General features: G+C 46.7%; 4 protein-coding genes across 11 annotated transcripts; all 4 read left to right on the top strand.

The window, feature by feature from the left end:
• Positions 1 to 4,622: 4,622 nt before the first annotated feature.
• Positions 4,623 to 6,308, top strand: LOC106973303 (metallothionein-2). The gene is made up of 3 exons (XM_015070360.3): positions 4,623 to 4,778; positions 5,321 to 5,386; positions 6,060 to 6,308. Exons 1-3 carry the CDS (start codon positions 4,751 to 4,753, stop codon positions 6,149 to 6,151), a joined length of 186 nt encoding a protein of 61 aa, XP_014925846.1. The 5' UTR covers positions 4,623 to 4,750; the 3' UTR covers positions 6,152 to 6,308.
• A 27,654-nt stretch (positions 6,309 to 33,962) lies between these two features.
• NUP93 (nucleoporin 93) lies at positions 33,963 to 138,376 on the top strand. Of its 4 annotated transcripts, XM_015070361.3 has the most exons (22): positions 33,963 to 34,119; positions 53,096 to 53,288; positions 63,023 to 63,140; positions 102,547 to 102,609; positions 107,642 to 107,770; positions 116,307 to 116,381; positions 118,426 to 118,515; positions 120,315 to 120,454; positions 124,059 to 124,191; positions 125,850 to 126,007; positions 127,165 to 127,330; positions 127,600 to 127,693; positions 128,464 to 128,655; positions 129,253 to 129,379; positions 129,493 to 129,565; positions 129,875 to 129,919; positions 131,553 to 131,669; positions 132,441 to 132,559; positions 133,439 to 133,556; positions 134,001 to 134,084; positions 135,523 to 135,651; positions 138,103 to 138,376. In XM_015070361.3, exons 2-22 carry the CDS (start codon positions 53,110 to 53,112, stop codon positions 138,211 to 138,213), a joined length of 2,460 nt encoding a protein of 819 aa, XP_014925847.1. In that variant the 5' UTR covers positions 33,963 to 34,119; positions 53,096 to 53,109; the 3' UTR covers positions 138,214 to 138,376. The 4 variants fall into 4 exon arrangements, with proteins under 4 accessions (XP_014925847.1, XP_014925850.1, XP_053067386.1 ...); XM_015070364.3 differs by lacking the exons at positions 33,963 to 34,119; positions 53,096 to 53,288; positions 63,023 to 63,140 and adding an exon at positions 87,450 to 87,996; XM_053211411.1 differs by lacking the exons at positions 33,963 to 34,119; positions 53,096 to 53,288; positions 63,023 to 63,140 and adding an exon at positions 89,595 to 89,616.
• A 15,341-nt stretch (positions 138,377 to 153,717) lies between these two features.
• On the top strand, positions 153,718 to 195,905 carry SLC12A3 (solute carrier family 12 member 3). 3 transcript variants are annotated; one of them, XM_027044429.2, is made up of 26 exons: positions 153,718 to 154,041; positions 154,481 to 154,624; positions 155,932 to 156,007; positions 156,942 to 157,037; positions 157,333 to 157,472; positions 157,814 to 157,924; positions 158,925 to 159,036; positions 159,237 to 159,367; positions 164,151 to 164,235; positions 165,212 to 165,366; positions 165,659 to 165,766; positions 166,460 to 166,583; positions 168,540 to 168,641; positions 169,532 to 169,687; positions 170,386 to 170,485; positions 171,202 to 171,313; positions 171,729 to 171,869; positions 173,235 to 173,341; positions 174,695 to 174,777; positions 175,810 to 175,983; positions 176,617 to 176,718; positions 178,581 to 178,692; positions 181,060 to 181,146; positions 184,224 to 184,359; positions 186,053 to 186,120; positions 191,344 to 195,905. In XM_027044429.2, the coding sequence occupies exons 1-26, from the start codon at positions 153,760 to 153,762 to the stop codon at positions 191,483 to 191,485; spliced, it is 3,186 nt and encodes a 1,061-aa protein (XP_026900230.2). In that variant the 5' UTR covers positions 153,718 to 153,759; the 3' UTR covers positions 191,486 to 195,905. The 3 variants fall into 3 exon arrangements, with proteins under 3 accessions (XP_026900230.2, XP_053065886.1, XP_026900229.2); XM_053209911.1 differs by having other exon boundaries at positions 154,478 to 154,624; positions 175,810 to 175,903; positions 176,561 to 176,718; positions 191,344 to 195,904; XM_027044428.2 differs by having other exon boundaries at positions 154,478 to 154,624; positions 191,344 to 195,904.
• Positions 195,906 to 205,128: 9,223 nt separating this feature from the next.
• HERPUD1 (homocysteine inducible ER protein with ubiquitin like domain 1) lies at positions 205,129 to 216,165 on the top strand. Of its 3 annotated transcripts, none has more exons than XM_027044404.2 (8): positions 205,129 to 205,400; positions 208,024 to 208,101; positions 208,191 to 208,262; positions 209,500 to 209,630; positions 211,691 to 211,813; positions 212,308 to 212,658; positions 213,992 to 214,097; positions 215,398 to 216,165. In XM_027044404.2, exons 1-8 carry the CDS (start codon positions 205,248 to 205,250, stop codon positions 215,560 to 215,562), a joined length of 1,179 nt encoding a protein of 392 aa, XP_026900205.2. In that variant the 5' UTR covers positions 205,129 to 205,247; the 3' UTR covers positions 215,563 to 216,165. The 3 variants fall into 3 exon arrangements, with proteins under 3 accessions (XP_026900205.2, XP_026900206.2, XP_026900204.2); XM_027044403.2 differs by having other exon boundaries at positions 205,130 to 205,400; positions 208,188 to 208,262; XM_027044405.2 differs by lacking the exon at positions 215,398 to 216,165 and having other exon boundaries at positions 208,188 to 208,262; positions 212,308 to 212,501; positions 213,992 to 214,071.
• The last annotated feature ends 28,738 nt before the right edge of the window (positions 216,166 to 244,903 follow it).

The following is a 244,903-nucleotide window of genomic DNA, read 5'->3' as shown; positions in this document are numbered from 1 at the left end:
ATAATACCTTCCAGTTCCATCCATGTAGCTGCAAATGGCAAGATTTCATTCTTTTTGATCGCGAAGTAATACTCCATTGTGTATATATACCACATCTTTATCCATTCATCCACTGTGGACATTTGGGCTCTTTCTATACTTTGGCTATTGTGGATAGTGCTGCTATAAACATGGTGCACGTGTCCCTTCGAAACAGCACACCTGTATCCCTTGGATAAATGCCTAGTAGTGCAATTGCTGGGTTGTAGGGTAGTTCTATTTTTAGTTTTTTTGAGGAAACTCCATACTGTTTTCCAGAGTGGCTGCACCAGCTTGCATTCCCAGGAGTGTGCAACTCTTGATCTCGGGGTTTGGAGTTGTAGGTTCAAGGCCCACGTTGGGTGTAGAGATTACTTAACTAAAATCTTTAAAAAAAAAAAAAAGTACTCTGGGGATGGAATCTACCTCCCCACTTGTTTGACTTTTCTTTACAGGGCTTGCTTCTGACACACTTGAAGGACCAATTTTTATTTTTTATTTTTGAGAGGAGAGAGAGAGAGAGAGAGAGAATGAGCCAGGAGGGCAGAGAGAGGGAGAGGAGAATCCCAAGCAGGCTCCATACTGAGAGCGAGGTGCCCAATGTGGGGCTCAAACCCACAAACCCTGAGATCATGAAACTGAGCTGAAATCCAGAGTTGGACGCTTAACCGTCTGAGCCATCTAGGCACCTCCCAATTTTTACTTTCTGACACATTTAATTTTTGGCAAAATAAATTACTAAGAAAAAACTTTAAAAGGCACAATTTACAAAACCCATGTTTTGATTCAACAAATTTCCCTCTTGTTTTGAGGAACAAAATAACAAAATGTTTAAAAACTGCAAATGACACATGTATTCATCAAAGGTGTGCACTGAGCACTAGAAACAATTCACAAGGTGTGTGGACCACATACACCTTGAGTAGCACCGTCTCCAACACCCGCACAGGGAATCCGTCAGTGTTGGCTTGTCTAGTGGCACTGACAGGACACCCAGTACCCCTGAGAGCTCCCTGTTGTGACTTGGCTCTGAGTCTTTGGAAGTTCCTCCCCAGGTCAGGCTGGGATCCGCCCCTACAAAATCTGCCCTTGGCAACTTGAAACCAACAAAGTCACTAGGGAATTGGAGACAATTGCCCAGCCATTTCCCCACAAGAGGGAGGCCATCCAAGAACTGGTTCCAGACGAAGTACTTCATGTCTGTCTGTGCAGGGTGATGGCCAGTCCTGCAGTTTGGAAGTCTTTGCGGTGTTTATTAGGCAGGAGAGAGGCCTTGAGTGACTTGTAATTAGTGCCAACGGTTAGTCCCCCGGGGCTCTTTGTGGAGGGAGTTGCTACTTGATGTTCAATCAAAGAGAAAGTGAGTCATGTGGCCCTGAATCAGGACCATACTTGCCTGTGGGTGCCTGGTGTGAAAAGGGGACTTATGAAGCCAGCCCGTGCCCAGAGCATGGGCTTTGCTGTCAGGCAGTCTGGTTCACAGCTTACCTTGCCATTTCTTGGCCACGTGACCTGGGCAATTTGTTGACACTTACGAAGCCTTCATTTCTTCATTTGTATAAAGGAGATGACATTTCAATGTAAGAAATTAAGTGAGATAGTGTCCTGGCTCCTGGCTAGGGCTTAACAAACAGTGGTCATTATGGTCACTACAATATTCACACTGACATTTGTGGAGAGAGAATACTTCCAGCTCCCAACATGCTCCAGAGAAAGACTCTTTGGTTTGGAAGTATTACTCTGGAGGCTAGAGATGGGATTAGAAATTTGCTGACCTGGGGCCCAGGGGAGTGTGGATGTCCAGCAATAAGCCCCTAGGGACGGGATGCTGCCACCGCATTTGGACAGACACAAGAATCTTTCCCATCCTTTACATCATTTGATCTGTACAGGAAACAGTTAAAAGCGAACATGCAGGGACTGAAGTGATTGTGCCAACACCAGAGAGATTAAGCAACCAGCCCCAGGTCACATAGCTCCTAGTCAGAGTTATTAATTTATATACTACAGCTGACCTCACCCTCTGGCCACCACTGGCTGATCATGATGTCACTGGATGCTAAATCCTGCCTCTCATCATTCAGAGCTGGAAGGGTCCTTTGAGATAGATAGTCTAGTTGTGCCCTATCTGGAGAGATGGGAAACCGAAGCCCAGAGAGGTCACAGAGCTCTGCAGAGGATCTGACTGCCCTCTCAGTGCTCCTCCCACTGCTGCTCTGTGCCTCTCTGTCCTCACCTTTCATGCGAAGTCATGGTGCAGGGTGGAGGGTGAGGGCATGATGCTACAGTCAGCCTGCATGAGTGCAACGCCCCCTCGTGTCACTTACAGCTGTGTGACGTAAACCTCTCTGTGGCTCAGTCTCCTGCACTATAAAAGGGGAAAAATAGTAGGGCGGTGGCTCTTAGAATGAGATTATTTAATACATGTAAAGAAATGAGAATGATGCCTGGACACAGTGAGTAATCCATAATGTTAGCTATTATTTTATTAATAGCATTCATAGCATAGGAGACATTTCTCTACCTCCAGAAAAATAAGCCCAGCCTGGTGGGCTTAGCTGCGTGTCCTGTGTTGTCTCCATCCACCCAATGAGCATGTGACCAATTGCCCAGAGAGAGTTATCCTCTCTTCTCACACAAGAAGGGTCGGCCCTAGGGATATAAAGCCATGAGCAAGACAGTCCAAGTCCTCATAATAGATACAGATGGATGCCTGCCATCTCTGCTGTCCTCTGCAACCGTATCTTACTTAACATTTTCTTTTGAATGATTCATATTTTTTGAAATACATTTATATGAAAAGCAAAGTCTTTTACCACTACTGAAAATGAGAATGAGTTTACTTCCAGACATAGAAGTGTGCTATAAAATCATGTATCATATATATATGTATATATATACATATATATGTGATTACATATACATATATATCATATATTACATATACATATACATATACATATACATATACATATACATATATACTCCTTTTGTTTCACTTTGTCACTCCCAAGATTGAGCTTGACACAGTAGAGTGGAGCTAAAGACATATCTCCGGGCCGAAGGGAGGCTTTATCATTTACTTTCTTTCCCTCCAGCAGTGGCTGGAACCATATCCAGGGTACCACCTCCCAGCACCGTGACCCTGGGTTAGCTACCTTAAACTCCATGTGCTGTGTGCACTTTTGCCTTTGGGAAACTGGCTCGTAACTAATGTCCCCTTTATGATTGCTGTTAGGGGGGCACCTGGGTGGCTCAGCTGGTTAACGGACTGACTCTTGGTTTCTGTTCAGGTCACAATCTCTCTGTGAGTTCGAGCCCCACATCAGTCTCCGTGCTGACGGTAAATTGGGATTCTCTCTCTAACCTTCCCTCTGCCCTTCCTGTGCTTGCGTGTGCTCTCTCAAAATAAATAAATAAACTTAAAAAGAAATTAAAAACATAAAGGATCACTGGTAGGGTTCAAATAGCCAAGATGAGACACAAGGATGGGAACAGACTAAATGCTATGCAGTTGCCAGGAACACAAAGAGGGACAGAACCACTTATTTTACTTTGTTATTGGATGCCGGGTTCACCTATCACATACAAAGATCCCTTCCCATGCTTTGGGCACCTCCATCATGAGTGGTATGAATTGGCAGGGCTGAGGAAAGCCCCTAAAAAGTTTAGGCGAAGGAGCACCCGGACAAACGGGCCCACACATCCCTTCCACGGTAGAGGATAGAAAGAACAAAGGGAGCCACAGGCCTGTGCTCACTGCGTTGCTGTGTACAAGACAAACACGCCCTAAGGGCCACAATAGGGGACCTAGACAGGCAATGGCTGGCAGGGAAGGGAGGAGGAAGTCACTAAATACTAGGTAATTCTTGGAATGCTGAAAGGGAAATGACCACTTTTCTTATTTTGTTATTTAAAGTCAGGTCTCCCTATCACCTAAAAGAATCCCTGCGTTGTGGGTATCTTACCCACTGGGCACCGCCTGGAGTGGGGTGCATCCGCAGGTTGTGGCAAGCCCTGCTTTTAACCCAAAGAAGGGCCCAGACAATCGTGCCCATATATCCTTTCGCGCCTGGAGAACGGACAGAGGCAGTGGTCTGTGCCTGCCAAACGGTGTACCGCATAAAAGGGTCCGAAAGCCCGACGTGGGGCCGGAGAAGAGACTTGCCAGGGAGGCAAAGGTCACGTCCACCCCCCATCCTCTGCACACAACTCTTTCAGGTGGCTCTGCACACCCACCCTCTGCCCCTTGCCCCCGCCAAGCCTGGGTCTGGAAGGAGAGGCCGGGTTGCACACGGGCTCCCGGAAAGAGCGACCTCGGGGACACCTGCAGCGGGCCTGGGGTGGGGAAGGCGGCCAGGACCCAGGCAGAGAGTTCCCGGAACCGACGGGAACGGGGGCGGCGGCCAACCGCGGGAAGACCGAGAGGGGGCGGGCAGGGAGGCTGGGACACCGCGTGCCGACCCCTCCGCGCGGTGCGCACGGAGCCCGCCACCCTCCTGGACCCGTGCGCCCGGCCCCGCGGGGTGCACACAGCACAACCAAGGACACGCCGGGCCGCGCGCTCTCCGCGGGGCGGGTGCAAGGGCCGGGGCGGGGCCTTTGCGCCCGGACCGCCCGCTCCCGCTATAAAGCCGGCCCGCCAGCGCCCAGGCTCCACCACGCCTCCAGCCATCAGCGGTGTGCCTCTTGTGTCGCCTGCTTTGGACTTCCGTCGTCACCTCGACTCCAGATGGACCCCAACTGCTCCTGCTCCGCCGGTAAGGGCCCCCGGCTCTGAGTCTTAGGGTGCAGTTTCCCAGGCCCGGACCGCCTGTTCTTGGGGTTGGAAGAGCGACTGTTTTGGACTTGAGCTGAATCCAGTCGTGGGCACGTGGGCACGTGCTGGCTTTCTCCCCCGCCAAGCCCCTGTGTTAGAGGGGAGGGTACTGCGGTCACGTTGAAGCCTCCTGTTGGTCGAGGGCTGCTGACCTGGGACACAGTGCTCTGTTCAGGCCTTGGAGCCACCAGCACTTGATGGGAGGTGGGGCATTGCCTCCTCGGGGTTCAAGACCACAGGCCCTGGCTCTACTCTTAGCCCTTTGGAAGGCCCGAGACCTTCCGTGTGGAGTAAAAGCCGGAGGGGACCTACCTTTCCTAGCACCGCAGAGACAGGAGTGGGGCTGCCCTTACCCGTCCTGCGTGAGGAGCGAGCTCCTGGTGCTGGGCACCGACCCGGAGGCCGCAGGGGGCGTGTGTTGCCCACCCACTGTGGCTCCTAGGCCGCACTTGTGCTCACCGCGTCTCTTTCTCTCCCTGGCAGGTGGCTCCTGCACGTGCGCCGGCTCCTGCACGTGCAAAGAGTGCAGATGCACCTCCTGCAAGAAGAGTGAGTGTGGGGTGTTCTCGCAGGGGGGCTGGGCTGGGTCAGATGACCCAGCTTCTCTACATCCCCTTCCCTCAGCCCCTGACTCAGAATTGGCACTGAAAGTTCCTGCAGATAAGATGGTGGAGTCCCCACCTCATCCTAGAACAGGGCAGCCGAGGCCCCTGCAGAGAGGTCAGCAAATCGTGTCAAGGATGCAGCCAGCACCAGAACCTAGGTCTCCTGCCTTCTGAACTCTCCAGTATCCTGACACTTGATGTTCATGAATTTGATGACCACGTGTGGTGTCTCTGACCTGGTGCAGCCCTTTCCTCTGCAGACAGCCCAGAACTTCCCTGGCCCTCCTGGGCGCTGGTAGGCGGGGGGTGCCCCCTCTCTGACCTTGAGGACTTCCCTCGCGTCACTGTGTGGTTCGGGGGGGGGCAAAGGACTAGCCTCTATTGTCCCTGGAGGCCCTGTCTCTGTGTCTGCAGGCGTTCTGCCCTGTCCTGGAATCAGATGGGGGCAAGGCAGCCTCTTGCTAGGGGGTAGGACCCAGTTGTCTAGGGACAGAGCAGGCCATCCTCAACCCAGGGCCCTGCAGGGCTGGGGGCAGAGCTGTGCCGGGCCTCCTGTGGGAAGGGAGGCTCCTGGTGACCCACTTGGGCTCTGACCCACTCGGGCCTTTCTCCCCCAGGCTGCTGCTCCTGCTGCCCCGTGGGCTGTGCCAAGTGTGCCCAGGGCTGCATCTGCAAAGGGGCATCGGACAAGTGCAGCTGCTGTGCCTGATGTGGGGGAGCACCTGTTCCAGATGTAAATAGAGCAACATGTACAAACCTGCAGTTTTTTTTTTTTTTTTACTTTTTCATATTACCATGACCTGTTTGCTACATTCCTGTTTCTGTGAGATACTTGAATGACAATAAATCATCTCGACTCTTCTGGCTCCAGGTGTCTAGCAGTGTGTTGGGAAGGTGGGACTTGTTTCTAGTTGGGTTAAAGGGGACCTGGGTTGGGGGAAGTTGAAGGGGTGGGCATGGGAAGTGGGGGTAGAGCAGGGTTTCCTGCAGTCTGGCTGGTCCACCTCCTTTGAGGCCCTTCTTTGACAGCTATGACAGCCTCCACTGCCTTCCAGAATGTCCCCACCCTTCGTTGTATCTGTGTCACTACCTGTATTCACTCAATAGCCACCTATGGTGCATCCAGTGAATACACAGGCATTGGGTTCTACTTGTCGAGGTCACATAGAGCTTACAGACTGCTGGGAGAGAGAAGTTCTGAATCGAAAATACATGTCTGTGACTGAGCATGCTGTTGGGTCAGCCCAAGTGGGGAGACCTGCCATGGGAGCTGCCTTCCTGTCAGAGGGGACTGCTTGAGCAAAGGCCCTGATGTGTAGGCCCACGTGGCTGGGTAAGTGTGCGAATGGAGTGTTCCAAGTTCACTTCGGAGACCGCGTGTCTCCATCTGCCAGACTCCCCACCTGGCTGCCCTCTGAGCCACTTGGAGGTGGGACAGGGGAAGAGAGGACCACACCAGGGTCCCCCTTTCCTCTTCCCAGCTTCCATTCTGATTTCTTAGGTGTAAGATGGGCTGGGGAACCCAGATTTTAACAAGGACCTAAGGTTGTAACCCACTGGGGCAGTCACATGGAGCATTTAGTGAAATGAAATGAGCCTCTGCCAGGAAATATTTCCACCCTGGTTGGAATTTGAGGCCAAGTCCCCCAGTGTGTGGCTGCCTGTCCTGGGGGCCAAGAGAACACGGAGGTACCAGGTTCCTGTCAGTCTGTGGAGGAAGAGGTGGGTAGGCCTTGCCCTGCAGGATGTGGCAAATGTTTTCGTAGAGACCAAATCAAGCAGAAGGGGTGGGCAGCCCCCCGGGGGGGGGGGGGGCTGGTGTCCTCGTCACTGTTTCCTAGTGAGAGCCTGGCACAGACCCTGTGGCTCTTGGACAGGAGAGTGATGTGCTATTGCCACGTTTGTTCCGGAAGTCCTGCTGCCACAGTCACAGACGGGCCCAGTTATTTCACAACTCCGCCTTTGGGACTCACAGCTGCCAATCCTCTCCATGGAAGGGTACAGAATGTTTTCATTAGGCCTGACAAACACAATCATCGGCCTGCAGCGTTTTCCTTTTCAAGTCCTGTGTGAAGTAGCCTTCTCATTCCTCCCTGAGCCCCCCATCTCCCCAAGGGGTGGGCGGGGCATGACCATTACGGTGGCAGCTCGAGAGATTAATTTACAATAGTTTTTTTTTTTTTTAAATGAATATGATTGCATCAGAATGGCTCATTTAATTCCAGAAGCCAATACCTTGTTTAGCTGGTAAGGCAGTGAAACACGGCTGCTCTGGGGCCAGATTGCCTGGCTAGAACCACAGCTCTACTACTTAGGCAAGTTATGGGGCCTGTTTGTGCCTTGTAGTTCTCATCTGTAAAGCGGGGGCAGTCAAAGTGAGGTTAGGCACCATATCTGACAATCAGTAGGTAGATCCATAAATGCTCTCTCCTGGATTCAAAGAACACTTATTGGACCTCTGCTACATGTAAATCACTGTGCTGTGCTGGGCACAGAGGAAGATAATATGTAAATAAGACCCAATCCCTTTGCAAAACTGGAAGAGTTTATTCAAGTCCCTGTTGAATTCAGGGAGCTTTCATTTATCATTTCTAGACACAGCTGCTGAGCTGGGGCAGAGAGTGACACAGAGTCTGAACCTATCTGCCTTTAGGAGAAGGCAGAGAAGACTCTAGGTATGAAAGCCTTGGAGAAGGGTGTGATTCAATCTGACCAGGAGGCCAAGAGAAAACCATTCATTCATTCATTCATTCGCATGGTCACTCTTTGGCCAGAGCTGATTGGAGAATTGGTGAGTAGGCTGGAAGAGTAGGGGTTAACTCTTCCGGGAAAGGGGGGAGGCTGGCATGACATCCCTGACCGAGGCAGATGCTTCGTATTAGATGAACCAATCAGATCCTCTCCCCTGAGGAGCATCGTTTCCAGGTGCAGGTACAGGAACAAACGGTAACTGGAGCTCTTGCTGTAATTGGACCTACATCATGGGAACAATAAGAATGCACCCAAATGGTAGCCACAAGGATGATTAGACCAAACTACAGATTTGTTTTTGTGAGCACTGCTGTCCCTCTCAGTCTTCCAGAGACTCGGAAAGCTGAGCATCTGCCTGGAAGAGTCCCAGTGACCTCACTTCCCTCTGAACTTTGAAAGCAAACCCCGTAGCAGTTAGGGCCCCTTGAATGACAGCAACAGATACACTTGATCTTAGCCAAAAGGCCGAGAAGCGACGACAGCAACAGAAATGGACTCTGGCCAAATTAGGTAAAAAAGAAATTCGTTGAAAGGGTATAGGAGACGGTGTAACTGATAGGGAGGGTGGAGAACGAGGCCCAGAAAATGGGCAGGAGCCGTGGGATGGGGTGGGGGTGGGGCTGTCAGCAGCAGTTCGTGTCCCGGGATCAGCCTGGCTGGGCCGCTGCTGTTGGCATAACGCTCACCTCCACTTCTCACTGCCCCCGTCACTGCTACCGGCCACAGCTCTTGCAAATGAATTCTAGACTGCCCACTAAGCTCTCCGCCTCCTGCCCAAGACCCAAAGTCCCAGGAAGTCCAGCTGGCTGGGGTAGGGAAGAGGCATATCTGGCCACCTTTGGATTCCCTGCAGATGCCCCAGACTGACCCCGGCAGGAAACCAGTGAGCCATGGGAGAGTTTAATAAAGGATTTTTTTTCTTTTTCTTTTTTTTTTTAAGGTTTATTCATTTTTCAGAGACACAGAGAGACAAAGTGTGAGTGGGGGAGGGGCAGAGAGAGAGGGAGACACAGAATCTGAAACAGCCTCCAGGCTCGTGCTGTCAGCACAGAGCCCAACGTGGGGCTCGAACTCACAAACCGCGAGATCGTGACCTGAGCTGAAGTCAGACGCTTAACCGACTGAGCCACCCAGGTGCCCCTCTTTTTTTTTTTTTTTTTTTTTACCAAGGAGTTGGAAGCAGTGAGAGAATTGACCAAGCATTGGAGGCCCTGGCCGGCCTATGCCTGAAGAGCCAGAGGGAGGGGTTGTCACTGGACAGAGAGCAGCTGTCGCTGTAGGAGAGGATGCCCCAACAAGAGCTGTGACCTTCAGGTGGCATCTGACCTTGCAAGGGAGCCCGGGGAATACATTCCGTGACCTCCTGCCCTCCCCCAACCAGATGCCGTTAGGTTCCTGCCCTCTACCTGGCTCATAGAGGGGAGGGTGGATGGTGGATCTGGAACATACTCGGCATACCTTGCAAATGGAGTGTGCCTCCATCAACAAAAGCTGCATCTCTTCCTTGCACCCTAGAAGAATCTCACTGATCTAAGGATGAATTCAGCTCAGGGAGCTGGAGGGAGGGAGGGGGTCAGGGGTGACGGTAGAAGGCCAGTGATAGGAAGGAGGCATGGTGGGACATTGGAGGTCTCTCAGAAGGCCTGCAGGTGTGGCCCAGCAAATTTGCTCAGAGCCCCGTGAGGAGGAGGGTGGAGGAAAAACTGAATCACACACCTAAGTAAGTCCCTGTGGGACTCTCACCTGGCCCCACCTAAGGCATCACAATACCCATTGAACCACCCTTTCCAAGTGATCCCTGAGGCCACTCCTGGCTGGCTGCTGTCCCACCCACATCCACCTCCACCCCCCCCCGGGGGCAAAGCCGTGAAGTCAGCAGAGCCTGCCTCCCTACTTTCCCCCACATCTCACCACCACACCCAGATCCTTCCTGGCCCCTTCTTTCCTCTGATAGCACAGAGCCCGAAGCGGGGCTCCAACTCACTAACCGTGAGATCATGACCTGAGTCAAAGTCAAGAGTGGGACACTTAACAGACTGAGCCACCCAGGTACCCCTGCAGACTCTTCTATCTAGCAAGGATAGGGAGGTTGGGGTATATTGTAAAGATTGGCTGGTTTTTGCCTCGCAGCCAGCAGTGGGGGACTTCTCATGAGTCAGAGATCCCTCCTGGCCTCTGCCTTTGCCTGCACAGACTCAGCGATTCTTGAGCATCAAGGGAGGAGGCCGAGGCAAGGCTGGAGAGCTGGTGTCATCACTGACGCTTGGGTGATGTGAAAGACTCAGTGGCCTAGTCCCCAGAGATTGCCTAGCAAACTGGGGGATGGCATCTCAGCCCCGTCACCAGCCACTCTGGCCTGCCTGACACATCATTGCCATTGCTGGGGGTAGGGGTATTGCCATATATAAAGCTCTGGACTCTACTCCCTCCAAGGCACTTCCTGTGCCCACCCACAACAAAGCTAACCTACATACTCTACCAGCAAGCCATCCAGGGGTCTAGGATCACCCCAACTTTGACAGAGTCACATTGTCTTTCAGAAAAAGAAGGCATGCTTCACCCAGAAAAGGGACTCTCCGGGGGGGTACATTCAGGGTTGTGATGGACATTGGTCAAGTCTGGCTGTCTGGGATGCATTCTCTAACTTCCTTCTGGTGAACCCCCTCCGCCTACATTGTGCCCAGCCTCAGAGGGAGGGGAGACCCAGGAGTCTGACTAAAAAAGGTAGAAGTTCAGATCCTTGTTCCCCAACGAGCCTCAACCAATCAGATGTTCCCTTTGGAACTCACACATGGACTAGAATGAATTCCGAGGATATTCCTCATAGGCACATGCCCTGACCAGATTCTTCGGGCCCTGAGACCAGGCCTGTGGATCCTGTGTCCCAACGTTGTGGCATTTCCTTGGCTCCTGCCCTCTTTCCAAGCCTGGACCCACAGTGCTCCCCACCCCTACCCACTTTTTACCATTCCAGCAAATGATGCTTAGCTTAATTCCCTTAAGGAGTTTGGGGAAGATGTTGGTGGGCCAAGGGGGCATCAATAGCACCAGTCTGTGGCATCATAGGACCACCCACCGAGCCCAAGATTGGCCTCATCGGACCCCCAGAGCCTAAGACTCTGAGGGCAGAACAAGTCCAGAGACCTGGATATCACCTCCCATCCTGGATCACATTCCTTCTTGCCTGGGCCTGTAAGTCACACCCATGGGTGAGGTTTTTTTCTGGGCAGGTAGGCATTTCCTGCCCTTGGGGCCTGCCACTCTTCAGGCCTGGGAAAATTACTTTCCTGGCAGAGATTCATAGTTTGTACCAATCAGATGAGCCTCCTCATATCCCTATGGGCCACATGGTAACGGGTCCCTGGTATAGGTGAAAAAACAAGGCAAGTCCCCAAGGCAAACTCCCTCAGAAGGAAAGTGCTCAAAGAGGGCATGTGTGCGGGGCCCTTAACACCACTGACTCCTCTTAGAGTCTGCCCACCTCAGTGTGGGCCCTTGCCTCTCTTGGAGGAGGGGACAGTGAGAGAAAAGTCTTGGACATGGGAAAAAGAGCCTTGTTCAATCATTTCCCTGATAGAAGGGAGCCGTAGAGGCTTAAGGGGCAAAGAAACAATGTGACTGCTGCTGTTCACATATTCATTCCTGGGTACTTCCGCCGTGCTGGGCCAGTGACAAGGACTGATTAGTACTGATGAATTAGACAGCCTTTGCCTTCTAGGTGTCTTCAGTCCACTGGAGGTATGTGGGCAGAGTCAAGTGCACGAATCAATTCAACACAGGGTGATAGAGGGCAGGATGGAATCAAGTAGACTCCCACCTCTTGGCCACCACTTCCACTGAAGCCACGCCGGTCCAAGCTGCCATCTGCTCTCACCCTGGTCTCTACCTGGTCTCCCTATGTCTGTCTGCCTTGGCCCCTTGAAATCTCTACTCAGCCCAGCAGCCAGAGGGGCCTTCTGCTCAAAACCCAACATTGGTCTCCATCTCACTCTGTGTGCCAAGTACTCACAAGGACCCACGGATAGAGCCTATGGATGCACATCCTTTTTTAGAGCATTAGATTTTTAAATTTCTGCCAGTGAAATGGGTGCAAAATGATATCTCACTGTGACTTTGATTTGCATTTTCTTGATCGCTGATGGTATGGAACATCTCTTCATATGTTTATTGCCATGTGCTTCTTTTTCTGAAAAATGCCTGTCTATATCTTGTGCTCACTAAGAGAAAGAAAACAAGTGAAGTCCAAACCTTATTCAGATTTCCTTAATTTTTACCTGATGTCCTTTTTCTGTTCCAGGGAAGATACCATATTGCACCTAACCATCAAGTGTCCTTCGGCCACTCTGGGCTGTGACAGTTTCTCAGACTTTCCTTGTTTTTGATGACCTTGACAGTTTTGAGGAGTACTGATCAGGTGTTTTGTGGGGTGTCCCCTCTATGGAATTTGTCTGCTGTTTTTCTCATTACTAGACTAGGGTTATCGGTTTGGGTGGGCGTGAGGGGTATTGGAGAGGGGTAGGTGGGGACCACAGAGTTCCTCATGGTATCTTCTCAAGAGTATAATATTATCAACATAACTTATCACTGTTGATGTTGACCTTGACCACCTGGCCGAGGTAATATTTTTCAGGTGTCTCTACTGTAAGGTTATTCTTTTTTGCCCCCATCTCCACACCGTAGTCTTTGGAAGGAAGTCACTTTGTACTTGAAGTTAAGCTCCTCAAGAGCCAGTATCTACATAAATTATTTGGAATTCCATCCAGGAGATTTGTTTCTTTTCTACTTATTTGTTTGTTCAAGTATTTATTTATATTAGCATGGGTTCATAAATATTTATTTTATACTTTGGGTTAGGATCCAGAATCGTTTTATTTATTTTGTTGCTCAAATTGTTCCAGCTCTGGCCCCCGAGAGCTCTTTCAGTCGTCTCCTGGGTCCTTTTGACATACCCCTATCATTGTGGGTTTTCTTTCCTGTTTTTTTTTTTTTTAATCACTTCATTACTTTCCATTTGTGCACATTTTTCCGTGGGTTGTTTGTACTCTTCTTATTATGTTATAGACATTCATTATACACCCTTGAAATTCAACCTTTGTCTGAGTCTTTTGATGGGCAAACATTCGTACTTCTAGTTAAAATGATCAAATTTTATTATATAATCAGTTCTTTTGTGGCTCGTTTAGGAAATCTTTTGCTACTGTGAAGTCTGAAAGATATTTGAATACCTAAAAATATCTAAAATATATCTTGTAAAGTTTTGTTTTTAAATGGAAGTCCTTCATCCATCTGGAATGGGATTTCTGTATATAGTAGTGAGACAAGTATCTAACTTCATCTTTTTCCTGGTGAGTAAGTGGGTCCATTTATTGCATGCTCCTTCTCTTCCCTGCTGACCTGACTTGCCACTTCTGTTAAGTACCAAAGTCCCATAGATATGTGGATCCATTTCTGAGCTCTGTTTTTCAACAAAGATTTTATTTTTAAGTAATCTCTACACCCAACATGGGGCTCGAACTCACAACCCCGAGATCAAGATTTGCATGTTCTGATGGAGACAGCCAGGCGCCCCTCTTTCTAAAACTTCATAATAAGCCTTGATGTCTCCCCCTGCCTCTATTCCCAAGTCCCTAGTGTTCTTCAGAAATATCCTGGCTATCCCTGGCTCTTTCCTCTTCTATGTACATTTTAGAATCACCTTATTATACTTCCATGGAAAAATTCCTGTAGATTCTGTTCAGAATTGCATTGAATCTGCAGATCAATTTGGGGAAAGCAGATTTTTCCCTATCTCAAACGACAAAAATTTATTTTCTCATGATTCTGGGGGCCAGAAGTTTGAGCTCAGAGCGCCAGCATGAGCCCTCTTCCTGGCTTGCAGACAGCTGCCTTCTCACCGTGTCCTCACACGGCAGAGAATGAGTGAGAGCAGACGTCCTAAGAATATTAACCCTTCCTACCATGAAATGCGATAAGTTCAGGAAAATGCTGGTAAATGTTTAATGATCCGTTCCCCACAGGAAAAAAAATGCATTCATACACATGAATATACCCATTTATTATAAATTTTATTTTTATTTATTTTTTTATATTTATTTATTTGGGGGAGAGCATAAGTAGGGGAGGGGCAGAGAGAGGGGGACAGAGGATCCAAAGCGGGCTCTGTGCTGACAGGTTGACAACAGCAAGCCAGCTGTGGGGCTCGAACTCCGGAACCACAAGATCATGACCTGAGCCGAGCCGAAGTCAGATGCTCAACCGGTTGAGCTACCCAGGTGCCCCAAGTTATTATAAACTGTAATGATATAAAGAATATATAGCACACAATTTAGAAAAAAATAACAAAATATCCAATACTCTTTACCGTACTCTTGTCATCCATATAGTCTATTGATTTTCACAAAATGCTTTCAATGATTTTTGCTCAACTCTTTTATCTGTAGCCGATCGATAGCTTGCAATTGATGAGTAAATACAGTTCCAATATGAATGCAGGTTCATTTTTTCATTTTTATTAATTAGTAGGATGAAAGCCGCATAGGGTCTCTGTTGTGTACCCTTCTTTTTTTTAAACAACCCTTCAAAAATGCAGACTCATTCTTAGGCCACTCAAAGACAAGCTTGGCTCAGTTTGACTCACTGGCCATAACTGACTGATCCTTGATATTCTTGAGATTGGTTACATCTATTGTATCTGATTGATGAAAATGCTATACAGCGGTGTATTACTGTGTCCCTTTGCCCCATTGTGTGTTCAGTGACCAAAATGTGTGGCTAGAAATCGGGCAATGTTTACGCTGCCTAAATTGGCAAACACTGAAAACCAGGGCTTAATTTTCAAGTCTAGACTTAAGATAATGATACAGTAAATGCTGATAATGCAGACTGAATCCAAAATATGTAACCATTCCATTATGAGTAGCAGGAAGAATTGAGGGAAAAGGATCTTCTGGTATTTGAAACTACTATCCGATTCAGCAAAGAAATCATTCATATCATTGTAATGCACAAGTAAAGTTGCAACATACACCTTTCAGTACTGGCACCCTCATCTCCCAGTGCAGACTCTCCCGCACATGACCCAGTCCTGGCCAACCAGAGTTATGGGGTCAGTGATGGTCATGTGACCCAGCTTAGGCCAATCAGAGTGAATTCTGAGACATTTGCTTGAACTCTGGGACCATGGATGGTCTATTTCTGCTGGGGTTGTTACACTGCTGGGACCACCACAGGAAGAAAATGCATCTGAATGTGAAGCTGACAGAGGAGGGCAGGACCAAGAATTGGAGAGAGTCCTGATGTGTTACTAGGGCACCCACAGCCCATGGGACTGCTTAGAATTTTCCTGGATTTTCAGTTAAGCAAGCCAATATGTGATTATGCTCTTTCACTGAGGCCAATCTGAGTTGGGCTGTTTGATTCTTGTAACTGAGTGTTTGGTCCATTTCAGATCCCGAGCCGCAGCTCTAGTCTGGAAGGTACAGACAAGCTAGACCAGAAAGGATGCACAAGGGACCAGACACCGGGAGAGCAGTGCCCTGTTTTGGATTTACCCCTCTTTGGAGGGCCTGATCTCAAGTCACTTGGTTCTGCTCCTGGGACCTTAGTTTCCCCATCTGTCGTCTCTTCTCAAAAGCGTGCAAAGATATGTTGAATTAAATAGAAGCCTCTTTGCCAAAGCACTGACAGTATTTTTCCTCCTGTCAGGGCATCTGTGTTCAACAGGGAGAGCCCCCAGGGGCCGATCATGGAATACACCATCCTATAATGGCTCACATCAACAAATGCTTTCTCTTACACAACTTCCTGGTGTGATACAGAAGGACGTTTGTTGTGGCCACTCACCGATGACTATGACACAGGAAGGTTCAGGGGAAAGAGTGTGGGGCATGGAGTAAGCCAGCCCTGGGTTTTATTTCTGGCTTATGCCACTAACCACCTATGTGATCCTGGACAAGATACTTAGCTCTGAGCCTCAGTTTATTCATCCACCAAATGAGACTATGAAGATTTAACAACAATGCCCAGCATAGAGAAGGTGCTCAATAAATGGTAGATATTATTACGATAAAGATGTGTGGTTTTCCACCAGATTAACAAGGATTTTAAAGTTTGACAATATCAAATAGGAATACTAACCCACCGCTTTGAGAGACCAAAGAGCTCTAAGACTCACCTACAAGGTTCTGGTTTTGACAAGTGAATGAGTTCATGCATTTCTTCTGGAATTAAAAGCAATTGTTTATGAAATAAAACTGAGACATAAACAAAGTCACAAGGTGGATAAATACTCAAGAGGCTCCCAACTCCTGACCCAATGCTGTCCTCAGAGCATCTCTCTTAAGGGCAGTCACATCTCAGCTCCAGCCCACTGTGCTGTGGCATGTGGGTTCAGTGTGGCCAGACCTTGAAAATTCTGAGGACAAATCGGAAACTGAGCTTTTTTTTAATGAAATTTATTGTCAGATTGGTTTCCATACAACACTCAGTGCTCATCCCAACAGGTGCCATCACCCACTTTCCCCTCCCTCCCACACCCCCATCAACCCTCAGTTTGTTCTTAGTATTTAAGAGTCTCTTATGGTTTGCCTCCTTCCCTCTCTGTAACTTTTTCCCCCTCCCCCCACCCCCTGTTCTTCTGTTGAGGAAACCGAGCTTTTTATGTAAGATATCCAGGTTTTTAAAAGATCATGTGGAAACCCAAAAGCATAATGCTAACTGAAATAGCCAGACACAAATAGACAAATACTGTATAAATCCACTTACAAGAAGTACTTTGAGTAGTCAATTTCATACAGACATGGAATAGAGGATACAGAGGGTTAGAGGAAGAAGGGGAATGGAGTTATTGTTTAATAGATACCATGTTTCTGTTTGGGAAGACAGAAAAGTTCTGGAAATGGGTGCACAGCATTGTGACTATTCTCACTGCCTCTTAATTGCACACATAAACATGGTTAAAATGGTGAATTCTATATTACGTATATTTTGCTACAGTAAAAATAAATTATATTAGAAGAGAAGAGAGAGAGGAAAAAAAAATTGAGTGGAGAAGTCAGAGCACCAGATTTGGCCAATTTGCAACGCCTGGTTGGGGTATCCTTATTTGGAATGCTAATTCTAGCCCATTTTCCCTGCATCTGCCCAAATTCTGCTCATCCTTCAAGGACACCCCTTGGTGTCCTTTGGCCAAAAGGTCACCCCTTTTCATTCCCCAAGGATGACGGTCCAGGAACATTGAGACTGCTCTGCTGCATAGCTGAGCTAGCCTCTTGAGAAACACACTCTCCAAGTCGCCATAGACTCTACCCCTTTTTCTTGTCTTTTGGTCCACTTCACCCCTTTGTATTACCTCCCTGGCCATGTAGGCATCTGAGATTTCAATCAGGATCTATTTTCTCGTGTTCTTATACAATTCAGTGTTGCAGCATTATTGACTGATTCCTCCCTGCCAGACCTGCAGCCAAAAGCCAGGCTACAGAGAGGGGAGACCTAACGTGCCCCAGTCTCCCTTCATCAAGGATGAGACTTCGTTGTTGCTTTAATTCTGGGTGTCTCAGCCTGCACACCACTGACATTTTGACCTTTGTGGTGGAGGCTGTCCTATGGATCCCTGGCTCCCACCTGCTAGATGCCAGTAGCACTTCCCTAGTTGTAACAACCAAAAATATTTCCAGATCTTTCCAAATGTCCTCTGGGGATCAAAACAATCCCCAGTTGAGAACTGGTTTAATTCATCGATTCATTTACCCGGTAAGTGCTTCCTTACAATGAAAATCCAAATCGGGTGGAGCGAGTAGTGGAAATCATAGGCAGGTTGAAAGCTAGATACGTTTTTTAAAATCAACAACATAATTTGGCAATGGTTACCCAGAATTCTAAGTAGTCTTCCTCCCAGTGTCACAAATCCCAGCTCAAATCAGCAAGTCTGAGTACTCTACAGGTTTTTGAAAAGGGATGGACTTCGCTTACTGGGTGTTTGCTGCCACCTGGTGGTAATTTTGTTCATTGCAAGCTTGAGGGAGTTTCACTGTTACTAGTCGAACAACCAGCCCATCAAAAAGTTAAGACAATTCGACTTGCTTTCCTCAGATGCTAGAAAGCAGTTCTAAGTTCACAGCTAAGACAGACCAGCCCTTCGGAAAGTAGTTTGGAGCTATCAGGAGCTGGTATAAGCGGTGACCTGCCGGTTTCTTAAGGTCTTAGTTTGAATTTTTGCCCCCACTTTTCCTACTACTAAAGGTCCTTTTCGGAGTGTGTTTAAAATTTGTGACCAAGTGCATTTGAATTCATTTTGTGAAGATATTTTTGAGAATTTGGCAGTACACTTGGAGATAATTAGACATATTTAGGATGTCATAAAATGGGGGCTTCTTGTATGAAAGCAGTGTTTTCCAAACCCATCTGAAATGAGAAACTAAGTAGGCCTAAGGTAGGGCCTTAGTGAATGTTAGCAGTTAACAGTGACTGTTATATTACAGCAAGCAGGTCTGGAAACCTCAGTCAGTGTATGGGGTTTCAGAGCTGTCACTATGATGCTCAGTCTGCTGTCTGACCTTGAGGATGGTGGGATATCCCTGAGATTCAGTCTGGGCAGAAGCCAAGTTCCACAACTGTTAATACGGGTGATATTTAATAGCAGAAACAGCAAAGTTTCAAGAGACTCTGAGAGAATTCAAGAGAGCAAGCCTTGGTCCGTCATCCACACAGTGGCCGGACTCATTCTGGTAGGACATGTCACTTCTCTCTCCAACCACCCCCATCCCCCCCCCCCCCCACCGCAGTGATTCACTATTTTCTCTCTGAGTAAAAGCCAAAGTCCTCACATTGGCTCACAAGGCCCTAGGTGACTCTCTCCCATCAACCCATGAGCTACATTTGCTCAGTCTTGTCCTTCATGAGCATAAGGCACGTTCTGTCTTGGGGCCTTTGCACATCCTGTTCCTCCCATCCGCCCCCACCCACGCCTGGGATGCTCTCTCGGACCGGCTTCCATCCCCCATCCTTTCCAAGTCTTCACTCAGCCCCCTCCCCCTCTGAAACCCACCCCATCCCCCCTTCCCAGCTTTATTTTTGAGCAACTGTCGTCTAATCTCCCATATATTTTGACACGTTGTCTATCTCCTCATCACAGAATGCACGCTCCGTGAAAGCAGGGACTTCTTTCAGTGGAAAAATTCTTGCTTACTGCAGACATTTATTGACAGGGTGTATACATACATAAGCAATAAGGCAGACACGGCAGCCTTCCAAATTAAAGATCTCTCTCTTTAGAAACAAGTACGTTATTTGAAGGAAACCATTTATAAGCCATCATATAGTTATCGTAAAGGATGTCTTAAAATTATGGTAAAAATGGTCAATCTTTTTCTGCTTAGTCCTTGAAGCAATATTATAAACTAGCATCTCGGTTTTATAGGCTCCGATGAGATCTGACCTGTATTTCCCCTGCTTGGTACCTTGAAGGTTTATTCTGCCAAGGAAGACACAGGAACTGTGAAAGGCAGCTGTGGGGTAGCAGCCCCGGACTTGAGAATAACCCACATTGGAGAATGAGTGCCAAGAAATGATCTGTGCTTGCTTGGGTGGTTCTAACAAAAGCGAGTTTAATCACTGATGTTTCTAGGGCCTGAGGTTCTGGGCTCAGCGTTGGATGTGGTCTCTGAAGGCCTGGTGCCGAGCTGTCTCTATCATTCATAGGCACATCACCGTGGGCCAATCCAGCGCCCCAAATGGTGCCCAGCACATAGTAGGTGCTCAGTGAGAAGGCAGCCGGAGATGGCAATGCACTCTTGGAGGTATTGGGGGTGAGGGGAACCAGGAGTCGCAGGTGAGGAGGAAAAGGTAAACACTGCTTTTCCTCTCTTTTGAAGGACTCTGAACAACATGTGTTCTACCAGATGCTTGTCCATGCCCAGGGCCAGGGCCAAGGTGTGGCGTGGGAGGAGCCTGCAGGGAGGTCAGAGGCCAGCACAGACGGCCCGCCCTGGAGAAGTTCATAGCCTAGCACAGGTGATAGACGCCTCACCATCCACCTAACATGGACCGATGTGGTCTGTGCCACTGAGGGGCTCAGAGATCACCAAGGAGGGAGCAACCTGTTCTGGGAAGGAGGGGCTGGAAACCAGGAAGTCTTGATGGGGCCTGAGCGAATGAACTGGATACAACCAGGAAGAGAAGGTGGGGAGAGGGGGAAGCATATCTGGGGGGCAATAATGATGTTTTAGTTTCCTTTTTCTCCTTTCCTTCCTCCCCTCCCTTTGATTGCTGAAGTCATGTATTTCCTACTGGTAGAATATTGATAAAGTACAGAACTAAGAAAATCTCACACCCAGAGATGGTCCTCGCTCACATTTTAGTGTCTATCCATGTAGTCTATTTTTGACATTGTTAATTTTTAATCATGCATAATACACGGATATATTCTTCTCGTAAAAAATTAAGGCATTATAGATAGGTCTTGGGTCCCCTTAGACAGCCAGCCCCACTCCTGGTCCCTTCCCTCCAGCCCTTGCCTCCCAGATGACCACTCCATCACGGTAATAAATATCATTTCAGACTGTTCTCTATATACCTGGAGATGTAGAGACCTATTTTTAGTTGGAATTATATTTTATACTGCAAATTCAGCTTTGTGGCTGCCTTTTTTTTTTCACCTCACGCGTGAGTACTTTTTAAAATATATTTATACACATAACTTAAAATATATTGTTTTGTAGTTTTTAAATTTGTGTGAACTGTGTTGCTCATACTGATGTGCAACTTGTGTGACTTAATGATTTAGGGCAAAGGGTTGAGAGTGGAGGCTCTGGAAGCTGATTACATAAATTCGAATCCTGTTTCTACCACCTCCTGGCTGTGTGAGCCTGGGTGGGCTACTTAACCTCTCTGTGCGTCAACTGCCTCCTTTGTGAAAGAAAGCTGTTAGTAGTTAGTATCTCACTTTCTCAAGAGTTGTTGTGAGGGCAAATGAGATCATGCGTATCCACTATTAAAAGCAGTCCCTTGGGGCGCCTGGGTGGCGCAGTCGGTTAAGCGTCCGACTTCAGCCAGGTCACGATCTCGCGGTCCCTGAGTTCGAGCCCTGCGTCAGGCTCTGGGCTGATGGCTCAGAGCCTGGAGCCTGTTTCCGATTCTGTGTCTCCCTCTCTCTCTGCCCCTCCCCCGTTCATGCTCTGTCTCTCTCTGTCCCAAAAATAAAATAAACGTTGAAAAAAAAAAAAAAGCAGTCCCTGCCATGAGGGGTACTATGAACCAATGTGAGAGTTGATAAATTTGTTAATACTTATGGGACCAACTCATTCTCAAGGGGTGAAATAGCATAGTGGCTAAGAGCATGCACTGTTCAGCCAGGCTGACTGCCATGTGGGTTCAAACCCCGGGACCACCCCTGGGCCAATGAACTTTGGGCAAGTTTCTTAATTTTCCTGTGCCTTATCTATAAAAACTTAGAGTATGAACATTATAGGATGAGCTCATTATGCCTAAGTATTTAGAAGGCATGTGCCCTTAAGTGTCCGAGTAATTTTCTCTGTGTCTGCTATCTAATATTTCAAAGATTTATTATAGTCATTTAAAAAGCCATTTGTCTATTAATAGACACTTAGGCCATTTACCCATCTCCTTCCTTGTGCTTGTTTGTCTACCCAGGGGTGGAATTGCTTGGTCACTGGGTATGCACATTTCAATTTCTTAGTATTTAAAAAATGCCACATGGGGCGCCTGGGTGGCGCAGTCGGTTGAGCGTCCGACTTCAGCCAGGTCACGATCTCGCGGTCCGTGAGTTTGAGCCCCGCGTCAGGCTCTGGGCTGATGGCTCGGAGCCTGGAGCCTGCTTCCGATTCCGTGTCTCCCTCTCTCTCTGCCCCTCCCCGTTCATGCTCTGTCTCTCTCGGTCCCAAAAATAAATAAAAAAACGTTGAAAAAAAAATTTAAAAAATGCCACTGGTTGGCTCAGTCGGTTAAGCATCCGGCTTTGGCCCAGATTTGGCCCAAATCTCGGGGTTTGTGAGTTTGAGCCCCTCATTGGGCTGTCTCCCATCAGCACAGAGCCTGCTTCGGATCCTCTGTCTCCCTCTCTCTCTACCCCTCCCCCACTCACGCGTGTGCCTGCTCTCTCTCTCTCTCTCTCTCTCTCTCTCGAAAATAAACATGAAAGAATTTTTTAATTAAAATAATAAAAATTGCACATATAGATTTACTCTTGTAAATAGTTGGGTTAGTAGTATCGGTTTTTCCACTTAACTATACAGTGTGAATAATATTCAAATAATATTCAAATAATATTCAAATATCAAATATTCAAATATCCAAATGTGGATTACACTGGAAGCATTTTCTTCATCCATCATTTTATAACCATTACGGAAAATTGCACACATCTACAAAAGTAGAGAGAATAATAAAATGAACCTCTACATACCCATCCCCCACCCCCAACTCCATTAATGTCAACATTTTGCCATGCTCTGTAGAGCGCTGCAAATAATGGCTCAGTAGGCATCAGAAGCTTGTGCTGTAACTTATTGAACCTTTTCCTTATTGCTGGAAAATCAAGACTTTATTTTTTCATGCTGATAATAGGATTTAAATGTCTCACGTTTAGTGATAGAGTACAGGAATGTCTTGCCATTCTGTTTTAGGTATTGCCCTGCTCTCTGCTTGGCCTAGCGCGGATCCTCTTCTGCCCTTAGGTTTCTCAGATGCACAGCTGGAGGCAAGGATTCTGTGCACGTGACTTCTTGAAGGACAGAGGGAAGCAGAACAGGGAAGGGAAGAGCTGAGCAAGGATGTGTGGCCAAGGACTCTCTAGCCTGACCTTTTCCACCAGGGTGTTCTGGAGTGAAACTCATACCACTGACTTGTCCAGGTATGGGCTGGACTGTGAGCTTTCGCTCCCTCACATCTGTTAGACCCTGGCTGCCCTGGGAATGGGACATAACCTGCCAGGCATCTTAAGGGGAGGCAGAGGCCTCAGTGTCACGTACAAGAGAGTGACGGCCTGTGGGGGGTGTGGAACGCCCAAACACCCACATCCTGCATCCCGAGACCTTTATTGACACTTATTGATGGGTGAGGTTTCATAAGAACTATCTGCGAGGTTAAAGCAAATCTTCTGAGCTCTTGGATTAAACTGGAAGATTTGGGTCTGGAGAGGCGGGAGGCAGGAAATGAATCTCTCCTCTTTTCATATCTGGCTGCAAAGCCCACGAACGCCCAAGCTCAGCTGCAGCTAGATATGGAACGAGATGAAAGATTGGGCCACATGATGGCTCAAATGGAATTTAAGACATAAACAAAAAAATCAGTCAGAGAGCTTCAGGAGGCTGCAGGGGATGGGGGGAGGGCAAAGGGGCAGGCAGAGGGAAGATGATCCTGAGCTTTGGCAGATTTATGGGCCTTTGGAAAAGGCTGGTGGGGGGTAAAGGAGGGCCTGAGGTGGGTGGATACTGAGATTCTGGGATGGAGCTCTGGTTTGTCAGGGAGATAGGTGCACACAGACAGGAGGGTGGCGCGGGTCTCTCTTGGCTGCCTCGCAAAGTTCAGGTTCAATAGGCAGGTTAGGGTGGGCTCTTAAGGGATTAAATAACCTCATCCTTAGAAGGCTGAGCCCTGATTTTCTGACAGACACGGAAGTGCTGTCCACCCTGCTGCAAGAGACCCAGGTCGGAGAAGGGAGCAGACTTTGCAGCTCACACTCCTGAGTGGCATCATACACACACGTGTTTCCTTTGGCTGGGAAGTGGACTCTAAGAATCAAAATCTTTAAAAATCTGGGGCTCCAGGAGCATTGGACCACTGTTCCCGCATGGCTTCAATGGGACTGTCTCAGTAACGGTGCCCCTTTTAAAGTGTGCATGCCGCAATCCCCACTACTCCCTAGTGCCTCACACCTGCCTGCTTCACTCATTCACCTGGCCGGCCCTGCGGGGGTTGGGGGGTGTATGTGACTTCCCACTCACAAAGTCTTTGAGAAATCTAACCTCCATCATCTTTTTTCTTCTCAATCATCTTTTGAGGCTCCACTCCCCGCCTCTGGCTGTAGCAATTTGTGTGATGTCCAGGAGAGCAATGAGGAATGGAAGCAGTGGAGGGGCCGGACCAGCATAGAGGGTAAAGATATGAGTCCTGGAACCGGACTTTCTGGGTTCAAATCCTGGCTCCAGTACTAGCTGTGTGAGTTGGGAAGCTGCTAAACACCCCTCCTCCACACCGGGGTCTCAGTTTTCTTATCTATAAAATGGGAATAGTAAAATGAATAAACACGTGTAAAGCTCTTAGCAGTGACAAAATGTTCCACAAATGTTAGGTATTATTATGATCGCTAGCCCTGGACACTGATGTCACCGTGCCTCCCGCTGCGCAAGGCCACTCCAGGGTTGTGCTTCCCCTGGCCATCTGCTACAGCGGCTCTGGGCTGGCCACCAAGATGCTCTCCCAGCCGTGCTCAGCAGTCACCACAGGCCTCCTGTGATGGGGCCCTACCCGCTCCCCCAAAGTCCCAGCAGTACGTACCAGACCCCCAGGCATTCTTGGATGCATTCTTGGATGCCAGACTCCACCCAAGGAACCCCTTCCAGGGATCAGTGTGCAGTGGGCCCAGGCCCACCTTGTTGTCCTTTGGATCTCAGGAAGCCATTCCCTTCTGAGCCACATGACCTCCATACTTCCTCTGGTTTCCCTGAGGAAGGGAAATGATACAAATGCCAATTCCTGGGTCACAAAATGCCAATTCCCTGAATTCCATGAATCAGAATCTCTGAGGTCAGGGATGGCGAGTGACACGCGCACACACACACACACACACACACACACCCTCAGTTTTTCAGATAAAATTACATTCATGTTGGGGCGCCTGGGTGGCTCAGTCGGTTAAGCATCCGGCTCCTGATTTCGGCTCAGATCATGATCTCACGGTTCATGGGTTCAAGCCCTCTGTCGGGCTCTGTGCTGATAGCGCAGAGCCTGCTTGGGATTTTCTCTCGCCTTCTCTCTCTCTCCCCCTCCCTCTCTCAAAGATAAATAAATAAACTTAAAAAAATTATATTTGTGTTCTGCAAAATACACAAATCTCAACTGTGCAGCTTGATGAGTTTGGACAAATGCACACCCCCACCCCATGTATCCCACGCCTCGGTCAAGGTGGAACATGGCCATCCTCCAGAACTTTCTTTCTTTGCCCTTGGGACACACTGCCCTCTCCCACCCAGCAAGCGCTGTTCTCATTTCTATCCCACATTGGTTGTGTCTGCTCATGAACTTCAAATACATGGAATCATGTACTATGCACTTCCTCTGGCTTCTTTTGCTCAGCGCTGTGTTTGAAATTCATCCATATTGTTGCATGTATCAGTAGTTTGTTCATTTATATTTCTGAGTATTATTCCACCATAGGCATGTGCCACGATTGACTTGTCTCTTCTTTGATAGACATTTGTTTCCAGTTCGGGGGCTGTTATGAGGAAAGCTGCTATGAGCATTCTTGTATAAGACGTTGTGTGGACATATGCTCGCCTCTCTCCAGGGTGGAAACCCAGCAGTGGGATCGCTGGGCCTTTATTCCAGGCTGCCAAACTGTTTTCCAAAGCGGTTGTAGCATTTTACACCCTTACCAGCCAAATAGGAGAGCTCCAGTTCCTTCACGTTCTTGTCAGCACTGGGTGTTGTCAGGCTTTGAAACTGTAGCCATTCTAGGGGTGCCTGGGTGGCTCCGTTGGTTAAGTGGCAGACTGCAGCTCAGGTCATGATCTCACAGTGCATGGGCTCCAGCCCCGTGTCAGGCTCTGTGCTGACAGCTCAGAGCCTGGAGCCTGCTTCGGATTCTGTGTCCCCCTCTCTTTCTGCTCCTCCCCCCTTCCCCTGTTCCAGCGGCTCTGTCTCTGTCTCTCAAAAATGAATAAACATTAAAAAAATGAATGTGTTTATTAGTATTTCATAAAGTGCCTATTTAAGTCTTTTGACCATTAAAAAATTAGCTTAGCTTTTTATGATTAACTCTCAGAAGTCCTTTATGTATTCTGGATACATATCCTTTGCCATTCACATGTATTAGGAAAATTTCCTTTCAGTCTGTGGCTTGGCTTTTCATTTTCTTAATGGTATCTTTTGATGATCAGAAATGTTAATTGTTGATGAAAAGCAGTTGGCTGTCTTTGTTCCTTTTGATTAGGGCTAGTTTTCTAAGAATCTTTGCCTATTAGCCATATCTTTACCAGATAATGGTGAATTATTGCGTATATTCCCCCACTGGCCACATTCTTCTTAACACATGTGAACACACACACACACACACACACACACACACACACGCCACATGGAACAAGGAACCCAGAACTTACGAATCCATGACATGAGGGGTCAGAGACAAGGGGTTTTCACCAAATCTCCATACCACCTCCTCCCCTTTTTTGTGATAAGGACTCAATTATCTGGGACATGTACCTCCAGTTAAGACATTTCCCAGCCTACCTTGCAACTGGGGGGAGCCAACGTGACTAAGTTTTGTCTAATAACTAGTGAATGGAAGTGGAAATAAAACTTTAAAAATGTATCCTTAAAAGGGATGAGGTGCTCCTTCAGGTTTCTGTCCTCCTTCCTGCTGGCTGGAACCTGGGCATAAGAGCTGGAGCTTAAGCAGCCATTTTGAGCTGTGAGGCAGGATGCTAATGGAGCAAGAATGTAGAAGGAGCTTGAGTCCTTGATGACTTGAGAGCTACCACCTCATCTGAATGGCCTCTCTTCAGACTTCTCATATATGACAGAGAAAGAATGTCTTATCTTGCTCAAGCCAATAGGTGTTGGTGTTGTTATCATTATTGTTTTCGGTTTGTTTTATGCAGTTGAATCAAATACAAATTCTTGGCTGCTTTCTTGGTTGGGGAGAGGAGGAAAGTCAACTTTCCATTCTTTGGTTAATGGATGTAAACCAAAACCAAAAACAAAAACATCAAACCAAACCAAAACCCAAACCAGCCAGCCCAGCTACCAAGGAATTTCTCAAGAAGTTACCCTGTCACACCTTACTTGGAAAGGAGCTTAGGAATCTGGAACTTTCCTATAGCCTTTGCATGTCTCTTTATGGGGCCTCATTGTACCCTGCCAGTTGGATCTGGATGAGCATTACTGACTCCCTCTGATGCATGATGGACTGAGATTCAGAAGGCAAACGTCTTGGCCCCTGTCCCAAATAGGCCACAGACAGAATTCAGATCCCCTGACTTTCCCCCCAAAGCATCATGGGAATACCTGGGAACCACAATGGTACTGGAAATGAAATGGAAAGGGGATAAAGGTAAAATCCTGTTCCTCCATTCACAGTGGGGTGTGACAGAGCCAGGACTGGGGAAATGCAGGGAGATGCCACTGTTGTGTGCTGTCTCTGCATTGGCATGACGCACCCCCCCCCACCCTTACCTCTCTAGTCTCACCACCTGAGACCCTGCTGTAGGTTGTGTTGCTCGACTCCTCTCTAAACAGCAGAACCTCATTCCCCGAAATCAGTTCTGAAAACAAAATGGCAAGACCCAGGGCTGCAGCCTTATACCAGCTTGGGTACAAATCCTTTTTCTTTCTTTCTTCTTCTTCTTCTTCTTCTTTTTTTTTTTTTTTTGTTCCTTAGCTATGTGACCTTGGGCAACTTCTTCCACTCAGCCTGCTTTCCTCTTCTGAAACACGGGATGCTTTGAAAGAGTTCTTGGCAGGATTAAATTAAACAGCATAAATAAAGTTTTTGGCATATGGAGTTCCTTCCCCCTAACTTTCCCTTTATTATAATAGGGTTCTCCAGTGTGCCTTGTCCCTGAGAAGTGAGAAACTGTTAATTCAATATATTCTAATTATGCACCCTTCTGGGTGTAAAGTATGGTGCTAAGATTATTCACTAGCTAGAGAGAAAGCAACCCTGATCCAGCAACCCAGGAAGGAGCAGCGCTCTGGTTGTTCAAACACCCATGCACCCGGCTTGCTGAATGGAAGGCAGGGAGCAAAGAGCCCTTTTTGCCAAAATAAATGGCAATAGATCCTCCCTAAATGTTGCCGGCTGGCGAAATGCACCAATGAGCTAAGTCGAACCCATTCACACTCACAACACTGAAGTTATTTCTGTTCTCAGGTTTTCTTTCTTTCATTCATTTGACACATTGATTAAGTGCTCGTTCTATACAAGGCCTTGCATTGAAATGAACATATTTTAATTTTTTTTTGCAGTAATACGTTTCAGGGAAAAAAAACAACCCCAACAACCAGGACAGTTGCTTCTTGACAGGATAGATGTTACAAAAACACCAAAGAAACTGATTATTGTAAAAATCGGCAGGGTGCCTGGCTGACTCACTTGGTTAAGCTTCCGACTCTTGATCTCGGCTCAGGTCATGATTTCACAGTTCATGAGATCGAGCACCACATGGGGCTCCATGCTGATAGCATGGAGCCTGTTTGGGGTTCTCTCTCTCCCTCTCTCTCCCCTCCCCTGCTCGTGCTCTCTCTCTCAAAATAAATAAACATTTAAAAAATCAGTACTATATTGGATAAAAGCTCCTCCTTTCAGATTTTCCAGTTTAAGCTGAACCATGAAACTGAAGATCAGATTTCTCATACTACAAAATCAAATGCATCATAAAAATGAAAATTCTGTGAAGACACTTAAAGACTAAAAAAGCAAACATATTTTTCCAGTAAAAAATTATCAGCCAGATGGAGAAATAAAGTTTTGTTTTCACCTGAGCGCCCTCTGTCTTGACTTTCTAAGGATGGTTTTTTCTTTCTTTCTTTTTTTATTTTCAATGTTTATTTATTTTTGAGACACAGAACATGGGCAGGGACAGAGAGACACAAAATCGGAAGCAGGCTCCAGGCTCTGAGCTGTCAGCACAGAGCCCAATGAGGGGCTCGAACTCATGGAGTGAGAAATCGACCTGGGCTGAAGTCGGATGCTCAACCGACTGAGTCACCCAGGCACCCCTAAAGTGAGACATCTAAGGTAGCTATCGGCCATGGGCTGCCGCCTGGTGGATGTGTGTGAGCGGTTTTCATAAAGGTAAACTCTGGCATTTACCTGGGTGGTAAACCTGAGCTCTTACCTGCGCTCTGCTGGGTGGCCAGCATTTAGCAGTCTTTTCTCTCAAGGCAAGACAAAGTCTGGCCACACCACAGTTTCAGGAAATGCCTCCGGCGTCCAGGAAATACCTGACTACCAGGACCACACGTATAGGTGGCCCAGCAGTGCCATGCCACACACGCCACGGTCAGCGCACATTTGGGTCAAATGCCGGGGGTGCCAATTCTATTTGAGAAATTCAGGTTCTGCTTTGGAGCATAGTCGATAATTTGGGGGGCTGGAGTCTCCATTCTGAGGTCCCCTGGCAGGTAAGGTCAAGTGGGATTTTTCTCAATTAACATTATTCACTGAGCGCCCCCTGGTGGACACAAAGCTACAAATGCCCTGCCACTGCCTTCCAGGGCTTCAAATCCGGGTGAAAAATTTTGGATAATTGCAATGTCATGCTATGCTGGGATGGGTAGGTATGCAGCTTTCCCCTGATGGGTCAGGGAAGCCTGTATTCAATTCTAGAGTATTGTGGCAACAGGCCTCGCCAGAAATAAGAACAGTTAACACTGAGCACCTACTATATGCAAGACTCTGCTCTAAGCCTTAAACGCTTATTAACTACTTTAATTAATCCTTAAAACAACACTTCATGGTAGATTATTCTTCTCCCTGCAAGAATACCCACGACGTGAAACAGGTAATCTCCTCCCAAAGTAAACTTCGGTATTCTTGGGTATAGTTACTAAAGAAGGGAGAATGAATGGTGGAAAGCCCCAAAGCCACCCACATCCACTATTGTTCCCCATACTTGTTTGCTGATACTTGATTTTTCCGGAGTTTGCAGCAAAGGATTAGGTCTTCTGCTTTCTAAGAGGGGTAATAGCCAGAAGTCTGCTTCGGTTTCCTACTTTCATTCTTGGAGACACACTTTTCTTTTGTGATTTAAGTCTCCCCCGTCCCCGCCCCTCCAGCTGCAAACACATTTAATAATCAACCACAACAGAGCCCCTGACAGATGGGCCTTGAAACAGATGGCTCCATTGAAAGGCAGCAATTGAAAATGGAACGTAATTTGAACCAATCAAGAAGATGGGGTCTCTTGGAGGCAAAGTTTCTACAGAAACTGAAACCGTACCCCTACAGCTCCTTTGGTATATTTCCACATCACCCCTCCCCCCCCACTGCAGATGAGCCTTCCAGGGGGTGGATCCAACTTAAAAAAAAAAAAAAAACATCTGGAATGTTGAAAAGGAAGAGAGAGAACCCCTAGGGCCTTGTCAATCAATTTCACTTTTCTTTTGGCAAATGTAGCATCCAGTGACAAATTGCACAATTTGACATAAACAAAGTTGATAGATGTCGGCAAAGCTGTTTTAAAACAGCAGCAATGCAGAGATGTGTAGGATGGGGTTTTTTCACTCAACAGTCAGTATGTTTAATAACAAATAAAACAACCAGATGTTTAATAAATCCTACCACCTTCACAATGTCATCTGATAGTAGCTGCTGTTGGTTAATGAGACTATGGTATTGGGGCCCCTGGGTGGCTCATTCGGTTAAGCATTCAAATCTCGGTTTTGGCTCAGTCATGATCTCACAGTTTTGTGAGTTCAAGCCCTGCATCGGGCTCTGTACTGGCAGTGTGGAGCCTGCTTGGGATTCTCTCTCTTTCCCTCTCCCTGTCCCTCCCTTGCTCACGTGCTCTCTGTCTCTCTCAAAATAAATAAATAAACTTAAAAAAAAAAAAAAAGAATGTGGTATTTGTTCCAATCCCAATTCAGGAAGTTGGTAGTAAAGTCCATTTAAGGACTTCACTGGATAGCTCTTATTGTTATAGGAGCTTATTTTTTCAGTTTTTAAAAAAATGTTTATTTATTTGAGAAAGAGAGAGAGAATCCCGGGCAGACTCTGTATTGTCAGCACAGAGCCTGATGCAGGGCTCAAACCCATGAACCATGAGATCATGACCCCAACCAAAATCAAGAGCCTGAAGCTTAACCAACCGAGTCACCCAGGTGCCCCTATTGTAGGAGCTTCTAAGCTCACCTCTGAGAGTTTCTTGGACTAGGAAATATTGGCCTTGACATCCTGAGACTAGAGAGTATAGTCCCTGGTCTGCCACTGTCCCTATGTAACCTTGGGTGAGTCATTTAATCCTCCTGGAGTTTAGGTTCCCCACAGAATACGTGATGATGATCAGCCCTGCCCCGCTTAACCCTGGGTTGTTGCAAAGTTCAAGCACAATATTAGATGAGAATCACTTTTTCTTTAATTTGGAGTGTATTGATTTTTTTTATTGAGAAATAATTTCATCTAGTAAAGCACACAAATCTTGAAAACTCATCTGAAGTGCACAGGGAGAAGCTTCTCTTTTAAGCTTTTAATGACTTGTAAAGAATATTACTGATCATTCAGCCACGGTTTGAGAAGCTTTATGTAATTCGCCACCACCCACTAGGAAGCCATCTCTGGCAGTGCAGTTCAGGATAGGGGGCAATCCTGGCATTGGATTTTGTCTGTCATTTAGGAAATATTTCTTGCTTTCCTTCACAGTACCACATGCTTGGGATTGTGGGCAAGTCTAAAGAAATAAAACAAAGTTCCAAACTGCAAACAGTCGGGGGGGTGGGGAGTGCTATGAATTCTGGATAGCAAAACATGTAACATTCCACAGCATAGAGAATATTTCACTTATTTTTTACTTTTTTATTGTAGTGTAATGAATAATATATGTGCGGTAAAGTGCACAAATCTTAAATGTGCAGCTCGATGAATTTTTTAAAAGTGAATACATCCATGCACTCAGCACCCAGATTAAGAAACAGAACATTAACAGACCTCAGAAGATTCTCTCATTTCCCTTCCCAGTCAACAGCCCTTCCGCCCTTCAAAATCACCACTATTCTGATATCTGTCACCATGGGTTAGTTTTGCCTGATTTGAACTTTAAAGAAATGGAGTCCTACTTTTGGGTCTGGTTCTTTTTTTTTTTTTTTTTTTTTTTTTAACGTTTTTATTTATTTTTGAGACAGAGAGAGACAGAGCATGAACGGGGGAGGGGTAGAGAGAGAGGGAGACACAGAATCGGAAGCAGGCTCCAGGCTCTGAGCCATCAGCCCAGAGCCCGACGCGGGGCTCGAACTCACGGACCGCAAGATCGTGACCTGAGCTGAAGTCGGACGCTTAACCGACTGAGCCACCCAGGCGTCCCAGGTCTGGTTCTTTTTTACCATTATGCCTGTGAGATTCATTCATGTTCACTCTCTTAGTTACTGCAGTATTTTGTTATGTATCTGCACCATAATTTATCCATTCTTCTGTTAATGGACATTTTGGCTGTTTCTGCTTTTGGGTTAGGGTGCTATCAACTTTGTTGTGTATGGCGTTTGGTAAAAATATGTACACATTTATGCTGGAAATAGAAAGATGGATCCCATGAACATACATATATACACATGTAAAATTGTTGGGTCCTGGAGGACGTGTGTATTTAGCTTTCATATATTTTGTGAGTTTTCCAAAGTGGTTGTCCCTGTTTCCAACCCTTCAGTAATATATGATGGTCCCAGGTGCTCCACAGCCTTTCAAAAATTTTTATTCTCGTGTTAAAGATGCGTAACATAAAAAATATACTGTCTTAACCATTTTCAAGTGTACAGTTGAGGGATATTAAATATTTTCATAATGTGCAACCGTCACTACCATCCATCTCCATAACTCTTCACTTCGTAAAACTGAAACTGTACTCATGAAACAAGAACCCACTATTTTCCTCCCCTTCCATCCAGTGCCTGGCAACCACCCTATCCTTCCTTCTCTCTATAATTTTGGCTACTCTAAGTACTATAAGTATAAATAGAATCATAGCATTACTTTTTTTCCAATTGGCTTGTATCAATTAGTGTGTCCTCAAATTTTATCTATGTTGTAGAATATGTTAGAATTTTCATCCTTTTTAAGGCTGAATAATATTTCATTGTATGTATATACCTCATTTGATTATCTATTCATCTGTCGCTGGACACCTGAGTTGCTTCCATGTTTTGTTTGTTGTAAATAATGCTGGCTGCTATGAATATGGGTGTACATATACCTCTTCGAGACCTTCAGTTCTTTTGGGAATGTACCCAGAGGTGGACCTGCTGGATTCTATGGAAATTCTATTTTTAATTTTTTAGGAACTTCCATACTCTTTTCCAAAGGGGCTGTACCATTTTACATTCCTGTTCTTCACACAACAAGCTTGTTTACTCATGGAGCTTTCCACTCTTGTTCGTCTGCTTGGAGTGCTCTGCAGCCAAGACTTTGCAAGACTAGCCCTTCCTCATCATTGTGATTCAGCTCGGACAGCACCTCTTCAGAGAGGCCTTGGGACGGAACAGGCATTCTCATTCTCATTACCCTGCTTTTTTTTTTGTCATAGCCCTCCTTACAAACTGGCAGGTATTTATTGTAATTTTGTTTCTCCCAGCAGCTCGACAACTCCATTAGATCAAGGATCTTGTCTGTCGTGGTCACCACTGTGCTCCCAGCGCCACTGTGCCCCCAGTACCTGGCACTAGGATGGTGCTCAATAAACGGTTAGAAACCCGCGCTAGAGATTGTGCATTCGCTCTCAGCCAACTCTGACCAGGAGAGAAGGCTGAGGGCCAAGGCCACGGGCTAGGGGGGCGTGGCAGCTCAGCCGGAGGCCCCGACCACAGCCCCGCCCGTGTCCTTGTTCTCCTCCGCGGGTCTCCATAAAGTTTATTTGGCTGCGCGCCGCGCGAGGGCTTCTGGGAGGGCCGACTTCGGCCAATCAGGTAGCGCGGGCGAGCGGCGCGAGAAGCGGCGGCCGCGTTCTCCAGCCGGGACCTGAGCTGCTGAGACTGCTGCAGTGTCAGGTAAGGGTGTCGGTGTCTATGTCCTTCCCACTCGGGGCTTGTCCTTGAACCAACCCGGGGCCCCGAGGCTGGGCGGAGTCCGGTCCGCATGCTCGGAGCCACGTTGCTCTCACTTCCCGTTCGCCGTCTGGCAGCCGAGCACGCTTGACGCCGGCGACTCATCTCCCTGTCGAACTGTCCCCATTATAGTGTCTGGCAGCGCGCTGGGAGTGCCTTCTATCCGCTCTCTTTTTGAACACGGAGCTTTGGCCTCCTGACTCCCCTCCTCCCTTACTGCGGCGCTCTGCCGCGGCGCGTCACGCCCACACCCCCACCCCCACACCCACCCTGTGCACAGCGAACCCACTCTGGGTTGGGGCGGCGCCCCTCTCCGCCACAGCACTCCGCCTGCGTGCTCGCCCCTGGGGATGTACCCTGTCCTCCCTCCAAGGGCGGGGGTGTCGACCCTGTTAGCCTTTCCCCACCCTTGGCCTGTCTGCTGTACCCGCATCCACGGGAATGCTGCTCCGCACGTAGGGACACGCAAGAGATTAGAACCTGGAGATGGCCTGCACTTTCTTGGCCCTCGCTGCAATGCCTGAGTTTACTGGGTTTCTTTAAAAAATTGCGGGACGGACCCCAGGGATCTTCGGTCAGAGTTTGGACCACCCTTTCACAGATCCGATGGTTTGCCCTTGTCAAGTGAGAAGGAGATTTGGGTTTTTTGTTGTTGTTTGTTTTGGCCGAATTGCTTTTCAGCATGAGCAAGGATCCCCTTTTGTATTCTGTCTGCGGAACCTCAGAGGGTGTCCTTGGGCATCATAGCTTTTCTTTCAGCTGTTCTTTGTGCATTTGTATTTGGGACATTTGAGTTTCCATTCATGATGAATTTCTGTTCAAGGCTCATAGTTTTAAATACTTACGTATTAGGTTAACAGATCCTCTATTTGTATCTCCAGTGGGGGCTTCTCCCTCGACATCCACCCAGCTACCTATTTTCTATCCCTACCGAGATTGATGTTAGTGAACTCAGACTGCACCTGTCAAGAGAGGCCTAGCAAGCTTCCCATCATCTCCCCTCCCAAACTGCTCTTCTTTTTGTTTTTGTTTTTGTTTTCTATCTCGGTAATATAAAAGATCTAGACAATAACCTTTGAGTCACCCTTGACTGCTCTTTTTCTTTCTCATTCCACATCCAGTGCTTACCACCCTGGGTCAAGTCACCACCACCTCTCACCTGGATTATTGAAATAGTCTCCCAGCTGGTCTCCCTGCTTCTGCCCTTGCATTCATGCCCTATTTTTCAGCACAGCAGCTAGAAGGATCCTTTTGAAACGCAGGTCAGATCATATCACTCCTTTACACAAAAACCCTCCAGTGAGTTTCCGTCTTGTTTAAAGACAGATGCCTCCTAGTGAGCCATAAGGCTTTACATAATCTGACCCACTGTTACTTTCCCACTCTCACTTTCTGCTGTTCTCTCTTTCCAGATGTCAGACATGCTTTGACCTCAGGGCCTTTCTGCTAGGGGTTCAATATCCATGTGGTTGGCTCCCTCACTTTTTTCAGGTTTTTACTCAGGGATCATGTAGTGAGGCTTTCCCCAGTTTCTGTCTTCATTTCTGCTTCACTTGTTCTTCTTAGCAATTATATTTTAGTTATTCACCTCGTGTATTGTCTTTCCCTTCCAGAATGTGAAGGGCAGAGTGTTTTTATCTGTTTTGTTCCCTGATAATCTTCAGCACCTAGATCTGGTACGCAGTAGGTGCTCAATAAATGCTAAATAAACGAATGTTCCTGGCACCTTTAGAGACTTGGAATACAGTGATGAATTAAACAGTCCTGCCCTTGTTGGACTGATGTTCCTATGGAGGACACCGCCAGCAATAAACAAACAAATATAGAGTGTAGTATCAGACTATTTTTAAAAGGAGGACAAGGATTTCTGAACAGATTGAAATGAGAGAGCAAGTGATGGGAATATCTGGGGCGAGAGCATTCCTGGAAGGGGAATACCAAGCGCCAAGACCCTGAGGTGGGAACAGTTGCAGAAGTGGTGAGCTTGAGTGTCTGAATCTGTTTCTTGATGGACTGAAGTAGAACATAAGGTAGAAATACAGATGTTCCAAAGAGGGGGAGAGGTCAGCAGAGACCCAGAGGTGAGGGTCCAAGGGGTATTCAGGGAACAAGCCACTTTAATTCATCAAACATGTATTTGGTACCTATTTAATGCTAAACTTGGCTGCTGAGGGTTCAGAGTTGAGCAGTCTGCCTTACAGGAGTTTGCCATGTAGAGGAGACAAACATGGGAAGAAATAATTACAACTATTTCACCAGAGAAGAACAGTAACAGAAGGTTCAGAATAGTGTGGGAGGGGTGTGGGATGGGGAGGACTGCCCTAGCTGACTTTGCAGGATACATAGGAGTTCCCCATGTGACAGTGTAGGCTTGGGATGTGTTATAGCAGAATATGCAGCTGCATATGCAGGAGTACGAAGGGAGGAAACAGCGAGAATCACCCCCAAGAGTAGAGACTTACTAGGGTATCTTTGGGGGAAGGGGAGTGAGAGATGTGGATGGTAAAAGTGACAGTGTCAGAATGCATGCATTTCCTCCTGGAGAGGATGGAAGGTGTCCCTGGCAAGATTAAGGCAGGGGAGCATTTCAGAAAGACTTCTTGCTAAGGGGAGGGTGACTTAGAGGAACAAGAGGTGGTCAGGAGAAAAGCTTGAGGGTCAGACAGGGGGCGAGAGAGATGAGGATTGCCTTTCGCAAAAGGTTTGAGAGGTAGACCTGGATATTGGCTGGATGTTCAGGAGCAGAGGAAGGCGACCCTCATGTGATTCCCAGGTGGTTTCTGGCTGACTTGCTGGATGCTAATAGTTTTACCGAGAGACTGGGAGCCCAGGAGGAGAAATTGGTGGTGTTGGTAGCTAAGAGGAGAGAGAAGTGATGAGTTTGGTTTGGGACATGTGTAGTTTGAGGCACCCATGGGTCATCCAGGTGCAGATGTCAGGTGGACAGTTGGAGGTACTAGTTCAGGGGAGAGAGCTGGCCTGGACATAGAATAATTTCTACCAAACCCTTGTTTTGATAAATTAGGTTTCTTATCTGGGCCCAGATAGTCCTCAGGGGTCTTTGGGTGGCCTTTTGGAGGAGGGGTCCTATGAGCCTCCTGCCATTGTATCTTCAAGAGTGTGTGTGTGGTTCTGTTATGTGCACATGTGTACACGAACATTAGACTCACAGATGTCTGTGGCCATTCGAAATATTAATAATCACTGGTAGGGGTTCTAGTTGAAGCCATGGCCAAAGGTGGATCTTATCCAGAGAAATACACAGTGTGGGAAGAGGAGGTCCAAGGATAGAAGCTTGGCATTTAAGGGATGGATAGATGTAGAAGCCACAGCAGAGGAGGCTGAGGGAGGGAAAAGCTGGGAGAGCAGGAGGCGAACCAGGGAAAGGTGGCATCTTCAAGTCAAGGGAGGAGAGTGTTTCAGGAAGAAAGGAATGGTCAGGGTGTCAGAGGCTGAGAGGAAGGGTTGAAAGTCCATTGGACTTAGCAGTTAGGTCAGTGGTGGCTGCAGAGAAATGGGGAAAATAGTGAGGCAAGCAGAAGTTAGGTTGCAGCGGGTGATGTGTGGATGAGGCATGACAAAGGATGGCCATCTTTTTTTGAAGAGAGAGTGAGAGCTGGAGGAACGTGTGGGATTGAGGATTTGTTTGTTTTTATGTTTGTTTATTTTTTGAGAGAGAGAGCAAGAGCGCATGTGCACACGCATGAGTAGGGGAGGGGCAGAGAGAGAGAGAGAGAGAGAGAGAGAGAGAGAGGGAGACACAGAATCCGAAGCAGGCTCTAGGCCCTGAGCTGTCAGCACAGAGCCCAATGCGGGGCTCAAACACATGGACCACCAGATCATGACCTGAGCTGAAGTCGGATGCTTAACTGACTGAGTCACGCAGGCACCCCAAGGAATTGTTTTTAATCTTTTAATTTTAGAATAATTTTAGATTTACAGAAAATATGTAAGATTAGTACAGAGTTCTCTGTACTCCTCACCCAGTTTCCCCTACTGATGAGGAATTATCTTAGGAGAGGAGACACCTGAACTCTAGGAGAAGCCGCCAAAGACAACCATCATTTCCTGAGCTCTGGCTGTGTGCAAGTCCCCGCCACGGGCTTTGCCTGCATAATCTAACGTCATCCTCACAACGGCTCTCTGATGTCTAAATCTGTTCCCTTCCTGGTCTTTCTCATTTCAGTAAGTGGCACATTCATGCTCCTGAGTTACTTACTTAGGCCTAAAACCTCGGCATCGTGTTCGACTTCTTTTCTCTCACGCTCTACATAAGTGATTCATATTTACGCGAAATCTATTCTTAAAATGTATACGTGAGTCAGTCTTTTCCGCCACTACCATCCTGGTCCATACCACTCTCCTGTATCACATCTGGGTAGTAAGAGCAGCCTCCTGACTGGTCTCCCTGTTTTTACTTTGTGCCCTTCCTCCCTGCAGTCTGTTCTCCGTGCAGAAGTGGGAATGAGCCTTTGAAAAGGCTTAACCCTTTGGTAGTTCCCATCACACACAGACGAAAATTAGACGCTCTTATTACCATGTGCTGTGAAACCTACACCACGGAGCCCCTGCCGTAACTCCTCTCCCACCACTTTTCCCTGTCCTGTTGCGCTTCAGTCATGTGGCCTCCTGTTCTTCTTCACATACGCTAAATTTGCTTTTGCCTTGAAGCTTTTGCGGTTGCCGTTTCCTCTGCAAGAACATTCTTCCAGATGTCAGTATAGCTCACTCCTTTATTTCATTTAGGTCTTTGTTCAAGTTTCCTTTTTTTAAAAGTGTTTATTTATTTACTTTGAGAGAGAGAGGAGAGTGCAGGTGAGGGAGGGAGGGGCAGAGAGGATGAGAGAGATTCCCAAGCAGGCTCAGCAGCTGTCTGCGCAGAGCCCAACACGAGGCTTGAACTCACGAACCATGAGATCATGACCTGAGCCAAAACCAAGAGTCGGACGCTTAACCGACTGATTGACCTAGGCCCCCCCGAAGGTTTCCTTTTTGAAGAAGCTTTGCAGAACACCCCAGCTACAGCAGTCCCACTGTTCATTCTGCCACATTTCCCTGTTTTATCTCCTTGTGAGCACTTACCAATACCTGGCATCATTTGTCTATTTGTTTATTTTAATTGTCTGTCTCCTAACAGACACAAGTGTTTTGAGTCCCAGAACCTTGTCTGGTTTTTCCACAGCTCCATCCCCAGTGCTTTGAACAGATAGTAGCTAGTGCATGGGAGATGCTTAATAAATATTTGTTAAATGAAGGAAGATGGGGCTGTGACTTTGGTGGACCCAACAAGGTCAGCATAGGAATTTAAACAATAGGAGTCAGGCTGGCTGGGTCCAGGGACCCAGAGGAGGTCCCACAGGACCAGCCAAGAGGATTCTTGTCTTTCCATCAGATAGAAATCAAACATGAGCCGAGAGGAAGTGAGAGCAGAGTTTCCTGAAGACGCAGAGTGCAGATACAAACGGAGCATCTGGGAGACTCAGAAAGGAAAGACGAGGGAGTGTCATCTATGCTGGGGGGCTGGGGTTCTTACTGAGGATTGTGATCCGTTCGTTGTAAGTGCTTCTTTAGGCATCTGGGAACTGGTTAAAATGGACAAGTATTTAGGTGTCCTCTATAAGCCGCTTATGCCCTGGGGCCAAGGGTCTTGGTAAGTCAGTGGTCTGGAAAACATACATAACAGCCTCTCTGGTCACTCCTTAGATGTTGTCTCTTGTGCTGGAAGACTCCAAAGAAATCATTAACTCAAGAATCATTAAATCAAGAAATCATTCACAAGGAGGACATGCACTGTCTGTACTATAAGACGTGTGTAAGGCGGGGGCTCAGGCCTTAGCAAGAATGAAGGCAGCAAAAACGCAGTCTTTCATGGGGTCCCTTCTGTTTCCCTAATCTCAGTTAGATATTCTTGGCAAAGTTTGTGGAAGTTTATTCTGTCAGTCAGTGACTGTGTTGGGGAATCTAGCTGCTGTTCAAGGACATAACACCTCAGAGTTAAGAAAAGTAAAGCTACAGAATGCTTTAAACTTGAGGCTTTTTGGAAGAGATGGAGAGTCTTGATGTAAATAGACAATAACATAAAACAAATGAAGGAGAGTGATATCAGCACAATGGCAAGCTAAGAGGTCCTGATGCCTGTCTCTGCATAAAAACAACAGAACAACTAACAAAAACCACATATTGACAAAAGTAGGTCTGTGAGAGCTCCACAGTGACACAAGGCAGCTGCAGACACCCTGTGGAGCACCAGAACTGAGGATTGGCTACATGGAAATCTGTAAGGCAGATAAATGAACAGAATTTAGGTGAGAGGAGATTTTTGTGGGATGGATATTTAGGAAAACCATTTGGTAGGTAGGACTTGAATTGGTGGTAAAAATAATAGTTGAGGATTATTGCGTGGTTATTATGTGGCCTGTGAAGAAGATATAGCTCTTTTTCCATTTCACAGATGGGGCCTAGCAAGAGTAATTAACTTGCCCAAAGGCGCCTCACCGGAGAGTGGAGGGGCTGGCTGGAGCTCAGGGGTACAGTGGAAGGTGGGGAAAATGGCATGAGCAGGGCGTACGTAAGGATGGTTAGGAGCAGAGTAAATCAGGTAACTGGTACATAGGGTTTAATCAAAAGCAGTGCCTCGTCTGCATCCCTGTGAGTGGAAGGCATTGAGGCTTTTGAGCAGGAGCAACATAGGGAAAGTGATGGTGGAAAGATTGAGGCAGCCACAGCAAGCAGAGTGACGTGGGAGTGGAGTGGGAGGGGCTCGAAGACATCCTAGTGTCTCTCAAGAACTTGGATTTAAAAGGGTGGAAGTCCGGCCTCCTGTAATGGTGAATAAGATAGAAGCAGCAGTTAGACTAACTTCATTGTGGTCGTCATCTCCCAATATGGGCAGAGATACGCATGTTACATTGTAGATCTTAAACTTACCCGTTGTTCTGTATCAGTTATATCTGAATAAAGCTGGGGGAGGAAGGCAAGTACCTTTTGCTATCTAAATCTGTTAAGTAATGAGAGTTGGGATAGCAGATTTGGAGAGTGAAGGCTATCTTGTCATCTGAATCTAAAGTATTTGGTTTCCTGAGTTTTTGTTAGGGAGGAACAGTGGTTTGGATAGTGAGAAGTACCTGTCTGCTTTCTCTCAAAAAATATATCTGCATCTCTTTGGTTTCTGAGTCTGGAAGTCAGAGAGTACCTGTATATAAACCATCTGAAGTCATGCGCAGATGTAAAGGAGAAGGGCGAGTTAAAACCAGAGAGAGAGGGAGTGAGAGCGAGAGAGAAGCCAGGGGACAAAGTGAAGGAGATGAGGAGGGCATGTCTTGGGCGGGGGGAGCTGGGGGGGGGGGGGTTACTGCATTTTGAGATGTGCCAGATATGACAGTTACGTGCTTGAGTGGAAATGAGTAGGCAGTGCCTGGAAACTCTGGGTTGCAGTGTGAGTGCAGGGCGCAGAGTGGGAGTGTGGATTTGATAGTCATTGCCATCGAGGACTCAGGGCCACTGGTGAGACAGACGCTCCGAAGTAGGGGATGTACAGCAATTTAGAAATGAACGAGTTGTTGGGGCACCTGGGTGACTCAGTGAGTTAAGCAGTTAAGTGTCTTACTTGATCTCAAGGCTCGTGGGTTTGAGCCCTTTGTCGGGCAGGCTCTGTGCCGACAGCTCAGAGCCTGGAGCCAGCTTTGGATTCTTGTCTCCCTCTCTCTCTGCCCCTCCCCCACTTACTCTCTCTCTCTCTCTCTCTCTCTCTCTCTCTCTCTCAAAAAGAAATAAACATTAAAAATTAAAAAAAAATTAACAAGTTGTTTGAAGTTAGACAAGGTCACATATAGCCATGGAAAAGAATTCAGACTGACAGAGGTATAAGATGGAAAATCCCAACTCTTCCCTTTGCTTTCTGGAGGTAATGCTAAGGTACATTTCTTGCTATGTAATGTTTCTTTTCTGTGAATTTTCTGTGAATTATCTTAAGTGTATAGCTCAGTGAATTTTTACGTATTTATCCAATCATGTGACCACTAACCATATTGAGATATGGAACATTTACAACGTGAGCTGCCATAATAAAATACCATAAACTGGGTGGCTTAAATAGCAGAAGTTTATTTTGTCACAGTTCTGGAGGCTGGGAGTCTGAGATCAGAGTGCCAGCGTGGTCGGGTCCTGGCGAAGACCTGCTTCCTGGTTGTTAGATGGCTGCTATCTCACTGTGTGCTCACATGTTCTTTCCTAGTTGAATTTGGTGGTGGGGTGGGTAGGAAGCAAGCTCCCTGGTGTCCTTTAGTAAGACACTAATCCCTTCATAAGGGCCCCATCTTCATGACCTCATCTGAACCTAATTCCCTTCCAAAGGTCCCTTCTCCAAATACCATCACATTGAGTCTTAAGGCTTCAACATAGGAATTTTGGAGGGGCACTTTATAGTCGATAGCACCCGGAAAGTTTTGTTCTCCTTTCCAATCGGTTACTCCCGTGCCCCCACCCTAGAAGAGCCAGTGTTCCGATTTCTACCACCATAGATTTAGTTTTTTCTGTTCTTAAAATCCATTTAAATGCAATCGTGCAGTATGTGTTTTTTCTTTAAAATAAATCTGGCTGCTTTAGTTAACCACTGTGTCGGCAAAATGTATCCATATTCCACATAGCTGTAGTTCAGTCTTTCCTGTTGCTGTGTGGTACACCAGGGTATGAATATGCTGCCATAAAAATCTCAAATGCGATAATTCTGTCTACGCAATGGTGTTTTTCGTTGTTCGTTTGTTTTGTGTGTGTTTTGTTTTTTTAAAGTGACATAGCATTTATTCAACTTTATTTTATTTATTTATTTTTTTATATATAATTTATTGTCAAATTGGTTTCCATACAACACCCAGGGCTCATCCCAACAGGTGCCCTCCTCTATGTTTTAAGATTATTTGGTGGTGGTGGAGGGCTCAGACTTTTATTAGAATCTGGTAAAAGCTGTAGTGCTTTTCTTATATTAAGAAAAACAGAATACATGTATTTCCAGGGTTTCCTAGTGACTTTGATGTCGGTGTCATGGCCTTCAGGACAATAAGCTTTCCTTGGTTTACAGCAGGGTTTCTCAGCCTCGGCATTATGTTTGAGCCATATAATTCTTTGTTGTGGAGGCTGTGCTAGGCATTGTGGTATGTTTAGCTCCACCCTCGACCTGTACCCTCTAGATGTCAGTGGTATGTGGTCTGTCTCCCTGAATTGTGACAACCAGAAATGTCTCTAGATATTGCCAGTGACCTCTGGGGAGGCAAAATTGCCCTCAGTTGGGAAACATTGGTTTAGAGAAAAAAGCCAGAGCCAAAGACCTTTTAGAGGCTGATTTGGTGATCTTCCCTGCTTATGGCAGTTGTAAGATGTGGCCGGTGTCATTAATTTCCATCACCACTCAAATGAGGCTGCTCCTTCTAAGGACACATTAAGTGAGTTTAGAGACTGACTAAAGGGGCGCCTGGGTGGCTCAGTCGGTTAAGCATCTGACTTCGACTAAGGTCATGATCTCACGGTTCCTGAGTTTGAGCCCTGCATCAGGCTCTGTGGTGACAGAGTGGAGCCTGCTTGGGATCTTTTATCTCCCTCTCTCTCACTGCCTCTCCCCTGCTTGTGTGCTTTCTCTCTCTCATTCTTAAAAATAAACATTAAAAAAAAAAAAAAAAGACTGACTTAAAATCTCTACATTTGTAGGAGCAGTCTCTTAGGAATTACCTGAGCCAACCCCATCACCTCAGTGGTGATGAGACTGCAATCCAGAGAGGGGGAAGGGCCAGCCCCAGGGCCAGAGGCTGATGTGGGGCAGAGCCAGTGCACAGTTCTTCCATTCCAGGCCCAGCTTCTACTCTGCTATTGCACTGGACAGCCCACTGGACTGCTGAGAGTTTATCAGAAACTTCCCTGGGAGATACTTGATGTTTTTATATGATGCCAGGTTGCTCCTCTTTGCTCACTGGATATGAAACAATACAAGGGGCATTTTATGTATCAGGAAAGCTGATACTGTGCCTTCTTTACTGCAAACACTGAGTCACCCAGGCCAGTGCTAGTCCCGAATCACCCAGCTCTTTCATTTCACTCTGTCTAGGGTGATTTGTTTTAGCTCTTTGTTTTCTCCAGAAGTCTACCTTCTGAGTAATGATCAGATCCAAGTCTCTTTTACTTAGTCTCATGGGACTAGAAAGAATTATCTAACAACAGATTTTTTTCATCCTTTTCCTAAAGGCATCTGAAACAATAGTATCTGTTAAGATGCAGTTTTTCTCTTTGGTTGTTGTTGTAATTGACAGCTGACAGATACAGCAAAAAGTGGAATGATAACCAAGGTTTACGTTTTCAAAAGGAGAGAGGAAAGCAGCACCAGTCTTAAACTTTTGATACCTCGGGTGAGGCTTTACTCATTAATCTTTGGTGCTGAATATTGAACACACTTCTCTTTCGTTTTAATCCTATTAAGCCCAATTAATAAGAAGGTTTGAGGGCAAGATTTCTTCTTGAAATTAAATGCTAGATTTCTTTTGAATCACACCTTCATTGTGGAAACTTGAAGTTCTAATAAAAACCACATTTGATAGCGGGTAATATACATTTAAAAATTATAACTGTCTATCAGAAGAACTTACTGAATGATAATGAAGTTGTGCTTAAGTAAGTTATAATTTAGTATCAAATATTTACTAGAAGATTTTTTTGAAGCAGAGATGTTTATAATTAAATGACAAAATGTTGCCAAATTGGCAACTTTGGAATAAAAGCTAAAATAACATTTTACAATGATGTAAATCAGTAGAGTTTATAAAATCCTTTCTGTGTATCATCAACCCCTTGAAGTAGTTAGGGATTATCATCCTCTTTTTATAGATGAGGAAATTGAGAGGAAAGATTTGGATTTTATCCCAGGGGTAAATCGACCTACTTTAAGCCAGTAAGTGAACATTGTAGATTCAAACGAGGTGCTTCAGAGTCCACTCTTCTCCTGTCTACCCATTCTGTTTTAAATATGTATATGTATGTTTTTACTTATTTTACTGTCACATTAAAACTTTTAAAAATAATTTTCAAAAAGGAGCAACATTGTTAATTGTATATTTTGAAGAGAAAAAAAGAGGTGTAAGTAGCACCAGTTATTTCCTCTGAAGCATACAAAAAACCCTCCCCCCGCCCCAAAAGCATCTGCAAAATAGAGCAGGCTAAAAGTGCATTTTTTAGATTCCAAGATCTTTGTAGTTGAAAGAGATAATATTTGGGTGTGTGGTAAGATTAGAATTTCACAGGGAGTACTTAGAAGTACTGCTTGAGTGTATTGACATTCTGCAGGGAAAAGAGTTGGGGTCATTTCCCTGTGCAGTCACCGAACTGAGAGAGATTCCTTTAAGACTGAAGGAAAGACAGAGGCCCTTGCTTTATCTTTTCATCTCTTTGTTACCCCTTCATATTCCTTGGATAACTGTTCTGTTTGGACTGTGGGTGATAAGGAAAAGGGAAAAGGCACATGGGTTTGATGTGTTGCCCTGTCCTTGCAAAGGGCAGGGAGTTCCCTCTAGCATTCTGTGCGTTAGGTCAGAAGAACCCTTTCTGGATAGATTTCATCATTTACAAAACGGATTTCTTCCCCCAAATCTGCTGTCTAAATAAACACCTTATTTAGGGAAGGAGGATGGCAACAGGCCTGTTGTGTTAATCTTTACACGGTCGTGTTTTCACTGCTAGTGAGGGAGCTGTGCCAGAGGCATATAGCCAGTAAGCGTTGAACCTGGATTTGCTTACCAAGTCTCGCTCAGATTTACCTAGGCAAAATAGGGGTTGGCAAACTATAACGTGTAGGCCTGAGAAGCTAAAAAGGGTTTTTACATCTTTAAATTGTTGGGAAAAAAATCCAAAGAAGAATATTTTATGACAAGTGAAAATTATATGAAATCCATATTTGAGTGGTCATGATTAAAATTTTATCGGAGCACAGCCATGCTCATTTGTTTACCTATCGTTCAGTTTCAAGCCCAGCTGTGCAGGTGCAACAGAGAATGGCCCACAAAGCTAAAATAATTTGCTGTCTGGCCCGTTACAGAAGAAGCTTGCTGACCCTTGCCCTAGCATACCAGTCTCAAAGACTAGAAACTGGAAAAGAGTTTGGTAGACAGGATGGATGGCTATGAGGCTCTTTCACTCTTTCCTTTGTTTTCGGTCAGCTTTGAGGTACTAGAGGTGCTCATTTATGGAAATATATCCTATAAGTATCATGGGTTCACAGCCACCTCTCAGATGACCCAGTGGTTTTTAAACCGTGGCTCCCCAGCTTGGGGGTCCACAAAGCCCTGGGAAAGTGGGAAGGCACATTCTACTTGTGGCTGATGCTTTAGAAGAAAAGACACTAATGAACTAATAATTAATACCAGAAAACAGATGTGTAGACATTTTAATACAATAAGCATGAATACTGTAAGAAACTGAGAATCAGACCATCTGCAGAATCCTGAAGGGGCCACTCTGAGAATACTGATTTAAAATGGTCTAGAAGTGTTGAGCAGTTTGAATATTTAATTATCCATTTGGAAGGGAAAAATACCCTTCGTGTGTTTCCTTCGCTGTCACACTACTCTACTTCACCACCACAGCGCTTCACTTTTGACACCCAGTGTGTGGGTTTTCCACACATCAGGCAATTTTCAGATTGCCTGCGCACCAGCTGGCTGTTACAGTTTAACTCACTTCTGGCACCGTGTACCTGGAGATAGCGGCAGATCCCACCAGTTAAGGGTCCAGTCCCACAGAACCGTGCCCACCCCCCACCCCCTCTTTTGGAAGCCAGTCGCGAAGCCAGGTTGCTACGTGTGCTTCTGACCTACCGGCTCTAGAGCTGGGGTTCCCGCAACCCTCTCCGCAGGTTCGACTAATTTGCCAGAGGGGCTCACAGAGCTCAGAGAAACATTTACTTACGTGTTTACAAGTTTATTATAAAGGATACGGATGGACATCCTGATAGATACTTAGGGTGGGGTCTGGAAGGGCCCCCGAGCACAGGAGCTTCTGTCCCTATGGAACTGGCAGGCACCACCCTCCAAGCATGTGGTCACCAACCCAGAAGCTCAGCAGATCTCATCTTTCAAGAGTTTTTGTAGAGTGGCCGGGGCTGAGAGTTCCAGCCCTCTCTAATCGTTTGGTCTTTCTGGTGACTGGCCCCATCCCAAGGCTGTCCAGGATGCCCCATCCCCAAGTCACCTCATTAACATAAGCTCAAGTGTGTTCAGGTGGAGCTCCTTGTGAGTTGCAAAAGACTCCCAATCTCAGGATATTCCAAGGGTTTTAGGAGCTTTGTGCCAGGAACTGAGACAAAGACCAAATAAATTTTTTTAATTTTTTTTTTTTCAACGTTTATTTATTTTTGGGACAGAGAGAGACAGAGCATGAACTGGGGAGGGGCAGAGAGAGGGAGACACAGAATTGGAAACAGGCTCCAGGCTCTGAGCCATCAGCCCAGAGCCCGACGCGGGGCTCGAACTCACGGACCGCAAGATCGTGACCTGGCTGAAGTCAGACGCTTAACCGACTGCGCCACCCAGGCACCCCCCAAATAAATTTTTTATTATACTACACTACTCTTTTCTGGCTTGATTAAATATTTAACATGGTTATATTGCGATTGTAAAAACACCATATTTTTCATAATTAAGACACATCTTAGTAGCAAATAAACTGAAATTATTTGATGCATTTTTGCTCTGCCTTTTTATTTAGTTCATCTCATCCTGTAAGCAATTTGGGGATTTTTTTTTTCCCTCTCGCTAAAGGATGTGTATGTGTCCAGAAGGGGACAGTTTTTGGGCAGCGAGTGACAGGTGAGTGCTGACTAATTTGAGGAGATGGAAGTCCGCTCAGCCCTTGATTTCACCTGTAGGGAAGAGCTGTCTATAAAGCTGTGGGCTCTAATTTTTTCCTCTGCTTAATTTTCTCAGCATCCTCTAGGTGTGGTGAAGAGATCTGGATTACAGGGACTTTGCACTAAGAGCATTCTTCTAATATAGTGGGGTGCCCTACTGTGGCCTCTGAAAAACCTTGGGTTATTGTCTTTCCTTTTGGGAGTAACTTTTTTATTGAAGTATGATACACAGTCTGAAAAGTACACGAATCATGAGTCCAGCTCAGTGAATTTTCTCAAAGTGAACACACTGTTAAGCAGCACTCAGCTTAAAAAAACCAGAAAATTAGCCCCTCAGAAGCCTTCCTTCTGTCTCCCCCCCCCGCCCCCCCAAGAGTAACCAGTCTTGCCTTGTAATAGCAGTGATAAGGTAGCCTTTCATTTTAAAACTTTTGGTTGCCGGTGTCTGAGGAGGTCTGTGGAGACTCAGGAAGACTTCTGCTACGAAGCATGGGAGAGGTTTGATACTCAGGGCCCTGGTATCCTGCGATGCTTTCTGAAGCACCTGTCAGTGCTTCCAAATTCCTCTCCTGATCAGGCTCAGTCATTGCTGACAGAGGAGCCCTGGTGTTGCGGCTTTGTCCTTGCTGGCCGTTTCCCATCCAGCCCCAATTTTGCTGCCTTGACTGTTCGACGTTCCACTTCCGTGGGTCCTCTTTGTGGCATTTTCCTGTCTCCCTCTTCCATACCTCACCAAGGATACAGCTGGCATCCAGTCTCTGCATGTGTCTTGGCCAGATTTTCCAACATAAAGCTTGGGCTTTGTCCCTTCCTACCCCCAGTTCTCTCTTGGACAAGGTTAGTAAGGTTATTTGCTTGATCATCGTTCAGTATCTTGAGTCAAAATGGATATTTGGTTGGTTTAACCCACTTATTTTATGGCTAACTTGATATTTATTTTGTGGAAGAGATAAAGTTTTTCTTATATTTATGATCTTAATTGTGAATTAAAAATTTTTAATGAAATGGGATGGGATGATGACTACATCGCAGTATAGATTTGGAAGCCCTCATAACGTTTTTATAAATTAATATCCACTGGTTGAGTTATAATGCAGGATAGATCCAGTTTTTCCCAAATATGGCATTAAATATATAGGTCTTTTCTCTCAGACAGACGTGGAACAAGCTTATTTTCAACTCTGAAGTTGAATAATGATGTTTTTTCTATATATTTATTCTTCTGGTTTGGAATTCTGTTCACCTGAAAACTGAGCTGTTTCTTCTAAAATTCCACTGGTTTTTGTCTGGGTATTTAGAGGGAAAGTACCAGTCTGGACCAAGTGTGATCTGAATTCCTGGCATTTATACTGTCACTGCCTTATGCTGTGCAGCCTCAGAAATGTTAAGTATCAGTTGGTAGTCGGAAGGGAATGTTTTTGCTCTGGTCTTTGCTTGCCAGTGGGTGCTGATTTGGCAGGAGAGTGCAGGAAGCCTTCAAGAAGAACAGACTCTCCACAAATGGAAGAATAAAACTATTCATTCCACAAATGAGCACCTACTATGTGCCAGGTGCTGTTCTAGAAGCTTGGGATCCATTAGAGAACAAAACACACAGAATCCCTGTCCTCGTGTAGCTTACGTTCTAGCAGGGGTGACAGTCAGATGGGGGAGTGCTAGGGACAGTTGCAGCTTGCGCTCCTAAATATTTTGTTCCAGGTTGGCATCAAAGGCCAGGTGACAGTTGAGCTGAAACAAGAGAGACAGGGAGTCAGTCAGGAGTGAATCTGGGAGAGGAGCATTCTAGATAGAGGAAACAAGGGGTAGAAAGGCTCTAGGGCAGGAATGTGCTTGGCCCGTTGGGGGAGTAGCACAGGGGCCCCAGGGGGACTGGAGCCCAGGAAAGGAAAGGGGGACAGGGCTGGAGATAAGTCTGGAAGGTAAGAGGAAGGGAGGCTGCTTCTGTAGGGCTTCATTTTGTACAAAAGGTTTAAGCAAAGGAAGGATGTGGCCTGACTTTGAAAGGATCAACTAGACTGTAGGAGGCAAGGGCTGAAGCAGGGAGGCCAGGGAAGAGGTGATAGTGACTTGAATGGGTGCAGGTGGTGGGATGAGGTAGATTCTGGGTACATTTTGTGGGTAGACTTGAAAGGCTTTGTTGGCCTGGATGAGTCATGGAGGCCTTCAAAGATTTTGGCCCAAGCAGCTGAGTAGTGGTGGCTCCACACAGAGAAGGCCAAGGAGCGCGTTTTGTTGACAAGAGATTAGAGCTCAGCTTTAGACATATTAAGTTTAAGATGGTGTTTTTAGAGATTCAGCTTTTAGTTTATCATGGTCAAATAATTCTGTTAACTTTTAAAAGTCTTATTTTTGGGGCCATATTAAAGTAAAATGTGACTTTTATTTTGCATTTATTATTTACACTCCTATCCATCATTCTACGTCTTTGTAGGGGCACGTCATTTGAGAAGTTGAGCGTTTCCTTTGTCTGAATTTGTCCGACGTGGATGCAAAATGTTAGATGTATTTTTCCTGGTTTTTTTTTTTTCCTTTTTTATTCGTTTCTTTTAAAATATTTATTCGTTTTCTGAGAGAGAGAGAGCGAACACAAACAGAGGAGGGAGAGAGAGAAAGAGAGGCAGACACAGAATCTGAAGGAGGCTCCAGGCTCTGGGCTGTCAGTATAGAGCCTGACTGCAAGATCATGACCTGAGCTGAAATAGGACACTTAACCAGCTGAGCCACCCAGGTACCCCTTTTCCTTCTGTTTTAAACTTAGAAAAGTTTGTTTCATTCAGTTCTTTATTAAAGGAGCTACAAGATTTTCCTTATGAAAGAAAAAAAGTATTTCCTACTCCTTGGCTCTGTTAGACGAATTATTTTTATCTTAGAGTAAAAAGGGGTGGGGGGAATTGGCGGCATATTACTTCTCTTTTCCCTTTCTGGTGAGCGACCATGTTTCTGCTAGTTAGTAGAATGTCATTGGCCCTGTTGGTTTCTGAGGAAAAACATTTCTCTATCAGACAGGAGCCGTTGTTTAAAAATACTTGTTTCAGGGGTGCCTGGGTGGCTCAGTCGATTAAGTGTCTGACTCTTGATTTCAGCTCAGGTCATGATCTCAACGATTCGTGAAATTGAGCCCCAGCATAGGCTCTGTGCTGACAGTGCAGAGCCTGCTTGGGATTCTCTCTCCCTCTGTCTGCCCCCTCCCTTCTCAAAATAAATAAATATATATTTAAAAAAAAATACTCTTGTTTCTTTCTTCTGTCCCCGAGAACAGAAGAAAGTTCTGCCATCCCCTTGTTCTGCCATCCCCATTTTCCCACAGGTAGAGATGGCCAATTACAGCCTCACTTCATTGGTTCAAAACAAAACAATGGTTATCTAGAAACTTTAGGAAAAAGAATTAGCATGTATATGACTTTCTGCCTAAAGATTAAAGAATACCGAAGTGTTTTTATGTTTACCCCAACTGAGCCATATTTGTTTTAACCTTGTGCCTTTGCCTATAAATTTAATATCCTTTAATGTCCATTTAAGAAAGAAATGCTCATTTTCCTCCTGTGGATTTATGGTGATAACCATGCCTTTTTAACATTCACCTGTGCTTCATAGCTTAGCTATAATTACATATTATGTTACCGTTGTAACTACCATTCTAGACTAGTGGCATTTCAAAGGTGCAGTGAAAGCCATGGGTTTAAAACAAAGAAGAAAAGTATGATCAACAAGGGCTACTGTTTAAAGATTGAAAAAAAATTTTTTTAACGTTTATTCATTTTTGAGAGACAGAGAGAGACAGAGCATGAGTGGGGGAGGAGCAGAGAGAGAGGGAGACACAGAATCCGAAGCAGGCTGTAGGCTCCGAGCTGTCAGCGCAGAGCCCATGTGGGGCTCAAACTCACGGACTGCGAGACCATGACCTGAGCTGAAGTTGGATGCCCAACCAACCGAGCCCCCCAGGCGCCCCTAAAGATATTTTCTAATAAATAATTTTGTCAGTCTTTTAGCAGTGTAAGTTTTTTTTAATGATAGTGATACTGTTTACGTTCTGTTGATACAAATAGCGGTAGGAGTTAAAAACATGCTCTTGTTCAAGAATCTTAGGCAAGGGATGTACAGTATGTATAAGATTCATAAAGGTGTAACACCCATTAAATAGTAACACTGTTTATAGGACTTTTTCTCTGTCAACTGCTGGACAAACAGGTGGTCTTGTGAATAATATTTGTGATCTAGAAGCCAGCTGCTATTTATATTAACACAATTATTAGTAACAGTGGCATTTCTAAAAGTAGTAGGTACTGTAACAATGGAGTCTAATATCCTGAATATCATCTATCACCAGCAGACATGGATCTCTGCTCTCAGTAACCTCGTAAGTGAAAGAATGTGTGAATGGACTCTTGAACATGAATTTTAAGACTGTCTTTTAGGTTAGTGGAGGAACAGGTGTGTGAGAATGACACGGGATTAGTCAGGAGACCTGTGTTGCTGTGTTCGCCCAGCCACACTGCAGCTGAGAGTGCTCAGGGCACCGAACTGCGCTCTGTGTGGACTGGCCTTGCTTCTCCTGTCTACTCAGGAGCCTCGTAGAGTTGTTGAGAATCATATGACATAAGGGCCTCATTAATTGCCCTGCCGTCTGTGGATGGTGGGGTTTTTCTGAGACAGGTGGAGGAATAGGAGGTGCCAGGGTGATTGTTCTTTAGCCTTCCCAGCGGGGGCCACCGTGGTTCCATTTCCTTGTTGGCTTTGAGTCTGTGGAAGGAGGCAGGAATTCTGTTCTGTAGCTCGGTATCTTTGCATTTGTTCTCGTGGCAGAAATCAATCTTGGGGCTGTCAATATGCACAGAAATGATCTATTTCTTCACAGTCTGACTCATTTTGTCTGTCAGGCCTGTTCTTGGGCTCTGTTCAGGAACAAATCCTGCTTGTTGATGAGCTGTCTCCTTGTCTGTTTACAAAAAGTCCTCGTGTTCCGTTTAGCTTGTAACAGACTCAGGCAGCATTCGAAGCCTGTCTTTCCCTTGATTTAGGTCTCTTTCCTCCCCCATCTAGGATCTGCATCTCCAATGGATACTGAGGGGTTTGGTGAGCTCCTTCAGCAAGCTGAACAGCTTGCCGCGGAGACTGAGGGCATCTCAGAGCTTCCCCATGTGGAACGGAACCTCCAGGAGATCCAGCAGGCGGGCGAGCGCCTGCGTTCCCGCACCCTCACACGCACGTCCCAGGAGACAGCAGATGTCAAGGCGTGAGTACTGGTGGGGAGGCAGCACAGCTACTGGGTGGCTCAGGGGCAGGATCCGATTCTTTCCTTCCTTGAATTAGGATGCAGTCTGTAAACGACAGACACAAGCCAGATTCTTGGGAATTCAAGAGGTTTTGTAAACAAGTCAGCAGCCTTGCTCTGTCTCCCTGCCCCAGGTTTTCCAGCCTGTCTGCCTGACCAAGCCATGGTCCCGTATCACAGGCAGAGATGATTAGGATGGGAAAAGGTAAAGAGTTTTATCACACAGAAGCCCATTACAGTAGTTCCTGATTGGGTTTGCTGACCACGGGGTCATATTTATGACCGGCTCCCGTAGCTGTATTAGTAAATGCCGTTACACAGATAAGTGTTCCCTTCAAAGCCAGGGAGCACTCCGAGATGAGCAGACTTTTTGAGAGCACTCAGAAGAAATTGATGGGCTGTCAGTGACAAAAAGCCATTCAAGTGAGGGGTGATTCTTTCTGGTCATTGTTGGCACCCCCAACAGCTGCTTCTGCAAGGCCTTGCACGTGCAGTGCCTGCCAGTTGCCCATACAACAGGAAAGTAGGTGGGCCCAAGAGAGTGCAGCTGAAGAAAAGTGCTGGCTGGCTGTCCAGCCAGTGGCTCCTGCTGCCACACGGCATCCGCCAGGCTGTTGATTGCACAGTCGGTGGTTGGGGCACCACCAGCCAGTCCTGGGCCACTTCTGGCGCTACAGCCATGAATTACATGTGGTTCTTGCCCTCAAGGAGCTTGTAATTTGGGGAGACAGGAAAAACAAAACAAAACAAAACTTTGCTGCTTTCCATAAGAACTGTGATTTTCTGATTACTTGTGTCAGAAATTTTACTTAATCCTCTCAACGAATATTAGGGCTCTTGTCCCCTCATTACAGTTGAGCAGCTAGGGCTCAGAGAGGGCAGGTAACTGTCAGTTCACAGACCTGGTGAGTGTTGAGCCAGGAGTCAAATCCAGTAAGGCTGACTCCAGAGCCTTGATGGAAGGGCCGTGGGGGGATGGAGGGGTGCTATTACTTGTGACCTTGGTGGGTCTGGAAAATCACTGAGATTCTGTGTGGGCGATGTGGGAAATCGTTAATCGTCTGTTCAGTCTTCATTGTTTGAACTTGAGAAAGACCCAAGTACTGATGTTTCCATGAGGATGTTATTTTGGGTTTGTAACAAATGTCACAGGAGTGAGTATAAGTGCTACATTCTTCTCCCAACTAATCTTGAAAGCTGAGTGCTTTGGCTGCTCCGCTGAGTTAGTAAGGACTTTGTGGAGATTCTGTAGGTCTCCCCAGAATTTTTATTTAAAATGCTGGTTAGTTTTGATTCCATTGGTTTGGGTAAAGGCAAGTCAGAAGAACTCTGGCAGGAATATTTTACCATCCAGCCAGGTGCTCTTCTGCACTGTTTGCCAACACCCCGCCAGCCTTTAGACAGATCTGCTTACTTGCCCTCCTTGCAGGCTCCTTACTGTTGCTGCTGATCGCCTGCCGTTACCCTCAGTCTTGAGCACGCAGGCTCTGTGCTTGTGTGCAGGGATGCTGCGGGAGCGAAAAGACCGTGATGCCAGCTGAGTTGCTATAGTTATAATTTAATTGCATCAGCTTTACAGCCTATTAAGAGCAAAAAGGGAAAATGTTTTCTTGGTAACAATTATCAGTCATGCTCTCTTTCTTGTAAATTTCCATTCTTCCTCATCTCTTTCTACCTTAAATTCATTATTTTAGGGAGGAGGAAGTTGGAACATTGAAAGAATGGGTATAGGGTGGGGCAGGTGCTTAAAAAGAAACCAAAGGGCTGATGACTGTATTTTTCCACCTTGATAGGCAGACATAAAGTGTGATGTGAATATTTTAGTACAGGGTGAAGGCAGAGAAGAGAACTGAGTAGGAAACATTTTCTTACATGAAATAAATTTTGAAAGAAAATGTGTCTTTAAGATTTTAGTTCAGATTAAATTGTAGATTTAAGATTGAATTGTTCTGTGCTGAATTCATTTGTTTAAATATACTTTGTTGGATTTTTCATTTCAGGGAACAGATTTGAAAGCTTTTTTGCATGTGTGTTTGATATTTTTAAATTGTTAAATTTCTTCACACACAAAGAATATGCATAACATACATAAAGGTGTAAATCAGGGGTTGTCAGCCTGTGATCCATGAGCCAGATCCAGCCCGCTGCCTGTTAAAGTCTTATTGGAACATGGCCACACTTATTTATGTATTGTCTGTGCTGCTTTTGTGCTACAATAGCAGAGTTGAGTGGTTATGACAGAGACCGTATGGCCTGCAGAGCCTGAAATATTTACTGTCTGCCTTTTACAGGATAAGTTTGCTGACTCCTCGTGTAAATAATAATAAAATGAATTGCACGTTGCACAGTGAAGACATAGATATCGTCAGTATCTGTGAAGCCCTCCCTGGGTACCCATTTTCAATCTCATCCCCCCTCTTTTCCCATCAGAGATGCCTCACTGGATTTTTCCAGTCAGATTCAGAAGCCAAACAACTTAGAGTTGTACAAAGAGAAAGCCAGCAATCACTCTCTGTCCTTAACTTTATCCCCAGAGTAACCAGGGTTATTAATTTGCATATTCTTTCACACTTCTCTCCATGTTCATGCAAAGCATAGATGCACATTTACGTGCCCACAGTTTCTCAGTAAATTATAAATTTACTTGAGGTAATACCACTAAGCAACCTTTTTGAGCACTTGCTCTTTGTCAGGCATTGTGCCAACCACTTTACATGCGTTATATAATTTCTTCTTAAAATAGCCCTGTGAAATAAGTGTTTATTATCTCTGTTTTACAATTGAGAAACGTCAGATAGCAAGGGCCAAGCCAGAATTCAAATGCAGCTTGGTCAGTACGAATCTCTCCCATTCCTGTGGCACTTTTCAGTTCCCAAAGAATTGTCATAGGCGTTCTCCTGGCTGATGGTCACGAGCCTGAGAGGTGAGAGAGGCAGAGATTTGTCTTGACATTTGACAGGAAGAAAATGAAGCTTGGAAAACTGATGTGTCTAAGATTTTCAGGCAGTAGTGACAGGTAAAACTTGAACCCAGGCCTCCTGACTTTGTTTCTATTCCCCGTGTGCTCCTAGAACACCTTTTGTCCTCCTCTTCTGGGACTAGAGTGTTTGACTCCAGCCTCTGTGGTTCTTTGCTCAGGAGAAGCTGCCTGGTTTGTGGAAATTGGGGCAGGTATAAGGCAGGGAGCCTTTGGATTTTCTAGCCTTACAAGCTAGAAGTTTCTGGTACAGCCTTTATCTGTAAAGCCGCTTGTTACCCTAGATTCCCTGCTCCTTTCCTCAGTTTTCAGTCATCTCCCTTTCCCCATCAAGGCTTCTGCCTGTGACTGGACAGTTCCTGTGGGTGCTACCCCCTCAGATGGGACCTTTCTCTTTGGACTATTCTAATAGCTCGGTTTTCCATGTCAAGGCTGTCAACCCTTGTACCCCTTAAAATTGCCTAGGCATTGGGCACATTCCCACATACCACGGGTGGAGATATGGCACTTGTGGGACAGAATTTGGCAGTCCCTCTTGCAGCAGTCCCCCTTCCAGGGTCCGTCCCAAAGATACACTGGCAAAACTATGAAAGACGTATGCCCAGCAACATTCATTGTGGCATCATTTGTGATGGCAAAAATTGGAAATGACTGAAGCATCCGTCCATAGGGAACTGGTTGGATAGATGTGGTATGTCTTCGTAATGGAGTACTTTTCAGTAGTACAGAAGGATGAGAATGTACACCACTATGGAATGACTCCAGGAGATATTGCCAAGTAAAATAGAAAATAAGGTGGAGAAATATGTACAGTACTCTTACTTATTTAAGAAAGCAGGTAAAAGACACCCAGTGTTCATGAATTGGAAGACTTAATATTATTAAGATGTTAATTCTTTCAAAATTGATCTGCAGATTCAGTGCAGTCCTTATCAGAATCCCAGCTGGCTTTTTTTTTGCAGAAATTGACAAGTTGATCCTATAATCCATGTGGAAATACAAGAGACCTAGAGTGGCCAGATTTTTAAAAGGCAGGAGAAAGTTGGAAGGCTTATAGTTTCAATTTTGTAACTTCAGACAAAACTACCGTAATCGACACCATGTGGTACTGGCATTAAGGACAGACAGTTGAATAGAATTATGAATCCAGAAATAAACCCATGTGTCTATGATCAGCTGATTTTCAACAAGAGTGCCAAGAGCATCTAGTGTTTTTTTCAACAAATAATGCTGGGACAACTGAGTATCTATATATAAAAGAATGAAGTTGGACACCTTAACTCTAAATGGAATACAGACCTAAATGTAAAGAGCTAAAGCTTTAAAACTCTTAGAGGGAAACATAGGTCTAAATCTTTCTGACCCTAGGTTAGGCAGAACCTTGTTAGATAGGAAACCAAAAGCACAAGCGACCGATTAAAAAATAGGTAAATTGAGCTTCATCAAAATTAAAAAATTTTGTACTTCAAAGGACACAAGAAAGAAAACCCACAGAATGGGAGAAAATATTTGCAAATTATTTATCTGACAAGGGACTTGTATCCAGAATATTGTTAAAAACTTACAACACAATAAAAACACAACCCAATTTAAAAATGAACAGAAGATCTGAATAGCTGTATCTCCAGAGACGATGTACAGTCAACAAGCAAATGAAGATATGTTCAACATCACCAGCCATCAGGGAAACGCGAATCAAAACCACAACATACTGGGGCGCCTGGGTGGCTCCGTCGGTTAAGCGTCTGACTTGAGCTCAGGTCATGTTCTCGCGGTTTGTGAGTTCAAGCCCCATGTTGGGCTCTGTGCTGACAGCTTGGAGCCTGGAGCCTGCTTTGGATTCTGTGTCTCCCTCTCTCTCTGCTCTTCCCCCACTCATGCTCTCTCTCCTTGAAAAATAAATAAACATTAAAAAAAAACACACAACATACCACTTCACACACACATTAGGATGGCTATCATTCAAAGACAGACCATAGTACGTGTTGAGCATGTGGAAAAAGTTGAAACTTCCCTATACTGTTGGTGGGATGATTAGTGGCCCAGTAGAGGTGGTGAGGTATTGACTCTGGACTCATTAGATCACGTTTGAAATTTGCGCTCATGGTCTCTTGGAATTTGCTAACCTTGGGAGGGGCCGTCCTTCCGATGTCAGCAAGGCCCCAGTTGTGAGAGCATCAGATACAGAAAATAAAAAGGCATGATTAATACAAAAAGTAAACAAACAAAAGGTTACTTACTGGAAAGGGAGGGAATAAAGTAGAGAAAACAGGGACTTTTTTTTTTTTTTTAAATAAATTTGACTTGGGAATTGTGTAAATATTTTACATTATTATAAGACAAAATTAAATTTCAAAAAAGGAGTTCCTAAAAAAGGAAAGTAAATGCTTAATCCAGTTGGTGACATAACCACACATAAAGGAACAGTTCCAAGTGATATCATAATCTGTCTTCAGTCATCATGTCGGAGGTGTTGTTACTGCTCTTTTGGGACTGTTGTGTGTATAGTATAGGATAAAGCAAATAAGTAGTTAGGGTGGTGATGTTGAGAACTGGAACTTTTAGTGTGGGAGATGCAGATAGAAAATCTGTGAAGTTAACCCCAAACTTTGTGTTTTAAATTTTAAATTGGAAGCATCAGTATAAACTCATGATGTAATCTATCTTAAGAAAATTGAAACAGAAGTAAAAACTTCATGTCTAGCTCTGCTTATGGAAAAGGCCTAGAAAGAGTGTAGCAGTGAGCAGGCCTAGTGCCTCTGAAATCTATTTTTTTTGTTTGTTTATTTATTTTGAGATAAACCAAGCGTGAGCAGGGGAGGGCCAGAGGGACAGGAGAGGGAGAATGCCAAGCAGGCTCCACACGGTCAGTGTGCAGAGCCCCACTTGGTGCTCAAACCAATGAAACCGTGAGATTATGATGTGAGCTGAAATCAAGAGTCGGACAGATGCTTAACTGACTGAGCCACTCAGGTGCCCCTAAAATCCATTTTTTAATAAAAGCAGCTGGGGCTCTTTGGAGAGTTAGCTGACTCCAGGTCTGGGGCAGGTCTGTGTAAGATGAACATGAGACACCTCGTCATATCAAACAGAGGGAAGTTATGAAGGTCTACCTGAGTCGTGTCAAAAGAACTCAGAAACCATCTTCAGAAGGTCTCTACTGGCTGAAGAGACAATTTGAGCATCATAAGGGTAGAACTACAATGGATTGAAACACATCAATAAGTGTTTAATATATTCCGGTTCATATATCTATGAATATCTATGAGTTCATAATGACATTAAAACGAAACTCATCAGTCACTTTGAGGGTGCTGGAGAACGATCTCCTAATTCAGAGTAACCATAGTGGATGAAGAGAGTTTCTCTGAAAGGAAATATTCTAGCTGATAAAAATAGAATACCACCATTTTGCAACCCCTTGGGAATTAATGACTCTCAGCAGTGATCACCAGTATCTGCCTACATTCCGAAAGAAATAACCAGACATTGCAGACTTCTTCATCAAAATCTCAAGTAATCTAAGCAAAAAATAATGCCACCCAAATCCAATCAGACCTTTAGAGCTTATTTTCAATCTAAAGGAAACACAGAGGCTGGAGGAACATGTTAAACAGCATGTGGGGTTGCAGTCAGTAAAACCTGTTACGGGAGAAACTACGCCCTTGCTACTTTTAGTGTAGTCCCATAGGTAAACAGGATTGCGAGCTTTTTAGAAATGGAGAATCTCACGCCGCCCCATCCTGGACCTACCGAATCAGAGTCTACCTTTTAATATGCTTTGCAGGTGATTCACATGTACAGTTCAAGTCTGAGTTGTACTGCTCTACAGGACAAATAATCCAGAGTCTCCAATAAAGAAATTGTAAGAAAAAAAATGAGATGGGGGAGCAACCTGTAGATTAGAAAGGATTTAGGAAGCATATCGTCATTCACAAGCAGAGACCCTTATTTGTATCCCATTCCAAAAAAGCCACGCATTTTTAAATTATGAAATAATTGGGGAGTATTTTAGATCTACTTCAGAATAATCTGGGTGGTGGAAAGAGGAAGGTAGGTAGGGATTCACATGAAACGGAGTAGGCTATGACATGTTAATTGTTGAAGCTGGATAATAGGTACAAGGAAATTTACTATTTTAATTTTGTATTTAAAATTATTTTTCTATAAGTTAAAAAATTTTTTTTAACATTTATTTATTTTTGAGAGACAGAAAGTGCGAGTAGTGGAGGGGAAGAGAGAGAGGGAGACTCAGAGTCTGAAGCAGGCTCCAGGCTCTGAGCTGTTAGCAGAACCTGATGCAGGGCTCGAACCCACGAACTGTGAGATCATGACCTGAGCCGAAGTTGGACACTTAACCAACTAAGCCGCCCAGGTGCCCCGTGTTTTTCTATAAGGGTTTAAAAAGGAGGGCCCACTAAGATGACTATATTCAAAAAGGTAATAAATATTGGTGAGGTTGTACAAAAAATTGGAACCCTTGTACATCGCTGATGGGAATATGAAATGGTATAACTGCTTTGGAAAACCATCTGGCAGTTCTTCAGAAGGTTAAACAGAGAATTATTGTATGATCTAGCAATTCTACTTGAAGGTATATATATCCAAGAAAAATGAAAACATATATTCACACAGAAACTTGTACTTGAATGTTCATGGCAGCATTTTTCATGATAGCCCCAAAGTGGAAACAGCCCAAATGTCTTATCAACTGATGAATGGATACATACATAAATACAAAATGTGATGTATCCATATAATGGAATACTGTTCAGTTATAAGAAGAAATAAAGTGCTGATACAGGTTACAACATGGGTGAATCTTGAAAAAGTGTTATGCTAAATGAAAGAAGCTAGTCGCAAAAGGGATGTATTGTATGATTTCATTTAGATGAAATGTCCAGAATAGGGCAGATCTGTAGAGACAGAAAATAGATGAACGGTTGCCAAGTGTTGTGGGGAGTTTGGGAAGGGACATGAGGAATGACTGCTGGTGGCTAGGGTTTTGGAGGGTGATGAAAATGTTCTAAAATTGTGGTGATGGCTGTACAACTCTATGAATACACTAAAACCAATTGAATTGTATGGTATGTGAATTATATCTGAGTAAAGCTATTATAAAAGGAAGGAGGGTGTTACCCTGATAGCCATGCTCCAGGCTTCACCCAGCACTACTCAGAATCATTGGGAGGAAAGTTGCCTGGGTGATTCTAATGTGTAGCCAGGGCTGGGGACTGCTGTATTAGAAAGTTAGCTATTACGGATTATTAGAAGAGAGCTAAGATTGCCTATCTGACATGGTAGCCTGGAGGAGAAACCTCAGAGATGGCATTCTAGTTAACCCCTCTAACATGGAAGAGACAAAAATCTACAGTGGGGAGCCCTCTGGGTGCACACCATCTATTTCTGTAGTGCTTAGAAGAATAGAAATAAACACGGAGTCCTTTCTCTTCTCCAGTAAGTCTGTTAGTTCAGGACTGGAAATCTTAGGTGTCACCCCTATAAGTGTTAGGGTTATTTGTGCCGCCAAGGGGTCTAGCTTCTTCTCAGTTAGAAGGGACATGAACTTTGTCGGTGGGATTTTGGGTACTAAATCATCATCCAGGAGAAATGGTCTAAGCATCCAATTCTAAGTTTCTTTCTTCCAGAGAGTGTTCTAGATATTAGAAAGACTGTGATTTATAAAAAAAACAAACAAACAACAAACAACTCTCCCATTGTTACATTGCCCCAGGTGAGTAGAAGTGAAACCAGCCATATTTTTCCCATCTCTCTTCAAAAGCATTTATTAGGTGACAGGCTCCTGTATTATTGGACTGGGCAACAGAGAGGGAGCTTGAAGATGTGATAGATATGACGTTTGGCATTTATTTATTTAATACTTATTTTGAGAGAGAGTGTGTGCTTGCACCTGCACAGGAATAGGAAAGGAGCAAAGAGGGAATCCCAAGCAGGCTCCGTGCTGTCAGCACAGAGCCTGATGTGGGGCTCTGTCCCACGAAGCATGAGATCAAGACCTGAGCCAAAATCAAGAGTCGATTGTTCAACCGACTGAGCCTCCCAGGGGTCCCTTGTGTTTGGCTTTTAAAGGGAAGCCATGGGGAACCAGCCTTGGATTTGGGTTTGACTGCACTTTGCAAATCATTGATGGCCCCAGACTTCGTTTTCTCAGCTGATGAATAAAGTTTCTACTGGGTTACTCCTGAAGCTTCTAAAATTTGTGGTTCACTATAATCTGTCTTTACAGACACTGTGAATACAGGATGGCGATAAGAGTTTGTGCTCTGGAGCCTGATGACCTGGCTCTGCCGTTTCCTGGCTCTGTGACTTTGGATAAGTCAGTCAGCCTCTTTGCACTTTAGTTCCCCCATCTGTATGTAAAATGGGGATTGAGAATAGCATTTACCTCGTGATTTACTTTGCTGTAAAATGTTTGTAGTAGTCTAGCCTATCATTTTATTGATATTCTATCATTTTATTTAGGCAAGTTCTTTAGTGTAATTCAGGCATGATCAGAACTATCGCTTATTACCAGATACAATACCGTGTCTGTTATTCCATGTGATAGATCTTTATGGAAAGGCATAAAAAAACCATATAAAAGTGTCTGGGCTGTACGTAGGAGGTTTTGAATAAAAAAATTACTCTCTAATATCTTATGAAGCATATTAGATGTCCTAATCCTGCTTTTTTCTCCCTGCCCTGTATGCTCGTGTAGGTCAGTTCTCCTCGGGTCTCGGGGACTTGACATATCCCACATCTCCCAGCGTTTGGAGAGCCTCAGTGCAGCCACCACCTTTGAGCCTCTTGAGCCTGTGAAGGATACAGACATTCAGGTAAGAGCTGCCAGGTGCCAGGTCTGGTGCGGGTGGAACCCTAGCATGCAAACCAGGCTGAAGGCCCTGGACCTTTGTTGTCCAGAGGATGTAGGAATTTTAGATTTCTTTGTTAATTCTCTTCCCTAGAGATCAAGAGAATGGGAGACTCTGCTTTGGAGATATGGTGGGCAACATCGGTTACTTTCAGAGTGCTCTGAGAGGCTGAATTTAGGAAAGCAATTCTGACCTGTACTTTTTAGATTATTGTAATTATGAGAACAGATTTTCCTTCCTTCCTTGGGCTTTAATCCAAGGCACAGAGACATTAGTTATAAGTTTCTCTTGCTTTCTGTGCTGGATCTCAAATAATTTTACTCTTTGTCTTCCACATTTCTTTTCTACATCTTACTTGTATTGGTTGGCAAAGAGCTGGGGAAAACTTAGAGTACTGTTTACTGAAATGTACTCATCGATTTCTAGGAAGTATTTGGCTGCATTAGAGGCACCAGGAAATGGTCTAATAGAGCACTCCAGTCTCATTTAACCTAACATGCCACTGGCATAATTGATTGCTGTTTTAATCTAATCAGAAACTGGTATGTGCGTATGTGTGCACGCACACACACAGATTGTTAAGGAAAACCTTGTGATTCATTTAGTTTTGAGGAATTGGGAGGCTGCATTCATGTTAGAGTGAAGGGACAGTGAACTGCCATTTTAATCATTGATTCACATTTGAAATGAAAGGATGCAGGTTCTACAAAGGCAAACCATTGTACAGATGGGTACTAATCGTGTTATTATTTGGGCTCAGTTTGAATTAATACTCTCTACCCACTATCCTTCCCAAGAACTATTTTTATCCATCTAATGGCCACCGTTCTACTGCATTTATTCCATTTCAGTAACTGAAAACTCTGTGTTTGTGTTGAGTTAAATAACTATAGATGTTATTTTTCCTGTTATTGATATGTTTCCATAGTCTTCAGTTTTTTTAAATCTTGTGTACTAAATCATAATTGCTTGTCACCTTATAGATGGCTGCTCATTTCCATGTAATCTTTTTAAATTTTTTAATGTTTTATTTATTTTTGAGAGAGAGAGGGAGAGAAAGTGTGTGCGCTTGAGAGTGGAGGGGGCGGGGGCGGCAGAGAGAGAGGGAGACACAATCTGAAACAGGCTCCAGGCTCCGAGCTGTCAGCACAGAGCCCTACGTGGGGCTCAAACTCACGAACTGGGAGATCATGACTGAGCTGAAGTTGGACGTTTAACCAACTGAGCCACCCAGGCGCCCCTCCATGTAATCTTAAAATGGCATGTGTGTGTAACTGTTGTTTCTGTTTTATTTTTAGCTGTACCTTTTTGTCCCTTCTCTTTTACTGCTTGATGCTCTATAAACCGATACTTATAACAAGGATGAGGTGGGCAAAAGGGATAGAGCTCAAATTAATTTGAATAATCATATATTTTGAAGAGCATCCCTAATAGTGTGGAAGAAGTGGCACTCACTATAAGGTTGTGTGTGTGTTTTTAATGTTTAAAATTCCAAAGAAGTTTTTTTTTTTTTTTAAACCACCAGCTTTTAAATGTTCTTTAACATATCTGTAATACATATTTGGAGTACTCAGCACATTTAGTAATGCACTTCATGAATTCCCTCTGATGTGGTACTCCATTTTTTTGATTTGAGATATTAATGACAGGTTTATAAATGTATCGAGTCATGATGATCCTCTAACCTTCTGTTTAATGCATGAACACTCTGCTTCAACACCCCCATTAGATGGTTTCCCAGCAGTGGATGCTCGGTCACATCAAAGAGAGTTTCTTAATTTGGAATGAGCATGGCTAAGAGTTTTGGTCCTGCACCACTGGGAAATCTTTGAACTTTGAGAGGAAGCGTGCTTCCATTTCAGAATTTTACCTCAAGCCTTTTCCAGAATAGCTCCAAAAATGCAAAATGGTCAATCCAAGAGAACTTTTGATGAATTGGGAATTGATCATCTAGACCTAAAGATTTAAGACTTACTATTTTCAAAATATTCTGTTGATTTCATCTTCTTGCCAACAAAGGCAAAGGAGAACTCAATTTAAGTTTTAAAGGGCTGAGGCCTTGGCTTTATCTGAGATGGTTCTAGTATTGATAGGGGTTAGAAGTTTTGTATTGTGGGGCTCACCCCGCCTGTACTTAAGCCTCCTGTGCATACAGTATCTTCTTGTTTAGTACAAGAAGTACACTTCTTGTTTAGTAGTTAGATGTAAGTGCCAAGTCAGCTTTCACCCTGAACATGGAGCATTCTTTCTTTTAATCCTTCTCATTGCATTGTTGGTGTTCCAAGAAGAGTCAACTTGGTCATTTTCAGTTTTTTGCTTTTACAAAAGCCAGATGTACTTTTCGAGAGACTTTTTTTCTCATTTATTTTAACAGCTTTATTTATTTTATCTTTTTAAATGTTGATTTATATTCTAGAGAGAGAGTGTGCACGGGCATGAGGGAGGGGCAGAAAGAGAGAGGGAGACGGAGAATCCAAAGCTGGGCTCTGAGCTGTCAGTGCAGAGCCCACCTTGGGGCTCAAACTCATGAAATGAGATCATGACCTAGGCTGAAGTTGGACACTTAACCGACTAAGCCACCCCGGCTCCCCTTAACATACTGAGATACAGTCCACATACCATAAACCTAATGGACTTTTGTGTATAAATTTTTCCAACCAGGGCCGTTTTTGAGATGCGAATGCATCTTAATCCCACATGCCGAGTATCAGTCAGAGTGAATTTATTATGTCAGTTTATAAATTCGTAGAGGGAAATGCTGAAGGATCCTTTGATGGATGCTGTCCGAGACTTTGTACCACCCATTGTTTATATTACTTAGAAGCCTGAAAAGGCATTTCCCCATGTGTAGATATACATATAGATACGTGTGTAGTCCTTTTCTGTTTGATGAACATTGATTGTTTCCTTCTGTTTCTCATGGAAAGCGTGAAATTAATAGAGGATTTTCACTGTTGCTGTTTGGTTGTTTGTCACGACTGATGATGTTGGCATGCACTGAATATGCAATTTTAAAAGACTGTAGTGGCCAGCAAAAGTAACCTATTAAAAAAATTTACTTATATCTATATGTATGGCTAACGCTAGGAGAATTTTTTAAAATATGTATTGGTTTTCTTTTTTGGAAATGGTTATAAAGAAGCCTGCATGTTTGTGTAATAGAGGTGAAGAGCAATGGCTGTTAACAGAGCAGGGCACCGCGATGACCGTACTGCTCTGTCCTAAGTTACTTCGTGGTGCTTGCAAGCACAGGCCTTCTCACAGAGATCCACGTGCTCACTTCTGTCTTTGGAAGAAAAATATCAAGGGCAGGTTGCACATCTTTACTATGATCTGAACGGACGTAATGTACCACGGATGATGTGTATTATATAGTAATAAGGTGCGAATTTACACAGTTTGGTTATATTGTGGGCTTTTCACTAAATTACATGTATATTTCAAGAAGGCTGTGCGGAAATTGCCTGAGTTGGCCATAAAAATGGGAGCTGCAGTTTCTCTGCATTAGGCTCTATTACTTCCAAATGGCATGGGACCAAAATATAATAATGTTATTGCTAAACTTTATTGTATTAGATTCCTAGGGCGGTCACAACAAGTTTCCACAAACTTAGTGGCCTAAAACGTTAGCAATTTGTCCTCTCACAGTTCTAGACTCTAGAACTTTGAAATCAAGGTGTTGGCAACACCATGCTCCCTCTGAAGGCTGTAGGGGAGAATCTTTCCTTTTGTAACTTTTGGTGGCACCAAGCTGTTTCTTAACTCCGGTGTCTTCCCCATCTCCACAAGATTTTCCTCCTCTGTGTCCAGTCTCCCTCTCCTTTCTCTCATAAAGACACCAGTCATTGGGTGTAGGGCCTATCCTATATCCAGGATGATCTCATCTTGGGATCCTTATCTTAATCACATATGCAAAGATCATATTTCCAAATAAGGTCATATGCACAGGGACTAGAAGTTAGGATTTACACATGTCTTTTTGGTGGGGGGACACAGGTCAATCCACTACACGTACAGTGCCAGAAATTTTAAGACTAAATTAACCGTAATTAATGAAACATTATCAAATCTAATTCTTTCATAGCTGTATGGAGTATTGGGCTAAAACATCTATTGCTAGTTGTTCCAGTAATTGCAGACCTCAACCAGATATCTGATCTCGCCCTCATCATTCTCTTTGGGGCCTTTAGGAGGACCCCTATCTGACTTCAGAGTTTAATAGTAGTTATTCTTTCCAAACAGACTAACGCTCCAATGTGTTTAACATCTTCCGTTTTCTTTCTTTTTCTTTTAAGTTTATTTATTTATTTTGAGAGAGAGAGAGAGAGAGAGAGTGAATGAGTGCGCGTGAGTGGAGAAGGTCAGAGAGGGAGAGAGAGAATCCCAGGCAGGCTTCATGCTGCATGGGGCTTGATTTCATGAACTGTGAGATCATGACCTGAGCCAAAATCAAGAGTCAGACGCATAACTGACTGAGCCACCCAGGCACCCCAAGAGATATCTATAGAGACTTTTTTTTTTAATTTTTTTTTCAACGTTTATTTATTCTTTTGGGGGACACAGAGAGACAGAGCATGAACGGGGGAGGGGCAGAGAGAGAGGGAGACACAGAATCGGAAACAGGCTCCAGGCTCTGAGCCATCAGCCCAGAGCCTGATGCGGGGCTCGAACTCACGGACCGCGAGATTGTGACCTGGCTGAAGTCGGACGCTCAACCGACTGCGCCACCCAGGCGCCCCTATAGAGACGTTTTTAAAATAGAAACAGTTTACTTTTCTAAAGCATTACATACTAGTGTTTGGAGTATGTATCGGTCGGATTAACTTGTGATACTTTACTGCAGTGTGGGGAATAAACTTAAGAATTCCCTGAGCTTGCACCAATGGGTTAACAAGGCATAAAGAATTAGACAACCATAGGATGTACACACCCAAGTTTGGGTAAACAAGATTAGATAAACGGGGCAAAGGCCCCCAGTATAGGACAAGTGGGGCAAAGGCCTCCAGTATAGGACAAAGGTATAGGAATAGGGAATCTCAGGATGAAAACATCCAAGATGAGGTACACAAGATTAGGTATTCTGGGTGGAAACACCCCAACTTAGTACAATAGCAGAAAGCTGCTTTCACTGGAAGGAAGGACCAAATTAGGTAAATGGGTAAATAGGGCTATAGACTGCTGCAGGGCGAAGTTGCCCAGAGCAGAGCTAGTTAGCAAAAGAAAGGTGCCTTGTTGACCCTGAGGTAGCATGCTTTGTGTTTCTTGTCCCCTAGACCAGTTTAGGTAAACAGAGGTGGTGCCTCACTTCTGCTGTAAGTAACCTCCCGCCTGTGCCAGGATTTTCTTTTGTATTAACCCAAACCCTTAACACCACCTATCTTCAAAACCCCCTTTTCCCTCACACCCATGAGTTAATGTTCATGATTTCATTGTTTCTTTGTGCACGCCCATCACCACGTTTGTCACCACATTTGTGTCTTCTGATCCTAACAGAAACAGAGCAAGGACCCTTAACTCGGGGCTCTTGTCTCCTCTTGGACGTTAGCCTCTCTCGCATTTTTAATCCTGCATCCCGCTTTCTTGCTGGACAAGAGAGAACTCCAGACTCAGAGGCTGCAGTGGTAGCCAGTGGTAGCACACTGCAGTAGAAGGAGCTGTCTTGTGTGTGTGCATGTGAATATTTGGACTTCAGCCACCTGTCTTTAGCCTAGAGTAGTGCCTCTGAAATGTCCGAGGCCTCACTTGTGAGGCTCTCCTCATGTGCGCCTCTTTCGCGGCCTTCTCAGATCTCTCCCCACAGCCTACAAATGCAGTGTGTCCGTTTTATTGCCTAGGAAAAAAACCAAAACTTTCCAAATGTTTCCCCACAAAGTAAACAGAAATTGAGCTTATGTTCGAATTAATTTAGCAGTCCATTTGGATCTTACATAAGTGATTCTTATCTATTCAGATCCTTCTACCAAAAAACAAAAAAAAACAAAAAAAACCCAAAACACAAAAACCCAAAAAAACAAAAGCAGAAAGAAGGATCCTGTACGGAAGTTCTTCATAATCTGTGTAAATTTCCGGATGGAAATCTGTCCTGCCCTGTCTGAGTAAAGAGAAAATGAAGTCTTAAATGGTGGATAAAATAACTGTATCAAAATTGGAGCCAGAGAAACTGATTTATCAATTACAAGGCTAATGATACAATAATAATTCACTTGTCAGACACTTGTCTTGCCTACCACATTGCATCCATAATAAAATATTCATTGTTTCCTTCCTTTTTCTGCCCTTGGCCTTGGCAATGTAGAGTATGCTCAGACCACTCTTAGCTTATGTTTTATTTATTTATTTTTTTTAATTTTTTTTTTCAACGTTTATTTATTTTTTTTGGGACAGAGAGAGACAGAGCATGAACGGGGGAGGGGCAGAGAGAGAGGGAGACACAGAATCAGAAACAGGCTCCAGGCTCTGAGCCATCAGCCCAGAGCCTGACGCGGGGCTCGAACTCACGGACCGCGAGATCGTGACCTGGCTGAAGTCGGACGCTTAACTGACTGCGCCACCCAGGCGCCCCTCTTAGCTTATGTTTTAAATAATCAGAAGAAACTAAATAGCTTTAGTAAGTATAAAAATGAATCACTGCTTGTGTAACCCATTATCACCTAAATTGTTATTTTCCCGGTTTATCTTTTAATTTTATATCTTCGGAATTAAGAGACTGCTGCTTAAATGGAGCTATATATAACAGCTAAGCAGAAAAGTGGTTGTGTTGCTTACTAATTGTGTGTTTGTAGTACTGGCAAGTTGTTAGTGGGGAATTGGTTCCAGAAATCCTGTGGCAGTTTGTTTTGTTGGAAAGAGGGTCAGACTTGCCTAGAGTGATTAGTGTGCTAATAGCAGCTCTTCAGGAATATTACTGGCAAAATATTAATATTGAGGAAGAAGTGTGGTAAGCTTTCCCTTGCTTAAGCCAACTGCGGGAAGGTGCAGTCTGAAGGGATGAACGATATCTGAACTCTGGGATTATTTTTAAGTAGCCCTTTTCATTTGTTTCTAGAAATTGAAACTACTGAGCATGCATACCGAGGACAGGTCTGACCAGAGCTGCTTTCATAGATTTAAGGAAGAGATGGGGTTCGTTCATTAAGAGTTGCATCTGTTTGCATGCTGATAATTTGTGTAATAGTCCTGAGAAATGTTTTAAGTGGGCAAAATATACCTAGCTCCCCTGTTGTTTCAGCTGTTAGTATGCCTGAGCAGGCTTTTCTGTGGTGGTGATCTAGCCCACATTGGATGATTAGAATTTTTGAATTGATGGCACCCTGAAGGAATGAGATCTTGCTCTTTAATTGTTCTCACGTAATATAAAAATATAAGAGAATCTAAGAGCGTGAAGGTTTTTTGTTTTTTTTTTTTGTTTTTTTTTTGGGGGGACAGAGAGAGAGCATGAACGGGGGAGAGGCAGAGAGAGAGGGAGACACAGAATCGGAAACAGGCTCCAGGCTCTGAGCCATCAGCCCAGAGCCTGACGTGGGGCTCGAACTCACGGACCGCGAGATCGTGACCTGGCTGAAGTCGGACGCTTAACAGACGCCCCGAGGTGAAGGTTTTTAGTTAAGCATTTGTCTTTATTGACCTCCTTGCTTACATTCCTCTTGCCCCTAAAAGAGTCAGTGGGAAGTTGATGGTAACCTTTCTTTTGAGTTTTTAGAGGACTTTAATGGATATTTGAATCTTGCCCTTTTGGAGCTTTGTAACAGCTGCTTATCCTGGACTTAAATCAAACAACCTATAGTTAATGTCTTGGGTTCACACTAGCTAATGAATCCAATTCTCATGGGATCCAAAGCCCTGCTAGCTGGAGAGAAACCTTTTCCTGGAACAAACACCAGGTACGTTTTAGGCCAGCATTCAGTTGCAGTGGCCAGACTGCATATGGAAAAGACCTCCATTTCACTGTGCCTCAGCTTCTTGTTCAGGGCCGTCATGGTGCCAGGCTTTGTCTCTTGTGTGAACACTGCAGTGTCCACGTCACTCCCACTTAAACATATTTGCTATTCCTTGTCGCTAAATCCTGACCCAGGGTAAATCTCAGAGCTGGTAAAAACCAGTAAACATGTAAAAAAGAAAAAAATAGTGTCTTCCCAGAAGCCGGTTAATATGCCATCCTGTTTTGTGTTTGTAATTAGGTATTCTGATCCTGATTACTGGGGTAAGTACTGAAATGATTTAATTTTTCTGCCTGTCTGTGATAAGGGAAAAGGTAGGCATTGTGGTCTGGTGGAAAGTATGCAATTACATTAAAGTATCCTGTGAATGGAATTAAAAATGGTAACTTTGGAATAAAAATGGGTGTTAAAGGCGTCGTCTGTGGAAAATGTGAAAAACTGCTTTTATGTGAGCCAAGGATATAAGATTTCAGCCTTTTTACTTATCCATTCACACTTACTCCTGAATGCAGGGCTTTCAGAACAAGCAAGTAAATGGATGCTGAATGCGTTCTGAGCAAGCAGGAAATGACAGGCTTCTTTGTCTTCTCAGAGGTTTCTTATATCCTGTAGTGAGCAAGGGAATATCAATTACCAACTAAAGAAGAAAGAAGTTGGAATGGTTCTGTAGAAGTGTTTTAGAAGAAGCCCATGGCTAAAATATTTATCCATGAATGTAATAGAGCACTTCAAATATTGGCCAGGCCCTGGTGCCTTTGAACCAGAGTTGAGTCATCCCCTCCCTCCTTCATGAGCTGTCTCTTAACCTGCCGATATCTATTGATGCCCCAGCACTGTGGAGACGGGGAGCATATATTGTCATCTTCAGTCTGGTGTCTTTAAAAGTTGCTTGGTTTCAGGAACCAGAAATGGGCATGTCTTTTCATCTGCTGACCTATTTGATACTGGAGTGAGTGTAATTTAAATGGGAGTTAAAACCTCATTGAATATCGAACACATTACTGTAGACCAGTCCGTCGTTCTCAAATGGCAGCCCTTGACCCTGTGTATCACTTTGATCCGCTTGCTGCGGCACCCTGTGATCTCTTACTTCCGTTTTGGATTGTTCGATCTGAAGCTTTCCAGGCCGGTAGCCTGATGTGGCTCCTTCCATTGTTATCAGTTGCAAAGTGTGGTTCTTCGGTTACAAAACTCTGGGGTCCAGGTTCCTACTGTATCCACTAAAAATCCACATTCTGTGAAGGAAGTGAGAGGGAGCTCAGACAGGGGAGACCCCTGGTTTTGCTTCTTTTTGTTTGTTTGTCGGGGACCAGGAACAGAAGAAGCTGGGAGAAAGTCTGGGCAACATCCTTCATGGACAAGACCTGTATTAGAATTTCTTTTGCTGCAGAGCTCTCAGAACTAGTATGTATTGCTTTCTTTTTAAGCTTTTCCCCCATTTCACAGATGCTTGGCTTCCATCTTGTACTTCAGATATGGAGAGGTTCAGTGAGCCCCTCAAGCTCAGGTTGCTGGCAGCCGAGCCGAGACTAAGGCCCTCAGTTCTGACAGCCCCAGGTCTGCAACGCTAACGACGCCACTTTAATTATCTTGGAGGACGGAAGGGCGAGGCTTTGCCTCTCACCGTGGAGTGGCTGTGAGGCTGAGATGCCATCAGCCAAATCCCGCCTGTGCTTTTGAGAGAACCGCAGCCCTGGAAGCACTGCCCAGAGGCTGCTGCGCGGGGCTGGGCGTGACACGGCTTCCAAGAACTTGTACAGAAAGAAGCCTGGTCATATGGAACATATTGACAACCGGCACCAGGCAATTCATTTAATTTATAAAACAAAGGGGAGGATTAGACCAGCAGAATGCAAGTGGGAGGGTGGATTTACTGACTGATTTTTATTATTACTACCTCATTTGGTCTCTTTCTTTGAGTGATATGAGCAGGCTATGAGGGAGAGTTTCCTCTACTCCTCCCTTTTCTTAAAAAAAAAAAAAGTTTGTGTATTTTAAAATGCTGTCACTATCTTAGGGACAGGCTGAAATGGCCATGAAGGTTATAATGTGCTTGATTTGTTCAAGGTACCAAAATAATCTGGTGTGGTATTATCTGGGAGCACTTCGTCTTCTGCCAGGTTTTCTCTTATCCACGGTGCATATCAGTCTCCCATATTGTATCAGATAGGACCAGCGCAGGACCTGGGGGATCCTTGGTTCATGGGCATTCACAGTAGCACTTAGTTCTGTGACGGGGTCCCAAACTGTCCCAGAGGTCTTCACGGCGAAGAAGTATAGTGGTTGGTGTTTTTCTTTTGGAAGGTGTTTACTGAATCGGTGCCTCCCAAATGAGTTTGTCTTAGGCTGAGAGATGCTCTTAGAAAAATACAGTACAAATGAATTACTAGGAGAAAAAAAATGAAATAAAAGACATGCAAAGGATAAGCCTTAGTTTTTCTAATTAAATTCAGTAGACATAAAATTACTCCATCAGCTTGCTATAAAAGTTCTAAATGCTTATTCTCTGTTTTTGTACTTACCTGCTGCAGACCAGGCACCACCTATTTGGGGACTGGTGCTCCTTCAACCACACTTTGAGTAGCGCTAGTTTAAATAGTTGTATTTCCACCCCCCCCCCCCAACCTATCCTCTTTCTCCCTTTCCTTCCTTCCTTTTCTTCCTTTCTTTAGTTTAAGTGTTTCCTGCTGGCGTAGTGAATCATGGCACTAAAGACAAGTTTTAATTCCTGTCTTCTGTTTTAGCCCAGCTAATATTGAGGAGGCAGAGCTAAGGTTTACTGAACATTTATTTTGTCAAGACACTATACTGGGGGGCGCCTGGGTGGTTCAGTCAGTTGAACGTGCGACTTGGTTCTGCTTCAGGTCACGATCTCAAGGTTCATGAGTTCAAGCCCCATATCAGGCTCTGTGCTGACAGTGCAGAGCCTGGTCGGGATTCTCTTTCTCCCTCTCTCTCTGCCCGCCCTCTGCTTGCGCTCTCTCTTTCTCTCTCTCTCTCTCAAAATAAGCAAACTTCAAAAAAAAAAAAAAGACACTGAACTAAACACTTCCTGGGTTTCTGGTAACTATTTCAGGCATATACTATTGTCAGCTGCATTTCACTGATGGGGAAACCTAAGGCCTGCAAAGGCTAGATATGCCAGACTTGAACTCCCTTCTGTTGGTTTGAGTTCAGTACTATGCCCTTAGTCCCCTAGGTTTTAAATTTCATTTGTAGGTCAAAGCTGTTTGGTAAAGAAGTGAATTTTCAAGATATATTTGAAAGAGTAAAGTAGTTGAAGTATTTTAGTAGAAGTACTGCTCAGTGATTGCTCATCTAGAGCAAAATAAAGGCCAGAAAGCCCACAGTGAATGGATGTGGTGGGTATCGCACTTATTTATATATGCTTAGTAGTCAAATCATGTTGACTGAGGGACAAAGCTGGAACATGCTTTCTAAACCTTTACACAAATCCCTGCTGGTTTGGGGGTGTTGGGGGTGGTGCGGGGGGGGGAGAAGTTTTGCAGGAAGGCCAAACCTGCTTCATCCGTTTATCTCCAGGTGCTTGCTTTTTTGCCATAGTTTTGTGCTTGCTGAGCTGTCAGTTTAATTTACTGTCTAAAGCTCAGCCTATTATTCCTCGGGTTTGCTGCCCTACAGGTATACTGTAAAAGGTTTCTGTGAAATCCTAGAGTAGCTTTTAGTTTCGAAATGCCAATGCTTTGTGCTTGTGAAAATAGGTGTGTTCAGCTTCTTGCTTGATCATCTTTGTTTTGTTTTGCTTTGCTTCTGAAGCGGAGCTCAAGTTAGAAGAATGATGCTAGAAGCAATTTAAAGGGCACATCCAGTTTTTTACTGTAATCCTGAACTATTGATTGTTGACTTATTTGTAGGTTTAATGCAGACCCATTTCCTTACTTAGCGTCTGACTGGCCATTAAGCTCTGGCAGTGTGCCGGAATGTTGAAATCTTGCATCTTATAATATGATTTGGCTGTCTAAGGGTATTATGTGTGTTTGGTTTTTATGGACACACACAAGGCCCTTAACTCTGTGTGTGCTCCAGAATACAGGAAAGAATTTCTCTACAGCGAAATTACTCCTGTCTAGGAGACAACACAACAGTGAGGTGACCTGGAGTCGTGTAGATTGGTGCTCTTTGGACTACCTGGCTCTTCAAAATAAATACAGACTAACATAGCGAAATCTCGAGGAGAAGGCCAGGCAGGGAGCTGAAAAGACATGGTGGTGATCCATAGTAGGGCACAGTTAGGCACTCCCATGTAGGTAGCCCTCAGCGTGTGCCTGGTGCCACTCTCCTTGTATGAAGTCGGAATTAGAGTCTAGCCGAGGGGCTGGTAAAGTGTTCTTACTGAGGGAGCTAGGCTTAGAGAGGTTGGAGGAGAAGTAATCATTGTCTGCAAAAGACTTTTACCCTCCTCTTTCATGACCTAGACACCTCTTGACTGGAAGAGAGGGTGAAGCCCGAGGGAGCTACTAACAAGAAAACATTAAATTTGGGATTTTGAGTGTGAATAGGAACTGAATGGCTTTAGAGAAAATCCAGTTTTCCCCCTAATTACAAAAGTAAGACATGCTTAATTCAGAGAACTTGGAAAATGGCCCCCAAATACACTTTCTTGACTGGCTGTATTGCCCCTCCAAGTTGTCCGAACAGCCGGCATTTGGAAGTGTTGGATTGTTTTGACCAGGTAGTTGAGATTATAGAACATCAGTTTGAAGTGACAAGGAAAATTGATTTAATGGAGAGATGATGGATTAGTCCATGAAGTATGTGTTAGAGATCGGCTATAAAAGTGACCCTCATAGTTCAGAATTGGTCAATTCTTCCAAAACGACATACAGTCCTTTCCTTTATTCTGTAAAAGTAAAGCTTCCTAACGTGTGAAGGGGGATCTGAGACATGGCCGGTTTTATGAATAACTATTATGTCATTTTACTACTCCCCTCAAACCATTTGAAAGAATGGTTATCTGTGACTTTGTCCTAATTTGGAAGATGTAGGGGAAAGGAACAGGCCAGGACTATTATGTGAACTTTGAGTGGTACACCATAATAACTCTTCCATTTGTGTGATACTTTGCAGTGGGCTTTGCCCATCACCGTCTTCTTTCTCGTGGTGGAATGGGTTGGATGGGTGTTGGCATTCTGTTTATTTAGAAGGAGAAGATACTGAAACCAAGATGGAGAGTTTACTTACTATGTAAAGGTAGAACTTGAACCCAGACACTTTTTTAAAAATATTTATTTATTTATTTAGTTAGTTAGTTAGTTAGTTAGAGAGCACAGGCGGGAGAGGAGGAGAGACAGAGGGAGACACAGATTCCGAAGCAGGCTCCAGGCTCTGAGCTGTCAGCACAGAGCCCGATGTGGGGCTCAAACCCACCAACCGTGAGATCATGACTTGAGCTGAAGTCAGACGCTTAACTGACTGAGCCACCCAGGCACCCCTGAACCCAGACACTTCTTAATGCATTGCCCTGTGTCCTTTTTTTTTTTTTCTTTAAATGTTGTATTTATCCTTGAGAGATAGACACAGCATGAGTGAAGGAGGGGCAGAGTGAGAGAGGGACACTGAATCTGAGGCAGGCTCTAGGCTCTGAGCTGTCGGCACAGAGCCCGACACGGGGCTTGAACTCACAAGCCGTGAGATCATGACCTGAGCCGAAGTTGAACACTCAGCCAACTGAGTCATCCAGGTGTCCCTTGTCCTGTGTCCTTATTATTGTGCCTTGTTCAGGAAGGCATGGGATGAGGGTAAATTGCAAGTTTGTTTTTTTGTTTGTTTGTTGTTTTTGCAAAGACACTAAGCTAGGTTTTTTGTCACTGGTCATTTCTTGATGTTTTGGTCTAATCTTTCCTTTCAGACCTTTCTTTAGCTGTTTCTTTGAAGTTGCATTTCTGTTTATTCCTTTCTGTGTGGAAGATTTGCAAGTTGACTAAATCAGTTGTAGAGACGAAAATGTTAGAAGAGTAATACCATAAACTGAATGGTGGCAGACCTCACTTTTCCCATCTGCGGTACACTTTGGAACAAAAACGATACTGATGTTTGTTGCTGCTGCTGAATAGTTTCCAAATGCCCTTTCTGTGAAGGGGCTCAGTCTCTTGAGACTTGTCATACTAGCTAGAGCCTATCAACCTTGTTTTTACTGTCTGAGTAGGTCTTTGGTGCCAAGCAACTGCCAAGTGGCCAACTGGAACGCATGTCATATTTGAAACTTCGGGTGGATTGGACTCTCAGAATTGAGAGCCCATTAGGTTTTCTGTTTTTGTTTTTGCCAGCTTTTGCTTTCTATTCTCCCTCCCTCCTGGTTTCTTTCCTCTTTAGGCTATCCTCCCTTCCATTGTTGTTGTCTGTTCTTTTTATCTTTTCTCCTGTCTTCCTTTCATTCTCACTTTGTTTCTGTCCTCTGCGTCCCACTTTCTCTGCTCCTCTCCCCCCGAACGTTTCAGACTGGCTGTCCTATCAGGAGCAGCTATTGCTAATGGGGCAGTGTACCTCCTTTTCCCCAAGCATCTATTAGCTGTGAAGTCGTGGCTGTTAGGATGGTTCCTGCAGCCTTGGAGCGTGTACGGCCACAGCTGTCTTGCAGTAGGGAGCGAGCCTGGGCCGGGTGAGAGCTGGGTGCTGTGTGAGCCTGGCCTTGCTGGCTGCCTCTACCTCACATCTCTCATTACTTCTGTTTTCAATTGCATTTGCAAACCCCCAAAGAAACGGAATTTAGTTTTATCCGTCTACTTAACTTGCTTGTATTTTGCTCTTTTAACAGAGCAAGGCTGATGTTCAAGTGCATTTCCTTATAGTTGGCCCTTTCCTATAGCCTCTGCTGATACTCTGCTTTTGTTTGTTTTATTTTTCGTGCCTGACTCAGTTTGATATTGAGGATATGTAAGAATTTTCTCTACGTAGCGAACTAAGGTTTTGGGTGAGGGTGTTACAACCTTTCATTCTTTTTGAGGATTGGTTTTACATTAAAGCCAGGTCCTAAGAAGAGGGAGTTATGGGGAAGAAAATGACCAAAGGAAGGAGAATATTTGAAATTCTTTCTCATGTTTCGGGAATTAAGTTATAAATTAATCTAGCTCCCAGTTTCATATGTGTTCTTCACCATTTGTTAACTATTCATCCAACTAGCTCGTTTCTTGGTGGGGGAGGAGGAGTGTTAGGGAATGGGGTTTATTTTGGAGCAGCAGACATATTGCAGAGCCCTTCAAGGCATCTAAGTTTTTCACTGGGGGTTAGGAAGGGAAAGGAGCTGCAAATCTCATCTCTGTTTTTGTATTAGCTTTCTGCCTCAGGTCGGTTTTAATTTCCTACTCCATTCCTCTCATGCCCTGAATGCCTTTGGCAAACAGAAAGCCTTTGTTGGTTATTCTAAAGGGTGGTGCCCAGACTAGCAGCATCAGCATCACCACAAATTAATTAGAAATGCAGATTCTCAAGCCCCACCCCAGACCTACTAAATCCAGATTTCTGGAGGTGAGGCCCAGAATCTGTTCAATAAGCCCTCCAGTTTGAGATGGACCAAATTAAGTGATGACAGAAGTCTAGTGTAGGTATATCCTGCTTCCCTGGCCATTTCTGCCAACTTTTAAACTTCATCCACCTGTGGACCAACCCTGAACTTGGAGCCTGCAAAGCAGTGTGTTTATCTTTTCAGTGTTTGAGTCCATCAAGAATTTGTAACCACCCCTGTTTGTATCTTTGTTTCATGAAGGACACAATGATCAATAAAATATATCTGAAAAACATATATATATTAAAAACTTATGACTTCTAATTGGTCATTGATTACTTTTTCACTGTGGAGGTATCGACTCTGAGACTGAGGCTGTAGCTCAAAATACACTGCCTAAAAAGCAGTCAGAGCCCAGAGGGGAATGAAGAAGAGAGGGAGACAGGAAAGGGAAGTGGAGGGATTAATAATCCCATCTTTGTTAATCATCATTATCCTCTCTGATCGCTGTGAGCGGATGTGCTGTTGCTTCTGCAGATGTTAATAATTCATGGATGGACTATGCCAAAGGGAGGCCTTAAATCTGGTCTCTCAGCAGATTAAATACACCGTCTGCCATCAGTAGGAGCCAGGAGAGATGAAAGATGGACTTGTTGTTTTTATTCATTAACCTGATTTTCTCTGCCTTTCTCTTCAGCTCCTCTCATCCTCATTTTGTTTACCTTTTCATTTGCTTCTCTATGTGCCCTCCTCCTGCATTAAGTGAGTCCTGGGGATCTTGGTTGGGTCTATTGTTAATGACATTAGATTTTACTTTTCCTTCCCTGCTAGTAACAACAGATGCCGTGAGAGAAAGCAGAGAGGCAGAATAAGTATTTCCTTGGAAATGTCTAAATCAGTCTGCATATTTGAAAAATGTATTAAAATGTGCAGCCTGTGTCTTAGAAATCATTTGAAATGGCTTCTCTTTGTTTTGGAGAGTAATTCTATTATATAGGCAGTTGAAGATACACATAACATTCTTACTCCACGTAGGTCTGGTGTCATTTCCCCATGTTATAGATGAGGAGACTGAGACACGAGGTGAATGACTTGTGTAGGGCTACCTAGAAGCCAGTTCTTAACTCCAAGACCAGTATGCTTTCCACTAGACTTAATTACCTCTTCCTTTTAGAAATCATATGTAGATAGCCTTGAGAGACATTTTATCAATATTTCACCATATTCATTTCGTTACTAAGGCTTAAACAGAAATTAATTAGATTAAGTTCGAATAATACATGGGTAGCCAGCTTCATAAGGAACACTTCCGATTAAACTCTAAATGTACATTTGCCAAGAAGCACCACAGTCAGAGAAGGTTGATGACAGTCTGCACTTGTGTAAACATTTCTGGAGCTTCTGATTAACAACCCTCAGCAATTTATAGGTTAATCAATAAATATATGATAAGCACTCAACCCTGTGCATGAAGCTTTGTTAAGCACCCTAGGTGGGTATGAGACAGTCCCTATCTTTAGTGGATTTTCAGTGTTTTAGGTTTGCCTGAGGGGATTTGCTTACCCGCAATGCCCCACTATCAACTTAAGCGTGCAAGATGGCAAAGTAGTAGAACTGGAAATGTTGAAGCCACCACGGTAGCTTGCTGGAGGACTTAGTGGTAGGAAGCATGTTAATAAAACTGGACCATTGTCTTTAAAATGACTTCCACCCATGTCACTGCTGGAAGGCTGGTGGAGAGAAGAATGGTATGGGAAAAGCAGATTTTAAAATCAGGCTAATTTTCATAAAAAATTTCAGAATTGCAGGTCCTTTGTGTTCCTGTTGTAGAGGTGAGAGGCGTGCAGCACAGAGATGAAAACCTGACCGGGTGTTTTATAAGGCATCATAAGTTCCTGGGGCCGAGACAGGGCCACCTGTCTCGCTTGCCTTTGTTGTCTGACCTGACCTGGAGCGGTGGGGGCCTCCTCTCCCCTCGGCCGCCCCTGTTGCCTCGCCGGCATCCTGTGGGGCATCTGCTTCACATTCATTCTGCTGCTATTCTCATAAGTTTTCCCCTGGTTATTTTTTGTTTATAATTTTCTTAAGGGTTGCATCCTTGAGTGTAATTTTATTATGTCTTAATGCCACATTTTGTTTATTGCGTTGAGGAATGCCATAGTCAACTTTTTAATAGGGTTAATGAAAAAATAGAATCCTGCCTACAATTTTCCTTCATAGAAAAATTTCAGGAACTGTATTTTATATGGCAGTGAATTTGAAACCCTGACCAGATAATGGAATGCAGGTTTTTCCTGTTTAAGTCATTGAGGATTGAATAATTTTAGTAATCCTTTTCTTTCTATTGAGGAGCCTTTTTTTTTTTAATCACTTTCTGATCTTATCAGTGTTTGCCAGCTAATAGTAGAAATAGAAAATATGTGCAGAAAAAAAATTACATGAAAGTTAAAGTTTTAGTGTCTCTTATTTAAAATTTTTTTTTTCAACGTTTATTTATTTTTTTTGGGACAGAGAGAGACAGAGCATGAACGGGGGAGGGGCAGAGAGAGAGGGAAACACAGAATCGGAAACAGGCTCCAGGCTCTGAGCCATCAGCCCAGAGCCTGATGCGGGGCTCGAACTCACGGACCGCGAGATCGTGACCTGGCTGAAGTCGGACGCTTAACCGACTGCGCCACCCAGGCGCCCCAAGTGTCTCTTATTTAAAATAATAGTAACAATATGATGAACCTTGCTTTAGTAAGCAAATCCAAACTCTGAATATCTGCATTTATAAAGGAAATCTTGGGGCGATATTTAGCTTTAGAATTCCTTCAAATAACAGCTTCCCTACTGAATTAAAAATAGAATTTGTTTAAAAGAATTCTATTTACAATCAACCTGGTAAGAAATAACATCTGTTGTGTAAAGTACATTGGTAACAAGAACTAGTAAGCTAGAAGCCCTTCTTTTGTATCCACCATTATCCCCATGTAATAACTTAAGATGCTGTGGAATCTGGGACTCAAGCACATACTCGAGCAGTTTTTCTTGGTACGGTGTCTCATAGTGCTGTGCAAAGAGTTCTGTAAACAAGAAACCCACATCCTGAACCCAGGACCTAGACCGGGTCGCTGTGTGACCTTGGCCAGAATCTGAGTTTCTCTGTCCCTTATTTTCTTAATGTGTGCCACAGGAAATAAATGAATTGCCCCTGAAAATTCATGGCTATGATTCTAATGAGTCTTCATATACTTTGGGTTATTTTATATATATATATATATATATATATATATATATATATATATACACATAACTATATATTTATATATATAAAATGTTAAGTTATATATATATAATTTTTTGATTGAGGTAGAACTTCTTCATAGTCTACTCGTTCTTGTCAAAATCACTTGCTTCCTCTATCTAAATACTGAGGCTGATAGATGCTGTGTGTGTGTGTGTGTGTGTGTGTGTGTGTGTGTGTGTGTGAGAGAGAGAGAGAGAGAGAGAGAGAGAGAGAGAGAGAGTGTGTGTGTGTGTGTGTGTGTATGTATGGGACAGACAGACAGTCACAGACTGATAGAAAGCTCTCCTCATTCTGAGTTTCTGAAATCTGGGACTGCAGTGAATTGCCCTGGAGGAATATTTAAGGAGAGATCCTTCCTCCTTCCACTTTAGCCTATTCCCATTAATGACTGCATTTACTGGGGAACTACTTCCTGAAAACGTGTTTGAAGTGGAAATCTTACTTCTGAAATTACGTTCACCCTGGTGTGTTAAGTTTGGGCCTGCTTCTACACCCTCCTCCCACCCTTTTTGGTTTATAGGCATACCAGAGGCAGAACTGTATTCTGGGGCAGCAGAAACTCCTTAGCTTCTCCGTGCAGAGGGAGCTTTCTTTTCCCTGTTTTTTCTTGACCCCTGGGCAGATGAGTTTGCATATGACCATCAGAACCTTAATTTGTTTTACTGCTAAATAATGACTTGCGGAAGTCAGCTGATTTCTATTGACTGCCTAAATCTAGGCCCTCACTTAAAACAATACTCAAGGTGAAATGTCATTGATAAAATTAGCAGATTGCTTTTTCATTCTCAGCTGATTTGTCAGGACAGATCAGCTGTGAATGCCACGCCACTGACTTTGGGCCAGGACCATCTCATCTTCCCTGAACCTCCTTGGCACTAGATAGATGCAACGGAGAAGGAAGCCGACTTTGGGAATTGAATACTGTTGGTCATGATGCTTAGTCACAGAGTAGAGTTCAGTGCCTCTGCACTTTGGCCAAGAACCACCTCAGCATCCATCTTACTACCTAAGGCTGCAGTGATCTCAGGGAGCTAAAGAGATTTGAAAGAACAAACAACAAGCAAAAGTAATATTTAGGTCCTCTTCAAGTAGTTGCCTGTATCTGCCTGGGTGGGGTCTAGTGAACACTAATACAAATCAGTGAAGTGGTTTTGTTGAGTGTCCACTACGGACAGCACTATGGTAGGCACCGATGTAATTAGAATAAACATAAATTCTGGATACTGTCCTCTGGAAGTTCATCCATCGTCTTCTACCTGGAAATTCAAGACTGACCAACATTTCTATAATAGGACCAAGCTGTCCAAGGCAGTGTAAAATGACAGACAGAATTGAATGGGAATGATAAGAGGTTCTCCATGGCTTGGGACTTCAGAGGAGAAGAGTGGGTAATGATGAATGAATTCTGGGGTATTGGGGAAGACCCCCACCCCGGAACAGACAGGATTTGAATGGGCCTTTGAAAGATTACATGGGCATACCTTGCAGGAAGTGAAAGAGGATATGAGAATAATAGCCTGACCAAAGTCAGGGAGGTGAGAACAGAAGTTATGTGCTAAGAAATGAAATCTGTCAGGGAGGGGGTATCAGATGTGGAAGGAGTGACTGCCAAGCAGTGGAGTGTAGGCAGCACATGCTGTTGAAAGTTTTGGAGCAGGTAAATGTCAAGAAGAAGGGGAGGGGGGTGTGGAGACCCATGGAAGTTGGATTGGCCAGTGGAAAGGATACCTGCTGAGGTGGTGTTCAGAGACAATTGTAATAATCCAGGCATGGTGATGACACCAGGACCAGGTGGGTTGGTGAGAAAACGCAGAGGAAAAGATGTGTGAGAGATGCTTGGAATAAAACATCTGCCACACTTGGTGCCTGATGGGCTTAAGAAGGATGTTCAGAAATAACTTGAAGTTTGTAATGAGGAGAAGGATTGGTGCTGTCGGTCGAGGCAGAGAAGTTAGGAAGATTAACTGGTTGAGTGTTGAGATTTCATTTCAGCTTTTGATGTTCTGGCAAGACATCCCATAGAAATGCCCCTGAAACATTTAGAGATAGGATAAGAAGCACTGTTCAGAAAATAGCTCCAGACAGAATTTTCCAGAGCCTCTGGTCTAGAGGTAAGAATTGTGGCAGTAAAAATGAATGTATGGGAGGGGGAATATTTAGCACGGGGCAAGGGAACAAGGTCTCAGTGAGGAGAGAGGAGCCAGGAGGAGGTTGGTGATGGAGGGGAAGGGAAGCGGGATCCAGCTATGCCTTAGAAGGCTAGGGGGTAGGGCACAGTAATTGCCCAACCTCACATGGCCTCTCATTCCTAACTCTTAAAAGCACTTACCCACCAGTGATATTACATTATCTTCCCAGCAGCCCAGTGAACCTGGCAGAAGGTAGAACAGAGCTCACCAGGGATCTGTCAAAGTCTGATTTCTGCATAAAGCCCTGCATATTGTCATGGTACTTTAGAGCTTTACAGTGGTTCACCTGAACGTGGTAATTTCACCTGGCGATTATTATTATAATTCTACCTGAACCACAGAATTTCAATGGCTTGCCTTTTCTGTTCAATAATCTTATTTATTAATGATAACAGGTAGAAAAAAAAGAAGGAATACTAATGCCACACCTTCAACAATGTCTCATCCTTGCTGGATTTCAAGTGTAGGCCTAAGGAAATTGGCCCCCTTTTCTTCCTACTCAGAAATCTTTCAAACCATTTAACTATATGAAGGTCAGAGAGACTTCAGCATCTGGATGCCGTAAGTTGGATAAAGTGTTCCTACTTTTTTTCGGAAAAATCTTTGTCCTATACCTGTTGTTTGCTGAGAAGTTCTTTCATGGACTGATTGGTAGGATCTGTAGAAAGATGGATATAGAAATAACAAACTTGAAGCTTTTCTATCAAAGAGTCTCATTATAATGAATTCTAAGGAACTGTGTAAAGGCGTGCTTTGTTGGATTTTGCATAGAATACTGTTTGAGAATCCAAGCCCTCACCTGAAATTCGGAGATCTTTCAAATACACAGAGACCTAAATCCACTTTGTGGCAGTAAGCTCCATCTGTCTTTACACTTTTGGGCGTCTAGATTTTTTATGTAGTGTGTATCTGGTGTACAACTAGCTGTTGTAGTTGGGGATGGTGTGGTGCACAGAGGGTTTTGAAATGTGTCGATCCCTTTGGTCGGAAGGATCAGACATGATCTCCATTTGTATAAACAAGCCCATTTTTATCCCTTATATTAATAAATGCTGGGTTCATTAGTTGTCTACCCTTTTTATTCTAGTTTTTGGTGCTTGGGTCTATATAAACCAAAACAAAAATAAATAATAGACTACCAAATAAACATTTAGGAATTGATCACTTTATGTTCAGCTAGTGATAAAACAAGTAGAGAAGTGCCTCCTTTGTAAGGTGGCTGCTTTTCAGTGTTTTTATGATCTCCACGTACGTATTCAGGCCCCTGGGGTCTGAAGCAGGTTAGTTAACGCTTCTCTGTACCCTCTGCTCCAGGGTCCTTTGCAATCAGAATATTTCGCAACTCATCTGGTTTCCTAGATTGGAGGAAGACAGAATCCGAGCTTGTTTACAATTTATTCTAGCGTAAAGAAATATCCTGTTAATTTATTTGTTGGCCGTACTGTCGGAGAAAAATGTCTTAATAGTGACTCAGTGAGGAGGGTTTTTTTAGTAATGAAAGTGGGTTTTCTCACTCTCCTGTAGTGAACTTCAGATGTCTCCCTTGGGAATAGGTTTTAACCATCAGTAAAATGGTTTGACTTAACCACACGGGGGTTTGGGGGTTCTTTTTCTTTTCTTGCCCCTTCTGTCCCCAGGCAGAGACTCCTATTGCATACCGACTGGACTCCAATGCAGTATTTATTTGATCAGAAACAAAAGAGTTTGCTTCTTGCACCAGTTCAGAGAGAGGTCCCCCAGGATTGTCTTTTGTTCGGTAATTGGAGCATAAGCTGAGCCTGGTTAATTTCAAAGCTACCCCCAACACACGTTCCCTTCCCCCCTCCTCCCTTCCTTGTGTGGTTTCTGAGCTGCTAGTGGTACCTTGTATTGGGTCTGGAACAACAACAACAAAAGCTTGAATTGTTCAATGTTAGCTACAACTGCTGTGATACCTGCTATGGCACCTAATAGCACTGTTGGTGCAGTTAATTTTAAGTTAGGGGAAGGAACAAAACTAGAATGCTCTTCCGCTTTACAGTGCTTGTTAACGCATGCACCTCCAAATTATGCACTTGGTGCTATCACAGTGAATAAAACAAAGGAAATCACGAGTTGATTTTTATGTTAGTAGCAGAAGTTCTTTCATCGTTATGCACTGTTCAGACCCCAGTGTGTTCCTATGTTCATTCTTTTTCGGTCATGTTTTTTATAAAGGCAGAAATGTCTGCAACATCTCAACTCGGAGCATTTAATTGGCTAAAGTTCTGATGTAAGAAGTATAAGTTAATTATATTAATTGTTTGTCTTTTAAAGCAACAAAGTCTAACTTGGTTCTGCTTCTTTAAATACCAAAATGATGACTGTAGATGAATAAGAAGCCCAGGTAGCTAAATTCTAAATGCTAAGTAGCCAAGTTAATATTTGTATAAAAATATATTACAAAATTGGCAAATACCATGTGTCATTCTGGTTCTGCAGTATAGGTGTTGGTTTTGCAATCAACAGATTGCAATTGTAGGGTTTGTGGTTTTTGGTTTTGAAGATGGAAGGGTATTTCTCTCGATTTTTTTTTTTCCTGCAATCTGCACCATGATAATGATGGTCCACTACCTGACTAGCCTGACTTTAATCATCTGATGCATGGTTCTTCGTGCAGTTTGATATTTGCTTTTTCACAGGCTTTCTTGAAATTGCACAGTTCTTTGCTGCATTGAGTTTCTTTTAGTGACAATGAAAAGCATATGTTAGTATTTTAATGTAGTCTTTGATTTTCAGGTTATACATTGAAACACAGAAGAAAAAAAAATCCTGTCTGAGGAGCTCTTTTAAAAACCATTACGGTAGAATGGGAATATTCATTACTTACACATCATATATTTTTCCCTAAATGTTGTACGAAGAAGTGACAGTTGAGCCGAGCATATGTTAATAAAAGGTCTGCATTTTCCTGTGTCACTGACAGTTTCATTGGCTGTATATTCCTGAAACGCAAAATAGCCTCAGTTCTGTTCAAAGCTATAATTAATCTGAATAGTTATTTAAACAGTATTGAAATCTTTTAACTACTGAGAGGCCAAACATTTAAGATGGTGAATGTACTGTTCTGTTTGAAGGATGGTGCAGTTGATGAGGGCACGGCGATCTGAGATGCTTGTGTATGTTGGATCTACACATCCTGTAGGCTAAAATGGCAGAATCTGTCTGCTGCTGTATAAAATCTTTTAACTACCATTTATTTTAGCATCATGGCATGTGCAAATTCCTGCTGCTCAGTTAAGGGACCAGCTTCACAACTGGTGTTACAATCTGTGTCCACAGCATTGCATCACAATGCAGCAAATGCATTTTCCACATTAACCAAACATGACAGCTGAAGCGATTATTAACCATGCAAGATGTCGGAAGTCATCAAAAATTCACATCAGAGTAATTGCAGTGGCTTGGGTCGAAAAAGAAAAAGTATCATAGCATTCCTTGCCTACATGTTGTCTCTCCCCCTCTTAAATCTTAACTTGGTACAGTCCGTTAACAATAAAATACCCTTCTGTAACCTATAAACTGTTACTCCCATCAGTTTGTGCTTTCAAACTGATAGCTGACTTCTCTGAATTTGTGTGGAGCAGCACGAAAGATGACGCTGTGCCCCTGGGGCTGCAGGACACCCTTTTTAAGGGGACCCTGCAGTCTCATTGTCTAATTGGACTCTTTAATGCTTCAGTCATATCACATTTGCAGGGTGTTCTCTTTTCCTTTTTCTTCTTTCTCTCCTCTCTCCATCTCTCTCCTCTCTCCCTTCCTCTTCCTCCCCCCCCCCCAAACACCCCCTGATTTCTGGCTGTCTGGAGTGGGAAAAACTTGAGCACTGGTTCCAACGGAGCTCATCCCACATAGAAGGTATGGAAGAGCTGCAGTGACCAACAGCATCGACTGGTCTGTAACTCCTAAAATTTGAGAGCTGCAGGTAGGATTACCTATGTTTTGTAAAGAAATTAAGATAAATGCACCCTAGTAAATAGAGTGATAGCATGTTGTTGCAGTACCTTTGAAAGATGAGATCTTGGCTTGTTTAAAATTTCAAGGTAAATTCAGAAGATTTAACTCATTTGATAGAAAAAGTACTTGATTCTCCTGAGAATTGTTCAGATTTGTGCCTTGTCATTCTAATATTTTTCTTAAAAAAATCCATTGGGTGGGGCAGAGAGGTATTTGCTTAAAGATTTAAATAGTTGGTTATTTTGGATTTTTCAGACTTCATCTTTAAGTAATAAGTAGTATGGACTTTGTAAGGTTTTTTAAAAAAGATGCATGTGAAGTGTAGAATTCTTATATGAGGTAAAATATTAAAATAGAATTTCCTTTTGATAAAACCAGATCCTTTGGGATTGTAGGTGACTGTGTGTGTGTGTGTGTGTGTGTGTGTGTGTGTGTGTGTATTATGCCTTAATCATTTATATTTTGTTATAGGGAGGAAGTAATATTGGAAGTATTTGGGATTATCTCACAGGAAATGCTTTAGCATAAAGCTTTAAATAAGAATTAAATAATAACATCAAAGATATGGGTTTTTAAGTATTATCAGGTAGGCGATTTAAATTAAGGTAGTTACTTTTTCTTTCTTAAATTCATCCTCAAAAGAGTACGAGTCCTTTAAGTATATTTCACATTTTTGGTGTAGAGAATGTGATTTCAGTACATGAGATGAAAACTTCTTAAGTCATGTAAGCATTATCTGGAGGGTAATAAAATTATAAATGTTGCCTATAACACTTTTAATACCTTGATTAATATCAGAGTTGAAAATGCTTTTAATCAGCATTAAAAAGCAGCTTGCTTGTTGCCTTCCCTTACAAACAACAGAAAAAGACAGTGATGTATAGCTTTTTATCCCAAGGAATGTATTTGTATCATGGGACCTGTAGGGTCTAGACTTCTTTCTGCAGCAGGGACTTGGAAATTGCTCACCTAGTTGAGAGATTAAGCTCTCTTCAGAGGTGGGGGACTTTCTGTACTCTTAACAATAGGAAGATTTGAGGAGCTGTCAAGTGGGGAATGGAGGAGAGCTGCTCAGGGAAGGGAGAGGAACTGAGAATTTTGCTCATCTCAGCATTGGAGATCTGGATTTGCCCACGACTAAGATTCCTTTAAAACTCTGACCCAGTGCAGCATTGCAAAGAATTGATTTGTGAGATGAGACAATGAGCTGTGGTTTGCATTTTGTAAAGATGGAGGAAACCTCTAACACTGACCCTGTATGGGAGATGACTCAATTATCCGTGCCTTGGTACAATTGCAAATTATTTTCCTTTGTCTGAAGTGGGTGGATGCCAGCGCCTTCATCAGAGCTCCTTAATTTAATGTATGGAAAATGTCTCAGCCACCATTTTTAACAATTAGCTGTATCATGGTTGAGGTGAGCTGCATTCTGAAGGCAGCTGCAGGGCCATTTCATTTACATTTGGCTCTGTGGCACAAGAGCTTTGTGACTGTAAAACTCAGAAAATGAATTTGCATACTGCATAGAAGAGTTCTCTAAGAGGGTGGAGAATATTCTCAGAAAGAAAATGGAATCCTTTTGTCTACAGTAAGTATTTCTCATATACTCATATAGCGGGGAGAGATTGAAAATTTGTCTTTGGTTGAAAGGGCAAAATAGACTTTTAAATGAATGCTGCAAATATTAAAGGTGTAACAGAGGTTCTTGGGTGTATTTTTTTTATGTGTATGTCAGAAACCAAGTGTAAGATATATATACATGTGTATGCATATATATGTTTGGAATATAGGGTCTATGAATGATTTTAACACATGTTTTCAATTCATTATTTGGTAATTTAAGTTAATGAGAGGTATGAATCTATCACTAGTCAAAAGGTGAAAATGACACTTGGGATAAAAAAAAATCTAAATATGCTATATTTAAGAGTTCAGGCATCTTTTCACGGTCTTTTACAAAGAGTTTGTTTTTCAATCCTGAAGAAAATTGCTGGATTTTAATTTAGTTTTTGTTTTGTTTTGTTTTTAGAAGAAAACCCTTCCATGTTAATGATCTGTAGTAGCTGATTGAAATATATAAGAAAAAGTGTTTTAACAAAACAAGATTTTGTCCTAAAAGATCAATAGATTGAGACTTTCACTCTCTTTAATGGGGATAATTCTTAGTGTCTTCTGTTTAATTAATAGTTGTGACTTCAAAGCTACTTGTGGAAAACTCTTGTTGGTCATTGTAAGCTTAGAGATCTTGATTCTTAAAATTAATTGGATTTGACTGGCTTATTCCTTTGTTCCTTTATGCTGTTCCTAAGAGAAGTAAGTGGATTTTAACTTCGACTTCTGTGTTTATTTTTTTAAAGGCACTTAACCCTGAAGAATGTATAGTAAGTGTATTTTACAGTAAACTGTACCATGAAGAATTTGCTCAAAATGCTTTAGTAGCTGTTTCAGGAGTTGAATCTTCACAGAACTGAGTATCCGAGAATCCTTTTAACTTGATACCAAATTTATAAAGCCAGCTGTTCCTGCAAGTCCTACTGCTCTAGCTGTTATTCATCCTACTCACTGAATGCTGGTTTTCTCTAATTGATAGATGTTTTTGAAACTAAGGGAGAGGAGGATTTTCACATCAGTCTTTTCATTGAAATAGGAAGGCTCACTTTCCTGAGCCCTGTTCAGAATCCTACAAAGATTCCATAAATCTTACATAAATCTCAGGGTTGCAGCATAAGAGCCTAGATCTCTGTATAATTTTTGTAACCCTGGGAAGGACATTTAATATATTAATTGTTTAGATGTGTGGTAGAATGCAAAGGGATTCCTTCCCCTTGATTTTTACAAGGCTTGCACTCAGAAATAAAAGAGTTCTGGGGCAGCAAACTAGAACTCCCATTTTAACTGCAGCTTTGCTTGCATAAAATGGTTGGTTGGATGGCTTGACGGGTGTCACAAAGCCTCCCATTGAAATTTTTAAAGTGAAACTTGGTTGAAGATTCTGATCTTATTTTCTTTCTCTGGCTTTATGTAAATCACATACAAGGTACTCTGGGGAGATAGCAGAGACCCAGTTGCTTTCCGGGTCTTTGCCTCTACCATGGTCTACTCAAGTTTGGCTCCTGGGAAGAGGCTCTCCTTTCTCATACTTATAGGGGGTTCCCAAGTCTCTTCAATCTAGAAGCTCTTCGGTTTTCTCATGCAGTTTTAGCCTAGCTGCTAATAAAGAGTCAGAGGCTCGCTCTTTTTGCTACAAAAAAAAATATTCATATCAAACCTTTGACTGCTCTGGCAGTGCCATAATGTAGATAAGCAAGCATGTCGGTCAGCCCGCTAGAAACATTCCGTGGCACTAAGATGGCAGTGAGGAAGGAGTAAAATGGCGTCACCACGAACACTGTATAAGAGGTGGAGCGCATGAGTTATTTTTCTTTAATCAAGTTTGAGGACACCTCTAGTAGCACTGCTTTGCCAATTTACAGTTATTTTTTTATTCTGTTAGAAGATGGAAATTTTGAGATTTTCCTGAAGTAAAAGACTTAATTAGCATTTATATCTAAATAGCTTCCAGTTGTTCCTTTTAAGAAATTGGTGACAGATATGGATAAAATACATTTTTAAATATTTTATATTAGTGCTTTTGAAACTCCTTGCTTTGTGTTTTCTTCTTTCTTTAAAAAAAAACGTAGAAACATAACTTCTTCCAGTAGAGGATGGATTTTAGAAAACAGGACAGTATGAGTCTCCTTTATGACAAGATGAAGCCAGCATTCCTATGAAAAGATGTTATTTGTTTTTGAGTCTGTTTTCATTCTAGCTCTGTGTGGGCTTTGGTTATTTTATATATAAAATATATGTTGCCACCTTCAAAACCCAAGTTCATTTCTTTGTGGTTCAAGGTATGGATTATTTTGGAAGTGAACTGTAGTCATGGTAGTAGGACAATGCTAATTTCTTACCTGTTCCCATGTCTCATGGAGTTGGAATTTCGGGAGCCGGCCTCAGAGTTTATGAAGTATTATCAGCTCATCTTGCAGTTAGATAAAGTACGGTTTACAGTAGTTAAATAACTTTCTCAAGGTCATCCATCTGGAAAGCAGTTGATTTGCCCTAACTTCAGGCCACCTAACTCCTTATCTTTGCTGTGCTGTGTATGCTACTGTCTACATCTGATTGCCTGTCTTTCTCTTTGTGGGCTCACTGGTGACTGGTGGCCCTAATGGATTGAGCTTTCGGCAAAACCTATATTTACTTCAGCTGCTTAACTCGTGGAGATGTTCCTACTCGTCTTGCCAGAAATGACTTAATTGAACTGTGCCTGGAGTCTTCCCGGGCCTGTGTTGATAGGCATTTATAAATTTATCATTTATAAATGAACATTGAAAAATAAGACATTCTGCAAGTTGAGCTTTTAGGTCCATTATGTTGTCTCAGCTCAGAGGAGGAAGTGCTCATCTCCTGGGATAGTCATGAGCGTCACGTCCGTCTGCCCCGAGCTTCGATGGAGCCGGGCATTCTGACGGCCCCTCCCAGCAGATCATTCCTCCAGCTGTAAGGTATGAGGGATCCCATAGTGCAGGCTTGTCCCTTTTCCTAGTAAGGATGGGCTGGGCGAAAGGTCAGTTTCAGGCTGTTTGTATTCGTAAAGTGGTCTTGCTCTCTCTCCTGTTGTTTGTATTTGCCACTCCAGCTAAGCAGTGTTTTCTGTTTCCTGTACCCATGGTGATTAATGGTGAATGGTGTATCCTGTGGTATTCCCTCAACACTGACAGGGTGAAGTCAAAACGTTTCCAAGCTTGAGGTTTTAGAGAGTGCAATCCCAACGACTGTTAGCAGGGCAGAAGCGTACCGTGGCAAATTCCATGCGAGATAACGGAAGTTAGAAAAGTCTCTGGCTCGTTTTAGTGGACTCCAGACAAATGTTTGAAAAAGAATTTCTGAATAAGAAGAGACTGCAGCAAAACCGAAGCTCCCTTTTCTGTGACGGCCATGATGATCCGTCCCATAGGCATAGGCAGTGCTGCATAGTGGGAGGGGCTGTGATTTCCGACTGCAGTGTGAGTGACTGACACCGTGTGCCAGTAGGGAGTTAATATGACACGTGGTTCTCAAACATGGCCTTCCCCAGCGGCGCGCCTTTTGCTTGCTAAGTAGAACTGGATCTTGAGCGCTGTGGAAACGGCCTGGCATGGCCTGGCCAAACTCACTAGGTTCCCACCTCACTGGCTTGGAGACACACCCTCCGCTGTCAACTCTCACAGCCCCCAAATCTTGCTTTTGTTTCCTGTTTCCAAAGGGAAAAGACACTAGATAGCAAAGCAGGGGATCTGTGGCTTGTTTTTTTAATACAATATGAGGTTGTTTTAGTGAGTTCTTTTAGAGTGGGTTTGGGGGATGGTGGGGGCAGCGGTGGCCACGATAAAGGCCATTATTGGAGCATTCCCATTTTATACCGCAGTGCGTTTTGAGTACCCAAGGTTCTTTGAATGTGGACTGATCCATCTCCAAGATGGAAATCAGTTCCTCAAAGACATATTAAAACATTTTTATCATCCCTTAATGCATATCCTCCTTTTCTTACCTTCCTGTCACGTCAGGTGGCTGTGGGATTAATATTTTTTCAATCTGTTCATACCCTTGAGTGAGGAGAGGGTTCTGGTGCTGGTTTTTAAAGCCAGACATACTTTGCCACACTGTTACATACCATTTGCAAAACTACATTGAAGTTTTCTTTTCAGAATCCCCCCTGTTCTTATGTCCCCAAAGGTTAGCCCTAGCAAGTGCACTAGTTTTTTTTGGTGATGGTAGGGAGGGAGGTGCGCAGGGAGATAAAATGTTCAGAGTTGCTGACCTTGCTTTCTCCCATGGGGCCACCTCAACGGTCTGAGAACAGTTGGCTGGCTGCCCTCCCTCCATCTCTGTCTTGGCTTCTACTGTTCCTGTTCTTCCCTGCCCCACTTCTAGTAGTGGAGAGAGAAGAGGATGGCCAGCAGAGGCCCAGCCACTGCAGCATGGCACTTCCTGCCGCATCATGGCCTCTTTCACTAGGACACAGGCTCTGGCTTGTTTTTCGTGAAGTGGTAAGGTTATCAGCACTGAGCAAGCCACATCATCTCCCCAGACCTCTTGTGACCAGCAGGGGAAACTCATTTATGCAACCCTGAAAGGTTACTGCAGGGCTTTGCTGGATTTGGGAGGCGGGGAGCGGTGTTCTGCCGAAAACATTTTTTCTTCCCTAGTGCCTAAATCGCCCTCGTTTATGATCCTACTTATTTATATTGTGCCCTTACTACTTGATCCCCCTCTGCACGTGGCCCCCAGTGACTGAGCTGAACAGATTGCTTTCCTTTCCTGGATGGCCAGAGGTAGGTAACGTAACAGGACTGCCCTGGGCTCCCTGCAAGGGCACAGCTGGGTTTGCAGCAGTAGCACAAGCGATTTAAATGGCCCTCACAGGGGGGACAGCCCTTACTTAACCTCAGCCTTACTTTGCAAGGACAGTAACTCAAAGTGCTGATAAGCAGCCCTTGCTTCATGACTTGGTGTAGAAATAGGAAGAGGCATCTAGTAGTTATGTGCCTACATTGTGTTGACAAGGGAGGTGTGCTGTGCCCTCCTGCACCCCTCACTACCGCACACAGGAATGGCATGTCCCTGTTCTCAAAAACCTTCCCTTCTGGGTCATGGTGAGTCCCGCCTCTTACATTGTCTTTCTTTACTCAGTACTGAAAATCTTGGAACTTGGGCTTTTGTTGTATGGTAATTACTTTCCCTTCTCTTTCTCTTCTTCATTCTGCTGTGGGCTGGAGAAGATAATAGGAAGGGGTCCACAAAAGGCAGTAGGTGGACTCGTGTGAGTGGCTCTCTCAAAGGCCTGTGGCTTTTCCAGACGGCACAGACAGGTGAGATGGAATTTCATCACGCCTGGATTGGCATGCCCTTGAAGAGACCAGGCATGCCAGCCCCCTTAAGTCAGTGCTGCCCGGAAGGCCCTAGGCAGATCCAGAAGGAGGCACTGCTCAGAGCTGTGTGTTCTTAGGTTTAGAATCTCCTTGGACACATTGAGTTAGATTTAACCTGTGAGAATTTGTAGACCATTCTTTAAACCAATTTGAATTATGGGAGCGACTGATTTGTTTTGCCTTAATGGACCCAAATCTGTCACCTAATTGCGTGGTCCTTTGTTTAGCCCAGTAGTAGAAACCAGGTACAAAATGGGACCCTGAAGCCTGACAGTGACAGATGGCCTGGTGCCCATGCGGCGCCATGTTACAGCGACAGGGTTTGCCACCTGTGGCTCCAGAGCTGCCTGCAGGCCTATGGATCTGCTGAGCTGGCAAATGGTGGGACTCACAGCCACTCTTGCAGGGTCTGCTGCCACCTGCTGAATGAGAGTGGCTAGACTTTTGCATAAAAGCACAGTGAAAGATCCTACAACAGCATTAAAAACATGGTACAGTTGGTGATGTCAGCTGCCAGCTTAGCACTGCTTTTTGCAGGGGGATTTTTTTTTTTTAACACTTATTTTTGAGCAAGACAGAGCGTGAGTGGGGAAGGGGCGGAGGGGGTGGGGGTGGACACAATCTGAAGCAGGCTCCAGGCTCCGAGCTGTCAGCACAGAGCCGGACGCAGGGCTCGAACTCACAGACTGCGAGATCATGACCTGAACCAAAGTCGGACACCCAACCGACTGAGCCACCCAGGTGCCCTGCAGGGGGATTTTTTAAAGACCTCTATCTATGCATCTGCTTTTTAAAATATGATGCGGTCCGTGAAGAACAGTTTAAAGTATTAAGTTTTGTAGAAAACAAGCTATGGGATTGACTCTAAATACCCGAGTTGCAGGATAAAGCCTGGATTTGCTATTCATATCGTATTCCTTGCAAAAGAAGATTTCACTGTCTCTTAGGTGTTTTAGGCTGACATTTTATGTATTCTTACTCTATTGCGTTAAATATTTCTCTGATGAAATAACCAAACATGCTATAAGACCATATGAAATCCCCCCGAATTTTAAAAATGTTTAAATTTAAAAATTTCTCTGTTCATCTTTTAGGCTTTATCAGTAATGAACATCTCTTTGCACCTGCAAATTCCTCGAGGCGTTCTCCGTGGGCACCACAAGGGAGCTAATGAAAAGCGTGTCCACGCCATCTGATAGGCCCAGCGGCTCTGAGCACTGGCAGGGTTTCCGTTGTGCCCATCTGAAAACAGCATCTTGCTTTGTCCTTCCTCACTTTCTCCTCAAGTAGCAGTTTTACTTTTGTAGAAAATTCACCCAAGAGAAGGTTTCGGAAGAGGTCATTTGTTCAGAAACTGGGAAGATGGGAAATTTAGGAGAGGTTAAGGGAATAGGTATTTTACTCAGAATGAGCAGAAGCAGGATAATGCGTATAACTCACACTCCTGTCTTTTTAGAAATCAGACACTTCTCCATTTCACTATCTAAAGGTAACGGCTACTTGCCGTGCTTATTGGAATTCTGGTTTCCATCTTGGAACAGACCCTCTTGAGGATTCCGTCTGGTAAGCTTATTTTTTGATCTGCTTAGTTTTCTTTTCCTTGTTTCATTACCTTCTTAGCTGTTGCTTATATCTTGGCAATGTTTTTTTAATCCACAGTGACCATTGTCAACTGTCACTGCTTGCTTGTGTTATTATTTTGATTTGGAATATTGGTTACAGATCTATTAATTTGTACATTGTATGTATTAAATGAGAGAAGATACAAGGCTTTTACAGCACTCACTATGTGTTTCAGTCAGATACCTTCTCGTAGGCAGTCTGGCCTGCTGTGGGGGCTTCACTTTGAATTTTTGACAGAGTAGATTGCAGTTGACAGTTGATCTTTTGAAGGGGAAGAGACACAGAATGGTCTTTTGTGTTTTGCAGGGGAAGGACCATGTAAAATACGCTTTTGTCATATCGTTGTATCTTTTTTGTTTAATTTTCTAACGACCAGGAAATCTGTGTTCAGAGTCTTCATTTCAAACTGTTTACGTAACTGTCCGGCAGAGCACTTCTTCCTTGTAGACGGGAAGCACTTTTCGCCATCTTACTTTCCTAGCTAAAATGGACACCGGAATTCTTCTCCCAGAGACCCTTATTTCTCACAGTTCTCACTTTTGGGAAGCAAATAAGCTAAGAGAATTTGGCCATTTGACAAAAACATCCCTGTGCCCACTCCCGTCTTCTGCAGTAGGAGTTAGCTGCCACTTGTATTCTGAGACCCAGTCTGCCTGGTGACTAAAAATAAGGCCGTTTCATGCCTGTCTTTCCCAACGTGCGCCATTTCAAAGCTCGTTTGGCTGTCAGGTACCTGAGATGTAACCACACGTTTTTTAGGAGAGTTGGCTTAGCTTGCGGTTATGTTCTGGGTGGTTCTTGGTTAGTACAGGTGTCCTTTGCTTTTCAAAAGTTTGTGTTATGCCACTTTGCTTTTATAAAAGACCTACATTAGTACCTGTGTGCTAACCAAGAGGAATTCAAAGAGGACTTTTGTTTTTATGAAAAAGGTGAAAAGCAAAAATAGCCTTCAGCATCTGTTTTGTAGCAAGCAGTTAGAGAGGCAGCGTGCACCGGGCAGTGGCGGCGAAAGCAGCATCACCAGACTCCTTCCCTGGGAGCCACACCAGCATCGCGGCCTCGGCCTCAGCCGTCAGAGCTCTTTGAACTGTGTCTGTGAGCATCTGTGCTTTCTTTTGATTTATTTTGTGCATCCATTAACAAGATGTGCCTCAAGGTATCAGAGAAGCCTAAGAGAGTTTATTTTTGGGGTCTGGGAAAACTCGGAATTTTTTGCACAGGTGTTAATGGTAATTGCTTCTTCGCTTTCTTTTTAACTTACGAAAGGGTTCAAAGGTATGTTCTACTTTCAAATAGCAGGAGAAACCTTTATACGTTACAGGGCAGCCCACTTCCTCTGTTAAAGATGGAACACGTGGCTGGAGATCTTGGACAGCTGTACAGTGTGTATTGTTCCACAGCAATAAACAGTAATGATATTTTGAGACGTCATAGAGTTGACATCTAGAGCAATGATTTCCAGCTTTTTGTCTGTGATCCTTAGAAGCATTATATTTTACACCATGACCCACTTCATACATATAAATGCTTGCAACTATATAATTGAAAGAAAACTTTCACAAAACAGTGTTTACGTATACCACATATCTCTGTTGCATTTTATTTCATTAAAAAAAATGCTAATCGATTTCATGACCCATTTACCAGTTCTGACCCACATTTTGAAAAACACCATTCTCAAGGAATGCCACAAACTTGATATTTATTTGTTGTCTCATTCTTCCCCTCACTGTGTGACATAAGGGGAAGAAATGAATAAATATTGAGTCATAAAATATGTTTATTCTACCTTGATTTGCTGTGATAGAGACAGTATGGTAGGATGGAAAAAGGTAGAAAAGGGGTCAGAAAATTTGGTTTCTAAGTCTAGGCTTTGCTACTAAGGAACTAGGTGATCTAAATAATATGGAACCATAACATTGTAGGGTTGATAGAAGCTCTAGAAACCATCTCGTTTGGCCCTTTCAGCGTTTAAACCTATATTAATTGAGGACATGCATTAAAGTATGATCCAGTTAGGCAGCCCTGAGAGATAGCTTAGCATTGGGTTAAAAGCAAGGACTAGACCCAGATATGTGTAACGCACACCTAGCATGGCATCATCCCCATAGCCATGAAAGGGTTCGCCCTTACTTGTACTGGTATAACAGAATTCTCTGAGCCTTCAACTCATCATTTGTAAAGGGGAACTAATAGGGGACAAAGAAAACAAACTAAAGATACTTTGCTTCCCTCTTGGACTCCCACCTGTTTAGAAAGAAAAGGAAGTTTTCTTTATTTTCTCGATTTAGAAGAAAATAAAATGTAGAATAAATAGAAGTACTATTCCCTAAGTATCTCGGTAACATTTGGTCTCTTGAGAACTGTGTTTAAATTTTGCCTCTTCCTTATCCTTGTTGGGGTCCCGTGGTCCAGTTAGTTAAATGCTCAGATTCTGTTTCTTACCTGTAAAATGGGGAAGGGGTGGATGGGGGCGGGGGGAGTGATCATGCCTGTTTTTTCATATTGTTAAAAGATTAGCCATAATGTCTTTGAATTGCTTAGAGCAGCGTCTGGCCCTTAGTTGCTTGCTGAATGGGAGCTATTATATGTTACAGAAAGCTTGAAACCAAAACGCATTCAAGGAGCCAGTTAGAAGAGGGTCAGTTTCCAGGACTCTGGCAGTGAGGAGCAGTATACAGATGGGGAAGTCAGGAGTAGTTATCTTACTTAGCAGGCCAGTAGATGTTTGTGGAGTGTTCTTTTACTGAGTGGGCCGGCAATAGACCGGTTAGATGGGAAACACTGAGCAATTAAAAAGTGCTTGTTGGCAAGAAGAGGGGACGTTAGGGATGTGGTGCTCTGAGGGTCACAGCTAAATGACTGGCATCTTAGTGGGAGGTGACCAGGGTCTTCTTTGTAACAGGGAGCCCCACCCGATGAGAAAAGGCACCTTCAGTTCACTCTTCATGCCCTCAGTCCTGCAGAAAGCCCATTCTCTGATGAGCTCTAAAGGCATGTCTCTGGGATGCTAGGTGTTAGAGGTGCCTCACAGAAGGAATTGGAAGGAAAGGAAACATGTGGAAAAGGGAAGTCAGGGGAGAGATCTGTGCGAAACTTGGGCTGAGGCAGGTATTTTTCTGCCCGACTAGTTCTTTAATTTGTTATTTTCCCTTGAGGTGTGTGTTCTTTAAAGGAAAGTAACTGCCACTAGATGGCACACGGATCCCGGCACTATTCCCACTGCATAAATTATTATTCTTTTAAAGATTCTTTTCAAAAGATAGGTCACCAGTGTGTTGTTTTTGAAAATAAAATATGATATGTAGCCTTTTTTTAGTGTTTCATTTTAGAGAGGAATAAAGGATTAAAAATTGAAATTCAAAAGCTATGTATCTTGGGGGTCTAGTTTGCGCTATAGAAGAAAGCTCAGTTGTTGACGTATGTAATGGCTCATGGTCTTTGTTCATAGGAAGATGATGTCTAAAATGTGATGCTCATGCACAAGTGGTTGATTTACTTATCAGTGAGACTTTTGGAATGTAGGTTTATAATGAGTATTTTCAAGAGGAGCATAATCTGCCCCTAAAGCAACATCTGTTTTTCTTTCTTTCATTACTACTTGACATTTTATCTCTTAGAAAATTTGGAATTGTGTTTCTTACAGAAAATTATGTTGCTTTTAAACAAATGTATCTGATTATTGCTTTGCATCTGTGTTTTAAGAGAGTATGTGTGTGTGTGTGTGTGTGTACACGTACCTGGGTTAAATGTAGACGTGGCTACATTGAAGGAATTGGATGGATGGGCTGGTCACTGGAAAGAGCAGAGGAAGTCCAGAGGGAGCACGGGGTGCTGGGCACAGCCCCTCCCACCCCAACTAAAAAGAAAAAAAAATGACACCAGGCCTGGTTAGGCAGTGGTTGTCACCCCCCTACCCCAGAGGTGGCTTGTGTGGACAGTCCACCTCCCAGAGCAGCAGCCGGGAAGAGGTGCAGCAAAGCACAGTCTATCCCTACTCTTTGTTTGCAAGCAGCATTCAGTGACAATTCCATAGCTTTGTTTATAAACTGTGATACTAAAACCTTTAGCTTTAGCCAGTAAAGACTGCTTGTGAAAGGGAAATTACAGTAAAGGTTTGTTGAGTTGATTCATTTGCTGGGAAGGGTATAAGGATCTGTTAAAATCCTCCCCATCATCTCGTGTCTGGTTTCCCATCATCTCACATCTGGCCAGAGGCAGGGATGTGGTGATAAGCTGCCTCCTTCTGAATGCACCACACAGGATCCTAACTTTATGTGCTCTGGTTTAGTGGGGCCACTGCATTAGCAAACAAGTGACGATGCCTTTCCCCACCCCACCCCACTCCACCCCACCCCACCACCAAATAGCAGTGTAGGTATTTGGAGCAGCCTTCATGTTGTGCTCTCAGCTGCCACAGGGACTGCCCAGAGCAGCCTGTGAGGGGAGCATTTCCTGGGCTCCTGGCCATTACCCTTGTTCATTCCAATGTATTGCCAGATTGGGGTGTGACAGGTGTGGGAGAATCATGGGCGACTACGTAAGAGATCAGGGAAACCTAGTACATTAGTAATATTTTATTTAAATTTATATGCCCAACTATGGTACCTCTCTCCCCACCCCCCTGCCCGCACTGTTTCCCCCCCCCCCCCCATAAGAATCAGCAACTTCATATCTGGGACTGCTTGAATAACATATATTAAAATGTTATAGTTGTTAAAATATAATAGGTGACCAAAAATTAACCATGGGAGCCTGGGTGGCTCAGTAGGTTAAGCGTCTGACTCTTGATTTTGGCACATGATTTCGTGGTTCGTGAGTTCGAGCTCCGCATTGGGCTCCATGCTGACAGTGCAGGGCCTGCTTGGGATTCTCTCTCCTTCTCTCTCTGCCCCTCCCAAGCTTGTGTCCGCTTTCTCTCTCTCAAAATAAATAAATAAACTTAAAAAAAAATTAACCATACAGTAAATTTTTTAAAACTCAAATAATGGTTTTTTAAATGTAGCATATCTTAAAATCTTTAGCTTAATTCTACTCTGTATTATGTTCCCTCAGAGAGTTCATATTTTTGGGCATTTCTCTCTTTGATGTCACCAACAAATCTAAATCTAATTGATTCCAATAATAAAGCTACATGTATTAAACCTTGAGTCAAGCACTTGATTGCATTATCTCATTTAATATTCATTTTACATATGAGTAAACTAATAGAGAGTTTGGGTGACTTTGCACAATTCATGCCATCAGTAAATGGAGGCACCATGATTTGAAACTAGGTCTGCATTGTGTTACTGTGTGGTTGTGTTTTGTAGGCATTTAGCCCCGTGCATATTTAACCAGACTTGTGGACTGTCTTCTGTTCCTCCCACTCATATTAAACAAGCAGCTGATATCATCGGACCTGAGATAGGGAGTACACATGGCAAAACCCCAGAAGAAATGTGTAGATTTTGGGGGGAGGGTATCCCAGCCATTGACGAATACGTGGAAAACACCTGGATGAATGAATGGTGATGCTTCTACTGCGGTAGGAAGAAACTGGAGAATGCATTGAAAGCAATAGAGAAATCTAGACCAAGAAGCACTGTGAGTGGCCGCATAGGTAAAGCTATACCTGTAATGTGGGCCGTTCGGAAATACTGAAGAGCAGTCTTGACTGTTCATTCACATTTGATATGTTTACAGGACGTGGACTCATGCTGCTGTTCCATGGGGACTTTACTTTCTAACGGCCATCATGTGCTTCCCAGAATGAAAGGAACTAGGAAACATCTGGAAAAACCATCTGTTCTGATGGTTTTGAGTTAAGAAATTTCTGTCAGGGTGAAGGTGGACAGGATAGTACATATCCTTATAGTTATTTTTTCCCCCTACAGTATACTTTTTTGATTACTTGAAGGTTAATTTTAACCTCAGTTGTGTCATTTTTCCCCCTTTCCTAGGGTTTCCTGAAGAATGAGAAGGATAATGCCCTGCTGTCCGCCATTGAAGAGTCTCGGAAGAGGGTAAGAAACAGCCCTAGCTGAACTGTGAGGGCATAGTGTATACCTGCAGTACAGATTCTGGAAGCTGGAGCCTGTGTCCTAGACCCAGCTCTCCTACTTAGTTAATTCACCAGAGGGAGTTCTAGGGAGTTGGAGGAAGATACGATGCTTGTATCTGTGTGTGTATTTAGTAACTGAAATGCATCTGAAACATAGATTCGCCAGTTAATTATTAAATTAATCCTGAAGTGGAAGGGTCAGACAATTCATTATTGCAGTATAAGTGGTATTTTGATTTCTACTGAATCAGCAGTTCAGAAAAGCAGGTATGACCATCAATAATTTTCCTTTGTTTCTTTTCCTTTTTTTTTTATCATACAGTTTGACTTTCTGTGTTACCTTTTATATTAACAATTTCCCCAAGCTCTTAAAAAAAAAAAAGGCTTGGAGCTTGGTGCTCCAAAGGATGATAACTAAGTCAGTGAGAGCGGCAATACTTTGCATCAGGCATTCCCTCAAGATACTCCAAGATTGTTTACTAACATGTGTTATCTCCATTTTTTTCTGACAAGAATTAAAAGAACAAAACCTCTCCAAAACATCCCATTATGGAGTGAGAGATTTTTTAGGCCACTGGAGTCCTTTACGGAGGGAGGAGGAAGGTTAGCAGTCATGTGAACTTGGTTCTAAAAATGCAGCTCTTCCCCGGAAGGAGGCTGGAAGGGTTCATGCCAGTCTGCCAACGGTGGCTGTCTTGGCAAAAGTGAATTAGGGGTGAAGGGAAAACCTCCGTTTTGCTGTTTACTTTATAACTCTTATATCAAGTAAAATATGTTTATGTATTATTTATGTCGTTTAAAAAAATAATAAAACATACGCTTCTCAGTGTGCTTCATTAAAATGTTCTTTGCAGGTGGAAATGTCTCAGGAGGGCTGACGTGAGTGAGATAGGGTAGCAGGGGAGCTTGCCAGCTCTAATTTATAAGAAGATGTTCCGAAGGCATTTCTTTAAATGACCAAAAATTTTAATTATCAGAGTAAAAAATCCCTAAAATTTTATTAAGTATATTTTTGGCAATAGTATTTATCCCTGGAAATAGAGGAATTCACTTGATTCAGATTTGAAAAAAAAAAATTTTTTTAATGCTTTTTCTTGTTCACACTTCAGTGAGTTACTCACCAACATTGATTCTCCTGCTGTAGAGAACCAATGAAATTAAATTAGGATTGTCAAATGCCACTGAGCCTTATTAATCCATTTACCCTGCGGAATGTGTTTCTGGAATTGGCAGCCTCTGAACGTTGTGCCATACTGAGACTAAATGTGCAGCCAGCCAAAACATTTCAGTGACATACCACAGTGCAAAATGTGTGCATATGTATTTGTGAGGGAGATGTTCCAGTGTTGGGGGCCGGCATGGGGGGAGACCTTTCACCTCTCTGGACACCAAGAGGCTAACCACTGAGCAAGAATTATTTTCAAACAAAAGGTGAGCAGCTTCCTGGCATTTTGGTGGTAATTTCATGTTTGAGTAACTTGCCAATGTCCTGCTGAAATGCCAAGAAAACAAGCTACAAATCCACAAATGTGTCCTATCTTTTTCCATTTGGTGCATCCCAGCAAAAACAGAACAACATTATCAGAACATATGTAGAGTTTCTAAAAGCCAGCAACAGCTCAATAATAAACGGGTGTGAAGTCAAAGCGTATTGCCCTCTTCCCTTTATGAAATTGGGGTTCGAGTGCTCCCCAACCTGTTTTTAATTCAGTTGCCCAGTTCTCTTCCTGCCTTCCTTTCTTAACTGTGTTCAAAGAGATTTACACACGTAATGTGAAAGATTCCAATTTAATTTATACTTTCTCCACTGCTCTGTCATTTTCTGTGGTTTGTCTTTCCTTCCTTTTAATTTTTACACATCCACACAGCCTTTGAGGTTATTCCTTTTCACTTCCCTTGGATTTCTTTCCTTCTTGTCCCTACTGTTCCCTACCTTTCACTTTGTCTCAGACCCTCACTGTCCTTCTCTTAGTTGTCAGTTAGTAGCTCTGTCGATCCTCTCTCACTAGCTCTTCTGGTTGACACTCTTCTTTGTACCTAATCCAGTGGTTCAGATGTGGGTCTAAAGGGAATAGGCTGGAATAGGGCAGATGGGTGGCTGATCATTCCTGATTAGCCCACAAATTCAATGTTCATTAGCTCTAATGTAATTAAGATAAGCTGGAGGTTGCATGGTCAAAGGAAGAGAATTTTAATGTTGGGCCATTTATTTTTATTGGAAGCTCCTTATCACACTAATGATGAATGGAACCACAGTGCTGTTCATTCAAGTTGTGGTGCTGTTTCTGAATGAGTAGCCTGGCATACTGCTCAGATGTATCTGAGGATTTGAGCCCAGAAAACTGCCAGTTTTCAAAGGACTTCCCTGTGTTCTTGAAACAGGAGTTCTTGGCACGTAGGTGGGCAGCCTGATGAATAGGTATTGCTTAATTCCCACTCTTAATTCCCATTAAGGGTCGCTCTGACCCTTAAATGGTGCTGGAAATGTGTCCCCACCGTCCTTATCAACAGGGTCTCTGGGTAGTATATTGTCTGTTTTCTTCAGCTGCTTTTACTATCCTGCCTTTCTTTATCAGCCAGAGGGCTTATCCTTAAGAAAAACTCTTGCATCAGTCTGGTGTCCTGGGTCAATACCACAGCTTAGTGCCTCACCTGTTGCAAGCTCAGAAAGCTGTACGGTCTGTCAGCCTTCCCCCACCTCCTTATTTCTGCCTGCCCTGGTCCTCGTGCCACATCACCCTTCATTTTCCGTTGCTGGGAGAGGCTCACCGCTGAGGGAGTTGTTGGTTTGACCACTAAGTGGGAAGAGTTGAGAAGAAATTGCAGTTCACTTGTGCATGATTTCTGGTTATCTTCTAGGGAAATCACCTCTTCTCTTACCCTGCCACCGCCTTTCTGTTCCAGCGTACTTCTCTCTCTTCAAAATGTGGAACTCTCATATTTCAGTTCACTAATGTAACGAGACAAAGTGATTTTTTCCTTGGATATTTTTTCACTCCAGGCTAACTGACTGGAATGGTTCATTCTGCCTGACTGCAGCAAGAAGCAAGCCAGGTGGAAGACTGTAAAGTTTATGATTATAATTTCTCCTGTGTCTTTAGAATACATATTAGAGAAGAGTTTCATTGATAAATGGGCCAAAATCAGACTTGCAGGATATGCCAGCCTTCTTCCTAATCATTTGTGTGTGTGTGTGTGTGGTATCTACCTCTTTCACATTTTAATAAATACCGGTCCATACTCAAACATCCCATTGGTAGGAAGAGTGTATGTGATTTTTCTAGCAGTTTCCCAGAGCTCATGTATATGGGTATTATCAGTATAAATTATGTGTTGCCAAAAATAAAATAGGCATCGCTAATACTCATTCCCTTGGTGCTGCCTAATTAGATGCCAATCTGATAGCAAATGAAATGGCTTTTTGAAAAGTGGGCTTAAGCTGACGGGAGACGTGGTCTGCCAATTAAAGAATAATAGACTAAGAACTTAGGTCATGATTTAGTGTGTCTAGAAGTTGCTTTCACTGATCTCTTCAGAAGGTTTTGTTTTGTCTTCTTCCTTCCCTCCCTCCCTTCTTTTTTGTCTTTCTTTCTTTTCCTTCCTTCCTTCCTTCCTTCCTTCCTTCCTTCCTTCCTTCCTTCCTTTCTTTCTTTCTTTCTTTCTTTCTTTCTTTCTTTCTCCTTTTCTTTCTGAGCACCTTTATTTTGGCAACAACCTGCTGTATCACTACTAGACAGGAGTGAGGTTTGCCAGACATTTCAGTAGTGACTTCGAGCACAGTGGTAGGAAACCTGATTGTAGAAGGCTCTGTTTTTGTTTTACCGATTTGCCTCCTTCTATGAAAATATTACTGTCTCTAAAAAAAATAAAGACACTGGGAGAATCTTTTGTTTTTGTCTTTTCTTAGATGCTTATTAAAAACCATGGATTTATATAATCCAATTAAAAAGACTTCAGTTTAAACTGTGACAATTGTAATATGTAGCCTTATTTCAAAGGTTTAAAATATATATTTATCTTAATGAGCGAATGAAAAGATGTTCAACATTGCTAGTCATTAGGGAAATGTAAATCAAAACCGTGAGATAACAACTCACACCCATTAGGATGGCTACGGTCAAAAAAAAAAAAAGTCCAGAAAATAGTAAGCGTTGGCAAAGAGGCAAGGGTGTAGAGAAACTGGAGCCTTTGTGCATTGTTGGTGGGAATATAAAATGATGCATCCTCTATGGAAACATGGAGGTCCATCAAAAAAGTAAACATAGAATTACCATGTGATCCAGCAATTCCACCTCTGGGTATATACCCCAAAGAATTGAAAGCAGGAGCTTGAAGAGAGATCTGTACATCCATGTTTATAGCAACATTACTCACAATAACCAAAAGGTGGAAGCAGCTCAAGTGTGCACGGACAGCTGGATGAACAAAATATGGCATGCACATACAATGGAATATTACTCAGCCTTAAAAAGGAAGGAAATTCTGCATACGCTGTATAGCACGGATGACCCTCGAGGACATTATACTGAAGGGAATAAGCCAATCACAGCAAGGCAAACATTGTATGATTCCACTTATATGAGGTACCGAGAAGTAGTTGAAGTCCTAGAGATGGAAAGTGGTGGTTCCCAGGGGCTGGGGGAAAGAGAAAATGGAGCGTTAGTGTTGAATTGGGGACAGGATTTCAGTTTTGCGAGATGAAAGGAGTTGTGGAGTTTTACGGTGGTAGTGACTACACGACAGTCTGAACGTACTAATATCCTGAACTGTATGCTCAAAAATGGTTAAGAGGTAAATTTGTGCGTGTATTTTACCACGATTAAAACAATCTCTTTAACGTGTTAGACGCTAAGGATAATTTTTTTAAAGTAGATTGCTTTTGCTCTACTTATGGAAAGATGAGAATCTGAGGGACTTTTGAGTTTCTGTTGAACTTTAAAGGAAACGGTGTTGTTTTCCTGTTGGGGTCATCTCCCTCTGTTCCTCTCTGACAGACCTTTGGCATGGCCGAGGAGTACCATCGAGAGTCCATGCTGGTTGAGTGGGAGCAAGTGAAACAGCGAATCCTCCACACACTGCTGGCATCAGGAGAAGATGCGCTGGACTTTACTCAAGAAAGCGAGGTAGGTTGAGTCCAAAGGATAAGCCACTGCTGGGGCGCCTGGGTGGCTCAGTCGGTTGAGCGTCCCACTTCGGCTCAGGTCATGATCTTGCAGTTCGTGGGTTCGAGCCGCACGTTGGGCTCTGTGCTGACAGCTCGGAGCCTGGAGCCTGCTTGGGATTCTGTGTCTCCCTCTCTCTCTTCCCCTTCCGTTCTCATTCTCTCTCTCTCTCTTTCTCTCTCCTCTCAAAACATGAATAAACGTTAAAGAAAATTAAAAAAAAAAAAAAAGATAAACCACCACTAATAAAAATGTGACGTCAAGGAGTGCTTATCTGCTAGACTACTGGCAGTCTTGGCGCAGGTGATCACTATCTTCCCCCTAGAGACACTGTCTTCACTTGGCCTCCAGGATGCCCACATTTGCTGGTATTTCCTTCAGCATGTCTGGCTGTTTCTGCTCAGTGTCCTTTGCTGAATTTTTCTGACCCCTTGACCTGTAGATGTTTGGAGTGTCTGGGACTCAATCCCTGACCTGTTCTTTCTCCCTCAGTCACTGCCCTGTTGATCTCATCTGGGCACGTAGCTTTAAATACCATTTCTATGCCGAAGACTCAGATTTACCTTGCGGCCGCAAACCCCGGACTCAATTTATCTGGTGGCCTCTTGGTTCTGCTAGCATGTTTCATGGCCATCTCAAGCTAAACGCGTCCATACCTGAGTCATGATAGCAGCTGCCCGCCACCTCCCTTTCCATGCCAGCCTTCTCTCCCCACAGAGTTTATCCTCTCTACATAAATGGCAATTCCATTTTTTCACTTGCTCAGATCAAAAACTTCAGATTCAGTTGTGTAATAATGTGAGCAACTGACCCATAATGGCCATTCCTTACTATTGTTATAAAAAAAAGTAGTTTCAGATGACTTAGAGGTGCAGATTCAAAAGTATAATGTGAAAATTACCATGTAAGACATTTCAAGTAATATTACCAATGCTTCCTGGTAAATCTTTTTCCTACAATTTGTTTCATGGCTAGCTAGCATTCATTTCTCACAAGAGATAGGACACCTGAGGGTCAGAGAGACATGTAATATACTGGTTAGACTCAGGAGTATTGGCTCTACACCATCATTCTGTCGAAGTCTGAGTTTAAGGTGAGTGGCTTGGCAGTTTATCATGCCTACGGGGTAATAACTGTATACATCCCATATCTACACATCTGTTCCTGACTTAAAAACCAGTTTTTTCCATTAAGTTAGCCCCCAAATAAATGCTAAAGACCTTTGTGTTAGGAAATTACTTATTAAGGATCCTGTTCCACATTTCTTCCACTCAAAGACTTCAAAGACTAAGATCAGAGTCTTCGGGAAAGAATTAATGTATAAAACCCTTGGTCAGCCTAATGTTTCATTCTCTATTTCTTGTGAGTCTGAATAGATAAGTAGAACAGCTCATGGTTTTATAAACTTCATTTTTTAAAATGGTGTTAATAGGTTGTGGTCTGTATTGGGATTTGGAAGTAATTATAAGCTGCTAATGAGATGTTCTTTTTTGATTGCTCTTTTCGTAAAAATAGGTTAGTCTATTTAGTAGAATTCTCTTCCTTGACCTCCAGTCCCCTTGGAAGAACGTTATCGATAGTTTTGCTGTTCTCTATTGTGACACCTAGCAGAATGGATAGCTTTGCTGTAAAAGCTGGCAAGGGATGCAGATGGTTCTCTCTTCAGATTACCTAGGGAATTGCCATTTTCTGGAACCTTCTAGGTTTTATTTGTTGCTGTTCTTTTGAACTTCTTTCCTGAAGTATAATGTATATACAGAAAAGTGTGCACATTGTAAGTATGCAGTTTGGTGAATTAACACAAATGGCACAGACCCAGATGAAGAAACAGATGACTACCAGCACCCCAACAACCCTCCTTGTGTGCCTTTCCAGTCACTGCCTCTCACCACCACCAATGGAACCACTGTCCTGACTTCTAACATCATAGTTTAATTTTGCTTGTTTTTTTGAACTTTATATAAATGAAGTCATACAGCATATGCTCTTGTTCCTGGCTTCTTTTGCTTGACATTCTATATATTGTTGCATGTAGTTGTGGGCCATTCATTCTCATGGCTGAGTAGTATAACTACAATCTATTTATCTGTTCTTGGGTTGATGGACATTTGGATAGTTTCTGGTTCTTTGCCTTTATGAATAGTGCTATTGTGAACAATCTTGTAGGTTTCTTTTGGTGAACGTATGTTTGCATCTCTGTTGGGTACAGCTAAGAGGGGAATTGCTGGGTCAGAGGATATTCAGCTTTGGTAGGTCCTGCCAGACGGTTTTCCATAATGGTTGTATTGATGTACCCTCCCACCAGCAGTATGTGAGAATTCCATTTGTTCCATACCCTTGCCACACTTTTTTTGGGGGGGGGGGGTGTTTTTAAAATTTAACCATTTCTACAGGCTTCTCCCTTGTAATTTTCTTCAAGATGATAGAAAGGTGATGTACGTCTCCATTTGGGCAGACATTTTCCTCTACCCTATTTGTAGAGTCTTCATGGTATGAAGGCCAGAGATAGGCTTTGGAATTCCCTGGCCTGAGTGTCCTTATTATAAATGGCCTCTCAGGAAGAAGTGTCCTAAGGAATGTAGAGCATGTGCACAGTATAGTGCCTCGCCCGGAATGGCAGAGAATGTGCACGCAGCACATCCCAGCAGTCTTTATAGTGGGTGTTCGTGTTTGGTAAGCTACACATTAAGTTTATTTTAATCATTTCAATATGGATTTGTCCCTTTTTAGGGATTTCCCTTGGTTTAATAAAGTATCTCCAGGAATGTGGGGTGCCTGGGTGGCTCAGTTGGCTAAGCGTCTGACTCTTGATTTCAGCTCAGGTCGTGATCTCATGGTTTGTGAGATCGAGCCTGGCGTGGGGTTCTGTGCTGGCAGCACAGAGCCTGCTTGGGATTCTCTCTCTTCCTTTCTCTCTCTCTTGTCTCTCAAAATAAATAAACATTAAAAAAAAAAAAAAAAAGAGAACACATGTGCTTTGAAGCAAGGAAGAGGCTTTTGGAATCCCTGTGCTATACTTGCATGTGGTTAATGGGAGGAAGAACACCCCCAGTGCTACACTGCTTGCATGACAGCACATGGGGTTTGAGCAGTGTTGGGAATCCTTGGTGTATCTTAGTCAACTTTTAAAACAGTATTTAAAAGTCAACTTTTATCTAACTTCTGTACAGTCTAGTGCCTGTGTTGGTTTTAGACTTAGTCAGTAGATGGGTCTGTAATGTATTGTCTGGGAAATGACTGAGCCTAGCAAGCAACAGGCTCCATTGAGAAGCTAAGTTGTAGCTTAACTGCAGATAGCGAAGGTAACATTTCACACCGTGATGTGCGAACACTGTGTGTTGAATATAATGTCTCGTTTTGATAACGGACTTAATACCAAATTTGTTCAATTCCTAGTCACAGAACTCTTCTACATTTTAACATCTCTGAAATCAGGGTGTGTCTTAAATCCAGTGTCATAATTTAGTTGACAACATTTTTTCTTTCCTGGTGGTGCATAAATAACATGTCTTAATAATAGATGATGTATTAAGATTCAATGCAGTACAGTAAAGTAGAGACCAACACAGTTTAATTGGAAAACTCCAGACTGCATGATTTCAAACTGTGTTTTATGACTCCCTGGTAGTTTCCTGGGGCCGGGAGGTGGGGAGGGATTTGTTGCACATATCAGAATTTGAATAGGATTTCAAGTATAGAAAGAGCTCTGCAGTTCTTTCAAAAAGAAGTTCAAAAAATCCAAACGGGCCCTGGGGCACATGGGTGGTTCTGTTGGTTAAGTGTCTGACTTCAGCTCGGGTCATGATCTCGCAGTTCATGGGTTCCAGCCGTGTGTCAGGCTGTGCACTGACAGCTCAGAGCCTGGAGCCTTCTTTGGATTCTGTGTCTCCCTCTGTCTCTCTCTGCCCCTCCCCCACTTGTGCTTGCTCTCTCTCAAAAATAAATAAACATTAAAAAAATTCAAAGAGACCTTTCATTTTAACATCATGCTGTATCATACCTGAGCACCTCCTTGCACAGTATGCTAATGGTAGAGGTGTATGGATACACTTTTGAGGACTCTGCCACCCCCTCCCTCCTCCCGCACAAATGTAACCTCCGACAGCGGTGCATGTGCTGTCCCTGCCAGTTCCCTCTCACGTATCCATGTGCACATTGGTCCATGTACGTTCATCTGATCAGTATCAGTTTATTCCATAAATGACACCATTTTATATATTAGAGTCTACAACTTATCATTATGTTTTGATTTTTTTGAACTTATTTTGGAGGCTTTTCTAGGTTAGTACATGTAGGTGTCTGCCATTTTTTAGTGGCTCTACAGGTTTCATTATTTAAATGGCCCAAGTATTCTTCCCACTTCGTCCGTGAAGAATGAGGCTCCAAAGAAGTTAGAGGTCATTACCAAAGGTCACGCAGTTAGATTGCATTTAGAACCTCGGTTCTCTGGTCCCCAGTTGGTATTTTTCTTCCTAGTAGTACTAGGCTTCTGTGTACAGATTTTATAGCCAGCTATTGTGAATTAATCACTTTAGCTCCATTTTGCTTGTGTAAAACCAGACATTCCACTTGGCAATTTTATGTGTGTGTGTGTGTGTGTATGTGTTTTAACTCCATACTTCTTTTGCTAGGAATGCTAGTTACATTCCTTCCTCCCTAACTAGAATGTGCCCTTCTTGGGAAAAGAGTTTATTTATATCTGGAGAGTCTTTGTACAAAAGTAGTTGCTTAATAAAAGCTTGTGATTCCCTCCTGCCACCCTCCAGCCACTTCCTACCTGATCTGGAATGCTCTCTTACTGTTTTGGGAATATCGTCTACTCTGAGAAGACTCTTCTCATGTCTGTGCTCCCAGAGGCTGCTGTTTCTTCACATATCGTATCTCTAGACTCCTGGATGAGTCCCTCTCTGGCCCTGCCCTCTCATCTTCTCTGCCTTTCTGGTCTCTGATTCCCTGCTCCTGTCGTCCTCACTTGGTGCCATCAGGCCCCAGTGCAGAGAAACCCAAATGTCCAAGGGGTTCAGAACGTTACTCCCACACAGCATACTGGTGGCTGCTTGCCCAGCCCTCAAGCAGCTCCTGGGTTTGAAATTCCAGTGAATGTTTGCTGGTTCCTCAGCTCAGGAATGTGCGTGTACACATCCTGTTTCTGGGATAATTGACTTTATGTGCGGTGAGATGGAGACTTGGCCAAGGGCAAATGAAGGAAGGCTACCCTTGAAAACAAGAGCATTAGGCAAAATTAATTTAAATGGAAATTTGAAGGCTGAAAACCCAACTACTTTTTAAATGGATAATTTTAAAAATTAGGTTTTAGTACTGGAAAATATTTCTCAAGGCTGTTTATGTATATGTAGCTGAAACAACTATGTCCTTGCAGAAATGTTTTAGTGTTGTGTTCCCGTTTTTATCCTCTTAGTCATTCCCCTTGATTAGGCTACTGGAATTAACAAGTTTAGTGCCCTGTGTTTTTAAAAAGACTTTGGGATCATCAACATTCACGCGGTTAGTTCTGTTCTGGAAGGGTGGCTGGCTGTCGAATAGAACAGTCCTCAACTATGTGTTACTGGGAACCCTCAGAATTAGCAGAGAAAATGAGCTGCTGGGGGTTCTGTTCATGCAAGGATTGTGTTTATTTTAGAAAAATGACATGAGAATTTCCAACCAGCACAGACTGAAATATTTTAGGTTATGTTTCTGTAGTGTCCATATCTATCCATTGGTGTTCAGTATAGGATTTATTCCTGCGTTCATTATGGTGGTTTATTTTGTATTTAAAAAGTGGTAATAGCTAGTGTTTATTGGCCAAGTATTTAGCCCTGTGCTGAGTTCTTTCTACTTATTTCTCACAACAATGCTGTGCGGTAAATACTATTTTTCTCCTTGTTTAATCTTTACCACAAACCCAAGGTGGATACCATGACCTCCCCCGTTTTATAGCTAGAGAAACCGAGACTCAAAAGAAACAGTATATGCAATCAAGATCACATGGCTAGTGAGTAGTGGAGCCAGGATTTCTAACCACTGCTCTCTGGTTCTTTGATGGCTGTCCTTGGAAAGTTGCCCTGGGCTGCCCTGGCAGACATTGCGGGGCCAGAACGTGCACTCAAACCATGGCTCCACTGCCTCCTATTGGAGTGACCTTGTACAGGCTGCTTTCTATGTGCTTTGGTGTCTTCATCTATAAAATTGATAGAATAACAGTATATCATCTTACAGGGTCGTGAGACTTAAGACAGTGCTTAGCATATAGTAGTGCTCAGTAAGTGTAGCTGTTATTATTATAACCTGGTGGTTTTCACCAGTTCTGTGTTTCAGATAGGAATGCTTTCAACTGTGAGTAACAGAAAATCCGTTTCGGCGGCTTGCCTAAGGATTTCTTTTTCTCACCTAACGAAGTCCGTGGGTGTGGAGAGTGTGGGCCTCCATTCAGTTGTTCTGCAGTGCCGTCAGACATGCAGCGCCTCTCTTTTTTCAGCACCATCCTCGGCACATCACTCCCTTGAGGCTCACAGGATGGTTGCTGCAGCTCTACACACTCCATTTACATTGGGAGAAGGCGGGGGCGTTGATCGGCCACGCGAGGCTCTTCATGGTCCCTTTACCAGAAAGAGCAGAAGCTGTCCCCAAAATGTACTCCAGACTTGTGCTTCATCTCATGGACTACAACTAGGGTTCTCGGCCACTCCTAGCTGCAGGGGAGGCTGGGGAAGGGCATATTCGGTAGCTTGTAGAGGTCAGCTCATGGGGGCCTGTTGTTAAATTTTCAGAAATTTTGCTGTCTATCTGATACTCCTTGGGATAGCTTGAAATCGGTCATGGCGGGAGTACTTATATCATGGAAAGCAGCCAACGCTATAGATCAGGCCCCTTCCCCAAGCTGGTTGTTAAATATTTACCAGCACACTGTTAGGTATCTTTAACTCCATATGCCAGACAGGGAGTGGAGGTGAGAAATAAGGATTTGAAATGGTCGTTGGGTCATCAAGCCAGCAGCATCTGCCAAAGTCAGTAGACTGTTTAGTGTTTTTAATAGCAGTGACTGCAGAAAATCAGAGCTGAGGAGGACCTTCCGAGGTTGTCTAGGGCATCGCCTTCATTCAACTGATGGGAACCTGAGGCTCTAAGAGAATGTGCTCCGCCCCAGACCCCAGAGCCAGGGAGTCAAATGGCCCTCCTGGAACCCAGGTGTCCCAGTTCATTCTTGAGAACTTGAGGGCTTACATCTCACCTTTCTGCCTCCTGCCCTCTCTCCTCTCTATGCTACTCCCAGTCCTTACTCACACAAATATTCCTTTTACCAGCTTTGGTAGTGCCAGGATGTTTTGCTGCTGTCTTGTCAGTTTTCCAGAAAACCTATTTTAAACTCTCCCACCTTTTTTTTTCTTTAAGATTTTAGAGAATACAGCATTGAATTTTTTTTAATGTTTATTTATTTATCGTGTGTGTGGGGGGGGGGGGGATGCTGAGAGAAGAAGAGAGAGAATCCCCCAAGCAGTCCCCACGCTGTCAGTACAGAGCCCAACATGGGGCTTTATCTTAGAATCATGAAATCATGACCTGAGCTGAAAGCAGGAGTCGGCTGCTTAACCGACTGAGCCACCCAAGCGCCCCAGCACTGAATTTTTTTTTAATGAGAGAAACTTAAAGAATTTGCTGTAGCACAGTATAAACTATAATGTAGTGGAAATTTCAGAATATACCTAATGGGAGATACCTGATTTTGACCCATGCTTGTTTACACTAGGGAATGGAGCTTAGCTGAAGATTGATTTTAGTCTTTCTTTAAAAAAAAAAAAAAAAAATGTCATCAACTTTTCCCTATGTTTGTGTCTAATTGTCCCCATAGATGGTAGACTCTCTGGGGACAGGCTCCATACCCATGGCCTGTTGTCATCCCTGTGGCCGTGGCACTTGCACTCAGCTATACGGGAGACAGACACTTCGCAAACATTTACTTGAAGCAATGAATGAATGAGTGCCCAATGTAGACTAGCTTCATATCTTCAGGTGTAGAAAGTTAATCAGCAGCTGTTCTCTTAGTGTGGATTCTGGATTGGAAATGCCTGAATCTCCATATTGTAACCCTTTAAGCCCCAGCCCCTTAACTGATGTGACTGATGGAAGGAAACAGGAGGCCCGCAAATAACAACAGCTTCGCTGGTGTGAACACCTAGAGGGAGAGGATGGGGTGGAGATGGGGCTTGGGATTGAACCGATTGTTGGAAAGATATGCATTTCCAGGAACAGTCATTGATGTCTCCTTACAGTTTATTTAGCTTCCTGCTACTTTTGAGTTGGGTTTCATGCCTGCTCCCTTCTTGTGTATTCATAGGAAGGGAGTATTGTCTTATTGAAACCCCTAAAATCATCATTTTGAGGAAGTCTGACTAGGCAAGAGACTTCTCACAGCTTAAAGATAAACGTATGTTTATAAGATTTTTTTCTTTACATGACTAAATGCTGTTCTTAACGCTGCCTGTGTATTTACCTACAGCCAAGTTACATCAGCGATGGGGGACCCCCTGGTCGAAGCTCTCTGGATAGCATTGAGATGGCCTATGCCCGGCAGGTGAGCATTCTCTCAGAGAAGATCAAAACCAGGAAAATTCTATGTGAGTGCTCAGGGGAGTAAAAGAGAACCAAGACTTCATGTGAAAGTCAGACCCTGAAAGCAAGTTGGGGTTTTGTTCAGAGGACTGGCTAATATTTTACCACCTCGGTCCCTGGAGAATTCCATCAAATTGGGTAATAGAATGACTCACATTTGACTTAGGGAAATGGAAGTCTGCCCTCTCCCCTGACCCAAGGCGTCTCATTTTGTATTTGGCAGTAGGCCATGTACAGTACAGCCTTGAGTAATTGCACTGCTTAGCAAATGGAGTTCTCTATTAACCTGAATTACCTAGTAGGCTGATGGTATAATCAGAAATCTTTCTTCACCCCTTGTGGTTGATAGAAGTTTTCTAAATGCTTTTCTGCCTTGGTAGGCATAGTGTATTTACCACTCTCTAATATTGTCCTGGAGAAGCTCATGATATTTTAGGGGCTGTGGCTCTGGTTGTATGTAATGGTCACACAGTGGCGTGGGGGTGGATTGGGATGCTTTGTGGCGAGCACAGGGACTGTTGGACTGAAGCTGCCCTAAGGAGACAGTACAGACCTGGAATTGACTTTTTGAATAAAACAGCGCTGGCTGCCTGTGTGTTTTATTCTGATTTGCTGCTTTCCTACACAAAATAGTATCAAGAAGGAGAAACCATCTTGTTTCTTGAAGGGTGAGCTTCAAGAAACAATGAGGGTGGTGAGCTTGCACCCCTTTGTTACGAACAGTTTTCTAAGTCTCTCTCCTTGGGCGTACCATTGCCAGTCCCTCTCCTTCCAACTCCCTTGTGTTTTATTAGTAGGCCTTCATTTATTTTCTGCTCCATGTTTTAGATTGCTCTCTTTCTCCCTGCCACACCTCCATCCTTTAAATTTCACCTCCCTCTGTGGCTGACTCCTCCCACTACCGCGGCCACCACCAGAGTTCAGGCCTCATGAAGTTATAAGCTTGTGAGCAGAGAAGCTGTGCCTCTTCTCTGTGAAAGTAAGACTCCATGAAACTAACATTTTCCAGACTCGGAGCACCATGTCCTGTTTATGTGGCTATCCCACCAGAGGAGAGTGAATCTTTATATCCTATGTTGAACAAAAAACCTTGCAGAGGGGAGGCCCTTAATAAATGCACAGTGAGTGAATAAACTCCACCTTACTGTGTAAAAACCATTTTATTTCATCCTTATAATGTCCCTGGAAGCTACACGATACTGTCCCTCATACAGAGTAGGGGGCAATGAGGTTCAGTGGGAGTTCTGATCTGTCGTCTGACCTCACTACTGTGTTTAGTCCTTGGTAGGGCAAGGACTTCACAGGCAAAGAGGAGAACCTACGCGTCCTTAATGTCATTATTTTAGTTCTTTTAAAATAAAATTCAAAGTAATAGTGGTTTTCCCATACCTTAAACACCACATAGTTCCCTTTTCTTGAGAAAATTTTCCTAAGGAGCAAGGATTCTTTCCTGGAGAAGTGGGTACTCCAGACACACGACGACTGCTGTTCTAACCCATGTGAAGGATTGCAGCCTGACACTCTTTACTCAGTCTACCAGCCTTGGCCTAGAGCCATTCAGTCCTTTTGCCAGCAAAGATAACCAAACTTTGCCTCAGGTTCTTAGGAAAGCAGCAGCCGAAGTCTTCCCATCGTCCTGTCTTCCCCTTTGGTCCTTGCTTGCTGGAACTGGGGATCTGCTGGGTGGAGAGGTGCAAAAGTGCCTGTGGTCTCCTCCACCGGGACCACCCTCCTTCCATTCTTCAGCTGTTAGGAAGGCTGGGGTAGCAGTTAGTTTGGGTGTGTTGATGCTGCCGCCCAAAGTTAAAGGCACATCTGGGAAGCTGGCCAGAGGCCTTGACCTCCAGGCAGTGTGGATAGCTCAGCCACACTGAGGAAGGAAAGGTTGGCTGAAGCTTCTGGTGCTGACTGTTGGGCCGAAAGCTGGCTTCAGAAGTGCCTTAAGAGGTTTTAAAAAGAAGAGGAGAAAATAGAAATTGTGCCATTTCCTTTGCTTTTCATTTCAGATTTATATCTATAACGAGAAGATTGTAAATGGGCACCTGCAGCCTAACCTCGTGGACCTCTGTGCTTCCGTTGCAGAGCTGGACGATAAGGTAGCGCCCGGAGCTAACCCAAGGGGAGACGCGGTGTCCGGTGTTCAGATGGGATTAGCAGCTTGCTGACTGGGCAGAAACGTGCTCAAGAGACACCCTGCTCTGTGGAATAAAATGTTAACTGTCCTTCAGAGTTTCATTTTAAATAGCTTTGGGGTGGTTTTTTGATGATGATGCTATGTACGTGTATTTTTTTTTTTTAATTTTTTTTTTTAAGGTTTATTTATTTTTGAGACAGGGAGAGACAGAGTATGAACAGGGGAGGGTCAGAGAGAGGGAGACACAGAATCTGAAGCAGGCTCCAGGCTCTGAGCTGTCAGCACAGAGCCCGACGCGGGGCTAGAACTCACGGACCGCAAGATCATGACCTGAGCCAAAGTCGGCCGCTCAACCGACTGAGCCACCCAGGCGCCCCTGTACGTGTATTTTTAATGCATCTTCAGAAGACCCAGCCGGGATCAGTTAATGGGCACAAGAGGTTTCCTTAAGATGTATTGCTTTGAAGTCCTGTCAGGCTTCAATTCTTCCCTCACCAGTTTCCTTCCTTAGACTAACGGACTCTTTTACAAGAGCTGAATTGTAAAGGTGATGTGGTTTTTACACCCGGGAGCCCATTAAACTTGACTCAGATGTGGTCTTTAGGTGCATTCTTTGTATGCCGCTGGCTCCCACCCTCTCTGACTCCCCATCTTTATTCCTGTCCCTCAATTCTTATCTCTGGCCAGTTTTCTCACCCTGGGAGGGAAAAAGCAGATAGGTGGATTGTTAGGTGGCCAGGAGGAATGGGAGAAGGAGGGAAGAATATAGTGAAAGCAAACACAATCTTACACAGATTATAAGTATTATTATTATTTTGGTCCTTAAAAATGCATCCAGCTTTTTTTTTTTTTTCCTTAATAATAAAATACAAGGCAACACAAGGAAATCTAAGGAAGAAAGTTAAGAATCCACCTACCATCTCACCACCAAGAGTCACGTTTGGGTGGATTTTCTACAGTTTTAGTTTCTGAGAACATGAAAACAGGATTTTGTCTCTTTTTGTGGGAGAAGTGTAAACCTGCTTTTCTCATCAGTGCTCTCTTCTAAGGATTCTTAACTTTAGAATATTGCAGAGCATTCAGGGAATCCATTTTTAAGGAGAGATTTACAGACAGGAGGATTCTTGGGAGAGGGAGTCCCATATGTGTGGTGGTAACACAAAGGAACGAATGCCCATTCCTTTCGTGGGAGGCTCTCATGGAGGCGTCTTTTGAAGGGAGTGAGTGGGAAGGAAAATGGGAGGCTGTGACACTCACAAAATGGGGTAAGAGCAGTGGCCCCTGGAGAGTCTCTGGGAGGACAAAACCTATATATTATTTAGGTTAAACTCTTTATTTTAAGCCTTAAGAAACTCAAATGACCTTGTAAGGACTGAAATGCAGCTACTTGAGTTTAAACTCCTGGAGCTTTGGACAATTATAAATGTATTCACTCTCTTGTAAGGAATAACCCACTGAGATTCAGTGTTCCTTTTACTGTTGTATGGTCTCAATTATGTGGGTGGTTATGTCAGACCTGGAATAGAAACTGATCTGAAAACCAGCTCGGGACAGGAAGGTACTCCTTGGAAGATGGAGTCTAGCAGCTGGCAGGGCACAGGCGCATCTTCTGTACTGAGCTTAAAGCCTGAGGGCCTCAGACGGAGGACATGAACCTCTTCCCCCTCCTTACCTTCTCTGCCTTTGTGGTCAGAGCCTCGAAGAGCCAGACCGTTTCTCCAGCCCTGCAGCGTTGTCACGTGCAGTTTCATTTATGCGCAGAACATCTCTGACATGTGGAACATGGTGAAACAAATGACAGATGTGTTGTTGGTGCCGGCGACTGATGCTCTGAAGAGCCGCAACAGCGTGGAAGTGCGCATGGATTTTGTCCGGCAGGCCTTGGCTTACCTCGAGCAGAGGTAAGGCAGCCCTGGCCTAGCGGGGCTGGCTTCAGAACTTTACAGAAGTCAGCCTTGTCTCGTGTCTAGTAGTCCTTGGGCTGAGTCCCCTCTCTCTGGTGTAATTTAAACAAGGTTGAGCGAGGCTGAGAGATACAGTCCTGCTTTCAGAAACACTTCTTTACCGGGCCTGTTTCTGCAGCAGTATAAAGTCATGGTGAATGGGAGTGCTGTTAGACTTTTCATTTTCTCTTTCTCCACTCTGTGTCCCTCGGTATGGAGACATCATGATTATTAGGCCATGATGCCTTAGGTCAGGATCCTGTTCCCTAATGTTGTTCAGCCGTTACTTCTTAGGCTCTTTTGTTCTCTGAGCATTTTAATTTTTACAGCTGGCAATATTATCACCTTTGAGCCTTAGGAAGAGTCCTTGAACCTTTATTTTCTTTCTGGCTCTATTCTGTTAATCCCTATGCATCTGGATCCTTCCCAGCTGCTAATGCCTGTGATTTGTGCCTGGGTTTCTTTGCCACCTCCTCACTAAGTGGAGTCGGTCACTGAGGGGGTTGTGGCTATGCCCTTGTGCCCTGTCGTCCCCTTCATTGGTGGGACCTATGCCATTCATCCCTCCTTGTGGACCCTCCTTTCAGCTCTGAATTTGCCAGCAGGGGTTGTCATGAGTGTGCAACGCACCCTCTTTATTTCAGAGACACGGTGCTGGGCCTCTGCTAGTTCGAGAAGAGAAAGCCAAGTTGAATACACTTGCTAAATTGCAGTTCTTTGCCAGTGAGCTGTGCAGCTGCCAGTCCCCTTATAGTGTGGTTGCCCTTTATCAACAAAATAATACTTCATTAGGAAGTCCTAAGATTTCCTTGTGCATTAACTGAGGTGATTCAGACTTGGTATAGCAGAGAATAGGTTTTTATCAAATACTTTAATAATTATATAATAGTCACATGAGATGAATGCCATCAGGCATAAACTTCCCTTATTAAGAAAAATTTGGAACTCCAAATGTTTTTTATTCTTTTTTACATAGGCACAAAAGAGCTTATAGAGTATTATAATAGGCTTTTGCTAAATTTTTTAATGTAAGTTTTGGGTATATTGATATGGAGCCATAAAGATCCTAATGTATATGGTAATATTGCTACAAGCAGCAGAGTAAGAGTCAAAATTTCTGACAGTATATAAAAACCTTTAGGATTCAGTTTTTTATAATGTTTGATTTTGAGAGAGAGAAAGAGACCGAGTGCAAACGGGGGAGGGGCAGAGAGAGAGGGAGACACAGAATCTGAAGCTGTCTCCAGACTCCAAGCTGTAAGCACAGAGCCTGACGTGGGTCTCAAACCCTCAAACCGTGAGATCATGACCTAAGCTGAAGTGGGACGCTTAACCGACCGAGCCACCCAGGCGCCCCTAGGATTTTGTTTTTTTTAATGGGTATACGACTGCTCGTGACTGCTTTTTCTTTAGTAAACCCACTCTTCAACATTGGTGCTTGACTTCACCAATGGTACAAGGCTTTTCTTGATTTTATATCTGGTAAGCCATCCCATTTAATTTATTCTCTTCATTTTGCTTATTTAATTTTACATATTTATTTGTCTTAAAAATTCTTTTTTTTTCCCCCTTAATTCCTTTGGCAGCACTTGGGAGCTACTTGGAAAGTTTGCTGTCCACAATTACTGTCACCCTATTGCCCTTCTTTTCTAGGGGCGTCACTCCCCACCGGTATCCTTTTCAAGGATTTGTTGTCATTTCTTGATAAAGGGACTATTTCGTGATAATTATACTCACTTTTTAAAGTAGTTTTGCTGGTGCGAATCCTGATGGCGTGGCAAAGTAGACCCAGCCCCAAATGGTTTTTTGCAGATAAGGCTGAAAATGTTGAGAAGATGTAGGACTGGTACAGAAAAATGCCAGAGGCTCTTGTACCTTTTCACATTTCCTCCCCCCCCCCACCACTTTTTGATATGGGAATATTTTGTTTGATTTTGTTTTTTGTAGTTATGATCCAAATGTGTACAGTATGTGGTTTTATGTAGTTTGCTTTTTAAAATCTTTATCAGTATCATTTTGCATAACTGCATCGAATTCCATTGAGGGTTTTTTTTTTTTTTTTTTTTTGGTAATTGACATTTAGATGTTTCTCTCTCTGTCTCTCTCACACTCTCATTCTGTTATTTTACTTAATCTGGTGTTGAATATCTGTGCATATGGAGCACCTGACTTTTTGAGTTAGTCTGTTTTGTTTTGGACAAGAAACATATTTAGAAAGTTCTTTATTCTGTTAACCCCATATCTGAATATCTGTAACTAGAACCAGTTAATCTTAGTATGGAAGCACCTTAAAAACACTACAGGTTTTAAGGAATTGCACGGTTTTAAGAATACTAGCAAATAAGTGAAAAAGAAATGATACAAAATTTTTTGCAACCATCGGTGTGGTAATTGGTTCAGCAAGGACATCAGTGGAAACTGAAACCATTCAGTAGAAAATTGTTGGTGAACAGAATATTCACATGGCTTCCAAGTATTACCCCACAGGGTACTTATCAATTTCAGAGGGAAAGGTACTTTTACAAAAGGTGTTGAAATCTGGTGAGTGACACTTTTAAGCAGGTGATCAAACCAAATATTACCTGGGGCTCCGTGGGCAGTACCAGCATCAGCTGTGTGGGATTCTTGGCAACAAAGTTGAATCTTAATTAAATCATGAGGAAACGGTCTAGGCTGTGGGACATTCTACCCAACAGCTGGCCTGGATTCTTTTTAAAAGGTCAGTGTCATGGAAAATGATGGTAGAATTACCCTAGAGTACAGGAGATGGAAATGGCATGAGAACCAAGTGCCATGCATTCCCTTGACTGGATCCTAGACTTGGAGGGAGAAACACAAACCATAAAGGGTATTATTAGGAAATTTGAACATGGCTTGTATTTTAGATAATAGCAGTGTGTCGATGTTCAGTTTCTTGCTGTCATAATGGTATTGAGGTTGGGTAGGAGAATGCCCTAGTTCTTCCAAGGTACATAGTGAAGTATTTACAGATGAAGTAGCCCCTGCTTTCTGTATTTGTATACATTTTCAAATGGTTCAAAAAACAAGTGGGTGTGTATATGTACACATGTGTGTGTACGTGTATATATGTATACATATATGTATGTATCTACATAGGGAGAAACATGTGCACAAAGGCTAATTAATAACAATTGATGAATCTCGGTAAAGGTTATATGAGTATTCATTGGGCTATTTTTTTTAATTTTTCATAGGTTTGAAATTTTCCAAAATAAAAAGTTTAAAAAGAATGCACCAAAGCATTCGGTTGTGAGCTGAAGCAACCTGTACATTAGGCCTTAATGCATTGGAAGTCTGCTGTTATGTTCCTCGAGGGGTGCTTTTGAGCATCCACAGTGATGAAAGATCTGTACGGTGGTCTACTCCTCACTGAATAAGTAACATAGTTTGCTTCATGAAGCATGCACTGTTTCCTCCTCTGCATCAGGTTTGAAGTCCAGGCCCTGTCCTGTAGAGTTCACAGTCTAATGTCAGGGATGTGGATACAGATACCTGTATGTGTTCTCAACCTTTTTTTTGTTTTCCTTTTCAATTTTTCCAGTTATAAGAATTACACCCTTGTGACTGTCTTTGGAAACTTGCATCAGGCCCAGCTAGGCGGGGTGCCTGGGACTTACCAGTTGGTTCGAAGTTTCTTGAACATTAAACTTCCAGCTCCCTTGCCTGGACTTCAGGTACTGGCATCTTTCTCTGTGTGATGAGTTACACGCCTGGAGTCGTCTCTCTGAGATAGGCATTGGCAGCGAAGATGAAGCTATGTGTGGAAACTGCTGTATGGAAAAGAGACCAGAGTGGGGCTAGGAGAAAGGCTGGGGGGACCTTGCAGGAATCCAGGTGATGAGCAGATGGTGGCTGCTCAGCTCAGTGGAGGAGGGCGCAGGGGGAGGATGTCATTGGATTCTTGACGTGTTCTGAAAGTAGGCCCAGTAGGACTTGTTGAAGACTTGGATGTGGGAGTGACAGGCAGAGTCGGGTGACTCTTGGGATTGTTGGTTCAAACATCTGGAAGAATGGAGTTAGATACAGTTCCTAGAATGTGACACTTTTCAGCTCATACATAGTCCAGTTGGGGGAATTATTTTATAGATTTAATACCCTGTGCAAAGCAGCACTAAGCTGGAGCTTTGTGCCAAGGTGGTGGGATACAGAGGAAGCTGTCTTCATAAAGGAGGTGAGGTTCACACTGCGCTTGAAAAATAGGGGCTCACCTGCCACAGGTCTTAGAAAAGGGTGTTTAAGGTGGAGGGAACAACATGAACAGATGCGTGGAGGCAGGAAAGAGTATCTAGCATAGCATATCGGGTGTGAGGTAGGGCTTGGCAAACGTGGGACTGGCAGGTGAAAGCCTTGAGTGCCAGGCTAAGCACTTTGTTTTGTTTTGTTTTTTTTAATTTTTTTTTTTTAATGTTTATTTATTTTTGAGACAGAGAGAGAGACAGAGCATGAACGGGGGAGGGGCAGAGAGAGAGGGAGACACAGAATCGGAAACAGGCTCCAGGCTCTGAGCCATCAGCCCAGAGCCTGATGCGGGGCTTGAACTCACAAACCGCAAGATCATGACCTGAGCCGAAGTCGGACGCTGAACTGACTGAGCCACCCAGGCGCCCCAGCACTTTGGATGTAAATACCTCAAAGGGGTTGAAGTGGAGAAGTGGTAATGATCAGATCTGGTTTTAGAAAGAGCCCTGTGGGGGGAAGGGTTGAGGGACCAAGAGAGGAAGTCTGAGGCCCACCCCTCTGGAGGAGCGGAGAGAAAAGCAATCCCAGGCTTCCGTACAGATGATGACAGAAGCATTTGGAGGATAGACCAGCTCCGGTACTGGGACAGTGGGCGTGGAGCTGCCTTCTCAGATCCCCAGTGTCGAAACAAAGATAGTCAGTGAATGAACAGCCAACAAATGAATGAAGGTGCCAGTGTCCATTTGACTAATCATTATAAACTTGAGTATAGTAATGGTAGTCTCATACTGGTCGGTAAACTTCAGCCCTTGCTTTGCGGGGGTTGCAAGAGCGCACGTCTGTGAATTATCACAGAGCATGTTACCCAGTTACTGGCTACTGGGATTCCAAGGTGAATCCACAGGCTGGCTTTCAGTCAGGTGGAGCACATGGTGTTCTCAAGGAAAAGCTCTAGAGCCAGGCTGCATTCACCAGCTTGGACAAGGTACTTAATGTCCCTGTGCCTCAGTTTCCTTGTTTATAAAACAGGGAGGTCCCTACCTAACAGGTGGTTGTGAAGCGGAAGTGACTTAGTATGAGAAGAGGTGAGTGTATCAGAAAGCCATCAGTTAGCTTTGTTTGCCTGCTTATTTGGGCATCTTTCCTCTTTTAGGATGGAGAAGTGGAAGGCCATCCTGTGTGGGCATTAATTTATTACTGCATGCGCTGTGGGGACCTGCTTGCCGCTTCACAGGTGGTTAACCGAGCCCAGCACCAGCTGGGAGAATTTAAAACCTGGTTCCAGGAGTACATGAACAGCAAGGACAGAAGGTATGGCGAAGGAGATGGTGCATCCAGAAGACGCCACGTGCAGTCAACAGGGTGGCCTCCACCGGCATTTGCTCTTTTTGCCCCGTGCATGGCTCAGAATAAGTTTCTGCTTGGGAAAAAAATGAAGTCTAGAAAGCAAGTAGAACTTGCCTGAGAGTATCAGTTGAGAACATTAAAAGAGCCCCATTCTGATACTGAAGCGTTTGTGTTCGGGGATTTTTCTGTTCCTGTGTGGGAGGGAGGCACTGTGGTTAGGAGCACGATTTTACATATCCTGTAAATCCCGGGCATATCCAGGATGCTTTATTTAAAAACTCTGCTGCATTACACTTCATTTAACACTCAGTGCTTTTGTGGTTGGCCCAATATGAAAATGTGTTGTCACACACTTCATAGCTCAAAGGCTACAACGAGAAGTTAGTCATTTTGAAATGCAATCATTGAAACTCGGTTTTTTGTTTGTTTTGTTTTCAGTTCTTTTCCATTAAGGAACTGCTAAGGATTAATTTTTCTCTGGGTTTTAATGTACTTGGGCTAAGTTCATATTCACTGAAACCCAGTTTAAATATATGTATTTGTATTTGAGACGAATAACGGTGGTTACCCTATTTTCTCCTGTGGAATACTAGCGATACTTTTCAAGGCAGGTTTTTAGACAGTGTTAATGATGCCATGTCCAGAGATTGCCGTAAACCATAAGCCTCTCTCTTTGCTCGCATTAGTGAGTTCAAAGTAGGGTTAATGGTGTAGAGACCCCGAAGCAAGGATCTGAGTGCAAGTAGTTTATTTTGGAGGTAATCTTACATGTATAAGGGAGCAAGGAGGTCAGAGTGGGGGCCGAGACACTTAAGAGAAGGACTCACTTTTGTCCATCATGGCTTGAGGGTTGCTGGGGAGTGCGGTGGAGTATTAATTCCCCAGCATTTCTGACGTGCCCCTGAAGGCCTCTGCCAGAGGAAGCCGGCAGGCGGGGGAGACGAAGGTGTTGGTGGCCGCACGTTGGATGAAAATGGTGGTAGCGGGGGATGTGGCTGGGGTGGTGTCTGTGAAGGAAGGCTGTGCAACTCTGCTATGTGGTTGGGACCCGGGGTGCTTTCAGGTACCCCTGCGGGTCTTCAGCATGTGTATCTAAGCTGTCTGTTCCCTTGTGTCTTTAGGTTGTCACCAGCCACAGAGAACAAGCTCCGACTGCATTACCGCAGGGCCCTCAGGAACAACACGGACCCCTACAAGCGGGCCGTGTACTGTATCATTGGCAGATGCGACATCACCGACAACCAGAGCGAAGTAGCTGACAAAACTGAGGACTACCTGTGGCTGAAGGCAGGCACCGCTTCCCTTGCCTGAGCAGGGCATTAGCCCCTTCCCTCTGCTTGTGTTCCGCACACACATTTTACCTGCTTAATGTGTGATGCCAGTAGGGTGATAGGGCTAGTGGATTTCCTGCCTCTTGACCCCGTTTTTTGTTGTATAGTTCTCAACCAGTAACCACAGCCATTAGCACAGCCTCGAGCTGCTGAGCAGCGACAGGTCTGCATGCCTGGCTCAGGAAGTAGTTTGTACCAATGCATGTGTTTCTCTTGGGGGTTTAGTTGAACCAAGTGTGTTTTGATGACGACGGCACCAGCTCCCCACAAGACAGGCTCACTCTTTCACAGTTCCAGAAACAGTTGTTGGAAGACTATGGTAAGATATCCTGAACAGAACTACTTTCTCTGTCTTGTCCACCTAAGGTCACAACTTAGCTTTCCTCTAGGAACGTCCTTCGTCTCTGAACTCCGGATCTTCAGAACACAACACAATACATCAATGATTTCAGATTCAAGTAGAGGCCATGTGAGCTCAAGCAGTGTGTGTGACTTATATGGTCATATACAGTAAGCTATTTTACTCCAGTTCTTTGAACTGCTCTGGTAGATGTTTGCTCAGGGAGAGACAGAGGCAGGACTTGGCTATTGCTTCCTTGTGGATCTCGCAATGACTGTATCTGAGCATAAATGAGGGGGACATAGCTCTCCCTCCTCACTGTTTCTGTTTAAGAATTCTGGGAGCAAAAGAAGGTCCCAACTAGTGGCCAGCGTTTATTGAATTCACATACCTGTGAATCTGAGTGAACTGAAGTATCTTTGAAATCTTCATTCCTCTCCTTATCGAGTGACTCTTCGCAGGGCAAAGGAGATAAACAGCCTCTTTTATGTATTGTCCTAAGGTCCTGAACTCTGTTTCTCTCCCACTTATGCAAGCGGTTTGGGTTTTACAGCACGACCCCACTCGCCAGTTGTGTTGTGAGGTCTGGAGAAGGTTGTGGAACCAGGTCATGGTTCCTGTGGCAGTCCACCGTGCCCAGGGCCCCCTTCATCCCGTCAGCAGGTCCTCTGAGCACACGGGGCTTCTGCCTGGGGTCGGGGCTGCTGAGAGCCTGGCTCCTGAGTCAGCTTCGCCTCCTCCTCCCCCAGGCGAGTCCCACTTCACGGTGAACCAGCAGCCCTTCCTGTACTTCCAAGTACTCTTCCTGACGGCACAGTTCGAGGCTGCCATCGCTTTTCTCTTCCGCATGGAGCGGCTGCGCTGCCATGCAGTCCACGTGGCGCTGGTCCTCTTTGAGCTGAAGCTGCTTTTAAAATCCTCGGGACAGAGTGCTCAGCTCCGTGAGTATTTGTTGGCACTGGCGTCCCCATCGCTCACCCCCTCCCCCATCGGGCGGCAGCACACACGCACCTGCCACCACCAAGGCTTTGGGCACACGGTACAAATCGTGTCAGGGCAGTGGAGGTAGCACTGTGTGGAGGGCTATCTCTGTGGCCAGTCGGTCAGACCGCCCAGAGAATGGAGCGGGAAGCAGTCCCTGGAGTCCTGAGTCACATTCCGTTAGGGCCCTAACCGGAAACCCCAGCCGCCACTTTCTGTGCCCACCTGCCCGGGGCGGGAGAGTCTGAAGAGGGGCAGGAGACGAATGTGGATGAATGCCTGCAGACTCCTTAGCAGTGCAGCCAGGTCTCCTCAGAGCGCGTGCCGTAACGGTCAGCTGTCTCCACCTTCCAGTGTGAGAGCAGCACGCTAGTGACGGACTCCAGAATGCCATTTCCCCCACTCTGCTTGGAAAGCAGCTGAGGACAGGGTAGTGCAGCTTACATTGGCAAACGTTGGCCAGGCTGCAGGGTCTTTGGATTCAGCTCCCATAATTCCTGGTTGCCGGGGTCAGAGGGGCAGGGTGGTCGTGACCGGTTCTGTCCCCCACGGTGCAGTCAGCCACGAGCCTGGCGACCCTCCCTGCATGCGGCGGCTGAACTTTGTGAGGCTACTCATGCTCTACACCCGCAAGTTTGAGTCCACAGACCCGAGGGAGGCACTCCAGTACTTCTACTTCCTCAGGTAACACCCACTTTTGACCGTTGACTTCGGCTGGCTTTCATCTCTGTCATCCTGAGAACGATTAGAGACTTCAGGTCCACGCCAGAAACCGTGTTGCTTTTGTCCCCTTCCAGGGATGAGAAAGATAGTCAAGGAGAAAACATGTTTTTGCGCTGCGTGAGTGAGCTTGTGATAGAAAGTCGAGAGGTACGTCGGTCCCTCCTTTCTCCCACCCACGGTTTGCAGTGCACACACCCGTGCTGACGTGATGCTGTGTGGTCACGCTAGCATGGCTGTGGCGGATAAGGCCCGGGGCGGGGTTAGCGGAGGGTTCGGTTGTCTCTGCTTTCTTGGTTTCTGATCGCGAAAATACCGATTCAGTCTCACTGTTTTCTGATTCATGTAAAACTTCTCCTGCCTCCCCTGTTTTCTTCCTCTCTTTTGTGTCCAGAGAATTGTGGATTGTGTGTATATCATTGTCCAGTAAATTGAGTACACTTTTTTTTGTCTCCACAGTTTGATATGATTCTTGGGAAACTAGAGAATGATGGAAGTAGAAAGGTGGGTTAAATGTGCCTCTAGAGATGTGTTAGTTTGCAGTTGGGGATGTACAATTGTCAAAAGAATGTAGTTAAATCTTAGGATTCAAAGTAATAAAGTTGCAGATCTTAATGAAATTGTAGTTTAAGCAACAAAGAATGGCCACAAATGATGCCCTTGATCTTAACACACATTTCTATTTCTCTAAACTATGTAAATGTATAGCGAGATAGCTTTTTTGTTCTTAGTAATCTCTACATCCAGTAGGGGGCTTAACCCACAACCCCGAGGTCAAGAGTCAACAGGCTCTACTGACTGAGCCAGCCAGGCGCCCTGATCAGATAGCTTTTTTATTATGTGCAGAGGACTCATCTGTTCATGCCTGCTGATTTTTGAGCTAAGAAGGCTGCATTTCTGTCATTCTTGGCTCAGAAAATAGGCAAGGAAAGGAATTATTTACTGCACCTACTCTCCCCAGATAACAAAGTTAGAAATATGCTTGACCTCTCTCAGAAGGTAGTTTCTGGAGATACAGCTGTACCTGTGACCTTAGTGATTCCCTGAGACCTGTCGTGCGCAGTGGGAGCCATAGCAAAAGGGGCAGAGGCCCTGGTGCCAAAAACCAGTCCTGACCCCACACAGGCATTCTCCCGGTGGCTTTGGGAAAGTCACCTGCCTCTCTCAGGGACTCCCTTTCCTCACTTGTAAAAATGGGTGGTTTGGACCCAGCAATCTCAAGATGAGCTCACAATGTGCACACCTTCCAGCTCAGAAGAACGGACAGTGACAGTACTGGTGACAGTGGCCATGCTTATTGAGCAGTGACATTTGCCAAGCACTGTGCTGAATGCTTTATAGGTATTTTTTAACTAATCACCACAATAATGATCCAACAAGGTGGTTTTCAAATAAGGAAAAGAAAACAAGAGCAGTTCATTATTTCCTGCAGGATCACACAGCTAGTAAGAAGGGGAGCTGGAATTTGAACCCAGTCCTTCGTGACTCCAGAGCCCATGCTCTTCACTTGTCTCCTGTGCTGCCTCCAGGGTGGCAGGAGCAGGTCACCCCGACTTGGTCTAGCGCTGATGGAAAATCAGAATAGCCTGTCAGATGTCACTCTGTCCACACTAGCTCTTCTGTGGTTCCTAAGGCCTCTCGTGCTCTCTTGACCATTTGGTTGCTGTTGAATGTTAATGGTGATTTTTAAAAAAAAATATCCTGATGCCATTTGCCATATGTTTTTTCAGCACCGAATTTCTTTTACCATCTGTCTTAGAAAACAAATCCAGAACCTTTCAGGTATTTTCTCTGAGCCTCCTGGTTTTTCCTCCTAGTGCCTACGCATCAGCAAATTTAAAATCATTGACTCTTTCACCTACCCTCTGGATCATTTTGGACAATTAGGCAGCACAGACGTCTTATTGCTGACTCCTCAGTGCTTCTTCATCTGTAGTTTCCTTGGTCCCTTTCATATGTTTAATAGGACCTTACATCTTCCAGAATGCCAGAGTCTAGCAGATGAAATATATGCATTGCCTAGGGCAGGCATTTTCAGTTAAAGTCGTTTTCAGATCCCAACTGCTTCTGTGTGTTTAAATTAACAGTTCTGTGTACCCATCTCTCTCCTCCTCCCCTCTGTAATTTGTCTTGTCAGCCTGGAGTCATAGATAAGTTTACTAGTGACACAAAGCCTATTATCAACAAAGTTGCTTCCGTGGCAGAAAATAAAGGACTGTTTGAAGAAGCAGCAAAGCTCTATGACCTTGCCAAGGTAAGACATGCCCTTTTCCTTCTTCTGTACTTAATAGATCCGTCGGCCTTTTGGCATTAAATGCACAAACAGTTTGACAATGCCACTGTTGCACTGCTGTCCTGATGAGGCATTTTCTCCTAGTGCTTGGCAGTTAATGATCCGGTCAGGGTGAAATTCCCATTTTACAGAGTTACCTCTGCCCATGAAGTATTTCTGGCCAAATAAGAACAACATATTGCCCGGATATCCTGTAGGCCTTGAGCTCTCATCTCACTTGGCAGCAGAATAGGCGTCCATCACATTTCGATGGTGAAGCTTTGGGACAAAATGCCTTCGTGCTTACCCTTCTGGTCACCACAGACACTCTCGTGAGGCCTGTGTGTTAGGGAAGGCGGTGACAGCTGAGGTGCTTCGAGAGAACTAGAATAAGTACTTCGACGTGAGGACATATAGTGACTGCTGATCATTACGTGGCCTAAAAAAGATTATGCTCTTTCTTTTATAAACTGAGAAAAGTGGGCCAAAAGAAGGTTTATAATTCATTTTTTGTTAATTCAAAGATGTTTTGATTGAGTTCTAATTAAGATGTGGAAAAATGTGCGGACATTAAGGGTCCAGCTTGATGAGCTTTCCATAGGTGTATATATGTAACCATCATCCAGATCAAGGTGCAGAATGTTTTAATCCATCACCCCAGAATGTTCCCTCTTTTGGTTATTTTCTTTTTCCTTTTCTCTTTTACTGATTATTTATAATCGATTCCTTCCTTAATTTTAAAAAATGGAACAGAATGCTGACAAGGTGCTAGAGCTGATGAACAAACTGCTCAGCCCTGTTGTCCCCCAGATCAGCGCACCACAGTCCAACAAAGAGAGGCTGAAGAACATGGCGCTCTCCATCGCGGAACGGTAAGACCGAGAGCTGGCTCCGAGGGGGCACGGCGCCAGTGCCAGGCCGCCCGTGCCCACCACATGCGTCTTCAGCTTTACTAGTCACATCAGGTGGCCTTCCAGAGTCTCCCCATCCCCCCAGCACTGCTTGAGAGTTCTTTTTGCCTCACATCATAACCAGTGCTTGTCACTATCAGACTTCAAAGTTTTGCTAGAAAGAAGGGTATGAAAGCATATGTCAACATTCTAATCTTGCTCATTAAGTTTAACTCTGGGCATTGTACTCATCTATACACAGTTATAAGCCATCTTAAAGACATTCTGGAGCGAAGCTAGTGATAGGTGGATGGGGGAATTCTTAGAGATGGTAGTGGCCAGTGTTTAAGAGCCACCTTCTTCCTTCTTTGGTGAGATAACGGAGTTATCAGACTTTATTTGGTGGAGCTCCCAGGCTGAGGCCACAGTCATTACCTTTTGTGCTCTCTACAGATACTCCTAGTAAAGTGACTTAGAGAAAACTGGGTTCGAGATGCTTTCCTGGGGTAGCACAGAAGAAGACTCCTGATCAAATAATCCATTTAGCAAACACTCTACAGTGGTAGCCACTGGACTTTTGACCCATCAGAACCTTTTTATCCTTCCTGGAGATTTGGATGCTTAATGGTGGCTGAGGCTAGAGAGCCATGCTTCGTGCAGAATATTTACAGATGGATTCGTATCAAATCCACCATCAACTTCTTGGCCATTGGAAAAGAAACGCTATTTTCCACTCCTTAATTCACCTCACCTAGAGATTTCAAGAGGTTTTGACATTTTTCAAATGCTATCCTAAAGTTACAAATTGCATAGAAATTCATAATTATCCCTGTCCCCTCTTCCCTCTTTTTTGTCTTTCAGGTATAGGGCTCAGGGAATCAGTGCAAATAAATTTGTGGACTCCACGTTCTATCTTCTGTTGGACTTGATCACCTTTTTTGACGAGTATCACAGTGGTCATATTGACAGAGCCTTTGATGTAAGTTTTAAGAGGGCTATTTGAAGTGCAGGTTGATGTATGCCCTTGGAAATCCAAAACACTATATGGGATTCATCTAAAACAAAGGAAATGTTACCAACGTGCCTGTTAAGCAAAGAAGACAAGTATGACCCTGGGACTTGAAAGGGGATTTCTGTGTTGCTCTTTTTTCTCTCCACTCCCCATTCCTTTCCTCATTAGTCAGAAAATGGAGAGATTTCTTGGAGTAACTTGCAATCTCTGAATTTTAGAATTGCCTCAGAAAATGTGGTTGGGAATTCAGTCAGAAAATTAGAAAGACCAAAGCCTTTGTGTGTTTGAGGGAAGGTAGTATTTTGTATTAAAGAGCCCTTTGTAACACGTGAGATGCTTACTGTCTGTCTAAGGAGACAAGATGACTGATGGTTATTTCATATGCAGCTGGTGGGGTTTTGTTTTAAACAGATCATTGATCGTTTGAAGCTGGTGCCCCTGAATCAGGAAAGTGTGGAAGAGAGAGTGGCTGCCTTCAGAAATTTCAGTGATGAAGTGAGTCCTTTTCTTCCTGCATTATGGAATTTTTTCCCCACTTCTGCTGAAAGCTTTTGTTTTAGTGTAGCTGATGACGTTAAGAGTCCCAGTACACTAACCATGTAGACTGAGTTTTCTAAGGCGAGTCCAATTTCAGATATTCCTAGGTTGGTTTTCTGTGAGTACACATATCCCTATCAGGTCATTGTCCAAATTCCTGACTCAGAAAACACAGTCTCTTTAGTGATTAGACATGTTCTTGGGGTCACAGATTCCTGGTTGATCATGTGTGGTCTGGTTTAAATCTGTATTATCCGCTTGTTCTAGAGGGAATCTTAGTGCTTAACTCTGATCTTCCTTAAGTAGTTCCATTGGGTGTATGACACATGCACCATGATACACCTCCTTCTTTCGCTTCTCTGAACTGTTTGTCTTGAGAAGCAGAACAGTGACCATGGACTCAGTTGCCAGCCCATGAGCCCCAGAGCCACCGTCTCTCTGCAGAGTTTCTAGCACATTGCTACCGTCTAGCCCAAGGGTGCGCAGTTGAGCTGCCCACTGGAATTTCTAAGAGAGCTGTAAAAAATCTTCATACCCAAGCCCTACCCCAGAAATTCTGGCTTCTGTGATCTGGACTGGCCCAAGACTTCTCTGGTTGTTCCCACATGTAAAAAACTCTTCTCTGGAACCACAGACACAGGGCCAGCTGCCTGGCCCTGAGATGTCACTAGCTGTTTCCATTTAAAACCGTTACACAGTAAGCAAATACCTCTTATGAAGACATGTTTCTGTTTTAGAGGAAGAGGGAAGGCCAGCTTCTGCACGTGGGGGGCTGTTGCCTGCTATGGAACTCAGTTTAGAAGGTCTTGCCCCATGCCGACCTGCCTTTCTTACCTGCTGTCATTTCTACCCCAGCCACTTCCCCTGTTGTTGTTTCTTGCCTTCCCCGGGGTATACCGTTCACTGCATTAGGGAATGAAGTGGTGCACCAGGGTCTGCCCTTGAAGACGCTCCCCACGACTCTGCTAGGGCCGGGCAGGTTCCGTGGAGACAGTCTGGCAGGTCTAAGATAGTGGGGAGTGGCGGGGCCTGGAGAACCAGTGTGCACATCCCTACCTACTGACATTGAAATCCAGACTTCTTACGGTAATCACTCTTCCTGACCAGTCCAAGCCTACATAGTGGCCAGATGCGGTCAGCATGCTTTTGGCTCGCTGCCCCTCTTTGTGCCTAGGAGGAATGGCATACAGAAAGGAGAAGAATAATCTGTCTCACCTGATCAGCATTGCCTGCGCTTTGCTCTCATGCTTGACATGGCAGTGCCATTGGCTGCTTTTTGGTGACCCTGTAGTTCTCTCCCTGGCAGCTGTGGGACGTGACGTGCCTGGACATACACTGGTTGTCGGCCCCAGGGCTCGGTGCTTTTTCCTTACTTCATGTGTTTTTCTCTGGGCAGATCAGGCACAACCTCTCAGAAGTGCTTCTCGCCACCATGAACATCTTGTTCACACAGTTTAAGAGGCTCAAAGGGACAAGTCCGTCCTCGGCATCCAGGCCCCAGCGAGTCGTCGAGGACCGTGACTCTGTAAGATCCCAGCGTTGGCCAGAACCATCGCTGAGAACAACCTTTCTGGTCTGCTGTCCTCGGCACCTCATGAGACCCCTGCTCATGACCCCAAATGCTCTTTCCTTACTGCCTAGCTGCTGAGTAAACCTTGTGTCAGGCTCTCAGAAGAAATCGAACATTAACGGGATCGCCGCTGCTCTCAAGTTTTAAAAAAAAGTGAAGTCTGCAGATACTACCTTTTAAAAAATCAAACAGAATACTAATTTGTGGTGATTCCATAGGAATTTCATACACATTTTGAAATTGGAAGGTTATTTTGTGAGTCTCAGCTCAGCATTTTCATCAGAATCATAAGTACTTCTGGTCAACAATGAATTTGATTCAAACCTTGTTTCTGCCCTCATCTGAACCTCTCAGTGACCCCAGAGAGGTACCTTGAGGCAGTGATTGTTATCCCCATTTTACAGCTGAGGGAACTGAGGCCCCGGGTCAGGAAGCCGTTTGCTTTTGCAGGCCCCTCAGGTGATGGTGAAGGAGCTGTGTCTCGAAGCTGAGCCGTCTGACATGCGGCCAGGGCTCCTTCCGCTGCCTTTGGGGCCTCCAGCATCGTGTGGCTCAAGCCAGGTCCAGGTGGATGGGAGCCTGGGGCTTGCACGGCATATGTTGTCCGGTTGATTTGACAAAAGGGTGTAGGTGCTTGACCCCATGAAAACTACCTTTCCCTTAACTTCCCCACTTAATGTTTGAAATCCTGTCTTCTGCCTCCAAGGGTGTGTGGAGGGGCTCTCTCAGCTGTGACCCTACAGGCACTGTCGTGGCAGAATTGCTGTCTAGTGAGTGATGGTGGAACTTTTCACCATCAGCAGCGTAGGCGGCAGTGCTCGGAATGGTCCACTGAGTGGTAGGCCCATCCCCGGGTGCCCCAGAGGCAGCTGCTGGTCTGCCATCCACCCTTTGGGCAGGCTAGAACCTGGACCGCATAAAAGATACACGTCAGGAGACGTGCCAGCAGTGGCTCATTGTGCCTGGGCCTTGGCAGACAAGTGTTGAGGTGGTGGACATTTCCGGTGCTCTGTGGGCTCCCCATAGGGCGGCGGGGCGGGGGGGCGGGTGGCTGCCCCCACAGAGAGTGCCGCTGTGGCCTTGCAGGCCTTTTCCCACATGTGAAGGGAATAGTTTCAGGACCAGCTGAACTCACGTTCTGTGTGTCTCAAGCTTTCTTTTTTAGACCCTGGTTTTCACATACCATGAATAAAGCCACTCTTCTGTCTGCCTGTCACCCACTACACCTTTTCTCTGAAAGCTAGGGATGAGCAGGGTCACAGAGAGACTTCTGTGTAAAAGCTCCCTGCCCGAGAAGTGGCTTCGTGCTGTAAAGTGCAGAGCTGCCCGTTGAGGGGGTGAGTCCCTCTGCCTGAACACTCCTAAAGTTCACTTACAGTAGCTTCAGATGACGCATGAGAGCCCGTGCACTGTTGAAGAAAATCTAATGGGTACTCTCGTCATAAAGTAAAAATTTATTTTGGTTTGGACATTAATTAGGATATATGCTTGCCAGTTTATTTCATCTATCAGGTAAAAAGCCCATGGCTTTCAGATTTCTTGAATGGTCCTTAGGAAGCCTAGTAAGTGACCCCGGAGTTATCCTTAAAAGTCTTGTTACTGGTCTAAAAGAGGTTTGTAGACTCCTTTTCTACTCCAGGTCTAGTTTCCTTTCTTGCTGCTATAAGCATCCAACACATCTCAACATGGGGCAACCCAAAGCTGTTCTTTTAAGTTTCTTTATTCTGTATTTAGTAATTTATCCCCTGGAAATCAGGGTGAAGATTGTCTTTTTTTTTTTTTTTTTTTCCCCGTTATTGGAATTACCTGAATTTAAATCTTCTTCCCTCCTGGAACAATCTAGGAATCTCATAAATATTATTACTGAGGAATGGAGGGCCCAGCGCTTATGTCAGGAAAGAAGAAATGGGAGGCATGGGAGGAAAGAAAAGGGAAGAAGCAGGAGAGGAAAAGAGCCAGAATGTGAAGGGACCCACTTTGTGGAGAGGTCTGAGAAGCTCAGACCCCCACAGAGGCAGGTGGTCAGAAACCAGCCAGGAGAGAGCGGGAGGCTCGGAGAAGGAGAGCAGGCCGTCTGAAGCTGGGCTTCAGCTGCAAAGCCCCTGCAGAATGGGGCTGTGTCAGAAGCTGGTCCCGTGTGTCAGGCGAGGCAGCTTGTCTGGCAACCCCGTCTGTCTTTTGCTTAGTAGAAGGGTTTTGGAAGTGGGGCCTCAGTGGACCAGCTTTGCTTAAGTCTGTACCTTATGGGTAACATGACAGTTGAGGGTGAGACTCTCATCCACTCACCAGAAAGCTGCCCCCTTGACACCAGGGGGTAGAAAATGGAAGAACACGGTGGTTGTTCCCAGTATTGTACCCAGACGCAAAAGCTCACTGGTTTTCTTCTCTTCTTTCCCTTTTTCTCAGCAACTCCGAAGCCAAGCCCGAGCCCTGATTACCTTTGCTGGGATGATCCCCTACCGGACGTCTGGGGACACCAATGCAAGGCTGGTGCAGATGGAGGTCCTCATGAATTAAGTGCAATGCTTTGCGGGGCTTCTGGGACTGCGCGCTGTCAGTACCTCAGGCGCGTGGGCCCGCTGGGGGTGGGATTTCTGGTTTTGTTTCTGTTGTGTTGTGTTTTGTTTTGTTTTTTTATTATGTATTTTTGTCAGCACCCAATAAATTTCTTTGATTTGTATTTCTTTTCACATTCTTTTATTTTCATTTTTTTTTCCTTTGAAATTTTGTTTGAATTTTTATTTGTGTGGGAGGAAATGTCTTCACTAGTGCTTGGGCCAGAGAATGCTAGGCTTATATAGGCATCTGTGATTTGGTTAAAGTTGACCTTAAATGATTAAAAAAACACCCAAAATGAGCAAGGAAATGAAGCCTTCGGGAGTTGCTTTTGTTAGATACAGTATCCCTATGGCAGGGTCACTGTCCGTGTTTTACATTTTCATTTGTGAAAGCCACCGTCAGCCGTGGGCGACTTAGGATCTGTGTGTGAACTAGCGAGTGCTCCGTGGCCCCTCTTCTCCCAGATGTGCCATGGGGTCCGGGTGATCCAAGACCATCCCCCAAATCATCTGCTCTGATTCCAAGATTAATTAGTTTGCTGTTCAGTTGGAATCCCACTGGAAAGGAAAACAGTCCTAGAAAAACATAGCTTTAAAAGGGAACGTTGTAGGTTTCTCGGCTGGAGCTTGAGGAAGGGCAGACCTCAACAGCTTCTCCCTCTGTAGCTGCCCCGCCGAGGCGCCCGTGTGGGCCTGTGCACTCCCCTCTTCCAGAGGACTTCTAAGCTCTCTTTTCCCTCCTCTGGTGGTCGGTTCCTCTACTTGGACAGCCCACCTTTCCCTCTCCCCCACTCACGGAGCCCACTGGCCGGGCAAGCTCACGGGTTGCATTCTGACTGCTGATGTATGGAATGCAGACACCATTGGGCATCAGCACTGAGGGTGTGCAGTCCCTGAGCAGAGGTTGACCCCCATCGTTGACTCTTGTTTCTCCCACCGCCAGTCCCAAAGCTCTGTACAAAACCAGAGAGGACACGAGAATTCCAGGCGGGCTGCAGGATGCCAGGCAGCAGTCAGGCCTGCTGGTTTTGCCAACAGCTCCTAGGGCCGGCTCTCCCAGAGGGAGGTTAGCGGATCCCGGAGTCTCCACAGGTGCTTTTCCTCCTAAACAGAAGTCTCTCTCATCATACGGCATGGTTATCCCTGCTATCCTGTGGTGGTTAAAATAGTTGTTAACTTTCCTTTGGGGAAAGCACTAATCTTTCCCAGAATAATAACGGGGCCATCTGCTGCTCATCAGTTGGATTCCACTATCCATCAAGGGCGTAGCGCGAGGGTTGGCAGGGGCTGCGGCTGCCTTCCTCCTGTCCCACCTGTTCACCCTGGAGCACTGGTCTTCAGTTGACCGTCACTAGGAAAGTGTTAAAAGATGATCCCCGCAGGGGACTTGATTTAGTAAGTTGTACCCTGTTGATAGGTGCTGATTTATATTTTTTAAAACAAGTTGCCCAGTGCTTTAACTGCTTTTTACAAAAAGAGTACTCAGTGGACTTTGCATCAAGTGTGACGTAGTGTTCTGCTTGTAAATATTGGATCTTCCTCGCAGACATGTGGCAGGGCCACAGACGTGAGGAGCCTAAGGTTAAATGCGTGTTTGTTCCCTGGTTCACTGCTTGTTCGTCCTTCCCACCACGGGAATTACCTGTGAATTTGCTATTCCTTGCATCGTGCAGCCCTGCTAGCTCCAAACAGAACTGCCTGTGAGCCCTGCATGGGGGGGTGGGGGGGCTCCACCCTTCAGAGGAAAGCAGTCCCTGTTTGGCACTGAGGACTTGCCCAGAGAGCCTTCTGTAGGAGAGATAAGATAACTGGAATCACACCAGAAGGATCAGACTCCCGGAGCAAATCCCAGGGCCTGTCCTGTCGGCCGGTTCTGTGGTGATGCACGGCCTTCTCCGTGTAGAGACGTGAGAGATGGGAGCCTGAGTCTGCGAGGCATAGAACAGGTTCCCGTGTACCCATGGTTACAGCTTGTGCCCAAAAATCCTATCCTGTAACAGGTCGTTAGTAAAAGTCATCCTCGGATCACCCATTCAGGGAACTAAATCCTCTCCCTCGGTGGTGGTCTGTGATTTTACCACTTGTGCAGAGAAGCAAAGAAAGTGGAACTGGGAACCTTGCATCTTCTAGGGATGTGATTCCAATCTTTCTAACAAAATCAAGGGCACTTGAAGACTGACAGAGTTAGTGCTTGCCTTAGAGTGGCTCACCATCTTAGACACTCAGAGGGAAGTACAGACTTAATCAGGGTCCTTTTCAGAGACCTTGAGATTTGATTTCAAGGATTCTGTTCCTTTTATTCATTTATTTGTTTTAACGTAAAACAGCCCCAGCTGCCTAACTTCAAAGGGGGAAACAAGAGGAGCTGGTGAGCTCTCTGAGAACGGATCCTTCGGTTTTGGCGCTGGTGTGCTGGACGGGCTCCTCAAAGAGCAGGCAGTGCCCGTGCACACTGGGGCCAGGATGTAAGCCCTGCTCCTGCCTCTCTAGAACTTACGGTTTAACTAGAGACTTTTAATGGTAGTATAGCAGCCATTGTTGTTATTCTTTTGATGCACCTACACACTGTATTATAGACTTTCCCCCCCACAGTATCCAGCACTGATGATTTACAAAAAAAAAAAACCAACAAAACAAAAAAAAAAACCAAATGGAGGACTATTCACTCTGGATTATCACCCCTGCCTGCTCTGAGTAACCTCTCCGGGCCAAACTCTTAATACTAAATTTAGCAGTTACATGCGGATGTGCCCGTGTCCTACCACCATAGACTGGGTCTCCGCAATCCTCGTTTCTCCGTTAGGCATCAGAATTTTGTCCAGCTCATTAGGGAACTCATATCACTGCCAAGCTTGCACCACTCAGGGGGCGACTCCAGCGTGCCAGACCCCTGAATAAAACCCTAGGCTGGTGGGTTGCTCCAGGCCTGCCAAGGTGCTGGCGAGCCCCACACTGACTAGACTCTCACTTAGCATCAGTCAGCCACAGAGATCGGGCCCTGTGTCCAGCAAATTGGGAGAAAATATGCGTTTTATGGCATTATTCAAAGTGCTCACTTTATATCCGTAAAATTAGGTTCTTGCACCTGTGTTTTGGATATGTCAGGAAGAAGTCAGCAACTTATTAAAACAGGAATTGTGTGGCCCTCAAGAAAAATGAAGCTTTTGGGAGGGGTGGTCCCCCATTTCTTCATTCTTCCAGGCTGAATTCAGAAGTCACCTGCATCCAGCCCATCTTCGGACAGTTTCATAGTAAATTAGTACCCCTCACAGGGCAGGGAGAGGAGGGAAGTAAATCTGTCCTCCTGCCAATTGTTTCTAACTGCAAAGGTTGGTGGAAAAAAACTTAAAGCCACTAACTAAAATGTTTTGAAAATTAAACGCAAACGATTTATTTGTGCCTTTCCTCACCTTGTTAGGTAACTGATGTGGCTGGCTAGAATCCAGGGCCTGGTTGAACAAGCCCAAGGTATCTGCCAGCCCAAGTTCAGCTCAGCAGTTACAAATCCCCTGCATGTACTGGGCCGGGCTCTGTCACTGGGGATAAGCCAGAGTGCTCAAGTCGCCCTCCCAGAGTGTGCAACAAGTCTAAGAATGTGGGCTTTTTTCTTTCTAGTCCTCTTTTTGTCACGATCACCTAAGTGGAAATACCAGTGATTTGAAGTTGCTAACCCAGGAAAGGAGGAAATTTTTTGTCCTAACCTTGATTGTTGAAATAGCTTCTGTGTGCCTTACTGGGTGTACAGCCCACGATGGATTGCTCAGCAAATGTTTGAACAGATTCTTTGCTTTGGCTTCCTGTGCCAGCCCCCTCCCCACATCCTCTCACCAGCTCCATATGCCTGGATTCAGACTCCCTGTTTCCTACTAAAGGCATTCAATCTGAAAGAAGGTGGAGAGGAGTGTCTCTTGGGGTCAGATGAAACACAGCTGATCTTTGCAAGACGGAAGGGTACAGAGCCGCACGGTATGCAGGGAAAGTTTGAGAGGAAGGAGGTGGAAATGTGATTTCCTGTTAACAGTAAAGGCCAGATAGAGAAAAGGGGATAGGGAGGGCCGGCCGAAACCCAGCATTGCATTGGCATATTCTCCTCCTTGTTGCCTTTACCCTTGGGATTTTTGAGAATCTGTTTTGGGGGCATGAGAGGGTAAAAGAGTGTCTCAGACCGTGACTTCTATTTGAGCAGAAAGTGGGGAGCCAGTGATCCCAGAGAGGACTTCTAGCAGGGAAATAGGCATACCCATAGCCCCTTTGATGGCCTCAGCCTAGCTGGCCTACACAGGCTCTCAGGTGGCATCCAAGGCTGCATGACCTACAGCTGAGGTCCCTTCATCTCGGGGCAGATGTAGCAAATAAAAATACAGGACATAGAGTTAAATTTAAATTTCCGATAAACAATAAGTTCTTGGTTATAAGTATGTTCCAATTTTCTTTGGCTGCCCTATCCAGGCACTTAACTCTGCTGGCTTTTGCTGCCTAGAGGCCTCCAGGTTTGGCCGGGGCTCCAGGAGCTCTCCAGCTAAATTGGATTACCCTGATTTGTTGCACTGTTTGTGCTTCTGTTTGTGGGCAGCGGAAATGACAGTGAGATATGAAGTCACTTGAGAGAGGGCAGTGACTGGAATTCAGTTTCGATGAGCCAGGCAGGCTGGCTGCGTGGGAGATTGTGGGCACCGGTTGACCCCAGCTGCTATCATCTACTGGGTAAATTTCCATCAGGAATTTCAAGTGTGTATTTTATAAAGAAAAGAGGGAGGCAAAGTACAGCCTTTTCTCACTTGGTCAGTAACTTTTATTAGAATCACGGTAGGGAGAATTCTTTGCTTTATTCAGTTATTTCCTTTTGTCTTTGCTTTTCTGATATTGTCGCTGTGTGGTGTTTGTGGGGAGAAGGGCAGGTGGGAGAGTCAGTGTATGTGTTCTGCATGTTCCTTTCTCGTACAGTAACTTCTGCATTTACTTTGTTTAGGATGGTTCTTTCACCACTGCCCCTGTCTATAGCCAGTAAATTTCTGGAATGTTCTCCCCAAATGCCATGTGCTCCCTTTGTTCCGTCCTTCAGTGGAGCTGAAACCGCTCTTGGGCCTTCTTTCCTGGGAATGTTCTTAGCTGAGGCACAGCCTGGGGCTCCTCACAAGGCAGCAGAAGTGCCTCTTCCCAGCCTTTGGGGATGACTGAGCCGGGCCCCTTCTCCACTCCTTGCAAGGAAGGCTACGGCCTACCCGGTCCCTGGGTCTGCGAAGTCCCCGCAGGTCTGTGTAAGTACAGGACTCCCATACCAGCTCTGAAGTCTTGCTCTCCCCTACTGGCCTCAGAGCTCAGACCCCTGGCCAGGGGTCAGAGTCTGGCTGGAGGTGTGGTGGGGTGATGATAAGAGCATCTGGTGATCAACCCAGCATGTGGCATGCGTTCTGGAACTTGGAACTGCTAAAAGTCTGTGACTTTTTTTTTCGCACTCTCAGTGGAAAGCATTTTAAATGGGAGTTGAGAGCCAGTTATTGGCCTTGGGGAAGGGGACCTTGGGGAAGGACTTGGGGGGGTGGGGCGCTATGTTTTGATCAGATGGTGGGAGAGACTTGGGCCTGGTCACAGGACAGATGTCTCTTGCTCTCTTGGACAGTATCTGCCTGTATTTCTGACCAGGAGGGGTGCTTTCAGGGTCTGGGTGTGGGATTTGGCTTGGGAATATGCAAATGGCTGAGGAGGTAGGAGGTGTCCATCTCTGTCCACCACGGGGACCTTGTCCTGGAGAGAGGCTCTGAAGGGATTCTGCTCCAGCTGCATGGAGGCTTAGGGGTCCTGTCCCAGAGGGGCTTCATGGGAGAGTTTCAGCCCATTCCCTTTGCATGGGGTCCCTCAGCTTGTTCTGGCCCCCGGGGCTTATGGGAAATCATTTCCTGATGAATCACCTGGGAATTTGGGCCTCATACAGGTGCCCCACACCCCATTGTTGGGTTTAATGGTCTGTCCCAGGACCCTGTAGCACCTCCTGGAATGGCTCACGTGAGCCTGTGGTTGGCGAGGGAAACTGTGGAGGGGGTTGGAGGCAGATGGAGAGGTGGCCCCTGTAGCAGAGCGTGGCCCCGTTTTCTAGGTCTCGGAGTTAGAGGTTCTACAGCAGAGCCCTCTGTTTAAACCTTGTAAAATGCCACCCGAGTGGCAAGGAAAGATGACAGGGCCACTGGTCACCCCACATGAAGACCCACTGTGGGTCTGTGAGTGAGCTTTCATGCCGATCAGCCTGACAGATAAACTGGCATGTATTTTCAGGAAAGTTAAACCAAACCATAAAGGGCACCTGGGTTCCTCAAATACAGATGTTTGCCCGTGGCCCTCTGGTGGCCAGCGGCTGTCATTAGCACAAACTGCCAAAGGATTTCCAGACTTCCCTGACAACTCAGTCCTGCAAGGAAAGAGCTCAGCAACAGTGGGGGTGGGGAGAGGGCAGGGTGAGGAAGATTGGGAAAACAGCCCCAAAACTGAAGGCTTTCAGCGCACAGAGACCTGAACGGAACGAGCCGGCAGCGGCTCCACCAGGCCTCAGGTCCCGGCATGTTCCAGAGACAACCACAAACTTTGGAGCAAGACTGAAAGTTGGGCTAAAGCCCCTTCTTCATCTTTCGGTGATCGAATGACGGAGGGAAAGTCATCTGACCGCTCTGAGCCAGTTTGCTCAGGTAGAAGGCAGGGACATCAGTTCCTATTCTGCCAGCCTATTAGGAAGATTTAGGCAGTTTATAGAAGTCACCTACCTATTGCTTATCACAGCGTGGGACCTCAATAAAAGTTAATGTTGGCCACCCTGCTCCCAGTCTCGTTTAGACGGGTCTCTAGGGTTCTAGGCATGTCCTCTACCATTTGGCTTCTGTCCTTCACAACAGGTTTTTCATATGGGTGTGAGGTAGATCAACTACCCCCACACCAGGGATGGCTTTTTTTTTTTTTTTTTTCCCCAAGAAACAACATTAGGTCCAAATTGGTAGGCTAAAACTTTGCTCTTAGGTGACAGACATTGTCATGTCAAGTTCAACTTGTGATTCCTGTTGATTCAGTGGCTGCTAAATGGAGAATGTGGGAGCATCTATCCCGTGCCCTGGGCACACAGTGATGAAATGAACCCAGGTCCCTTCCCTCAAGGAGTTTACATTTTACTGGAGTGAGACCCACAGCAAAGGTCCTCTTCCTACAACCTCTCGCAACCACTCAGCACCCAACAGAGCTGTGGGGCAATTTCTGGACTGAGGCACGGTCCCTGCTTTCTTAAGCCCACAGTGTGGTTGGGGAAAAGAGATAAGCAGGTGTGTGTACTTGTGCCCACAGACCCACCATAATAAAATAGGAAGCCCTAAGAAATGCCGCAAGAAAAAGCCAGATCAAGAAGATCCAAGGCAGGATTTCCTGTGGCTGGGGGATGTGGGAGCCATCTGCAAGTGACCAGGATTCAGACCCGCAGACATGGGGGGTGTGGTGTGGGTGTGGCTGACGTGCTTGCCCAGGACACAGAGAACAGCAGCTCGTCTCTTAGCCGCATACCAGTGGTGTCACGCAACTGTTAATCTCTCCTACGACCTTGAAGCAGGAGCAACGCAGGACTCAGGTGAGTTGAGGGGCCCTGGAGCCAGGTGGAGACCTGCCAGGGGCTGTAGGCCTCATGTTCAGCCCATCCTGGCCAAGCACCTTGTTCAAGAGGTGAGTATGTGGGACCGGGGTGGGGTAGGTGGGGAGAAGGGGGCTGTGGGGGAGGTATGGTCCCTAAGGCAGAGAGATGGGGGGGTGGTCTGATTTGGGAGCACACACTTGTCTTACAAATCAATAATTTAAAGGCTACTTGCTGGCCTTGGGCAATGAATTCAGCACAAAGGGCTGGTGGCCTGCTTATGTATCCACAAGTCTATCCAGGAGAAAAAGCTTTCTAGAAACATTTTACAACATGGAAGATAGTTTTTAAGAAACCCTAAATCAGCATTACCTTTACTGAAGAAGACCCAGACTCTGGGCTGCACACAGGCTCAGTCAACACATCTTTTCTCTAGCTCACAGCTCGGGCTGTGCCGGCCTCAGCCCTGGCTACATACGCGGATCACCCTGGGAGCTCTTAAAACTGCTGTCCACACTCCTGCCCCCTGAGCTTCTGCCTTAGTTGGACTGGGGAGGGGCCTGGGCAGTAATTCAGGTTTTTTTTAAAAAGCTCCCCAGATTATTTTCCCTGGGTCAAGAACCCTTGTTCTGACTGAACGCAGGGAGTAGAGAAGTAGGCCTCCAGGTCTAAGTGTGGAAGCCCCTCCCCCACTTTTCAACACAGGTTTTCGATAAATCCTAGAATGTCTGAGGTGCACTAAATAGGAAGATAAAAATTATAACTGGTTAGGGAAACTATGCATCGTACCTAAGCTCACTAGGTTAGCTTGCCCATTGTGTACCCACCAAGGTCAACGGCAGTTGTCCAGCCTGGTCTTCGATGCCAGGTGGTTAACCAAGAAAAATGGCCGCCATTAAAGAGCATCACTGGGTGTGTGCGGTGGGGGTGGTGCACATTTCGCAGGAAATCACAAGTGAATGACCATCTGACGACTCTGATTGAATCTCTGCTAGTGCCCACCTGCCCCTGCCTTCCTGCGCTCACCATCAGCAGGCACATGCCTTGACTGGGGCTTGCCGGAGCCTCTCTAGTGCACGTGCTCAGTGGTGCTGCTAACTGAGCTCTCTAGGGGTAGAGACTCAACTTCCCTTCCACATACGGCCCCTCAAACTTCCTGCTGGGGGGCTCCATACCCTGCGGGACCCCCACTCTGCCATAGTGACCCAATCTGGAGGGGAGATTCCCCTAGGATCCAACCCCTGCCCCACTTCAGCACAAATGCAGCCTGAGTGGCAAGTGCCATCTTGCAACCTGACCCCCGGGGTGCTGGGTGACTTTGGCAGAAGATCCTTTGGGATTCTGCCTTGGGATATTAAGGTGGCCAGCAGCTTATTTCAAGTATCCGGGGAAGAGGCAACCATTGAGGGAGAAGCCTGCCTCACTCTGAGCTTCTAGGATCCTCTGAACATGTCCTGCCTTTTTACACGCAACTTCTGTCAAACAAATCCTGAGCTCTGATGACTGCAAAAGACCAAAACCGACTCTCTGGGTTTCTGCTTCCTGATGCTGAGGGACTCCTCCCATCACTTCTTCCATGCCCCAACTTTTTTTTGTTGTTTCATAAACTTTAGCAGCTGCCCTTACCAGAAAATACTGCCTTAAACAGTCGAGATGGGTTGGTTTTCTCCTCCCTTTCTTTCCTGGTAGCTAAGGAGCTGAGATAAAATTATATACATATCATTTACTTTGCAGAGTGGTATTAATATCCTCTGAAATGCTTCTTTTACTCCCTCTCTTGATCATCAAAAAACCCACTGACTGAGAGGTATTCTCCATTTGATGATGAAGCTAAGGCACGCAGGGACAGGCCTGAGGTCCTGAGGTAGGGGCTACAGAGCCAGGCCCAGGCCTGTCTTGGCTCACATCCTTCCCACTACCTCCCTGTGTGGGCTTGGGGGACCGGGTGGAGGATCTGAGCTTCTGAAGGCAGCTCTGTGATTCTAGACCCCTTGATCCCCGCTGTGGGAGCTCCCGGGCTCCATTAAAGAGGCCATTAAAGAGTATTCTGATTAGAAATACATGTGGAATTTAAAATCAAGCAGAATACCCATGTTTCCTATTGCTTTCAGGAAAGGCAAAAAGGGTTACAGTCAAGTTGGAAAAGCTAAAGGTGTATTTAAAATGAAAGGCTAGTCTCTATAGTTCAGGGGTTAGAACGCTGATCTTATAACGTGAGAGGCTGGAGGCAGGAGAGATGATGGGTTTCTTGGTCTCTTGGAGAGCACGTTGACAGAACCTGCAAAACAGAAGGACGTGTGGTCATATCTGTTACTACAGGACTGAATTTGTGTTAGAATTCTAGCTTTAGTTTGTGTTGGTGTGGCTGGACTGAGCTTGGGCCACTCCCGCATTGATGATCCTCTCAGCTAAGCCTGGATGGAGGGGTAAAGAGTTGATGGAGATTCCTTTTCCTCATGAGAAAAGGAAGATGGGGGAAAACCAAAATCTCACTCTTTCATCAGATAGTGACTACTGATCATAATTGTGCTTTTTGCCTTGCCTGCCAGGAAGCTCCAAGCTAACATATGACACTCTCCCTCCTTAAACGACTGCTTATTTCTTTTTACCTTTGTCCTAATTGTGCTATTTTGTATATCCCATGGCCCCAGCCAGAGGCAGCCGTCACTTCTCTGAACCCAGGTAGCATTTTATCCAGGGATTTATGCCATTATGCCTTAGGTTATGGTTACTGTTGGCTTTGCCTCTTCTGATGAACTATATGTCTCTTAAAGACAGAGATCATGCCTTGTCCTGTGCATCCTCCAAACTCATGAGACTGTGTCTAATACGTTATTAATATCTACAATTGTAGAATGAATGTGGGCTCAATAACTAAAAAAAAAAAAAAAAAAAAAAAAAAAGCAAGCCTGACCATGAAGAAAACGAACAGGAGCCCTTCCTTTAACAACGAAAATATCTTACCAAGCATGTTTCCCTTTCTGCTTTAGCTGCCAGCAGCTTCGTGACACTTCAGTGTCCAGCTGCTATAACACTGGTAAAAGGACCAGGACTGCAACAGACACGCTTACGTGGTCCGTAAGGCCCGTGAGAAATCTCAGTTTCTTGGGCCTGGTTGCTGGAGAGGTTGCAGGTTGCCAGTGCCTGGTTCCCCCGTAGCTGTTCTGTCCCCTGCACTGTACGGGGCTTTGAGCGTGCCCTCCTCTTCCCTGCTGCCATCCAGTCTGTGAGCCCCCCGCGGGCAGGGACCCTGCCTCCATCCGTCACCGCCCCGGCACCGCACTGGCCCCGGGCGGCCGTCGGTCGGGGAGGATGCTTGCATGGGGCTCGTTGCCATCCCAGAGCCGCGGAACCACGTGCAGAGGAGGAAGCCGGCGGAGTTCTGGTATCGTTGCTGCAGCTGGTGTTGTGAATCAGGCCGACGAGCAGCGCATCCTCTTACCCGGCTATTTCACGACACCAGGGTTGCATCATACCCATCCTCTCCAGGCGAGCCTCGTGGGACCGGGCGGCCACGGACGTGGGGAAGGGGTGAGGTGGGAGCGGGGAGTCTGTGTGTGGAAAATTATGGTCTTTAGCTCCCCGGATCTCAGGACGCTCCTCGGGATCCCCCGGGGAGATGCCGGCCCCCAAGCCCATAGACTTTCCAGGCTGGGGTCACAGAGTCAGCGTCTGTTAGGAGTTCCGGTGTGATGCCCGAGACCGCGTGCAGTCAGGGGACGGCCCGGGGGCTCCTAAGCCAGGCTGCCGTCTGTTCCTGCCTGGCTGTTGCGGTAACCCCTCCCGACCCTCCCCGGCCTTGTTCTTTCTGCCTTGCCCTGCTCGCCAGCGGCTTCCCAGAGACAGGTGGCATCTCGCAGTCCAGGCCCCTTACCCTGGCACTGCCAGGCTTCCCTGCTCAGCAGCGATGCTGCCGTTGGCCCCATAGGGTCCTTCCTGGGCCCTTCCCTCCAACCGCTGCTCTACGTGAATCCATGCGCTGGGCCTGTCAGCTCTGCCTTCACAACACACCTCAGGTCCCAACAGTCCTCCCCCCCTGCCACCCACAGCCGCTGCCCTGGCCTGGCCGCCACCACGGCGCACCTGCGGTAGTCCCCGACTAGCCTTGCCGCACCTTGCCTCCCTCAGTCCATCGTCCATCCAACAGCCAGAGTGATTTCTGGTAAATGGGAATCTGACCGTCACATGATGGAATATAAACCTTCTGACCCTGGCTTACGAGGCCCAGTGATCCCTGCGTGTCTCAGACCCCAGCTCCTCAGTCCCTCTGCTCAACCACACCAGCCTTCTTGCTGTCTACACTCCTATCCTAGGGCCTTTGCACATGCTCTCTCCTCCTTCTGGAAGCCCTGAACTCATTCCTGCTGGCATATGGGCGGCTCCTTCTCATTGCTGGAGCCTACCTTGAATTTCTCATTCTCAGGCCTAAATGCCCCTCCTAAAAAAAATTTTTTTAAAGCTTTGTTTTCTTAATAGCACCTACCACTGAATGTATCATAATGATTGTTTGTTTACTTACTGTCTGTCTCCCCACTAGAATGTAAGCTCCCAGAGGGCAGGGTCCTTGTCTTGTTCTCCATGGTGCTTCCTTTGCCTACCACAGGGCCTGGTATGCAGTAGGCACTCAATAAATGTGTGTGACTGAAGAAACACCTCACATTCCCCCCTTTCTTCCCTCCTCCCCTTACCCCCATGGCATTGTGTGCTCCAGCCCCGGCCACCTCTTCCTTGCGCTGACCCCAGGCCCCAGAATCCCCGCCCTCTCCGGGGCAGCTGCCCCCTCTCCTAGCCAGTTGCTGGTTTGCCTGCCAGGCTAGGTTGCGAGTTCCAGTGCCTGGTATGCAGGAGGAGCCTAATAAATGCTTGAGTGGCTCTGTGGCCTCGAAGACAGGAGGCTCTGAGATGCAGAGGTTGCCTCAGGCCCTCCTGTCCTCACCATATCAGCCCTGTAGCTATAGTTGTCGCTCCTAGGGAGTTTCTCAACCACTGAGTCAGTTCCTTTCCCCCTTCTGATCTCCATCCCCCTCGGGAGACGCAAGGAACCCGAAGTCTCTCTGCTGGGGGTTGACGCTGGACAGGTGAGCCACCAATGACCCAGGGCAGGTGGCTTTCCCATTTTGCTGCTGAGGCAGCTGAGGCTCACCTCAGTCAGGTGACGTGCTCAAAGTCACATGGAAACTGAGGCCTGGGGTGTGAGCCTGAGACTCACATCACAGGGCTTGGTTCAGGGTACATCGACTTTGAGTCCTGGGTCCCAGACCTGCAGGACTCTGGGGCCCACATGGAAGCTGGTGTCCCGCAAGGCAGGTGTTGTGTCTAACCCAGCACTGTGTCCCCCACCTGGAAAGTGTCTCCAAATGGATCACTTTCCATCCACGTATAAGAATCCACTTTCCTGGGGGTCTGTGCTTTGGGACCAGGTGTTCTGACAGTCCCTTCAACGTGGTCTTTTGATAAGCCCTTCAAGGTGTCCTGTTTAACTCTCACCTCACCCCAGAGAGATGCAGAGGGGCAGGAGCGGCTTCTTGAAGCAGCTGCGGGGCTAGAAGGGACCTTGGGGCTCCCCTAGGCCTAGGTGTCATGGAGGGATGAAGAAGTGACTTGCCCAAGATCACCCAGCAATTCTGTGGCCCCTCTCTCTGCCTGTGGCCCCTGTGCCGCTGGAAACCAGTCCTGGCCCCTCCTGGCCTCTTCCCCTCCTGAGATGGGAATCAGGAAATTTCCACAGCTGCTCCAGGGTGGAGTGTGTTAGATGGGTGGAAGGGGGTGTTAGGCAGCTGTGACTTTCAGTTTAAAAGTGAGAGGGTGATAAGATCTGCCCCCAAGGCCCCATGGGACGGAATGAGTAACCTGCCGGCCTCTCCCTGCCCAGACTTGCAGGGAAGGTGGAAAACTGACCTGGAGACCTCACCTCCTAGCTTTCGGCCCCACTGGGTGGAGGTTGGAGACACACTTCTCCAGAAGCCTCTCTGGGGGGCAGCTAGAAATCCTGGGAAGGGGGTAGGCAAGCCGGGGGCTCGTTAAGAGGAGCCTTGAGGAGAGTCTCTTAAAAAAAATGAACACATATGATGAATATATAAACTTTGCAAACAGATACACAGTGATCATAACCTTTCGGGTTTGTCATCGGGGGCCTGTCATCCTCGGCTCACCTCCATGTCTGGCTGGCTCGGCTGGGAGAGTGCCAGGAGCTGCCCCTTACACCCCTGACTCAGGCTAAGACTGCCAGCCAGGGGTTTCTATGGCAGCCGCTCTTTGCCCTCTTGGCTTCTGGCTCCCCCTTCATTACCCGTCCAGCAAGCATTTATGGAGTACTTACAGCTCTTCTAGCTGCTTGGGATTATCTGTGAACGAGATAGGCCCAGATCCCTGCCCCCGTGGGCTTAGCTTCTAGCAGCAAAAGGCATGTCCTCCTTCCCAGAATAATGCACTTAGGTATGAAAACTTGTCCACAACTTTGTGGGGCTCCCGGACCCCAGTCCAAGTACCCTCATCTTGGAGGGTGACTCCTTAACCCAGTTTACTATCTAACACAGTCTAAGCATTTCTACCTGCCCACTTCTGGGAGGGAGGGAGAGAAATGTGTCCCTCTTTGTCCCTCCCAAGGATGGCTGGCCCCTGAGCAGAAGCCCAGCTCAGAAGCCTGGAGCTGATGGTGGCCTCGGGGTCTCCGTCCATCCCCTGCCTCCAGAGAAACAACTTGTCCTCCAAGGCTCTGGTCAGGGGTCTGTTGAGTCCCTGCTGTCCCCACCCTGACCTTCCTGCGGGGGAATCTCTCCCACTGCTACCCTCACTACACAGCCAGGCCAGTCCGTTTCCATGTCCCTTTTCCCCACTAACTTAACAGCACCTTGAGCGCAGGCACCCCTTCTCTCTGGTGGCACATCTGGGTGCCCACCACACTAACTCATCTCTCCTAACCCTCTTCTGATTTCAGCCCCCACCCCTGCAATGGCTCAGGTGCCTCTGGTGACCGGTTAGGGCAGCCTGCCCCCCGCCCCCATGCGATCAAGGCATGGCCTCAGGGCAGCTGACCTGGGCCAGCGATGAAATGGGGCCTCTGCTCGCTGCTGTCCGCCTTGGGAATGGGGGGCTCTTTGTCTGGGCTGGGCCGGGGGAGGCGCTGCTCCCTTGGGCTCTATAACTCAGGCTCTGCGGTGCATGTGCAGGCTGGGTACCCAGTTGCCCCGCAGGCCCCTGACCAGCCACAAGTCAGCCCCAGGGGCCCTTCAGGCCCCAGGTGGCTACAGATCACACCTATCGCATGCTGAATTCTGGTCTGGGGGTGCTTGCACGTAATGGCTTATACACTCTGAGATGTCTTTGGAAGGACGGGCACAACTAGGAGTCAGAGGTCCAAGAGAGAGAGACTAACCTTTTATATACACGTGTGCATCTTTTTAAACATCATACCATTCATCTATTCACAGATACTAGGTAAATAAAAACTAAAACTAAATACTAGGTAAAATGAGAGGTTTTTGAACCTGCATAGGGTGGGGCCACAGGTCATCAGGCTGTCCCTAGGGTCCCTCATAGGGTCCCTAAGAGTCCCCTCTGGTGAGTACTGCTTCCTAGGGTCCTGCAGACGTCCTCAGCTCTCAGACTCAGAAGAGCCTCTCGGGGACCCAGGGGCTGGACGTGTTTGCCCCTTTTCCGCTCTGCGTCTGGCTGTGGTCCAGCCCAGCCCTTCCGGTCCCAGGCCAGGCTGCTATCTCCGCGATCAGGTGGCGGGCAGGACAGCAGTGGGCACGTGCTCCACCTCCCACCCCGTCCAGGGACCCTGCTCGCCAGCCATGGGCGGTTTGGGCCAAACTCCCTGCCGCCTCCCCGCTGTGGGCCAGCCTATAAAGCCACCCAGCACATCCCCGCCGACCCTGGCCCCCTCCCCGGACACCCAGAGCCACCATGGCAGAGCTGCCGGGGTCAGAGATGCCAGGGGACCCCACGCTGTGCAGCGGGCGCTTCACCATCAGCACGCTGCTGGGGGGCGATGAGCCCCCGCCGCCAGCTGCCTACGACAGCAGCCACCCCAGCCACCTGACCCACGGCAGCACCTTCTACATGCGCACCTTCGGCTACAACACTATCGATGTGGTGCCCGCCTACGAGCACTATGCCAACAGCGCCCTGCCCGGAGAGCCCCGAAAGGTTCGGCCCACGCTGGCCCATCTGCACTCCTTCCTCAAGGTAAGCACCGTCTCAAAGACTGGCCACGGTCCTGCTGTGTGACCTTGACACGGGTGCTTAACTTCTCTGAGCCTTGGCTCTTGTGCCCCGGGGACAAACAAGTGTCTTCTTCATGGGTCAAGAGGCCTCAGTGAAATGTGAGCGTGGAAGCTATAGAGCTCGGGGCACATGTTGTAATGTTTATTGTCCGGGCACCGATGACCCAATCAAGCAATCGTAGCCTCCTAGAGAGGTAATGAGCCACGGCGGGTGGAGGTGCGTGAACAGAGGCTGCACGCACCTGAAAGAGGTAGGGAGGTGGGAATGAGGAAGGTCTGCAGCGGAGAGGAGGCTTGCTGGGTTTGCTGCCTGCGGGGCTGGACTGTGGAGGAGGCGAGATGGGGGGCTGGAGTGTCATGACCCCCGCCTGTCTGACCTGTGGCCTCTGGGCTTCCAGCAGGAAGGCAGCCATCTGCACGCCTTGGCCTTCGACAGCCGGCCCGGCCATGAGATGACTGACGGGCTGGTGGAGGATGAGACAGGCACCAACAGTGAGAAGAACCCTGGGGAGCCCGTGCGCTTTGGCTGGGTCAAGGGGGTGATGGTGAGTAGGGTGTGGGTGGGATGCCCAGGAATGGGAGTGGGAGACAGAGTTCCATCCAGGCTCAGCTCTGACATTCAGATGTCAGTGGCCAGGGTGGACCCAAGGTCCAGTCTGGGCCTCAGAGATTTTCCCTGGTTTTGTGCTTCTCAACCCCCAGACTGATACCTTGCCCTAGGAAAGATCTGTGTATATTCACTTGTTCTATGGCCTTGGACAAGTTATTTAACCTGTCTGTGCCTCAGTTTCTTCATCTGTAAATGATGTGCGTTAAATGAGTTAATAGACGGGAATTGCTTGGATCAATGCTTCCCCTGGAATTATTAGGAGACATTGTTTTCCCCCACAGCCACCAGGGGGCAGCACGAAACACACAGTGTGAACGCATGTTTTTCTCATTCTCAGTGATGGGCAGGGGAAGGTTTCCTGTGGCCTAGAGCACCAGTAAGTCCTCAAACAGCAAAGAATCAAATGAACTTGGCTTTGCAAGGCATTATGGGACCTTACAGAGGGGATCACATGAGAGTTAGAAGAAGGCTTTGGTCCTGCTCTGGAAGGCAGGAGGCCTGGGTTCTGACCTCACTCTGACCAGCTGCCTACTGGCTGTGCCTCCGTTTCTCCATCTGAACTGTGAGCTCCCCTCTACCCCAGCAGCCCGTATATGGCGTCTGAATCTTCCTCCTGAGCTGTGGCAGCCAGAGCCTGGCGTGGCCCCGTTCAGTATCTCGGAGTGTATAGAGGGTCTTAGAGGTCTCCCTGCCTTGCAAACGCCACATGTTCCTGCCCCTCCCCAAGACGTGGCTGGGGCCCAAGACCACATCAGCACCCCCACCTCCATGGAATTTCAGTCTCAGCTGTGGCCTCTGGCTTTGCTTTAAATTTGGAAGCTGAAGTCACAGCGACCTGAGTGCTGTTTCTGCTTGTATGTGGGGCATTGGCTCAGCTGGCATTTGCTGAGCTGCCCCTGGATGCCAGGCCCTGGGCCAGCAGCTGGCCACTGGGGCCCCGGCTGGGGCTGCCAGACACAGGATCCCGGGCTGGGAGCCCGGTGAGGGGTGATTATGCTTGCAGCCCATCCTCAGACCCCAATGGGAGGGCAGAAAAGTGAGTCTCTGGGTACCCCCCCTCCCTGGGTGCCCCAGTGAGTTAGAGGGGCATTGAAGTAGGAACCCATTGCAGTGAGTAGAGCCAAGAAAGGACCCACGTGTCCCCTAGGCCGTGCCATGCCATGACTGGGGACAGAGACTTGTATGTTTGGCTTTGGGGTATCCGGCCCACCCAGGTGACCTCCGACCCCTCTCTCTTCCCAGATCCGTTGCATGCTCAATATCTGGGGCGTGATCCTCTACCTAAGGCTCCCCTGGATTACAGCCCAGGCGGGCATCGGTGAGTGTCACCTCCTGGGGGAAGGGGAAGAGTGTGTCTGAGACCTTATCCTTCCAGGCCACAATCCTGAACTTGGGCTGCAGAGCCCCAGGCTCCTGCAGTGACAGAGGACAGGGAGGTGTGGCAGGAGAGTCTGCAGTGGAGTCAACAGACCCGAGGACTCTCCCTGGCCCTGTTTGCCCTCAGACAATGTCCCTGAACCTCTCAGAGCCAATCTCTCCTGCATAGCATCCAGGTTAGGAACTTCTGCTCTGGACAGACACCAAGGTTCAGATGCTAGCTCTGATGCTGTGTGACCTTGGACAAGTTTCTTAACCTCCCTGAGCCTTGATTTCCTCATCAGTAAACTGGGAGTGATAACTATCCCTACCCACAGACCTATAATAGGGTTTCTATGATGCATGTAAAACACCATAGGATTTGGTACCCAAAGGTGTTCATCAAGTGGTAACTATTAATTTTTAAAAAAAAATTTTTTAATGTTTTATTTATTTTTGAGAGAGAGAGGGGAAGGGGCAGAGAGAGAGAGGGAGACACAGAATCTGAAACAGGCTCCAGTCTCTGAGCTGTCAGCCCAGAGCCCCATACGGGGCTCAAACTCGTGAACCACGAGATCATGACCTGAGCCAGAGTCGGACACCCAACCGACTGAACCACCCAGGTGTCCCTACATTACTTTTTATTACTAAAAGAGGGTACCTTCCTTCCATACCTAATGATCCTTTATGTACTGGCTGTTCAGAATATACCAGGAGGTAGACAGAGACCCATTTTTCAGATGAGAAAACCAAGGCTCAGAGAAAACCAAGGCTCAGTGACTTAGGTGGCATGGCAAGCCAGCTGGCTAATTTAGGTTCCTCACATGGCTCCCCACCTGGGAAATGCCCCAGCTGAGTTTCCTGGTAATCACATCCCCTCTACCCCCGCCCCCCAGTCCTGACCTGGATCATCATCCTGCTCTCGGTCACGGTGACCTCCATCACGGGCCTCTCCATCTCGGCCATCTCTACCAACGGCAAGGTCAAGTCAGGTGGGTCCCACCCCACCCCGAAGGCCCTCCTCTTTCTTGTCGCTCACCCCCGTCTCCTCCCCAGGAATGGGTCTCCAAGCCACTCCCACCCACCCCATCCCCACCAAACAGGGACTCCCCAGGCTGCTCCCTCTGGTTCCAGGTGAAGGCTTTGGGCACCCACAGATGGCCTTGGTTATCTCCTGTGCTATGGGCCCCGTGGGTCCCGTGGTTACCCTCTCCCAGCCTCGGCTTCTGCCTGCCCCAAGCCCACCCCAGCCTTTGGTTTCACGGATTCTGGCTCTGTCCTTAATAGGTGGCACCTACTTCCTCATCTCCCGGAGTCTCGGCCCAGAGCTCGGGGGCTCCATCGGCCTCATTTTCGCTTTTGCCAATGCTGTGGGCGTGGCCATGCACACCGTGGGCTTTGCAGAGACCGTGCGGGATCTGCTCCAGGTAAAGCTGGGGGCTGGACCCCAGGCAGAGGGAGCCGGGGGAAGCCTACCTCGCTCTCCCCTCCCCCCACCTGGGCCAGGCCTTCCTGCCCCTCTGCCCCACTTTGCCTGCCAGGCCGCTGTCTGCTCTCTGTGGGTGACTGGATGATCTCATCACATAAAGACCATTCCCAGAAGTCCCCTTCAGGGAGGTGTGTTGCCTTTAGGGCCAAACTGTCCAGGCCGATACAGCACGACTGTGGATGTTCTGTGGGTGGGCGAGGTGGTTGTGTTTGTGCTTTGCTGAGAGGGCACCTGTGATGGAGGGGTGGGGTGTGCAGCCCGGCCTGTGCCCCGCCCTAGGAGTACGGCACACCCATCGTGGACCCCATCAATGACATCCGCATCATCGGCGTGGTCACCGTCACCGTGCTGCTGGCCATCTCCCTGGCTGGCATGGAGTGGGAGTCCAAGGTGAGGAGGGGATGTTAGGAGTGGTCAGGTGAAGAACATGAGTCGTGAGGCCCCGGTCCTGGGCCCGGCCCTGCCTCTTCTCGCTGTATTAGCTGGGCTTTTGGCTCTGCTGTTGTGACAGAGACCCTGAGGGTGGGGACTGGAGCAGGACCAGTGTGTTTTTCTCACCTGTAAAAGTCCGTGTGTGTGTGTGTGTGTGTGTGTGTGTGTGTGTGGCTCCCATAGGCTCAGGCGCCCAGACGGTTTCTGTCCTGTGGCTGCTCCATCCCTGGGTATGGCCTCCGTGCACCTGCTCCACAGCGGCCACGACCACCACGTCTATAGTCCACTCAGCAGGAAGGGGAGAGGGTGAAAAGGAGCGAATTCCCCTTCCTTTTCTGGCACCATCTGGAAGTTGCTCATGTTCCTCTACTTCCATTCCATCAACTAGAACTTGATCTCTCAGCCACACCTAAGCTGCAAGCAGGGCAGGGAGACGTGGTCCTCACATGAACCTGTATCCAGCCAGAATTCAGAGGCTTGGCACCGTGGGGCGAGGGCAGCAGAAATCTCGGGCGTCAGCGGGCAGACTGGCCAGATCTGCTGCCGCCTGCCCTCTCTCCCCCTCCCTCCGGCTTCCGGCTCTGTGGCCTCCTCGCTGTTCTTTGAGTGTCCCAGGCTTGTGCCCCCAATCATTCTGCTGTCACTCATCCCCTCCTTTAGGACCCTTGAAGATACCTTTGCAGGCCACTCTGCTCCATAGCCCCACCCACAGTCCCCATCACACCCTCGTTCTTTCCCTGGAGTCGTGTTCCTTATTCATCAGCAAGACAAGCCAAGAGCTTTGCTATGTGGTCGACTCCCAGCATGGGACCTGCAGCATAATGGGTGATGAATGAATGAATGAATGAATGAATGAATGAATGAGGACGGGATCTTGGACAGGTTCTGACCTGCTGGGGCTCCCTGAGCAGGTAGGGCCAGGCCATCTGACCTCTAGGGTCCTTTACCCACTCCCCAGGCCCAGGTGCTTTTCTTCCTTGTCATCATGATCTCCTTTGCCAACTACTTAGTGGGGACGCTGATCCCCCCATCTGAGGACAAGGCCTCCAAAGGCTTCTTCAGCTACCGGGGTATGTGCAAGTTGGGGCCCCTGCCCATGGCTCTGGGGACAGGTACAGTCTGCCTACCGGTTGGGCCCATTCTGTAAGCATGAGGAAGATGAGACCCACCCCCCAACTCCCAGGGCCAGGAGCTGCCAGAGAGGAGCCTCCTGCCTGGCTGGCTGGGCCCAGCCTTCCAGGCATCCCTGATTCAGGCTTTGGTCTTCCAGCGGACATTTTTGTCCAGAACTTGGTACCCGACTGGCGGGGTGCAGAAGGCAGCTTCTTCGGGATGTTCTCCATCTTCTTTCCCTCGGCTACAGGCATCCTGGCAGGGGCCAACATCTCTGGGGACCTCAAGGTGAGCCAGACGCCCACCCCCCCCCCACCCCCGGCTTCCTGGCTGTGTCCTGCTGGGATCTCCCACTGGGCACTGAGCCTGGCACAGACACCATGGAGTCAGAGCTTCTAAAATCTAGTCCATTCCAACCCAACTCAACCCCAGTCAATCCAAACCAGGTCCGTTCATTCTACTCGGTTCTGAGGTTTGTTGATTGGCACCAGCTATGCTCTAGGCCTGGAGGACTAATGACTAAAGCGGGCCAGTCTCCTCCCTGGTTCCCGGGAGTCAGCCTAAGGGGAAGACGGAGCCAGCTCGACCTTCCAAAGCTGCAGCTGGTTCATGCACATCTTGGCTGGGCTGACATCTTCCCAGGGCCCCCCACCCTCCTGATGTGGGCAGTTTCCTAGGCTCAGAGCTCAAGGTTCCAACCTGCCAATGCCATTGCTATGACCCCTGCCCCAGTCCCGAGGACCTGCTGCTGTCTGTCCCTCCTCCACGTCTTTGCCTCTGCTGTGCTCTCTTCCTGGGATGCCCTACGCTTGTTTTTTTAACCTTGAGAAGTTCTGTTTCTCTTTCAAATAACGCTTCCATCCTTAAATCTCTGCTGGTCCTTCGTGGCTCTTGAGCATAAAGACATCGGGCCATTTACGTGTCTGTTCGCCTGTCCTGTTCTCTTGAGCTGGACAACTGGGGCCTGCCTCTATGTCCCGATTCCCAGCTAAGAGTCAGACAACATGCTTATTGAGTGGATAGAGGGTGAAAAGTACCGGATGGGAGGCTTAGAGTGAAGTACAAACTGCTAGAAGGTGGGAGAGAAGGGCAGGCAGATGTTGGCAGGGGCTCCGACAAAACCCTGGGTGGAGGTAGGGCTGAGGCTGGGCTTTGAAAGCCGTGGGGTCTTTGCCAGAGCAGGATCAAGGAGATAGATGGTGTGTATGTGGGGTGATCGGTGAGAGCCTGGCTCTGTGCTTGGAGCCCTTTCCCCCAGCCTCCAGTCCCACTTGAAAGGTGCTCCTTGATACAGTTTTTTAATGTTTATTTATTTATTTTTGAGGGAGAGAGAGAGAGAGAGAGAGAGAGAGAGAGAAAATCCCAAGCAGGCTCCACACTGTCTGCAAAGAGCCCAACACACGGCTTGAACCCACAAACTGTGACATCATGACCTGAGCCAAAACCAAGAGTCGGACTGAGCCACCAAAGCGCCCCTCCTTGATGCATTTTCTTAAATGACTTAAGAATTGTGCCTTGGGGACAGTCTCCGCCCAGCCTGGCTCTAACTGGGTATGCCTGGGCGGTACCCAGCGTGGCCTGGGAATCCCGGAGTGGCTGTGTTTGTCTGGTTCCTCTTCCTTTTCTGGGGAGCGGCCAGGAGAGGCCTGGTCTGCCTGTCTGTCCTGAGGTCCCTGCAGTGGCCAGTCGTGTGCTCAGACAGCCTGGTTCCCCTGCCAGCCCCGTTACAGATCATCGCAGCCTAGTATTTTATCCAGATACCTCGTCCAGCTTCTCGGGTGGCAGGCAGCTGTCCCGGACCCAGTGGGGAGGGGTAGAAGGGGGGTGCACCTCCACTCTGTCCTAAATGCCCTCAAGCCCCCAAGCGGCCCTTCCCTCCTGCATCCAGCCCTCTGCCCATTTCGTGAGACAGTAAGTCCTCAACAGGAGAGAAGCTTCCATTCATGGAGACTTTATGCAAGTCCCTTAAAACTTCCCTGGGCTTTAGCTTTGCCAACTGTAAAATGGGACTAACAGCCCACCGCCCCCTCCCCTTCGCAGAGCAGGGAATAAGGATTCCATGTGCTAATTTATGTGATGTGCTTAGAACAGTGCCCAGCATGGAGAAAGTACTAATGGCTAGTAGTCAAGGTTGTGGTAATTTTTACTATGTGGCCGCCGGGTACATTATACTCAGGGGGCTCATGCCCTCATCACCCCCATGTTACAGAGGAGCAAACCAAGCGCGGAGAGGGCTGGGGTGGCCCAGGGCCACACACACACAGGTGGCAGAGGAGCTGGAATGCAAGTTTCTAGAACAAAGAGGCCTCAGCGTCATCCTAAGTTTATCATTCAGTGGATATGTTTTGAGCACCTGCTTTGTGCCTGCATCTTGTGGACACAGCGGGGAACAAAACAGGCACAAGTTCCTGTCCTCATGGAGCTGACATTCTCGTGAGAGAGACAAGGCACCGAAACATAAGGAGGACATGGAGTGAGAGTGGCTTGTGGGTGGTGCTGGGGAGAGAAACGAAGCAGAGGGAGGGTAGGGAATCCCTGGGGGCGGGGGTGGAGGAGCTGGTACAAATTGGCACAAGGTGGCCAGAGACCTCAGAGAATGTGACATTTAAAGGGGTGACGTCAAGGGTGCCTGGGTGGCTCAGTCCGACTTCAGCTCAGGTCATGATCTCGCGGTCCGTGTGTTCGAGCCCCGCGTTGGGCTCTGTGCTGACAGATCCGAGCCTGGAGCCTGCTCCAGATTCTATGTGTGTCTCTCTCTCTGCCCCTCCCCTGCTTGTGCTCTGTCTGTCTCTCTCTCTCTCCCAAAAATAAACATTAAAAAAAATTTTTTTAAGGGTGACATCAGAGTTACCATCATATTAATCCCTCACACCTCCCTGACCCTTTAGCACTGACAGAGCAATCTCGTGACCAATGTCTCTTCACAATCAGCCTGTGCTATGGCCGAGGAAAGATTTACTAGCTTAATTTTCTGATGGGGAGGCTGAGGCTGAGAGACAAGGGACTTCCAGGTGACAGCTGTGGGGTCTGTGCTGCATCTGTGGTCCCAGCGCGTGTCCCCGAGCACGACACAGTCCCCTCTCCTAACTGCTCACATTTGTGGGTGCTGGCTGCGTGCCATGTTGGGTTATCATCTCACAGATCGGGGTTCAGGGCATCCCTAGGCTCAGAGAGGTGAAGGGGCTTGTCCCAGCGCACATACCCCTGGGAAGAGACGGGCTGGGATGTGGTCTCGGATGTGCCTGACTTGTGAGCCGGGCTCAGAGATTTCAGGCCAAGATATAGGGGTAGGATGGAGGCTGGGTGTGCCCACCGCCCACGGCTGCTGTGACAAACTACCACAAACACAGGGGCTTAAAACAGACACTGGGGTGCCTGGCTGGCTCAGTCGGTTAAGCTTCTGACACTGGCTCGGGTCATGATCTCACAGTTCATGGGTTCCAGCCCCGCGTCGGGCTCTGTGCTGACTGCTCAGAGCCTGGAGCCTGCTTCGGATTCTGTGTCTCCCCCTCTCTCTGCCCCTCCCTGCTCATGCTCTGTCTCTCAGAAACAAACAAACAAAAACCAAAAACAAGCAAACAAACAAAAAATCCCAGACGTTTATTCTTGCACAGTCTGGAAGCCAAAAGTTCAAAACAAAGGTGTTAAGGGCCACGTTCCCTCTGAAGGCCGTAGGGGAGAATCCTTCCTTTCTTCTCCCAGCTTCTGGTGGCTCTGACATTCCTTGGCATGGGGCTGCCTCTCTCCAGTCTCTGTGACTGTCTTCAGCCAGCCTTCTTCCCTCTGTGTGTCCCTCCCTCTTCTCACAGGAACACTAGTCATTGGATTTAAGGCCCACCCAACTGGGTATGACCTCATCTTAACTAACGACATTTGCAAAGACCTTATTTCCAAATACGGTCATAATCTGAGGTTCTGAGCAAACACGAATTTTTGGAGATACTGTTCAACCCACTGTAGGTGGGAGGGGAAGTGGAGGCGGTCCGTTGGCCTTGGGACCAGGGGGACTCTGTGTGTTGACCTAGTCAGGCCATCCTGGTACCCAAGGAAGAGCCGCCGGGCCCCCCAAAGCAGACACTGCAGCAGATCTGGAAGCTCCAGGTCCCCCAGCCTCGCTCCAGCAACGCATCTCTGCTTCCACTTGGCTCTGGCCTGCCTCACCTTTCCTCCCACCCCAGGGCCTTCAGAGCCACCTCAGCCGTCCCCTCTGCCGTGAGGCCCTCCGTGGTTGCTGCACGGTGTTGGTCTCCCTCCTTCCCCTTGTTCTCCAGAACACTTCAGGCTGTCCCATGACAGGTGCCATCCGCCCTGTGTTGGCGGGACCTCCTTCCCTGGGGCACAGGGTCCTTAAGGGCGGGGTCCGGGGCTCGTTCATTCATCACTGAGTGACCATCGATTCCAACTCAGGCTCCTGAGTGTCTGAGGCAGGGAACTGGCTGTTGCCAGCTTTGTCTGGACCTGCCTGTGATGCTGAACGGTGTCGCGGTCCCTCCAAGCTCTGTAATTTGTGGTTCTACCTGCCAGCTGTGGGAAAGCTGGGGAGGTGCACGGATGTCCTTCCCAGTGCCTGTGTGGCCTGCCCCCGGGGCTGGGGGCTACACCTGGCGGGGGGACCCTGCTGTAAGAGTCCCTACCTGTGTTGCACCACTCAGCACCAGCCCCCCCAGGCCTGAAGCTGCGGACTTGGTGTGGTCAGGACAGAGCCGCCCCTGGCTCCGCCGGCTGGGGCCTCCGCTCTGGTTCCTGGCCTCAGTTTCCCCGCCAGCAGGGTAGGGACACCCTGGCCACTGCCCAGGAAGTTATGTTTGAGGAAGTGTCTGGAAGAGTGGAATACCCGATGTGTGCATGTGAAGATTTGTTATTTCTGCTGGGAAAATGCCAGCAGAGAGTTTCTCCTCAGAGGAGAAACTGTATGTTAATTGCTGTGGAACCACACAAATCAATGGGTACCTGACGGTGATTCACACACAGCCAGCAGTTGCTGGCCCATCTGGGCCTCAGACAAGAGAAGGGCCTGACGGAGGCCCAGAGGCTAACTGATGCCTTCTCTCTCTTCCTCCCCCTCCCCCAGGACCCTGCTGTAGCCATTCCCAAGGGAACGCTCATGGCCATTTTCTGGACCACTGTCTCCTACCTGGCCATCTCGGCCACCATCGGTGAGTAGCCAGCCCAGACCGCCGGAAGGGTCACACGGGGCAGGGGGCTCAGCTCTCTAACAGGGAGAGCATGGTGACCGCAAGAAGTGGACCCTCAAACCTTCTTTTTGGGGACAACCGGTGGTGACCAGAACATCTTCGCGGGGGGGGGGGGGGGGGAGGGATGGTTGTTTGTGGTGGGGATGGGGATGGTCAGACCAGGCTCCTCTGCTCCCTTCAAACCTGAGGTTACAGATTCAAGAGTGGGAAATTCCTAGAGGACAAACTATACTCTGACCCAAGGATGGGTAATAATAACAATAATGATGATGGTGGTGGTGGTGAAGACAGCACTAACCACGGACTCAACCACATGCCCGGCCCTTGACATGCCTCACCGCATTCAATCCAGGCACTGCCAACCCGCCATTTTACAGAGGAGAAAAGCAGGGCTCAGAGAGGTTAAGCGACCTGCCCAGGGTCACACAGCCACTGAGTGGTGGAGCCAGGTTTGAACCCAGGCCTGGGCTGTTGACCCTTGCCTCGCACTGAGATCCTCACAGGTGCTCTGGCTGCCCGCCACCCCCTTGTGAGGCGAGCCGCTCACGGATGGCCGAGGGACACGGCCCCGGTCACAGCCAGCCAGGTCTCTGCTTTAAGAAGGACATGGTGATCTTCACGGGTCACTGTAGGTCACCACGCCACTGTAGAATGGCACCGACAACGAAAGCGATGGTCATACTTGCTTCCCAGGGTTGTTTCAAGCGCTTAGTGGAGTGCGTGGCACGTCGTGAGTGCCTCTGCACGTTAGCAGATTTCATTGCCGTCATCGTCATCGTCGTCATCATCCATTAGTAGTAGCACACGCTAAAGGGAGAGCTGGCCCCTCAAGCAGCATCTCGCCCTGTGCAGAAGCGGCCAGTGTCTGGGGTGGGAGGAGAGGAGGAAGGAGGGAAGGGCGGGCGGGAGGCCTCCCCAAGCCCTGCTGCCCCTTCAGGCTCCTGCGTGGTTCGCGATGCCTCCGGGGTCCTGAATGCCACGGTGACCCCCGGCTCGGGCGCCTGCGAGGGGCTGGCCTGTGGCTACGGCTGGAACTTCACAGAGTGTGCCCACCAGCACAGCTGCCGCTATGGCCTCATCAACTACTACCAGGTACGCGTGGCTTCTGCCAGGGAGTCTGGCCCAGCAGACGCGGGGAAGGACCAGACAGAGGCTGGAACGGGCTGGGACACACACGGTTTGGGGGGCTGGGTCCCGGGCGCGGGGGAAAGAGGTTCAGGCTCAGGTGGGGGGCCCCTGGGCCCAGTCCCTGACTCGGTGGGCACTGGGATCTCCAGGCGAGGAGTGTGGACTCGGGGGCCTCAGGACCCAGCCCCTGCCTGAGGTGAGGACTCCGGGCGTGAGGGGCCCCACCATGAGGGGCCCGAACCCCATTTCCTTGCAGACCATGAGCATGGTGTCAGGCTTCGCGCCCCTGATCACGGCCGGCATCTTTGGGGCCACGCTCTCCTCCGCCCTGGCCTGCCTCGTCTCCGCCGCCAAGGTCTTCCAGGTGAGGCCGCGGAACGGGGCCGCGAGTGTCGGAAGGCCCAGTGGAAGGGTCCCCAGGTGACCCCTACAGAGGCCTGGAGGTATCATGGGACGGGGACGTCTAGACTGAAGGAGAAAGGGGGCTAGTGAGCAAACCTGCAGGAAGCAGCCCCCGTCCCATGGTGTGCTGCAAAGGGCACCCGCATTTCCCTCCCAGAGTCTCCCTTGTGCAGCCTAGCGTCCTGCCTGCAATTTCTCTGACCCAGTCTCACCCCCACGCGGGCCACCCCCTCTCTTTGCCCCCTTGCTAGCTCCCTGGTGACGTGGGGGTGGGCAGGGAGATGACTCCCTTTTAAGAGACAGAAGCCAGGGGGCGCCTGGGTGGTTCGGTCAGGTAAGCGTCTGACTTCGGCTCAGGTCACAATCTCACGGTTGGTGGGTTGGTGCGTGAATTCGAGCCCCATGTCGGGCTCTGTGCTGACAGCTCAGAGCCTGGAGCCTGCTTCAGATTCTGTCTCCTTCTCTCCCGGTCCTTCCCCCACTCATGCTCTCTCAAAAATAAACGTTTAAAAAAGAGACAGAGAGAGAGAAGACAGGACCCAGACTGGGGCAAGTAGTCTGCTGAGGTGGAGGGAGGAAGCAGGGCCAGCTGGGGCTGCAAGGGAGGGGAGGGGGGCGCCCAGCCTGGGGTGAGCACGTCTTCCTGTGCCCACAGTGCCTGTGCGAGGACCAGCTGTACCCACTGATCGGCTTCTTCGGCAAGGGCTACGGCAAGAACAAGGAGCCCGTGCGCGGCTACCTGCTGGCCTACGCCATTGCCGTGGCCTTCATCATCATCGGTGAGAGGCTGCCAGGGCGCAGAGGCTTGTGAGGGCTGGCAGGGCTCCTCTCTGTGCCGCTCACCTTGGCGCCCAGCGCCCAGCCAGGCCTGGCAGGGAGTGGGCACTCGTGGAATAACTCTTGAGCGAGGCCCTCTATGGGAGAACACTCGGGAGGGTCATACGGTGCCCGCCCCTCCCCCGCCTCCAGACAGGGTGGCTCCCACACCACACCAGGCAGGTGGACCGTTCGATTTTGTTAGACGGGACCCTACTTTCTTTTCCCGCTTCTGTATTCCCGTGTCCTGGCAAGTTGCCCGCACCCCCCAGACACCAGGTCTGAATTAGCCCCCAGGACAACTTTGGAGCACAGGACAGCTCGTGGGAGCTGATACAAACAGCTCAGTCAGTATCTCTGTAGGTGTCTAAACTCATTTCTCCACCCTTGAGCTGCCAGCTCCCTTGGAATTCAAGATAGAAGATGCCCGAGGAGACAGATCCCAGTTAATCAGTTAGTTAGATGGACTTTCTTTTCTCTCTCTTTTTTTTTTTTTTTTAGATTCTTAAAAAAATTTATATTCGTTTTTGAGAGAGAGAGAGAGAGAGAACAATTGGAGAGGGGCAGAGAGAGGGGGAGACAGAGGATCCGAAGTGGGCTCAGTACTGACAACAGAGCCCAAGGTGGGGCTCGAGCTCATGAACTGTGAGATCATGACCTGAGCTGAAGTTGGACGCTTAACCGATGGAGCCATCCGGCGCCCCAGATTGTCTCTCTATCCTGGCTTTGCCATAAGCCAGCTGTATTGCTTTGGACACATCATTTTTACCTTCCTGAGCCTTGGTCTCATTTGCAGAATGGGAGAGAGAGTGCAGAAGAGGTGTGTCATAGATGGGCAGGAAGAGACCGGTGTGCACACATATACACACACACATGCACACGCATGTATTCGTATACGCACACACTCCCCAGTACTTCCTGGTCTCCTTAACCAACAAGGCAGAACTTGCTAGAAGAAAGGTGGCCGCACCAAGCAAGGGCGGTGGCCACGCTACGGCACGCTGACCCTCCGGCCCCTGCTCTCTATGCAGGAGCAGGGTGGGGTCCAGTGGTCCTGCTACTCACGCTGGCATCAGCGATCCCTACCAATCTACTCACGTCCACTCAAGGGAACCTTTCCAGACACTGGCTGCTCCGGATCCTGAACCAGATGAGGAGGCAGCAGGGCCGCCCCCGGGGGATGGAAATGACTAGTCAGGCCTGGGCTTCCCCAGACACACCTCTGCTTCCTGCTCACCGTGCAGTGCCGCCCCCCGCCCCCGACTCAGATTTGATGTCTTTTTATCTGGGCGGTTTTGATTGCACTTCAGACTGAGAACCATCATTTCAGATGCTCTGGGGCAGGGCTCTTGTGGCGGATTCAGTGGAATTGTGCACAGAGGCCCTGATGCATAAGAGGTGCTTGTCTTGTTTTGAGATCCCCCAGAAGCAGGCCCTGAGACAAGGATACACATACACAAGTTTGTCTGGGGTTTCTCAGGGCAGTGGCAGTGGAGTGCGGCAGGGGAGGGAAGGAACTTGTTCTTGAGTGGGTTTCTACTGCGGGTGGAACTGTGTGTGTCTTATGGTCTCAGGGTTTCAGATAAAAGATCGTATAGGTCCCGTGTCTTCAGTCACGCTGTAAAGTATATTTCCTACTGTAATTTGTGTTACAAAAAAAAATGTGACAGCCACTGTCCTTGTGATCCCATAGCCTCTCCCACTGCTCTCCATCCTCTTAAGAGCTGGCATTTTACGGTTAACGAAACATCGGCCCCTTGAGTGTCACAACACGATGGACCCATTTCACAGATGAGAAGGCCGAGACTCACTGAGCCTCTGTGGCCTGTCTGGAATCCCCCAACTGCGAGGGAGGGTGCCAGCTGGCTCCCTGGCTGGTTGCCCAACAGACTGTCCTCTCTCCCCTCGGGTCCTTGAAGCTGAGCTCAACACCATTGCCCCCATCATCTCCAACTTCTTCCTATGCTCCTACGCCCTCATCAACTTCAGCTGTTTCCACGCCTCCATCACCAACTCGCCCGGTAAGCAGCCCCCTCCACCCTTCTGTGGGAGGAAGCACCTGGGGCGGGGACATGGGTGGGGGAGCGGAAGGCGTGATGCAGGTGGGCAGACCAGAGTCACCTCCCAAATCAAAACCATCAAGGAACCATTGAAATCATCATCATAGTAGCTATCCTTTCTCAAGCACGGACAGTGTCCCCTGTATGTGGATTCATACACTGTTTCCAGGGTGCAGAGATTTTTCTAGTGCCTTCCTGCACCAATCTTACAGGAGTCAGGAGTCTGACTCCCCAGAAGAGGAAGAGAATGGCCCAAAGTCACAGAGAGGGTTGCTGTAGGTTGTTTACTCCACAGCTCTTGGGGTGCCGCCTGTTTGCATCATCGATTTCTATGTTTGTCCTGAAAAACTTCTAGCAGATGGCAGTAAAGAGTCTCGAGAAAACCTTTTTCTTATTATTATTAGGCCCCAAATCCCCAGTGGGCTGGTCGTCAGGCCACCTTTGCCTTAGACTGGGGGCTGTGGTGCCCCACAGTCGTGCCGTGGGACAGCTGTCAGTAGTGGTGGGCCGAGCACAGCCCGGTGGCATGGAGCCCCGCAGAACCACATCCTTCCTCGTCCTCTCACCCCTTTGGCTCCCCGGGAGACACGGGAGCCGGTGCTGTTGCTGACGCGTGGCCGTATTTGGCCAGAGCTGGATGCCTCCTCCTTGGAGTAGCCTGACGTGGCCAAGTGCCAGCCGAGGCGGGTGGGTGATCCTCCCCGGAGCCTCCAGGCCCAGCCCAGGAGACCCGGGTGGTGGGCACAGCCAGGGATCCCGGCTCTGGGCTCTGCTGGTGTTGCCACCCAGGCCCTGCCCCAGCAGCACCGGCCCAGGAGGAGGCTCGAGTGTGACCTGTGTCCCCCGCCCAGGGTGGAGACCCTCGTTCCGGTACTACAGCAAGTGGACGGCGCTGTTCGGGGCGGTCATCTCTGTGGTCATCATGTTCCTTCTCACCTGGTGGGCAGCCCTCATCGCCATCGGCGTCGTTCTCTTCCTCCTGCTCTACGTGATCTACAAGAAGCCAGGTGTGCGGTCTCAGGCTGCCCAGGGGCCCAGGGGCCCCTTCTCCTCCTGAGGGTGCCAAGCACGCCATCGTGCCCTTCGGCCCGGCTGGAGGGCCTGTGTCAGGCTCTGTGCTCTCAAGGGCCCTGCTCTGACCCTCCAGCCTCGTCCCTCCCAGTGGGGTGAGAAGCCTACGGGAAATGTGTCTGCTCAGAACCCACATCTCTGGGTCTGGACCACCCCCGCCGGCACCAGGACCCAGGAATTGCCTGCCCAGGTCCATCCTCTTGAAAAGGCCGGCCTGCTGGTGTGCACACGCAGGACTGCGGGTGGCCAGGGGCTGGCTGACCGCAGGGCAGGTGGACACAGCGTGGTGCCCACATACGCGCAAGTGCGGATCCAGGGGTGACAGTGGTCTGGGGACAGGATGCAGCAATCCGGGAAGGCCTGGAATTCTAAATTTGAACCTGGTTTTCCAGGTCGTTGTCTGCTTGTCAAGGGAGGAGAATATTTTATAGAGTTTGATCCTAAGAAGTATAACTTTGAAATATGTAGCCATATGACAATGTGCAAACATCAGGAAGAGATCTGTAGGCTGTCCACCCACCAGCCAGCCCAGCTCCCGTGGTGCTCGATTCCTAAAGAAGGTCAACGTCCCCTCCCTTGGCACGTCTGGCTTCTCCCGGGGATTTCTAATCTTGTGCTCACCCCTCCTGCTCAGAGGTGAACTGGGGCTCCTCGGTTCAGGCCGGCTCCTACAACTTGGCCCTGAGCTACTCGGTGGGCCTCAACAAGGTGGAGGATCACATCAAGAACTACCGGTGAGCAAAGCCATGTCCCTGCTCTGGGAGGCTCCAGGCCAAGACCCGTGCCCCTGCCCCCGGGAAAACCCAGGGTGGGCGCGGTCCTTGCTCAGAGAGGGAACAGAGGTGGAGGAGAACGGCCCTGCGGGGAGGAGACGAGGTTGACATTGCTCAGTGGGGACCAAGCGAGTCTAGTGACCTCTCTGTACCTGAGTTTCCACAGCAGGATCTGCTCTTTGAAATGCAGAGGGCTCTAGAAGGGCGATGGGGTGTTGCCATCCCTGCCACAGGTGTCCGTCAGGCTGACTATGACGAACCTCTCCTTAGAGGGAGACTCGGGTGTCCTGGACCCCTTCCCACCACACCTTAATAGCTAACAGTCAGCCATTAAGTACTTACGTTGCATTGCTGCACAAAGGGCCATCCGCCGTCTCACCACAGCCCTCTGGGGTGTATGAAATGACCGCGGTCACTGATGAGAACACGGAGGCACGGAGAAATTACGTAGCTGGCCTACGGTCACACGGCTGAGGAGTGGCCAATTTTGGCTCCAGCTGAGTGTGGCAGCGGCCCTTGACCAGAGGCCGAGTCACCCACCCAGGTGACACAGAGATCTTGTAAATGCTATGCCTCCCCACTCCCAGTCTTTACGCTTCCCGGCACCTGCGTTTTGCACCCAGACCCCTGTGGGCTCTGTCCAGATGGCTCATGCCCTTTTCCCCTCCCCTCCTCAGCCCCCAGTGCCTGGTGCTCACGGGGCCCCCCAACTTCCGCCCAGCCCTGGTTGACTTTGTGGGCACCTTCACCCGGAACCTCAGCCTGATGGTCTGTGGCCACGTGCTCATTGTGAGTGGCCCCTGCAGGTGGGGTGGGCACGTACCCTTGGAGGAGCCCCTGGGCATGAAGTCTATACTTGGAAGGGTGGCTGGCAGCGTTGGGGGCTGTGAGGGATGGAAGGGCTGTGGAGAAGCAAAGCCTACCGGACCCTGCTGTGGGCCTGGTTCTCTTCCCTCCCCTGTTCCAGTCACCAGCTTCTCCCCACTGCCCTACCTCTCACCTCTTGCCTCCATTTTCCTTCCCCCACCCTGCTCCCTCCTTCCCTTCTCTTCTTTCCCTCCCCTAACTCCATATGGGAGAATGGGCACCTCTGGGTGTGGCTGAGCCCATGGGGCAGCCTCCAGGGAGGAGAGGGGCTGAATCTCATTCAGGCCAGAGGGTGAAGGAAGGAGCCCCTGAGGTCACCTGCTCCCCCCACCTGCAGGGACCCCGCAAACAGAGGATGCCTGAGCTCCGGCTCATTGCCAATGGGCACACCAAGTGGCTGAACAAGAGGAAGATCAAGGCCTTCTACTCAGACGTCATTGCCGAGGACCTCCGTAGTGGTGTACAGATTCTCATGCAGGTGCCATGGCTTTGGTGGGACAACCCGGAAGGCAGGATGTCCTAAGGGGCTAGTTGAAGCTCCTACTCCCACAGGAGTCTCCTACCTTCCTCACCTTTCCAGATATGCTAATTTGGGGCACTTTCTCAGGGTCCCCAGGGCCTAGGGGAAACTGACCTGGAAGTCTGTGGGGATGGTGGGAGCTTGAGCCGTCCTTGTTTTTCTTTTCTGATATAATTTACAGACAGCAAAGTGAAAAAGTATTAAGTGTATAGCCTGATAAATGTTTACGTAAGCAGATACCACCCAGCGGTATGATGCCACTGTTCAGACCAAGTTCCGGAATGTTCTACCAGGCCATTCATTTTACTGCTCAGGATTCTCATCTGTAAAACGGGATAAAATGATAGGTGTTAACTCTGAGTCAACATTGGGAGTCCTTTCTAATAATTCTAAATATTTCTCACGATTTTTTAAATTTTTTTTTTTCAACGTTTATTTATTTTGGGGACAGAGAGAGACAGAGCATGAATGGGAGAGGGGCAGAGAGAGAAGGAGACACAGAATCGGAAACAGGCTCCAGGCTCTGAGCCATCAGCCCAGAGCCTGACGCGGGGCTCGAACTCACGGACCGCGAGATCGTGACCTGGCTGAAGTCGGACGCTCAACCGACTGCGCTACCCAGGCGCCCCTTCTCACGATTTTTTAAAAAAGAACATATAGGGTCTTTTGGGGGGGGTATGAAAATATTTTGAGAATAGATAGCAGTGATGTTTGCACAACATTCTGAATATCTTAAATTCCACCGAATTCTATACCCTTTAAAATGGTTAATTTTGTGTTATGTAAATTTTACGTCAAAAATTTTTTTTTACATTTTTATTTTTATTTTATTTATTTATTTATTTATTTATTTATTTATTTATTTTACAGGGGAAAGCGCAAACGCAGTCCCCCACTACCACAAATTATGCAGTCGAGTTTCCCACATTTGGGGATTTTTTTTTTTTTTTTTTTTTACATTTTTAAACACTGAAAAAAGAAATACAAAAGATGGGCAGGTGAGATGGCCTGGGGATACTCTAAAGCTTGACATCCAAATTCAAGTCACTTGTGACGAGGAATAATTTGCTGGAGAAGCAGGAACTGGAATAATGCAGAGCTAATGGGGGCGGTGCGGTGATCGTAGCTTCTGGTTGTCACGTCACCTTTCTCGCAGGTGTGTCCAGACAGGCAGGACCCTGAACTGGCAGGATGGGATTTCTGAGCCCTCGCCACCTGGCAAAGAGGGCAGCGGGGGTTAAGAGAGCCCCACCCTCGTCACAGCACAGAGCCCCTGTGGGGCACGAGGCCTGGTCCCTCACCCCAACCCCCTACCCCTTGCAGGCCACAGGTCTCGGGAGAATGAAGCCCAACATTCTGGTGATTGGGTTCAAGAAGAACTGGCAGTCGGCTCACCCGGCCACAGTGGAGGACTACATTGGCATCCTGCAGTGAGTGAGGGCACGAGGGAGGCAGGGCCTGGGGTCTCTTGATTTGCCCCTTGGGAGTTTCCTGGGCGGTTTGAAGGCGGTTCAAAGCTCAGGAAGAAACAGACCCACTGAGGGCTCGCCACTCTGGGGCATGGACACCAAGATGGGCAGGGGCAGGCAGGGAACACAGAGAAGGGGACTGGCCGGGTGTGGGACGATGGGGAGCGAGCTGGAGTGAGCAGCTGTCACTTGGCTGCAGCCAGCCGTGCCCAGGCAGAAATGTGGGCCTGGGCCCAGTGTTGCCCAGATCTTCTGGTTTTTCAGAGAAGTTGAAAATGTGGGTTTTTAGGTGAAAACCTTGTGCTCGCCTGTGGGCTACAGAAGGCCTCCCGGGAGGCGACCATGTGGGGACTCCCTGGGGACTTCAGGGTGAACTCCGAACCTTTTCTCCTTCAGCTCTTGCTGCGCAATGGCCAGCAAATGCCTGCCTGGGTTGCTTTTCTGTGTTGATGTGGCATAGAGAGGCAGTGTGTAGTAGCATTTCCAGAACAAAGGCTGAGCGCTGGGTCCCTGGGACCTGCTTCCGGGTCTGCTGTGAACCAGCTGCCTGACTCTGAGCCATGCACCTGAGCCACCATGGACACAGTCACAGCAGGAAGTGGTGGGATGTCTGTTCAGCACCCCACCCCCAGCTTCGGCACTCCAAGACCCCGAAATGCTGGGGCCTGAGAAGCCCCTGTCCCAGAGATGTGTAACTGAAAGGACCCATGGGGGCAATGCTTGGCTCATCAGATCAAGCCCTACTGGTGGTCTCCGGGGCCCTCTGTCAACCGGGCAGTAAATCCACTTCCGGGGTAGGAGTCTTCTAGACATTCCACATAGACAAGCTATTGGCTGCCTTCCTGAGCAAGGCCATTCCTGTGTCTGTGCCTGCCCTCAGGGTTCTGTCTCAGCCATTTGACTCCAGACCCAGCTGGCCACTTCCTTAGCGTGCAATCATGGGCAAGTTACTCCCCAAAACTCAAGTTTTGGATCTACAAGATGGGGCTAGCAATTCCCATGCCCACCTCTGTTGGTAGGTTGTGCAGATTATCCAAATGTATCAGGAGGACAGAGCCTGCTTCAAAGACTGGCCTGACTTGGCTTCCCTCTGAGTACAGGGTTCACAGCATCCATAGTGCCACAGACCATAGAGCCAGAGGGGTCCTGGGGGGCTCTCCAGTTCCACTTGCGTGTCACAGAGAGGGGGAGATGAGGCCCAGAGAAGAGGGGCATGGTGGAAGGCAAGGCCAACTCTAGACATCTGGTCTCCTGGGGGCTGGGGGCTGAGGGCTGGGACCGAGAGGAACCTGACCCCACCTCTTCTCCTCCCAGCGATGCTTTTGATTTCAACTACGGTGTGTGTGTCATGAGGATGCGTGAGGGGCTCAACGTCTCGGAAGTGATGCAGGCACACAGTGAGTACACGCCCCACCTATTGGCATGCCTGTCAAAAGCCAGAACAGGAGCCCAGAAAGTTCTAGAACCCGATTTTTTTTAAGTGGTAGAGGGAAGAGAGAGAGAAGTTAGTAAGGAATAAAAGCTCATATATTCATAAAAAGTTAGCTTTTGATGGCCTCTTAGAACTCATCAGGTTTCCAAATGAAGAAACTGAGGCCCAGAAAGGAGACGTGACCAGCTCAAGGCCACACTTCCAGCTGGGTGCAGAAATGCGACTGGAACTCAGGGCTCCCCAATCACTATCAGGGTTTTTGCAACCAGATGAGATAAAGAGGATCTAAGAGGAGAAAGAAAAAGAGGGAAGAAAGGAGAATCTCCAGATAAAGACACCGGAATATGAAAACACACAGAGAAAGGCCACGGAGATGGGACATCTCCGAGACCATCTTTGGCGCACCGAGGAGGGATGTGTTTTACGTTTAGTCATGCGGGAATCTGCAGACCCTGAATTAGTCATGTTTGCAGGGCTGAAAGAAATAATATATGGTCTAGAAAATAAGTGGGGGCGGCACAGGGGGAGCTGACAGGTACAGATGCTACAGTTCTGGCTGGTGGGGACCGGAGCGTGCTGACCCATGTCACCCTGTGCAGACAGCATGCCTGGCACACAGCGGCTGTGCAATGAATATTGATGCAACCAATATTTACAGAACAGCAGCCCGTGCTCCTGACAGACGTTGTGCTGGGCGCTAGGGGTACTGCAGGGGTAAAACAAAGTCTGCCCCTGGGAAGCTGCTGTTCCCATAGGAAGTGCAGTGGACCCACAAGTCATTTTAGACAGTGACGCTGACACAGGACACATGGTCCGAAAGGCCTCTCAGAGGAGGGGGACTTTCACTGAGAAGGGGAGATGCTGTGAGGGCTCCTGGCTCAGGGGCAGGGGCCAGGTCAGTGGAAGGTGGGGAGTCAGGACTTTCTAGTATAAGGGGGAGCCTGGAAGTGCCCTAGGCAAGGAGAGCCTGGGAACAAAACTGTCCCCTCTCTTGCAGTTAACCCAGTGTTTGACCCAGTGTTTGACCCAGCGGAGGACAGCAAAGAAGCCGGCACCAGCGGGGCCAGGCCATCTGTCTCAGGCACACATCAGTCCCCACCCCACTCAAGGCACCCTCACCTCGTGGGGCAGCTAGTGGGGGGCCATGAGGGAAACTGGTCAAGGGCAGGAGGTGCTCGAGACCCTTGGGGATGGGTAACTGGGGGCCAGAGCAGGTGGGCTGGGGAAGTATTCAACATCACAGCCCTCTTTGGGAATTCAGTATCCTGACATTGTGGGGACCCACCCAGCTGGCTCTGCAGCCCATGTCCGACCCCTCCAAAGGCACCTGGCCACACTCAGATGTCAGGGAGGAGAGGAGTAGGCTTCTCCTTCAGTCCTTTCCCACTGATGCTCTGGGAGGCAGGGGAACAGCACAGGAGCTGGGGGCATCCGGTGGGCATTTGCGAGGGGCACAGGGTTTTTTAAAGAGAATGGTCCCTAGTCTCCAATGCCCACCAGAATCCTGGGAGAGAGACGCTAGGAGCAAGGGAGGGGCACGTCCTAGCACTGCATGTCTGGGACTGCCGCTCCTGGTCCACCTGCCTGACAATCGGGTATAAGGGTCTCACTGTCAGGAGAGCCATTGGTGGTGATCTGGGCCAGTCCCCACCATGCATGCCCTGAGCAGAGTGCTTCTGGCCGCTGTGTGCGTGGCCCGGGTGACAGCGAGCCCACCTCACAGGGCAGGTGGCTCTGTTTTCAGACAGACACAGGCATTTGAATGTGCACTGCTCTGAGGTGACCTGCCCCTATGCTCCTGCAGTGGACCCTGAGGCCCTGGTACGGGAGGAGCAGGCCAGCACCATCTTCCAGTCTGAGCAGGGCAAGAAGACCATAGACATCTACTGGCTATTTGACGACGGAGGTCTGTGCCCCCCTGGACACCAGGTCTCCCCAAGGCTGTCTTCCCTACATGGCCTACCCTTCCTGGCCACTCTGGACAAGGTTCCTCGAGGGACCCCGGGGCCCAGAAAAGGGGAATAGGGACCTTTGGGCCCACCGCTGGGCTTGGGGGAGCCTGGCCGCGCCCCTCTCTTGGCCCCCAGTGTTTCAGCTGTAAAATGGAGCACTTTATAGGAGGAGCTGAGTTTGGCACGGGATGGAATGTTCAGACAAGCTGGGCCTTAGGAGCCACGGGCACCCGCCATAACTGGGGGAGATGGGCCAGTGCACAGAAAAGCTGTAGGAATGTTCTTCTGTTCCCAAAGAAATATACCCTCTCCCATTTTTCTTAAGATACATGCCTCTCAGCTTTATTATTCCATGTAGACAGAAATAGGGCCCCAGGTAGACAGAAAATGTTCCCGCTCCAGTAGTATGTATCCTGTTGGTGAAAGTTAATATAGAGAGAACGCTTACCCTTGCTTGACGTTAAGTGCTTTCCGTGGGCTAACCTAATGCAATCCCTAGGTAGGAAGTTGTTTGAGACTCCTTTACAAATAAGGAAACTGAGACATAGAGAGGTGACGTAATTTGTCCAGGGTTATGCAGTGGTAAGTGACAGCTGCTCTTGGCCTTCTATGAAGGGATGACAAGGAAGGATGAGGGTTCCCATCCATTGGTCAAATCTTTCATCTTCAAAAAATGCCAGCAATCCAGATTTTCACATGCAAAGCCCCCACTTATTATAAACATTTTTTTTAATGCTTATTTATTTATTTATTTATTTATTAACGTTTATTTATTTTTGAGACAGAGAGAGTCAGAGCATGAACGGGGGAGGGTCAGAGAGAGAGGGAGACACAGAATCTGAAACAGGCTCCAGGCTCTGAGCTGTCAGCACAGAGCCCGACGCGGGGCTCGAACTCACAAGCCGCGAGATCGTGACCTGAGCCGAAGTCGGACGCTTAACCGACTGAGCCACCCAGGCGCCCCAATGCTTATTTATTTTTGAGACACAGTGCAAGCGGGGGAGGAGCAGAGAGAGAGGGAGAGACCGAATCCAAAGCAGGCTCCAGGCTCTGAGCTGTCAGCACAGAGCCCGACGTGGGACTCGAACCCACAAACTGAGATCCTGGCCTGGGCCGCAGTCGGACATTTAACCGACTGAGCCACCCAGGAGCCCCCAATTATTAAATGTCAGCTCACTTATTTAAAAACATCATGCAGACGAGAAAGAATGAAATCATGCCATTTGCAGCAACGTGGATGGTCCTGGAAGGTATTATGCTGAGTGAAATAAGTCGGTCAGAGAAAGATATCATATGTTTTCACTTACATATGGATCTTGAGCATCTTAACAGAAGACGATGGGGGAGGGGAAGGGGGAAAAATAGTTACAAACAGAGAGGGAGGGAGACAAACCATAAGAGACTCTTCAATACAGAGAACAATCTGAGGGTGGTTAGGGGAGAGGGGAAAGTGGGTGATGGGCATTGAGGAGGGCACTTGTTGGGATGTGCACTGGGGGGTTGTATGTAAGCGACGAATCACGGGAATCTACCCCCAAAACCAAGAGCACACTTTACACGCTGTATGTTAGCCAATTTGACAGTAAATTATATTAATAAATAGATAGAATAAAAACATCATGCAGGCCAAATGAACCCCAGCCCACAGAGCCCCGTGTGCCACCCTGCTTTAGTCTAGCACCCTCATGATACAGATGGGTAAACTGAGGCCCAGCGAGGGGAAGAGGTTTGCCAGTGGCAGAGCGGGGCGAGAACCCGGAGGGTGTTTTGTCCTGAGAGCACTTCCCTCTTGATTTACGGGGACCCTCCTTGCCAGGCCTCACCCTCCTCATCCCCTATCTCCTCGGCCGCAAGAAGAGGTGGAGCAAATGCAGGATCCGCGTGTTCGTGGGGGGCCAGATCAACAGGATGGACCAGGAGAGAAAGGCGTAAGTGGGGCTTGCTCGTCCAGCGCCAGCCCAGCTCTCCCCAGGGGTGCCCCCACCCCCGCTCCCCGCACCCGCACCACTGCCCCGGGTGGGCTCAGCTCCCCCCAGGTCACAGCAGTGGTGAGGGGGCTCTGGGCCCGGGCAGGCTTCGGTGTCCTGTCCCCCTTTTAATAAGCGGCAGGCGCTCTAGTTCCAGCCATGAGGGGGAGGAGTGTTACATTTTAAAACCACAAAATCTGCTCAAGGAGAAATCTGTGTGAAAGGAAGGATGGAGAAGGCCCCTCCTGCTGAGAGGTGAGGTGGGGCTGAGGATCCTTCAGGGCGACATCCCCCCAAGCTTGGGATGCTGTTTCTGGTGAGACAGGAGGTGACTTCCGTGGCCAGGAGACGGGGCCGCAGATCCTACTGAATTTCTTGGTGAGAAGTGACGTTTAATTCTCCTCCAATTGTGTGGCTCACTCCACAGGAGGAGGGCCCTCTGCCGGGAAACCCAGGCTAATCTGTCTCACCCGGAAAGAACAGGCCTGGCTGGGGAGCTTGGCCGGCAACGGCTACCGGTCAGAACTTAGCCACGGTGGTTTGTGGGTTTTACTGATCGCCTCTGTCCGGCAGGAGATGCTGGTTTTCTCTTGAACATTGCCCTATGACATTTCCTTTTAAGATGTGGCTAAGTAAGAAATGAGTTGATTTAAGTCGAAAGGGAAGTAGATGGTAAGGCAGGTATACAGGTGTGCGGCCGGGCAGGTGGCTCACGTGTGCCTAGAGTTGGGCCACGGTTGTTTTAGAGCAAAAGCAAGGTCAAGTGAGGTGAAAGGTTGTAGGGTGGAAGACCGCTGGACGGGGCAGACAGGTTGGGAACAATGGGTGGCTTGCTCAAGGTCGTGCGATTAATTAGCCAAAGAGAAGAAACTCTGCCCAGCCTCTGGTGCCCTCTACAACAATCCCAGCCACGACGCCCCAGGGCCGGGACCCTGTGGCCTTGCCACCCTGGTCCTGCACCAGGACTACGTCCCCATGATGCCTTCTCAGTCACCCCTTGTGCGAGTTAAGGGTGCCCAGCAACCCCATCTCCTTGTCCTCACTCCTGCTGAGAGCTTCTATACCGGAAGGCCCTTCCCAGCAGTGCCGAGGAAAGCGTTGCTTAGAAAGAGCAGCATCTAGCTTCTCTGTGATCTCCAGAAACAGGCCAGGAAGGCCTGAGCTTTGCCGGCTCAGCTTCCAGTTCCAGCCCCCAATGGAAGCCGGGCTCAGCAGGTTTAGTTGGGCTCAAGACCATGGCCCCATGGGGGTCACGGGCTGTCCTGCATGGGAAGGTTGTAGAGTGTTCTCTGCCTCCCAACCGTCCCTCCACCAGGCCAAGCCCTCTTCCCCCCACTTTGTGACCCCAAGACCAGGCTTGTGCTGCCTCCTGCCACCCCCCACACTGCACACCAACACATCTGCCCACAGCTCTGCTTCCTAATTTCGCTCCCGAGTTCAGGGACCAGCAGCAGCTTGATACCTGGGCCCCAGCCTGATCCTTAAGGTTTATCCCTCCCTCCTGCCTCCCCCAGCTAGCCACTCACTGCTCCCCCTTCACCCCCTGCACCCCCATGTTCTCACTCATTGGGACTTCCCACCCCCATGCACTCAAACCCTGCCAGCTCATTCTGGAGTATCCCCAAAATCCCGTCCCGTCCAGGAATTCTGATGCAGTGGGTGGGCTAGGGCCAAGTCAGGTATATTATTTAGAAGGCTCCGGTGTGGACACCACACCCCCTTATAATAATCTTACACACCAGGCACTGTCTGGCTAGCTTGCCGCCTCCTCCATGAAGCCCTCCCTGACTGACACAAACCATGGCGTTGGCGTCTCCTCCCCTGTTGCATGCAAAGCCAGTGCTATGTGGCTGTCGCTCCTGGTTCTGCATTTAGCTCATGTGCGGCATCTCTGTTTCCTTAGCCCACCCTGTAATTTCCTGTGGTTTACCTTCCCATCCCTTAGACCCTTGTTTCTCAAAGTGTGGTCCGTGGAGCAGCCGTATACATCACCTGGGAGCTTATCAGAATGCAGAATCCCAGGCCCCTGCCCCCGACCAGGTGAATCAGACTGCATATTGTGACAAGGTCCCCGGCAGATGTATAGACACATTAAAACGTAAGGCGTGCTAGTATAGTACGGAGATACTTGGGGAAACCCTGCTTCATTACTTTTCCACATTGCTCGTCATCATCTGACCTACTCTATCAATATTCGGCTCTTGTCCTGAATGCAAACTCCCTGAGGGCAGGGTTTGATCTGCTGTACTCGCTGCTGGGTCCTCGGTAGACACTGAAGACCAACCCATCGACTGGAAGAACTCATGTTTAGAACTCTCCACCTTCCAGGATCATTTCTCTGTTGAGCAAGTTCCGACTGGGATTCCACGACGTTCACGTCCTCCCCGACATCAACCAGAAGCCGCGGGCGGAGCAGTAAGTTCTCTGCGGTGACTTCCTTCCCAGGCAGAAGGACCAGCCATGTGCCCTGCAGACCCCCGTGCATGTTGCCCCTGTGTGTCTGGTGAGCCACGGGCAGGCAGCCACCTACACGGGGCTCAGGGGAAGAAAGAGGAAGGGGTAGGAGTTTGCAGCCGCTTCTTCTCCTGCCAGTATTTCTTCCTTTGCACATCAGAGCTCTGGGCTTTGCCAGAAACACAGCTGGGCGGGAGGACAGTGAATGGTCGGTTCGTGCTTTTCTCAGAGCACGTGTTTCACGCTGGCGCGCGTCCCGGGTGCTCTGCCCCTCGAGGGGAGGCAGGTGTTTCATCCTTAAGGGACCCCACCCCCACCCACCCCAAGGACCTGCGGGGGTGGGGGGTGGTGTCTGGCTTCACACTTCCCCCTGCTTGCCGCTCATAAGTTTCTAAATTTTCTCCAACACCCTGAATGTTTTCATAAAGCAGTGGTTCTCAAACCTTGGCCCCTGTCAAAATCACATGGAGAGGCGAATGACAACACAGCTTGCTGGGTCCCCCTCCCCCGCCCCCTGCCCCAAGATGCTGGGTCAGCAGATCTGGGTCAGTGCCTGAGAACCTGCATTTCTAATAAGCTCTCAGGTGCTGGTCCAGGCACCCAACTTTGAGGACCACTGTCTTAGTCCCGAGTCGACGTTCAAAACTGCCAGATTGATGGCTTCTGCCTACTTGTGGCTTCTGAGCTCTAGACCTTGACCTTTTTGTGAGGTCTCAGCTCCACTATGAACTTACTCCTTCTCTAGTCATTGCCTAATTTAAGTTCCTGAAAAAGGAACTATGACTGGCCTAGTTTATCTCTTCCTGCCAGGCAAAGGTAGAGGTTGCCACAAAGCCTATTTCTTGGCTACCTTTGCTCCAGTTGGCTGTGGCCACGGTTGGCAGTCACGGGCCCAGAAGCACATGGCTGGAGGGCAGGGGCCGTGGCAGAGGCACATTCCAGAACTGAAGGTACATAGTCCCTGAGGCAGAAACATGGCAGCGACAGCCCCTGATGTTATTTTTATAAATACATCGGTGCTTAGAGCGGGGCGAACGTTGAATGGTCTGGGCCACGCCTCTCCCCCTCTCCCCCCACCCCCACAACAGCAAGCACACAGACTTTAAGCAACACCCCCATGTGAACTTGTAGCTAGACTCAATGGTGGGGTCAGAAGGAAGGTTATTTCCCTGCTCAATGATTCAATTTCATATTCTGAAACTAAGACGTTTACAATAGGGTTTGCTTTCTGTAAATCAGTCTAATCGAGGTTTTCCAGCACTCCACCTCCCTAGTAAAAAGTAAGGTCCGTCCGACCTCTTACTTCTCCCTTAGATTCCCCATTTCCTGGAAAGGGAAGGAAATCAAGAAAGGAACTAGTCAGTGGTGATGGGTATATTGGCCCCTACTGCGTGTTGGGGCAGAGGTGAGTAATCACAGCTCCCACCACCAGGGTTTACTCTGGCCCAAGTGCAGGCTAGAGGAAGTCAAGAGCCATCAGAACGCTGCAGACACGGACCAGAACGCACAAGACAATGCAGCTGTCTCTGTTGGCAAAGCCTTGAGAAAGGCCTCGAGCAGAGACACTGGGGAATACCTTCTAGCGGGGAGGAGACTGAGAGCAAAAGCACGCAGACCCCATCCAGCAGCCCTGATCTTTAAAACCCCCGCCTTGGCCCCTCTCTGCCTCCACTTCCTGGCCCACTGTCTCCTCCTTTGCACAAACTTCTCCAAAGAGATTTAAGCCCTTTGTGGCCACTACCTCACGGAAATCACCCTCGCCAGCGTCATTGCTCACCTCCGCACCACCTTGTCCACAGAGCTCATTTCTGTCCTTATCTTTCTCTGCCTCTCCACTACATTTGACACAGCGATCCTTCCTGAAACAGTTCTTTTGGCTCTGGAGACGTCGCCCTTGACAGGATCCCTCCTACCTTAGTGATCCTTCTTTCCAGTTTTTTATTTAATTTTTTAATTTTTTTTTTTAGCGTTTATTTATTTTTGAGACAGAGAGAGACAGAGCATGAACGGGGGAGGGTCAGAGAGAGGGAGACACAGAATCGGAAACAGGCTCCAGGCTCTGAGCTGTCAGCACAGAGCCCGACGCGGGGCTTGAACTCATGGACCGCGAGATGGTGACCTGAGCCGAAGTCGGCCGCTCAACCGACTGAGACACCCAGGTGCCCCATCCTTCTTTCCAGTTTTGATTGCTGATTATTCCTCCTTTATCTGACGTAAACTAGTCTGCATACTTGGGATTGGGCCCTGGACATTTTTTTCTCTTGACTCTGTCCCCCATGTGAGCTCATCCATCCATATGGCTTCAGGAGGCTTCATCTGAATGCTGACCAGTCCCAATTTCTATTTTAAATAATGTAAGTCAAGTCACAGAACAGACACAGACAGCTTCCTGTCTCACTCAGGGCAAATAACAAAGGCCTGTCTGATCTGGGTGCCCCACTCACCTTGCTCTGGCCATGCTGGCTCCTTTGCTGCTCCCCAAACACACCAAACACACTTCTGTCTCAGGGCCTTTGCACCTCCAGTTCTGTGTGCTTCAGCACCCGCTGACCTGTGAAGAGCTGGCTTCAGAGGGACAGGCATCCTTCAGCTTCAGGAAGGCCTTCCCCACCCCAAATATTCCCAGTCCTGGTACTCAGTTTGTGCCTTCAGGAAACTTCCTCTCTATATTGGCCTGTTTATTGCCCAGCAGACTGTGCGCTCTGTAGATAGCGGACGTTGTGGGGTTTGTTCCCTGGCAAGTAGCACAAAGCCTGGCACAGGATGGTACTCAGGAGCTACCTGGGGACCGGTCGAGTGGGTAGAAGTGGATCCCAAGGCGGTCGTGTGGACAGCTTGCGGAAGGTTGGCTGAATGCCACAGCCAGCGTCAGTGCTGATTTCTGCGCAGAAGCTGCTTTGATGTAAACCGCAGTGGCAGAATGGGTTCAGCCTATAAAGAACGTCCCTTTGGTTCCCATGTCCATCTCCCTCGGGGGACCTGGTTCCCATGGAAACTGGGCCATCTCACCTGGTCTCACCTCCTCTCTCTGTCCCTAGCACCAAGAGGTTTGAGGACATGATTGCACCCTTCCGCCTGAATGACGGCTTCAAGGATGAGGCTGCTGTCACCGAGATGAGGCGTGACTGCCCCTGGAAGATCTCAGATGAGGAGATTAACAAGAACAGAGTCAAGGTACCAGAGAGAACAGAGTCAAGGCCTTGCCGGGGTGGGTGGGGTCAAGGCCCTCCTCTGGGTCAGGGCCATGTGCTGTATCTGTCTTAAACTTTCTTTCCTTTTTTTTTTTTTTAAGCTCATTTATTTATTTTGGGAGAGAGCAAGTGAGTGAGTGGAGAGGGGAAGAGAGAGAAAGAGAGAGAGAGGGGGAGAGAGAGAGAATCCCAAGCAGGCTCTGCACTGTCATCATGGAGCCTGATGCAGGGGCTGGAACCCATGAACTGTGAGATCATGACCTGAGCCGATATCAAGAGTCCGATGCTTAACCCACTGAGCCACCCAGGCGCCCCTGTTCTGAACTTTCTTAACGTTCTCCTCTTAACCCTCCCCCTCTACCATGCCCCAGCCTCTGGGGTATCCTCAAGCCACAGATGCTTGGTAGCCCAGTCGTGGAACTCAGAGCCATTCTTGGCATGAGAGCCTGGTCCCTCTGCCCATTTGAGTCACCCCCGGCCATGGCAATGGACTGGCCAGAGGTCTTCCTCTCCTCTCTATGGCTGGTGGGAGGGATTCCTGAGACAGGTGGCAAAGGTCAGGTAGACCTTGTGCTATGGGCCAACAAGCTGCCTGGTGGTTCCCCTTAGCCTGTGGACCCCATCCCACAAGCAGCCTAAAGCCATGGATGCCCCTGCCCAGATAGCATCTTCCAGACTCTTTCAAGGCCTAAAGGAAAGTGGTGGCTGCTGTGGCCACTCTGCGGTGGGGCGAGCTGTGGGAGCGCCTGGGGATCACAGTTCTGCTCCCTGTGTGCTCTGGGTCAGTGGTCCCCTCACCCCCACTTTGCCCCTTAGAGGACATGTAGCAAACTCTGGGACACCATCCCATCCCACCTTCCCGCAAGGAAGAATTACTCCCTGCAAACGTCACTAGTGCAGGGTCCGGAGTCTGGGATCTCAGTGAACTCACTTCCCTCCTTCTTTGGGGTGTCCTCCCACAGTCAGACTCTTGAGTGTCAATCATTCCTGAACCATCTGAAGACAGGTCTTGGGGTGGGAGGGAGCCTCTCAACCCAACCTCACGTAAGCTTTGGGGAGTTCTGATCTGTCACAGCCCTGAGGCTCTGCCCCAGAGGGCCCACAGCTCCTTGGGAAATGCTGGATAAAGCATAGTGTCCCCAGAAGGCTCTGGCTTGGCCTGGTGCAGAGAAGGAGACGGCATGTTCCGCCTCTGCTCCGACTCTACCTTATCGAGAGGCTTCCACTTGCCAGGACCTCGGCTTGGTGATTTGCATGGGTTATCGCTCTCGACGCTGCCTAAATTCCCCCAGGGAGGGGATTATCCTACCCATTTTGCAGCGAAGACAGTGAAGCTTGGGGGGCCCGCATGCCTTGCCCGGGTTCTCTCTGCTGTGAGCTATCAGGGCTGAGATTCAGACCCAGCTCCCTCCGCACCACAGAAGGCGCTCGCTCCCCCGACTACGCCCCCAGTCGTGGTAATAAGGTCCAGCAAGGAAAAGCCACGGAGGGCTTCTCAAGGTGAACTTGGCGCTCAGTGACTCTGAGGGGCCCCTTCCATCTCAGAGGAAGGAGAGTCTGTAATAGTTTAGGGGGAACAATTCGTGCATCTGGTTTGAATGTTAAAAGAGGCTGGTGGGCTTAGCGGGGACGTTTCCCAAGAATGTAGGCAGTGACCACGTGGCTTTTCGTTCCAGTCCCTTCGGCAGGTGAGGCTGAACGAGATCCTGCTGGATTCCTCCCAGGACGCTGCTCTAGTGGTCATGTAAGTGGCCCCCGGTGGGAGGGGAAGGCTGTCGCAGAGGCCCGGGGCGTCCGCTCTGGGAAGGGATTCAGGAGGTGCGCACCTCAGGAGGGCTGGGGACCCGAGCCCTCCCCTGTGAGGCGGAAGGGCCCGAAGTTCCAGGAAACACAGTCCAGGTGGCTCGTTAGCACGTGGCTGGGCCTGCGTCCGCGGCACCCCCCTCGCCTGAGTGCCAGCTGGCAGAGGTCTAGGGCCTCACACGTCCCAGGCCTCATGGACTCCCCTGACCATGGTTTTCCCTCGTTCGCCTCCTTTTCCTGCCAAACTCAGCTTGGCAAAGAGGACCCAGCCCATTCCAGAAGAACATCAATTCCTGGTTGTTTGGGAATCACCCGGCCCTTCTTGGCCATTGGCCACCCCCGACTGACGTTGGTGCCAAGCCTGGGCAGCAGAAGGAGAGGCTCGCCATCCCAGGCTCCATGCCCGTCAGACCCTCCGGCTTCCGCTGCTGCTGGCTGTGTCCGGTTATGGGCCACTTCTGACTATGCGGAAGGCGAGGGGACAGGTGGCAGTGGCACTGAGGGTCTCAGGGTGGCTCTATTCTCTCGGAGGCCAGGAGGAAAAACATGGTCGGCCAAGCCCTCTGAGCGCCCTCCCTGAGAGAAGCCCAGCTCCCAGGGAATGGGGCTATGGGGCAAGGCAGCTAGCTGACCTGGCTCACATTTCCTGAGGGCTAGTCACCTGGGAGTTCCTCAGGACAGCCAAGAAGCCTGCGGGGACTGGTTTTTCCTATCCTGAAACCAGGATCCAGCACACCACTTGCAGGCCCCAATGCAAAATGAAAATGTGTTCAAACATTATTAAGGATGGCAAGATGGCGGCAGCAGAGGATTAAGCCCAGCGTGGGACCCTTCCAAGTGCAGGGGCCCCACGCGACTGCACGGGTTGCACGTCCAAGTGGCTGGCTCTGCGGGAGCAGTGCTCCCCGGGGCCAGTAGGGCGATCATTTTTTGTACAAAGAAAGTGCTTCGTGTTTCTTTGATGTGCAAACTGTGGTAAGAGAAAGAGCTGGGTTTATTTGTGAGCCTCTGGCCAACGCCCAGCAGAGAATGCTCCCAGGGCAAGGCTGGACTAGGCTGTGGACTGGGTCAGAGTGCAAGACAGTGGGGATGGCTGCATCCTGGGTTGACTCCCCGGAACTTTCTTTGGGTGTGGTACCTGGTGTGTGCGAAACCACCTCTTCATGAGCGCTACCTGTGTTCGGAGAAGTGGGATTTTGTTTTTGATTTTTTTAACATATTTATTTATTTTTGAGAGACAGAGTGAGACAAAGTGGGGGGGGGGGGGTGCAGAGAGAGAAGGAGACACAGAATCCGAAGCAGGCTCCAGGCTCTGAGCTGTCAGCACAGAGCCCGACTCGGGGCTCAAACCCACAAATTGCGAGATCATGACCTGAACTGAAGTCAGATGTTTGACTGAGCCAAGAGAAGTGGGATTTTCAAAAAAAATTTTTTTCAATGTTTGCCTATTTATTTTGAGAGAGAGAGAGCATGAGCAGGAGAGGGGCAGAAAGAGAGGGAGAGAGAGAATCCCAAGCAGGCTCCACGCTGTCAGCACAGAGACTAATGCAGGGCTTGAACTTAGGAACCGTGAGATCATGACCTGAGCCGAAGACTTAACCGGTTGGAGGCTTAACCGACCCAGCCACCCAGGTGCCCCTGAGAAGCAGATTTTTTGCATTTTGTCTCTGCTGTCGTTAGCTCACTGTGTGGCCTTGAGCAAGTAACCCTACTTCTCTGTGTCTCTGTCTCCCTGATTATAGAGAAGAGTTAAACCTAATTATTTCCAAGGTTGTCCTTCACTCTAACATGCTGTGATTCTAAGTTTACTTGCCACTAAAATGAGTCGGTCTCTCAAGCCATAAGTCGAGCAGTTTCATCCTGGGAGATGAGCCCCTGCTGATACCTCTCCCTTCCCACTTCCCAATCCCCGGGACCTCAGAAGGAAAGCCAGTCCCCCACCCACCAACCTTCGTGGGATTGGCAGGTACAAATAATCATGGGTCCAGACATCTTAGAGAAGACGCCTGTGCATGGTGTCCGAACCCATGGGACCAGCTACATCTGCTGCGCGAAGGGGCCCCAGCCTTTGGGCCACCTTCACTGGGAGGGCACGGCGGCCACACCTCGGCATTGCCCGTCTCCACCCTGGAGACATGCCCGCCAGTGTTTCTACAAGTTCAGCGAGGGTCTTCCATCAGAACCACCAGGGCACTGAGCAAAATGGCCAGTTCCTCTGTTCCCTCCAGATCAATGTCTGGGGCGGAGTCAAGGAAACTGCATTCCCCAGAAATTCCGAGGAAGGAAAAGAATCCTCCCAGGCCGCGGTGAAAAGATAAAATTACATTTTTCAGCATCTTGAAGAGCGCACTTGGACCATTTTCTAGAGCAGGTTTGGGGCAGAACTTGGTGTTTGCTCTGTACCCATCAGCGGTTTATCTGATTAATGGCCCGTGTTTGAGTTCAGCTTAACCTGCGCAGCTGATAAACCAGCCTTATAGGATGATAAGCCAGCCCGATAACTTTTGCCGAGATGAACAACCTGTCTCTGGTCCCACTTTTGGGTTTGGACCCGTCTTTCTTCCATAAAGACGCCCTCCTCAAAGGCAATAGTAGTCGTCGACATTGCATCTTGTCGATCGAGTTTCTATGCCACACTCGGGCATTGGGCCTTAGTAATTTTCACAACACTGTGAAGTGTTTCTGTTTTATACCTGTCTCCCCCACAACACACACACACATTGAAGATGAGGAAACTGAGTCTCAGGGGAGTTAGGGCAACTTGCCCAGGATCCCACAGCTGTGAAATGGGGATTGTTTCCTGAAACCTTGGATCCAGGTCAGATGCAAATCTGAACAAAAGGTTCCTTTATTCTGGAGCAGTGTTATTTCTAAAGATTAACAGCTGAAAGCTGTTAATCCTGGGAACAGGAGTGATGGGCCTGGGGTGGAGCGCAAAGGGAGGACGGGTGGACAGGCTCCGCTGGGGAAGGGAACGTGGTGCTGAAGCTTGAAAGGCCACAGCAGGAGTGATGGGTGTCCCCTGCCCCTGGTAATGCAGCCACCAGCTTTGAAATTTCTGATTTCGGTGCCTGAGAATGACGTGGGAGTTCCCGGAGAGTCTTTCAATGTAACTGAAACTTCAGCCTGTTAAATCAGAAAAGTTGGGTTTCGATCTTTCCACTTCCCTTCCCCTGAGTGTCACCAGACACAAACATGTCCTAACTGTGGTGACACTAGCTGATTGAAATACCCCTGTTCCTGCCACCTTTCCCAGTCCTAGGGAACTTGCTTTCCGCCCCCCTCCCCCGCCCCCGCCCCTGCAATGTTTGTTTATTTTTGAAAGAGAGAGAAAAAGAGACAGAATCCGAAGCAGGCTCTAGGCTGTCAGTGCAGAGTATGACACAGGGTTCAAACCTATGAACCACAAGATCATGACCTCGGCCAAAGTTGGATACTTAACCGACTGAGCCACCCAGGCACCCCTAGGGAACTTGCTTTCTAAAGGAGGGTAGAGGTGGTCCCAAGGGAGGTTTTGAGGCTAGACTTTTAAATAAGAGACAGCTGCTCAGGGACCCTGGTTGGCCTTCTCAGCAGAGGTGAGGGTTGCAGTGAGCAGAGGCAGCTGGCGGGGGAGAAGGGGGGTGATCCCAGACCGTGGTTGGAGCCCCAGCTCTGCCACGCACTAGCTCCATCCTTTCTGGCCACTAAGTAATGAGTGCGACATCAGCGGCTGGCGTGAGGAGGTGCTTGCTGTGTGCCAGGCATTGCGTGGCTCCCTTTGTGTGCTTTGTCCTCTGTACAGCTCGCAAGCATCCTGTGAGGGGGGTTGGTGTGTCCTCACCTTAGGGCGGTGAGCCACCTGCCAAAGCCACGTGACCGAGGAGGGGCAGAGCCTTGCTCACAGCTTCCCTGCTGCCAGCTCCCGCCCGTGCTCTGCAGCCCAGAGTCACTCAGTCTTCCTTTCTGCCCGGGTGCCCTCAGCTGGGAAGAAGGCGGGTTGCTGCAGGCCCTGCCCATCCCCCGGGGTTGTGTTGAAGTTCAGATGAAATAACGGTTGGGATGGACCGTAGGAAAACAGACTGTAAAGTGCAGCCCCGTGTGAGATGCCGGTGTCTCAAGTTCATGTAACGCCCACTGGGCCTGTGAGATACTGCGCCTTCTCCTGGAGCCAAGAGCAGGGCAGCCGCCGTCATCCTGAAATATTTCTGGAATCTTAAGGTGGTGGAAAAGTCACTTCCTGAAATAGCCGTGATTATGTGGTTGAATGGCCGCCCCAGGGCACCTCGTTATTTGCACGGCATTGCAGTGCGGACAAAGGGCTGTCCCAAGGCAAGGGGGGGTGCTGCTCCCAGGGCCTCACATACACGGCAGGAGGCAGGACAAGAACACACTGAAACATGTGAGCGTATCACACTGTTGCGGCCACAGGCTGGCACGACTTGAGGGGCCTGAGGGGGTGAGATCACCCGTGCGATGGCCCAACTGTACCAGTCTGTGCTCTAGGCACGGGGAAAGGATAGTGAGCAGCACAGACAACAAATGAAAAGAGGTTTTGGAGAGTGGGAAGGGCTGTGAGGACAATGAAACAGGGTGCTGTGATAAAGAGAGACAGTGGCCTGCTCTGGAAGGCAGCTATGTTAACCACTGTATCACCAACGCCCCCCTCACAGGCCAGCTCTGGATAAGGTGATCAGAGAAGGAGGTGCTTGTAAGCCAAAGCCTGAGTGATCTGAAGGAGAGACAAGGTGGAGAGCTGGAGGCCGCCTTCTGGGTGGGGAGAACATCACATGCAAAGGCCCTGGGGCAAGAGCAAGCTTGCCATTTTTTTTTTTTTTTTTTCTGGAATGGAGAGAAAGTCATTGTGTCCACAGGGGTGTGAGCGAGGCCCAGGCTGGGAGGAGGTGAGGTTGTGGAGATAGGTGGAGACCAGATCGTGTGAGTCTTACCAGGGCCATGGCTTTGTTTACACAAGCTTTGTGGGTAAAGGTACATTGGAGTTGAGCTTTCAGGGAGAATGGGAGATCGTTCTTAGGGTAGCTAGGAAGAAGGAGTGGTGAAGGACTCCATAAACAGAGTTGCTATTCAGAAAGCAAGTCATGAGCTGCGGGGGGGGGAGGGGGGGGGGCTGTGCGGGGAAGGCCTCCTGGTAATTTTTCATCTGCCGCTTCTTCCTGCCTTGCAGTACCTTGCCTATAGGGAGGAAAGGAAAGTGTCCGAGCTCCCTGTACATGGCCTGGTTGGAGACGCTGTCCCAGGACCTCAGACCTCCGGTCATCCTGATCCGAGGAAACCAGGAAAACGTGCTCACCTTTTACTGCCAGTAACTCCAGGCATGGCCACGCCTGCCCAGAGCTGAGGAGGCCTGGGACATCTGTTTGTCGGTGGGGACAAGACTCGTGTCCTGATGTCCTTTAACTGGTAGCATCTGATGATCCGACTGAAGGAGCTGGTAGATTTCCAGACTTTGGCTAGACCCCACTCCCAACGGACACATCCTCTGGGCTTTGTTTGTATAGGCTAGGGAAGTAGCAGATGAAGTTGTGTGGAAAGTTCTCTGGTGGATATATATTCCTTTTAAGTTTTCTTTTGATCTTGATTACAACGAATTAAGATTTCCGTCTTTGATTTATCTGCAAATTTGAGTCGGAGTGCTGAGTGTGAATCTGGAAGTTTCTAGACCTTCCCTAGGAGTGCTCCCTCAGTGTACCTCCCTCCTCCAACAGTTAGGAGGATGGACACCCCCCTGCAGCCCTTCCAAGGAGGAATCACAGGGCCCTCTGAGCCTCCATGATGCAAATTTCTTTAACCACTTCTCACTCTCTTCACTTTCGATAATGTGTCTTCAGCATTTGGGTTGGTTCTTTACTAGATGAGGGACTTTCAAACTTGTTTGGGCTGCAACCCCCAGTGAGAAATATATTTTTTGTTGAGACTTGAAACAAACATGCACTGAAACTATAAAGTGTCACAAAACAATACTTATCCTTACTATGGGTGATGCGCTCTGATATTTTCTGTTATATTTTGTTTCCTCTTTTTTTTTTTAAGGGAGGGGAGAGGGAGAGAGGGAGAGAGAGAGAATATCAAGCATAGTCCATGTTCAGCATGGAGCCAGACTCGGGGCTTGATCCCATGATCCTGAGATCACGACTTCAGTTGAAATCAAGAGTCAGATGCTCAACAGACTGAGCTGCCCAGGTGCCCCTCTTTTTCTCTTTTGACGTTGGTTGCAATCCACTAATGGGTGGTGACCCATGATTTTCAGAAAGGCCATGTTGGACATCACTGGCGTTTCTCCATCATATCCCACAGAGAAGGAAAAGGAAGGAAAAAAACATGTGAGGAGGGGTATTGGTGGTGGACGTGTTGAGAACGAGCTTCAAAGGAGGGACAAGAGTTAGGGTGTCTCATGGAAGGATGTTAATTTTCAGGTGTGGTTGGGGAGGGAGGATGGAGGTCTGGTTAGGGATGTTCAGGATGCAGTTTTGGTGGGTCAGGAATGGAGAAGCAGAGAAGAGGTATAAAGATGGCCAGATTGGCAAAGGATCAGAAAGGTCCACGCCCTGTCCAAGGCCTGGTGAAGAGCGAGGGGTAAGGAAGCACCAGCCAAAGACGGAGGCAGAGGGGGCTGCGGTGGAGGTGAGTGCAAGACGGGGCTCAGCAGTGAGAGGGAACCTGGGGAAGATGAGCCTTGCTCAGGTAAGGGTGTTTGGATGCTTACAGAGCGTTTGTGCCAACCAAGCTAGGACGCAAGAGCAGAAGGTACATTAAGAGATGCCCCGTGCCGGTGGGCGAGCCTCCCTGAAAGGGCATTTCAGCTCTAGATGCACCCCTGCAATCCATACAAGTGGGTTGTTGGGAGGTATGACTGGCTGGGCCTCCTTGCAGTGGCCACTTTCTTGAGGGCGGCCAAAGGAACGAGGCATCTTTGGGTCTGGTAAGCCCCCTCCAAGCCCACTGAAGTGCCCACTTAGTCACGAAGGCAAAAATCTCTTTCTTAGGATCAGGAGCCAAGGGACTTCAGTGTCTCCCAGGTCCTGTGGTTGCAGACACCAAAGGCTGGGGGCTTCTAAGCTGTTACAAGCCCCACAGTAGGTTCACCGCATGGGGACTTGGTGAGGGTCACCTAGTGCCTGGCTGAGCTCATTAGGGATGTCTCCTCTGCTCCTGAGGGACCGGAGAGGGGTCCTGCCTCTGAGCCATTCTTTAGACCTGGGACCAACCCCCAACTCCAGATAAGGTGAAGCTTCAGTCAGGGAACGCTTGTCTTTCTAGAACCACATAGAAAACCATTTCCTGGCGAATGGGTGCTCCCTTTTCAGATCTCAGAGAGACCCTGATCCAAGGACAAAAAATGCTCTGGGTTAGGGCGTTAGAAAAACAAACAAAAAACCAATTTTCACTCTGTTGGAAACTGCATTTTGAGCAATGATAATAGCTTTGTTTAAAAAAAAAAAAAAAAAAAAAGCCTTGAGGGGCACCTGAGTGGCTCAGTCAGTTAGGTGTCTGATTTCAGCTCAGGTCATGATCTCACGGTTCGTGAGTTCAAGCTCCGCATTGGGCTCTGCGCTAGTATCTCAGAGCCTGGAGCCTGCTTTGGATTCTGTGTCTCCTTCTCTCTCTGCCCTTCCTCCACTCACTCTGTCTCTCTCTCTCTCTCTCTCTCTCTCTCTCGAAAATAAACATTAAAAAAAAAATTTTTTTTTAAAGCCTTAACAGTAAGGTCAAAAACAAATGAATAAAAAATGTGCTCACTTGGTCAACAGAATTTATTTGTTTTGGAACATGCTGTTTCTCAACTCTGCTGAGTGTTTTGAAAAAATTAACTGTATTGTTTTATCAACCCTGGATTGAACTTTTCTCTGAGCCTCTTCTAGATCTTTAGGTCATATTGCCAGACTTCCACATGAACATTTACAGGAGCCACTAATTTTCCCTTTGCTTCTCTGGCTTGTGTTTGCAGATTCACAGGGAACTCATTTTCTTTTTCTTCTTCTTCTTCTTCTTCTTCTTTTTTTAAATGTTTATTCATTTTTGAGAGACAGAGACAGAGTATGAGCAGGGAGGGGCAGAGAGAGAGAGGGAGACACAGAATCTGAAGCAGGCTCCAGGCTCTGAGATGTCAGCACAGAGCCAATGCAGGGCTCAAACCCGCAAACTGCCAAGGTCATGACCCGAGCCGAAGTCGGACGCCTAACCGACTGAGCCACCGAGACGCCCCATCTTCTGTCTTGATAAAAGTCTCTGAGTATCTCAATCTTACCTCAAGCCAAGAGGTGGAGGGGTTAAGTGGAAAGAGTCACAGCATGGCCACCAGGAGGCTTGGACTTGAGTTTCTGTCTCCTCCCCAAACCGGCAGTGTGACCTTAGATACCCCTTAACCCCTCTGGGCCTCTGTGTAGAACGAGAGAACTGGACCAGAACAGGTGTCACCAGATGGCTGCCTGCTGATGGCTATGGTTTGGCCCACACATGGTTGATCAAAGTTGTGAATGCTGGGGGTGGGGCGAAAACCACATTCTTCTGTCACCCCCCACCCTCAGCCACCACTGCCTTCTGCCTTAATGTGTGATCAGAGGCTCTCAAGGTCCTCCAGCTCATTGTTTGGCCCACAGGGCAGCACAGGTGTGACAGATTTCAGTCCCGTGTGTGTGTGTGTGTGTGTGTGTGTCTGCCTTTGAGTGATAAAATCCTCCACTTTCGTGAGTTTCAGGGCTGGGAAGTGGCTGGGTATGGCCGGAGCCCAGCGGCAGCCAGCAGCCACACTGGCCACCTCAGCAGGGACTCCTCCCTCATGTCCCCCCCCAGGATCCACTGCCCAGTCAGCTCCCAATGTTCCCCTCATCATTTCAGCCTCCAGATTTCACATCCTCCTTCAGTTCCTGCTCAGACTTGTTGTGGCTTTGAAGTAAGCACAGTGTGGCCCATTTTTCACCCAATAGGCTTGCTGAGTTCTACCTCCCAGGCAGAAAGCTGTGGGCCTCATTAGCACACGGAGAGTCCCCATTTGGACTGGGTTCCCTTTTACACACCTGCCTGGCCTTTCCTGCGTGGCAAGGGAGAGATCGGTGTTACAAGGATGAGACCAGCTGGAATGTTCCAAAAGGACCACCTAGCTGCGAGGCCCCCAGGCACAGGCAGAGCAGCCAGGTTACGCTTGTAGCTGTGTTTAGCTCAGGAAGTTACCCGAAAAATGCTGCTAAATTCAAAAGTGTTCACAAAAACAGGACCCAGGAGAGCCCAGCCACCCCTGCATCGGTAACTCCCCACTTGACGTGACGGTTAAACCTATGATCGAAAGCACAAGCATCATGTAAGCACTGCTTCCTGAAAGGGAGCCAAAATAAATTCAGTTTCTAAAAATGCCATGTGGGCAGAACCTTGTGCAGAACCACCTGGCTGAGAGGACGGACAGCAACATGTCATACGGATGAAGGACAGTGTCAACAGAGAACAAGTGTTTTTCATCCCAGCTTAGAGTTACAAATCAAAGGCTTTAAGGATGTGAAGGAGGGAGCAAACCCATAAGAGCAAGGGAATTAGGCCAGTCTCTCTAGAGAAAATGGTGTTTAGAATAGGTTTGAGTGATCAGTAGGATTCTACAGATAGACACAAGGACTGTGGTTGGGAGGAGGTATTTCAGGCGGCATCGGTGGTTTGAACAAGGACTCGAATAAGGAGATCCCTTGTTTGGAAAATAAGAAATAAGCCAGTTTTCCTGGAGCATGAGAGCTGGGGGGGCGGGGGGGGCGGGGTGGTGATAAGATCAGGAAAGTCATAATGTGGAAGGCTCCCCCTCTCAGACCGGGGAGCGCATGACTGACTCAGAGGCACTGGGGAGCCACTGAAGGTGAAGGGGCAGAGCCTTAGAAAGCTTGGCTGGGCAGGAGACGGAGGAGCCTGGAAGAGAGAAGGCAGGGCACCCAGGGAGGAGGCTGTGCAGACTGCAAAGGCAAGTCAGCAAGGCCCAACGCTCTAGGAGTGGCAAAAGCTATGGAAAAGAGGATGAAGAAACCATACCTTCCAGAACTGTGGGTTTCCTGGATATATGTGTGGGTGGAGATAGAGAGCCTGGGCAGCTATAAGAATGGAGAAACCATGTAATATGGAGGATGAGGTACCAAGCTTTCTGGTGGAGAAAGAGAGAGTGGGTTTGGTTTTGAATACTTGAGGTGTGAAGACATCCCAGTGGGCAGAATTGGGGTCCTGGGGCTCCGAGAGCTCAGGGTGTCCACTGTTAGCTGGGCGCTCTTTGAGAACAGAGACCATAAACAGATTTGAGAGTCACATTCTCGAACAGGAATACTGAAGCCAAAGCTTGAGTGAGATCACCAAGAGAGAAAGTACAGAGGATGGAGAGGGGTATAGACTGGACCCTGGGATGGGCTATATTTAGGGGGAAGAAAGAAGAAGGGGTAGTCTAAAAAACAGCATTGATGGAGCAGGAGGAAAGCCCAGGTAACCAAACCCTCAGAAGACCCCCGAGAAAGGGTCAAAGAAGCACAATAGAGCCCTCAGGGCAGCTGTCTGCAGAGGGGCTGAAGCGGCTGAGAAATGCTGTTGAATTTGGGGTATTGGGCATCACTGAGAGCTTTGCAGAGAATAATCTGGTAAAGTGGTGAGTCAGGGCCCAGGGACTGAGGAATAATTTGTAGAGAGAAAAGGAAAGCGGCAGACATGCATATATAGACCTTATGCATGAGTGACCCAGCAAGGGAGAGAAACATAAGGACAAGAAGGTGGGGGAGAAACAAGTTGGAAACCTGAGGGAGAAGTAGATTCCAGAGACGTTCTGATTATTGTTATCTTAGGGCGCGTATCGGTCAGGACAATGCTAGGCTATGTATTGTCGGTGGCTTACATGGCAAAGTTTGATTTCTCTTTTCCGAAGATCTCCATGCTGGTTAGGCAACTCTTCAGGGCCCCTCTTCTCCACATCAACAGCCAGTGATCCCAACTACCTCCAGTTAGTGAGGACACCACTCCAGCCGGTAGCTGAGGAAGGGAAAAGAAAGCTGGAATGTCGTGATCTGGCTTCCAAATGCTTCAGGCCAGAAGCAACATGTTACCTCCGTTCAAAGCTCATTAGCCAGATAAGTCACCTGTCTCCACCTAACTGCCAGAGTGCTGGAAAATTGGAGGGAACATTTGAATATTCACGGAGCCACAAATGTCTCTGTTATAGGGTGGGGGTGAGTAATAGAGACCTGAGTGTATCTACAGGTCAGAGGCGGGTAGATTCAGGATGCAAGAAAGAAAATAATTGACAAAGAGGCGGTAATGGGGAATCAAGAAAATGACTGGCGGGGGGTGGGGGCGGCAGGATTTTGCCAGTCAGAAGGGAAGGCCTCGCTGATGTCTGCCAGCCCAAGGGTGCAGAACTCTCAGGACACCTGCCCTTGTGACTTTCCCTGGCGGGGCTCCTGAGCACCAGGGCAGATAGTGAATGTGCAGAAGGCAGCTGACATGTTCCCCAGCAATGGGGCTGGCCAAGCAAGAATGGAAGGCCAAGGCAGAAGGGAGTCAAGGAGAATGATAAGAATACCTGGAGAGGGCTGACCATGAGCTCCAAGGTTGCTAAGAGGCCAGAAGTGAACTACAAGAGTTGAGATTTGTGGGGCTGGTCTCATGAGGACAGAAAGGGTGCTCGGTGCGAGTGGGAGAGAGGGAGACAGAAGAATACAGGGTAGTTTGTGGTTAGTATGTGTGAGATTCTGCAGGAGGTAATAATATTCTAGCAAAATCTAGAGCTTTTTTTTAAAGTTTATTTTATTTATTTGGTGGTGGGGCAGGGGGGTGGGCAGAGAGAGAGGGAGAGAGAGAATCCCAAGCAGGCTCTGCACCATCAGCACAGAGCCTGATGAGGGGTTCAATCTCACGAAACATGAGGTCGTGAACCGAGTCTAAATCAAGAGTCAGGTATTCAATCGACTAAGCCACCAAGGCACCCAATGTCCACCATTTGACTATGAGATCTGCGAATGTGGCAAGTGGGGTGAACATCTGGGTTATTGGATGGATGGTAGTGAGATCTAGAAGTCTCAGGGGAGGGCCCAGGGCAGCTGAAGGGTACTCAGGGGAGAGGCTGTTTACCAACCGGCATGGGGTATTTCAATATCTCAACTGCTGAAGTAGCTCAGTGAGTGCACATCAGCCATGATGGCGACCACATCTGACTCATCGTTGCACCCCGACACCCAGCTTGGTGTTAAAGCGTATGGTTCAGTGACATATAGTACACGCACGCTGTTGTGTGACCGTCACCACCACCTAGCTCCAAATGCTTTTTTGTCATCTTGAAAAGGAAATCCCAGACCCATTAAGCAATCCCTCCTCACTAACCCCTGGCAACCACAAATTCTGTCTCTGTGAATTTGGCTGCTCTAGATATTTCATATAAATAGATTCATATTCAGGTGACGGACATTTGAGTCGTTCCTACCATTTGGCTATTATGAACACTCTGAATACTCGCGGTTAAGGTTTTGTTTAAGCTCCTGTTTTCAGGGGCGCCTGGGTGGCTCAGTTGGTTGGGCGGCCGACTTCGGCTCAGGTCGTGATCTCGCAGTCCGTGGGTTTGAGCCCTGCGTCAGGCTCTGGGCTGATGGCTCGGAGCCTGGAGCCTGTTTCGGATTCTGTGTCTCCCTCTCTCTCTGACCCTCCCCCGTTCATGCTCTGTCTCTCTCTGTCTCAAAAATAAATAAACGTTAAAAAAATAAATAAATAAAATAAACTCCTGTTTTCAGTTCTTTTGGATATATACCCAGGAGTGGAACTACTGGGGCATATGGTAACTCTATGTTCAACCCGGGTGTATTTTTAAACCTTGTAAGGGCCAGGTTTAGAAGCGCACGCTGCAGGTAACTGTCAGGACCATTGTTGGCCGCAATGGTCAACCTTGACTGGCCATACCCCTTGGTGTCTCCCATTCAAGAGGCACCTGGGGTTTTCAAAAACCGAATCGGTTTCAATTTTCTGTGAATTAAAAAGGCATGTAACAAGCACTTTTAAGAGATCGGCAGCACGGTTGGGAAGCTGCAGGAAGTGGATGCCACACTGCTCAAAGATTGAGAACCATAATCTGAGATACCTCTTTCCTTTATCAAGCAAAGACACTTCCCCCATCACTGGCCCGGCAAAAGGGAGGATTTGCCTGGGGCGGGGGAGCTACTTTTGGTGAGGAAAGAAAGCTGCTTCCGGCCTTGCTTAGCAAGGTCACCAGAGAGTTGCTATGGAATGGATTTCGTGAGTATAGAACAGGATGTCCATTTCCTGGGCCAAAGAAGATGGCGCGCGTGCGTGTGTGTGTGTGTGTGTGTGGCCAAATTGGGACTTCAGAAATGACCATAAAAGGCAAGGTTTCGGGTTGGAGCTTGGGGGGAATCTCTAACACCCCAGTAAAATAAGAGATCCAAGAACAAAGTACAGAGGTGCAGTGGGCCCTAATCACCAGTTTGTTTAAAATAAAGCACGTGCACTGTCAGTGATCTTTTGCCTGTTCGAGATTTGCAAAGGCCCCTTCCAGACCTTCACGACCGGACTGTAAAGGAAAACAGTTCTTGGCTCCTTCTTCCCTTTCCCCTCCTCAGAATTTAAATATGAATTAGGTCACAGCAGAGACAACATCACGGAGGTGCTACTACAATCAAGATAAAATATCTCCATAGTCCGTTCAATTTCCACATTTCCAGAAATCTCATTTAAGAATATGGATTTCCCGGGGCACCCAGGTGGCTCAGTCTGTTAAGCATCTGACATGATCTCATAGTCAATGGGTTCGAGCCCCACATCCGGCTTTGTGCTGACAGCTCAGAGCCTAGAGCCTGCTGCCTCGGATTCTCTGTCTCCCTCTCTCTTTGCCCCTCCCCCCTCATTCTCTGTCTCCTTCTGTCTCTCAAAAATATATAAAAGTTAAAAAAAAAAGAAGAAGAAAAGAATATGGATTTCCCTTGGGGCACCTGGGTGGCTCAGTCAGTTGAGGGTTGGACTTCAGCTCAAGTCATGATCTCAAAATTTGTGGGTTCAAGCCCCACATCGGGCTCACTGCTGTCGGCCTGTCAGCCCAGAGCCTGCTTGGGATCCTCTGTCCCCCTCTCCCAATCTACCCCTCCCCCGCTTGAGCTCTTTCTCAAAAAATAAACAGAAGCATTTAAAAAATAAGAATATGGATTTCCCTTTAGCTCACTATATTTCTTTTTCTGATCTGCTTGAATTTCTATCTTTGAAAGACACAAAATAAGTATGTATGATTTCATTTATATGGACTTCCGGAACAGGCAGAACTACTGCTCGAAAACTTCCCACTGCCCACAAAAGAGGCTCCAGCTCTCAAGGGTGGCCGTGTAAAGTCTTTCCTGAGGTGGTCCCGAGAATTCTTTCCAGTCTTACCTCTCGCTGACATTATCATTATTACTAGTTTAAAATAAGCCCTGTACTTACTGTCAAACTTGACCAGTGACTTCCAAACCTGGCCCTTGAACCAGTACCAACTTAGATGCATCAGGCCCCGTTTGCTAGGCCTAAAAAGGGACCCAGACACCCATCCTGCGTTTCTTGTTTGTTCATTTACACGTTTAGTGGAGGCATAATGTGCACACAGGGAAATGCATAAATCTTAAGTGTGCAGCTTGATCTGTTTTGACAAATGCCTGGACCTGTATAAGCCACATCCTATGAAGACAGAGCATTTCAACACCCCAGAAATTTTCTTCGTGTCCGGTGTTGTGTCGGTAAATTTTAATATCTGATTCCCTGGGATTAAAAAAAAAAAAAAAGCAGCCTCTCTTTGCAGTGTTTGCTGATCTCTGTGGTGTAAATATTCCCAGCATGGCCAATTTCAAGCTATCAATAGGATGTCCCTTGAAAGAGTTCTCACTGAAGAGGTTCACAGTGCGTTCTTGTGACCCAGGACCAGGTGACCTCGGCACACCACTGCTGTGTCCTTTCCAAGTCAATCTCTGTCACCTCACCCCCCAGGCAACCATAAATCTGTTTCCTGTCACCATAGATTAACTTTCCTTATTCTAGAGTTTCATATGAATGGAACTTTATAATATGTACTCTTTGTGTCTGTTTCTTTCACTTATGGTTTTGAGAATCATTCACGCTGCTGCCTGTATCAGTAGTTGGTTCCTTTTTTAAAAAAAAAAAAAAAGGTTTATTTATTTTTTGAGAGAGTGCAAGCAGGGAAGGGGCAGAGAGAGGGGGACAGAGGATCCCAAGCGGGCTCTGTGCTGACAGGCTGACAGCAGCGAGCTTGATGTGGGGCTCCAACTCACGAACGCAAGATCATGACCTGAGCCGAAGTGGGACGCCCAACTGACTGAGTCACCCAGGCGCCCCAGTGGTTCCTTTTTATTAGTGAGTAGTATTCCATTGTGTGGATGTTCCATAGTTTGTTCATGCAGTCTCCTGGTCATGGACGCCTAGACTGTTTCCCAGTGTTTGGTGCTATTAGGAATAAAACTGTCTTGAATGTTCTTGTGCCAGTCTTTCATTTATTTGGGATAAATCCCCATGAGTGAAATGGCTAGGTTGTAGGGAGGAGTGTGTTTAACTTTATGAGAAACTGCCAGAGCGAATTCCAAAAGGGTTGTACCATTTTACACTCCTGTCAGCCACGTATGAGAGTTCCAATTGCTTCATAGCTTCGCCAATACTCAGTCTTGCAGGGGTCTTCACTTTACAAGAGAGTTCCTTGGGTGATCCTCCTTCACAGCCAGGTTTAAAGACGACTGGGCCGGACTTGTTTCAGTTTGCTAAGTACTAACGGCCAACATTTGTTGAGCACTTACTGTCTGGATCTGTCGCAAGACCTTCAGCAATGTTCTATTCATCAAGCCTGACAACAATCCTACAAAGTAGATACTATTATTTTTCTCATGTTGCGGAAGAGGACAATTTGGTACAGAGAAATTAAGTAATTTGCCTAACGTCACGTAGCTCTCAAGTGGCAAAAGCTAGGTTTGAAAACAGGCAGTCTGGATGTGGGACCCCGAGTTTAATCACTGAGTTATACTGCCTACACAAATTCTGTATACAGGCACCCTGTTGGGCTTAATCAGTAATTGCCGCCATTATTATTTGTATTCAAACATGCATCCTTCAAAGTTCAGCTTAGATTCCACCTTTTCCATCAAGATTTCTCTGACTCCCCCTCTCCTCCTGGCACTGCGGAGTCCCTCAATGTAATCATGATTCCTTCAGGAAAGTGGGAGACTTTTGGGCTGTCCTTTATGTTTGTATTTTTGTACTGTCTTATCACGCCCATACTGTTTGTAAGGTTACTAAGAATAGGGTCACTCTATGTTTATCTTCCTATTTCTGGCATGTTTATGGCCATGTATCTTCCTATTTGTGGCAATGTTTCTCTAAATATGCTTATAGGCAAAATCACGAAAGTCCTTTAAAAGGAGCTCTCTAGGGGCACCTGGATGGATGGTCACTTCAGCACCTGACTCTTGACTTTGGATCAGGTCATGATCTCATGGTGTGTGAGTTCCAGCCCCGCTTCGGGCTCTGTGCTGACAGCTCAGAGGCTGCTTGATATTCTCTCTCTCTGCCCCTCCTCAACTTGTGCTCTCACAAGCATTCCCTCTCTCTCTCTCTCTCTCTCTCTCAAAATAAATAAACTTAAAAAATAAAAATAAAAGGAGCTCTCTTGTTGGAAGATAAAAGGGAATCACAGAAATTAGATTCCCTTTGCCCTAAGGAAAAAAACTACACCCCTTTACTTTCTTACTACTGGGTACAAGTGGATGGGCTGTCTTAAGGGGTCCTAAGAATTGTCACTGCAGGCTAGAGGAAACCATGCCATGTGGCATACTTAATTTCCCAGGGAAGTCAATATCACCTGCCTGGCTGCCTCCTTTAAGGCCTCTGCTTGTTTTACATGGCCTGGCCCCATCTGTCAGCTTCTAGCTAGGTGCAAAACTACCAGATCATAATCAGTCACCTTCTTCCATCCTGATGTATGAAAAGCAGGACCAGCTACATGATTTATGGAGACCTAGGGAAACAGGAAAATGCAGAACTTCTTGTTCAAAATTTATTAAGAATTTTCACATGGTAACAGCAGAGCATTAAACCAAGAGTGGGGTTCCACATGACTGTATAGGTCCCACTTCTGTAAAGCCAGCCCTGATGAAAAGGGACAGAGATCCTCCTCAGCAGACAAAAGCCAATCACAAAAAGTTGAAGCACCGTGGGGACAATTTCTCTCTAAAGCCCTCCACCTCCCTTCTTAACATAAAGCCTGCTGAAAAAGAAGCCACCCGAGGGGCACCTGGGTGGTTCAGTCGGTTGAGTGTCTGACTTCAGCTCAGGTCATGATCTCACTGTTCTTGAGTTTGAGCTCCAAGTCAGGCTCTGTGCTGACACCTCGGAGCCTGGGGCCTGCTTCGGATTCTGTGTCTCTCTCACTCTCTGCCCCTCTCATTTGTGCTCGGTGTGTATCTCTCTCTCTCAACAATAAATATTAAAAAAAAGAAGGAGAAGCTATCCTAGTTTTGTGTTAGAGTAAGGCCGACTGTTGTGGATTGAATTGTGTAAAAGGATGCTGAAGTCCTAACTCCCGTACCTGTGAATGTGACCGCATTTGGAAATATGGTCTTTGCACATGATCAAGTTAAGGTGAAGTCATTAGAGTGGACCCTAATTCATTACAACTGGTGTCCTTATAAAAAGGGTGGATGGAGGGGGGATTGGGACAGAGACAGACGTGCACGCAGGGAAAATGATGTGAAGGTATGCACCCGGGAGAACGCCATGTAACCACGAAGCCAGAGACAGGATGATGCAGCCACACACCCTAGAACTCCAAAGACTGCCTGCAAACTACCAGAGGCTAGTAGAGTAGCATTCCAACAGATTCTCTCTCAAAACCTTCAGAAGGAACAAACCCTGCCCGACACCTTGGTGTCCCACTTCTGGCCTCCAGAACTGCGAGACGACACATTTCTGTCCTTCAGGGCGCCCGGTTTGTGGTACTACAGGCACCAACCAGACCAGGCTCCTCCCATTAGCCTCCTGCCCTTGTCAAGTTCCCGACACCTGCACAAACAGATGTTCCAACAGGACTGGAATAAGGATGGGGCCCGTGCAATGTCAGTTTTGTTTTTCAAGATCTTTTTTTCCTACAGAGGGGAGGGAGGGAGGGGGCCTACGTCAGAGGGGCCTTAACTAAGAACCCTCCCTGGCTTGTCTCAACTGCAATTTAAAGGAAGCATGTGTTAGTATCCTTTGAGGCGAGGCCTTCTGCAAGGGTCTCCTAGCCTAAGCTGGACTGTGGCCCGTTTGCCAGGCACAAAGGTGATGTCCCACGCTTGAGGGTGTAAGGTTCACGTCTGAGGCCACAGACGAAGTAAGTGGCAAGTGCGGCTCGGAAGCCTTTGTCCGTAGCCCCAGGAAGAATCCGCCAGGCTTCCTCCTCGCCCTGCGAAGGCCTGTGGGGCTGCCCTTCAGGGTGGGCTCGCAAACGGGTCGACCCAGCCGTTCTTTGGGCTGGGGCGGCGGTAGGCGTGGGGAGGCCTCCCTAGCAGGGCTGGTTGGAGCGCCAGGGCAGGGAAAGGGGAAGTGGGCCTCGGCGGCTGGGGGTGAAAAGAGGCGGGGATTGCTGCTTTGTGAGGAAACAATTTGCAGAGGCCGCCAAACCGGCGGTCCGCCGGCCAGACCCTCCGCGAGGCACCGGGAGCAGCCCAAGCTACGTAGCACGCCGGTTCCGTCAGGGCCGAAGCGCACCCAAACATGGCCGCCGAACGGGAGCTCCGGGGCCGCGGCCGCGACTCCGGGTGACGCAACGGCGGCGGGTTGCATCAGCCCGCGCCCACGTGCTCGGCCCGTCCCTCCGCCCACGGATCCGGGCGCTGATTGGGCCACGTTAGGGCCGTGACCTCCGCCTCAGCCAATGGGAGGCAGCCACAGAGTGTTCTCGCCGCAGAGCCCGAGTACGAGGTGCCTATAAAAGGCGCCCGAGGCGGGGGCGCGCGTCCCAGAGGCGCGTACAGTCGTTGCGGGGTTTGCTGGGCGGCTGCGACGCCGCCTGCCTGGCATCTCAAGAGCGCCGCGGAAGCCCCAAGCGCCGCCGACATGGATGTCGAGCCCGAGCCCGAACCTGAGCCCGTCACGCTCCTGGTGAAGAGTCCCAACCAGCGCCACCGCGACTTGGAGCTGAGCGGCGACCGCAGCTGGAGCGTGGGCCGCCTCAAGGCCCATCTGAGCCGCGTCTATCCCGAGCGCCCGGTGAGAGGGGCCCCCGACTCCCGCTGCCAGCACCCACTCCCGGCCCCGCTGTCCTCACCTCGGCCCTCCTTGCGTCCGTCTCCCCTTCCCCTACAGCTTCTCTTCTCCCTTCGCCATCTCTCCCCCGACGGCTAGCCCTCACCCGCTCACCTCCCCTGGCTGGGGTCTCCCCGTTCCCTGTCCTACCGCTGTAGGCGCCGCCTCGCCTTGCCCAGTGGCCATCACCTCCACGTCCTAGGCCACCGTCGTCTCGCCTTCCCCTGTCACCTCGCCTCCCGCTGTACCCCAGCCCCTCTCCCCGCCCCCTCCCCCCAACCCGGACCACTGCCCCGTCCCCTAGATCTGGCTTCCGGCCTTAGCCACGCCTCTGAGACAGCAGTTTGACCTTGGGTGAATTATTTCACCCTCTCAGCCTCAGTTTCCCCGAAAAGACAGGGCGACTAGGTGTTCCGCATTAGGATTGCATCCACTGGATAGAAGCGAGGACACGGAAATGGTTGGAAGTGAATTTTCTGAATGCAGCGTGTCGGTGCGGAGCGGAGGAGGCTCCCTGGGCCAGTGCTAGGGAGCCATGGTGAGCGCCCAGGGAGTGTGTACTTAAGGTCCCACGCCCAGGAGCGAGACGTGGCTTTTCCCCGCCCTGTCCACCTTCCGCCCGGGGCCCCTCCCTGCCGCGCCGGACTCCGCAGCCTTTGCCTAGTCCCCTGGCGCTTTCTGGGTAGAGTGAGTTAGAAGGGAAGCAGGCGGCAAGAGTCTTCCTGAGTCTGCGTTTTAAGACTTTGGCCCCTCAATTACAGACTTCCTCGCTTTGTTTTGGTTGACACATCTGTCAACATCACCCTTAGCACCGCCCTCTCTCCCCACCACGTGATGGAGGCTGTGAGCTGGACCTTCCTGTATTTACTTTCTACTCTGTCTGATATTATGTAAGTGTCAGCAGTGTGCTTTACTGCCCACAAGTGTAAATCCCCATCAGACCAGAGAAAGCATGGGGACCCAAAAACACTGTGAAATTGTTCCTCATTATCTGAAGAGTTGCAGTGTGTGGTAGCTCACGGGTCAGGTGGTTTTTGTTCCTGATTTCAAGGTGGAATGTAGAAGTGAGTTTTCCTTCTGACTTATTCTTTTGAATTTTGTGTATTTATCTAATAAGCTTGCATTTCCTTAGCACTCACCTTGGGACTGTTTGTAGTTTCACTGCACCTGCTTCCAAGAAACTAGGTGGCCGTGTTAGATACAGATTGGCGTAGTCTCTAGTTGCATCACTTGGTAAAAGGCAGTGTTTTGGAGGAGAGCTTCCCTTAAGGGCTTCCTTGGGTGACAAACATGACTCCTATTAAGTCTGAAGACCCAAAGTTGTAAAAGGTCTCTCAGGTGTGTACATTGGTGCTTAAAAATTATGGCTAGAGAGCACTCAGCATTTGGTTTCTAACCTGAGAAGTCTTACTTTTATAATAGTTCAACATTTATTATTTTTTTTCAAATGAGCTTTCTAGGTAAAGGCACAGAATATCAAGTCAGCCCTTTAAAAAGGAAAACAATTTAAATTACAGGCACCTATTGATTTCAAAACCTTTACTAGTGTGGAACTCTTTAATGTAGGATCCCACCTCTGCAGTAGCATTTTACAAAATTATGTGCATGGGATTTCCCTATAAAGTCAATCAGAACAGTGGTGAACGCAGTATCCACTTCGGTTCTGTAGTTTGTTTTAGGTGCACAGTGTCAAAAAGTCCTGATTTCTGCAGATAAATAGATGCGGTTATTGTTTTGATTGTTTTAAACAGTTTGGTTTATAATCTCCAGCTACTTGGCAGGAGCGGCTTTATACCAAATTTTGCAAAATTGTTTATTCTGGCATTGTTTGGTGATCACTACCTACTTTGGTATGTGTCATTTGATGCCATTATTTTTAAGTATGTTTTTTAAAGGAATTAAAACTAGATTTTTAAAAATCAGATTTGTATGAAAGTGTGCAGAGTCCCTGTGATTTTGAAATCACTGGAATGGAGAAGTGGGTTTGGAATCTTGACTCTTCAACAGCAGGTTGACTGTGGACAAGTCAATTTCAGACTTTTCCTCCCTTCACATAGGGATACTAAATCTCACAGGGTTATATGAAATGGTACCTACACACCATCTTCTCTATAACAGGGTTTGTATTTTGGGAAGTCTCTTTGAGAGCTTAGTTTAGAATTGCCTTATGTTATCTCAGGACAGTACGAGGTCGTTTCGGTGAAGGCTGACCTTGATTGGGAGTACTTTGACTGTTGTGTGAGACCAAACCAGGTTTTGAAGTTAGGCTGTAGGATCCCCAAATAAAATTTGTGTTTTTAGTGGCAGAAAGGAATTTCCTTAGGACTTTAAAAGTCAAGTAGTTGGCCGTGGTTTTGTGGACTAGAGATCATTTGCCATCCTAAATTTATTTGCATGTTAGAAATTCAAAGTTCAGCACTTTCTAAAGGAAAGGTTTGTATATGAGACTTTTGTAAAAAATGTTTTCCTGTGATTCTAGGAAAAAAACACACATATTCAAGTTGTTTGTATAAAACAGTTTCTTCTGTATTTGGGAACTTGTGTGAGCTAAGTACTGACCTGTGCTTCTCTTTCTTTCCATGACAAGCGTCCAGAGGACCAGAGGTTAATTTATTCTGGGAAGCTCTTGTTGGATCACCAGTGTCTCAAGGACTTGCTTCCAAAGGTACATCATTTACACATTAACTTTTGAATGTTTAAGCACTTACAAGGTTGAATTCAGGTCCTAAAGTACCTCCTTATTACTTTTAGCAGGAAAAACGGCATGTTTTGCATCTGGTATGCAATGTGAAGGGTCCTTCAAAAGTGTCAGAGACCAGTACAAAGGTATGTCTGCTTTTTCAAGATTATAACCATCTGTGTCATTCAGACCCACATGGTAAAAATAAAGGGAGTTGGATAAAACTCTGAAGAGATTTTATTACCTTTTTATCAAGTAAAATTTTGTTTCTCCCCAGTGAGAATAAAGAATGAGAAACTTATCAATACAAGTGTGTGTTTATTATTACAGTAGTAGACTGTATGCCATTAGCGTTGTAGTAGAAGAGTAGAGTTCTACATTACTGTATCTTTTGGGACATAATTTGACCTACAATAGCTGTGAATCCAGATCTCTGAATTAGCAAGGCACTCAAAATGGGTTTTTATTAAATTTAGCACATAATAAATTTCTTCTAAGGAATCACTAATTTTTATAAACAGTACAAAAGTGAATATATTTCCTTTGGAAATTTTCTATTTTTTTTTTTTTTTTTAATGTTTATTTCTGACAGAGAGTAACAGAGCATGAGCAGGTGAGGGACAGAGAGAGAGAGAGAGGGAGACACAGAATCTGAAGCAGGCTTCAGGCTTTGAGCTGTCAGCACAGAGCCCAACATGGGGCTCAGACTCACGAACCACAAGATCATGACCTGAGCTGAGTTGAAATTCAACCAATTGAGCCACCCAGGCACCCCTTCTTTGGAAATTTTCATCATGATTTATTTAATTGGATAGGAAAAGACCACAATCTCTATCAAGTGATCTCTAAAGACTTACATTTGACAGTCAAAATTGTTTATTTTTCATTTCATGGTGTTGATTTGAATATATAGTAATAATATTCTAGTGTAGTGATGGACTGTAAATTAGCATTACAGCTCTATTTCCTAAAACATCTGAACATAGCATAAAACATTCTTTCCTTTAGGTTGCTGGCTGGGTTGTATTTATAAATCTTGTTGGTCAGATTTGGTTTCTTGATTTAGTAAATTTAGCACTGTAGGATCTGTAGAACATTATCAGGATGCTTTCTCACCAGTGATAACTTCATTGGAAGATTTTAATGAAACCACAGCATAGTTATTCTAGGAAAAAATATGGATTTAAAGAATATCTGTATATTGAATTTGGGTTGAACAAATTTCAGAATATTTTTTACATAACACTGCATCTATTCAATTTTGTGAAGTTCAGAGGTCGGGGTGAGGGATATAAGCCATTCACAGCAGAATAATCCTTTCAGTTTGGTTGCAGACTGTTGCATCAGATCCTTTGTTTTAATGTTCATCTTCCACTTATTTAGGTTGCCGAATCCACAGAGCAGCCTGCTGGTCTTCATCAGGGACAGTATCCTGGGGATTCCTCAGGTGATAGCTTAAGGCAAAGGGAGATTCTTCGGAACCTTTCTCCCTCTGGATGGGAGAACATCTCAAGGTGAGTGTCATAATAAAGAACCAGGTTTATACAACATGGATGTGTATCATTTGCGTCAGTTTTAAGAATAAAGTGTGTTGATAGTATATAGTCGCAGAACTTAATGTACAGAATTTTGCTTTAAGGGTTTCACTTTAAAGATTTTTTATTTATTTAACTCTTCTTAATACATAGCCTTTTAAGTACATATAAATATAGGGATGCGTGTGTTGACAACGTAGGCATCTCCCCTCCCACATGGAGATGCTTTGCATTGTGCTGACCTCATGATAGGGAATTAGTGCTGCTGCAGAGGAAACAGCTGGTGTAAGCATCTCGCAGCTGCTTTGCTGAGTAGCTTTGTGCTTTGTCTATCATAACAATGGGTGACAAAAGGTGAAAAATTGTTTAAGAAATGCTCTGCCAAGAACTGAGTTGGTGGTGCTAGAAAAAAGATCGTTTCTTTAGAGCAGTTAGAGCTCTAGACTAAATGCTCTGATGTTTGGATTTCATAACTCCTGGAACACCTTATTATGAAAGTTCTTATGAGAAAAAATCATTAACTATGAGTTGAAATTCTATAACCCCTCCATTCCCCTGCTTCCCTTTTCCTACTAGTTTTTAATATTTAATTTTGACAAGTCAGGTCTTTAGGGAATGAGGAGTTGTTTTTTTCTTCATGGAAATTTCAAATACACGCAAAAGCAGAGGGAAGTGTGCAATGAATCTCTGCATAACCGTCCCCCAGGCCCAATAATGATGAAGGTTTTGCCATGCTTGTTTCATCTATTCCTCTTTTGCTTTTTCCTTTTGCCGTAATTCCCAGACATCATGTCAGTTCACCCCTACATACTTGAGTAAAACCATAGAGTTATCTTGTATATCTACAATGCTGTTCTCATCAGAGCTGCAAAAGCACTTTGTTATGGTCTCATTTCCTTGCACTGCAACTTTTTTGAATGATCAAAACCAGTATTCTACCAAGACCTACTTGAACTGGAATACCATTTTAGAAGCACTCTGGGTAGGGAATTTGGGTAAAAGACTGTCAGCCTATAAATTGGACAATTGGATAGAACCACTTAAAATTGCCTCCCTTATTCTGGCTATACAGCCTGAGAATTGTGGCCCATATCTATGTGAATTTCACCTGGATAAAGCTTACCGATTTTATCCAACACGTATTTATTGAACAGTCAATACATATAACTTTGTTTAAGGATGGGAGTTAACCAGCAGAGGTGTTGACATAATCCATTCATGATCTTACCATAAGTTTTTATAGTTTCAGTTTTGCAAATTGCTGCCAAAGGAGTTCACTCTGTTAAGGCACACAAGGCCAAAGATGACACTCCTATGCTCTGCCCTAGGCTGTTTAAGAAACAGGAGTTTGGTGTCAAACAGGTCTCAAATCCAGCATGCTATTTAACCAACTCAGTGACTTTGTGCAAATCCCTTGTCTTCCCTGAGCTCTATTCAGACTCCTTTCTGTGAAATGGAGGGGATAGCCCCCTCCCCACAAGGTTGTCGGGAATCCAGTGAGGCAACAACCCAGCAGCTTGTAGAGGGCACAGGTGGTCAGAAAGCATGTATGAGTGATGCCACATATACACAGAACTCTGCCCCCATGTAGTCAGATTTAGGGGTGGGGAGAAATGGCTGTCAGAAGGAAGAGGGAGTTTCCTTCAGGAAAGGCTTTGAGAGAGATGTGGCTTTTTAGAGCTGTCCTTTGAAGGATAAACAGTGGGTTTCGAGCTGCAGTGAGACTCAGCAAATGAAAAACGGGAGTGAGTATCCATCTAGTCTGAAAGGGTCCAGCTTGTTTATATGCCATAGCAACGACATGGCATGAGAACCCAGTGCTGGCCCCGGGCGCTCGTTTCTCTGGGGTCTGGACCATGGTAGGAGGGCTTTGGCAGCACTTTCCGTGCTTGGGTCACACGGGGGCATCGCACAGTAATCTCCCATGTAGCTGTCATGGAGTTTTTGTCTCTTTGACCTGAAATCCTTATTGTCATTTAAACTTCATTTATTCATACCAAACCAAGTCAAAACGAGTGTTTTTTAACAATGTTTTGTAGGCCTGAAGCTGCCCAGCCAGCCTTCCAAGGCTTGGGGCCTGGTTTCTCGGGCTATACTACCTACGGTTGGCTGCAGCTCTCCTGGTTCCAGCAGATCTACGCACGGCAGTACTACATGCAATAGTGAGTCCTTTCCCGTCATGCTAGGCACGCCCGGGGTTAGGAATGGAGGAAGGAGTGTACTTTCATCAGTTTCTGCAGAGCTCTGTTCTGTCTGGTTCGGTGGGCAGAGGAGAGTATAAATGATATCTGCTACCTAAATCGTGTGTTAATTCAGGAGTGTTTGTGTCTGTACCTACTTTACTTCCTTTTCGGTATGTGGTAGCTTTAAAGTTTTGCGGAAGGTTTAATTAGTTTTTTTAACATACCATACTTTCATCGTGGCCTTAATGTTTAACTCCAGATGAAATTTACGGCCAGTCTCTCTTAGGAGCAGAAGAGGCATGTATAGATATGACTGTTAGTAAAGAAATTCTTCACTAACTTAAAAGTCAGGTTTTTCATGTACCTACGGACAGTTCTTAACAGTAAAAGACCCTGCGTAAATAAGATTATGAGAAGCAGTCTTCACGGTGATTTGCTTTCAACAGTATCTGCCTCTATCATTTTTATTTTAGTTTAGCAGCCACTGCTGCCTCAGGGGCTTTTGTCCCCTCACCAAGTGCACAAGAGATACCTGTGGTTTCTGCACCTGCTCCAGCCCCTATTCACAACCAGTTTCCAGCCGAGAACCAGCCAGCTAATCAGAACGCTGCTCCTCCAGTGGTGGTTAATCCCGGGGCGAATCAAAATTTGCGGATGAATGCACAAGGTGGCCCTATTGTGGAAGAAGATGATGAGATAAATCGAGATTGGTTGGATTGGACCTATTCAGCAGCCACGTTTTCCGTTTTTCTCAGTATCCTCTACTTCTACTCCTCCCTGAGCAGGTTCCTCATGGTCATGGGGGCCACCGTTGTCATGTACCTGTAAGCACATGATTTTGCTTTCCTTTTTTCCCTTAATACAAATTAACACTGCATGGTGACTCAAGCCAAGTACAGATTTTTCTCTTTCTGAGCAGTCTCAGTCATTGTTAATGGAAGTGTATTTCAATAGCATATCATTCTGGCACTTTCAATGCAAGGAACTGATGGCTTGTTTGGGCACTGCTGAAAACACCTCAATCGTGTGTGAATGCAAGGAGAACATTCTGTTTTCTTCTAGATAAGGTACCTGCCAGGCTCATGAACCACAATAATAACGGCCGTTCTGAGGCATGGAAGGGAAAATTGATTTGTTTTGAATAAAAACATGTTTACCAAGCTGCAGCTGCTGCTTTCCAGGATAAAGGTCAGGCACTGACTGTCAGCATAGCTCTAAAGGGCCAAGGAACCTGTACAGACCTGACATTTGGCTTGTCCTTAGCTCAGAGTGGTGGTTCTCAACCAGGATGATTTTGCATCCCCAGAGTGTGACGTTTTTGATTGGCAACTAGGGGGTGGTCCTGCTGTTATCTAGTGGGTAAAGGCCAGGGATACTGCTAAACATCCTACAGTGCATAGGACAGCCCCCCAGTAAATACCTAGCCCAATACGTCAGTAGTGCCAAAGTTAAGAAACCCTGGCATTGAGTGACATGTCCTCCTTTGTGGTCGAGACAGACAAATATTTCCTCTGTGGTGAAAAAGAATTTTTACTTTAGTTTTAAAAATCTTGAGAAATATCTGAATAAAATAAAAAATACTCATAAATCCAGAATTAATCATTACTAATATTTTGTCATATTTGCTTCAAAACTTGCACTTAATTGGATTTTCCAAATAAAACTTCTAGTCAGTTTAAGTTTTATAGTCTCTAGAATCATATATTTAAGTGATCAAATTTAGGTATTATTATCTTAGGTTATTACATATAATCCCAGTCCTTCTGTGTGTGTGTGTGTGTGTGTGTGTGTGTGTGTGTGTGTGTGTGTATTTATCCCTCCCCCATCCCCCGGTTCAGGTTTTCATGTGTAAAGTTTAGTTTGGATGAGCAAGCATTTATAGAGCACATACTGTGTGCTGTTAATGTTGCCCGGCATACAGTGGTGAATAAAACATAGTCCCCATAGTGACCTTGAAGAAGCCAATGGGCAAGTGAGGAAGTCTAGGAGATGGTGTGACAGAGCATCTCTGCAGATCTGCCCGCTGTGAGCTTATAGAGCACTGCTCTGATTGGAGGAGGGGAGCAAGGGGAACGTTATCTGATCAAGAAGACTCAAACTCTTGAGTAAATTTCACTGTGATTAGCTAAGATGAGCTTTTATGTGCTTCCTTTGAAGGCATCACGTTGGATGGTTTCCATTTAGACAGAGGCCAGTTCAGAACTTCCCCAATGATGGTCCTCCTCATGAAGCTGTAAATCAGGACCCCAACAATAACTTACAGGTAAGGAACTCCCATTGGAGTCCAGCAAGCTTGATGTGAAGTGCCGGGCTCTCAAATCCTTAACCTTTAGATATTTAGCCTCCTGGTTTACCATTTCATTAGGCGGAAGTTTCAAGATTTTTTCAAATTTATTCTTAGAGCAGTAGCTATTGTTTTTTTTAATGCTTATTTTGGAGGGAAAGAGAGACTGAGCATGAGTGGGGGAGGGGCAGAGAGAGAGAGAGAGACACAAAATCTGAAGCAGGCTCCAGGCCCTGAGCTGTCAGCACAGAGCCTGACATGGGGCTCGAACCCACAGACTGTGAGATCATGACCTGAGCCCAAGCTGGACGTTAACTGACTGAGCCACTCAGGCGCCCCGAGCAGTAGCTATTTTTAAAAAACATTGAATGTGCCATAAAGTCCATCAGGTATTTTTTGGCATTTGGCAGTTTGCATTTTGGCATATGTAAATAATGGTTTTTTTAGCACACTGTTTTTGAGTGTTCAGTGGTCTGTAACAATGTGTTCTATCATGGAAACTGCTATTGGATAATTTTTTTTTGTTAAAAAAAATTTGTTTTGATGTTTATTTCTGAGAGAGAGAGAGAGAGAGAGAGAGAATAAGAATGAGAATGGGTGGGGGAGGGGCAGGGAGAGAGGGAGATATAGAATCCAAAGCAGGCTCCAGGCTCTGAGCTGTCAGCACAACCCAACATGGGGCTCAGACTCACAAACCATGAGATCATGACCTGAGCTGAAGTTGAACGCTTAACTGGCTAAGCCACCCAGGCACCCCAGCTAATGGATAGTTAATCTAATTAAGGATTAAGAATATAAGCATGTCTCACAGAATAGATGTCCTAGAGAACTTCCCTAGATTTATAAAGCAGTTTAATGCATAATCCTAAAGGAATTCTTTTATATTATTAATTATCACCCTACTATTACCATTTTTATAATACAGATTATCACCTTGGGTTTCTATTTTTGTTTCTTAACTCAGAATACTGCCAAATTTAGAATATTCATAGTTAATGAAGTGGTTAACTTAACTCATGAGTTTAATAAAGATGTAGTTACCTCCTTTCTTTTAATGTTACTGCCAGGAACTTTCAGGACTGTGAGAATGTCACTAGCACAGTTGTGCTGTGAGGCCTGAGAACTCCATCCAGCCTAGGACACCATTCCCTGGGGTCCTGTCTGCCTGGCTGCTTTGAATATGGGGCCAGGGATTTAGTCTGCCCTCTCCTAACATTATTACATTATTTGGTATTTATCACGGTCCTGATTGTGTTCTCATTGTATTTCATAACTGCAGGAAGGTCCCGATCCTGAAATCGAAGACCCCAACCACCTCCCTCCGGACAGGGACGTACTGGATGACGAGCAGACCAGCCCTTCATTTATGAGCACAGCCTGGCTTGTCTTCAAGACTTTCTTTGCCTCTCTTCTTCCGGAAGGTCCCCCAGCCATAGCAAACTGATGGTGCTTGCTTTCTGGCTGCTGGAGGCCTCGACAGGCGTGGACTGGATCATCTAGCTCCAGCTAGATTTCCTCACCCAGCCATGGCAGTGGCACAGAATTAGTAAAGAACCAACAAGGAGAAGGACATGCTTTTGTGGTCAAGCAAAAGCAGAAACGAAGACGTGAAGCCATGATTCAAATTGATGAACAAAAATTTTGCCCAAGGCTTCTCCTGTCTTTATTCTGAAGAGCTTTAATATATACTGTATGTAGTTTAATAGGCATTGTAAGTAGGAGGCATTAGTGTCGCATGCTTATGCCTGAGGAACTTTTCAGATGTGTGTGTCTGCATGTGTGTTTGTACATAGATCTCATAGATGCAGAAATGGTTCTGCTGGTACGATTTGATTCCTGTTGGAATGTTTAAATTACACTAAGTGTACTACTTTATATAATCAATGAAATTGCTAGACATGTTTTAGCAGGACTTTTCTAGGGAAGACTTATGTATAATTGCTTTTTAAAATGCAGTGCTTTACTTTAAACCAAGGGAACTTCGCAGAGGTGAAAACCTTTGCTGGGTTTTCTGTTCAATAAAGTTTTACTATGAATGACCGTGGAAGAGACTCCTGTCATCTTAGCATTTTGCTCCATGTCCCTTGTCACTGGAGGGTCAATAGTTGAGTTGCTGACTTGCAAGTAATCTGAATGTTTTGCTCCTTTTTATAAAAGGACTATTTGTACCAATAAAGAATGATAAGGTAAGGCCATGAAAGTTTTAATTTACTAAGAATATACTGTGTTTGTCCCCATTCCCTGTTTTCAGCAGTACTGGCTGATACACTAACCCCAGATTTAAAGTTAGTAACATTGGGGCACCTGGCTGGCTCAGTCGGTAGAGCATGTGACTTGATCTCAGGGTCGTGAATTCAAGCCCCATGTTGGACATGGAGCCTCCTTTAAAAAATTTTCTTAAAAAAGGCATTAAGTACCTTCCACCTTGACTATTCTGCGGTAGTTACACCTGCTCGTATATCAGGCTTTTGTAAGCTGAGCTTGCTTTTGTGATTTTAATCTTTTAACTATTTAAGACTAATCTTAAAAGCACAGTCCTGTGTATTTTTCACACAAATAATGTTACAGGCAGAATGCTAAAGGCCTGGGCAGTGTGTTTTTAGCACACTAAATCACTTCTTATGCTATGGTGTTGTGATCATTTAAACGAATCATTACTGAAAACATTTACATCAAATAAACCTTCATTGAACAATTCAAAGCAAGATGCTGGGTAGACACAAAGGTATTTTGCATACGGTTGTGCCTTAAAAAGCCAGTAAATATAATCGTGCCAGGAGTTAAGTGGCCTGGAGTTTCAAAGAACGCTGGCCTCCAGAGCAGAGGAGCGACGAGAAGGCAGCCATTATGGACAAGTTATGAAGAAGGCAGGATTTGCCTGACGGAAGAACGGACCTGAGATTGCAGATTTGAGGGTTTTGCGAGTGAGGAAGTGGGTCTGAAATAATGGAAGGAATCTGAGGAGATGAAGGGTCCCAGTGAAAGCAAAAGCGCAGAGGTGAGATTTGCCGCCTCCTGCCTCAAAGCTGGATTCTTGGCATGCTTGGTATTTAGTTTTGGCGATTTATGAAAGTGATCATTAGGAGTTCATACTCAAGTCTTGGGTAGAAAAGCCTGTTCATTTTCAGAGGAGGGGGCATCACCATTTGGCGAGATGCCCAGCTCCTGTTTCTAAAGGAGGTGGGGTCAGCTTGTGACCCCTAACCTCCAGATTCCATGGGCCCAAAATAGTTCCAGGAAGATGCTCCTAAGGACAGCTGACAAGGGTTCAGATTGGCCCAAGCTGCACCAGGACAAAGTGGGGAATGTTCAGACAACAGATCAGGCTTAAGACAGCTGACGGGTGGGGGATGTGGCAGAAATGTCAATGCATCCACAGCAGGTAGCTAAATGTAGTAAAATAATGTACTTCATGTCACTCAATATTTAGAAAATTACTGGTTTGGATCTTCTGGGCTCCCTGTGGGAGAACCTGTTCCAGGCCTTTCTCCCAGCTTCTGGTGGTTGCCAGCAATTCTTGGTGCTCCTTGGCTTGTAGCTGTGTGACTCTAATTTCTGCCTCCTTCATATGGCTTTCTTCCCTCTGTTTCTGTGTCTCTGGCTTTATATGACCTTCTTATAAGGATGCCAGTCATTGGATTTATACCTGCAAAGGCCCCTTTTCACATTTCAAGGTTCTGAATGGACATGAGCTTTGGGGGACACAGTTAAACCCACAACAGAGAGCAATGCTTCTGTTAGGAGACACAACGATGATTCCATTGAACTGGAAGCTAAGACTACCGCCTGGCCACTTTGGGGTCCTCATGCTTCTGAATCAATAGGCAAAGAAGGGAGTTGTTCTATTGGCTGGGTGGATTGATCCTGGCTATCAGGAAGACATTAGGCTGCTACTGTGCAATGAAGATAAGATTTGGGGAATACAGGAGATCCATTAGGGTGTCTTTTAGTACCATGCCCTGTGATTAAAGTCAATGGAAAGTTACAACCCAATTCAGGTAGTATTACTAATGGCCTTGACTCTTCGGGAGTGAAAGTTAGGGTCACTGCCCCTCCCCCCCCACCCCCCACTGCCAGGTAGAGAACCATAACCATCTGAGGTGCTCGCTGAGGACATGGAATGAATAGTGGTAGAAGAGAGTTGCAAATACCAATTACAACCATGTGACTAGTTGTAGAAATGAAGACTGTAGCTGTCATGAATATTCCTCATATTATGTATACGTTTATACGCACATGCAAACTTGTATATTACCTATGTTTTCCTCCCTTATCTCCTTATCTTCTAACATAAGGTGAATTAATAATACCTAACGTCACATCACAGGATTTTAGTTACAGGATATCCAGGAGCAAAGTAATCATCACCCAAGGACTTGGCATCCTTTCCTGGGAAAAAGGTCAGCATGTTTTTTGTTTTAAACACAGGAGTTGCATCACACTGAATGCAATCATGACTCTGTTATTGTCTTTATCTGGGGATTAAGTGTGGTTTGAGAACATGTGCGTGGGTACTGAATTGACAAAGGGTGATCTTGAGGAAGGTTAGTCTAACGTGTCAATGTGGCTAGGTCCAATTATTCAATCAACCATTAGCTAGGTGTTGCCAGTGAAGGTATTTTGCAGATGTAGATTAATATTTACAATCAGTAGATTTTCTTTTAATCTTTTTTTTTTTAATGTTTACTTATTTTTTGAGAGAGAGCGTGTGAGCAGGGAAAGGGCAGAGAGAGGGAGACACAGAATCTGAGGCAAGCTCCAGGCTCCGGGCGTCAGCACAGAGCCTGACGCGGGGCTCAAACCCACGAACCACGAGATCATGACCTGAGCCGAAGTCGGACACTTAACCGACTGGGCCACACAGGTGCCCCTACAATCAGTAGATTTGAAGTGAAGGCAATTATCCTTTATAATCCGAGCGGGCCTCATTCAATTAACTGAAAGTTCTGAAGGGCAAAACAGAAGCTTCCCTGAGGAAGCAGCAGTTCTGCCCACGGAATGCAGCGGAGAAGCTCTGGAGTTTCCGGTCGGCCTGCCGTCCTGTCCTGTGACTTCCAACTTGCCGGGCCAGCCTCCACCCAGCCAGCCTCTACCATCACGTAAGCCCCTTCCTTGAAATAAACAAAACATTAATCTCCTACCCGTTCTGTTTCTCGGAAAGAACCCTGACTGATACTGGGTCCCGGCTCTGGAGGTTACAGGTCCAGCTCCTTCTCCTTGTGTGTCGTGCTGGCCAGTGGGAGGTGGCTTCCAGGCAGGCTGTGTCCCTTACTCAGGGGGCACTTCTGCCTGTGCTTCAGACCGAAAGCATACGGGGGAGGCTCCAGGGAAGGCCTCGCTCTGTGCCTTGCAAAGGTCTCCCGTTCTGGGGAGGGGGCTGGGTAAGCTTGCCGGAAGAGGAGGCCTCAACTGGAAGGAAGGTGTTAGGCTAGAAGTGGTGGGCAATAAATGGCATGGGACCCTGGGGAGGAGGGTGGGGGGTGCTGTCGCCGACTTGGTAACATCCAAGAGTAGCTTGGCTCACAGCAGTTCCAGTGGCCTAGGCACAGGGGCGAATTCTCCGATGCCCATCGTATTCGTGCGTGCCTGAGCATGAAGAAGGTGCTCGTGGTTCCCTGTCCACTCAGTGGCTGAAGAACACGCGGGCGGACACGTGTCCTACAGTCCACACTCAACGATCACCCACTGGGGACCGACCTGGTGCCGGGTGATCCCTGCCCTCAGGGAGCTTCCATCCTGGTGGGATAACAGAGACTGTGCGAGGGAACAAGTGGACGGACAATGACATGGGGGACGGGGGATAAAAGCATAGGCAAGAGCGAGAATAGTGGGATTATGGAGATTGTAGATGACAGAGCAGGACTGGGGGAAGCGAGGTCAGAGAGAGTAAGGCTGACCGGGGAGACAGCAGGGAAGGCGGTGCTGTGTTCTTGCTGGGGTTGGCCTGCGACAGGAAGCTGTTGGGAGGGGTGAGGCCAGAGGGGTCGTCCCCTGGGAAGGGCAGAGTGTGTGGGGACAGGAGAGCTGGTTTCAGCCCTAGCCATGGGGCCCCGGGGAAGTTGAACCTCCATGCTGAGCTCCTGCTTCCGTACCTATAACACAGACCCCCGGGGACATATCAAACCTGCTCTGCCCACCACACGGGGGGCACAAGGCTCAGAATAATGCAGTGCTTTCCAAAGTCGGCAGGGGTGACCTGGGATGGGCATGCAGAACAAATCTAGAGGGTCCATGGTAGAACCCTTTAATAACCATGTTATTTTTTTATACATTTTTATTTATTTAATTATTTATTCTGAGAGACAGGGTGCATGCAGGTGAGCGAGGGGCAGAGGAAGAGAGAATCCTACGAGGGGTAAAGAGAGGGAGGGAGAAGGAGAGAGAGAGAAAAGGAGAGAGAGAGAGAAGTGGGGCTCACTCGAAGTGGGACTTGTGTTTACCCGAAGCGGGACTCAAATTCACAGAGCGTGAGGTCATGCAGGTACTTAACCGACTGAGCCACCCGAACACCAGTAACTATTTTCTTTTTAAATGGTTTAGTTAAGTGTATTTTTCCACTTAAAGTGAGAATATAAAGTTCCCTTTAAAAATATATTTAAGTAAAAAGCCAAGTCAGTTTCAAAGGTTAAATAAATAATAGACTGAATAAAGCACAGTGCAGTTCTAAAGCGTTTAAAATAGCTTAGAAAAGAATTTCCTCGTGGTGTAAAAAAATAAAAGCACATACAGAGATGACAAAAATCATGATCGTAGTTCTTGAATGATCGACGTCCCGGAGACACTGAACACCAAGAGTTTTGTGAACATATGGCCCGTGAAAATGTTTTTTTAAAAAAGACAGGGACAGCAGTGCGTTTGTTCATATGTGCCGTGGATGGTTCCTGTGGCTGTACATGAACGTGTGTGGGCAAATGGGTCTCAGAGGCACATGTCGCTGGGGTTGCTGTGTAAGAGCCTGTGAGTAGGGGTCCTGTGTGGGCACGGGGGTGGGCATATCTGTGCACACGCGTGCACAAGGTTATCTGCACGTGCGCTGCTTTATCTGGGCAGGTGCGTGGGTAGGGGTGCATCGGGTGTGTGCGCATCTTGAGTCCCTGCGGTTAACAGTGACACCAGAATGCGTGTGAGCCGCCTCCCTGTCCCCAGCCCTCAGCTCTACCCGAGGGAGACTGGGCTGGCGGAAAGTCTGCGGCTGGTTGGTCAGTAGCCACTAGGGGGCAGCAGACGGCGCTGCGGGGCCTTCTTTTCGCCGGCTCCTCAACCTGCAGCCTCAGGATCTTTGGGCCTCTGCACTCCAGGCCACTTCCACTCTGAGCCTGGTGCTGGAGGCCACCCGAAGTCTCTCTGTGCCCCTCTCCACCTCCCCCAGGCCTCTGCCAGTTGTCTCTGGAGTTCTGGCACCTGGACGTCTGGGAGTCAGCCAGCCTGGCCACCTCTGGCTCCTCCACAGCCTCGGCTCTGTCACTCTGTCTCTGGGTCTCTTCAAGGCTGCTCTGTAGCTGTCTGTCTCCACTCTTCTCAGTCCTAAGCCTGTTCAGAATTCTGCTAAACCTTTGGGCTTGTGGGGAATGGGCCTCTCTGAGGCTCCATAGTGGGCATCAGAGGGGCAGCTGGACCCTACAGCCTTTGTGTTGTTCAGATGTCCTCATGTCCAAGGCCACCACTTGCACCACCCCAAGGCCAGCCTGGAGGCCACGGCAACATTTAACAAAAAATCCCAGCTCCTTCTCAGATCCTTCTCTCCGCAAATCCTTACCGAAGTCCTCCTGTGTGCCAGGCACTCACCTTCCAGGGATGGGCGGCTCCCTCTGCTGCCAGCCTTGGTGACAAGGCCTCGCTGGGGCAGAATACATGAATGGGCAGTGGCTTTCCTCCCCGCTGGAGCCAACTGTGGGCCAGGCCTGTACTAAGCAATAGCTCCTCGAATTCGCACAACGGGTATGCTCAGCCCGTTTCATGGTTGAGGAAACTGAGGCTCTGAGAGGTTACGTGACGCATCCGATCACACCGCCAGTGAGTGACCCGTGCTGGCAGTCACACATAGCTTGTTCTCATTCAGAAGTCCTTCCGTTTCTTTAGAGACCCCCAGACACGGCGGCCTCATCTTTGCCTGTGACCAAACACAAGGAGCTAGGCCATCCCCTGCATCTCAGGGGTAACATTACTTCCCACCCCTGCCCCAGGTGACAAGTTAATAATCCAGTGTGGACAGGGTGGGAGGACTGCCTAGCAGCCTCTACAACACAATCTAGGGTGTGTCCTCACAAATAATCCTGTACAGACCGAGCTCTGGGCCTGTCATCATTATCTGCTTTACGGAAGTGGGGTCATGTTGTATAGGCTTCTCCCCGAAAAAACACTGTGGCAAGCTGAGTAATGCCTTCCCCCCACCCAAGATATTCCTGTCCTGATCCCTGGCCCCTGTGAATGTTATTTGATATGGCCACAAAATATTTTTTTTCTTTTTTTTTGCAGATGTGATTAAGGACTTGAGATGAGATTACCGTGGATTAGGCAGGTGGCTCATAAATGCAGTCTCAGAGAAGTAGAGGGAGATGGGACTCATGGACAGAAGAGGAGAAGGCAACATGAACACGGAGGCTGAGATTGGAGAGATGTGGCCACAAGCCAAGGCGTTCTGGCAGCCGCCAGAAGCCGGAAGAGGCGAGGAACGGGATCACCCTAGAGCCTCAGCAGGAGTGCCGTCCAGGGACACCGAATGCAGTCGGCTGGCCTCCAGAACTGTAAGTGGATAAATTTCTGTTGTTTTAAGCTATCAAGTTCTTGGTGCTTTGTCCTAGCAGCCGCAGGAGACCAATGCAGGCACCAAATGACTAGGAAGGACGTATTAGCAACATCATCATCATCATCATCAAAATAATAAAACAATTTTTAAGTGGCAGGACACAGAGAAGCATGTGTAGTAGGAACCCATTTTTGTAAAAAATGTGGCATGTGTGTGTGTGTGCGTGTGGATCCACACAGCCATGGGAAAATACTGGGGAGACTCACGTACATGCTCGTTACCCAGCAAGGCGTTTAAACTCAAGACATAATTAAGGCTATACATGAAGGGATGTGTCCAGTCCAGTCCAGTAGGGTTCAATAAATCATAAAGCAGCTGCCGAGTAGAACACTGTGCAGATGTTTATTTTTTTGATGTTTATGTGTTTATTTTGAGAGAAAGAGTGCGAGGGAGTGGGAGAGGGGCACAGAGAGAGAGAGAGAGAGAGAGAGAGAGAGAGAGAGAGAATCCCAAGCAGGATCCGCGCTGTCAATGCAGAGCCCGACGTGGGGCTCGCACTCATGAAGTGTGAGATCATGACCTGAGCCGAAACCAAGAGTCAGACGCTTAACCGACTGAGCCACCCAAGGCTCCCCCACGTACAGATTTTTAAACAAAGATCTTGTGTAAATGTACCGATTGCTGTAGAGATTTTTTTTTTTAAAGGCAGGAAGTAAAAAAGTAAGGAGAAAGGCTGTTATTAAAGAATTTGTATAATAGGATCTCATTTAAAAATAAATACTAATCATCACCTAGATACGAGGAAAAGTGTTTGCAGGGATAGAAACTAAGGTGCACACAGCAGTTGTAGGTGGTGAGAGGTGAGTGGGACCGTCGGTGCTGCTAAGCTTTGCTTTACTTTGCTTGTCTGAATTATGTTTTCTAATGAGCACAAATTCTATTTATAATAAAGAAAAATATATAATTACGGGGCGCCTGGGTGGCTCAGTTGGTTGGGCGTCCGACTTCGGCTCAGGTCATGATCTCACGGTTTGTGAGTTCAAGCCCCACGTCACGCTGTGCGCTGACGGCTTGGAGCCTGGAGCCTGCTCCGGGTTCTGTGTCTCCCCCTCTCTCTGCCCCTCCCCGGCTCGTGCTCAGTCTCTATCTGTCAATAATGAATAAACGTTAAAAAAAATTTTTAAAAAAAGAAAGAAAAATATATAATTAAAGAAAAAAGTGTCTAAGGAGGAGAAAAGGCCAGGCTGAAGTACAAAACTGACTATGTGAGGACAGAAGAGGTGAAAAAGAATTTGGGAGCTCAGGCTAAGAACTCAGGGGAGGGTTCCTGGAAGAGGTGCCATCGGAGCTGGGAAGGGAGGTCTGGGGGAGGTGGAGGAAGCCATGGGCGGGTTGGTGGAGCCAGTGGGCTAGATTTCGGGCTCCCAGTCAGTGGTGTGCTGGCAGAAGCCTAAAAATCAGTTCTTGTGATCAGGCAGCGCGGAAAGCCTGCTATATAGTAGCCTTTGCTAACTTCTGGGGCGTAAGTACTCTGACCATGGCCAAGTTCAAGCTCCCAACATGATGTCTCAGAATGCAAAGTTGGCAAGAGACCCACAGTAGCATGGCACCCTATAGTTATGGCTGCTCTACAGATCCAGCGGATGCCAATAACCCCAAGTGAAATAATTCGGAAGTGACGTTTTGAGTTAAGTTTGTTTTTAATATCACTTACGTCATTTAATTTCTAATAATAGCTGCATTTAATAACTGGCTTGCAAAATTCCTAAACATTTAACAGTTGACTCCTATGGTAGATCAGGTCTCCCCTCTACTCCGTGAAGCCGTCTCTTGGAGTTTGAGGTGCTCCAAGCCGGAGATCCCACTGGAGTTGAGCCGTGACAATGGCCAGGGCTGTGTCCTCAAGTGTGCATTTCCCCAGGCCCTTGACCTGCAACAAGAATGCCAGTCTCTGCCTCAGCCCTTGATGCTAACAGGAGGCCTTGGGCGCCTCATGTCCTTCCAGTGAAGGGGCAGCTCAGTCCGTGCAACCTAGGTGAGGCCTTCCTGCCCAAGCCAGCTGACCCCTTGTCCTGCCTCTCTTGTGAATGTAGAGGCCTCCACCAGCTCTCTCCCGGGAAGTGAGGCCGAACATTTCTGGGAGGGGTCGTCATAACCACCCTCCATCTCCCAGGCTGGGACCCTCCCCAAGAAAATTAGGGGGCCAGGCCACAGGGCCATGACTCTGCTCAAGCCACAGCTGCTTTTAATCCACGCTCCCTCCAGGGCTGGGGTACAGGTCCTGCCATCCCAAATCCTTGGTCAGAGTCGCCCACACTGGGACAAATGATAAAGTTGGTTCTCACTGTTGCCTCAGTCTCCCCATCCTAAGTTTATTTTCCTCCTACCTAATGCCTACATACTTCTTCCTTTCTTCATGATGAATGCTTACTCTTAGGAAGGAAATTTATTAGCTAGTTCTTACTATTGTGTACTTGACTAAATGGCAAAGTCAATGGAATCCCCCTATTAGAATGGGAATTTTTGACCTGGGTTCTGGGTCCAGTTTTGCCATAAATTTCTCCCCCTAGGTGTATCCTCTGAAGATGTGATTTTAGGCAGCACTGAGTGGTTAAAGGAACATGTTGGGGGGAAAGGGCTGTCGCCTTCTCTGCCACAGGATAGACTTTGACAAAGCCATGTTGGAGCCTGAGACACAAGGGAGAAATCAGTAATACTGACCTAGTCTTTCCTTAAAGTTTTGACACTGCATTCATTATGGATCTTTTGTATTAATTTTGATTTTTAAAATTGTGATCAAAGATACATAACCTATATTTCCGATTTTAACCATTTTTGAGTATGCGGTTTGGGGGCATTCAGTACATTCATATGGTCGTGGGACTGTCACCACCACCGTCATCCATCTCCGGAACTTTTCATCTTCACCAACTGAAACTCTGTCCCTATTAAACACTAACTCCCCGTTCCCCTCTCCCTTAACCCCCAGCAGCCACCATTCCACTTTCTGTCTCTATGGATTTGACTATTCTAGAAACCTCAAGTAAGAGAGAGCATACAATAATATTTGTCCTTTTATGACTGGCTTATTTCACTTTGTACAGCGTCTTCAGGGTTCATCCATGTTGTGGCAGGTGTCCGAGTTTCCTTCCTTTTCAAGGCTGAATAATATCCCATTGTACATGTATGCCACATTTTGTTTATCCATTCATCCACTGATGGACACCTGAGTTGCTTCCACCTTTTGGCTGTTGTAAATAATGCTGCTATGAACATGTGTGTACAAATATCTCGTTGATTCCCTAAGTCTGATTTCTAAAACTATTTCATTAAAATCTTTATCTTGACTACTTAATTTTTCTGGCTTCTTAGATTTTGTGCCCAAGATGAGTGTATCCTTTGCCTCACCCTAGTCCCAGCCTTGGTTTGAGTGACGTGAACCTATCACAGCAAGGTGGAAAGCTCATTTTGTCCTAAAAAAGTCACGCAGAACTCAAAAGACCCCACTATGTTAGCATGCAGCTTCTCAAAACAATTAAAAAGAGAATTACCATGTGATTCAGTAATTCCATTACTGGATATTTACCCAGGGAATATAACACTAACTTGAAAAGATAGATGGACTCTTATGTTTATTGCAGCATTATCATAATAGCCAAAATATGGAAGCAACCCAAGTGTCCATCAACAGATGAGTGGATTAAGAAGATGTGGCATATGTTGGCTCAGTTGAGTGTTCGACTTCAGCTCAGGTCATGATCTCATGGTTTGTGAGTTTGAGCCCCGCATCAGGCTCGCTGCTGTCAGTGCGGAGCCTACTTCAAATCCTCTGTCCCCCTCTCTCTCTCTGCCCCTCCCCTACTCATGCTCTCTCTCTCTCAAAAATAAAATAAACATAGGGGCACCTGGAGTGGCTCAGTTATTTGAGCCTCCAACTTCAGCTCAGGTCATGAACTCGCGGTTGCTGAGTTCGAGCCCTGCATCAGGCTCTGTGCTGACAGCTCAGAACCTGGAGCCTGTGTCTCCCCCTCTCTCTGTTCCTCCCCTGCTCACACTGACTCTCTCTCTCTCTCTTTGTCAAAAATAAACAAAGATTAAAAAAATTTTTAATAAAATAAAATAAACATTTAAAAAAAGTAGATGTGAGATATATATATATATATATATATATATATATATATATATATATATATATATATATGATGGAATGTTGCATGGCCATAAAAAAGGAGAAGGAAGGAAGGTGTTAGGCTAGAAGTCGTGGGCTATAAATGGCGTAGGAACCTGGGGAGGAGGGTAGGGAATGCTGTCTCTGACTTGGTGATATCCAAGAGTAGCTTTGCTCACAGCAGTCTCAGTGGCCTAGGCACGGGGGCAAACTCTTTGATGCCCATTGTATTCGTGCATACCTGAGCATGAAGGTGCTTGTGGTTCCCTGTCCACTCAGTGGCTGAAGAACATGCAGACAGACACATATACCCTACAGTCAACATTCAACAATTTCGTACTGAGAACAGCCATGTTTGCTGGTATTAGAACAAAGACACCAGAGTGCGGTGAAACCTGGCACTGGCTATGTATTGTGATTTGCCATAATCTCTGAACCTCTGCCATTGGGCGATTGCATAGACTTTTTCTAGGGCAAGACAGCACCTGGCCACAATCTCTGAACCTCTGCTGCAGTGCAGTTGCACAAACATCCTCTGGGGCAAGCTGGCATCTGGCCATTGCTCAGAGAGACCCTGCCCCAAAGAGTCAGAGAGGGTCCAAGCCACAGGATTCTCTGAAGTGAGGGGTTTGGAAACAGAGCCCCATCTGAGATATAATTTTGGAGGGAGGTGCTGCCTGGCAGGCTGATGGCTTGGACATGGACAGTGTTGAAGGAGGGAGTGGACGGAAGCCTAAGATAAAGGAGGGATGCTTGATTGCGGGTCAGTGGGGGCTCAGAATACCTTTGCCAGAGACTAGAAAGCTGGCTGAAACCATTTTCACCTCTCCTGTGCATGCGCATACACATGCATGTACATGGGTGCCACACGGATCTACCCCAGTAAGCTAAGCAGCGCCCCTAGTGGAGAACAGAGTCGTTACACCAAATCCCGTCCAACTGTGCCCTCCCAGCACATGCTTAGAGGACTGCCACAAGTCTCTCCATCTGCTTAGTGTACGGATTATAGAATGCTTCATAGTTTGACTTCTAGGAAAAACTGGATGTAACTTTATTTGGGTTTCATTCTGTTTGCTGGTCCATCTATTTGGCTTTTTCCCCCCTTCTCTCTTTTCTTTTTCTTGAATACAGAAAGGGAAAAATTTATTGTTATTTTCATTTAAAAAATTTTTTTAATTATTTTTACTATGTTTTTAATTTTTTTGTAAATTTTCTTGTTCTATTTCACTTCATTGTATTCTTTTTAATCATTATATACATTTTTTAACTTTTAAACTTTGTGTTTTTTCTTTTCTTTCCCTTTTTTTCTCTATTCTATTAAGCTTCTTTCAACAACCAGACCAAAACACACCTAAGTTCTAGCTTCCTTTATTTTATTTTTTTGTGTTGTTTTTAATTTTTAAATTTTTATTTTTTTATTTTATTAGTTATTTTTTCTTCCTCCAAAATGACAAAACAAAGGAATTCACCCCAAAAGAAAGAACAGGAAGGAATGACAGCCAAGGGCTTAATCAACACAGATATAAGCAAGATGTCTGAACTAGAACTTAGAACCATGATAATAAGAATACTAGCTGGGGTGGAAAAAAAGCATAGAATCCCCTCTGCGGAGATAAAAGAAGTAAGATCTAGTCAGGATGAAATTAAAAATGCTATGATCGACTACACATTCAATGCAATCCCAATCAAAATTGCACCAGCATTCTTCTCGAAACTAGAACAAGCAATCCTAAAATTCATATGGAACCACAAAAGGCCCCGAATAGCCAAAGTAATTTTGAAGAAGGAGACCAAAGCAGGAGGCATCACAATCCCAGACGTTAGCCTCTACTACAAAGCTGTAATCATCAAGACAGCATGGTATTGGCACAAAAACAGACACATAGACCAATGGAATAGAATAGAAACCCCAGAACTAGACCCACAAACGTATGGCCAACTAATCTTGGACAAAGCAGGAAAGAACATCCAATGGAAAAAAGACAGTCTCTTTAACAAATGGTGCTGGGAGAACTGGACAGCAACATGCAGAAGGTTGAAACTAGACCACTTTCTCACACCATTCACAAAAATAAACTCAAAATGGATAAAGGACCTGAATGTGAGACAGGAAACCATCAGAACCCTAGAGGAGAAAGCAGGAAAAGACCTCTCTGACCTCAGCCGTAGCAATCTCTTACTCGACACATCCCCAAAGGCAAGGGAATTAAAAGCAAAAATGAATTACTGGGACCTTATGAAGATAAAAAGCTTCTGCACAGCAAAGGAAACAACCAACAAAACTAAAAGGCAACCAACGGAATGGGAAAAGATATTTGTAAATGACATATCGGACAAAGGGCTAGTATCCAAAATCTATAAAGAGCTCGCCAAACTCCACACCCGAAAAACAAATAACCCAGTGAAGAAATGGGCAGAAAACATGAATAGACACTTCTCTAAAGAAGACATCCGGATGGCCAACAGGCACATGAAAAGATGCTCAACGTCACTCCTTATCAGGGAAATACAAATCAAAACCACACTCAGATATCACCTCACACCAGTCAGAGTGGCCAAAATGAACAAATCAGGAGACTATAGATGCTGGAGAGGATGTGGAGAAACGGGTATCCTCTTGCACTGTTGGTGGGAATGCAAATTGGTGCAGCCACTCTGGAAAACAGTGTGGAGGTTCCTCAGAAAATTAAAAATAGACCTACCCTATGACCCAGCAATAGCACTGCTAGGAATTTACCCAAGGGATACAGGAGTACTGATGCATAGGGGCACTTGTACCCCAATGTTTATAGCAGCACTCTCAACAATAGCCAAATTATGGAAAGAGCCTAAATGTCCACCAACTGATGAATGGATAAAGAAATTGTGGTTTCTATACACAATGGAGTACTACATGGCAATGAGAAAGAACAAAATATGTTCCTTTGTAGCAACGTGGATGGAACTGGAGAGTGTGATGCTAAGTGAAATAAGCCATACAGAGAAAGACAGATACCATATGTTTTCACTCTTATGTGGATCCTGAGAAATTTAACAGAAACCCATGGGGGAGGGGAAGGAAAAAAAAAAAAAAGAGGTTAGAGTGGAAGAGAGCCAAAGCATAAGAGACTCTTAAAAACTGAGAACAAACTGAGGGTTGATGTGGGGTGGGAGGGAGGGAGGGTGGGTGATGGGTATTGAGGATGACACCTTTTGGGATGAGCACTGGGTGTTGTATGGAAACCAATTTGACAATAAATTTCATATATTAAAAAAAATGCTATGATTGAGATGCAACCATGAATAGATGCCACAGCATTAACGATGGATGAAGCAGAGAAGTGAATCAGCAATATAGAAGACAAAATTATGGAGAATAATGAAGCAGGAAAAAAAGAAGAAAACTAAGGCAAAAGACCATGATACAAGAATTAGAGAACTCAGTGACTTATTAAAAAGGAATAACATCTGAATCATAGGAGTCCCAGAAGATGAAGAGAGAGAAAAAGGAGTAAAAGTTTTATGTGCAAATGACAGCAGAAAAATTTCCTAATCTGGGGAAAGACACAGATATCACAATCCAAGAAACACAGAGAACTTCCACTAGATTCAACAAAAACTGACCATCAACAAGGCATATCAGTGTCAAATTCACAAAACGCACAGACAAGATAAGAATTGTGAAAGCAGCAAGGGGAAAAAAAGTCCTTAACCTATAAGGGAAGACAGATCAGGTTCGCAGCAGACTTATCCACAGAAACTTGGCAGTCCAGAAAGGAGTGGCAGGATATATTCCGTGAAGAATTGGAAAAACATGCAGCCAAGAATTCTTTATCCAGCAAGGCTGTCATTCAAAATAGAAGGAGAGATAAAGAGTTTCCCATACAAACAAAAACTAAAGGAGTTCATGACCACTAAACCAGCCATGCAAGAAATGTTAAGGGGAGCTCTCTGAGGGGAGAAAAGATGAAACAAAACAAAAAATACCAAAAGCAACAAAAATTAGAAAGGACTAGGGAACACCACCAGAAACTCCAACTCTACAGGCAACACAATGGCAATAAATTCATATCTTTCAGTACCCACTTTAAATGTCAATGGACTAAATGCTCCAATCAAAAGACATGGGGTATCAGAATGGATAAGAAAACAAGGTCCATCTATACACTGTTTACAAGAGACCCACTTTAGACCTAAAGACACCTTTAGATTGAAAGTAATGAGATGGAGAACCATCTATCATGCTAATGGTCAACAAAAGAAAGTTGGGGTAGCCATACTTATATCAGACAATCTAGACTTTAAAATAAAGACAGTAACAGGAGATGAAGAAAGGCATTATATCACAATTAAGGGGTCTATCCACCAAGAAGATCTAACAATTGTAAACATTTATGCCCCCAACGTGAAACGCCCAAATATATAAATCAGTGAATCACAAACATAAAGAAACTCATTGATAATAATGCCATAATAGTAGGGAACGTCAACACCCCACTTACAACAATGGACAGATCACCTAAGCAGAAAATCAGTAAGGAAACAATGACTTTCAATGACACACTGGACTGGATGGACTTAACAGATATATTCAGAACATTCTAGAGCAGCAGAATACACATTCTTCTCCAGTGCGCATGGAACGTTTGCCAGAATAGATCACATAGTGGGATAAAAATCAGCCCTCAACAAGTACAAAAAGATTGAGATTATACCATGCATATTTTCAGACCACAATACTATGAAACTCAAAATCAACCAAAAGAAAATATTTGGAAACACCATGAATACTTGGAAAGTAAAGACCATCCTACTAAAGAATGAATGGGCTAGCCAGGAAATTAAAGAGGAAATTAAAAAGTACATGGAAGCCAATGAAAATGATAACATGACATCCCAAAACCTCTGGGATACAGCAAAGGGGGTCATAACAGGAAAATATATAGCAATCCAGGCCTTCCTAAAGAAGGAAGAAAGGTCTCAGATAAACAACCTAACCATATACCTTAGAGAGCTGGAAAAAGAACAGCAAAAATAGCCCCAAACGAGCAGAAGATGGGAAATAATAAAGATTAGAGAAGAATCAATGATATTGAAATAAAAAAAATAATAGAACAGGGGTGCCTGGGTGACTCAGTCAGTTGAGCGTCTGACTTCAGCTCAGGACATGATCTTGCAGTTTGTGAGTTCAAGCCCCATGTCAGGCTCTGTGCTGACAGCTATAAGCCTGGAGCCTGCTTCAGATTCTGTGTCTCCCTCTCTTTCTCTGCCCCTCCCATGTTCATGCTCTGTCTCTGTGTCTCTCAAAAAAAAAAAAAAAAACATTTAAATTTAAAAAGCACAGTAGAACAGATCAATGAAACAACGAGCTGGTTCTTTGAAAAAAATTAACAAAATTGATAACCTAGCCAGATTTATCAAAAAGAAGGAAAGGCACCAAATAAATAAAACCAAGATCACATCCAACACTGCAGAAATACAAACAATAATAAGAGAATATTATGACCAATTATTTTCCAACAAGTCAGGCAATCTAGAAGAAATGGACAAATTCCTAGAAACTTATGAACTACCCAACTGAAACAGGAAGAAGTAGGAAATTTGAACAGACCATAACCGAAAGCCATTGAATTAGTAATCATAAGTCTCCCAAAAAACAAGAGTCCAGTGCTGGATGACTTTCCAAGGGAATTCTACCAAACATTTAAAGAAGAGTTAATATCTATTCTTTTGAATCTGTTTCAAAAAATAGAAATGAAGGAAAACTACCAGACTCATTCTATGAGGCCAGCATTATCTTGATTCCAAAATCAAAGACTGCACCAAAAAGGAGAACAAAAGACCAATTTCCCTGATGAACATGGATGCAAAATTCTCAACAAGATACTAGCCAACTGCATCCAACAATACAATAAAAGAATTATTCACCATAACCAAGTGGGATTTATTCCTGGGATGCAGGGATATTTCAATATCTGCAAATCAATCAATGTGATATATCACATCAATAAAAGAAAGGACCAGAACCACATGATCCTCTCAATAGATGCAGAGAAAGCATTTGACAAAATACAGCATCCTTTCTTGGTTAAAAATCCTCAAGAAAGTAGGGATAGAAGGAGGGAAACCTCAAGATCATAAAGGCCATATACGAAAGACCCACAGCTAATATTGTCATTAATGGGGAAAAACTGAGAGCTTTCCCCCTAAGGTCAGGAACACAGCAAGGATGTCCACTCTCACCACTGTGTTCAACATAGTACTGGAAGTCCTAGCCTCAGCAATCAGACAACAAAAAGAAATAAAAGGCATCCAAATCAGAAAGGAAGAAGTCAAACCCTCACTGTTTGCAGATGACATGCTATTCTACATGGAAAACCCAAAAGATTCCACCAAAAAACTGCTAGAACTGATCCACGAATTCAGCAAAGTCACAGGATATGAAACCAAGGTACAGAAATCGGTTGCATTTCTACACACCAATAATGAAACAGCAGAAAGGGAAATCAAGGAATCGATCCCAATTAAAATTGCACCAAAACCCATAAAATACCTAGGAATAAACCTAAGCAAAGAGGTGAAAAATCTATACGCTGAAAACTATAAAAACTTATGAAGGAAACTGAAGACACAAAAACATGGAAAAACATTCCATGCTCATGGGTAGGAAGAACAAATATGGTTAGAATGTTGATATTACCCAAAGCAATCTACATATTCACTGCAATTCCTATCAAAATAACATCAGCATTCTTCACAGAGCTAGAACAAACAATTCTAAAATTTGTATGAAACCAGAAAAGATCCCAAATAGCCAATGTTGAAAGAGAAAACCAAAGCAGGAGGCATCACCATCCAGCTGTGTTACAAAGCTGTAATCATCAAGACAGTATGGTCACTGGCACAAAAAAAGACACATGGTTCAATGGAACAGAATAGAGAACCCAGAAATGGACCCATAAGTGCATGGCCGACTAATATTTGACAAACCAGGAAAGAATATCCAATGGAAAAAAGACAGTCTCTTCAGCAAATGGTGCTGGGAAAACTGGACAGCGACATGCAGAAGAATGAACCTGGACCTCTTTCTTACACCATACACAAAAATAAACTCGAAATGGATGAAAAACTTAAGACAGGAAGCCATCAAAATCCTAGAGGAGAAAGAAAGCAAAAACCTCTTTGACCTTGGCCGCAGCAACTCCTTATTAGACATGTCTCCAGAGACAAAGGAAACAAAAGCACAAACGAACTATTGGGACCTCATCAAGGTCAAAACTTCTGCACAGCAAAGAAAACAATCAACAAAACTAAAAGTCACTCAACCGAATGGGAGAAGACATTTGCAAATGACATATCAGATAAAGGTTTAGTATGCAAAATCTCTAAAGAACTTACCAAATTCAACACCCCAAAACAAAATAATGCAGTGTAGAAATGGGCAAAAGACATGAACAGACACTTTTCCAAAGAAGACATCCAGATGGCTAACAGACACATGAGAAAATGGTCAGCATCACTCATCATCAGGGAACTACAGATCAAAACCACAATGAGATACCACCTCACACCTGTCAGAATGGCTAAAATGAACAACTCAGGAAACAATAGATATTGACAAGGATATGGAGAAAGGGAAACATTTTTGCATTGCTGGTGGGACTGCAAACTGGTGCAACCACCCTGGAAAAGAGTATGGAGGTTCCTTAAAAATTTAAAAATAGAACTACCCTATGACCCAGCAATTGGATAAATTGGATAAATTTGGATAAAATTTTGGATAAATGCACCGCTAGGTATTTATCAAAAGGTTAAAGGAGTGCTCTTTCAAAGGGGTACATGCACCCCCATGTTTATAGCAGCACTATCCACAAGAGCCAAAGTATGGAAAGAGCCCAAATGTCCATCGACAGATGAATGGATAGAGAAGATGTGGTATATACATGTACAATGGAGTATTACTCGGCAATCAAAGGGAATGAAATCTTGCCATTTGCAACAACATGGATGGAAGTGGAATGTATTCTGCTAAGCTGGGACCTGGCATAGGAGTGTGAGAGGTCATGGGATCATGACCTTAAAATCATTGGCCCTCCCCACCCCAGGGAGCCCCTTCCCCAGGAGCCACACCAGGAGGGTCGTGGGAGCTGTCATGCTCTGAAAGTCCTTGTCCTGTGTTTCCATGATTCTCAGATTCTGGGCATCAAGGAACAAAGGGGCAGCATGTCCCATTAACTGGCCTGCCCACCCTGGAGCCCAGCTCTGAGTTCAAATCCTGACCTGAGGCATGTTAACTTCTCTCTGCTCCATTTTTTGAGCTGTGATGAAGCAGGAGCAACCAAGGTACCTCAGGGAGTGGGTATGAAGATTGAATGAGATAGGAAACCAGCCAAGAGTCTGTGATGGATGAGGACTGAACAAAACGTGGTCTAGCCATGCAATGGGACACTCTCCAGCCACATAATGGAACCAAGCACCAATGCATGCTACAACAAGGTCCAAGAAAGCATTACACTTCTTACAAAAAGCCAGGCGCAAAGGCCGGCATTTGTACTTACGCAATCATCATATTGCATGATTACATTTATATAAAATGCCCAGAAGAGGCAAATCCATGGAGGCAGAAAGGAGATCTGTGGTTCCGGGGGTGGTGGGGGTGGGAGGGACGAAAGAGGAGGGCTTAGTGGGTATGATGCAAATGTTCTGGAATTTGATGGTTGTATTGTGGATGCGCTGAATGCCGTTGAGCTGTACACTCTTTAAAATAATGAATTTTAAGGTCTGTGTATTTTACCACAACAAAAAGAGGAAGAACAAGGATCAAATGAGAGAATGCAAAAAACGTGTCACTCAAAAATATAGCTGATGGGATGATGGTGGTGCCGACGACATTTTAAGAGTCTAAGATGCAGGGATAGGCATTTCTGGGTTTTGTTTGGTTTTATCTGTGTATTTATTTATTTATTTATTTATTTATTTATTTATTTATTTATTACTTTTTTGCTTTTTAACCTTGATCCCATGACCTCTCACACTCCTATGCCAGGTCCCAGCACCCGCTGCACCAGCAGAGGGACATGCCTCCCGCTCCTTGGCAGGCATTGCCATTGACCACCAGTACCCCAGCCAGGGGCACTCACATTCATTGCCTTCCACGGCCCCAGGAGCAGGAGCAGAACAGAAACATCAGCCAGGACAGCAGCCTGCCAGGAAGTTCTCCTGCTCCTTGGGAAGCCGTCAACAGGGCTTCCCCATCCAGATGGGGGTGTCAGGAGGCCTGGCAAAACCAATGCCCTCCAATCCTTGCCCTGGCGAGGCCAGTGGGCACACACCAGCTCAGCTAAGGGGAGCCCCGCAATGACTGTGGGTGTGAACCCCCGAGAGCCAGGTGGGTGCCCCAGGAGAAACAGACCTCCCTGGCTGGGCCTTGGGAATCAGCGAGGCTCACCCTGCTCTGTGAGCGGGAGTATGACATGGGCCTAGGGAAGGACCCACCCAAGAGGTCCTGCCGTATCCCTGTAGGCCTGGATTCCTGCCCAGGAGCTCTGAGGAAGAGGAACTGACCACTGGTCTTTTGCCAAAGGGAATACTTAGCTCCAGCTGTGGGTAAAATGCTGGATATTGTAATGTTTTTAAAAATAACACATTCACATGAGTCAAAATTCCAAAGGCACAAAAGCATCCATGTCCTTTCTCCCAAACACCCAATTCCTCCCAGAGGCAGCCCCTGTTTTCAGCGCCACCCACTCGGAGGTGTTGTGTGCAAATCAGGAGAAAGCCTACATGTAGGATGCTTTATGGGTCCTACTCCCTTTATCTCTTTGAATGCAAAGGGCAGCAATCAATACTTTCCCATCTTACAGATGAGAAAACTGAGGTTCAGAGAGAGCTAGTGACCAACCCATGGTGACACAGCAACTGAGTCAGGGTGTGGCTAGATCACACCCCTGACGCCAGTGCATGCCCTCACCCGACCCTCACTCGGGTTTGGGGCCTTGCACAGAGTATGGCCTTGCCGTCTAAGTCCTGGCTCTCAAGGCCACCAGCTGCATCATCTAGAACAGCTTGCTGTACCTCTCTGGGTGCAGACCCCCGCCTAGGAACTGGAGATTACAGACAGTGGCTGCTGACAGAGTGATCATGACAGTGGAATAAGGCAGGTGAAGAGCTCAGCACAGCTCCTGCTGTTTCAGTCTTCACCCAACAAGCATTTATCGTGCACCTGCTACGTGCCAAGCACCTACTACGTGAGGATCCAATGCAGCCACAATCCTGGCTCGAGGAGCTCACGGTCTAGCAGGCCCAGAAAAGAGCTCAATGAACAGTGGACATTATTATTCAGCAATTAGTCACATGGCCTTCTGGTTGTGACAGTGGAGGCGAGGCCATAGAACAGGAGCCCAAGACCGTGTCTGTGTCTCCCACTGGAATGTGGAACCGTGAGAGGAAGGGCGAGCAGCTCTCTTCTTCTCCCACCTCTGCATCCCTGCCTGGGGCCATTTATTGAGTAGATGCTCAGTAAGTATTTGTCCAGTGAGTGTGCGGAAGCACAAAAGACCTGCTAGGGGAAAGCCCCTGTCCCCCGCTCCCCACCCCTCACACAAAACAGGACTGCTTTAGGATGGAAGGACTATCGGGTGGCTTGATTTCCTTTTCCCTATATCATCTTGGCCATGCAGGCACCCATTTTATATTTTAAAAATTAATATGATCGACATTTTAAAATGTTATGGCACAAGAGCTCATCGAGGTCAACAGTGCTGTGTCCGGTGGCAGATACGGTGAGAATTCATCCTGGAGGGCAGGACAAGGTGGGTGGTCAAGGAAGGAGTCCTATAGTGGGTAGGGCAGCAACCAGCCATAAAGGCAGAGACCTTGGCCACGGGAGCCAGGACCGTTATCAGCCTGGTTCCTGTTACTAGCTTAGGATGTGAGGCAGGCCTGCACACCACTCTCTCAGTGTATCCCCAGGCCTCCTACCCCCTGGACCCAGGCTCCCCAGACCTTCTGAGCTGCCCCTGTGAGGTGCCAGGTGAGTGCTGGCTTCTCCTGCCCTGTGTTCACCCATCTGTAGGGCTCCTGGGGGCCACTGTGATGGTTAGTGTTCGGTGCAAGCCTGGGCACAGGAGGCACTCACTCAGACGTGCTCCCCTCCTGTATGGAAGCCAAGAGTATGGGAGCCCAGGTGCAGGAGTGGTCCAGACACCCAGAAAAATTCTGATTCCGGGCAGCTGTAACAACAAGAAAAACTTGAAGTGTGCCAGCAAGGGGTCATGAAGCTGCATTCCAGGAGGGCCCCTGGCTTCAGCCTGCCCCCAGAGACAGGCTGTTGGTGATGGACAGGGTTTGGGAGACTCGAAGGAGGGCAGAAGTTCTGGGGAGAGGACGGGTCAATGTCCCAAGGCCTGAACACCCCGGTTAGGGGTGACGAAAGAGCCCAGGGTGGGGAGGCCCTCTCACTGACTGCTGTGTGACTTTTCCAGGAAGTTCCTCTTCCCTCTCTGGGCCTCAGCCTCTTCCTCAATACAGTTAGGGCATAGGGGGCCCAAATGTGATGATCTCTAACACAGAGGGTACCAGAAGTTTGAGGCCCAGGACTGTACACTCAGCTTGTACTGGGGGGAGGAGGTGTCCCAGCTTGGTCTGGGTGAGGCTAGACTTACCACGGCTTGGTTCAGGAGCTGCCATTTGGGGTCATAGGGCTACTGTGTGTGGGACCGAGAAGCTATCATATGACCGGGATCTCTGGCCAGGGTTAGGGGTCAGGGCTGTCTCTGTGTCCCTTCAGCACAGTCATCTGACTTACACAGGAAGGCAGCGCCGTCCAACTCCTCATCCCAAAGAGGCTGAGCCTTGGCCAAGGCTGCGGGTGCCTGTAGGGGTCTGTGCCTGGGCCTGTAGCCCTTCACCCCTACCCTCTCTTCTAGTGAACCAGGAGACCACTAAGGTGGCCCAGAGAGCCAGTCCTTCATTCCCTGTGGAACCTTGGTCTTCGATTTTCCCTTCTGTAAAATGCAGATAAAGCCAACTTAGACCTATGTCACAAGAGGTCAGAGATGGCAAATGTGCCCGTAGAAGTTAAAAAAGAAATATTGCCCTTAATAAATCATCAATAATGCAGTAAGACCAGATTGCCATAGAGTAAATCTCATTAATATATAATTGTTAGCCAAAACAGACATGGGTGGAATAGAGTTAATATATGATTGGCCATGACTGACATTAGATGAAGCTGGATGATGGGTACAATGAGAATTCTTTAGATCACTCTCGCAAAAAAAAAAAAAAAAAAAAAAAGAAAGAAAGAAAGAAAGAAAGAAAGAATAGAACAGAATAGAGAGGCAGAGCACCAAGGATATCTGGATTCTCGCTGCTGGGCACATGAGATCACAGTGGCTTCATATACAGAATTTGGGCTGGGACAGACCCAGGATCAAATCCCAGTTCTCTGGAGGTCATATAAGCTCTCTGAGCCATTGCCATCTGTGTTCTATGGGTACAACAGTAGTAACCACCTCGTGACGTTGTGAGGATCAATGTGGGAAATGCCCACAAACCCTCAGGGCAGTGCCAGACACACAGTAGCAATAGCTATTTTCATTGTGTTGTATTCTGCAGGCTGAGATCAGGCCCATGGTGAGGGCTTGGGTGAGTCAAAGGGTCCGAGAGTCTGAGTGTGTCCCAATGGCCTCCTGCCTCCCTGCCTCCAGTCTCTGCCCTCTGGTCTTTGTTACCCAGATGACCTTGCTGAGACCCACCTTTGATCATGCACCTCATGCCCACTGGAGACCCAAGGCCTGACTCCTCACCTGCTTGGGTTTTATCTCATGCACACCCAGTCCTGTGTTTTTTTTCAGGAGCACCGTACCCCCTAGAGCCAATAGCAATGACAAGCATTATAATAACTAACTCTAAGTTCCTTCTAGGTGTGAGGCACAGAGCTAGATGCTTTATGTATCGCTTCATTCAGTGCTCACAAAAATCCCATGGGCAAAGCACTTTTATGTTCCTCATTTACATGCAGGGCAGCTGTTAGTAAGTGCCAGAGTGGGGTTTGAGCCCAGCCATGATGCCCCCAAAGACTCTGCTCCATGCCCCTGCTGGATGGGCATTACTCAAGCCCATAAGGCCTAGTTGGGGTGGGGGGGTGGTGGTGGAGCTGGAACCCCATGACCAAACCCAGGTTCAGAGGGTCCCAGCAATAGGATGTGACAATCGGTTACTTCCAATTCCAAAGTCGACCTCAGGCAAGCTCCTTGAAGGTCATAGGCTCCTTAGAGATCACAAGTTATGCCTGCTCTGCCCAGTGGCAGTGGTGTCCATAATCCACTCCCCAGTGTGAGGTTCCACTGAGAATCCATGACCGCCTACCTCCAATAGACCTTTGCCCTGAGTAAGGCCTCCCTCAGCTTTCTGGTCAACCCTCCTCTCCATCTGCCACAATATCTTTGATCCTTCTCCACCATCCTGAAATTTGCAGCTGCCCCCTCCTATCTATCTCCCAGCTCTCTCCCTGCAATCAGCCTTGTGCCCTACTTTCCAGATTGCTGGGCAGTGTGGTCAACAGAACCTCTCCCTCATCTTCCTGTTTCCTGTAACCCATACACACCCAACTTGCTGTTGTTCTTCTGTTCTAACAGAGCATGGTCCTGCAGACCAACCCCTTCCAGCCCTTGAGTTCAGTTCTAGGAATGTCTCTCTTTCCCTTGCATGCAGCCCTTGACCTGCTCTTCTCGCTCATTCCCTTCACTGACTCCTGTCCATCTCATGTCCTCAATATTTCTAGGCTACCCACTTTTCTCTGTCTCCATCTCCACCCTAGGTCAAGCTACCATGATCTCTTATGGGGATCCATCTATAGCCTTCTGCATCCTGATGTCTTCCTGCATTGTGGCATCCCCTACAATCTCTTCCCCACAGCAGCTTCAAGAAGCAAAACTGATCATTCACTTACATGCCAAAAACTCAACAAGAATAAAGAGAGTCTTAGGATGTAGGCAAAATTCTCTGCGTGGGCTCCAGGGTCCTACATTATCTGGCCCCTGTCTGCCTCTCAACCTAGTTGCTTTGGACCCAGCATAATTGTTCAATTTTGGAGTCAATGTCTTCCATCAGCTCTGGAAATTTCTTAGTCACTGTCTCTCCAGTTACTGCCTCTCCCTGTTCTATTGGCCCATAACTTCTCGAATTTCCATTAGACGTATGTTGGGCCCTCTCATCCCATCCCACATGCCTCTTAGCTGATCTGCTGTAATTTCCATTTATTTATGAGCTCTCTGCTAAATTCTGGATCATTTTCTTAGATACTTCTTTCAATTCTCTCACTTTTTATAGCTGTGTCTAATCCATTTACTTATTCACCGAGTTTTTCATTTTATTATCAATAATTTTTATTTCTAGAAATTTCCATTGAGTTCATTTTCCAATCTAACTGTTCTTTTCTTTTTTTTTTTTTTTAACCCCTGAAGTCCTACGATTTCATTATGGTTCTGTTTCCTTCATCAGTGAAAAACTAGTTCCTTTGTAGTTTCGTCCAGGTTGTTCTATTGCATCAGATCATTGGGGTGCTTATCTTCTTACTGATTGTGTTTTGCTAGCTCTCTCTTGTGGTAGATGGCTTCCTTATATGGCTTGAAGTTTTCATTTACTTGGAAGCTCATCTTGAGTGGAATTTGGGTGTCTTGTGGACAGCGTGCTCTCTGGATTACCCACATTTCCTTCAAGGGTGGTTTTGCATTTATTCCTGCCTGGAACCTCAAAGTTTGCATTAGTCATTAGTCTGGATGTATTCCCAGGTTACTTACTCAGTTCAGGAAGTCCTGCACCCTGCTGGCAGTATAAATACACACTTTATTGCTTCATGTGCATGAGCTTGAGTTTTCAATTTATACCCACACCCAGACCCACCTAACACTCCTTGTGGCTTCCTTATTCGTTTTTTTTTTTCTTTTTTTCACTGAGGGGAGATGCCTTCATTCCACCTCTCTTATTTTTATTTTTTAAATTTAATTTAAATCCATGTTAATTAACATATAGTGTAATAATGGCTTCAGGAGTAGAATTTAGTGATTCATCACTTACATATAAACTCAGTGCTTATCCCAACAAGAGCCCTCCTTAATTCCCATCACCCATTTAGGCCATCCCCCACCCAACACTCTTCCAGAAACCCTCAATTTGTTCTCTATATTTAAGAGTCTCTTATGGTTTGCCCCCCTCTCTATTTTTATCTTATTTTTCCTTCCCTTCCCCTGTGTTCATCTGTTGTATTTCTTAAATTCTACATATGACCAAAGTCATATATTTATCTTTCTCTGGCTGACTTATTTCGCTTAGCATAATACATTCTAATTGCATCCACATTGTTGCAAATGGCAAGATTTCGTTCTTTTTTTTTAAAATTTTTTAATGTTTATTTATTTATTATTTTTTTTAATTTTTTTTTAACATTTATTTATTTTTGAGACAGAGAGAGACAGAGCATGAATGGGGGAGGAGCAGAGAGAGAGGGAGACACAGAATCGGAAGCAGGCTCCAGGCTCTGAGCCATCAGCCCAGAGCCTGACGCGGGGCTCGAACTCACGGACCGCAAGATCGTGACCTGAGCCGAAGTCGGACACTCAACCGACTGAGCCACCCAGGCGCCCCTAATGTTTATTTATTTTTGAGAGAGAGAGAGACAGAGCACAAGCAGGGGAGGGACAGAGAGAGAGGGAGACACAGAATCTGAAGCAGGCTCCAGGTTATAAGCTGTCAGAGCACAGAGTCCAATGTGGGGCTTGAACACACAAACTGTGAGATTGCATGACCTGAGTTAAGTCAGACACTTAACTGACAGAGCCACCCAGGAGCTCCAAGATTTCATTCTTTTTGATCACCAAGTAATATTGCATTGTATATATAAACCACATATTCTTTATCCATTTGTCAGTTGATGGACATTTGGGCTCTTTCCATACTTTGGCTATTGTTGATAGTGCTGCTAAAACATTGGGGTGCATGTGCCCCTTCAAATCAACATTTTTGTATGCTTTGGCTAAATACCTAGTAGAGCAGTTGCTGGGTCATAGGGGAGGCCTATTTTTAAGTTTTTGAGGAACCTCCATATTCCTTTCCAGAGTTGGCTGCACCAGTTTGCAGTCCCACCAGCAATGCAAAAATGTTTCCCTTTCTCCATATCCTTGTCAATATCTATTGTTTCCTGAGTTGTTCATTTTAGCCATTCTGACAGGTGTGAGATGGTATCTCATTGTGGTTTTGATCTGTAGTTCCCTGATGATGAGTGATGCTGACCATTTTCTCATGTGTCTGTTAGCCATCTGGATGTCTTCTTTGGAAAAGTGTCTGTTCATGTCTTTTGCCCATTTCTACACTGCATTATTTTGTTTTGGGGTGTTGAATTTGGTAAGTTCTTTAGAGATTTTGCATACTAAACCTTTATCTGATATGTCATTTGCAAATGTCTTCTCCCATTCGGTTGAGTGACTTTTAGTTTTGTTGATTGTTTTCTTTGCTGTGCAGAAGTTTTGACCTTGATGAGGTCCCAATAGTTCGTTTGTGCTTTTGTTTCCTTTGTCTCTGGAGACATGTCTAATAAGGAGTTGCTGCGGCCAAGGTCAAAGAGGTTTTTGCTTTCTTTCTCCTCTAGGATTTTGATGGCTTCCTGTCTTATGTTTAAGTTTTTCATCCATTTCGAGTTTATTTTTGTGTATGGTGTAAGAAAGAGGTCCAGGTTCATTCTTCTGCATGTCGCTGTCCAGTTTTCCCAGCACCATTTGCTGAAGAGACTGTCTTTTTTCCATTGGATATTCTTTCCTGGTTTGTCAAATATTAGTCGGCCATGCACTTATGGGTCCATTTCTGGGTTCTCTATTCTGTTCCATTGAACCATGTGTCTTTTTTTGTGCCAGTGACCATACTGTCTTGATGATTACAGCTTTGTAACACAGTTGGATGGTGATGCCTCCTGCTTTGGTTTTCTCTTTCAACATTACTTTGGCTATTTGGGATCTTTTCTGGTTTCATACAAATTTTAGAATTGTTTGTTCTAGCTCTGTGAAGAATGCTGGTGTTATTTTGATAGGAATTGCAGTAAATATGTAGATTGCTTTGGGTAGTATCAACATTCTAACCATATTTGTTCTTCCTACCCATGAGCATGGAATGTTTTTCCATGTTTTTGTGTCTTCAGTTTCCTTCATAAGTTTTTATAGTTTTCAGCGTATAGATTTTTCACCTCTTTGCTTAGGTTTATTCCTAGGTATTTTATGGGTTTTGGTGCAATTTTAATTGGGATCGATTCCTTGATTTCCCTTTCTGCTGTTTCATTATTGGTGTGTAGAAATGCAACCGATTTCTGTACCTTGGTTTCATATCCTGTGACTTTGCTGAATTCGTGGATCAGTTCTAGCAGTTTTTTGGTGGAATCTTTTGGGTTTTCCATGTAGAATAGCATGTCATCTGCAAACAGTGAGGGTTTGACTTCTTCCTTTCTGATTTGGATGCCTTTTATTTCTTTTTGTTGTCTGATTGCTGAGGCTAGGACTTCCAGTACTAGGTTGAACACAGTGGTGAGAGTGGACATCCTTGCTGTGTTCCTGACCTTAGGGGGAAGCTCTCAGTTTTTCCCCATTAGTGACAATATTAGCTGTGGGTCTTTCATATATGGCCTTTATGATCTTGAGGTTTCCCTCCTTCTATCCCTACTTTCTTGAGGATTTTTATCAAGAAAGGATGCTGTATTTTGTCAAATGCTTTTTTTCTGCATGTATTGAGAGGATCATGTGGTTCTTATCCTTTCTTTTGTTAATGTGATATATCACACTGATTGATTTGCAGATATTTAAATAGCCCTGCAGCCCAGGAATAAATCCCACTTGATCATGGTGAATA

Source organism: Acinonyx jubatus, chromosome E2, assembly GCF_027475565.1.
Source record: "Acinonyx jubatus isolate Ajub_Pintada_27869175 chromosome E2, VMU_Ajub_asm_v1.0, whole genome shotgun sequence".
NCBI lineage: Eukaryota > Metazoa > Chordata > Mammalia > Carnivora > Felidae > Acinonyx > Acinonyx jubatus.
Note: the sequence above shows the minus strand (reverse complement) of the source record. Positions and strands in the feature narration are given on the sequence as shown.

Bases quoted from the DNA above. Each gene is read 5' to 3' on its own strand.
- LOC106973303 (XM_015070360.3), top strand. From the start codon at position 4,751: ATGGACCCCAACTGCTCCTGCTCCGCCG. The intron at 4,779-5,320 runs GTAAGGGCCCCC...TCTCCCTGGCAG, and splicing joins CAACTGCTCCTGCTCCGCCG to GTGGCTCCTGCACGTGCGCC. The intron at 5,387-6,059 runs GTGAGTGTGGGG...TTTCTCCCCCAG, and splicing joins ATGCACCTCCTGCAAGAAGA to GCTGCTGCTCCTGCTGCCCC.
- NUP93 (XM_015070361.3), top strand. From the start codon at position 53,110: ATGGATACTGAGGGGTTTGGTGAGCTCCTTCAGCAAGCTGAACAGCTT. The intron at 124,192-125,849 runs GTACTGGCATCT...TTCCTCTTTTAG, and splicing joins CTCCCTTGCCTGGACTTCAG to GATGGAGAAGTGGAAGGCCA. The intron at 129,920-131,552 runs GTGGGTTAAATG...TTGTCTTGTCAG, and splicing joins AGAATGATGGAAGTAGAAAG to CCTGGAGTCATAGATAAGTT.
- HERPUD1 (XM_027044403.2), top strand. From the start codon at position 205,248: ATGGATGTCGAGCCCGAGCCCGAACCTGAGCCCGTCACGCTCCTGGTG. The intron at 211,814-212,307 runs GTGAGTCCTTTC...TTTTTATTTTAG, and splicing joins CGGCAGTACTACATGCAATA to TTTAGCAGCCACTGCTGCCT. The intron at 212,659-213,991 runs GTAAGCACATGA...CTTCCTTTGAAG, and splicing joins GCCACCGTTGTCATGTACCT to GCATCACGTTGGATGGTTTC.
- SLC12A3 (XM_027044428.2), top strand. From the start codon at position 153,760: ATGGCAGAGCTGCCGGGGTCAGAGATGCCAGGGGACCCCACGCTGTGC. The intron at 165,367-165,658 runs GTACGCGTGGCT...ATTTCCTTGCAG, and splicing joins GCCTCATCAACTACTACCAG to ACCATGAGCATGGTGTCAGG. The intron at 176,719-178,580 runs GTCTGTGCCCCC...CCTCCTTGCCAG, and splicing joins CTGGCTATTTGACGACGGAG to GCCTCACCCTCCTCATCCCC.